At 38.7% G+C, this 283,897-nt stretch overlaps 3 protein-coding genes, 6 long non-coding RNA genes and 2 other non-coding genes across 13 annotated transcripts; 7 read left to right on the forward strand and 4 right to left on the reverse strand.

Annotated features, from left to right (window-relative positions):
• Positions 1-24,598: 24,598 nt before the first annotated feature.
• Positions 24,599-38,697, reverse strand: LOC147580012 (uncharacterized). The gene is made up of 2 exons (XR_015252436.1): positions 38,583-38,697; positions 24,599-24,902 (listed from the first exon to the last, which is right to left on the reverse strand). It is a non-coding gene; the product is annotated as an uncharacterized LOC147580012 (long non-coding RNA).
• BAZ1A (bromodomain adjacent to zinc finger domain 1A) lies at positions 38,238-132,653 on the forward strand. Of its 3 annotated transcripts, XM_086709936.1 has the most exons (26): positions 38,238-38,782; positions 52,243-52,521; positions 71,614-71,757; positions 81,556-81,657; positions 83,435-83,522; positions 88,277-88,411; positions 89,421-89,520; positions 90,200-90,366; positions 93,706-93,801; positions 94,889-95,027; positions 96,348-96,494; positions 101,687-101,782; positions 101,908-102,132; positions 103,252-103,417; positions 103,681-103,794; positions 108,158-108,282; positions 111,682-112,278; positions 114,087-114,250; positions 114,968-115,122; positions 116,231-116,379; positions 124,376-124,623; positions 124,715-124,941; positions 126,511-126,980; positions 129,437-129,579; positions 130,800-130,887; positions 131,646-132,653. In XM_086709936.1, exons 1-26 carry the CDS (start codon positions 38,670-38,672, stop codon positions 131,840-131,842), a joined length of 4,674 nt encoding a protein of 1,557 aa, XP_086566062.1. In that variant the 5' UTR covers positions 38,238-38,669; the 3' UTR covers positions 131,843-132,653. The 3 variants fall into 3 exon arrangements, with proteins under 3 accessions (XP_086566062.1, XP_086566061.1, XP_086566063.1); XM_086709935.1 differs by lacking the exon at positions 101,687-101,782 and having other exon boundaries at positions 38,655-38,782; XM_086709937.1 differs by lacking the exon at positions 52,243-52,521 and having other exon boundaries at positions 38,666-38,782.
• Positions 41,506-48,522, forward strand: LOC147580013 (uncharacterized). The gene is made up of 2 exons (XR_015252435.1): positions 41,506-45,955; positions 46,587-48,522. It is a non-coding gene; the product is annotated as an uncharacterized LOC147580013 (long non-coding RNA).
• Positions 132,654-155,005: 22,352 nt separating the features above from the next.
• Positions 155,006-156,118, reverse strand: LOC147580014 (uncharacterized). Its single transcript, XR_015252438.1, has 2 exons — positions 155,794-156,118; positions 155,006-155,498 (listed from the first exon to the last, which is right to left on the reverse strand). It is a non-coding gene; the product is annotated as an uncharacterized LOC147580014 (long non-coding RNA).
• CFL2 (cofilin 2) lies at positions 156,115-159,963 on the forward strand. Its single transcript, XM_086709940.1, has 4 exons — positions 156,115-156,217; positions 157,292-157,599; positions 157,714-157,790; positions 157,873-159,963. Exons 1-4 carry the CDS (start codon positions 156,215-156,217, stop codon positions 157,983-157,985), a joined length of 501 nt encoding a protein of 166 aa, XP_086566066.1. The 5' UTR covers positions 156,115-156,214; the 3' UTR covers positions 157,986-159,963.
• A 4,967-nt stretch (positions 159,964-164,930) lies between these two features.
• Positions 164,931-181,479, forward strand: LOC147580015 (uncharacterized). The gene is made up of 3 exons (XR_015252437.1): positions 164,931-168,461; positions 170,449-170,528; positions 181,136-181,479. It is a non-coding gene; the product is annotated as an uncharacterized LOC147580015 (long non-coding RNA).
• A 30,306-nt stretch (positions 181,480-211,785) lies between these two features.
• Positions 211,786-271,984, forward strand: SNX6 (sorting nexin 6). The gene is made up of 14 exons (XM_086709941.1): positions 211,786-211,938; positions 212,095-212,142; positions 227,485-227,589; positions 228,454-228,564; positions 231,147-231,268; positions 233,246-233,369; positions 241,195-241,290; positions 243,247-243,352; positions 253,128-253,203; positions 255,662-255,701; positions 260,690-260,776; positions 263,381-263,540; positions 263,628-263,713; positions 271,239-271,984. Exons 1-14 carry the CDS (start codon positions 211,933-211,935, stop codon positions 271,290-271,292), a joined length of 1,221 nt encoding a protein of 406 aa, XP_086566067.1. The 5' UTR covers positions 211,786-211,932; the 3' UTR covers positions 271,293-271,984.
• On the forward strand, positions 243,364-248,692 carry LOC147580016 (uncharacterized). The gene is made up of 3 exons (XR_015252440.1): positions 243,364-246,812; positions 246,921-247,538; positions 247,772-248,692. It is a non-coding gene; the product is annotated as an uncharacterized LOC147580016 (long non-coding RNA).
• Positions 271,985-274,377: 2,393 nt separating the features above from the next.
• On the reverse strand, positions 274,378-274,541 carry LOC112856573 (U1 spliceosomal RNA). The gene has a single exon (XR_003223141.1). It is a non-coding gene; the product is annotated as a U1 spliceosomal RNA (small nuclear RNA).
• Positions 274,542-275,036: 495 nt separating this feature from the next.
• Positions 275,037-282,270, reverse strand: LOC147580017 (uncharacterized). Its single transcript, XR_015252439.1, has 3 exons — positions 282,158-282,270; positions 279,301-279,487; positions 275,037-275,413 (listed from the first exon to the last, which is right to left on the reverse strand). It is a non-coding gene; the product is annotated as an uncharacterized LOC147580017 (long non-coding RNA).
• LOC112856585 (U1 spliceosomal RNA) lies at positions 281,005-281,168 on the forward strand. Its single transcript, XR_003223149.1, has one exon. It is a non-coding gene; the product is annotated as a U1 spliceosomal RNA (small nuclear RNA).
• Positions 282,271-283,897: the final 1,627 nt, after the last annotated feature.

Raw genomic sequence — 283,897 nt, forward strand, 5'->3', positions numbered from 1 at the left:
CAGATAACTTAGTTCACCTTCCAACCTGGAGATTGGTTGAAGGAAGAAGAAATGTGAGTGACAGAGGCTTTGCTGGCCATGCTTCTCAGCCACTTAATTCCTCCCAGGGTCAGAGGCACCTAGGGCCACATTGTTTATGGATTCTCTAACTATCACTTCCCCCTTGAAGTTTAGCTTTCAATGTTTGCAGACTCAGCAAACTGGATTATTTGTTCCTGGTGCGTAATGGCATATGCTGAGGTTTACTGTAGAATGTTGACCCTGAACAATAATTCCACACAAAACTTTCATGCTCGTCATGCTTAGAGAAAGGAAATTTGTTTAGTAAGCACTAAACAAAGTGGTACAGACTTATATTAAAACTAGTGCTTTTTGGGTTGCCTCGGTGGCTCAGTTGGTTAGGCGACCGACTTCGGCTCAGGTCATGATCTCGCAGTTTGTGAGTTCGAGCCCTGCGTCGGGCTCTGTGCTGACAGCTCAGAGCCTCGAGCCTGCTTCGGATTCTGTGTCTCCCCCTCTCTCTGCCCCCTCCCCTGCACACACTCTGTGTCTCTCTGTCTCTCAATAATAAATAAACATTAAAAAATAAAATAAAAAAAAAACTCTAGTGCCTTTTATGTGATTAAAATATATCATTACTGTCATTGTTTCTGGAATTTTTTTAAATGTTTTAAATTTTTATTTAGAGAGAGAAAGAGGGAGGGGCAAGGCAAGAGGGAGAGAGAGCAAATCCCAGGCACTCTCCAGGCTATCAGTGCAGAGCCAGAATGTGGGGCTCAAACTCACAAACTGTGAGATCATGACCTAAGCTGAAATCAAGAATCAGATGCTCAACCATCTGAGCCACCCAGGTGCCCCAGTCATGGTAATTCTTACTATAAAGATTATTTTAAACCAAAATAAACCACAGTGGAGAGGTGAAGAAAGACATAGGCATGTGTATATACGTATACACACACATATATATGCAGATAAAATAACCAAGGAATCTTAATTACAAGAATAATTTCCTGGGCCTTAGCCTACTCAGACTTTAGTGGAAAGTAGCTGACGCCTGTAGCTCAATCCACAGTTTCACTAAACTAATGAGAAACTACCAGCTATCTTTTGGGGATCCTGGGTTGCTCCAGGAGTTTAGAGTAAGATTAGAATAGATATTAGAATAGGTATGAGGGGCCTAACTCAAAGGAGTGGAAATGGAGGTACCTTATGCTCAAAAGGTCAGAAGCACTATAGATTCTCCAAGGAATTCTGATCAGTTTTAGGAAGTGTTTGCTACCCAGGGAGTCCAATTAGCATAAGCATAATCAGTAATAGGACCAAACTGGGTTGTTTGGGGTCACTAGAATGATTCTGTGCTAGGGATTTTTCTGGAATTTAGGAACAACCCCAATGATACATTAGAGAGGCATTTCACCAGATCAAATGCCCTAAACCTCCTAAATCATCAGGAACTAGAGACTGAATTACTGATTTTGCCAACAGAATTAGTTTGTGCTTATGACTTAAGATTTTTGGTGCTAGTTCCAGCTTCAAATATAGACTTTTTTTCTATCTTAAATGTATTATGCTTAATTAATGGTAAATATTTACGCTTGAGGAAATTATGGCTCAAATAGGTTACATAATTTATATGAAGCTACACAGACCTGAGTGACTCCAGTGTCACTACTCTTAATCACCATACTCTGCTGTTCATGCTACTATAATCATTTTATCAAGTATGGGATGTTTTACTTAAATCTTACATGGTTCTAAGATCAGGAAAAAAATTATGTGCTTTTCCTAAATAAGTTTGTTAGATTCAGGGCCTACATTCATGCACATCCACATAGAGATAATTTTGTATGTTTTCAGAAAAATGTATATGACAGCTGCAAAAATATTGGGTATATATATATATATATATATATATATATATATATAACACAAAAGAAGAGTGAGAGTACAGACGTGTGGCTCAGATAGATTAAAAAGTAAAAAGTAGAGGTGTTGTGGCCATTTCTGGGCATCGTGAGAAACGGATAAATAATGTTTATAGACCTGTGTTTTCAGGAATAACTTCAGTAATTCTTAACCATAGAGATCATTTGTACACACTCTGGCCGCTCAGTTCCCCTGAGCTCATGTCAGTGACTGTTATGTCCATATCCTGTGGTCATTTGGAAATGCTTCTTTTCTAAAATAAAAGGTTTGGATACTCCAATCTATGACCATAGTCTCCAGTCTTTTCATCTTTCTCTCCCTTCCTCATCTTCAGCGGGTGTTATTTTCCTTCCTTCTTCATGGTCCACAACTCCAGCCTCTCTGTTGACAATAGACCTAAACTTCCTCAAAGTCAACTCCTTCAATACACATAATTTCACTTCCTCCACCCAGTGTTTTTCCTCCTATTTAGTGGCTCTCTATGTTCTAGAACTCATCCTACCCTTTTTTGCTCCCGTAATTACTCTATTTATCATCCTCCTTACCAAATATGCAGCTACTTCTCCTCAGCTAGATCTTTCCATAATCATTTTAACCTAATTAAGCTTCTCCTATCATAAATACCAAAACCAAACCCCAAAACAGTCTTTGACTTTTCATCTCTCTCAACTCTTGCCCTTCTTACCCTCTTCTCACCTAACCTTGAAAGAAGTTGCATATACTCACTACACTTCTTTCCTTCCTACTCATTCTTTGATCCACTGCACTGTGTCTTTGATTACCAACCTTTCTAAAACTGCTCTTACAAAGGACATCAATAATATCCTACTCTTAAAAAACCAATAAATGCTTTTTAAAAGAAATATACCAGAAAAAACACAATTTTAAAGCATATAATTCAGTGATTTCTTAGTATATTCACAAGGCTGTGTTGACCATTACCCCTTTCTAATTCCAGATTATTTTTATTATTCTAAAAGAAAAACCCCATAGCCATTAATAATCACTTTCTATTTCCTCTTTCCTGCTGCCTCTGACAACCACTCATCTACCTTCTGCCTCTATAGATTTGCCCATTCTGGACATTTACTATGACTAGAATCATACAACATGTGACTTTTATGACTGGCTTCTTTCATTTAGCATAATGTTTTCAAAGTTCATCCGTGTTGGAGCATATATCAGTACTTCATTCCTTTTTATTGGTGAGTAATATTCTGTAATATACCACAGAATAGATGTATCATTTTGTTTATAGATTCATCAGTTAAGGGACATTTGTGTTGTTTCCACTTTGGGCTATTATTATTATTTTTAATTTTTTTAACATTTATTTGTTTTTTGGGAGACAGAGCGTGAGTGGGGGGGGGGGCAGAGAGAGAGGGGGACACAGAATCCAAAGCAGGCTCCAGGCTCTGAACTGACAGCACAGAGCCCAACACGGGCCTTGAACTCATAAACCATGAGATCATGACCTGAGCCGAAGTCGGACACTTAACTGACTGAGCCACCCAGGAGCCCCTACTTTTGTCTATTATGAATAATGTTTCTGTGAATATTTGTGTACAAGTTTTTGTGTAATTCTCTTGAGTCAATTCAATTTTCTTGAGTAAATACACGAATGTTATTGCTGGGTCATATGATAACTATTTAGCCTTTTGAGGAACTGCCAAACTGTTTTCTAAAACAAGTGCACCATTTTACATTCCCATCAGCGATATAGGAGGGCTTCAATTTTACCAACTCTTATTATTATCTAATTTTTTTCATTCTAGCTTTCCTAATGGGTATGAAGTGGCATTTCATTGGAGTTTTGACTTGCATTTCCCTTATGACTAAAAGTGTTGAGCATCTTTTTATATGCTTATTTGGCCATGTGTGTATCTTTGGAGAAATGTCTATTCAAATCCTTTGCTCATTTTCAAATTGGATTATCTTTTTATTACTGAGTTGTGAGAGTTCTTAATATATTCTAGATAATAATAGACCACTATCAGATGCATGATTTGCAAATATTTTCTCTCATTCTGTGGGCTGTTTTTTTACTATTTTGATAGTGTCCTTTGACATACAAAAGCTCTTAATTTTGATGAAGTCCCAATTTATTTATTTTTCCTTTGGTTGCTTATGATTTAGGCGCCATATCTTAGAAACCATTGCCTAAGCCAAGGTCATGAAGATTTATACCTATTCTTTGTTATAAGACTTTTATAGTTGGGGTGCCTGGATGGCTCAGTAGGTTAAGTGTCCAATTTCAGCTCAGGTCATGATCTCATGATTTGTGAGTTCAAGCCCAGCATTGGGCTCTGCACTGACAGTGTAGAGCCTGCTTAGGATTCTTTCTCTTTCCCTCTCTCTCTACCTCTCCCCTACTTACTCTCTCTCTCTCTCTCTCAAAATAGATAAACTTTTAAAAAATTAAGACTTTTATAGTTATAAGTCCAACATTTAATCCATTTTGGGTAAATTTTTATGTATAGCATGATGTAGGGGTCCAAATTCATTATTTTGCATGTGGATATTGAGCTGTTGCAACATCATTTGTTGAAAAAGACTATTGTTTCACCATTGAATTTTCCTGTCATCCTTGTTGAAATCAATTGACCACAGATGTATGGGTCCAGTGGGCACTTTTCATAGTTGACCTCTCAGCAGCATTTGACTTTTACTGATTGATCGCTCCCTCCTTTTTTTTTTTTTTAATGTTTTTTTTATTTATTTTTGCGACAGAGAGAGACAGAGCATGAGCAGGTGAGGGGCAGAGAGAGAGGGAGACACAGAATCGGAAGCAGGCTCCAGGCTCTGAGCTGTCAACACAGAGCCTGATGCGGGGCTCGAACCCACAGACTGTGAGATCATGACCTGAGCTGAAGTCGGACACTTAACCACCTGAGCCACCCAGGCGCCCCACTCCCTCCTTTTGAAAATGCCCTTTTTCTGTGACTATTCAATTACCAGGCATCTTGGGAATTTGCCTGCTTTAGAGATAATACAAAGCATATCCAAAGATAAGTAACTGGGTGGCAGTATGTGTTAGTTGAATAAGCACATTGCTAGAGTAATCATGAGACATATATGTGTCATTTTCTGTGAATTGTTTGGTATACACTTTGTTCATCTGTCTTGGGAGTTGTGGATTTTATTATTCTCTTGTAGGAACTCTTTAGTATTAGAAAAATTAATTATTTGTCTATGCTGTGAGTGACAAATATTTTTCCTCAGCTTATCCTTAGTCTTTTGACTTTCCATCTGAACATTTTTACCATGCAGGTTTTTTTTTTTCTGGTTAATATATTAGTTTTTTATGTCTTTTTGGCTTTGTGTCATGTTAAGAAAGGTTTTCCCATCCAGACATTAGCAGCAAAAAAAAACCAAAAAAACAAAAAACAAAAAACCAACCAAACAAACAAAAAAAACCAGTCCCATGGTTTTTGTCTCATAGTTTCAAGGGTTTGTTGTTTTACATTTAAATCCTTGATCCATATGAGACTTGTCTTCAGGGTAGGTGTGAAATATGGATCTTAATTTTTTTTTCTGGATGGCTGGTTTTTTTGTTTCATTTTGATTACATGTAATTGAATAATCTTAATTTAACCACTTTTGTCATATCCAAATTCTCATGTTTTAAGATGCATTTCTCTGCTTCCTATTTAATTTAATTAGCCTGAAGCTATTTCCACACTGAGAAATTATTATTGCTTTCTAATATATTTTAATATCGCCTCCTTTTTTCAGAATTAGCTTAGGTGACAGACTTTTTTTAATTTTAATTTTTATTATTTATGTATTAAAAACATTTTTTAATGTTTATCTTTAAGAAACAGAGACAGATTGTGAGCGGGGGAGGGGAGAGAGAGAGAGAAAGACACAGAATCTGAAGAGGCTCCAGGCTCTGAGCTGTCAGCACAGAGCCTGATGCGGGGCTCGAACTCACAAGCTGTGAGATTGTGACCTGAGCCGAAGTTGGATGCTTAACTGACTGAGCCACCCAGGCACCCTAGTTGTATTTTTTAGATGACAAACTTTAAATGGTCCCTGTTAAGGAATGATTTCATCTTGTTTATTTCAGTTCATGAAAATATATTTTTAAAGAAGTTCTTTATTTAAGTTCTTTATTAAGTTCTTTATTTATTTATTCTAAGGGAGAGAGAGAGAGAGAGAGCAGAGGAGGAGGAGAGAGGGAGGGAGAGAGAGAGAGAATTCCAAGCAGGTTATGCACTCTCAGCACAGAGCACCACTGAGGGCTCAAACTCACAAACCGTGAAATCATGGCTTGAGTGGAAACCAAGAGCTGGAAGCTTAATCGACTGAGCACCCAGGTGCCCCATCAGCCTGTGAAAATATTTTTAAATCTTAATTCTGAGGTAAACTGCTCTCTCTTTAATTATCGTATTTAATAACCATGCCTGTAGATCTTAATCCAATATAAAATTTTCAACAGAAAAGGGCTGGAACTAGAGACCTGTAGCATTGTTCAAGAGCCTTATTACTCTCAGTATCGTCTATGAACCAACCCCACCAATACTACTTGGGAGCTTGTTGTAAATTTGGAATCTGAGGACCGAATCCAGATTTACTAATTCAAAATCTGCATTTTAATAAGATCCGCCCCCAAGTGATTTGTATGCATGTTAGAAGTTTGAGAGCAGTATACCATAGATTTCCCTCTAGGATAGTAATCCACAACCTTCACTGCACATTAAATTTATCTGGGAAGCTTTTAAAAAACACTGAGGACTGGGATGCACCCCTGGAGATTGATTTAATTGGTCTGGGGTTGGGACCCTTAGCACTGCATTTTTAAAAATCCTTAATTGCAGCCATGGTTGAGAAACAGTACTCTAGAATCACCACTTGAGATTGTTAGGGTCCTGGTTACTCAAAAACCAAGAAGGATCTGATGGGGTATCGGCATTAGAAAACAACCATGACCAAAAGCATTATCTATGCAACTTGCATCCCCAGAATTTTTTGGCTGTTGCACCGGCCTGGTTAGGCTTTTTCTCCCACCATTTCTTTGGTCTCCTTGATAAATGACACTTGCTTGCTGATAACCACTTCTTCTTTGTCTTTCTGTCAGGATGAACAGTGAAAGTTTCTGACTTGTCTGCTCACTCTGAAACCATAAATTGGTTCCAGCCTGTGTTTCTGTCCTACCTTAAATATTCCAGTTCAGAACCCTGACTTAATTCATCCCTGCCTTATAATTCCAGCTTTCACTTAAGAGATTTTAGTTTTTTGTACAGTTAAAATTCTGTACTCATAAATAGCTATCACAGTGGCCAGCTAATCTTACGGTGTAGCCGTGGTGATTAGTAAAAATAAGGTGTAGAATTCCCCTGATATACCATCCCAGTAACTTTAGCAAAAAAGGAAAGGGGAATTCTTTTTGAATGATATTCTGAGAGAACACATGGTGGCTTGTAATGATCGCTATGCACTTCCATTAATGCCCATAAACCAATGTTTAATAAACTGCTACAGAATGTTGCAGGTTACCAGAATCAAGTTTTCCACTGTGTAATTATTAGACTATGTACTATTGAAAATTTGTAAAGTTCTCAGGCTACGGTTTCTAGAAACCTGCTCCCCCACTACCCCTCTTTTTATATTATTTCTCAGAAATTACTAACAGTGACTCTGAAACCAATGGGCAAATTCTTTCAGCATCTAAGGGAATAATTCTCAGGAGTCCCGGAGTCTTGAACTCTGTAGAAGTAAGAATATAAGAATAGTGTTTATTATTTCTTCACATACTGTAGGCTTCTTCTCATCTGCTTTTTAGTTTTATTCATCTAGCATACATGAATGAGGATCATGATGTGCTGAACTTGGACAAAATTGAATAATCAAGGAGTTTACTCTCCATCTGGAGATGGTAAAATGTTTGTCCCTAGTCAATACACACTCTTGTGTGAATGAACTAGATGGGATGGGGTAGATGAAATTCTGTATGTAAAATTAGCTGGTCTTAAAGTTCTGAAATTTGAATACTGATGTTATAGATTTTCAGATTCTAAAGCTTGTCACTGGGTATGGGTAAGATTCAGTTTTATGTTAGAGGGACTGGAGACCAATTTCCAAGTAGTATTTTGATTTTTTCCACCTCAAAAATATTTCTTTTTGCTTAGAAGATGAGACCTATGCAATTATCAAGTAGCCCATCTCTCTCTTTTTTCTGCTGTGACAATCATACTGTTTCTCTCAAGCAGTGGGCCTATTTCTTTTTTGAAGTATTTCCTCCCACTAACTTCTAAAGAAAATCTATGGCCTATCGCTGAAAGATTTTTAAAATTATATCAAGATAGAGATTTATTTTTTTCCAAGATATAGATTTTAAATGTTTGTTATTTTTATTTTGGGCATATAGTCAGAGTGCTACAGCAGATTTGGCTCAACAAGTATTTAGCAACAAGTCACTTATAACATATTTTATGATGTGCCTCAAAATCTGTCCTTTCCAAGTTCAGAACAGTAGTAGAGAAGAGTTAATAATGATGACTGTTTAGCTAATTTATGCCAGGCACCCATTTTATTTGATCTTCACAACAACTCTCTGAGTTAGGCACTATTATTAACTCCAGGAAATAGACACACCTTGTTTAGTTGCAGCTGTCAAGAGCCAGTGGTAGGATTCAAACCCAAGCCTGCCTGACATCAAGGCATAAGTGAGGAACCACCATAACAAACTTCTCTCTTTTCTGCTGCTGTTCTCTCTACGCTAGTGGGTAAAGCTTGTCTTCCTGCCTTCTTCCTTCAAGTTGTCAGTGGGATATTGAAGACTCAGACTTGAGAGGATTCTTGGAAGCCACTGACTAAGCAATTTCATCTCTTCTTAATTCCATCCCTATTATGTGTCTGTGGTGATGGGTTGTGTTTTAGTTTGCTTTTGCTTTTGTTGTTTAATAAAACACTCTGCTTTCCTTCAGTGACATATGAAAATGAAAACAAAACTAAACAAAAACAAAAATGGAAATGGTCCTTTTCTAGCTCCTCTGCCCTACCCTTTGAGAAGTCCGTGGATTCAGTGGTACCCATAGGGCCCACTTGAATGTTTGCTTTCTTTTCTGTCCTTGGCATCCCTGCACTTATCTGAAATAGGCAGAAACATGGACATACACCCTTCTCCAAATGCTTTACCTTTTATTATATTTTCAGATATTTAACTCAACACCTGATCATAATCCATCTATTAGAATTGTGCACAGAGAATAACTGAGAAAGGAGAATAAAAATATGTTTTTCCCGGGGCGCCTGGGTGGCTCAGTCAGTTAAGCGTCTGACTTCTGCTCAGGTCATGATCTCAGGGCTCATGAGTTCGAGCTGACATTTCAGAGCCTGGAGCCTGCTTTGGATTCTGGGTCTCCCTCTTTCTCTGCCTTTCTTTCTCTCATACTCTGACTCACTCTCTTTAAAAAATAAATAAACATTAAAAATATTTTTTAATGTTTTTCTCCAATAATTTAAATGTTCTGTAATCGCATATTTCCAATAAAAAGAAAGTAAACACACACACACATATCTTTACTTCACTATAGATTACAATAAATGACCTTACCATTTCAGTATTGGCTCAGCTACTGATTATGGTCAACTTTAATAGAATGTTGGGATTATACTACTGTTTTCCTGTAGGTTACTGGTTTTTAACTGCTAGGAGGTGAAAACCAGTAGAATAAATAGAATACATTCACAGCAATATGAAATTCAGCCTGTAACTTTTCAACACCAAAAAAAGGTAATTTTTTAAGTATTTCTTAGCCTTTTAGAACTTTTGTTCTCTTTATTTAGTATTTAAGATCTGACTGTTTTGTTTGAATATGGCTTGTTTGAATATTTGTTTGAATATGGTTTGAATATGGCTGTAGAAATTAAATACCTTTGATTATTTGAAAAATTGTGAAATATGTGAAGTTTCTCTCCATAAATCCTTTATCTCCTTTGCTGTGGCATCTTTCTGCATTCTGCATTCTTCCAGGGACTCGTGTCCTGCTGCTGCTCCCCCAAACTGCCTACAGTCTCCACTGCAGATTTACTAGCCTGGCAATTGTCCTTTCTTTCCCTTTCTGTGCTGAGCTCCTATTTCCTACAAGTCTTACACAGGTTGGTAACCGATAAACTAATTTAAACTAACATGTTAATGGCTGACAGCTGTCTTGGGAATTTGGGGAAGAGGTTTGAGAAAGGCCTTTCCCCATGGCTTTCAAATCCCACCTGGGCAACAGATTAATTAGCTTATCTACAAGTGTGGTCTTTCTCCTAAACAAATTAATTGACAAGTACTGTACATTTGGAAACAATATATCATTTAAATATAAAATAGTTCTTTATTTAGGGGACTATTGCTTAATTGTGTCTCCCATGTGGGAATTTTTTTTTTTTTTGACATCCAGAGTTAAGGTAAGAATTAGGAGATTAATTCTAAAATCATATATCAGAAACTCAGCTTTTTCCAAGCTTTGTTGCTACTGCATATCCTATATGCATTCCTATATTAATCATTTATAAAATAGGAACAAAATTTCATATTTTATAGGAATGTCACAGAACTAAATGATCATTCATTACATTATAACTATGAAAAAAGTAAACAATAATTATGATATTTAAAGTCACAATATTGTGGTTTTCTACAGTATTACCATTTATAAAATTATACAGGTTATAAATATAGCATTATAAATTTAAAAGTGGGTGAAACAATTCATATAAACATTAAATCAAGATGGATGGAACTTTTGAAAGTGTTGAACATTCAAAATGGATTTCCTATAGAATTTAATTTTTGCGTGTGAAATTTGTCCCTAATGAGCAAATCAGAATAAAACAAGAAAACTATTGACACCTTACATTAGTGCCAATTATAGGTTCTGAGTCAATAACACTGCTGAATATAAAGAGTTATAATTTTTAATGTATACACAGTGTATAAACCACATACTATTTCAGTTGCAGATCTCATGGATTCTATTTTCAATCTATACTACTTAGTTTGCATTACTCCCTAAGGTTTTAGAATTGGGGAAAAGAACTGGCATAGCTTTAAAAGCAGAACTGTTTTCAGTAATCATGTTGAAAGGCACTTGTGCATGTTTACCATTATCCAAATAGCTTAATTAATGTTCAATACTCTTGTGGGCAATTTGAATCATATGTATTTCTTTCAATTAAATAGTTATTTTTATTTTCACATGAGCGTGATTAAATATTATTTATCATTTTACAAACATTATATTTGCTCGTTTATTTATTTTGCTTGTATGAATGGCAAATCATAACTTTTTAACTAATCAGTAACTATAGACTTAAATGTAAACACAGTGATGTTGCTTTTTCATTATCGCATCAAATTGTAAAAATTAATTGGAACTATATTTTCAGAACTTAATCAGAGATCATTTGTGAAAGCTGCTTATTCTTTCTGATCTATTTTAAGCAGATTTTTTTCTGTTTACCTGTGAATTCTTCATGTATTTGCTATACAATAATCATTCAGTTATTTAACATTGATATGTTAGGTATCTTTTTTTTTTTTTTTTTTTTTTAATTTTTTTTTTTTTTCAACGTTTATTTATTTTTGGGACAGAGAGAGACAGAGCATGAACGGGCGAGGGGCAGAGAGAGAGGGAGACACAGAATTGGAAACAGGCTCCAGGCTCTGAGCCATCAGCCCAGAGCCCGACGCGGGGCTCGAACTCACGGACCGCGAGATCGTGACCTGGCTGAAGTCGGATGCTTAACCGACTGCGCCACCCAGGCGCCCCTGTTAGGTATCTTTAATAGGCTTAGTACTCAGCTAAATAATACTTGAGTATAATGATCCTATTTTCTAAACCAAAAAAATAGGACACATGCTCTGACAAATATATCTTTGTAACACTGTTTTTGAATTATAAAGAGGATTATCCTGAACAATCTAAGACATAATGTTGCCAAATACAAGTTACTTGAAAAAAATAGACATCTATAAAACAATAAAAACTGATTTATTGAATATGTACTATGTGTCAGGCACTTTATAGTATACCTAATTTTTACAGCAACCATGCAAGATGGTGCTATTATTTCCATTTTGTATTACAGAATTCTGCTGAGGTTTAGGGTGGAAGTGAGGTGGTTATATAACTTGTCTAAGATCAAATGGCTAGTGTGTGCGACAGCTGGGTCTCAAACTCAGAGCTGGTCTAACATCAAAGTCTATGATGATCTAGTATCTCTTAGCATACAGATATTTGTGGTTAAGAAAAGGATGAGGAGGGGAATCAGGAGTCAGACAGATCTGGGTTGGCTGCATTATCTCTATCACTTAGTAGTTGTGTGACTTTAAGCAAGTCACCTTAACTTCTGAATTTTGTTAATCCTTTGTGAGGATTGAATGAGATAATGCATGTATAGTACTTAACACAGTGCCTACACATGGGAAATGTTCAATGAATGCCTTTTGTTATTTTTATTATTATTTCATAGTGACAGCTCAAAAGACAGAGTGACATTGATATACACTAGTAAAAAGTTATTGTTGGTTAACATTGTTATAACATATATCTTCTGATCTCATGTAATTCTCCATTATCAGATTTAATAACTAATAAAAATAATTTCTGAGTAGTGATTTCATTATATATGATCCTACTTTCTAAATTCTCTTTTAAATCTTTATTATTTTCGTTTCTATGGTGAGTCTAGACAAAGCATTAATAAAACAGAATGAACAAATATTTATTGAGCATCTACATGCCAGGCACTGTTCTAGGAGATGGTGATCTGATGGTGAGCAAAAATAGTCTGTGCTCTCATGGAAGAAGCAAAATGATGAAATAATTACACAAATAAATGTAAAGCTGTACTTGTGGTAAGGGCTATGAGAGAGATGCACATAGTGCTGTGAGAGATTATAGCAAGTAGGGATTCAGCTTACTCAAAGAAGTCACACTAGGCTTCCAAGAGGGCGACACAGATGATCTCTGAAGTATGAGTACCAGTAACCATCCAAACACAGTGGAAAGAATATTTCTGGCAGAGGAAACAGCACCAGGAGACATCCAAGAGTACCAGGATTGAAAGAAGGGCAGTGTGGGTGGAGAAGGCCAGAAGAAGGTATTGTGACAGGAACCTGAAGAATAGGTGGGGAATCAGAATGTCCAGGGTTTTGAAGGCTGTGCTAAGGAGTTTGGACTTTAAGAACAGTGGGAAGACATTGAAATGTTTTAAAGTTGAAAGTGACATGAGTAGATCTTACTAAACAACAACAACAAACCATGGATGTGTATGGTAATTGTGGTGATAGTCGGAAAATTAAACTGATTTGAGTGATTGTTTAAAAAAAGGGATTTTTGGGGCACCTGGGTGGCTCAGTCGGTTAAGCGTCCAACTTTGGCTCAGGTTGTGATCTTGCGGTCCGTGAGTTCGAGCCCCGCGTCGGGCTCTGTGCTGACATCCTGGAGCCTGTTTCAGATTCTGTGTCTCCCTCTCTCTGACCCTCCTCCGTTCATGTTCTGTCTCTCTCTGTCTCAAAAATAAATAAACGTTAAAAAAAATTGTTTAAAGGGATTTTTATGAATTAGGTAATGGGAATTAAGAAAAATTAAGTGATTTTACCATGAAGTATAGTCATGTTTTATTTTTATTTAAAAAAAATTGTAATGTTTATTTATTTTTGAGAGACAGAGCATGAGTAGGGGAGGGGCAGAGAGAGGGGGAGACACAGACTCGAAAGCAGGCTCCAGGCTCTGAGCTGTCAACACAGAGCCTGACATGGGGCTCAAACTCACAAACTGTGAGATCATGACCTGAGCCAAAGTCAGATGCTTAGCCAACTGAGCCACCCAGGCACCCCTAGTCATGTTTTTGAGGTAAAGTAATTTGAAAGCTAATTATATGAACAACCACCACAACAATAAAACAAAACAAAGATCCTCCTAAAATGTAGTTGAAGACTAAGTTCTATTAACAAAGATGAAACATTTTAGCTAGAAATAATGGACTAAAAATAAACACTAATAAAAATTAAACTATTTCTAATATTGTTTGTAGCATGATATGGCACATTTGCATGTCTTCTTAGAAAATTTGAAATGGCATTTTAGATGTACCTTTAAATTTGTGTGTCTAGATTGTGGTTGCACTATTGATGATGATGCATTACTCTTGAATGTCTTTCATCCCAGCATCGTAAAAGATTTTAAAGACATTAAAATTCACAACACCTCTGACAAACAGTTTATAGGTTATTAAATTCTGTGATCTGCCCACTTGACATATGAATCAGTTCCTAGTTAATATGGCTTTCTTACATATTTAAAATGAAATTTAAAATTTGAATAATAATGACATAAGCCACAGAGAAATACAAATGAATTTAAAATAGCCATGAAAACTCCTAAATTTAAAAATATTAACAATTAATTCATTTTTCAAAAAAAAATTTTTGGAGGCCCACCGGGCACCAGACATGTGTTAGAGGTGGTTATACAATGATACATAAGATGTGTCAATGCTGGCACCTGTCCTTGAAGGGCTAGCTATCTAATGAGAAGCCATCAAGGATGCAAATAATCATGATACAAAGTGACAGGTGTTAGAACAGAAGTGTTTACAAAAGTACTGTCCTGCTGATGCATAAGGACAATGGCATGTGAAAAGCAAAAGATCTTACATTAATAACAATCACTCTAAACACTGTGTTACTAATACCAATTTTTCTAAAGACAAAGATACACTTCTGTGCTATAGAATAAGGAAGGGCCTCGCAAAATCTATAAATAAGCTACTCTGTGGCAGGCATCTAGTTGAAACTTCTTATTTTATAGATATGTTAACCCCACCACTAAGAAAACTGGATCCCCTTCACCCCCCACCAGAAGTTTAGTGAATAATGGTAGGAACTAAACCTCCTGGGGCTGCTATGTTCTTTCCATCCCATTTTTTTTTCCCATCCCACTTTTAACATGATTTTATTTCAACCTTGTTCAAGATTGAAAACAGCAGAACTCTATTTCAGATCCTTTAGGTTTATACAATGGAGTTGGAAAAAATACAACCCAGATTCTTCCTCACATTCATTCATATTCATTTACTCATTCATTTAGGATATATTAAATAAAAGACTGCAGTGTGCCATGTATTGTTTTAGGGGAGGAAGGTAATGTCCCTGCCCACCTCCATCCCAGGATTATTAACATATAAACAAATGGGTACAATATGTTATAAGAGCTATGTAGGGGACTAAGGGAACCAAGAAAGAAGTGTTCAGTGTTATGGGCGTTTGGGTGCAGGGTACAGGAAATGCTTCCTTGAGAAGATATGTGCTTAGTCTAGTATGTTTTAAGATGAATAGTCTTAATCTTGCAAAACAATGGCTTGGCCTACGTATTTATATCTCACTTGTGCAAAATATAATTTTAGGGCAATAGTAGTTTTTATTCTGGCCAATTACAGTTATGTAAGAACTTTTGGACCCCTCACATTCTCCCAGGTCCTGCTTATTTTGGACATGTTAGCACTACTTGTTGCAATTTGTTTTCTCAGACTATTGAGACACAGTAACGAGCTTTTGTTCTTGAAGGGACTAGTTGCAACAGCCTTGGAATGTGTTTGTAACATGAAAAGACAAACAGAAACATAAAATGCTACAGTTCAGAATTTGCTTTTTTTTAGATCTGCTACTTTGCTTCAAACTTCAAAACTGTACACAGATAATATAAGAAACAGATAAGTGCAAGTTGCAGAAAGCCTTCTGTGTTGATTGCCCCTCAGGAATCTTAACGTTTGAATATATTTCCCAAGGTCCAATCATGCAATGGGGTGAACTCCAGAAGGTACAGGGGTGTACCCAGTTGTGTAACCCCATTATTATGAAGAACAGAGTTACAGCATAATTAAATTTTAGGCTATCTTTGAGAACATGCATAGAAAGTTATATGCTTCGAACAGATAATTTGTAAGCCCAGAGCCATTCAAAATCCAGAGCAGCAATATTCAGCCCAAAGCCATTCAAAACCCACAGCAGCAATATTCAGGCTAAAACAAAACTTACTACTTTGTTACAACAGAGAGAATATGCTTTTTACTGGGAAGCTGAATCATAGAAAGGACAGAGACTAAACACTCCATAGATAGCAAGTCCCAGACAGCCTTACTTTGAAAGTGAGTGGGATTGAGCCACCATATGATGCAGGACCTTCCTAGAAAAGCTGCGTGTTGCCCCAGTGTTGCTGTTGCTGTAGCATACAGGCCTCAGAGGGAGTTTTCTTTAGTGAATTTGGTCAGAAGGCCTACATGAGCTCTGGGGAAGAACAGAAACAACATAGGAATAGAGGTGAAATATGTGAGTGGGGCTGTAACTTTCAGGGGAGGCCGCTGGGACATTTTTCTAGAGACTGTTGGGCCCATATCACATTACACTGAATGTGCACCCAGCATTTAAAAAAAGGTAAAATCAAGTTAAATGAACATCAAATCCTAGAAGTAGAAAAGTGGTCTGTCAGGTTATATGGATAAGGCATGATCAGTCCGACTCTCAGTGGGAGAGTGAATGACAACACTGACCACTTTAATTTTGATTTTGCTGCTGTGTAGAAAGACTCTTGTTAAAAAGTAGGAATACTGCTGAAAGGGAAGAGAGAACAATACCAAATGCCTGTTGCGGGCAGACACTGTGCTTACTACTTTCTGTGAAAGGTAACAACTTATCTCATTCAAAATAAGCAATTAGAAGACTGAGAAATTATCAATACCTAGGGTCATCTGACCTTTGCTAGACAATAGATATAATGATCAAGTTGATTTACTACAGCAATGATTTTTCTGAATCCATTTCCCCTTGTGTTGTTGTGTATGAAATTGCCAATATCTTCAACAGAGAGAATTGGGAAAGCAGGAAGAATGTGATGTTCAGTTGTGTTTGCAGGAGCTACAAGAGCAGTGTGGAGACAAGTGCAATCAACCAAACTTTAGGGACTGGGATGGTGGTGTTTGAGGGGGATCCATACTTGCATTTTGTATTCTTCGTATGTTACAATATTGCCAAAAACAAACTATTTCATTGTGCCTATTGTAAACAACACTTTTTCACAGACCTAACATAAAGTTTTAGTGATGGGGTGCCTGGGTGACCCACAGTCAGTTAAGCATCCGACTTCACCTCAGGTCATGATCTCCTGGTTTCTGGGTACAAGCCCCATGTCAGGCTCTGTGCTGACAGCTCAGAGCCTGGAGCCTGCTTCAGATTCTGTGTCTCCCTCTCTCTTTCTGCCCCTCTACCCCCCTCACATTGTGACTCTCTGTCTCTTTCAAAAATAAATAAACATTTAAAAAAATTTTTTTTTAGTTTTACTGATGTATTGTCTTCTGGTTGTCATAAAAATTACTGAGTTGCAGTAGTTAATGACAAACAGAACCCAGCCAACCTTACTTTTTATTTTTATAATAGAAACAATATATGCCTATTACAGAAAAGTCAAAACAATAAAGAAAATGTTTAAAATAAAAATTAAAAGAACCAATTAACCCATCAATCCAGAAATAAACGCTGGCCAGTTAAAATTTTGATATACCTTTAAGACATATCATGCATACTGTTTTGTAACTTCTTTTTTCGTTTGAATCATATATTAAAAATATCTTTCCATGGAAATAAAACACACTTCTATAACATCATGTCTAATGTCAGTACAGTAGTCTGTTTGGATTTACCATAATTTATTTAATCCCTTCTTACTAAATATTTGAACTGTTTTCTTTTTACTAATATAAATAGAACTTTGATGGACACTTGTATATAAATCTTTGCCAACAGTACTCAAAATTTCTGGGGAATATAATTTTAGTAAAAAAAAGTGGGCAAAATTTATTCCTTGAGGATTAAAAAATGAAAATTGGTGTCCATATCTCTAATGTCTAATGAGACAACATCTTTCTCCTAATGCCTGGTCATTTGTATTTTTTCTTTTATAAGGGGTTTTATGTCCTTTGCCCATTTTTCTATTGGTTTTTTTCCTTTTCCTTTTTTTCCTCTTTTCCTTATAGGGCTCTTTACCTATAAAAGATATTAAACCTTTACCTGTCATAATTATCATAAATATTTCTGCAAGTTTTCCATTTGCTCTTTATTTTTATTTTTTGGTAAAAAAAATTATTTTTATATAGTTAAGTGTATCAGTCTCTTCCATTTTATTTCTACCTGTTGTATCATGCTTAGGCAGTCTTTTTTCACACCAAGGTTAATTAATACTTACAAATTTTTTCTCTTAGTAGTAGACATTCAAGTCAGAATAATATGGCTTTGTATTTTTGTGTTTTCTTTTTCATATAATATTTATTTCATGTCTATCCTAGGATAGACATAATTTTTTCCTAAATATTTTACCAGTTGACTCAATACCATTTTGACTAATCCATCTTCCTCCAGTGCTTCAAAATCCTACCTTTTTGTATTCTGAATTCTTACCTATACTAGGGCTATTTCTGGACTTTTTCTTTTGCTCCATTGATTTGTCTGTCTGTTGCCCCTTCCCTTTTCTTAAAGGGGAACTGAGTTTATTTACCTCCAGGGCAAGACAACACAAACAAGAAATTAAAAAGTGGTTCACTGATTCACTAAAGGGGAAAATGGTGGGAGTGGTCTGTCTGTGATAGAAAGGGAGTTCATGATAGTATGCCAATTTAGAATTGAAAACTTGCATTCCGGATTGGACAATGAAACCATATGTGTGTGTGTGTGTGTGTGTGTGTGTGTGTGTGTGTACGCGCCCGCGTGTGCATGTTAAAAGTACTGTTGTAGGGCACCTGGGTGACTCAGTTGGTTAAGTGTCTGACTTCGGCTCAGGTCATGATCTCATGGCTGGCGAGTTCGAGCCCCACCTGAGCTCTGTGTTGACAGCTCAGAGCCTGGAGCCTGCTTCAGATTCTGTGTCTCCCTGTCTCTCTTCCCCTCCCCCACTCATGCTCTGTCTGTCTCTCCTTCAAAACTAAAAAAAAAAAAAAAGAGTGTTTTTCCCTGTAAAAAGCTTCCAAGGAGGTCCAAGTAAAGGCCTGGCATACCATGGACTCTAAAATTTCATTTTGTAAGCTTCCACCTGTGGGTTGTGCAACATTTCAAACTTTTTGTTTTGAAATAATAATAGGCTCACAGGAAGTTGTTTAAAAAATGTGCAGAGACGTCCCATGTACCCTTCACCCAGTCTCCTCCAATGGCAACATCTTCATAACCTGGGTACAGTGTCAAAAGCAGGAAAATGACATCAGTACAATCCGTAGAGCTTATTCAGATTTTATATGCACGTGTGTGTGCATGTGTGTGCGTGTGCGTGTGTATAAAGTTCTATGAAATTTTGTCATATGTAATTAATGTAATCACAACCACAATCAAAATATAGAACTGTCCCATCACCACAAAGCTCACACTAACCCCTGTCACCCCCATTTGTAACTCCTGGCAACACTAAACTAATCTCCATCTCTGTAATTTTGTTATTTCAAGATTGTTATATAAATGGAATCACACAGTATGTAACCCTTTGAGATTTTTTTTGCTCCACATAATTCCCTTGAGATCCATCCAAGTTGTTAGACCAGTGGTTTGTTCCTTTTTATTATTGAGTAATATTTAGTGGTGTGAATGTGCCACAGTTTGTTTAGCCATTCACCCGTTGAAGGATATCTGGGCTGTTTCCAGTTTGGGCCTATTACAAATAAAGCTGTTATAGGTTTTTGTGTAAACTTAAGTTTTCATTTCTCTAGGATAAATGCCCAGGAGTGCAATTGCTAAATGCATTTTTAGTTTTATAAGAAACTGCCGAACTATTTTCCAGAGTGACTGACTGCACCATTCTACATTCCAACCAGAAATGTATGAGTGATCTCAATTTCTCTTTGCCAGCATTTGTTTTTGCCATCTTTCATTATTTTAGCCATTCTGATACGTGTGTGCAATATCTCATTGTGGTTTTAATTTGCATTTCCCTGATGGCTAACGATATTGAACGTCTCTTCATGTGTTTTATCTGTCATCTATCTATCCTCTTCAGTGAGATGTCTGTTCATGTCGTTTGCCCATTTCCCTAACTGGCTTTTCTTAACTGTTGAATTTTGAGAGTTCTTCTTCTAATACACACACACACGCGCGCACACACACAGTTATATATACACACACTATATATATAATTAAAAAGCTCTGCAAAGTAAAGAAAATCATCAACAAAATGAAAAGGCAACCTACTGAATGAGAGAAAATATTTGCCAATCATACACCTGATAGGTAAATATCCAAAATATTTAGGTGCACCTGGGTGGCTCAGTCAGTTCAATGTCCAACTCTTTTTAAAAAAATTTTTTTAAAGTTTATTTATTGGGGCGCCTGGGTGGCTTAGTCGGTTGAGCGTCCGACTTCGGCTCAGGTCATGATCTCGCAGTCTGTGAGTTCGAGCCCCGCGTCGGGCTCTGTGCTGACAGCTCAGAGCCTGGAGCCTGTTTCAGATTCTGTGTCTCCCTCTCTCTGACCCTCCCCCATTCATGCTCTGTCTCTCTCTGTCTCAAAAATAAACGTTAAAAAAAAAAAATTAAAAAAAAAAATAATAAAGTTTATTTATTTATTTTGAGAGAGAGCGAGAGCAGGGAGGGGCAGAAAGAGAGGAAGAGAGAATCTCAAGCAGGCTCTGCAGTCAACACAGGGCCCGATGCAGAGCTTAAGATCATGATCAAAATCAAGAGTTGAACCCTTAACCGACTGAGCCACCCACATGCCCCAAGTATCCTACTCTTGATGTCAGCTTAGGTCTTCATCTCAGGATCATGAGTTCAAGCCTCACATTGGGCTCTACACTAGGCCTGGAGCCTACCTTAAAAAGAGTAAAAAAATTTTTTTAAGCAAAATATTTAAAGAACTCATATAACTAACAAAAAAAAATCCGATTAAACAATGGGCAGAGGATCTGAAAATTTTCTTCTTTTTCTTTCTTTTGTGAAAGGGGGTGGAGGGGCAGAGAAAGAGGGAGAGAGAGAATCCCAAGCAGGCTCTGTGAGATCATGAGCTGAGCCAAAATCAAGAATCAGACACTTAACCGACTGAGCCACCTAGGTGCCCCTTATCTTTTTCTAAAAGTTTTATATTTTTTATGTTTTAAATTTAAACATGATCCATTTTGAGTTAATTTTTATATAAGATAATGTGTTTTAGGTTGAGGTTTTCTATTTTGCCTGTAGCTGTCCAATTATTCCCGCACCATCTATTGAAAAAGCTCTCCTTCCTTCATTGACTTGCTTTTGCACCTTTGTCAAAAATCATTTGGGTATGTTGTTGGGATTATCTGTAGTTCTGTTGTATTGATCTCTGTGTCCACCTGTCCTGTTTATTCTTTCTTGTTTTTAGATATTTATAATACGTTTTCCTTCTGGTAAGGTAAGGAAGGTTGTCTTCATCCCTCTTCTTTTTCAGGAATGTTCTTGCTCTGGTGAATCAGTATAGCCTAGTGGTAAAGAGCTAAGGCTCCAAAAACAAACTGGGGCTTCACCACTCAAGTTGCTATGTGACCTTAGGCAAGCAAACTGAAATGGAAATAGACTTGTAAGAGCTAACTTACTTAATGCCTGTAAAGTGCCATAATATTTGACACATAGTAAATGTGTGAGTCTGGTTGTCTAATGTTGTAATAAAAAACCCAAAAACTTCTTACTTGAAAGAAATAAACTTACTTCCTGCTCATGTAATAGGCCAATGTGGGTGTTCCTGATAAGGTGACTTCCTTGAGCAATTCTCTTCTAAACTGTGACTCAAGGACGGAAACTCCTTAATTCTTACTTCCTTTCTTGTAGCTCCACCATCTCTAGGTCTTTGGAGTATTTTCATTTTGTTGGTGGGAAAAGAGAACAGGGAGCAGAGAAGTGGTTGCAAGGTTTTTTCCCCTGTGTTCCAGAAGTGGAGCTTTCTCCCATATTACACTGGTCAGAATTCAGTCACATGGACCCAACTAGCTGCAAGGAAGGCTGGAAAATGTATTTTGTGTACCCAGGAGAAAAAATAAACACATGCGAACACACAGAGCAGCAGTCTCTGCCTCTGGAAATGATTAAGAGTGTTAGAAGTCTTTATAAAGGACAGGACATTGAGATGAAACAGGAATGATGAGAGAGTGACAGACACACAAGGATCAGGGGAAATATTTCAAGCAGAAGAAGTATCAAGTCAAAGGCCTCAGTCTGGACTCTTTTTGAATGGGATCTTTCTTACATTTTCCAAACGGTTACTGCTACTGTATGGAAAAAGTTACCTTATAAACAAACATCTTTCTGAAGCTCTCTTATTAGTGGTAATTGTTTGCTTGTTTTTTTAGTTGACTCTTGGTTTTCCAGACAATTAGATCATCCTCACATAATGATAAGTTTCTCTTATTTAAAAATATCTATATCTTGTTCGTCTTGTCTCACTTCTTAGCTATCTTCCTGAACAGATATAAATAATAGCAACAATAGTGGGGATTTTTTATTGTTCCTGATTTTGTTGAAAATGTAACTGAAGTTTTAACATTAAGTTTGAAATTCGCTGCTTATGTTTTATTGTGGCTTTATTTATACTTTTGTTTTTTACAAACCAGGAACAGACATCGAATTTTATCAAGTTCTCTTTTGTTCTCTCTCATAGTGATCTTGGATTTTTACTCTTCTGATGCATTTTTGTGGTGAAACTTCTTTATTGATCTCTTCATGTTTAACCATCTATACATTCTTAGAATAAGCCCATCTTGGTTAGGGTGTGTTATTCTGTTAATATACTACTGGATTTGATTGCTGATATTTCATTTAGGATTTTTTTGCATCAGTTTTCATAAATGATACTGGTCTATATTTTTCTTTTTTTTGTGTACAAGTTATCTCAGATTTAGTTCTCAGGGTTATGCTAACTTTGTAAAATGAGTAATAAGGCTCTCCATAGCATTCTATTTTCTAGAATGGGTTGGATATTATGGATTATGTATGCCTTAAAGTTATGAGACTGGAATCTATCTCCACTCTTCATAGATGAGGAAACTTTGTTTCTCAAGGCTTTATGGGCCAAATGGAAATTTAAAAGCCCAGGCTTCAAAGGCATTTGCTTTCTGCAACAGCCTGTTGTTCCTCTAGCGTGATTAATTATCCCTAACTATTGTAGAGATGTCTTGCAGTTCTTCTCATGTGACAGAGCAGAATTTACAAAAAGCTTCAATAATCTGACATGGAGGGGAAATGAAACTCTTCTATATTTGTGAATTTCCCATATATGATCACCCAGTGGTTAGCTGCCCCTCCCATTTCAGCCCCCACTGCAGCTTCACTTTTAGACTACGGGGAGTCTTACAATGTCTCTCAAAAATATTTTTTCTGGTTATGAGACTCTCTGCTGCTACCAAAAACCACTAGAAACTGATTGAAGTCCATTCTTTGAGCTCAAGCCTTCTTGATCCTGAGGCCTAGGAAGAAATGAGATAGAGCAGGGTCCCTCTGGTTCTACCCTCCCTGTCCTGTTAGACACCACAAAACTTTTCCATTATATTTTGAAACATAAATTTCTCCAAAGCCTACTGAGAAAATAATATTCTCCCTCTATCTGCTGGCATCAAGCTCACTCCATAGAAACAATGACTCTCTGTGGCTGTACAGCAGCTTTTGGTCTTTTTTTGTCTTGCTCAGAGAGCCCAGGAGCAAAATTAAAGAGCTTTAATAGCTGTTCTTTGTCTCTCTTCCACCTAACAAAGATCATTCTGTTTATCTTAACCACTTAATATCAAAATCCTTTAAAATGTAAAGAGGACAGATCCTCTAAGAAAAAAATCAAAATGGCCAATAAGCATATAAAAAGATAACTAACCTCATTAAGCAATCAGGAAAATGCAAATTTAAACTACAGTGAGGTATTACTACATAGCCACCAGAATGGCTAAAAAGAAAGGCAATACCGAGTATTAGTGAGGATGGACAGTTACTGGAACTTACCTAATGTTGTGGATTGGAGTGCCAATTTGGAAGACCATTTAACTATCTATTAAAGCTAAAAATGTGTATATCCTATGACCCAACAATTCTATTACTATGTATACATTCACATGTCCCAAGAGGCATATACAAGAGTATTCATAGGCAAAAACTGCAAATAATCCATTGTTAATCAAGAGAAAAAGTGGATAAATTATTAATGCATAGGATAAAATACCACATTGTAACAAAAATGAATAAACTACAGCTATGTGTAGCAACATAGATGAATCTAATAAACATGAGGGTATAGACTGTGTTGTCTTTCTTTACCTAGGTGGTGTTTTTTGTAAATTTTTAGGCTATATATTTATTTTATGTACTGTTCAGTGTATTTCACAATGGAAAGGTTTAAAATGTGTGTGTGTACACATATATATACAGTATACACATTCCAAACTCCTGAATAGTATATTGAGCATAATTTTATCTTTTCTTAATAATTTAGAGGCCCTATAATAAACACTGTTACTATGGAACTGTAATACAGTTGATTTATGTGGGATTTTTTGTGCTAACTTTAAATTACTCCAAATCCAGGATTTTAAAATTCTTATATATGCTTCTGAGTCAGAAGTAGTTTTGAATTATCTTCTGAGTGGTAGAAATTGTGTCTTTTGTGTCAGTTGTAGTTATCTCTGCTTTCCAGTGAAATACATGATGCAATGAATATGAATATCTATTGTCTTGTTTATATTAGAAAGATCTTAAAAACACAAAGAGACAAAATTCCTCTAGATGATTTCCAGAAAAAAATTAGCCAATTTTATGACTTATCCAATGTATCACTGTGATGACATTATTCACAGGAGAAGGTCTTCTTCCTTCTGAAAGATACTTTTATGGATGTAGAAACACCATTCGTTTAAAGCCAGCATAATAGGACTTCTCAGAAACCAAGGAGGGAGTTTCTAGGAGTGATCAGCCTCATCAAATGTAGACAAATCCAGAGAGGCATGAGGACTGCAAACAATCTGTGGAAGGAAAACCAGGTAGCAGAGGGTTAGAGAGAATGAGTGTTGTAGAATTTAGGGTATGGTGTGGAACAAGAAAAAAGAATGGAAGTAAGACAAGTAGAGGCATTTTTCAAGAGGAGACCTGTGTATATTTAATGTAGTTGAATGGATCCAGTGGAAGAAGCAATAATTGATTAAGCCAGGCTTCAAAGGAGACTTATGATAAAGTTGATAAAATCAACAACCTAGGTAGAAGGATTAATCTTGCAAAAGTAACAGAGAGAGAGAGAAAGTAAGAGAGAGAGAGATAGTGTGTGTGTATGTAGATCTGTGGGAAGAGAGAAGACAGAGGAGTTGTCAGCTAATGAGTATAAACACCCAAGAGTGTAGGGATCTTCTGTTTTCGTCCCTAATGTATCCCATGCCTCTAGAACAGTGACTGACATATAGAAAGCACTAAGAAATATTTGTTGGATGAATAGACTTTGGCATCTAATCAATCTCAATTTAAGCCCCAGCTCTTCCACTTGCATTCTGTGGGAACTTGAACAATTTCTTTACTCTGCTAAACCTCAGCCTTACTATTTTATAAAATGAGAATAACAGTATAGAATGTGTTTCTAGACGTGTATGTAACACAAAGCTTTACTCTGAGCTGTTATGACTTTATTATATTATACTTAAATATTAAGTTCAGAGCTTGGCAAAGTGCTTTATACCAAGCAGTTGCTCTCTGAATGATGTTTTAATTGAATTTTTATACTTAACTGTAAGGAATAAACTTGCATTAATGCAAATCACAATCTTTAATTTTTTTTTTAATATTTTCTAGCTGTGGGGACTTAATTTTGTCAGGATAACATAAAAGACATATTTTTGCAAAATTATAAAAATAACTTTTTCTAAAAGTTGGTTATAAAAATTAATTTAAGTTTTGGGCACGTGGATGGCTCAGTCAGTTAAGCAGTAGACTCTTGATTTCTGCTCAGGTCTGATCTCACAGTTTGCAGTATCGAGCCCCATGTCGGTCTCTGCACTGACAGTGTGGAGCCTGTTTGGGATTCTCTCTCTCCCTCTCTCTCTCTCCCACCTTGTGCGTGGTCTCTCTCAAAATAAATAAATTTTTTAAAAAATTCTTTAAAATTTTAAGTTTTAAAATATTTTGTTCTTTAGCTCTTAGATTCAAATGCATAGCATTACATTCTGGCATGTTCTCTAACTTCATCAGTTAGGAAGGAAGCTATAGTAGAACAGGGCTAAAAGGCAGCTTTTTAGGATAGAAGGAGAAATGTAGGTGTATATACAGAGTATAGAGGGGAAGGCAGTGTCAACTTTCCTGATAGAACATTCTAAAGCATAAAGTAAATAACTTTTCTGAAGATTGATTATATCTAAATTAATAATGGAAAAAAGTAGTGTTTTCATGGTGCCTTCTAAGTTTAAAACTTGACTGCCCGCTTCTCATGTGAACATCTACATTTGTTGCCATAGGGATTGCCCCCCAAGACTCCTACTTTGGCCTTAAATGGTATAATTGCTATTGTTATAGACATCAGAAAAATCCTGACTTGTGACTAAGAGATAACCATTACCAAAACCACTCTAAGTGCATTTACAATTTTAACTCCTTGGAAACAGATAATGGTAAAGTAGTATTACATTATTTATTGTTTCTCAGAAGTCAGCATCCCAAATCTCACAACCATTTCTTGATTAGTTATAGCTGAAGACATCTTATGATTAATTTACTATATGCTTTTTGCCCTACAGAAACTTACATTTTGGAGACTCTGACGTAAACATATAGGACATACTAATACAAATAGCTCTAGCAAGAATTCAAACCACTATCAAGACTACATGTAGTTGTAAAGTTTACTTAGTAGCACCAAAAAAAAAAAAAAAAGTAATAAGGTGGTAGCTCTGAGGAAATCAAAGTGAAAGAAAAAATTTTTCTAAAGATAAGGTGGACTTGAATAAGTTAGTAGGCCAGAAAAAAGGAGCAAGTGAAGGGCTCCTGGATGGCTCAGTTGGTTAAGTGTCCAACTTCAGGTCATGATCTCGTGGTTCGTGAGTTGGAACCCTGCTTGGGGCCCTGTGCTGACAGCTCAGAGTCTGGAGCCTGCTCCAGATTCTGTGTTTCTCTCTCTCTCTACCCCTACCCCGCTCACACTCTGTCTGTCTCTCAAAAATAAATAAACATTAAAAAAAAATTTTTTTTTTTTTTAAAAGAAAGGAGCCAGTGAAGTGGGGAGATCTTGAGAAAGAAGTCATGGAATAAGGTCCTAGAAGTTGAAAGAAATGTGATCAAAGACACAGAGATAGCCTTGGAAAGGAGAAGACAATGGGAAAAGAAAGAAGGGTGGGGTGAAAATAGAAGAAAGTTTGAGTTGACGAGTGCCTGGATGGCTCAGTCAGTTAAGTGTCTGACTCTTGGTTTCAGCTCAGGTCATGATCTTACTCTTCATGAGTTCAAGCCCTGCCTTGGGCTCTGTGCTGACAGTGTGGAGCCTGCTTGGGATTCTCTCTCCCTGGCTTTCTGCTGCTCCCCCTGCTCATGCTTGCTCACTCAATCTCTCTCTATCAAAAATAAATAAATAAATAAATAAACATAAAGAAAAAGAAAAGAAAATTTGGGTTGAGAACAGAAGTCATATGGAATGGCATCCACTGGGGGCCTTGGAACATATCCCCCATGAATAAGGCGGGGGGGGGGGGGACTGCTGTATTTAAGTTAGGAGGCAAGGTAAGTGCCAAGAGCAAGGTAAGGCTAAGAAGGAAAGATAGGTTGGCAGCTTGAGAAAAGTGACAAGAGGTTTACAAAGACTATTGTAGAGTGTTCAATAGAATATCAACATGAGATGACTTAAAAGGAATTTAGTGTGTTTGTGAAGGCTCCTAAGATCAAAGACCATGTTCTGTAATATCTTGCAATGACAGGACGAAGCAACAGAAAAGGCAAATGCTGGGGTTTACTCATGGTGGGACAGTGAGATATTTCAGAGCTCTGGTGAGTGTCTTGGGCATCCTGGTACTTCGGCTGGGTACTGGAATAGAAGAGATAACATCAAGAGATTTATTTAGTTAGCAAATATTATTTACATATTAATATTTGTGTACAAATATTATATAGTAATACAGCAATCCCCCCCTTATTCATGGGGGATATGTTCCAAGGCCCCCAGTGGATGCCTGAAAATGTGGATAATACTGAACCCTATATATACTATGTTTTTTCCTATACATGCATGCCTGTGATAAAGTTTAACTTATAAATTAGGCACAGTAAGAGATTAACAGCAATAAGTAATAATAAAATAGAACAATTACAATAAAAGTTATGTGTATATGGTCTCTCTCCCTCAAAATATCTTATTATACTGTACTCACCCTTCTTGTGATGATGTGAAAAGTTAAAATGCCTACTTGATGAGATGAGGTGAGGTGAGGTGAATGACCTATGTGTTATGACTTAGGCAACTGATGATTTATCAGAAGGAGAATCATCTGCTCTTGGGCCATGGTTGACTGTGGGTAACTGAACCCCAGAAAGCAAAACTGCAGATAAGGGGGACTACTGTATCCATCAACTTAGTAGTTTTTATTATCCTATTTCTGGAAACAGTTCCTTGACTTATAGCCTCAATCTTGATTTCTCTTTTGATTTCAGAGCCCAGCCTTCCCCCTATAGGACATCTCTGCTTTAATGTTCCATGCCTACAATTAAATGATTTATTTTCCTTAAAAAAAAAATTTTTTTTTAAAGAGGGGGGGCGCCTGGGTGGCTCAGTCTGTTGAGTGTCCAACTTCAGCTCAGGTCATGATCCCGCAGTTCGTGGGTTTGAGCCCTGCGTCAGGCTCTGTGCTGACAGCTCAGAGCCTGGAGCCTGCTTCGGATTCTGTGTCTCCCTCTCTTTGCCCCTTCCCCGCTCATGCTCTGTCTCTCTCTGTCTCTCAAAGATGGATAAACGTTAAAAAATAAAATAAAAAATAAAAGATTTATCTTCCTCCCAAGCCTATTTTTCTACTGATTACCCCATTTCTGTTAATAATGTTAATACCTGTCTAGTCTCCCAGGTCTGACATTTGAGTCATCTCCGACATTTCCTCTCCCTTCCTTAATGTGTCATCAAGTATTGTCCTTAAATACTTCCACCAAAATATTTCTCCTGGCTTTTCTTCCTTTCCTTTGTCAAGGTAATAATTCAGGCTGTTGTCATTCCATAGTGGTACTTCTGTGCCTTTTCAACTGGTTTCCCTCCCTCTAGGCACTACTCAATCCAGTCAGTCTTACATTCCACACCCAGATTAATCTTTATAAAAGGTCAATTTTCTGAGTCATTCTCATCTCAGAACCCTTCAAGGAGCTATGGTAGAGTCCCTAAGGAAACAAGAAGACCCTAGAGGACATTATGTTCTAATGAGAAAAGGGCAGTTTATATAGTCTGGAAGAGATGCTGATTTCAAGAGTGATGAGAGAAGAGAATGGATGCCAGAAAGATGAGATACATCAGGGTTTAGGAAATAGGTTGAAGAGGAATAGGTGATGCCAAGGAAACTCAGGAAAGTTAGAGGGGTTGGAAGAGAGCTAGGGTAGAGTGTTTCACAGAGGCCAAGATAGAAGAGGATGTCAAGTAACAGACTGATAAGGTAGACTCTTGCCAAGAGTCCATCAGATTTGGTAATTAGGGTGTCAGAATTAAGAGCAGTTTTAGGGGACTATAGGGACACTATGGAGGGTTGAGAAATAAAGAAATAGAAATAAGGAGCATAGGTTTCCTTTTTAAAATGTTGGTTAAGGGGCGCCTGGGTGGTGCAGTCGGTTAAGCGTCCGATTTCAGCCAGGTCACGATCTCGCGGTCCGTGAGTTCGAGCCCCGCGTGGGGCTCTGGGCTGATGGCTCAGACCCTGGAGCCTGTTTCTGATTCTGTGTCTCCCTCTCTCTCTGCCCCTCCCCCGTTCATGCTCTGTCTCTCTCTGTCCCAAAAATAAATAAACGTTGAAAAAAAAAAATTAAAAAAAATAAATAAATAAAATAAAATGTTGGTTAAGAAGAGAAACAATGCTGAAGATAAAGAGAGATGAACTTAAAATTTTCCCCCCAAGGAAAGAGACTTGCACTACATCATAGCCTCAGGTTAGAGATTTCAGTGGTGAAGGAGAACTTGGTATTAGATAGCGGGAAGACGATTGACTGAGCAAGATCTCCAAGGAGGTCTGAGGAGATCCAATCTAATGAGAAAAAAGTCTTTGTACATTTATAATCATTCTCTTGCTATATACATGCTAATTCTGACTGTATATATATTATGGTTGTATATGGTTAAGGTGATGATGCATTATGAAATGACTATATGAATTTTTGCAACTTGAAGGGGTAGAATGGATGACTCATTCGGAAAATGTAAGGAGTTGCTAATAACCCCAGCTTGAACATGCTAAATCATTCATTAAAGTTCAAAGGTATCATTCACTATTGCCATTGAAATCAGCTGAGGATTAAGAATATTTTCGGACTGAAAAGTGGGATTCTGAATTTTAACTGTCTTAAAGACTTTATTTTATTTTATTTATTTTGAGAGGGAGAGATAATGAGTGGGGGAGCAGCAGAGAAAGAGAGGGAGAGAGAGAATCCTAAGCAGGCCCCATGCCCAGCATGGAGCCCGAAATGGGCTCAATCTTATGACCGTCAGATCATGACCTGAGCCAAAATCAAGAGTCAGACACTTAACCAACTGAGCCACCCAGGCATCCCTGAATTTTAACTGTCTTAATTCTCTCTCTTCATCCATAATTGCCAGGTAGTCCATGGATACATGGCATTATTGGTGTCAAATTTGCAGTATTTACAATGCTAATATCATGCTTCAACCACAAGTAGTTGGTTAGAAAAATATATGGTCCTAAATCTTAAAAAAGATATGGTCCTAATTATAAACATTATAAGTATAATATTATAAATATTAATTATTTAAATATAGGAAATAATATGAGAAAAATGAAAGATCATAATACTTTACTATTTAGGTTTTGAGTACCTGGTGTGTTCCAGGCATTGTTGTATATACTCTTTAAAATATTAAAAAAAATATTTTTTTAATTGTGAAATAATGTTTTCTTTAACTTTTTTTTTTTTTTAATTGAGAGACAGAGAGACACAGAGCGTGAGCTTGGGAGGGGCTGAGATACAGGAGACACAGAATCTGAAGCAGGCTCCAAGCTCTGTGTTGTCAGCACAGAGCCCAACGTGGGGCTTGAACCCACAAACTGTGACATCATGACCTAAGCCGAAGTCGGATGCCCAACCGACTGAGCCACCCAGGCACCCTATAAAATCATTTTTAAAATGATCTCTGATAGAAGGTTACAGCTTGAGCACTAAAAGGAAAGTAAAAGAGGAACAAAATATATTCCAGTAGTTTCTACTCCACTATTAACAGAAATTAGTCCATAAATGAGATGGCAAATATTAGTGCAACTTTTATCTGATAGCTATTTTACTACAAACTAAAACTTAAAAATTAGTTTTGCAGTTGATAAAAATAAAAAGAACCCTATATTTCATATTTTAAAATCTTCTACTTGTTCCTTGTATGTCTTTTTAACAAACTATTTGACTGAACATAGTATAATTTGGTCTGTAAATTGGTATAAAACTAATTATTAACATAAGTGACCTAGAAAGACTATTTGGTAATGTGTAATCTAAATTCAATCTTCAGGTTTGGGGCACCTGGGTGGCTCAGTTGGTTAAGCTTCCGACTTCAGCTCAGGTCTTGAGCTCGCGGTCCCTGAATTCAAGCCCCATGTAGGGCTCTGTGCTGACAGCTTAGAGCCTGGAGCCTGCTTCAGATTCTGTGTCTCTGTCTCTCTCTCTGCCCCTCCCCTGATCGTGTTTTCTCTCTCTCTCTCTCTCTCTCTCAAAAATAAATAAACATTTAAAAAAATTAAAGAATAAATAGATAAATAAATTATATCTCCAGGTTAAGATGAAAGCAGCCATCCATCTGGCTCTATTTCTTTCACTGTAATCAAATTAAATTTGTACTTTATATATCCATCTAACAAAAATGTGCTGAACTCCTATCATGGGAAAGGCACTGTCCTAGGCCCTGTAAAATATTTAACACAGACATTTTTACTTATTATTTGCAGTTCTAAACTTATTTCCATTTGTGAGGGAAACACTTTATTATATCAGTTATCTGTCCTGACTGGCCTCTTTACATCTAATTTGTGTATCTCACAAATTTTGATTCATCTTTCTTCTGCAGTAAGTCTCCCTTTTATCCCTGTCCACTAACAAATCTTTTCCCAGAGGTAACTAGTGTGTTATTTTTCTGTATATCCTTCCAGATGCATTTTATGTATCAAGCAAATGCATATATGTATTTAATTCCCAAACATGCATTTAGGCATCTTTAAAAAAATTTTTATATTTTATTTATAAAATATATTTATATTTGAGAGACAGAGAGAGAGAGAGAGTATGAGCAGGGGAGGGGCAGAGAGAGAGGGAGACACAGAATCTGAAGCAGGCTCCAGGCTCTGAGGTGTCAGCACAGAGCCCCATGTGGGGCTCAAACTCATGGGCCGCCAGAGCTGAAGTCAAACACTTAACCGACTGAGCCACCCAGGTGCCCCATATTTTTAGGCATCTTGTCTTTTTTTTTCAACTTCCTCATTCTTTCTTATGTTTGTATACTATTCTATTGTATGGACATATCATTTATTTAGTTATGGACATTTCCATTAATTTTAAAATATTTAATTTTAATATTAGTCTATTCCTAACAAAGACAAATAGTCTTCTACTCAAATATATTTGTGGATATCTTCCTAGAGGATGGAACGTCTATGTGTATTTGTAATTTTGAATAAATATTGTCAATTTGCCCTTCATAGAAGTTGTGCCTATTTCCCCGTAGACTTATCAACAAATGATGGTGATCTGTGCAAATCCTAAGGGTGAAAAATGTTACCCTTAAAAATGTAGTTTTAATTTGCATTTCTCTTATTATGAGTGAGGTTGAGCTTTTTGTCTTTTAAAGCCATTTGTATTTCCTTTTCTGTTTCTCTTGGGTTGTGATTTGTTATTATTAAGAATTTATAGGGGCGCCTGGGTGGCTCAGTCGGTTGAGCAACCGACTTAGGCTCAGGTCATGATCTCACGGTTTGTGAGTTCGAGCCCCACGTCAGGCTTGGTGCTGACGGCTCGGAGCCTGGAGCCTGCTTCTGATCCTGTGTCTTCCTCTCTCTCTACCCCCTCCCCTACTCAGGCGCTCTCTTTGCCTCAGAAATAAAACATTTAAAAAAAAATTAAAAAAAAAAGAATTTATATATTTAGTATATAATTTACATATTAGGTAAATTATATTAGGTAAATGCCTTTGTCAGGGAGTTGTAAGTATGTATTTTTTTCCCAGTTTGAAAATTGTCTTACAACTTTGTAGTAGCTTTTGTCATGCAAAAATTTCAACTTTTAGTTAATAGAATTATTTTTATAGATGGGCTTTGTGTTTTACTTAGGCTTTTCCCCCTCTGAGATAATTTTAAAAGTTCTTCATGGAGTCCTTTAGTACTTTTATTATTAACATATGTTCTTAATCATTGTAAGTTCTAAATTGTTTAGTGCATAAGATCAAGTTCCCTGTTTCAATTTATATCTAAGTTAGATTACCAAATCAATCCCATGAAATATAGAATAGTAGTAAGGAGCGTGGATTTTGGAGTTGATAATTTGGGTTTTTCTGTTTCTGGGCTGTATGATCTTGGGTATGCTGCTTAATTAACCTCTGTTAGCTTCAACAGCTTTGTCTGTAAAATGGAAATAATAAATAATACTTAGTTTGTTGTGAGAATTCGGAGATGATTCATTTAAAGCCCTTAGTTAGCACAATGCTTCACAAGCTGGAATCATTCATTAAATGTAAACTATTGTGATAATGATGATGGCCATAGACTATTCTTTCAACTGCTACTACCATCCCATAATTTCACAGCTTTAATCACAAGGGGTTGAATAAAAAAATGCATCCCAAATTTGCCAACATTACCAGTTTAGTGTCAAGAATCCAGTCTCCTCTAAGCATAGTTCTCAACCTTGGCAGTACATTATAATCACCTGAGTAGATTTTTCAGTTCCAGATGCCTGGGTCCCTACCCCTAGATGTTGTTTTAACTGGTCTGGGGGTATGGCTCAGGTATCAGTATTCTTCAAAAACTCCTCTGGTGATTTCAATGGGCAGCTAAGGTTTAGAACCATTAACGTAACACTGGGCCAGTGGCTTCAGATACTAAGGAAAACATGTTGTTTCCAAAGAACAATATATAGAAATTGTTTATAAGTCAGATGCCATGAATTAGTCAGGAAGACATTGAAAAGAGAACATAGGAGGGTTGAGACTGATGTCGGATATAGATATTGAGGAAAGGAATTACGAAGTGGAAGATATTCCTTGCATATTCACCTAGGACATCTTTCTCAGAAGAGCTCAGGGCAGCTATACTTCAAGTACTTGTATTAACTGCTCCTTAGAGGTAAAGGATATAAAGTGTTTATATTTGTTAGATGGGTTAACTGAAGCATGAAGATAGGACTCATCAGCTCTTCAAATTTAGGATTCTCGTTATCCTCATTCTCAAAAATAAATTCCTGGATAATTCTCAAAAATAAATTATTATTTCTGATCATGAGTAATAGATCTTATTCCCTTACGCAATTTTAGCAGTTTGGGAAAGATTTGAAATGGTATTTTAGCTTATTGATAGATACAGTGTGAGATGGGTATACAAGAAAATTGGATATTATTGAATCCAAGGTAAAGAGCAATGTGGTCTAAAGAGACTGGACGAGGAGTCATGAGGCCAAGATTTCAGTTCCTGAATTTAAGTTTCCTCAGCTGCAAAATGAGAGAAACAAGGGTTCCCAAAGGTTTCTTTCAGCAATTAGTAATTAATGTCATCAAACCACCTAAATAAAGCCTTTCTTGATCAGTCAATAGAAGACAGGAAAAGACAGGAAAAGCTCAACCTTTTTAAAAATACATATTTCATAGATTTGTTGTTTTTACATACATAAGGAAGTATGCTTTCTCAAATATTAAACTATGTCTTGAAGACATTAGACTAATATAACATTACGTCCTACCTAACTAGCATATTTACATTTTACATGTAAGTGGAGGCAATTTGTGTCTTCACCCAGAGGGGTAACTAATGGAGGGTAGGGGATTGCATCGTGAGACCCAGGAGGAAATGTTGGAGCAGAGCTTTCTGTTGTCTTTCAAATCATGCCCCGTGGATAACTTCATTTGGAACAGATCATGGGTCCTCCTACTATATTTTCTTCTAATCTTTTCTACTTCTCTTTTTGCATTATATTACTCATGATCATTAGGACTCACACCATTCTTGTTTTCGTTGTCTTTACATCATCTCTTCCCTACAAGATTGTACATTTTTTTAAGGCCAGGTTACATTTATAGTGTATACTATAAGCTAGTGTCTTAGCACATAAGAAAAGCCTGATAAATATTTACTTAAATTGCTAAAAAATTAAATGATTTTAATTTCATTGTTTTCTTTTTTCTATCTTTTTAAACGTGTACTTTAATTTTCATAGTCTCCTTTACAATATTTTCCATTTTTTTACACAAAATCTTATTTCATGACATTATTCTTAACTACTTCCTGAATATAGCAATAAGCTTTTCATTCTCAAAAGCCTAGAAGTAGTAATTAATAAATAAAGTAGTAATTAATAAACTAGTAATTAATATAGATATCAAAATATGAAATAAGTACATTAGGTAAGCTTTCGGTAGTAAATGTGTAGGATAAATTTAAAAGGTATAATTTTGAGGTAATTTAGATAGGCTATCAATTTGATCAAGTATGATAAATACATCAAAACTAAACATGGGGGGCACCTGGGTGGCTCAGTTGGTTGAGTGTCAGACTCTTGATCTCAGCTCAGGTTTTGATCTCAGGGTCTTGATCTCAGGGTCATGAGTTCAAGCCCCAAACTGAGCTCTGTGCTGGATGTGAAGCCTACTTAAGAAAACAAAAGACCCCCACTAAACTAATATGTTAATTATAACTTACTAAACTTACATTATTGTGAATTAACAATGAACAGCTATATAACATTTATTAAACATCACAGATCATTAAAATAAATCCTATGTATGTAATTCAGAGAACTGAGTTATATAGGATGATAGTATTGAAATCTGAGTATGGTAATAGGGAAATAGTATTTTGATAAAGTAGAATAAAATTTAACTTTTAAGTTAGTACTAAAAAGAATCCAATTGTTTAAAATTTTGTATTTAATAAAAATAAAATTGACATTTTCTTATTGTGATTTTAAGAAAATTTTAACACCTTATCAAATAGACACCAACCAGGTGACATGTGCAAGTGTTGAATCATTATATTGTACACCTGAAACTAAAATTACACTGTGTTAACTTGAATTTACATAAAAACTTAAAAAACTTCGTGAACTCTAAGAAATATAAATATTATACAGAGAAAATTTCCTGTTTTTAGCTTAACAGTTAAGTTGGGATTTTGAATTGTGAGAATGATGCTTCATTAACAGTTGTAAGTTTATCAGTCCTCCTCGTTCCCCCGTTGAGAGCCATTGTGGGCTCTAAATTTTTCACCTGGAAAATTAAATACTTTCTAGGTAGGGAATAATAAATTGTTTCTCAAGTACTTGTTGGAGGCCAGTTAAAATGTTTGAGTGCAAAATTTTTTGAAGAGTTTATCCAGACTAAAGAATATATATATTTAGTACTGAGAACACTTCCAAGCCTCTGTGACTTCTATATTTGTACAGTAAGGTGCATTAATTTTATTAATGATTTTTAAAACACTCCAAGCATATTATGTCTTTCACAAAATTTTATTTTGCTAGCTGCCATAAAAGTATCTTGAAAGAAGTTAAAAAATTATAACTCTTGCCATTTGAATAGATTCCTTACATTTTCTGCTCCAATGTACTCATGTACTTAATTTGAAGATATAAAGATGATCCTACATTGTTTCTATAACTATGATCATTTCACATTGCTGGTACTTAGTTATGTCCTTTGTTGAACGACTGTTCTTCAAACTTACTGTCTTTTAGACTCATTCTTACATGTTAATCCGCAAATAAGCAAATGTCAAGGGCTGTAGCAAAAAAGATGATTTAAAACAAAACTGGCAAACATTTGGAGTTATTTGTAGTTTCAAAAATTCTTTTTAATTCAAGAGTCACAAGTATTATGTGCATTAAAATTAGTTTCACAAGTGGAAATTTTGAATATGGGAAATTGCTTTCGGGTAAATTTCACTAGCAAATCCATAATCTTTAAAATTCTGTATGATTGAATTAAATGTTGATACTTTGCAAAATATTTTCAGCGGCGCATTACAAATACTACTTTCTAAAGGTGTGTTTTTTAGTTTTAAATATATGGTGGTCCCATAGGCATGATGACATTTTGTAACATATACCTTTTTGGTCTTTTCCTCTGATCTTTGACTGAATTGCCCTCTTTAAATATTAAAGAGAACTGCTGTCAAGAAAAGGTATTTTCTTTCCAAGAAGGATGCTTACACAAGCAAAACATTTTTTAGACATGAAAATTCTCATATTGAAGAACATATCAAAATAGTTTATATTTTTTATTTCTCATCTCTCTTCCCATCTTAAAATAAAAGTTAAATCTTAACTGGAATCCTTTGCCCACCGTGAAACCAAGCGACGGTGCCAGACTCGAAGATGAAGGCTTTACTTTGTTAGCCATGTGTTTATGAAATCCCAGCGCCTTCCCTAGATCTCTTGGCTGATAATCTCAAACATGGAGGATGCTTCTGATTCTACACAAGGGGTTGCTCCATTAATTAATAATGTAGCTCTCCCAGGCTCTCCGCCGTCTCTTCCTGTATCAGTGACAGGCTGTAAAAGTCATCGAGCAGCCAATAAAAAGGTAGAAGCGAGAAGTGAAAAGCTCCTCCCAACAGCTCTTCCTCCTTCTGAGCCGAAAGTAGATCAGAAACTTCCCAGGAGCTCCGAGAGGCGGGGAAGTGGCGGTGGGACGCGATCCCCCGCGCGGAGCCAGGCCGTGGCAGCGAGACAAGCGGCGGCCGGCGGCGCGGCGCGGCCGGCGAGAGGCGACCCCCCGGGAGGACAGAGCCTCCCCTCGCTGCCCTTGTAGTTGAAAAGGTGGAGAGGTGGCAGTCGGCGTGCTTGCAGGTGAGGGGCTCCGTGTGGTCGCTCGCAAGCCGGCCGGCGCCGGCAGGGAAGTGTAAGCGAGCGGGGGAACAAAGCGGAGCGGCGCCGGGGTCCGCCCGCAGCGAGCTCCTCGCGGCGTCGGGCCGGCCGGCTGCGCGCCAAGCACGTTGCGAGCCCGGCGGCGGGCCGGGAGCCGGCGCTGGGGGAGGGGGCCGCCGCCGTCCCCGCACCGCCCGCCCGCCCGCGGCGGGGCGTGCGGCCCCATTGTGAGCCGGCCGCCGGGCGTGCGGAGGTGGGGCGCGCTGGGAGGGCAGAGGCGGCGGCTCGGCTCGCTCAGTACCCCAGGAGCGGCCGGAGCGACCTCGGCCCGGGTGGCAGCCGCGGCGCGTCAGTCACACAAAAGGCAGTCGAGCTCCCCCCCGGCGCGCGGACCGGCCCACGCCGCCGCGGAGCGCTCCCCACCTTACCGGCTTTCCTTTCCCTCCAATTTTGATAGGGAAGCGGGGCCGACGCGGGCGGCAGAGGGTCCGGGCGAGCCCGCCGGCGGACAGGAGATGCCGCTGCTACACCGAAAGCCGTTTGTGAGACAGAAGCCGCCCGCGGACCTGCGGCCGGACGAGGAAGTTTTCTACTGTAAAGTCACCAACGAGATCTTCCGCCACTACGAGTAAGGGCCGGGCCGGGCGCGGGGGGTGCGAGGGAGTGTGGGGACTCCCTCCCCAGCGTCCTTTTGTCTCTTCTTTTGCTCGCTTTGGGCTTCTGGCGGGGCGACTTGAAAGTGACGGCTGGCCGCGGGCCCGCGTTTCTCTGCCCACCCCCCCCCCCCCCAAGCCCAGCCCGACGGTGACTGCGCGGGGTTCCCGGGCGGCGCGACCCGCCGTTGGCGCGCGTGGGGAGAGCGGGCCGGGGCCGAAAAGGCTGGAGTCCTCGGCCGGCGGTGGGGACCGCTTCCAGCCGCCGCTGCCGCCCGGCCGCCGGGCAGCGGAAACTCCCCGCGTCGCCCCTCCCCGCCTCGGCCACACGCGCACTCCGGGGCCAGTTCCGGGATCCCCGCCCGGCGGCCGAGGGGATCCCCGCTCGGGTCACCGGCACGGGGCCGCCGTCCCCCGGCCCCGGGGAGGGAATCCCCGCCCCCGGGGGCAGGAAACGGCCGGACTGGGCGTCGTTTCCTCGGTCGGGAGTGGAGACTGAACGTTGGAGCTAGCTGCCTAAAGGAGAGGACGGGAGGGAGGGAGCGGAGTTGAGACTCGGAGAGGGAGTGGGCTCCCTGGCGGGGCGGGGTGGGGGGAGGGCCGGGACACGAGGGGCTCCACCGGCGGGCTCTCGCCCGGTGAGGCTAGGCCTCGGAGTGTGCGACGCGAGCCGAGCGCTCTGTCACCGCCTCTTCTTGGTGACTAACTCCCGGCCCCGGAGAACTCAGCGTCTCCGCCCCCGGGAGACCTTGGTGAGGAAGAAGTCGGGTTCGGGCGGGGGCGGGGGGGGGGGGAAGACGCGGGGAGAGAGCCGGGCGCTGGGCACCCCTAGTTATCACTTTTTTCGCGTAGCCCCGAGGGCGGAGGTGGGCGTTGGGGGAGGGGGTTAAGACAAGTTCAACTCCAGTCTCAGCCAGTCTCCTCTTTATCCCCCTGCGCATGTGGGCTGTCTGACATGTGCCACTCGCTATTGTTTTGATAAGAATCCGGAGCTGCTGCGTGTGTAGTTTCAACTCCTAAATCTTCAGTACCTCGCCCGGTTTATCCCAGGAGATCCCCTTGTCCTGTGACACCAAACACCCGGGGTGTTTTAGAGATGTGTGTTTAAAACAGGATCTCCAAGTGAGAACCTGAATTGGTCAGTCAATGAAGGAGCCTGATCCTCCCTTTTTCTTATGCTCCCTTTATTCTCTCCACTCAGAAGGAATCTCTTTGTGGCTTAGAAACCAAGTGTTATAGCAACCAAATAAATTGTGTGTAGGAGGCACCTTTTCGGAGTGGGGGCTTTGTGATCAAGGGAGGGCTTTAGGCAAAGTCTGCACCTGTCTGAGAAATGAGTAGTGAAGTTAGAAAAGTCAGTTCCTGGCTTCTCTTTTTTCTTCGGCTCCAGAGCAAGAGTCACACATGAACATGTTATATCTAGAGAAGTTTTTCAGCAGACAGTACTTTTATATAGGAGTGTACATCTTAACTCAGCTCCTGTACAGACTTGTTTTGTTACTCAAATATTTACTCTTGTAACTACTTAAGTGAATTTGGATTAGGTAACTTGACAAGGATGATGTCTCTCTTCTTTCTTTCCTTTTTTTTTTTTTTCAGTTTAAGTTAAAATCCTTGGTAATAATTCCCAATTAAAAACAATTGTACTTAAAAGTGCCAACAAAATGGAAAACCGGCTTAAGTTTCAAACTTTTCTCCCTTGATATGAGCAATCTTCTCTTTTTAAGAAGCTTTTCTCACTTCAGAAGGGAGCATGACTATGGCTGTATCCTTTTTGAATTAAACTTTTTATATACTTTGGTTCTTGATGACTTACTATAATCATGGAGAAATCTGAAATACATTTTTTGGTATCCCAAACCTACTACCTTCCACTAATATTATAAGAACTGTGTCCTTTGTAGCCTTGTAACATTAACAGATTTTTCTAAATAGCTGATTTTTTGGTTTTTGTTGTTTTCTCTGTGTTGAAGTGTTTGGGTTTTTGGAATTTATAAGCAGTTCAGGAGAGACCATTGGTTTTGGAGCAAAGATATTTAATATCATTTGCCCTGAACAAAGCAGAGCTACTAGTGTTCTTAGGTATTAATCTTTGTGACTTTGAATTGGCAAAATTGGAAGAAGACTGACATTTAATTGTGTTACATTTTGTAATACTTTCTTTTAGATGATTACAGAGAGATCTTTCCAAAATTGCATTCATGGTGTATGGTATATGGTGATCCTTAGTATTATGATAATCTGACCCTTGGTGCAAGTCTGGAGAAGGAAACCTGTTTTCACTCATTCATTAAACCACCAGTTGGCTTATGTGAATTTGTTTGAAGATTATCCTTTAAGTGCATTAAATGAATATATTTGTCTTTTGTGTTTGTGTAAAGACCACTATGCTCACCTATTTGCTCAGGTTTTTGATTTAAGTATAACTTTTTCTGTTTTTTTTTTTATTTTTTTTTTCCCAACGTTTATTTATTTTTGGGACAGAGAGAGACAGAGCATGAACGGGCGAGGGGCAGAGAGAGAGGGAGACACAGAATCGGAAACAGGCTCCAGGCTCTGAGCCATCAGCCCAGAGCCCGACGCGGGGCTCGAACTCACGGAGTGCGAGATCGTGACCTGGCTGAAGTCGGATGCCTAACCGACTGCGCCACCCAGGCGCCCCTAACTTTTTCTGTTTTAATCAGTCTCAAAGAGAGTTTCTACACTTCCCTGCCTTTTTTTTTTTTTTTGCAACACAATGCAAAGTAACTTTTCCCTCTGACTCTGGTTAGTAGAGGTTCCCAGTGACCTTTTAATTGTTAAATAGTTTTCTGTCTTCATCTTACTTGATAAAATAGTCTAACATTTTCTCCTTTGTCCTAGGCAGCAATGATCCACCCTCAATTTTATCTAGTGTAAGATCTATTATTGCATGCTAATATAATACATTTGTTGCCTCAAATTTTCTCTTTTCCTAGACCAAGAATTTTTTGAGTCAGGGACTGTGACCAGAATGGATCCTTAGCGATTATACAGTACAAACCCTTCTCTTTTTTTTTTTTTTTTGTTTGAACTACATGCTCTTTAACTAATTGCTAACTCTTGTTTGACCTGCTTTCCATAAGTAAAGAAGACTCATTAAAAATAGCACATTAACTGTAGGCAAATGATAAGCTGAGGTACAAAAGAATGAAACTGGACCATTGTTTTTGTGTTCTATACAAAAATAAACTCAAAATGAATTAAAGACTTGAAAGTAAGACCTGAAACCATAAAACTCCTAGAAGAAAGCTCCTAAGCAGTGAGCTCCTTGACATAGTTTTTGGCGATGATTTTTTTAAATCCAGCACTGAAAGCAGAAGCAACAAGAGCAAATGTAAGTAAGTGGGACTATATCAAACTAAAAAGCTTCTGCACAGGGAAGGAAAACATCAAAAAGATGACCTACTGAATGGGAGAAAGTATTTGCAAATTATATATCCAATAAGGGGCTAATATTCAAATTATAAAGAACTCCTACAACTCAATAAGAAAAAAAAAAAACCTGACTAAAAAATGGGCAGAGTATCTGAATAAATAGTTTTCCAAAGGAGAGCTACAGGTGGCTAACAGGTACATTAAAAGACACTATATACCCTTAATCAGGGAAATGCAAATCAGAACCACAGTGAGATCCCACCTCAAACCTGTTAGAATGGCTATTATCAAAAAGACTAGCATCAACTAGACTATTGTCAACTAGACAGTTGCTGGATAGGATGTGGAGAAAACTGAACCCTTGTGCAGTTTGTAGAAATGCAAATTGGTGCAGCCACTATGGAAGACAGTATGAAAGTGCCTCAAAAACTTAAAAATAGAACTACCAAATGATCAACAACTCTGTTTCTGCATATTTATCCAAATTTTAAAAACCCACTAATTTGGAAATCTATATGCACTCCCATGTTCGTTGCAGCATTGTGATAGCCAAGATATGGAAACAACCTAAGTGTTCATCAGTGGATGAATGGATAAAGAAATTGTGGTATATACACAATTGAATATTAGTCATAAAAAGAATGAAATCTTGCCATTGAAGACAACATGGATTAACCTTGTTTAAGTGAAATAAGTCAGACCAATGATCTTTCTTATATGTGGAATCTAGAAAAAATAGGTTTAAAAAAAACCTATGCGATACAGTGATACTGTAATAGCAGTGTTATGGGACAGATGGTAGCTACACTTGTAGTGAATATAGCATAATGTATAAATTTGTCAAATCACTAAGTTGAACACCTGAAACTAATGTAACATTGTGTGTCAATTATACTTAAAAAAAAGATTTTATCCCCCCCAAACCACACAAAAAAACCAAAAAACAAAAAATAAAACTGAGCTTGTAGGCAAAGAGCAGAATAAAGCATGTACTTCGGTTTATTAGATAAGATAAAAATTTGTTCTGTAATTTGGTTAGCTGACAATTTTGTTTTTATTTTGGGCTGTGGATTGTTAAAAATGAAGCAGTCAGATCTGGATACTAGAAATTCCCGATTTGTAGGCTAGGAAGATGATTTGTTGTATTACCCAATGACTTAATCTCCTAAATAAAATTACTTTTTTTTTTTTTTTTTTTTTTTTTTTTTTAGCCATTTAGCCCCTTGGTATCGGAATGTGTTTACCATCTTTGAGTGAATTACACTTTTCATACAAAAAGTAGGAATCTCTTTGTCAGTGACAGACCAGCTTATGCTTCAACCTGGCTTTCCATTGAAAGGTGTTTAACTGGTTTATAAAGCACCCGATTTTCATGGTTCATCAGCTCATTTGTTAATTCAGTCCTTTCAGCAACCCTCTTTTACAGATGAGGAAACTGGATTTGGGATAAAGAGAGTAAGTCTAAGATCAGTGTCAAAAACCATGTATCTAACAGTTGGTGAGATTAGACTTTTCACTCCCCTAAGACTCTAGAGTTTATATTCTTATTTACTGTCTGCATGATACATATTAGGGAGAATTCTTCCTATTATTTGTTGAGCTTGCAGAAATGTGCACCAAGAACGTAGGGCCCTGCTTCGAATTCAAGCTTGCTGCCTAGATCTTTCCATAGGCACCACTTTCTGTTGTCTGCTCAGACATTTGACTTCTTTACCATATGCCCAGTGATTAAGCTTTAGATATTAAATGTATAGACTAGGATCCATTAGTTTACAGTGGGGGGAAGATGTCCATACAGACCAGCTATGCATGGAATCTGATTATTATCTGAAGGCCTTTTAGTGAGCATGGAGTCTTTTTTTAAAAAAATATTTTATTTATTTTTGAGAGAGAGACAGAGTGTGAGCAGGAGACGGGCAGAGAGAGAGGGAGACAGAATCTTAAGTAGGCTCCAGGCTCTGAGCTGTCAACACAGAGCCTGATGTGGGGCTCGAACCCACAAACCATGAGATAATGACAGATAATGACCTGAGTTGAACTTGGACACTTAACTGACTGAGCCACGCAGGTGCCCCGTGAGCATGAAGTTTTTAAGGAAAGTTGAGTAATCTTCATAACTATTGTCTTCAAATTAGATTTTCAGCTCCCCTTTAGAAGTAAATCTGCTACATGTTCCAGATATTTGGGTCCAGGAGTCTTTTTCTTAGATGGTAGAACAGATTCCTAAATGATTTTCTTTTTGAGTTTTACTTTTTTGTTTGTTTTTGAGAGAGAGAGAGAGAGAGAGAGAGAGAACGAGTGGGGGAGGGGCAGAAAGAGGGTGGGGGGACAGAGGATCAGAAGCGGATTCCACACTGACAGCCGTAAACCTGCTTTGGGACTCAAACCCACAAACCATGAGATCATGACCTGAGCTAAAGTCGGATATTAAACTGACTGAGCCACCCAGGCTACCCTTGAGTTTTACTTTTCATCCACTTAGTAGGCTACCATGTTTTGTGTTAATACATTCTTTTTTCAGGCAGAATATGTCTATCAGTTACTGTGTAACAAGCCAACCTAAAACTTAGTGGCCCAAAATAATCGTCCATTTTATTTGCTCGCTATTCTGTGGATTGCCAGTGTGGTTTCTGCTGGTCTCTGTGCTCATTTAGCTATAGTCAGTTGAAGGTTAGGCTGAGGCTGGTTAGAGTAAAGAGGTAGCCTCAGTCATAGGTCAGGAACCTCAGCTGGGATCGCTTTTCTTTCCTCTGTGTGTGTTTTCTCACTTTATTGAGATATAATTGACTAATAGAATTATAAGATATTTAAAGTGTACAATGTGGTGATATATCAATACTGGGATGGCTTTTCTGACCATGTGGTCTTTCATCTTCAGAAGACTAACATGGGGGCGCCTGGGTGGCACAGTCTGTTAAACATCAGACTCTTGGTTTCAGCTCAGGTCCTGATCTTGCAGTTTCAAGGGTTTGAGCCCCATGTTGGGCTCTCTGCTGACAGCACAGAGCCTGCTTGGGATTCATTCTCTCCCTCTCTCTCTCTCTCTCTCTTTCTCTCTCTTTCTCTCTCTTTCCTTCTCCCTCTCTCCCCTGTCCCCCACTCACACTTTTTCTGTCTCTCTCAAAATAAATAAACTTGAAAGAATGTTTAAAAAATTAAAATTAAAAAAATAGACTAATATGGACTGCTTTAGGTGCTGGTCTCAGGGTTCCAAGAGGGTGAGAGCAGAAGTCTCTCAGTGTCATTTCTGTATTATGTTGGTCAAAGCTAATCTCGAGGGGCTAGCCCAGATTAAAGAGGCGGTGAAATAAACTCCACCTCTTGTGAGAAACAAGTACCAAGTCATATTTCTAAGGAGGCTGCATACCTTCAACCCTCTTTGCAGACAGTCTACCACAGAGCAGCTGGTAAGATATTATGCTTGGGTCATCCTATTTGGGTTTTGGGAGTTCGTTGGTTATCTTTTTGCAGCTAATCCCTCTTCCTACCCTTACCAATGCCAAACTTTTTCTTCAAAGATTCTCAAGTCTTTTATTTGTTCTTCTGACATTGTTCCTGTATCACACTAGCTATTCTGTGTATTTTTCTAGGATCTCTTTGCAAATATGGTACCTGAGCAGTTAGAATTGATACTGTTTATTGCATGTACATACAATATGCTGAGCAACCAGTATTATCTTATTATCGTATTTAATGTTCATATTAACTGTTCATGGAAGATATCCCCATTTTATAGAGGGGAACCAGGTTCAGTAAGGTTGTGTAACTTACTCAGAGTCACATTCTGCAAGTGGTAAGCTGAGATTCAGACACTCTTCCTCTCCTTCACATTCATATGTGTGTACTTTTCTCTATCTAGATACACACAAAAATAAATGTGGACTGCCAGTGGAGAGTACATTTGTTTATTACTCTTTGACACTATGCTTTGGAGAGTCTGGAGATATTGAGATAATTTGTCCCTCTAGTGAGAAATGAATGTATAACCCAATGGCGTAAATCACATATATGCTATGGAGCATAGAAATGTAATGGGAACATAGAAAATGGAGCTGATAACAGCCTTCAAATAAGGAGAGAACATCTGAGTTGGGTCCTGAAAGATGGAACTATCAAGACACAGAATGGAGAGAAATGACATTTTTAGCAGAGGGTGCTCTAAAGATACTTTTTAAGCTAAGGAAACTATAAAAACTCTTAGAAGTATGAATTTGCAGTTCACTTAAAATTTGTCTTTTTCACATTCATTACTGTTAAGCTAGGACTTCTGTTAAGCTACCATAATGTTTCACTTTTGTTGATTTCTATTTAAGATTTTAGTCTCTAGATACAAAAAGCCTTTATTGCTGTTCCCCACCTTGGTGCATCAGCAGATTTCAGGAGTCTGCCTTATGTGTCATTATCTAAGTCTGAGGCAGTGCTAAGTAAACTGCGAGTAATATTTCATTAAATGTTTTTTAAAAGTAAACATTATATTTTTAATTAATCTAATTTTTCCCCTGACCATTTGTGGATAAATGTAATAAATGTAATTTTCATCTAGCTGAATCATCTAGCTGATTTTTTTCTGTATAACATAAGGCATGTTAAGTCAGCCATGCCCAAGACCTCTTAATCTCCTGCTTTTGTAACCCCGTCAGTAGAAGAAATTAATACAACAATCTATCCTGTCTTAACAGCAGTTACTCCTTTTCTAAGTTTATGATTTGTACTTTTCCATCTCTTGTATATTGCATGCTGTTTAAATCAGGAATTATGTTCGTTTTTAACCTGTGGTTGCATTGCTCAGCTATACTAATTATTTTTATGGACAGAGGAGTTTATGTCCTTTAGATCTTTTATGCAGTATTGTGCTGGGTCTTTCTTATGTCTAGTTGATACAGTTTTGTCCCTTAAGTAGAGTACACTTCATGTTTACCTTTTCTAAATTATATTTGGCTTCTGGTTTTTATGTCACTTCATTCTTTTTGTTTTTATTTTTTATTTTTTTTAGTTTCAAGTTTTTATTTAAATTCCAGTTATTTAACATATGGTGTAATATTAGTTTCTGGTGTAGAATTTAGTGATTCATCACTTACAGCACCCAATGCTTGTCACAAGTGCTCTCCTTAATACCTATCACCTATTTAACCCATCCCCTGCCCACCTCCCTTCCAGCAACCCTCAGTTTATTCCCTAGAGTTAAGAGTGTGTTTTAGGGTTTGCCTGTCTCTCTCTTTTCCTGCCTATGTTCATTTGCTTTGTTTCTTAAATTACACATATGAGTGAAATCATATGGTATTTGTCTTTCTCTGATTGACATATTTCATTTAGCATAATAGTCTCTAGTCCCATCCATGTCACTGCAAATGGCAAGATTTCATTCTTTTTGATGGCTGAGTAATATTCCTGTGTGTGTGTGTGTGTGTGTGTGTGTGTGTGTGTGTGTGTGTGTATAATACATACATACTACCTCTTCTTTATCCATTCATTAGAGTCATTTGGGCTCTTTCCATAATTTGGCTTTTGTTGATAATCCTGCTATAAACATCTGGGTGTATGTATTCTTTCAAATCAGTATTTTTGTATCCTTTAGGTATATACCTAGTAGTGTAATTCCTGGATCATAGGGTAGTCTATTTTTAACTTTTTGAGGAACCTCCATACTGTTTTCCAGAGTGGCTGTACCAGTTTACATTCCACCAACAGTGTAAGAGAGCTCCCCTTTCTCCACATCCTCACCAACATCTGTTGTTTTCTGTGTTATGAATTTTAGCCATTCTATATGTCACTTCATTCTTAATCTTATTCTACTAGATTTTTAGTTTTCCAAATAACCTTGTAAGTTAACAGTATGTTGCTCTTTGTTCCTTAGTTTGTTCACCATAGAATTGGTTGAATTTACATTAATTAGAGGTGTGTTCTTGCCAATAGTCGACCTGCTAACTCAGAAGCAAGTTTTCCTTAAGAAATAATGGAAAAGTCAAGGGGCATTAAGGAAGACACTTGTTGGGATGAGCACTGGGTGTTATATGCAGGGGATGAATCACTGGATTCTATTCCTGAAGTCATTATTGCACTGTATGCTAACTAACTTGGATGTAAATTAAAAAAAAAAAAAAAATGTATGGGGACCAGAAGTAATCTGTGGAAAATTCTTCCCAACATCAGATGTACTATAAAAGTAAGCAGAGGAATTTGTTCTTATTAATGACTCATCAGAATGAAAATGCTCTCCAGGCAGGAATTGTGGTACACTGAAGATGACTATAATTCTTTGTCACTCCTTCCAGTAAAAAAAAGAAAGAAAAAGAAAGAAAGAAAGAAAGAAAGATAAAGAGCAGAAGTCATCAAACTCTTAAAGGGCCAGATATAATCACATTTTAGGCTTTGTAGGTCATAGTGTCTGTTGTACCTATCCAATTCCATAGGAGTTAGTGAGAAAGCAGTCATAGACAATACCTAAAGGTATGGGTGTGGTTGTGTTCCAATAAAACTACAAAAACAGTTGGAAAGCTAGGTTTGGCCTCCAGGCGAGTAGTATGCTCATCTCTGGTAAAGAAGATTGTTGAAGGAATGTACTAATGTACTAATAAATTGGAGACGTAATAATCTACATTTGCCTAAACATATTCATATAAAACAGGATTTTGTACTTTATAAATTTTTGCTCACAATGGAAAAATGTGCTTCCTATAAAATTTTCATGATTTTATGTTCTTATAGTATAGAAATTAAAGAGTCACTGTAACCTACCCCCAGGAGTTCACTATTATTAACAAAATCCTACATACTTGAATGTGTGTGAAAAATGAGTGAAGAGTGGAATTAGAGCAGTGTGAGAAAGTGAAGGTGTAAAATGTCAGAGATGGTGCCATGCTGGTGCCATGCTGCTAAGGGGTGATGAATAGGGAGAAATAGCCCTTGGGCTTTTTTTTTTTTTTTTTTTTTTTTTTTTTTGCTTGCTTTAAAACGGCTACTGTGTAGTGTACTCGGTCTCCCTCTTCCTGAGTGTAGATCTTTGTGCACAACGGGACTGTAATATAACAACTTTGCAGAGTAGATAGACACAGGAACAACAAATAGTACAAACACTTTGCCAGAGGAGGTGGAAACCTGAGTATAGAAAGACAGCTGTATGTATAACGATGGTTACTAACGATCCTATTTTTCTGCCTGGTAACAAGTTCAGTGGAGGTTTGTGGTACTTGTGCCATTGCTCTCTTTGGTATTTTGAACAATGTCAACTCATCTAAATAGTGTTTATTGCAGCTCAGTACCCTGTCTCCCTGACAATGACACCAAATACCCCATGACCTACCAAATACCTAATCACTATAGCTAGAGCTGTGCTGTCCAACACAGGAGCCATTATTTGGCATGGGGGTTATTAAGAACTTGATAATCAGAATTAAGATGTGCAATAAAGGCACAATATATACTGGATTTTGAAGACTTAGTACAAAAAAAAAGAATTTAAAATATTTACACATTGAAGAATTTAAAATTAATTACAGATTTGAAATAAAGCATTTGAGGATGTATTAGGTTAAATTAAATATATAAAATTAATTAATATATAAAAAGATTGTTTCTCTTTAAAATTTTTTAAATGCAACCCCTAGAAAATTTAAAATTATATGTGTGGCTAGCATTCTGTTTCTATTAGCTCTAGTTTAGAGACTAGTTAATGTAAGATACCTAGGTTTGAAGTATGTTTTTCTTAGGTAGTATTAAGTATGGTTTAAATTAATAAAAGTATACCTTACATACATCATGTGCTAATTGTACACATTCACAACAGGTGTGTTGTACACAACAGGTGTGTTGGCTTGGTAAGCTGAGTCTTACAGATATGTTTGTTCCTGTTTTTCAACAGGAAAAAGTTGACAACTTATATAAAGCTTTCTAAGTGAACTGTGGTTTTAGGAAGTAAAACTTAAGAGCTCTTTCAAGATCCATCCATTCGTTCATTTTGTTCTGCACCATTTATAACCACTTATTGGGTATATCTGTTGTCAATTTCTTAGCTAATAAATTAGTTATTTGGCATAGATTTTCTTGATTATGAGAACCAGATTACACTCATCTTTGTTCTCTCTGACATTTCTTTCTTCAACTCTACTTTTCCTTTACAACCTAACTTTTTAACACTATTTCCTTTAAAATCCGTTCTGGTATTTCTTGATCTTTTTTGCCTATCTCTCCTCCTTCCCTTCCTCTGAACTCCCAAAAGATATCTGCTTCTGTCTTTTAATCACTTTGTAATTTTAATTTTAATGGTATATATCCATTATCTCCTCTACTAAAAGGTGCAGACGTCAAAAGAATCTTTTTTGTACTAAATTAAAATCATGTAACTTGATGTATGCAGGTAACCTCTTTAGATCCCATTTATATTAAGATAGGATTAGTTCTCTTTAATTCCATAGATTTCAATTTTGTTCTGCAGACGAATATACAAATGAAACCATGTTAATGGAATTACCTCAAATCTTGTTTGGAGATCAGACTACTAGGGATAACCTCTACAGATATACTAATCAGGAAGTAAACATATAGTAGACTTAATACTTTTTAGAATGATGACAGAAGGAAAAGGGAGATTTCAGGAAGGAGAAAAAGTTAGAGAATAGCGAATTGTATCAGTCACAAATAATTATTGAAAAGTACACCAAAGTATAGAGAAGGAAAAACATTTACTCGTATATTACCACTTAGAGGCAACCATTGTTACCCTTTTTACATATGTATAACCTTCTCTGTTCTAAAATGTGTTGATTATAAAAAAATAATACAAGTACATGCTTCTTATAAAAATTCAAACAATATAGAACTATTTAGAATAACAAATTTTCCTTTTCCTTCCTTTGCAGTCCCTCCCTTTCTCCATAATGAACATCTGTTTATAGTATTTGTATAAATACACATTTTTGTTATTCTGATTAACGTATATGAGATTGTGTTATTCAGTGATTTGGGTTTTTTCTACTTAACATACCTTAGAGATCCTTCCATATTATGGATCTCTCGCATTTTAAAAGTGACTGATAGAATTTTTGAAAAGAAATGCTCATATTAAGAAATTCCAACAGTGCAGAAAAGCACTCAGTAGAATGGTCCCCCAGGCCCATCCCTACTCTGTAGTTCTTGCCTGGATTTTTGTAGAACATTCTAGAAGTCTTTTATGCTTCTTTAGGTTATCTTTCTTTGCCTGCCTGCCTGCATGTCTTCTTTCTTTTTGATGCAAGTGGGACCATATATATTTTTTTTAGTAAGCTTTTACTTTCAAAAATATAGGTGGGGGGGGCGGTGCCTAGGTGCCTCAGTCATTTGAGCATCCCACTTTGGCTCAAGTCATGATCTCAGGGTTTGTGAATTGGCGCCCAATGGGCTCGCTGCTGTCAGCACAGAGCCCACTTCAGATCTTCTGTTCCCATCTCTCTTCACCCCTTTCCCACTCGTGCTCTCTCTCAAAAATAAATAAAACATTTAAAAAAACTTACAAAAATATAGGAGGGAATCAAACTGGAAAGTTTTTTTTTTTTTTTCTGGTAAACATGTTTTTTAAGAACTCTTCTCATACTCTTTAATGACTATGATTGTTCATTACATAAAGTACTGTAATTTACCTAAACTTTCTCATCATTAGATGTTTAGATTTGCCAGTTTTTCACTATTACGTTAAAGCTTTTAAAAGTTCATGGTTAAGTGCTTAAATTGTCTCTAGTGTTTTGGCTGCTTTGGAACAAACACCTTTAATATTAGAAGAAAAAAGAAAGATTGAGTTTATTTGCAGTTTACTCCCAATTTCAAAATTGATGGAAATCAAAGTTCAATTTTGGCTGAATGTACCTTTAAATTGCAAAATATAAATGTCTAGTTTAAATATACTTTTTCTTAGGTTTGTATTAATGTGTAAGTTGACCAGTTACTAAACCCTCGTTCTATGATTCTATGTAAAATTTTACAATGAAGGCATAATCCTTTATCAGCTTTTAATGTAAAATTTGTGAAATGATAGGTGATGAATGGATTTTTGTTTTTGTTTTTTAATCAGTGACTTTTTTGAACGAACCATTCTGTGCAACAGTCTTGTGTGGAGTTGTGCTGTGACGGGTAGACCTGGACTGACCTATCAGGAAGCACTTGAGTCAGAGAAAAAAGCAAGACAGAATCTTCAGAGTTTTCCAGAACCACTAATTATTCCAGTTTTATACTTGACCAACCTTACCCATCGTTCACGCTTACATGAAATTTGTGATGATATTTTTGCATATGTCAAGGATCGATATTTTGTTGAAGAAACTGTGGAAGTCATTAGGAACAATGGTGCAAGGTAAAGTACTTTTAATTTTTCCTTTTGATACCCATACATTCACATTACTCAAAATTCAGAATACACAAAAAGGTAAACTGAGGAAAACTTCCTGTCTTCTGTCCTCCCAGTACTCTCTTACCCTCCCCACATATAGCCCTAGTGTTAGCAGTTTCTTATATATTTTTCCAAAGCTAATTTTTACACAAACCACCAAAAACATGTGCTTGCCTAGATACTTGTACACATATATGCGTAAGCACACACAATCTCCTGCCCCTTTTTAATGCAAAAGGTAACATACTGTATACCTTTTTCATTTAAAATATCTTGAAGATCAGTCCATTGCTTTATGAAACAACTTTCTTTTCTTTTTTATTTACTGTATAAAATGTTCCATTATATGGAAGTTCCATCTTTATTTCAGAGTAAAAAAAACTTAGGGGCGCCTGGGTGGCTCAGTCGGTTAAGCGTCCGACTTCGCTCAGGTCATGATCTCACGGTCCGTGGGTTCGAGCCCGCGTCGGGCTCTGGGCTGACAGCTCAGAGCCTGGAGCCTGTTTCGGATTCTGTGTCTCCCTCTTTCTCTGACCCTCCCCTATTCATGCTCTCTCTCTCTCTGTCTCAAAAATAAATAAATGTTGGGGCGCCTGGGTGGCGCAGTCGGTTAAGCGTCCGACTTCAGCCAGGTCACGATCTCGCGGTCCGGGAGTTCGAGCCCCGCGTCAGGCTCTGGGCTGATGGCTCAGAGCCTGGAGCCTGTTTCCGATTCTGTGTCTCCCTCTCTCTCTGCCCCTCCCCCGTTCATGCTCTGTCTCTCTCTGTCCCAAAAATAAATAAACGTTGAAAAAAAAAAATTAAAATAAATAAATAAATAAATAAATAAATGTTAAAAAAAAATTAAAAAAAAAACCCAAAACTTAAAGATCATCTACTTTGTCCTCATTGTGTTACCTAATACTTAAAATATGCATGTATTTCTTCCTGAGTTTTAGTAAGCTCCTTTGATAATATGAGGATTGAGTTTTATACACTCCACTAAGTTCTCTTTCGCAGCTCTTCAAGAAAAGAATGAATTTTTCATATAAAAAATTTTAAATGATATTATCTATGGCACTAAGTTAAAAATTATTGAATTATTGCTGCTTTCCTGAAGTCTTAAGCATTTGTGATTATCTAGTCATTAATATTTATCATAGTAATCTTTATTTGCATTAAAACTTTTTATATTGGAATCATACATAGTTTTCTGTAACTTTATTTCTTTCCCCTAGTGTAACGTGTACAGGGTTTATCCACATTGTAGCATGTATCAGTATTTTATTTTTAATGATAAATTCTACCGTATGGATCTATCACATTTTGTCTGTTCATCAGTTGACAGATAGTTAGGTTGTTTGCACTTTTTGGCTATTCTAAATACTCTTATAGGCATTCATGTACAAGTTTTTGTGTGAACATATGTTCTCAGTTCTCTTGGGGATACACCTAGAAGTAGAATTTCTAAGTTGTATGGTAACTCTGTGTTTAGCATTTGAAGAACCTCCACACTTCCAAGAGCTACTGCATCATTTGACATTCCCACTACCAGTGTATCAGAGTTGCAGTTTCTCCACATCTTCACCAAGTCGTATCTGTGCACAATCTGTTATTGTCCATCTCTTTTATTTTGCCATCCTAGTGGGTGTGGAATGGTATCTTGTGGCAGTTTTGATTTGCATTTCCCTAATGACTGTGTTAAGCATTGTTTCATGTGCTTACTGATCATTTATGTGTCTTCTTTGGAGAAATGTCTGTTCTGGTTCTTTGCCCATTTTTAAATTCAGTTCTTTATCTTTTTTATTACTGAATTGTAAGAGTTCTTTGTGTTTTTGGATACACGTCCTTTATGTGATTTGCAAATATTTGCTTCCATTCTAGGAGTTGTCTTTTCACTTTCTTGATGGTACCATTTGTAGTACCATCTCCCTTTGCTTTTAACTTTTGTTTCTACTTATTAATGACATAAACCTTTTGTTTCTGTCTCTGGTAGTACTTACTAGTGGTCTTCAAGACTGCTTCATCCTCTAGAATTAGATTTACTGGAAAGAACATGCTGAGTTACAGAGAAATGGGACAGAGGCCATTCTTAGGTTGAGTTAATAAGTATAGGTATTCTGGATCTTTTCACCTCAGTATTCTTTTCTTCTTGTCTCGTTTACCTTTCAGTATTCCTCCCCTCTTTCTTGTTGCCTTTTATAAGTATAGATTAGGTGCTTCCCTAATCAACAAGACTTTCTGTTTTGAAATAAGCAATCAGCTAACAGATTCTTCTAGAAGATCTTTGTCATTGCTATGGCAGAATAGTAAAGAGAACAGCTGACTACTTGACTGAGGGAAGGATTTAGCTCTTTATCTCCTCCATCCTGATTACCACCCAGCTTGCCTACCAGTTGTACAGACATTTGTTCTCAGCTACTTCCTTAGAGCCTACAGAAGAAGTGAGAGTGTTATGGTGGTCTTATGTAAAGAACCCTAAACTAGGAGTCAGGTCTATTAATTTTAAATACCTGCCAGATGCTTTATGTACATATTATACCAGCAGATAAGACCTTATTGTTTCCATTTACAGATGAGGAAAACAGAGGTCCAAAGAAGTCAAGTGATTTTTTTATAATGTTTATCATACATATACTGATCTCCTGTGTACTTACACTGTTCTAGAGGCTGGAAATACAGCAGTGAACAAAACAGTCATGGAGCTTCCATTCCAGTCTTACAAGTAGTAAGTGGTAGGATTTAAATTGAGGTAGAACTGGGGTGCCTAACTGGCTCAGTCGGTAAAGACTGAGTGATTTCTCCATCTCAGGATCATGAGTTCGGCCCTTGTGTTGGGCGTAGAGCCTACTTTAAAAAACAATTTTTTTTTTAAATTCAGATAGAACTGATTTATAAAATCACTGTAATTTCTTTCACTGGAACTGTATCATTGCCTCCTTGGTTTTGGATTCTGCCATTTACTTGCTCTGAGCAAGTATTTTAAACTCTTTATGCTTTTGTCTTTTTTCATCTATTAAATGGATCCCTGCCCCTCCCAGGTTCGCCACACAGGATGAAATGATATAATGAATGTGAATTTTTTAAATCTGTATTACATAATGTTGTCATTTGATAGCAGTGTCTTACTAGTATTTGAATGTGCATATTGGGGACCATGCAGTTTGGTGGGGGAAGGGGGATTGTTTCATGAGAGATATCCATAGTGGATGTGAGGCTACAATAATTGCCTGGGACACTGTAACCAGGAATCAAATTTCTCAGTTGTAGCTTTGAAAAGAAACCCCACAGTTAATTTCACTAAGAAAGACAGTTGTTTGGTTTTGAAGATAGCCATCCCACGTTTGTACGTGGTCTTCTAAAAAATGCTACACAAGCTAATGCTAATTATCATTGTTTAGTGAAGCGTTGGGAGGATGGTGATCTAGAACTTAAGCATTTAAGTTAAGCATAAACCCATCTTCTCCACCCTACCCTGGAATTGGAAAATTAAATCAGGAAAAATAAGGTGAAAACCACACAACAAATACACATTTTAGATTTGTGAGTCATCTTTCAGTTGAAGGATAGAGCTAGAGTTTGAGAGAATCTGAAAAATTGAATCAATATAATTGTGTATTTGGTTGTCTTTTAAAATTAAAGTGGACTTTGGGCAACTTGTTTTCAGACATTTTATAAGTACAGTCAAGATATTCTAGGAGTTCACAGGAGTTTGAAGCAACAGATGTGAGGGGGTACCTCTAAAAAGTAGGTATATTGACAGTAAGAAGTGGCACCTGACAGGAAAGAAGGAGATGGAATAAACATTAACTACTAGCTAATGGTTAAGTATACTGGCCTGGCTTAGTATATTGTTTGGTAGCATTAGAAGGCATTGCAGAATTGAGAGTATACTAGCATTTATTGAACTTTTCCTGCATGCTAGGCAGTGTACCATATGCTTTCATTTTAATTCTCATGATATGGATAGGTGACCCCGAATTTTCCAAAAGTTATATGCTCCTTGGTATTTACTCAGAGGAGTTGAAAACCTAATGTCCACAAAGACCTACAGATGAATGTGTATAGCAGCTTTATTAATAACTTCCAAATTTTGAAAGCAACCAAAACGTCCTTTCCTAGGTGAATGGATGAACTGTGGTACATCCACATAATGGAGTATTCTTCAGTGCTAAAAAGAAATGAGCTATCAAGTCGTGAAAAGACGAGAAGGAACCTTAAATGACTATTACTGTGTAATAGAAACCAATCTGAAAAGGGTACATATGGTATGATTCTAACTTATGACCTAGAAAAGGCAAAACTGTGGATACAGTAAAATGATCAGTGGTTGCCCGTGACTGAGGTGGAGCTGGAGAGAGGTGAATAGGTGGTGCACAGCGGCTGTTTAAGTCAGTGAAAATAGTCTGTGTACTGTAATGATGGATACATGTCTTATACATTTGTCTACCCATGGAATGAATAACACCAAGATTGAGCTCGAATGTAAGCTACAGACTTCAAATAAGAATGATGTGTCAGTGTAGATTCATCACTTGTAACAAATGTACCTCTGGTAGGGGGATGTTGATAATTGGAGAGGCTATGAATGTGGGGCAGCAAGGGGTATATGGGAAATCTCAGTATCTTCCTCTCACTTTTGCTGTGAATCTTAAAAACTTCTGTAAAAAACTAAAGTCTTTACATGAACTATAAAAATTGTGTGCTCTGCCTATTAAGACTGAGCTTTATAATTTTTTTAAAAATCTGCTTTTTCTCCCATAAAGATCCCCATGTATCAGAGAAAATTATAAAAGGTGAAGGCCTAGAGTGCACTTCCCAAGTGCTCTTTCAGAGATAATCACTGTCAAAAATTAGTGCATAGTTTTCTTTTTTTCTATACTACACTAAATTTAAAAAAATATATCAATCTGCTTTTTCACTTAGTAGTGGTTTAGATATTTTCTTATATCAAAATACATAGATGTGCACCATTTCTAATTGGTTTTGCATAAACTGGTTAAACTACTGGTTCCTAAAAAGCTATTCACTTTTTCTGAGGCTGGAGAAAGTTATTTCTTTGCTAGCCTTGTATGAATTTTCCCTTTGAAAATAATAAACTGTATTTTCTTCCAAATAATCTCTGACCTTTCACTGATAGATCTTTTTCCCTATGTAAATTAAATCAGTGGAAATAGCAAAATTGGAACTGTACCAAAGAGTTTCTTTTTGTTTTTTTAATATTAAAAATAATTTATTGTTAAATTGGTTTCCATGCAACACCCAGTGCTCATCCCAACAGGTGCCCTCCTCAATGCCCATCACCCACTTTCCCCTCTCCCCCACCCCCCATCAACCCTCAGTTTGTTCTCAGTATTTAAGAGTCTCTTATGGTTTACTTCCCTCCCTCTCTGTAACTCCCCCCCCCCCCCCCCCCCCCGCCATGGTCTTCTGTTAAGTTTCTCAGGATACACATATGAGTGAAAACATATGGTATCTGTCTTTCTCTGCCTTATTTCACTTAGCACAATACCCTCCAGTTCCATCCACGTTGCTACAAATGGCCAGATTTCATTCTTTCTCATTGCCAAGTAGTATTCCATTGTATGTATAAACCACATCTTCTTCATCCATTCGTCAGTCGATGGACATTTAGACTCTTTCCATAATTTGGCTATTGTTGAAAGTGCTGCTATAAACATTGGGGTACATGTGCCCCTATGCATCAGCACTCCTGTATCCCTTGGGTAAATCCCTAGCAGTGGGTCATAGGCTAGATTTATTTTTAATTTTTTTGAGGAACCTCCACACTGTTTTCCAGAAGAGTTTCATTTATAGCCAGATTTTCCCAAATATTATCCCCATACTACTTAGATTTAAAATTTACAGGGGCGCCTGGGTGGCGCAGTCGGTTAAGCGTCCGACTTCAGCCAGGTCACGATCTCGCGGTCCAGGAGTTCGAGCCCCGCGTCAGGCTCTGGGCTGATGGCTCAGAGCCTGGAGCCTGTTTCCGATTCTGTGTCTCCCTCTCTCTCTCTGCCCCTCCCCCGTTCATGCTCTGTCTCTCTCTGTCCCAAAAATAAATAAACGTTGAAAAAAAAAAAATTAAAAAAAAAAAAAAATTTTACAAAGTGTTATCTGGTTAGGGAGCATAAGAGACTATTGTTCAGTATTATTTTTAGAACTGCTCTGTAAAATAAAGATCGCAGAATTCTTTTTAATCTGAGAAACTGATACTTGGCATTATAATACTGACCAACCAACTAAAACTTTTAACTGTATTTTTTTTTTTTTGAGTTTATTTATTTTGAGAGAGAAGGAGCATGAGTGTGCAAGGGGGAGGACCAGGGAGAGAGAGTGAGAGAGAGAATCCCAAGCAGGCTCCCTCTGCCCACGTCAGTGTGGAACCCAGCGTGGGGCTCAATCCCGTGAACCGAGAGATCATGACCTGAGCTGAAAGCGTCTAGACCTGACCTCAAGCGTCTGACTCTTGAGAGTCAGGCACCCCGAGCTTTTTAACTGTATTAAAGTATATTTCCTATAGCTTTATAGCTGGAATGCTTTAAGTGCTTTAGTCATATGAAGTAAAAGAAAATTAGCATTAAAACCTATAATATAGAAAGTAGGCACTTTGTATTTATTAGAATTGGAAATGAGAAAATGAACTTTTATTTTATTTTATTTTTTTTAACGTTTATTTATTTTTGAAGGAGAGAGAGACGCAGGGTGAGCAGGGAGGGGCAGAGAGAGAAGGAGACACAGAATCCGAAGCAGGTTCCAGGCTCTGAGCTGTCAGCACAGAGCCCAACGCGGGGCTCAAACTCACAAGCCATGAGATCATACCCTAGCCGAAGTCGTATGCTCAACCGACTGAGCCACCCAGGTGCCCCAAAAATGAACTTTTAAATCTTTGGGTTCTTTTTTTTTTTTATATTGCTAGCCTAAATGGTATTAGTGAAGCAAAATTAATTAAACTGCATTAATATTGAGGACAAAGAGAAATACTAAATATATTGAGAAGGTAGGATGGACATAAAAGATATGTGAGGACCAAATCTAGTTATTTTTTTAATGTTTATTTATTTTTGAGAGAGAGCCCAAGCAGAGGAGAGGTGAGGTGGGGGCGGGGGGTGGGGAAACAGAGGATCCAAAGTGGGCTCTGTGCAGGCTTGAACTCGTGAACCATGAGATCATAGCCTGAGCCAAAGTTGACGCTTAAGCAACTGAGCCATTCAGGCACCCCAGATTTAGTTATTTTTATTTAAGCATACATGTTTGGATGTCAGTGACTTGATCCAGGTGGGATTAATCAAAGAGAAGTTTTTGGGAACAGGTTATTTGACTAGAAATCTTTTGAAGGCAGAGAAAAATATAAATTAGTAGGAAAGGATTAAAGAAGGCTTCCTATTTAGATGCAAAGATAGTATAGAATTTTTAGCAACATGTATTGGTTAAATTCGTATCATAACTCTTTCAGAAAATAGGCTTTCTATTGATCAGCTTACACTACTGATCTTTTCTTTTTTTTTTTTTTTTTTTTTTAATTTTAAGTAAGCTCCACACCCAACATAGGGCTCAAACTCACAACTCTAAGATTAAGAGTCACATGCTCTAACAACTGAGACAGGCAGGTGCCCCACTATTGATCTTTTAAGGTCACAATTTCTGGTTCTCAGCCAAAGAGAGTCTTTAACAACATCCAAAAATTGTTTTCAATCTTTAGTTCTCAGTGACCCTAGTATGTTGATGATGTAATTTTTAATACAAAAAAGAAAAAAAAGGAGACTGTTTGGAACAGCTGTTCTTTCTTTGGAATTCTAAGTTAAAGTGAAACTACCTTCTTTAGATATATATAGTGTTTGTTGTATGTACCAAAGACCCATACTTACAACCCTACTGACTCCTGGATTGTCATTGCTAGTTCAGGAGTTAAAATTTAGAATCCTTATTTACTTGCATAATAATAAATTAGGCCATCCTGGGAAATTATTTTTATACTCTAAAAATCCCTATAGTGACAAAAATAAATGAAAATAAATTTTTTTTCTAGGCAAGTTTAATTTAAATCACTTATAAAGATTATGTTGTATTTCTGTATGGACTTAACAAAATAGTTCAGTAAAGTTTAGACTGATCATACATACTTACTCATTTTCTTCAGTATTCTAATGGCATTCAAATTGCTTTAACCAATAGGAACATCTGTCTAATGCCACTCAAAAGTCTTTGAATGTTAAATATTGGGGGCGAGGGTAGTTAGTCTCTGGCAACTTCTTTACTGATCCTTTGCATTAATGCCAAGTACAAACAGTAAGCTGAATCTCCCCCCAGGACTTACAGTCATTACTGTGGAGGTAAGAAAAATGATAAAAGTGGGGAGTTGGTAAATAAAGTGAGGTTCACCTCTTTTCTAACATAAAAGGAAATCAGATATTTACTTCAATTTGTATCTCATTGAACTTGGTTAGTAGCAGGATGGTGAAGTAGAACAGTAGTAGTTTTGAAATTCTTATTTCCCTGTGGCAAGAGAATATTAGTGACTAATATCACAAAAAAGGAGAGACTATGTATAGCTACTTCTGTCCTGAAATCCCTGTTAGAAATAAAAGGGAAATTCATTTCTACATGGTTATTACATGGGTTTAGGTCTGAGAAATTAGAGCCTCTTCTGAATAAAATCTCTCTCCTATATCTTTGTTTACCTCCTTTGGGATCTGTTTCATTTGGCCAATATAAGATCAGTTCTTAATAAACAACTTTTTTCATAGATACTTTGAATTAGTTGAGAATAAGATAAAATTGTAGTCTGTTAATTTTCCAAGCTGTCTTGGAGGCCAGTAGTATGGTGTGTAAGTGGAATTCATTTGACCTATGGTTCTCAATTAGTATTTTAAAAATGAGGTTTATCTTTCTTTCTTAGATGAAGTCAGAGACCATCCAAAGATTAAAGTTAAGAAGAACTAGGAAAAATGACATAAGCTAAACTAATATTTGGTGAAAGGAAAAGGAGTGACAAAAGTACAAATAAAATCTACTCATCATTAAAGGCCAGGAAGAATCCTTTGTTGTTTAAATTAAAAACATACGCCAAGAGAATAATTCTGAGCAGATGTTGGTATACTTTTTTTAAAATAAGAGGCCAGATAGTAAATATTATAGACTGTGTAGTTTATATGGTTTCAGTTGCAGCAACCCAACTCTGCTGTTGGAGTGCAAAAGCAGCCATAGACAGTATATGAATGAGCACGGGTGTATTCTAATAGTTCTCTATTTATAAATACTGAAACTTGAATATCTTGTTATTTTCACATATCACAAAGTCTTCTTCTGACTTTGAAATTATTTAAATATGTATAAATTATTCTTAGCTTGCAGACCATACATACAAAAACAGGAGATAAGTTAGATCTGGCTCACAGGCCATATAGTGTGCTGATTCCTGGAATAGAGGAAAGGTACTGCTTTACAGAGATCCCTTTTTTATTTAGAACTTCAGAGTATGGCATGCAGAAGTGGCTTAGTAGAAAATCCTTTGGAGCCAAACTGTTGTTTCTGGGAACCTTCTTTCTTAATCTGTAAAACTGAAATACTGTCTATATTCATAGGGTGGTTGTGTTAGCTTTTGCCAAATAACAAACTGCCTGCAAAACTAAGTGGCCTAAATCAATAAACCTTATTCTCACAATTGGTTGGCTGAAATGTTCTTGTGATCTGGGCTGGCCTGTCTAGATCCTCTACTTTAGAATAGCCTTACTCACATATCTGGGGCCTCAGAGTTGGGTGGCTACTTTCATTTCACCCTTCAGGAAGCTACTAATCCAAACTCGTTCCCAGGGTGGTAGCAGGGTTCCCAGCAGCAAGAGAGGGCAAGCTTCAGTGTGCAAGCACATTTCAAGCCTCAGCATGCTACATATTGCTAGTATTCCGTTGACCAAAGCAAGTCACATGAACAAATCCAGAGATCAAGTGGGAGGGAATCAGAGTGGTATGATTCAATGGGGCCATAACTGTGGCAGTCATCTGCCACAGTAGTTAGTATTTGTTAGGAGCCCAGCATAGTGCCTGCCACATAAAGCACTCAGTAAATGTTTATTCCTTCCAGTACTTGTCAGAGACCAGTGAAGAAGAGTCTTCCAGCTGTGATGACTCATCCTTTTTTTAGTCAGTCCCTAATTTTCTTATATCATAGTCACTGTTCTTGAGAGTTTGCTATATGTCATTTTAGGGAGGTGATGACCATACCTATAAACTTTTGAGAGCTTACTATATGCCAGACACTGAGCTTTTTATTTATAAGATCTTATTTAATTCCTGCAACAGCCATATGTAGTAAGTGCTCATTTGCCCATTTTGCAATTGAGAAGCTCATACACAGAGGTTAATTAACTAAAATTTGCTCAAGGTCACAAGTAGCATAATTTCCAAGCACAGGCAGTGTCAGAATCCGTGTTCTTCTGTTTGAGAGATACAGATGAGTGAAAAAAAAATTAAAGAATAGAATTAAAAGATTGTAGTTGAATGTACTCATTGTCCACTATTTACTTTTCCCTTTACCTGAACATTTTATAATTTGTCTAAATGGGAAGAGATACAGGATTTTATATATGTGGTTAGATTAAGCTTTTGATCATTTGTTCTAAGAGTGATGCAGGTCATATTGTAAGTGTCTGAAAATCATCATCTTTTGATCATTGATTCTAAGGGGGAAAAAAGCTTCAGTATTTAAATAGGTTTCCTGGTTAAATTCTTAATCACTGTTCTTATCAGAGGGTACTTTAATTATTTTACTTTTGTAGTCTGAGCTGTTTAAGCTTTCTTCTTTTCAAATATTTTGTTTTAGATGAAAGAATGCTATCTAGTAGCAACAAAAGGAGACTGCAAGTATGGCGAAAAACTAATTTTTATTTATTGACTTTCTATCTTTTTTTTTTTAATGTTTTATTTTTGAGACAGAGAGAGACAGAACATGAACAGGGGAGGGTCAGAGAGAGAGGGATACTCAGAATCCGAAACAGGCTCCAGGCTCTGAGCTGTCAGCACAGAGCCCGACGCAGGGCTCAAACTCATGGACCGCGAGATCATGACCTGAGCCGAAGTCGGACGCCTAACCGACTGAGCCACCCAGGCGCCCCTATTGACTTTCTATCTTTTGGCACAGTTCCCAGGAATGAAAAATGCAGTTATGTCTTTTTTCTTGGAAGTGGTAGGGAATATTAAATTTAGTACTTAAAAGTATACACAAAGTCAAATTTTATGATTCATTAACAAGCATTGTGTGCTCAGTTGTCACTTTGTAGGTATTGGAAAGAGGGTAGTGACTAAGACAAGGACTAGGGACTTAGGTTCAAGTGCAAGAGACAGAAACCCACAAATCAACATGATAATTCAGATTCTGATGAATGTTGTAAAGAAAATAAAACTTGATGGGATAGAGTCTTGAGTCATAATTTTTTCCTTTAGTCAATTAAATTCAATATTGTGTCTGTAAACTACTGTGTTGGATGCCACAGGTTAATCTAATATGAGTAAAGCACTAGTACTTTTTTTTTTCTCAAGTAGAACACAGGTAGTACGGATAGAGTTTGCAGGGCAAATATAAGTGAAATACATATGAAAGATTAATAAAGGATTGGATAAGAAATGCTATAAGAGGACATAGAAGGGAGGGAGAATTGGAGGAAAGTAGTCAAAAAGGTACAAACTTCCAGCAATAGGGGAACCGGGGTGACTCAGTCAATTGAGTGTCTGACTTTGTTTCTGGTCATGGTCTCCCAGTTCATGAGTTTGAGCCCCCCATCGGGCTCGTTCCTGTTAGCATAGAGCCCGCTTCAGATCTTCTGTCCCCCGTGTCTCTCTGCCCCTTCCCTGCTTGTGCTCTCCCTCCCAAAAACAAATAAATCTTCAAAAATATATATATTAAAAAAATTCCGATTAAAAAATGAATAAGTACTAGGGATATGATGTACAACATGACTGTAGCTAACACTACTGTATGACATATAGGAAAGTTGTTAAGCAAATAAATACATCTTAAGAGTTCTCATCACAAGGAGAAAATTTTTTCTTCATTCTTTTTTTTGCATCTAGATGTGATGGTGGATGTTAGCTGAACCTATTCTAATGTTTTTTGGGTTTTTTTTTAAGACAGAGACAGAGCATGAGTGGGGATGGGACAGAGAGAGAGGGAGACACAGAATCTGAAGCAGGCTCCAGGCTCTGAGCTGTCAGCACAGAGTCCCACATGCAGCTCGAACTCATGAACCACGAGATGATGACCTGAGCCTAAGTCGGACACTTAACTGACTGAGCCACCCGGGAGCCCCTGAACTATGACTATTTAAAACAAATTATTATTATTTTTTTTTATAATTTATTGTCAAATTGGTTTCCATACAACACGCAGTGCTCATTCCAACAGGTGCCCTCCTCGATCCCCATCACCCACTTTCCCCTTTCCCCCACCCCCGTCAACCCTCAGTTTGTTCCCAGTATTTAAGTCTCTTATGGTTTGCCTCCTTCCTTCTCTGTAACTTTTTTTTCCCCCTTCCCCTCCCCCATGGTCTTCTGTTAAGTTTCTCAGGATACACATATGAGTGAAAACATATGGTATCTGTCTTTCTCTGCCTGACTTATTTCATTTAGCATAATGCTTTCCAGTTCCATCCACGTTGCTACAAATGGCCAGATTTCATTCTTTCTCATTGCCAAGTAGTATTCCATTGTATGTATAAACCACATCTTCTTTATCCATTCGTCAGTTGATGGACATTTAGTCTCTTTCCATAATTTGGCTATAAAACGAATTACTTTTAAAACAAAAACAACTTTAAAAAAATTTTTTTTTTCAACGTTTATTTATTTATTTTGGGACAGAGAGAGACAGAGCATGAACGGGGGAGGGGCAGAGAGAGAGGGAGAACAGAATCGGAAACAGGCTCCAGGCTCTGAGCCATCAGCCCAGAGCCTGATGCAGGGCTCGAACACATGGACCGCGAGATCGTGACCTGGCTGAAGTCGGACGCTTAACCGACTGCGCCACCCAGGCACCCCCAAAAACAACTTTTTGAGGGAAGAGGATATACCATATTCTTATAAAAGTCGATTTCCATGCTTAGCTTGTCACTGTTTATAGATTTGTTGCTAACTTCTGTGTCCTCAGATTCTGTTCTTGCTGCTGTTCCACAGACTTGGTTTCACTCTTAAAAGTATTTTAAGTTGTTAGCCCTTTAGGAGCCTCTTGACTGTGTAGGCTTAAAGCTCTGAAATACCCTTGAGTCAATACGGTGTATCTGTTCTTCCTCAACTCCAGTGATAGAGTGGAAGATTCAGAGTCAAAGCTAAAGTTTTGGCTGTATCATTACAGACTGTATGACCATGAGCAAATGATTTAACTTTTCTGACACTGCAAAATTTATAACTTGCAGAGTTGGTATGAAGAGAGAATTATGTGTAACTTGTGTACTTAATCTGACATACAGGAACTCTAATAATAATAAGGACCATCTTTTGATTGTCAGCCTCTACTCTGTCCTCAAATAATAGAGCATAACTTTAATTTAGGAAGGTTTTCTATCTTTGGAAACCCATTAGTTAGGTCTTAATTCATGATTCTTCCACCTTTTTTACACTCCAATCTTCTTTGGACTCACTAGAACCAAGAAATTGTAGAAAGTGGATTTGAAAGACACAGACTAAGTCTATTTGGAAATCTATTCGAAGGTGTTGACTTGGGAGCTCCTGGGTGGCTCAGTTGGTTGAGTGCCCAACTTCAGCTCAGGTCATGATCTCACGGTTTGTGAGTTCCTGTCAGCATGGAGCCTGCTTCTGATCCTCTTTCCACCTGCCCACACACCTCCCCCACTTGTGCTCCCTCTCTCTCAAAAATAAATAAAACATTAAAAAAAAAAAAGTGTCAACTTGGCGTTTTGAATAGTTAACTGATATTTAGCTAAGCACCAGTGAGTAGGCCTGGCCTTGCTTAGATTAGCAAGAAATGCAGAAATGCAGAAAGAGAGAGAGAGAAAGAAAGAAAGGAAGGAAGAAAAGAAAAGAAGGAAGGAAGGAGAGAAGAGAAGAGAAAGGAAGGAAGGAAGGAAGAAAAATTTTATATCTGTGGTTTGTGCAAAATTGATAGCTTTAGTAATAACTAGTATAATTTATATATAAGATATCTCCTACATTCTAGGCTATGTCTATCTCTGTACTGTACTGGTTTGCTTCTCCCTTATTCTGTCAGGGATTTACATTTCTATCTGTTATTTTTCTGTTGGTTTTAAAGAAATTTTTTGTTAAATTATTAGAGCTCCGTGGGCCCTACTGGGGGTCATAGGCTGTTCCCTTCAGTGGACTGTCAAACTGTTTTAGACACTACATCAACCATACCTGAGCCCAGAGTAGATTCATTTACTTTGTTTTTCCTTCGTGACCACCACCACCATCACCATTTTGGAGCACTCAGCTGAGCTCGGCCAGTGAAAAACTATTTCTTTTTGTAACTTGAACCTTGTCAAATGTTCACTGAAGAGCTTCCCTTCCCTCCACCATGGGGAACTCGGAGCAAACCATCCCTGGATAGGATACCCAGGGTCCATTTGAGGTGAAGGGGTTTAAGAGAGAAAAACTTTCAGTTACAAAATAAGTAAGTCATGGAAATGTAAAGTACAGAATAGGGAATATAGTCAATAATGTTGTAATAACACTGTATGGTGACAGATGGCGACTGTGCTTATCGTTGTAAGTACTGCATAATGTACAGAATTGTTGAATCACAGTGTTGTATACCTGAAATGAATGTAGCATTATATTGTCAACTATGCCTCAGTAATACATTTTTTTTAAGTGGGTCCATTTGATTTCTTGCATACTTTTGTGCAGTTCATGTCACTAAATTACCGAACTTTTTTATCATTAGATTACATAATTAGCATTTTTTATAAGATTTCCTGTAGTTGTTCCTCTTTAGAAACACTGGTTTATTTCTGCCAGCCAATGGTGAAAGTTAGTCTGCAGGTTTTTTTACACCATTTCCCTTTGCTACCAAAGTAGTTAGCTTGGTAATTGTGCCGTCTTAGGCTTTACTGTTAGAACAGAAAAAAAGTTGTTTTTTTTTTAATCCTTTTAAATTGTAATCATTTTTAAATGTGTAATTCAGTGGCATTAAGTACATTCACAGTGTTATGTAATCATCACTACTATTTCCAGAACTTTTTCATCATTTCAAACAGAAACTCTGTACCCGTTAAGCAATAACTCCCCATTTCTCCCTTCCTCCAGACCCTGGTAACCTTTATTCTACTTTCTGTCTCCATGAATTTTCCTCTTCCTGATACTTCATATAAGTGAATTCATACAATATTTGTTATTTTATGTTTGGCTTATTTCACTGAGTATGATGTTTTCAAGGTTAATCCATGTTGTAGCGTATATCAGAATTTCACCCCTGTTTGTGGCTGCTGAATATTCCATTGTGTGTGTGTGTGTGTGTGTATACATATATATTTTGTTTATGCATTCATCTGTCGGTAGACACTTGTTTCCACCTTTTGTTTATTTTGAATAATGCCCTTATGAACACTGGTATACAAATAATCTGTTGAGTTTTCAATTCTTTTGGGTATATACCTAGAAGTAGGATTTCTGGGTCATATGGTAATTCTGTGTTTAATTTTTTAGGGTCCACCATATTGTTTTCAGAGCAACTACACCATTTTATATTCTCATCAGCAATGCACAAGGGTTCCAATTTCTCTATTTCCTCACCAACACTTCTTTTTCTTTTCTTTTTTTTTAAATAATTGGCATTTAGTGGGTATAAAGTGGTATCTCATGGCAGTTTTGATTTTGCATTTCCCTTATGATTAATGATGGCTGAACATCTTTTCATGTGGTTATTGCCATTTGTATCTTTCTTGGAGAAATGTCTGTTCTGGTCCTTTGCTTGTTTTGAATTGAGTTGTTTGTATTTTGTTAAGTTACAAGAGTTTTTCATATGTTCTGCCATGTTTTTCTCTGGTTTGTGTATCAGGGTATTATTAGTGTTATAAAATGAATTAAGAAGTGTTCTCTCCTCTTCAATTTTTGAAAGATTTTGAGAATTGATATTAATTCTTTAAATGTTTAGTAGAATTCACCAGTGAAGCCATCTGGTCCTGGGCTTTTCTTCATTGGAAGGTTGATTACTGATTCAATCACCTTTCTACTTATAGATCTGTTTAGATTTTCTATTTCTTCTTGGGTCAGTTCTGGTAGTTTCTGTCTCTAAGAATTTGTCCATTTTATCTAAGTTATCCAATTCGTTAGCATACAATTGTCCGTAATCTTTTCTTTTAAAAAAAAAAAAATTTTTTTTTAATGTTTATTTTATTTTGAGAGAGACAGAGTGTGAGTAGGGGAGGAGCAGAGAGAGAGGGAGACACAGAATCTGAAGCAGGCTCCAGGCTCTGAGCTGTCAGCACAGAGCCCGACGCAGAGTTCAAACTCATGAACTGAATCATGACATGAGCCGAAGTCAGGTGCTTACCGAATGAGCCACCCAGGTGCCCCTGTCCATAATTTTTTCTTAAAATCTTTTTTAGTTCCTGTAAAAATCACTAGTAATGTCCCCACTTTTGCTTCTGGTTTTAGTAATTTGAGTCTTCTCCCTTTTTTCTCAATTCTTTAAGAGCAAGTTGTAAAGGAGCCACATATGATACTTTTAATTGAACCTGTATTAGACTCAGAGTGAGGGAAAATGAGCAAAGAATGAAGATAAGATGGTTTGAGGGCTGGATTCACCTACATAGTCTCCATTTTGTTGATTCTTAAGCCTTGGGGTGCTGTAAAACCAGTTGCTTTCTTCAATTTGGGTGCAAAAATTTCCTAGCAATAGATCCATGGTCCTGGTTTTCTCAGTGCCTAACAGTGCTATCAGATATTGTAGGGCATACTAAAGATGTTCTCCTAATGGATAATTATAGGCACATGATAAAATGTACACTAATGAGAATAAATGCTATTGTATAAAAATTCACCAGCTTCCCAAAGTGAATCTGCTCTGAATATACTGTTTCTTTTCTGGAATTGTATGAGTCTCTTTGTTGTGGCTGTGACAAAAATTCATTTTGAAAAAACAGGTAAAAGGGTCAATTATCCATTTATTGAATCAAAAGAAAGATTAAACAGCTAAACCTGAGATGAGCAAAGCACAACTAAGTCTAAGGAAGAACAGGAATAAGAATTGATTGCCTCTAGTACCCTTGTCATCTCTCCTTTCATGTCTCTTGTAGACTTTATGTTCTTACTTGTACAGTTACCTGTTGGTTGTGGCAGGAAACATGGCTGCCAAAAGCACCAGAATTTCATACCTTATAGTATAGATTCCATGATAGGAGAGGGACTAATTTTTACTCTCTAGATTCCAAATTTTAAAATCTTGGAAAAGATGTATTGGCTCAGCAAAAAGGTGCCTACCCAGTATCAATAACCCTGGCCAGGCCCTTGTAGGAACATGACAGCTCCCACATGTGGAAGAAGGTGGGATATAGGAATATTGAAGTTCCTAGGAGAATGGGGATAGTGAATAAGCAGTTTTACGAATGCCCACAATATATCAAAACTTGTAATATATAGGGTGACCAAATGAATGATGTAGTGAGAAAATGGTCCAATCTTGAGTCACTTTTTCTCAGAGAAAAAGGATTTACCCCATTGGTAGGTGTATATAAAGTTAAGATATTCTTAGTTAATAAAATCTACCCCCACCCCCACCTCCGGATTGCCCAGGAGTTGTAGGGAGGCTATAGATAGAATTCCAGCAATGCACTTTTTCTCTCTGTTACTCCCTACTATATACCTTTTTACTTATGGTTCTGTCTTCTTTCAACAACTTGAGACATATTTCACACACCATAAAATTCACACATTTGAAATGTACAGCTTAATGGGTTTTGATATATTCATAGTTGTACAGCCCATACTATAAACCAATTTGAGAATATTTTCCATACCCCAAAAGAAAGCCCATGCCCATTGTCAGCCAGTGCCCATGGCTGTCCTTTCTCACTTTCTTCCCTTTCTGCCCCCACCTTCCAGGCAGCCACTTTCTGTCTATGGATTTGCCTCTTCTGGATATTTCATATAAATGGAATCATATACTATGTGGCAGTTATGTTTGGTTTCTTTCATTTAGCATAATGTTTTCATGGTTCATCTGTACTTCATTTTTATTTTTATTTATTTTTTGCTGAATAATATTCCATTGTATGGATATACTACATTTTAATTATCAGTTGCAAATTGGGATAGTGAAAATGGGATTGAGGAATATTTCAGTTGTGGTGAATATGTCTGAAATTGCAGCCCATAAAACCCAGATAGAGTGGGCAGAAGTAAGGGAACCCAAAATAGAGGCAATAGAACTAGTGAATAGGAAGTTTTATAGTGATCAGAAATCCCAACAAAAACTACAGTAAGAATGATCTCCAGGTTATGATCTGGAGAATTTCTGTATTTAAAATATTGGATGTTTTGAAAAACTAAGACTCAACCTGTATAATGACATATTATGCCAGTATTTGATTTTCTAAACAGTAACTTTAGTTAAGAATATAATTGCTAAGGGGGCGCCTGGGTGGCTCAGTTGGTTGAGCGTCCGACATCAGCTCAGGTCATGATCTCCTGGTTCCTGTGTTTGAGCCCCGCATTGGGCTCTGTGCTGATAGCTCGGAGCCTGGGGCCTGCTTTGGATTCTGTCTCTCTCTCTCTCTCTCTCTCTCTCTCTCTCTCTCTGTCTCTCTCTGCTCTTCCTTTGCTAGTTCTCTGTGTGTGTGTGTCTCTCTCTCTCTGTCACTCAAAAATAAATAAACATTAAAAAAAATTTTTTTAAGAATATAATTGCTAAGAATCTTGATAAATTGACCTTTGTATTATTTTAAATTGTAGCTAACTTTTCTTAAATTGGATGTTACAGATTTTCTTTTTTCTTAATTTAGTTACATCAATAAGCCATAGTTTCTACAAAAGCAAATATCTTTCAGTTGTTCATAATAATTAGATTGTTCTGAAATGTTTGATTATAAAATATAAAATAATTTGCATTTTTAAATGTATAATTTTCTTTAGGTTGCAGTGTAGGATTTTGGAAGTCCTTCCTCCATCACATCAAAATGGCTTCGCTAATGGACATATCAGCAGTGTAGATGGAGAAACTATTATCATCAGTGATAGTGATGATTCAGAAACACAAAACAGTTCTTTTCAAAATGGGTAAGTGATTTTTGTTAATTTTTTAACTGTGTATCAGATTGACTAATGATATCCCATTGAAATAAGTTTTTCTTTAATCCTTCCTTTCTTCCTTTGTAATCATACAGTATAAAATCCATCTAGGAAATGTGGTTCAACAACACACATTAGAATTTTCAAGATTGAAAGCTACCTTGTTAATTGTAGTCAGCTGCTTAGGAGCACTTGAAGTTCACCTCATTCAACGTTTTTTATTTATTTTTGGGACAGAGAGAGACAGAGCATGAATGGGGTAGGGGCAGAGAGAGAGGGAGACACAGAATCGGAAACAGGCTCCAGGCTCCGAGCCATCAGCCCAGAGCCAGACGCGGGGCTCGAACTCACGGACCGCGAGATCGTGACCTGGCTGAAGTCGGACGCTTAACCGACTGCGCCACCCAGGCGCCCCGAAGTTCACCTCATTCAATTGCACTTAACACATTCCGTTTTTGTTTACTTGAGAAAATTCATTCTGTACTTTAATTATTATACTTAATTGCTTTATGGTGCATATGGTAAAGACACTAACTTTCTGAAATTCAGTCAGTTGACAACATGGGTCAGCTGAATGCTCCTGGAGAAAAATCCTACAAACACATGTAGATTGGCAATGTCGGGGCCCCTGGGTGGCTCAGTCGGTTAAGCATCTGACTTTGGCTCAGGTCATGATCTCACGGTTAGTGAGTTTGAGCCCCGCATTGGGCTCTGTGCTGACAGCTCAGAGCCTGGAGCCTGCTTTGGATTCTCTCTCTCTCTCTCTCTCTCTCTTTTTCTGCCCCTCCCCTGCTCACGCTCTCTCTCTCTGAAAAATAAATAAACATAAAAGAAAAAGATTGTCATTGTCTACAGGTAAATTTAAAAATCTCAGCTGTCTTCAACTGATTAAAAGTCTTCTTACATGTTTTCGTTCCACTCCCTCCTATTCTAAATCTTTATTGCTCCATTCTGTTCCTTCTCTGCCTTATAGGCATCTCAAACTTAAAAATTCTTTTTCCAGTGTATCTTATGTTTTTTTCCTTCCCTGTTGTCAGTGAACAGTGCAATAATATTCCAATAAGAAACCTGAGGCCGCTTTTTTTCTTTTGAGTATAGTTGACACACAGTGTTACGTTAGTTTCAGATTTAAGACATAGTAATTTGGGGGTGCCAGCCTGGCTCAGTTGGTAGAGCAATGTGGCTCTTGATCTCTCAGGGTCATGAGTTCAAGCCCCACACTGGGCGTAAAGCTTATTTAGAAAAAAAAAAAGTAATTCAACATCTCTCTGTATATATGCTATATGACTTAGTGATTGAACGACTTTCTCTATACTTACATTATATGACATAGTGATTCAGTAACTCTCTCTATACTCTCACCAAAGTATACCTACTATCTATCACTATACAGTGCTATTACAATACCATTGACTATAATCCTACTGCTATACCTTTTTATTCCTGTTACTTATTCATTCCATAATTGGAAGGCTGTATCTTCCACTCCCCTCTACCCATTTTGCCCATCCCTTCATCCCTCTTCCCTCTGTCAACCATCAGTTTGTTCTCTGTACTTAGGTCTGATTCTGCTTTTTGTTTATTCATTTGATTTTAGATTCCACATATAAGTGAAATTATATGTTATTTGTCTGGCTTACTCCATTTAGCATAATACCCTCTAGTTCCATATTTGCTGTTACAAATGGCAGGATCTCATCCTTTTTTATGACTGCCTAATATTCCCGTGTGTGTGTGTGTGTGTGTGTGTGTGTGTGTGTGTGTGTGTGTGTGTGTGTGTGTCTTTACTCATTCATCTATGGATGGACACTTGGGTTGCTTCCATATCTTGGCTGTTGTAAATAATGAAATAAACATAGGAATGGGGTGAATATATCTTTTTGAATTTTCTTTTGTTTTCATTGGGTAGATATCCAATACAAGGAATTATTGGATCATATGGTATTTCTATTTTTAATTTTTTGAGGAACCTCCATACAGTTTTCCACAGTGGCTATACCAGTTAACATTCCTATCAAAGGGTTCCTTTTCCTCCACATTCTCACCAATACTTATTTCTTGTCTTTTTGATTTTTGCCATCCTGACAGGTGTAAGGTTTTGATTTGCATTTCCCTGATTATTAATGATGTTGAGCATTTTTAAAATGTGTCAGTTTTCCATTAGTATGTGTTCTTTGGAAAAATTTCTATTCAAGTCCTCTGCCCATTTTTAATTAGATTATTTGGGGGGTTCTGGTGTTGAGTTGTATCAGTTCTTTATATATTTTGGATATTAACTCCCTGAGGCTACTCTTAACTACTTCCTTTATCTCCTTTGCTTCTGAAATATCAGTAACTGTCAAATTCCTTCAGAACCTTGTAATTCAACTTCTGACTAGAACTATTTTGTCTGATGTTTTTGAACTATTGTATCTATAACTGGCTTTTGAGCATTTGCTGTCTAGGCAGTGTGCTAAGTTCTTTACACGCATATTAGTCACTCCTAGAAGAATGTTATCCTTATTTAACAAGAAGAACCTCTGCTTTAGAAATGTTAATTGGCATTGCACAAAGTCACCTAGCTAGTACATTGCCTGACAGAAAAAAATGATTTTTAGATGAGGGAATGAAGCATGACATGGCCCTATATGTTAAGTCTTGATACATCGCATTTTTTGAGTTGCTACAATTAAGTAGAAAAAGAAATTAATAGGTCATTTGTGTCCCTCATTGAATATAGGGTTTATGATGCAAAACTATTGGGGATTATGTAGTTAATATATATCCTTTAGCAGCTCTGACAGTAGTTCATGTGTTTTGTTTGGAGCGTATCAAAGATTGTAACCCTTAAGTGGAGTTAATTATATATTAGTTTATTTATTTTGAGAGAGAGAAAGAGCATGCATGCATGCACGCACAAAGAAAGAGGGAGAGAGAGAGAATCCCAAGCAGGTGAAGCCTGACACGGGGCTCAGTCTCACAGATAATGAGATCATAACCTGAGCCGAAATCAAGAGTCTGGATGCTTAACCAACTGAACTACCCAGGTGCCCCTGTAGTAACCCTTAACCTAATCTTGTGATTCTTGTAGGTGCTGTGAGGTGCTTAGGATGAGGAATGTCTAGACTCTTAGGTTCAGCACTCTATTATTCAGCTCATTAATGTCCTTTCTCTTCCTTATAGATTTGAATATGAACTACATGCATAGTTTGTGGCTAATTTGTTACTTTGAGTATAAAGCAAATTAATTCATAATCCCAGTTAGTAATAATAAATATTTTGCTTGTTATACAAAGCAAATTAATTCATAATCCCAGTTAGTAATAGTAAATATTTTGCTTGTTATATGTACCATTTAGAGCACTTGTGCCACTTATAACAAGCTTATCACAGAATAGTACTGAACTTGACCATAATTTCCTATCTAAATATGTTGTGCCTTATCCCGTGAATATAGGTACTTGGGACAGACCCTTGCAGTAGGAAAAGTGAGTAAGCTGGTCAATTACTTTATTCACAGATGTTTTAACTTGTTTGTGATTCTCAAAAAATCTGAGCCTTCGCTATACATCAGCATCATAAAATGCCTACCTGTTTGTAGATTTGCTACCACTGTATCCTAAGATACCAGGAAAGGTGAAACATAGTCATCTTTGGACCTTTGTTCTTTTATTTCTATTAATTCAGTAAGTAAGAAATTTACCTTGTCTTGGTTGCTCCCTGACAATAAAACATAATATAGAGTTTTTCATGTTTCAGTAGGGGACTTGAAGGGATGGGAATGGAACAGTTATTGGCATTTTCCAGGAGTTGAGCTGTATAAAGGCACCCACATATGTTCTCTTATTTTATTCCTCGGAACCATTCTAAAAGGGTAGATGATCATTTTCTTATATCATTGAGGAGAAATGGAAGTTCAGAGTTAGAAAAGTTTTCCAGCATCATAGTTCATAATATCTGCAAGACATACTAAGGCAGCATATTTAGAATTAAACATATTTAGGGGCGCCTGGGTGGCTTGGTCGGTTAAGCGTCCAACTTCGGCTCAGGTCATGATCTCACGGTCCGTGAGTTTGAGCCCTGCGTCAGGCTCTGTGCTGACAGCTCAGAGCCTGGAGCCTGTTGCAGATTCTGTGTCTCCCTCTCTCTCTGCCCCTCCCCTGTTCATGCTCTGTCTCTCTCTGTCTCAAAAATAAATAAACGTTAAAAAAAAATTTTTTTTAAAGAATTAAACATATTTAGAATTTACATAGATCATTAAGATGATCACCAGCGTTTTTTGAGGGAGTGAAGGGTTAAGATATATATATAACATAATATTTTCTGTTTTAACCATCTTAAGTGTATAATTCAATGGCATTAATTGCATTTACTGTGTCGTACCTCTATCACCACTATTCCCAAAACCTTTTCTTTACCCCAAACAGGAACTCTGTGCCCATTCGGTAGTAATTCTACATTCCCTTCTCTCCCTCTATCACCTAGTAACCTCTAATCTGCTTTCTGTCTCTATGAATTTACTCATTCTAGATATTTCATATAAGTGGAGTCATACTGTATTTGTTCTTTTGTGTCTGGCTTATTTCAGTTAGTACTATTTTTCAAATTACATCCATGTTGTAGCATGTTGAGATTTATGATAGAGCCTTTGGTATACCTGTCTAAATATACTTTAGAATGAGATGAGGCTAATTTTTGTAATCATTCCTTTTTAGGGCTAAACATTCCCTTGTATGTATATACTACATTATATTTATCCATTCAAGTGATAGACATTTGAGTTTCCACTTTTTGGCTATTATGAATAATGCTGCAGTGATTATTGATGTACCAGCATGTATTCAAGTCCCTATTTTAAATTCTTTTGGGTATATACTCAAAAGTGGAATTGCTGAGTCATATGACAATTGCTTAACTTATTGAGGAACTGCCAAACTGCTTTTCACAGCAGCTCCACTATTTTACATACTTAACAGCAATATATAAGGATTCCGATTTGTCCACATCTTCACCAGCACTCACTATTTTTCGAGTGTTTTGATTATAGCCATCCTAGTGGGATGAAGTGGTATCTCATTGTCATTTTGACTTAAATTTCCTTAATCACTAATGATAATGAGCCTCTTTTCACGTGCTTATTGTCATTTGTGTATCTTCCTTGGAAGATATACAAGTCCTGTACCAATTTTTACATTGGCTTATTTGTCCTTTTGTTCAATTATGAGTTCTGTATATATTCTAGTCATCAGATTTTTTTTAATAGAATATTTTGATACATTTGGGGGAGCATATTCATTACTTTTTTCAAAGTTAGTTTTACATCAGTAAAAGTAAGAAATTAAAGGCTTGACTTTTTATAAAGTTGCTTTCTTTCAGAACAACATATTATTAGCTTACTCCTCAGTCTGGGCATGGACTGCAGAATCTGATTGAATTAAACAGTAAACTACATATTTACCTTTGTAGGTCAGCTTTTGTTGGCGGGCAGCAGTCAGGGTTTTAGGAAGCAGGTTACTTATTTATTTTGAGGATGGGTATTAACACCTTAAACATATGTTTCTTAAACTATATTTGTGAAAGAGGCTGAGAAAATTGTTACTCTTCTTATCACAAAGCCATGGACAAAGTCACGGACATTGCAGCCTTATACATTTTAGCGCTCTTTGACCCTCAGCTTAACATTCTTGCAGGACTCTCCAACATCTTTGCCAGACAGAACTGGGTTCTAGAATAACACTATGAAGTGATTTTCTCCTTCAGCTATTTACCATGGGATTCATGACAGAGCCTTTGCTGTACGGATCTAAATATACTTAAGAATGAGATGAGGCTAATTTTATACAGTTAGGATACTTTGTGTAGATTATATAATATAAAGAATAGTTTAAATTTAAAATTACTCATTTATTTTATGTATATATAAGCAAATTTTATTTTAAAAATTGACTTGCTACTCTCACAATTGTAGCAGTAAATAAAAGTTAAGACTAGAGAAGATAATTTAATTTGCATCATATAGAACATAACAGATTTAGGGTTTTATCTGTTAGTCCTGCTCTTTGAAACATGCATATTGTGTATCTGCTGTTAGTGTTCCTTTACTCATCTCATGTTTGCCCATCAAGTGTGGATTGAGTAATGTTATACTTATGTCTACTATTGTTCCTCTCCCTTCAAAGTTACTAAAATATTTAAAGAAAATTTATATTTGAAAACCCTCACATCTTGTTGAGACCAGTCTCTGTAACTACATGATGCAAATTTCCTTTCTTAATGAAAGAGCCAAGTACAATTTGCTCCTTTGCAATCACAAATTCTCCGAAAATTGAACTGAATTGATAGACAGTACCAACTAAAACAGTCCTGAGAGTCCTGAAAATATTCACTAGCTTACCATCTGATTTTAGTAGGCAGGTATGCCAAGTATACGTCAGTGTGTTTAGTTGCTTTTAGGGTTTGTAGAAGAAACTAAGTACAGTATCTGTAGCAACTCAGATTGGTAGGTAAATAACACTTTGTAATAATATACTCTGCTATTGTGATTTAAGGCTTTACAAATTTAAGGCCCTTTACAATGGATCAGTGTTTTATGCAGTCCTATCTAGGCAGGTATTATTTAAAGTTTTAAAATATCATAAAAACATTATCCTAACTTGAAAATAGTACATGAACAAGATACATTTTTGGTAACATCTTATATCCTAGTGGTAATTTGCAAGAGCACAAGGAAAAACTAGGAACCTTGAGGAATATATTGTATATCCTGTTTAAAATTCTTTATGTACTGACTTTCTTCATGCAGTGTAATCTGACTGTATTGTTAACCTGCTTAATTGTTAGTAAGATTACAGAATCTGAGTGTTATTTTTAAAGAAGTAGATCTAATTGTTTTGCTAATTGTAATTCATATATGAAATTTTAATGTATGAGAAGGTTAGCATTTGAAATTAAAACAAAAAAACCCATAAGTAACCATTTGTGCTGAAAGCTTAATTATCTGGTCTTTTGTCATTTCTATTGTACTGTTATAGAAAAAATTTTAATTGCTTTTGTATTACCAATATTACCATGGAATAGCAACAAATGGAATTTCCATTTTGAGAAAATAAAAGTAGAACTAAAATTTAACATATATAATGGGCATATTGAAATATATATTTATAAAATAAATGATAAAATTTTATGAATAAATCATTGGAATAGCAATCTGATTTCTATAAATGTAACATTAGGTGTTAGTGTGCTATATAGAACTGGTAACAGATCTGCACTTGTTGGCAATTAAATCAGTCCATTAGTCACAGTCATGGTTAAGGTCACTACATTCCATTTAGTATTCCAGCTGTTTAGGCCTAGGCTTTAGGAAGCAAGGAAGAAAAATTATTAAAATGGGGTTTCTTTTTAATATTGTCTTTTAATTCCTGTCTTGTAGGTAAATCCATATGATAAGCAGTTTCTGTTGGTCTCTAATAACTGTACTTTTTTGGAAAGAATCCAATTATGATTTTTATCCTGTATAGAGTTTTGTGTAAGAGTTACAACAAAACCCCCATAAGAATATTTGCACTGATTGGAAAAAAAGATTTTGATTCTATTATGCTTTATTTTCACAAATGAATTTCATGACATAGCAAGAAAAAACAAAAAAATAATTTTATACATGAAAAGTCACCTTTTTATAGCCTTAAATCCATTAAGATAAAGTTCACAAACAAGTTTTCTATAAACAAATAATATATAAACAAATTTATAATTATGACTTAAAATAAAATTATGTACTGCCACTTTTAGTAATCTTTTAATTCTACTTGATCATCCCTTATATGTATAAAATGGTAGTGATTAATTGCTAAGTTAACACCTCTTCAGAAAACTATATTAAGATTAAAAACTCAGTCAGTCAAATCTGTTGTTCTTGAACACCTGCCACTCACTGATTCATTAAAACTTGTTTTTCTTTTTTCCCCCTCTTTTCATTTCAAGAAATTCCTTTATTGGAAACCCACATCAGTATTGTTCTCTGAACACTTAGAGTTCTCTCTCTTTGGCTCTTTTGGAACAGTGCTTTTCAAACTGCAGATTATGGCCTCATGTATGTTGTGAAATTAATTTAATGAGGAACTTTAATAGAATAGAAAATATTAGATTGCATTTCATATAGTCAGGGTGAATGATTAAATATATCTTCTAGTTTCTGTGTATCCTGGGTCTCCATGTAAAGATCCTTGGTCTTCCAACTAGGAACTTAATGCTGTTAAAGGTGAACACTTCAGTTTTATTTGTGTGATTGTCTCCTGCATCCCTTTTGTGTGGAGTCTCTCCCCACCCCCCACTTTGTGTTTACTGTATTTATATCACTTTGACTGTATCTGACCCTCATTGCTGAATGCTTCCTTTGTCATCCTTTCATATCATTTTCTTCTCAGTAACCCTTACTTACACCCCCATTACATATGCATGTGCATGCACAGGGGCAGCTTTTTAAGAGTCCAACCACTTGTCTCCCTGCTGCACCACTACCACCTTAGTCTGTTGTGCCATCAGTTCTCACTTGGTTCATTGCATTAGCTTTCTAAAGAATATCCTTGTTTGCACTCTTGCCCCGTAGTCTGGCAGCCAGAGTGATCTTTCTGATCTGATAAGTTAAGTCATTATCACCCCATTATTCAGTATCCTCTAGTGTCTTTTCTGAGTAAAATCTAAATGGTGGCCTATAATCTAGCCCTTCTATTTCCTCTCTGGCTATATCTTCTTTTATTCTCCTTATTTATTCTGCTTCTTTTAGAAACCATGCCTACATCCACCCCAGGGCCTTTACACTCCTTTCTCTCTTCCTTTAAACTTATTTTCAAGATTTTCTCATGAGTTGCTCCCTCTTTTCTTTCAGATCTCTGCTTAAATGTTAACTTCCTATAAGCCCTATCTGATCAATTTATCAGGACTGTCACTATCTAAAATAGACTACCTCTACCTGGCGGTGTATTCCCTTGATAGCACTTACCACCTACTCTGTTGTGTATTTTTGTTTGTTTGCCTGTATCTCCCCAATATAGTTCTATTTTGTTCACTATTTAATCCTTATTGTTTAGTATTTGGCACATTATAGGCTTTTAACTATTTATTGGATAGATGGATGAATGCATCCTCAAAGGGAAGAAAAGATGAGAAGTTGGTGGAGGCAAGGATTAAAGGTATAGCCTCTGCCAGGTCTTAAAACAGGGTAAACTACATTATCTCCGCTTTTGCTCTTGGATTACATAGCTATGAAGAAGAAAGCTTAAAAGCAAATCCAAGAGCTATTTTGTTTACAAATTTATCTTATCTAAACTCGGTACTCATCTCTAGTTGATTTCTTCACACAGGAAAATTTATTGAATGAGTAAAATACCTACCTAAGATAAAATAGTGCTTTGTACTATTTTGGCTAATAAACTTGTGAGGGATGTCAGTAACTTATAAAATTCTAGTTAAACTGGGGTGCCTGGGTGGCTCAGTCGGTTAAATGTCTGACGTCAGCTCAGGTCATGATCTCATGGCTCATGAGTTTGAACCCCGCGTCGGGCTATGTGCTGACAGCTCAGAGCCTGGAGCCTGCTTCAGATTCTATCTCCCTCTCTCTCTGCTCTTCCCCCGCTCGCACTCTGTCTCTCTCTCAAAAATAATAAATATTTAAAAAAAATTTTTTTTAATCCTAAACTAAAAACTCCTTAGATTCTGTGACAGTATGTTCTTAGAAACTAGATTTCCATTTAAAAGCTCACATTTTCAGACGAATTATTAACTGATTTGTGTTTTTGCTCTTTTTAGGAAGAAAAAAGATGCAGTTGACCCCTTATTATTCAAGTACAAGGTGCAACCCACTAAAAAAGAATTGTATGAGTGTGCTATTGTTAAAGCAACACAGATCAGGTAAAACTTGGTTTCTATCTATGCTGGTTTAAAAGACAATAATTATGTTTGATTAAGAAGATTCACTATATGGGCGCCTGGGTGGCTGAGTTGGTTAAGCGTCTGACTGTTGATTTTGGCTCAGGTCATGAACTCATTGTTTGAGCCTTGCCTCAAAGGCAGTGTGGTGTCTGCTTGGGATTATCTCTCTCCCTCTCTCTCTGCCCCTACCCCACCCTAAATAAGTAAATAAATAAATAAGGGGTGCCTGGGTAGCTCACTCAGTTAAGCATCCGACTTGGGCTCAGGTCATGATCTCTCGAGGTTGGTGAATTCGAGCCCTGCGTGTGGCTCTGTGTTGACAACTCAGAGCCTGGAGCCTACTTCAGATTCTGTGTCTCCCTCTCTCTCTTCCCCTCCCCCGCTTACACTCTGTCTCTCTCAAAAATAAATAAAAAAAGGTTAAAAAAAACAAAAACACCACATGTGGCTAGTGGGTGCCATGTAGGACAATATCATTCTTGAGGACTAGTATATTTATTCAATAGTCAAAAGATAATTACCTTCTTATTGTCATGTACTGTATGTATGGTGCTAGGATAGCACAGTAAACCAGTCCTTTCTTTCCTATAATCCTTTCTATATGAAAAGAATATACATTTTGAGGAGGCTACTACTTTAAAACTTCTGTCTTGTTCATTCACTCATAGAAGCTTTTAATTTGACTTTTTCTTGAAAGGAATACATTGAATTCAGTTAAAACATTTACTTTCCGAGGCACCTGAGTGGCTCAGTCAGTTAAGCGTCTGACTTTGGCTCAGGTCATGATCTCACTGTTCGTGGGTTTGAGCTCCTCATTGGGCTCTACATGGAGCCTGTTTAGAATTCTCTCTCTCTCTCTCTCTCTCTCTCTCTCTCTCTCTCTCTCTGCCCCTCCCTTGTGTGTGCTCTCTCTCAAAAATAAATAAGTAAACATTAAAACAACAACAACAACGTTTACTTTCCTTCCAGAACTTTTCCAGAAATATTTGAATGTTTGGAGTTTGTTTTGTTTTGGTTTTGGTGGTGTTATGTTTGTGTTTTTCTCAATTTGGGGCCAAGGAGAATCAAAAATAGCAAATTTTTAGAACATTTTTTTGAGAGAGAGAGAGCTCAGACACATGTGTGAGCCAGGGAGGGGCAAAGGGAGAGGGAGAGAGAATCTCAAGCAGGCTCCATGACACGGGGCTCAATCCTCACAACCGTGAGATCATGACCTAAACCAAAAGTAACAGTTGGTTGCTTAACCAACAGAGCCACCAGGTGCCTCTGTTTTTAGAACCTTAATCCTATGAATTTATTTTAGAATTTGATAAAACCTGTGTTCAAGAATGTTCAAAACATCCATTTAAATGTTGACAGTGTTATGTGACATCTGGTAATCTACTGACTTTAATTTTTTTAAAGAATTTTAATGGTGGTATTTGGAGGAATGATCATCTAATTTTAAAAAATTTGGTTTACTCTCTGTAGTATATTTTCCTTGAGGTTTATTTGATTTCTAAATGGTTCTTAAGCACCAAATGCATATACTATTTTTGTAACAAACATTTATAATAGATCCACTTGAGTAGATATTATAACATTCTACATAAATATTTGTGAAGTTTCTCATAACTTCTACATAAATACCATTGGAAAATGAATTGTCCTTTTCCTAGGCTTGAAATGAAGTTTATGGGTTTACAGAGATTATAGAGTTCAAACTGAATTCTTTTATACTAACACTTTACTCTTTCTCCTCCTTTTTGCACTGTAGCCGGAGAAAACACCTATTTTCTCGTGATAAATTAAAGCTTTTTCTGAAGCAACACTGTGAACCACAAGATGGAGTCATTAAAATTAAGGTAATCAGAGCAGTGAAATTATTTGTTGGAAGGAAGAAGAGAGAGAAATGGGCTGTGTTACTTAGTTAAAACATCGCAGAAATTTTTTTTTTAGAAAGAGAGAACATGGGCAAAGGCAGTGGGCAGAGGGAGACAGAGAGAGAATCCCAAACAGGCTCCATGCCCAAAACAGAGCTCAATGCAGGGCTTGATTCCACAACCATGAGATCATGACATGAGCCAAAATCAAGGGTTGGATGCTTAACCAACTGAGCCACCCAGGCACCCCAGAAATGTTATTTCAAAGTTGATTGAAAATAGTTCTTTTTGGGGTGCCTGGGTGGCTCAGTCGGTTAAGCAGCCGACTTCGGCTCGGGTCATGATCTCGCAGTCCGTGAGTTCGAGCCCCGCATCGGGCTCTGTGCTGACAGCTCAGAGCCTGGAGCCTGTTTCAGATTCTGTGTCTCCCTCTCTCTGACCCTCCCCCGTTCATGCTTTGTCTCTCTCTGTCTCAAAAATAAATAAACATTAAAAAAAAAAAAAATTTAAAAAAATAAAATAAAAAAGAAAATAGTTCTTTTTATCTGTAGCCAATTGTTACTAATTTTCTCTCTGTTTAAGGATTAAATACTATTTTGCAATTGCTAGAATTACTAGGTGGCTCAGGTAGTGTACTTTTTTTTCCCCTTGTAAAAAAAAAAAAAAATCAACCAAGACAGGTGATAATAGATGGAAAACTTAGAAAAAGAAAATGTTATAGGGGAAGGAGGCAACTATATTTTTCTAAGTGTGGTTCTGGCTTACAAAAATAAGTTCAATACACAATGGAGTACTATGTGGCAATGAGAAAGAATGAAATATGGCCCTTTGTAGCAACGTGGATGGAACTGGAGAGTGTTATGCTAAGTGAAATAAGCCATACAGAGAAAGACAGATACCATATGTTTTCACTCTTATGTGGATCCTGAGGAACTTAACAGGAACCCATGGGGGAGGGGAAGGAAAAAAAAAAAAAAGAGAGAGAGAGGTTAGAGTGGGAGAAAGACAAAGCATAAGAGACTCTTAAAAATTGAGAACAAACTGAGGGCTGATGGGGGGTGGGAGGGAGGGGAGGGTGGGTGACGGGTACTGAAGAGGGCATCTTTTGGGATGAGCACTGGATGTTGTATGGAAACCAATTTGACAGTAAATTTCATATATTTAAAAAAAAAACAAAAATAAGCTCAAAGAACAGATCCTACTGGATAAGAAAACAATATATATAATAAAAAGAACATCAGAGACCAATACTAAGCAGATGGGTTATATTTTATTCAGAAACATTAAAAGGGAAAAATCAAGTTTAGAAATCTCACATGTGTAACGAAAGTTAAATGGTAAAACAAAAACTAATTTTTTTAATTGAGAAATACTTTACTCATATTGGGAGAAATACGTAAAAAAGCAGTGGAATGGGTAGAGGGATGTATGCATGTGTCAAAAATCAGCTACCGTATGATTAAGATTTGTGTAACTCATAATATGTGTTATATGAAAAGGAAATAAATGTTTAAAAAAGAATATATGAATTTACTCTGTGAAAAATAGCATTTAAGATCTCTAGAGACCAAGACAGATTATTTAACAAATAAAACTGGGACACTTGGTTAACTTTGGAAAAACAAAGTTAGATCTAACACAAAGGAGGGAAAAAAAGGAAATGAAATGAAACAATTCTTAATGTTATGCATACTAAAGAACAAGAGGAAAGAAATACCAAGGATAAGACTGATTTGAAATATAAACTTATTTAGGTTTAAAAACATCATGAGGGGCACCTGGGTGGTTTAGTCAGTTAAGCATCCGACTCTTGACTTTGGCTCAGGTCATGATCTCACCGTTCATAAGTTCGAGGCCAGCTTCAGGCTCTGTGTGAATGGTGTGGAGCCTGCTTGGGATGCTCTCTCTCCCTCTCTCTACCTCTCCCTCACTTGTGCACATGCTGTCTCTCTCTCAGAATAAATAAATAAACAAAAAAATAAGTAAATAAATAAAAATGTATTGAATGCATTTCAAGGGCAAAGTGCTAGAAGAAAACTACTTTCAGTTAATACAGTGAGGAACTCAAATCAATTAGAAAAACGTAAGTACCCCAGTAGAAAAATAGACAAATAGGCATGATCAAACTTCACGATGGATGAAATATAAAAACTTAAAAACATAAGATAGAATCATCTGAAAAATAATTTTTTTAATGTGAGCATATTTATGTATTTGTCTTGATAATAAGAAAATGCCTAAATTGTGCTCAATCTATGCATCATTTAAAACCACAGGTAGCCATGTTAAAAAGAAGCTTCCAAAAAGCTAATGAATCAAATACTTGTGAGAAGTGGCTAGAACAGTACCTAGCACAGGGAGGCAGTCAGCCAGTATGTGAATAGTTAGTTGTGGTATGTGTATCATAAATAGCAAGTTGACCAATTTCCCTAATTTACAAAAATCTCTTAATATCAATTAACAAAAACAACCCAATTGGGAGAAAATGATAAAGAGCATCAGCGGTTTTTTACCAAGGAAAGTAGTCAATAAACATGAACAGAAGTTCAGCGTAATAAATACATGAAAATTAGGGGTGCCTGGGCGGCTCAATTGGTTAAGCGTCCAACTGTTGATGTCCGTTCAGGTCATGATCTGGCAGTTAATGAGTTCGAGCCCCACATCGGGCTCTATGCTGATGGTGGAGAGCCTGCTTGGGATTCTGTCTCTGCCGCTCCCCCGTTTGTGCTTTCTCTCTCTCTCAAAATAAATAAACATAAAAAAAATTTTTTTAATAAGTAAATGAAAGTTAAAGTGACAGTAAACAATTTTCTCTTTGAGTAACAAAAGATTATTAGTGGGTTTTCTAGTGTACTTGCATACATGTTGCAAGCACATATGCATACACACACACACACACACACCCAAAGACAATAAAGTTTGATCCTGATGTGGTAAGTGTAGTCTGCTGTTAGGAGTGCTAAAAGAACACAAAGATATATTAGTTTATTGTGTATTATGTATGTATAAATAAGGAACATTGGCAATTAATGTATTAAAGCCTATTTTGACCTTTTTTGAGCATATATATTTGAAAAGAAACCACTCATATCTTTATACGTATGGGCATTTGTATATTCAGGCATTATATATATGGGATAGTCAACAACCATCTTAATAGACTTTAATGTAGAATCTTTAAATAGAGTCTTGATTTATTATGATGGCCAGAACTCATTGAATTTTAAATGTTAAAAGCTATGTTCTATCCACTAAGATTACAATTACTACATAGAAAATTTAATCCCCAGTTGAAGTGTTTCAGTTTTGTTAAAATTTTAAATTTTTGTATCATTTTCTTATACATTTTCTGAAAGATATTTCTATAAGTAGCATGTTTTCTTCTAGAGAAAGAAAGAATAATGATCTTGGCTGTTAGGCCAAAAGTAATCTTCAGAATTACTAATCAAAAATAAAAAGGTTAAAGTTGGACATGAATGAAAGATGAACATGTTCTGAAACTTTTTTGGATTTAGCGGTTATCCTAGAACCACACCACTTCTGGTAGGAATGAGTTTGACTTCGGGATGCCTGGGGGGGGCTCAGTTGGTTAAGCATTCGACTTCGGCTCAGGTCATGATCTCACGGTTCGTGTGGGTTCAAGCCCCACATCCCGCCCTGTGCTGACGGCTCAGAGCCTGGAGCCTGCTTCGGATTCAATGTCTCCCTCGCTGCTCCTCCCCCAGTCATGCTTTATCTCAAAAATGAATAAACATTAAAAAAAATTTTTTTTTAATGTGTTTGACTTATCTGAACTTAAACTCTATTGAAAGTTGATAATTTTTCAGCATTTCTGCTGTCTGCCACATCAACTTTAAAATTTGATAAAAGTCTTGGGGCGCCTGGGTGGCTCAGTCGGTTGAGCGTCTGACTTCGGCTCAGGTCACGATCTCGCGGTCCGTGAGTTCGAGCCCCACGTCGGGCTCCGTGCTGACAGCTCAGAGCCTGGAGCCTGTTTCAGATTCTGTGTCTCCCTCTCTCTCTCTGACCCTCCCCCATTCATGCGCTCTCTCTCTCTCTGTCTCAAAAATAAATAAACGTTAAAAAAAAAAATTAAAAAAAATAAAATTTGATAAAAGTCTTTAAATTAAAAAAAAAAAAAGTCTTTAAGTTATCACCCTGAATGGGGGGCGGGGGGGGTCTGAAATGTACAGCAGTTAAGAAATGGTTGAGAAAAAATGTATTGGGTTGATACAGTGGGTTTTTTTAAAGATTTTATTTTTACGTAATCTCTAACATCCAAAGTGGGGCTCAAACTTACAACTCTGAGATCAAGAGTCACCTCCTTCACTGACTGAGCCCGCCCAAGCACAGTGGACTTTAAATGTTAAGTCATTGGATTATTTATTTACATAGAAAATTCCATACAAAATTAGTCAAAACAAAGCAAACTGCAAAAGATTATTATATAAATGTAATTTTATAATGGTTTTAGAATTTAAGAAACTGTTGAAACATTCTTGTGTATTTTATGTGAAAAAATTCTTTGCATTGTGGTTTTCCTTCTGGTAAAGCTAATTAATAATAGATCAAGTAAATCAGCTAAAATGTGTGATACTGTATATTAACACATGAAATTCTATGTCGAAATCTTTTCAACCTGGTCTTTAACAGCAGTCATACATGACATTTTAGAGTACATCTATAAATGGTTTCCTAATTGTGTTATTATTGTACCCTATATTTTTTTTATGAAGGCGTCATCTCTTTCAACATATAAAATAGCAGAACAAGATTTTTCTTATTTCTTTCCTGATGATCCACCCACATTTATCTTCAGTCCTGCTAACAGAAGAAGAGGGAGACCTCCCAAACGAGTATCTATTAGCCAGGTAAGTAGAGAATGGATAAAAACTACATTGTAGCTCTTAATAAAACTATTCATAATCAAGAGCAGTGTTTGGCTCCCCTCACCCACATAGCTTTAGGAAGGAACACATTCCTTCATATACAGTGTATGTACTGTGCATTGAAAACTACTTAGCAGTGAGGCCTGTAGAAGTCTCAAGTGTGAATTAGACATAGCTTTAATGCCACAGGGATTTTATACCAAAGTGGAAGCAAGCATATAAGCAGTTACTGAAATACAGGGAATAAATCATGGAATCAAAACATGAAGAACGTTTAAAAAATATGAAATAATAAAAATATCACACTAAACAGGTTACACACCATTATGCTTACAAGAAGTACCATAAAAATAAATCCTTTTGGGGCGCCTGGGTAGCTCAGTTGGTTGCGTGACCGACTTTGGCTCAGGTCATGATCTCGCAGTTTTTGAGTTCAAGCTCCGCGTTGGCTCTGTGCTGACAGCTCAGAGCCTGAAGCCTACTTCAGATTATGTGTCTCCCCCTCTCTCTACCCTTCCCCTGCTCACGCTCTGTGTCTGTCTCTCAATAGTAAATAAATGTTAAAAAAAATTTTTTTAATAAAAATAAAATAAAACCTTTTGACATTATTAACATTTACCACAAGAATATTTTTGACATGCACTTCTTTCATATTTGATGTCTACGCCATTTAGTTTATAAGGTACCTTAGAAAAATTTTTGTTTTTTCTAATGCATATATTTAAGGCTGTCCTTGTAGATTACCAGTTGTTTTTCCTGGGAGGTTTTTGTACTAATTTGTAGAACTATAGAGCTAACCTCATATTCTGTATGTTACTATGATTAAAGTTACTAAAGTTTTGTTAGGCTTAGAATAAAACCTCATTGTAGTATAAGGAAAGTATAATTGATGAGAGTGTTTAAAACTTTATTATTATTGTAAGAACAAGGCAGACCATCTGTCTGAAAAGTTGTGGTGTTCTATAACTAGTTTCTCTGTTTGTTTTTTTAGGAAGACAGTGTTGTTAATAAACAAACAATTGCAGGTTATAAGAACAAAGCTACTAAAGAAAGAGACAAACTTTTGAAGCAAGAAGAAATGAAGTCACTGGGTGAGTTTTAACATTCTCTTCAAAAACTGTTTAGGTACAGGAAAGAATATTTCTCTTGCTTTCTGAAATGGCATATTTCTGTTATTTGGGTTTTTTCTTTTTTTCCTTGTAAGCATAAATATTTCTTGCCCCTTAGGTATCTATAAATTTTTATGATGAATAAAATCCTGTGTTCATCTCTTAAAACAATATTTCAAGGGAGAGCATATCCCCTGTTAAACCAAGCTAATGCTTAGATTAAGCACAAATTGGAGTTTCCATGGCTTACAGACTGTTTGGGGCCATTTTTTTGCTTTATAAAACAGTGCTTTCCAGACGTGACTGTACATATGAATCACTTGGGAATCTTATTAAAATGAAGATTCTGAATTAGTAGGTCTGGGTGGGAGAAGAGATTCTGCTTTTCTAAAAAGGTGATACTTTGCTCCTGGTCTTAGGACCAGGGCTTCAAAGCAGAGCTTTGAAATAGCAGGTATGTTTGTCCCTGGTCAGTAGTTTGTCTTAAATGCAGCCAACTTGCTTTCCCATTTGAATCACCTGCTGGCTTCCTCCAGCAGTTTACAACACCTGAGTCTACTGATCCCATTTAACCATAAATTATTTCAGGAATTCTTTTGTTACATTAAAAAATGTGTTGTTTTCTGTCTGTGAACAGTTCTAAGTTTGACCTTCTCTACAGCTTTTGAAAAGGCTAAATTAAAAAGAGAAAAAGCAGATGCCCTAGAAGCAAAGAAAAAAGAAAAGGAAGATAAAGAGAAAAAGAAGGAAGAATTGAAGAAAATTGTTGAAGAAGAGAGACTGAAGAAGAAAGAAGAAAAAGAGAGACTTAAAATTGAAAGAGAAAAGGTATTCATTCAAGTATTTTAGCTATGCTGTCTATATAATAGTATTTTACATATTTAAATTCATAGTTAATTTTTAAATGCTTTTACCACTTTGATTCACATTTCTAGTTGTTCATAGAGTGCTGGATAAACACTTGTTGATTTATCTCTCTTTTGCTTTGGAAAATTTAGTAATTTAAGGTTCAACATGTAAATACATGGCCTTTACACCCTAAAGCCCCTTAAGTACAATTTTAAAGTTGATTTTCTTCATTATTTAGACTTTTTAATTTAGGGAAAATGATATGCATAAAACTTGCAAAAGTAAAATATGTGATTAGAAAAAATACAATAAGATCAAGACCCCTGGTTGGCTCAGTCAGTTAAGTGTCCAACTCTTGATTTCAGTTCAGGTCATGATCCCAGGGTTGTGGGATCAAGCCCCGTGTCAGGCTCCATACTGAGCCTGGAGCCTACTTAAGATTCTCATTCTCTCTCTCCCTCCCTCCCCCCTTTTCTCTCTCCCCCGCTCTTGCTCTTTCCAAACAAAAAAACAAAATCTGCAAATAACAAGAAAGAGTGTTCTTATTCTCCTTGAAGAATAAAGTATCTGTAAAAATAGATTGCTCAGCAAATCTCTTATAATCTTTAGTAGTAGATATTCCCTAGAGAATTCTGTAGCTGTTTTCTTCCAGAGTCAGTCAGTGTCCTTGGGTTTCTGGGATATTTACAAGTGGCCCTAGATGATCCTGTTACACACTGTGCTCATTTAAATTGCCTGTAGTTTCTTGAACTGTTTCAAATAGGCCATTGGTTAGGATGGGGATGGAAGTATCTAATACATGTACACTCCAGAAAATTTAGAAGGGGGCACCAGGGTGGCTCAGTTGGTTAAGCATCACACTTCAGCTCAGGTCATGATCTTGAGGTTCATGGGTTCAAGCCCCATGTTGGGCCATCAGGCTCTGTGATGACAGCTCGGAACCTGGAGCCTGCTTCAGATTCTGTGTCTCCCTCTCTCTGTCCCTCCTGCTCGTGTTCTATCTCAAAAATAAATAGACATTAAAAACAATTTAAAAAGGAAAGAAAAGCAAGTGTACTTAAAAAAAATATTAGAAGAAAACCACTTGTAATCTAAATGGTAATGTTTAGAGGTAGCATTTTTTTTTTTTTTTTTTTTTGGAACGAGAGAGAACACAAGTAGGGGAGGGGCAGAAACAAAGAGGGAGGCATCATCCGAAACAGACTCCAGGCTCTGAGCTTTCTTCCCAGAGCCCAGTGCATAGCTGGAACCCATGAGTTGCAAGATTATGAACTAAACCAAAGTCGGACACCTGACTGAGCCACCCGGGTGCCCTGAGATCGCATTTTCTCCTAACACTTTGATTAATTTATTTCTAATCTTTATTCTGGGCCCTAAAAAAGAGAGATACAGCATTTATAATTTTGTATTTTTGTTTATTTAACATTATTGTAGGGCTGCTGGGTAGCTCAGTCTTAAGTGTCCAACTCTTGATTTTGGCTCCGGTCACTATCTCTCGTTTCATGAGATCAAATCCTACATTGGGCTCTGCGCTGACAGTCTGGAGCCTACTTGGGGTTCTTTCTTTCTCCCCGTCTACCCCTTTCCTGCTTGCATGTGTACACATGCATATGCTCTCTCTCCCCCTTAAAATAAATAAAAATTTTAAAAACACGTTTTTAAAAATGTTGTAAGCATACTTTCATGCTTAAATAAATAAACTAAGGTGGAATTTTTAGTGACTGTGTAACAGTTAATCAAATAGATACAGGTAAGTGCTTTATAATTTTTGCTCATAAATGATGATACCCGTTCAAATTTATGAATAAGAGTCTTTCCTATTTTTGGATTATGTCCCTGGATAAATTTGTAGAAGTAGAATCTTATGTCAAAGGGTAGGAACATTTTAAAAACTTTCTATACAAACATATGTGGATATTTGTTTGCTAAACATGTGCTTATTTACATTCTTAGCAACAATGATTGAGAACACCCATCTTATTACATCCTACAAGAATTATCTGGGGTGGGGAGTGGAAGACTTAGTACAGCAGACTATTTAAAGCACAATGAATAAGTTCTGTAACTGTCTCTAGTCACTTTATGTTAAAAATTTGGTAAGTGCACATCTATTACCTTCAGTGGTCCTAAATTTCAAAGGAAGAGAATAATATTAACATACGTTAAACATTTATTGGAAAATAAGTATATAATGTAATAAATAAAAATTATTTATACTCTGCTTCACTGGAGACTTTTTAGGGTCATTATTTACCTTGCAGTTTCAAATACCAGAACCAAGAAGTATCAAAAGACCAAGTGAGCAAGAGAAATGGTCGGGAATAAAAGAAAAAGAAGTCCACCAACTGTGTTCTGATAATTGCTTTTACTTACTGGTCCCTCTGTGTATCCCTAAGCTGTTAGGGTTAAATGAATCTTGAAAATAACAACTATATTTCAAATATAGGAGGAGGTTTTATTTTAGGTACTCTAATAATTTGTTACTTTACTTTGTCAGGATTTAATTGATTTGAAATAGAGCTGCTGTAGGCAGAGTCAGATTGAATTAATATTTATCCAGGAGCTACTATGTGTGAGACATTTTCCATATTTATAGCAGTTGTATTGGCAGGTGTTGTTTTGATCAGTGGTTCTAACACTTTAGCATGCATCAGAATCACCAGAAAGATTTAATGAAAACATCAACTGTTGGGGCACCTGAGTGGCTCAGTCTGTTGAGTGTCCGACTTTGGCTCAGGTCATGATCCCACTGTTCATGGGTTCAGGCCCCATGTCGGGCTCTGTGTTGATGGCTTGGAGCCTGGAGCCTGCTTTGGATTCTGTGTCTGCCTCTATCTCTGCCCCTCCCCCACACGTGTGCATGCGTGCTCTCTCTCTCTCTCTCTCTCAAAAATGAATAAACATTTAAAAAGTGAAAAACACACAAACAAGCAAAATCAACTCTTGGTCCCAACCCCAGAATTCCTTGTTCAGTAGGTATGGGATGGGGCCCAGCTATTTGTAATTCTTACAAGTTCTCAGGTGATAATGATGCTGCTTTACAAGGTTCTTAGAAGTGGGGTGCCTGGGTGGCTCAGTTGGTTGAATGTCCGACTTCGGCTCAGGTCATGATCTCGGGGTTTGTGAGCTCGAGCCCCGCATCAGGCTGTGTGCTAACAGCTTGGAGCCTGGAGCTGCTTTGGATTCTGTGTCTTCCTCTCTCTCTGCCCCTCACCTGCTTGCAGTCTCTCTCTCTCTCTCAAAAATAAATAAACATTAAAAAAAGTTTTTTAAAAAGCCAAAGTTCTTATAAGAAACTTTATGAACCTTTTGTTTTAGGAAAGAGAAAAATTACGTGAAGAAAAACGGAAATATATGGAATACTTAAAACAGTGGAGTAAACCTAGAGAAGATATGGAATGTGACGATCTTAAGGTATAAGTATGTTATGTGATGTTTCACGCCCATGCTCTGTGTGCCCTATGTGGCTTTGCTGATGAAATTTTTCTTTCATAGTGGCTTCTTCATATTTAAGAGGAATAGCCAATTAACCAAATGCTATATTTAGAGTTCCAAAACAGCATTATTAGTATTTTGTAACAAACTTTGATAATGCTTCTTATTCCTCAGACTTAATGGGTCATTTGTGTGATCGTTGGTAATCCAGTATTATCATTCATCTCAGTTTATAAAGAACCATTTCTAAGTTCAGTAGACAGTGGATTAATTCTATTCTATATCCTAAGGAAATCCTGCATTGAAGATAATATTGGCACAGCTAATGCCTGATCTGAGAATCTTAGGTTAAAAGTCCCTCTTAACTAGAAAATGCAGTGAGAAATATACTTTAGCCCAAAGTTGTTCTTAGTTCAATAAAGAAAAAAGTCCCTAGTGACTGTGATTTAATAAAGCTGGAATAAGGCCAAGACACACATCATTTTAAAAGTTCCAGGGCGCCTGGGTGTCTCGGTCATGATCTCGCAGTTTCGTGGGTTTGAGCCCCACATCAGGCTCTGTGCTGACAATGTGAAGCCTACTTGGGATTCTCTCTCTCTGCCCTTTCCCCACTGACACTGTCTGTGTCTCTCTCAAAAATAAACTTGTAAAAAAAAAAAAAATACGGGGCTCCTGGGTGGCGCAGTCGGTTAAGCGTCCGACTTCAGCCAGGTCACGATCTCGCGGTCCGTGAGTTCGAGCCCCGCGTCAGGCTCTGGGCTGATGGCTCGGAGCCTGGAGCCTGTTTCCGATTCTGTGTCTCCCTCTCTCTCTGCCCCTCCCCCGTTCATGCTCTGTCTCTCTCTGTCCCAAAAATAAATAAAAAACGTTGAAAAAAAAAATTAAAAAAAAAAATAAATAAACTTGTAAAACAATTTTTAAGAAGTTCCAAAGGTGATTGTGATAAACATCTAGGGTTGAGAACCACTAGTCTACATGAAATAAATCTTACTAGGTAAAGAGTATGTATCTATTATAATTTTCTGTAATTGGCTCAAATAGTTATATAAATTATTTGATCTTTCAGGAACTTCCAGAACCAACTCCAGTGAAGACTAGACTACCTCCTGAAATCTTTGGTGATGCTCTGATGGTTCTGGAGTTTCTTAATGCTTTTGGGGAACTTTTTGATCTTCAAGATGAGTTTCCTGAGGGAGTTACCCTAGGCAAGTGCAATTGCTGTGTTAGAGTTCACCCTAAAATTAGTGGCTTAAAGTAATAAATTATTATCTCTCAAAATTCTGTGGTCAGTGGACTTAGCTGTCCAACCCTTTCTTGGAGTCTCTCATGTGGTTACAGAGAGTGACTGGGACTGGAGTCCTCTGAAGGCTTACCTGGCTGGATGGTCAAGATAGCTTCCTCACACACATGCCTGGTACTCAGTGCTCCTCCACGTGGCATCCCACTCCGTCAGAGTAGCCTACACTTGTTATGTGGCAGCTAAGGACTCCAAGAAGAAGAGAACAGAAACTGCCAGCCTTCTTAAAGGCTAGGCCTGGAACTGGCAAGCCTTGTTTCTGTCATAGTCCATTGGTCAGGCCTGCTGGGATTCAAGGGAGTGGAGGAATAGACTCCTTGAGGGTATCATGGTTTATGTTAAGTGTAGGGAAGGATGTTAAGTGTAGGGAAGGAAGGAATTGACATCAGCCATATTTTGAGATAAGTTATGCCTGCCTTTGATTTGTGATTCTGTATTGACTCTGTACTTTTCCTTTGTGTAAACATTATAATAACTACATTGATTGAGGAGGGCTTTGGATCCCATTTTGGCTTTTGAATTGTCAAATACCAAAATAGTTTTCTTAAAATAGAGACCCTCAAAGACAGAATTATAATGCCACTCTTATTTTAAGAAGAGTATATTCTTCAGGAGGGCTTTCACATTCCCTCAATTTCTCTTTATGAGCTGGGTGAGGCATGCATCATGTGCCTCAGAGATCAAGGTCTAAACAATACTGGTTTAGGTAAGATAAATTAGATAAACAATTGTGACTTGGATACAACATTAGGATCATAAAAAAATTTAGATTTTAAAATTTTAAATAAAGGATTACATCTAATATTAATGATTACCTCTCCTATGCACTGTTTGGTAAACGGTAATGTCCCACATAGCTCCTGAGAGCAGCGGGGCAACAGTAACAAATCTTTGCGTTGTTATTCAAATTAGAATAAAATTATAATTTTTAATTTGTGCCTTAATTTGCACCTGAAGTTTAAACTTAAGGTGAAATATTGTATTGATTTGCTGAGGCTGACTTGACTTTCTTGAATATAGTGATTTTTGGCTTAATGGTTTTATTTTATTGTAATCATTATAAATTGTTTTTAGACTTTGCCTTGGATAATACTCTACTTCGATAAATGGACACTTAAAAAAATAATTGCACAGGCTGTTGTCGATTAAAATGTTTATTGTTCCAATGGAGTTGTTTTTTCAGTGCATGAACAGAACTTTAAATTCATTTTAAACATTTTATTCACAGAAGTATTAGAGGAAGCTCTTGTAGGAAATGACAGTGAAGGCCCACTATGTGAATTGCTTTTTTTCTTCCTGACTGCCATCTTCCAGGCGATAGCTGAAGAAGAAGAGGAAGTAGCCAAAGAGCAAATAACAGATGCAGACACCAAAGGTCAGAATTCAGTATTCTTGTTGATTGATAGTAGCTCTGTAGCTTTGAAACTGATTTTTAAACGTTATTTTAAGATTAACCTCGCTTTTACAGTTCTAAAATATAGCTGTCCAAGTTACCCAATTCCTGAGTCATATACTAACAATACATTATCAGTTGTTTTATAAAAACTTTGTTTTAATGTATCCTGTTTCTGGGGCGCCTGGGTGGCTCAGTCAGCTAATGTATCCTGTTTCTGAAGACCTTAAAATATCTACCTCTGCCCCCAATCGGTCTTGCTTTTTATTCTTTTAGATTTCTCCTATGATTTAGTAACATTACGGATTTCATTGACCAGTATCTGTAATTGCAAGAGATTGTGCTAAATGGCACTGATTTCTTTGCCTCCACCTAAGGAAATACTTTAATTATTGTTATCAGTACTTTAAGTTGAAAATACTGTTGCTGATTTCATTTGAGACGTGAAAGTTTTTAGATGAGAGTTAAGTAAAATTTAGTTTTTATTTCACCAACAGTTTGAACTAGAAATTTTGCTGTTTAAATGCTATGCACTTAAATATCTAGGGTCAGCATGTGGTACATATTAACGTAGGAATAATTCTTAGAGAAACCCTTTTTTATTTTTAAAATGGAGTATGTTCACTATTTTGTTTAGGACTTCATCAGAGGAATTGTTAAACATTTGTATGATTTGGCTTCCTGAATTACACTCTTCATGAACTTTGCCATATCACATTAGACATTGTTTAAAATATCTATAAACTATTTTAGTGTATTGCATAAAAATTCACAATAAGATAATTTTGGGGAGACATTTTTTTTTTTTAATTTTTTTTTTCAACGTTTATTTATTTTTGGGACAGAGAGAGACAGAGCATGAACGGGGGAGGGTCAGAGAGAGAGGGAGACACAGAATCGGAAACAGGCTCCAGGCTCTGAGCCATCAGCCCAGAGCCTGACGCGGGGCTAGCCTGACGCGGGGCTCGAACTCACGGACTGCGAGGTCGTGACCTGGCTGAAGTCGGACGCTTAACCGACTGCGCCACCCAGGCGCCCCTGGGGAGACATTTTGATAGCAGTCTTGATACAAAAAGATGGGACATTCTTCCATTCAGATAGTATTGTTGACCTTAGATAATTTGAGCTCATTTTTTAATGCCTGATTCATGAAGCAACAGGATCATCAATATGCATCCAGTGTTGTTTTGTTTTTCTTTTACAGCCTAAGTTCAAGCAAAATATTTTCTCTAACTTGAGTGCTAATCACCATATACCCCTTATCAAGGTCATTTTAACAATGCTGTCCCCTTTATCATCTCAGATGACTTAGTCCATAAAATGAGACTCTACTAAGGGGAAGATAGAAGGGCAAACAATTCATAAAAATCTAAAGATTTTTCTAACATAACCAGTACCAGCACTAAAGATGGATTATCTAAGACAGAAAATGTGGCAAATATTCATTCTTTTAGCCACTAGATTGTCTTAAGGACCAATAATATCACAGGGCTGTGGACCAAGTTCTGACCTTAACACAAGGTATAAGTCTGTATTTAACTCAGGATTTGAAGCAGGTGAATTTTGTAGTTTTGTACTGTTGGGAAAAAGTGGGGTGAAAGGAAATTATGTTGGAAAATCAGCTAGTGTAAAGAAAAAAAATGTATATAGATATTGGTGTTTGTATTGCCATTGTATTTTGTTTCCATGATTTGTTTGATCTGTAATTTTTATAACTCTAGTCCTGTACAGGATTGCAGATAAATACTAATACAAATTAATAATTTGTATTAAATAATACAAGAATAAGTATTAAAATAATACTTATTATACCCCAGAATAAGTATTGGCCATTAAATAAAGGTTTTAATGCACCTTTTGAAGATAGTTATTTAAATGTTAGGGAGCGGAAAAAACATGCTTTGGAATTTTAACACCCTTGTCTGCTTCCTGTTGTATTGGCTACATTTTATATAATTATTACAGTTTCACTAAGTACTCTAGGCTGTTCTCCCAGGTATTTTCCACATGTTCCTCCTATCTCTGTAACAAAAAAGCTTTTCCACAGTTCTCCTGAAAACAAGTGACATAAGATACTGTATATGCATTATTTCATTTAATTCTCATACCCCCTTGTGGTATAGATAGGTAGGTATAATAGGCAGATCATTATTAATTATTTTCTGCCTTTACTTATAAAGAAATTTAGTCTTAAGGAGTTTAATTAACTTGCCCAAAGACACATGGCTCATAAGAAAGTGATGGGATAGAGATTCAGGAAGTCTGCTCTGAAGCCTCATAATGCCTATACTATATTGCTTCATGATATGGCAGAGATGTTGAAAATTTGAATATTTGTTTCCCTAGCATTGCCTATAAAATTATCTGTCTTCAAAAAGATTTAAATCCTTTGGCCTTTAGGCTCCCTTTTTTTATGTCAAATCTTGGAAATTTGGGCAATTTTTAAAATCTTACATTAAAATTTTCAATTCCTCTCTTTAGTCTTACATCATGAACTTGGAAGCCCTTCAAAGTATGGGAACAAGAGCATCCTCCTTACATAGCATAGTTTTGTGTATTTGCTAAGATATCATTGTTTAGTGTTGGAATTGTAGATTCTAGATTACTCTGATGATAAATGTAACTTTAAGATAATCATAACAGACACAGTTCAGCTGTACAGTGGAGCCTTGAAGAACACAGGGGTTAGGAATGACAGCTCTCCTCACCCCTAGCTGAAAAATGCACATAAAACTTTTGGCTGCCCCCCAAACTTAACTACTAATAGCCTACTGTTGACTGGCAGCCTTACTGATAATAGAAACAGTTCATCAATACATGTTTTGTATATTATATGTATTAAATGCTGTGTTCTTATAATAAAGTAAGGTGGAAAAAAGAAAATGTTATAGAGAAAATACATTTATAGTACTGTTCTATAAAAAATCCACTTATAAGTGGCCCCACAGAATTCAAACACATGTTGTTCAAAGGTCAACTGTATTCTCTTGGTATGATATACCCAACTGACTGTCTCTAAGTGAATCCTAGAGTAATAATACAGTTTCTTGAGAGTGTCATTTGGCAAATAATTGAGTTAAAGAATACATTTTACTTTTTTTTAAGTAGGCTCCATGCCCAACATGGGGCTTGAACTCACAACCCTGAGATTAAGAGTCACGTGCTTTACCGACTGAGCCAGCCAGGCACCCCTACATATTTTAACATGCTACGTGAACACAATTAAAAGTAAACTGTTGGGGCGCCTGGGTGGCTCAGTCTGTTAAGCGTCTGACTTCAGCTCAGGTCATGATCTCCCAGGTCTGATGGTCTCACAGTTCATGAGTTCCAGCCCTGCTTTGGGCTCTGTGCTGACAGCTCAGAGCCTGGAGCCTGCTTCAGGTTCTGTGTCTCCCCCTCTCTCTGCCCTTCCCCTGCTCGCGCTCTGTGTGTGTGTGTGTGTGTGTGTGTGTGTGTGTGTGTGTGTGTGTGTGTGTGTGTGTGTCTCTCCCCCCTTCTCTCTCTCTCAAAAATAAAAAAATAAACACTAAAAATAATAAAATAAAAATAATAAAAATAATTTTTTAATCAAAAAAAGGTAATCTGTCATGTTTTCGGTTCATTTCCTAAGGCCTTTGTAACTTTGTCCTAGGATATTAAAACTGACTACAGATAAAATAGGTTGAACATGGTAATTGCTGCGAAGGAAGAGGATCAGTTCACTTTTACTGGGACTGTTATTAATATTAGAGTGCCTATTAATTTTGTTTGACTTTACATGTAAAATGAAAATTGAGGAAGTTTTAGCTCTTGTATTTCTCTGGTAAGGAAGATTATAATGTCTCATTTGGACTGGATTCTTGACCTGGTAGGAATAACTCCTGCATATTTGCAATGTTTAGTCAAATAACTTCTCCTGTGTGGCATTGTCTATGCTTTAATGCCATGAAATTGTCAATGATTGTAATCAAACATGATCCCAGAGTTGCCTTTTTCCTTTTAGTAAAGGACAGCAATTCTGTTCTCTGAGGTTCATTTTGTTAGCTTGTGAATTTTTGGAAGGAAAACATAGTAGAAAGATAAGGAACCACAGACAGTTTAGCCCAGTGATTTTTAACTCTAACCCATGGAATACTATGAGTTGTACAGGGATTCCTTGGTGCCACTGCAGGAGAGTTGGAAAAGATGAATGGGCAGGATTATCATCTCCATACCCACTTAACAAAGGAACTTTTATCTCTTTTCTATTGGATTCCCCAAGAAATATTTGAAGAATTTAAAAACCATTGATCTAGATTCACTCCTTTAGGAAAAATGAAGGCAATTAAGTGACTTGTGTAAAGGTTCTGTAACTAGGAACTAGGGGACTGGCAGAGCCAAGACTAGAATATATATGATCTGACTCAGTCTGAAGCTATGCCCACTGTACTATGATATAACAAGAGGTTTTTGTAAGCTTAGAGTTTTTTCATAGTTGACACTTTAAATTTTTTTATCAACAATATATTATAATTAGGAATAATTGCATATGCTAATACTTTAAATACATTTGTGCTAGTAGATTTACTCTAGTCTTGTTTGTAAGCTAGGGATGGTTTTCAAAGTTAAAGCAATTTACTTAGAAAATACAGGGAAATCTCCCTGTGGTTTCTTAGATTGCAGAGTTTTCAAAATATAGGAAATTTAATGAAGAGGATAAATCAATGGTTAAGTGACAGTAGTGCTATCTTTAACTTGTTTTCGTTCTTTTTCTGTGCTGGTTTTTGATGATCACAAACCATACTTTGTTATGATTCAATCCTAAAATATTTATTAAAGATTGGGGGATCTTCAAGTAGATTCTGATTTTCAAAGTAGACTTTTCTAAAGTTGTATTGAGTGAGGAGATTTGTTTTTAATTCTATGCATTTTACCATGTTTTTTGGAATGTGTATGTGCACCTTGTTGGTAACTTGGAAATTGTCTTCTCTGTGTTAACTAAGGAAGATATTAGTGTGCAGTACATGTCTTAGGATTTATAGTCTGAGGTGGACACGAGGCGGGATGTGAATGATGCTTGTTTTACCTAGTGTTGGCTCTTTTGAGGTTCCCGAATGTTAAGCTGTTTGCTGTTTCTTTCATCATTTTAAAAGGGCATTATTCCCAAATATTCCAGCTTTGATCTGCACTAGAATAAAGTATTTATTTCCTTAAAGATTTAACAGAGGCTTTGGATGAAGATGCAGACCCCACAAAATCTGCACTGTCTGCAGTTGCATCTTTGGCAGCTGCATGGCCGCAGTTGCACCAGGGTATGTGTGGGTTTTACTTATTTTTAATTGGATTTTTATTGATAATTTTATTAAGGCGCATTTTACATTGCTAAGGATTCCTTGCTTATATTCTAAATGACTGTTTCATTTTTTAACAACTATAGGCTGCAGTTTGAAAAGCTTGGATCTTGATAGCTGCACTCTTTCTGAAATCCTCAGACTCCACATCTTAGCTTCAGGTGCTGATGTAACGTCAGCAAATGCAAAGTACAGATACCAGAAACGAGGAGGATTTGATGCTACAGATGATGCCTGTATGGAGCTTCGTTTGAGCAATCCCAGTCTAGTGAAGAAACTGTCAAGCACTTCAGTATATGATTTGACACCAGGTAAACTTTGCAAGTTGGAATTTGTATAACGTGCCCCCTTCCTACCCTCTTTTATCTCTTTAGGCCAGAAAACTAGGTGCTGATGAGAAATTTTAGATGATACCAGTTTTAAAAGAAAGAGCAGTCTTAAAAAAATTGTTGGACTACAAATAGTGACCCAGATGGAAACTACTGTTGTTTTCCTATTGGCTTTAACTGTTTCTGATTTTCTTTTCTTTTTTATTTGGATTTTCCTGGTGGCTAATCTACTACATCTACTAAATTTAGAAGGATAAGTGACAATTAGCTGGCTTTCACTTTTATTTATCAGTATATCAGAAATTTAAGCCAGAGCAGCTAAATTCTAACATTTGCTTGAATAGTGTTTGAGGTATGAGAAATGGTGTATGAAGGTGAAGTTTCTTTTCACTTCCTTTCTTAAATAAAAAATTACAGTGTACAAACATACCAACTTTAATATGATTATTTATCATAAGAGACTCTTAAAAACTGAGAACAAACTGAGGGTTGATGGGGGGTGGGAGGGAAGGGAGGGGGAGGGTAGGTGATGGGCATTGAAGAGGGCATCTTTTGGGATGAGCACTGGGTGTTGTACGGAAACCAATTTGACAGTAAATTTCACACACACAAAAATAATAATATGCTTATTTCAGAGAACATCTAATAAAAGTAGAGTGCATTCATTCCTAACATCCATATAGTTTTTATAATCTATGGTGGGTTTTTTGTTTTTGTTTTTTTTTTGTGTGCAGTATTTTCAGAGTAGCAATTTGCCTGTTGCCATTTTTTAAAAATCCATGTGGTTATAATTTAGACTTTATTTGAACTTCATAAATGAGCCCAAAAATTAAAACTTGAAAAAAATTGTCATTAGAAAATTTTTCATGTGTATTTAACTGGTATATAAAGTAGTTACTAGTATTTGAAATGCCTTGCATATTACATAACTATTAATTTGGACTCAGTTGCTTTTTCTGAAGACATGCCATTGGCATGTTTGATCTTGGGACTTTTTCCTATTTTTTTAAGCATTTTCACATTGAGCCACAAATTAAGATTTTTCAAACAATTCCGTTTTGTCATTAAATGATACAGAATTTATTTACCAATTTTTGACAGGAGAAAAAATGAAGATACTTCATGCTCTCTGTGGGAAACTACTGACCCTAGTTTCTACTAGGGATTTCATTGAAGATTATGTTGATATATTACGACAGGCAAAGCAGGAGTTCCGGGAGTTAAAAGCAGAACAACATCGGAAAGAGAGGGAAGAAGCAGCTGCTAGGTGAGAGATGATTATAGTCAGTTGTGCCAATGAAGGCTGCTTATTCCTTTACATCTAAAACCGTACTTGACAATGGGCTGTAATATGACCTTGGTTCACACTGGTGTTTGATGGCTTACCTAAGAGGTTATGAATGAATATTACCTTATGGTTTTGTGATAACATTTGGATCACTTTCCATAATTTTATGGTTGAAGACAAGATGCTAAAAGTTGAAATTATCTTCCATCAAATAGACTGTAGTATTTTATTTTAACTTTCAGAATTCGCAAAAGGAAGGAGGAAAAACTGAAGGAACAAGAACAAAAAATGAAAGAGAAACAAGAGAAACTGAAGGAAGATGAGCAAAGAAATTCAGCCGTAGATATATCTGTTGGGTATGGTTTGAATTACACTGCTCATTCTTACATAAGAACAAAAATCAGCACTGTAGACTCTAAAATGCTTTCAAAAGTTTTAAAAACTAGCATTCTAGTTTCTTATTCATAGGTACATAACAATTGTGCCAATGGGCCTGTAGCCTCTTTTTAACCAGTAATGTATTAATAGTGGTATCTCCCATCTCCACCACCATCACCATTGTGCATTATGTTTCACAAAGCTCCTTTGAGTTTATTGAGGAGTGGGGATGAAGTTGGAGGTTTTAATAGATGGTATAGGGAGAAGATGAAAGCCCCTTAAGTAATTTAGTGACTTAGGTACTCTTTTTCATTTGAAAATATTTGGGGTGATAATTGGCTATGAATACAAGTGGGAATTTTTTCATATTGTACATGGCAAACTGTATTCAAATTTACCAGAATTTTTTTTATAAAATCTGCAAAGGAAGATTACCAAAAATCTCAGTATTCCGAAATTAATGTATTGACTTTTAGTTATACTTTCATATAAAAATACCTGTAAGTCACAAACTTGCAACAGCTGTATTTTATATGGCCATCAACAATACTTTAAGAAATAGAATTTAGGGGACGCCTGGGTGGCTCGGTCGGTTAAGCGTCCGACTTCGGCTCAGGTCATGATCTCGCGGTCCGTGAGTTCGAGCCCTGCATCGGGCTCTGTGCTGACAGCTCAGAGCCTGGAGCCTGTTTCAGATTCTGTGTCTCCCTCTCTCTCTGCCCCTCCCCTGTTCATGCTCTGTCTCTCTCCGTCTCAAAAATAAATAAACGTTAAAAAAAAAATTTTTTTTTTTTAAAAGAAATAGAATTTAGCTTAGGAAAGTTAATCTGATACCTAAATAACAAGCAATCAAAGAAAAAAAAACGAATACTTTGATTTCATCAAAGTTAAAAACTTTCATGCTTCAAGGAGCACTGTCAAGAAAGTAGAAAGAGGTGTCTGGGTGGCTCAGTTGGTTGCACGTCCAACTCTTGACTTCAGCTTTTATCGTGATCCCAGGATTGTGGGATCGAGTCCTGTGTCAGGCTCTGCACTGGGTGTGGAGCCTGCTTGGGATTTGCTCTCTCTGTCTCTCTCCCCTGCTTGCACCCATGTGCACTCACTCTCTCTCTAAGGGGGAAAAAAAAGTAAAAAGACAGCTCAGTAGATGGGAAAAAATATTTGCAAATCATATCTCTAATAATGGTATAATATCCAGGGATGCCTAGATGGCTCAGTTAAGCATCCAACTTCAGCTCAGGTGATGATCTCATGGTTCGTGGGTTTGAGCCCCACGTCTGGCTGTGTGCTGACAGCTCAGAGCCTGGAGCCTGCTTCGGATTCTGTGTGTGTGTGTGTGTGTGTGTCTCTGCCCCTCCTCTGCTTGCACTCTGTCTCTCTCTCTCTCTCTCTCTGTCTGTTTCAAAAGTAAACAAACATTAAAAATAATAATAATAATAATGGCATAATATCCAGAATATGTAAAGAACTCGTACAACTCAACAATAAAAGAACAACCGGTTTAAAAAATGGGAAAAGGATTTTAATAGGCATTTCTCCAAAGAAGATATACAAGAAGCACAGAAGATATTCAACATCTTTAGTCATTAGGGAAACACACATCGAAATCACAATGAGATATTACCTCATACTCACTAGGATGGCTGTAATCCAATGAAGGGACAATAAGAAGTGTTGGTGAGACTGTGGAGAAATCGGAACTCTCATGCATTGCAGGTGGAGATGTAAAATGGTGCGGCTGCTCTGGATAAATTTGGCAGTCCCTCAAACAGTTAAAACATTTGTTGGCATAGGACCCAGCGATTCCACTCCTAGGTATATACTCAGAGAATTAAGAGCATACGTTCACCCAGAAATCTATATACAAAAGTTCATAGCATCATTATTCTTAATAGCCAAAGAAATGGAAATAACCCAAATGTCCATCAGTTGATGAATGGTTAAACAAAACGATGTATTTCTTCAGTGATATATCCATATAGCAGAAGGTTATTCAGCAATAAAGAAGAATGGAATTCTCATACATGCTACAATGTAGATAAACTTTGAAAACGGTGCTGAGTAAAAGAAACCAGTCATAAAAGACCATGTGTTGTATGATCTCATTTATATAAGTAGTCCGGAATGGGCAAATACAATACACAGCAAAAAGTAGATGAGTGGGTACCAGGACAGTGGGGAAGAGGAAATGGAAAGTGACTACTAATGGCTGTAGGCTTTTTCTTTGGGGATGATGATACTGTTCTAGAATTAGATGGGTGTAATGATTGCACAACCTTGTAATATACTAAAAACCACTGAATTTGTATACTTTAAAATGGTGGTTTTAGGGTATGTGAGTTATATCTCATTTTTTTTCACATTTTATAAACCCTTTCCAGTTTTATTGAGATATAAGTGACTTATAACATTGTATTAATCATTTAGGGTATACGACATAATGATTTGATACATGCATATGTTGCAAAATAATTACCAGAATAAGTTGAGTTACTATTCATCACCTGAATTTTTTCTTTCTGATATCTTAATTTAAAAACAAAAGAAGGGCACCTGGGTGGCTCAGTTGGTTAAGCGTCCAACTTCGGCTCAGGTCATGATCTCACGGTTGGTGGGATCGAGCCCTGTATTGGGCTCACTGCTGTCAGCACAGAGCCTACTTCAGATCCTCTATCTCCTCTCTCTCTGTTCCTCCCCTGCTGGTTCTCTCTCTCTGTCTTTCTCAAAAATAAACAAACAAACTTAGAAAAAATAAAAATAAACGTTACAGATTCCACCATTTCATATATTTTTATACTCATCTAGCCTCCCCTCATTTACATTATCCCTCTGGCTCCTAAACACATTTGAGTTTGCAAACCTTGCTTTGGATAAAGACCATAAATGGTGGAACTTATTGGGGCGCCTGGGTGGCTCAGTCGGCATCCAACTCTTGATTTTGGCTCAGGTCAGGATCTCACAGTTCAGTTCGTGAGCTCTGCATTGACATTAGAGAGCCTGCTTGGGATTTTCTCTGCCCCTCCCCCGCTTGTGTTCAGGCACACACTCTGTCTCTCTGAATAAATAAAATATGGTGGAACTTATTTCAAGGTTCATACAATTTTAAACTTAAAAATTTTTTTAATGTTTATTTATTTTTGAGAGAGAGCAGGAACAGGGGAGGGGCAGAGAGAGAGGGAGACACAGAATCCGAAGCAGGCTCCAGGCTCCGAGCTGTCAGCACAGAACTGGACGCGGGGCTCAAACCCACAAACCGTGAGATAATGACCTGAGTCAAAGTCAGACGCTTAACTGACTGAGCCACCAGGTGCCCCATACAATTTTAGTTTTAATTTGGATAGTATAATGAATTAAATATCCATATTGTATTTATTCAGCCTGTTAACTGTATCAGACATTTATCTTCTCTTCTCCACTATTTGTCTACTTACCACCTACTTTCTACTCTGAGCCGACCATCACCTCCCAGCCAGCTACCTAGACTGTTAACAGTGGCCCCTTGTCTCCCTTCATCTACTTTCTCTCCCAGATCCTTTTCCACATAGCAGCCAAAGTGCCTTTTAATCATTTCTGTTTTCTAAATTCTACTTTTCCCCCCATTGCTTATTGAATAATTCCCTACAAGGCCCAGTATGACCTAACTCTGCCCTTGTCTCATCTATATCTAGGACGACTTCTTTGTTTTATATTTTTCTCAAAATAATAGAGAAAAAAGCTCTTTCCTTTTCTCTTCAGCTCAATGCCATTGCACACATTTTCCCCTCTGCTAGAAATGGAGATTTCTTCTCACCTGCTGCCTTACCCCTCCCTGGTCTCCCTAGTCTCACAGTTTAAATATCACTTCTTCAAGCAAGCCTTTCTTTTTTTTTTTTTTTTTTTAACGTTTATTTATTTTTGAGACATAGAGAGACAGAGCATGAACAGGGGAGGGGCAGAGAGAGAGGGAGACACAGAATCCGAAACAGGCTCCAGGCTCTGAGCTGTCAGCACAGAGCCCGACGCGGGGCTCGAACTCACGGACCGTGAGATCATGACCTGAGCCGAAGTCAGACGCTTAACCGACTGAGCCACCCAGGCGCCCCTCAAACAAGCCTTCCTTGATCCCTGAGACTAGATTTCAGTTCACCTTGAAATGTTTTCATAACACCTTGAACTTCTCCTTTTTTAATAGTTATTACATATTTTAATTTTATAATTGTTTTATCTGTTTCCTCTGCAAGAATATCATTTTGTCCACTACTTCCCAAACAATGGCTAGCCCTTCATAAGCAGGCAATGAATATCTCATGAATGGAATTTTATATATTCTTTAATGATAGTAATCTTTTTTTTTTCCTTAAGGGAGGAAGAAAGGGAAGATTTTGATACTAGCACTGAGAGTAAAGAAATGGAGCAAAAGGAACTTGATCAAGATACCATCACTGAAGATGAAGATGACCCCAGATCACATAAAAGAGGCAGAAGGGGTAATACAGAAATTTCTTAAGGGCATGCTTACTTGTTTTTAATTAATAAGGCACATTATAAATCAGCTATACTGAAATATGTATTAGATTACTTCCATTTATTATTCCTAGGTGTGTTTGTTTTTAAATGCCCAACTCATAGCAGTGATAAGTTCCTTAGATGGTGACCATTTTGTTAAAAAATGGTGTTAGAAGTTACATTCTGTCTTTATTCTCATGTCATTTATACTTTAGGGAAGAGAGACAATATTCATATTCTTTTAACGATCAGTTTCACATAACTTCAACTTCTGGTTAGCAAGTTTTGTTGAGTTTGGTATTGACTACTTGATATTAGGCGAAATAGAAATTTTTATTCTATAGCCTACTCAACATTCATTGAGTACCTTTTAGATGCTAGAAATACAAAGGTCAGTAATGCTTATAATTGGTACCACATGATTGAGAATGGAAATCTACTACCTTAAAATAATTTTATAAATTTAGATCAAAGGGAACACATTTTTTTAAAGTTGTTGATATAATTTACTTCTGAGGATCTTTAACCATCTTCATTTGACAACTACTGAAGGAGATTTGTAAGTTTATTCTGTGCCTATAATTTTGATGGTATCTTTTTTTTCTACATTATTTTCTAAAATGGCTATTATAAGTAGACAGAAAATCTCCTGTATCATGAAGGCTATATTTTCTGATTACAATGCAATTGATTTAGAAATCCAAAACAAACAAAAAAAAAAAACCTCATTTGATTAAAGGTTTAAACACCTCATTTAAAACACACTTCTAAGTAATAGGTTAAAGTAGAAACCATAAATAGAAACTAGAAAATGTTTAAAACTACTCAATACTGAAAAAAAGCTAATCAGTACTGCACATTAATACTTGTTGGATACAGTCCCTCTACTTAGTGGAAAATTTATAGTTTTAATACATATTAGGAAAGAAGAAAGGCAAATTGACCTAGGCATTCATTTAAGAAGTTAGCGGTAGAAGATAGAATAATCCTTTCAGATAAAAGGAAACAATGGATACAAATAGAAATTAATAAAAAGTAAACTGTAATACAGGAGAACAGCAAAGCCAAAAATTAGTTGTTTGAAAAAGATACAAACTAGACAAACCTTTGTTGAAATTGATTTGGGGGGAAAGTCACAATAAGGTTAGGACTAAAAAGGTAAACGTAACTACAGATAAGAGTAGAAATTTAAAGGTAAGGAAACAGCATATGCAGTTTTATAGAAATAACTTTGAAAATGGAGGCAAAAAGGGGGCACCTGTGTTGCTCAGTTGGTTAAGCGTCTCACTCTTTGTTTTGGCTCAGGTCATGATCTCACAGTTCGTGAGTTCAAGCCCCGCATTCATGCGGAACCTGCTTGAGATTCTCTGTCTCCCTCTCTCTCTGCCCCTCCCCAACTCGTGTCATCTCTGACTCTCACAAAAATAAAATAAAGCTTTAAAAAAAATGTTTAGGGGCGTCTGGGTGGCTCAGTCGGTTAAGCGTCCGTCTTTGGCTCAGGTCATAATCTCACAGTTTGTGAGTTCGAGCCCAGCATCGGGCTCTGTGCTGACAGCTCAGAGCCTGGAGCCTGCTTCAGATTCTGTGTCTCCTTCTCTTTGCCCCACCCCTGTGCATGCTCTGTCTCTCTCTCCTTCAAAAAAAAAATTTTTTTTAAAGGAAAATGGAGGCAAAAATAAAGCAAAATCCTAGAAAAACACACATTATAAAAATGCATGAGAAAATTTAAAAGGTGATTGGTCCTAAACCTTTAGGTCTTGAATCAGTATTAAAAGCCTTCCTACAAAGAAAATGTCAGTCCTAGACAACTTTATAGGTGAATTTTGCAAAATTTTAAAGAAGCAGATAACTTTTTTTAATCTTTATTTATTTTGAGAGCAAGCAGGGGAGGGGCAGAGAGAGAATTGCAGGCAGTCTCCTCAGGCAGTCAGTGCATAGCCCAACACAGGGCCCAATCTCATGAACCATGAGATCATGACCTGAGCCAAAATCAAGAATCAGACGCTCAACCAGCTGAGCCACCCAGGTGCCCCAAAGAAGCAGATAATTATAATCTTATATACAAACACTTTCAAGCAAAGAAATAGAAGTAACTCCCCACCCATCTAAGCAATCTGACAGTGACTGAAAGAAGAGAAGTTTAATTCTTCAACACACCATAAAAGGCCTGGCAGGTCACCAGGAATCCAGTCTCTTCCTGTCTTGTTGGTACTGCCATCCATAGGGTTTGCTGCCATTCTCATGTTCAAAAATGATTTATCACCATGTCTCCATTCTGGCTAGTTGAAAGATGGGAAATGCAGAGAGGTACAACCCAGAGGTTACATTTAATGCTTCTGCTCCCATCTCTTTGGCCAGAAGTTTCTCATGTAGCCATGCCCCCTGGAGAAACATTTCTTGCTGGAAAATGTCCTCTGTTTGAATTGCTAGGTACCCAACTAAGCATTAGGTGTTCTGTTACCTAAAATCATTGGTTTGTAAACTACAGCCCATTGGCCAAATCTGCCTTGCCCGTTTTTATATAATCCATAAGCTAAAAATGGTTTTTTATATTTTTAAGTAGTTGGGGAAGGAAGAATGATACTTTGTGATATGAAAATTAAATGAAATTCAGATTTCAGTGACCATAGTTTTAATTGAACACAGTCATTCTTGTTCATTTACATATTGTCTGTGGCTGCTTTCATGCTACAATGGCACAGTTGAGCAGCTGTGAGCAGAAACCATATGGCCCACAAAACCTAAAAATATTTACTAGCTAGACCTTTATAAAACTAGTTTACTGACTCCTGCCTTAAAGAAAGAACTATGTTGCAGCATAACAGATTCTGCCTCACTCTCCAGTGTGAGATTACAGTTTTTTTGTGTGACTCTTGTATTGTAAGTAAGTCCAGTTTCTTATCAGCATAGAGTATTAGTCTGTTCGTCTGCCATAATATAATATCGCAGACTGGGTGGCTTAAACAACAGAAATTAATTTTCTCACAGTTCTGGAGGCTGGAAGTCCAAGATCAAGGTACAAGCAGGGTTGGTTTCTGGTGAGGCCTCTCTCAGCTTGCTATTGCACCTTGTCATGTGTCCTCACATGACTTGTCTTCTGTGCCCAGAAGTGAAGTGAGTGAGCACTGTGGTTTCTTTCTTTTCTCCTCTTATAAGTACCCCAGTCCTGAATTAGGGTCCCGCTCTCTGGACTCATTTAACCTTAATTACCTCCTTAAGGGCCCTGTCTCCAAATATAGTTACATTGGGGTTTAGGATTTCAACCTATGAATTTGTTGGGCATTCGGTTTGGTCCATAATACATAGTAACTTGGGATGGCTTTGTATATTTTTCTGATGAAAATTTAAAATGTGATGATGATCAAATGTTTCAATTATAGGGAAAAGGGGACAAAATGGGTTTAAAGAATTTACAAGACAGGAAGAAGTCAACTGTGTAACGAGAGAGCCTCTTACTGCTGATGAAGAAGCAGCTTTAAAACAGGAACATGAACGAAAAGAGAAAGAGCTCTTGGAAAAAATCCAAAGTGCCATAGCGTGTACCAATATCTTTCCCTTGGGCCGAGACCGCATGTATAGGCGATATTGGATTTTCCCTTCTATTCCTGGATTATTTATTGAAGAGGATTATTCTGGTCTCACTGAAGACATGCTGTTGCCTAGACCTTCATCATTTCAGAATAATGTACAGTCTCAGGATCCTCAGGTATCCACTAAAACTGGAGAGTCTTTGATGTCTGAATCTACCTCCAACATTGACCAAGGTCCATGTGATGATTCTGTGCAGCTGCCAAAACCAGTGCATAAGCCGAATCGGTGGTGCTTTTACAGTTCTTGTGAACAGCTAGACCAGCTTATTGAAGCTCTAAATTCTAGAGGACATAGAGAAAGTGCCTTAAAAGAAACTTTGTTGCAAGAGAAAAGCAGAATATGTGCACAGCTAGCCCATTTTTCTGAAGAGAAATTTCATTTTTCAGGTAAATTTTCATTGAAAACTATTTCTTTTTCTCTCCCCATAATCTCTGGTTCAGGATTAAACATCTGTCAAGCTATTAGAACATCTTCTGTCTTCTCTTTCATTTGGACCATGAAAGTTGGCAAGTTAGAGAATGTTTTCCAGTTAGACAAGATTTCACTGGGTTCCGTTTAGATTATGAGGAATGGCCGTATAGGGAGATTCATATTCTTCCCAGTCCCATTCCCTGATCAGTAGACTCTGAATACCCAAGGCACTAAGGTTGCCATTAGTTTTAGACAATAGACATGATAGTTCATTCACTAGGGGTTTTGGCTGAGGGTCCCAGGGACAGTTTCCATTAGTGATCACACCTTTGGAGATTGGCTGCAAGGGCAGATAGGGTAGCAACATACGATGGCTGGTTCATTGATAACAGGTAAAAGAAGGTAATAAGGCGTTTTTGGCGTTTTCATATTACTGAGTTTCTCTAGGTAAAGAACTCCTAAATTTAGGGGCATACTGTCATGTCTACTTTAGTTCTCTTCAGAATTAAAAACTTCAGATCACAATTCTTTAACAGCTTTATTGAGATTAGTTCATATGCTATGCAGTTCACTCATGTCAAGTGTACAGTCAGTGGTTTTCATTAATATTCACAGATGTGCAACCATCACACAGTCAATTTTTGAACATTTTTATCACTTCAAAAAGAAACCCCATATTTGTTTTCCTTGTCTGGAAATTTCCCTGTCTGAACATCTTATATGAATGGTATCATATATATACTATATATGGTTTTTTGTAACTGGCTTCTTTCACTTAGCACAATGTTTTCAAGGTGCATCCAAGTAGTAGCATGTGTCAGTACTTCATACCTTCTCATAACCAAATGATGTTTCATTATGTAGGTAAACACCACATTTTACTTAACTGTTAGTTGATGGATGTTTCTGTTTTTTCCACATTTTGGCTGTTATGAATAATGCTGCTGTAAATGTTTGTGTGCAAGTTTTTATGTCGACATATGTTTTTATTTCTCTTGAGTGTATATCTAAGAGTGCAATTATTGGGTCATATGGTAATTCTGTTTAATCATTGAGGAACTGCCATACTGTTTTCCAAAGCAGCTGCACCATTATATATTTCTGCCAACAGTGTATGAGGGTTAAATTTTTTCCACGTTCGTGTCAACTCTTGTTACTATCTGACTTTTAGATTCTAACCATTTTAGAGGTATGAAGTAGTACTTGATTGTGGTTTTGGTGTGTATTTCCTTAAGACCAGTAATGTTGAGCATCCTTTCATGGTCTTAATTGACCATTTGTATATCTTCCTTAAAGAAAAGTCTATTCAAATCCCTATTGCCCATTCTTTTTATTAGGTTGTCTTTTTTTTTTTTTTTAACGTTTTTATTTATTTTTGAGACAGGGAGAGACAGAGCATGAACAGGGGAGGGTCAGAGAGAGGGAGACACAGAATCTGAAACAGGCTCCAGGCTCTGAGCTGTCAGCACAGAGCCTGACGCGGGGCTCGAACTCACGGACCGCGAGATCGTGACCTGAGCCGAAATCGGCCACTTAACCGACTGAGCCACCCAGGCTCCCCTAGGTTGTCTTTTTATTGAGTTGTAAGAGTTCTTCATATATTTTAGACACAAGTTCCTCATCAGATATCTGATGTGCAAACATTTCTGCCCCCCCCCCTTTTGTACTTTAGAATTTACTAAGTGTTTTTATAAATCCATTATCTCATGATCATAACTGTCACATTGGGAAAATTGTGTTTTTAATAAGAAAATCATAATAAAGGTATTGGTAACTATTTCAGACAAACCTCAAACTGATAGCAAACCTACCTATAGTCGGGGAAGATCTTCCACTGCATATGATTCATCTCAGATGTCTGCGGAAAGACAGCTTGAATTGAGGCTGAGAGATTTTCTTTTGGATATTGAAGACAGAATCTACCAAGGAACATTAGGAGCAATCAAGGTTAGTACCTGGTCCCATTTTTAGTTTGCCTAATTACCAAAGTTTTCGTCATTTTTGTTAACTTATTTGATACAGGCAAGGCATGTGTGTTTTGAATAAATACATGGGAGTGATAATATTTTTTATGAAAACTAAGCTAGTTCCCCTCTATCAAAATACTAATATATGAATAGAAATCTTTCTTAAATGTACCAAATGGCTATCTGCTTTCGTAAACAGAATTTAATGAACATAATTGACCTTTTTAATAGTAATTTTTAGTATGTTTAAAATAACTGTTTTGCAGTATTTTCATCTGAGATGTTAAAATGTGTAAGGATATTTTCTTCTTCCTTGACTAGCTCCTGCCTGCTCTGCTGAGTCTGGTTTGTTTATTGGTTTCTTTGTTACCTTTTTAAAATCTGTAAGTAATTCATGCTTGATATGTGTGTTCTGTTCATTCCTTTGCTATCATCTGTCACTTTTTTGCTACTGTCAGGTGACCAATCTCAGAATTGTTTATGATTTCCCTATATAAAAAGTGAGGTACTAAAGCTTCCATCTATAAATGATATGAATTCCATTTTGGCCACTTAGTAACCTTATTTTTAGATCCCTTTTTGATTTACAATCTTTTCTAGAATATTCATGAATTTTTCATATGTACATTGAACCTCATACTTCTTAGGAACAACATATGCCATTTTCCCATGTTGGTAAACCTGGGTTTTGTTACAGGTTACAGATCGACATATCTGGAGATCGGCATTAGAGAGTGGACGATATGAGCTGTTAAGTGAGGAAAACAAGGAAAATGGGATCATTAAAACTGTGAATGAAGGTATAGAAGAGATGGAAATTGATGAGCAAGCAAAGGTCATAGTAAAAGACAGGTATAAAAATGATTTTTCTAAAGTAACTCACTTTTTCTTGCCACTCTATATGGTTCTTTTTAGTAAATGTTTTTTTCTTCAAAAAATTGTTTTAAAATCTTACCATGAGGACTTTTAATACTTGTAACCACTGAAATAATTTTCCTCAACCACAAACTCTCTTTTACTCCACTTTGTGCTAGTGCAGACAAAAGGCAGCTTGTTAGGATAATGATACTTGCTCAAGTTTAAAATAAAAAGTCTTTGAGCCTAGGCTTTTATTAATTTCAGAAAGTAATTTTATATTGTCCATTTTTCTATAGGATATCTTAGTAAATTGTGTTGGGCTTAAATATTATTTGAATTATTAAACAGAATCTGTATCTGTAGATCTGTAGATAGATGCTTTGACTTTTTCAGAGTTCTTTTTGGATAACTCTCCTTAAGGAGTTTATTTAGAAGGAAATGGAAAAGAGACATTAAGCTAGCAGCTATGAAACAGGATAAGAGTTCTGGTAGAAGCAGATACCCAGTGCAAATGTAGTACATAGGAGGGCTACTTGTCTTTGTAGATCAAGGAAGACAGCACAGGAAGTGACAGAGGAAGTGACCAAGAACCTGAGACCTAAAGGTGGGGAAGATGTACTGGGAGGGAAGATATAGTACTAAAGGCTTTGAGCGAATAGGTTTGTACGTGTAAATGATCATTTTAGCTGCGGCATGGAGATTTATTGCAAAGGGAATAAGATTGATGGCTAAGAAACTATTCAGGAGGCAGCTGTAAGTATCCCACCCAGTAAAAGGTGAAGCAAGAGAAATAGAAGCTGCCTGGTCTGCTTATCCTTAAGGCCCACCACTGGGTCATCTCCCTAAATCCTTTACCCTAACCCGTGTCTCATCCACCTTTCCTCCTCCAAATATTTGCCCTTCTGACCTTAAAGGACTTGGTATTTAGTTAAGCTCTTGATTCATGTATTTATCTCCCTTTCCTGCTAGCTTATGTGATCTCCCTTGAGATTGGGGAAACTATTTCTTACACAGGTGTGAGTAAGCATTTGAAGGAGTTAGACTCAAGTCTTACCTAACAGTGTTTTTAAGTACCATAAACTCTTCCATGTTTTCATTCTAGACTTTTGGGCATAAAAACAGAAACTCCAAGTACTGTCTCAACTAATGCAAGCACACCACAGTCAGTAAGCAATGTGGTTCATTATCTGGCAATGGCACTTTTTCAGATAGAGCAGGGCATTGAGCGGCGTTTTCTCAAAGCTCCACTTGGTAAGTATCAATTTTTACTTGAAAATATTATTTATATTTTAAATGATTTTGAAATTGCCTCTTAATAGAAATTTATGGGCTGACACAATAAAATTGGCTAATTGGAAAAGCTTGAGATTATATTTTCACTTAAAAGCCTGAGATTTTTTTAAATAATGCTAAAGTACTTTTTATTGTAGATACTGATCTTTAATGACTGTCTATTTAAGTGTATCTGTTAATCCTTTATTTTGTGTGTAAGTTTCATCAGAAGAAAGATTACCAAAACCTGTGACTAGCCAGATCCTGAATGATCAAAAGTTGTAGATAAGTATTTCTCTTGTTATTTAAAACAGAATCCCAAAGAAGCTACTTAAATCTCCACCACTGGGGGTATGGTTTAACAGTGTGGGTCACTAACCTGAGCACTGTATAAGAAGCACTAAATCAGAAATACCAAGTGTTAAATACAAATGAGGAAATTCTCTATAATTTATGGCTAGGATGATAGAAATAATACTATCTGGATCATGTTTTAGCAGTTTATTAAATTAATATGCTTTTAGGGACTAAGCTAGGAATATAATCACTATGTCTTTGGGAAAATGTGTGTTTCAAGTTCCAAATCAATTTTCATGTCGTAACTGCCTCTACTTCCCTATGGTTAATGTTAAATTAATTTATAGCTCATCATATTCAAGATAGTTTGTATCTCAGTAGTGGGGTGCAAGAAGAAACAGTTTTTAAAGCCATATCTTTTTGGTCTCATATTGAAAAAGCAACTTGAGGGGCGCCTGGGTGGCGCAGTCGGTTAAGCGTCCGACTTCAGCCAGGTCACGATCTCGCGGTCCGGGAGTTCGAGCCCCGCGTCGGGCTCCGGGCTGATGGCTCAGAGCCTGGAGCCTGTTTCCGATTCTGTGTCTCCCTCTCTCTCTGCCCCTCCCCCGTTCATGCTCTGTCTCTCTCTGTCCCAAAAATAAATAAATGTTGAAAAAAAAAAATTAAAAAAAAAAAAAGAAAAAGCAACTTGAATAGACTAAAATCATTTTTAAAAAATTTTAATACTATTTTTGAGAGACAGAGAGAGACAGAGCATGAGTAGGGGAGGAGCAGAGGGAGAGGGAAACACAGAAGCAGAAGCAGGCTCCAGGCTCCAGGCTCCAAGCTCCAAGCTCTCAGCACAGAGCCCAATGCAGGGCTCGAACATGCAAACTGTAAGATGATGACCTAAGCCAAAGTCGGATGCTTAACCGACTGAGCCACCCAGACGCCCAAATCCTTTTTAAATTACGTGAATATTGTTGAATATTAAGAACAAAATTTTCATAAATATATGGTGCTATCAGAATGTGAATATATTTTTTAAATGTCTGTTTTAAAATTGAAGAGTTTATGGCCAGTATCTCATTGTTCTAATAAGCCTATTCATATTTTTTATAAATTGATAATTCCACCGTGAGCTTAATAACCACTTTTCAGATTGGAAAGTAGCAGTTGTAGAAATAAATACATGTGATCAAAGCTCACAAAAATATTAGTTTGTATTTGCTATGTCACTCTTACTTCCCAGTCTTCAATATTTCTTAATATTTTCTGTGTCTAAATTGAATTACATGTACAAGAGATTTCGTACAAGCACATGTGAATCTACAATTACTTCAATTAAAATTTCAATTGACAGTTATTTGTAAACTATGTAGCTCTTAGAAATATATCACTACTACTCATTAATCCCATGATTCCAAAAGAGATAAGATGCAATTCAGCTTTTTCCATTTCTGAAATTGCCATCAATTAAAGTTGTTTATAAATTCAAGGGAAAAAAATCAAATTGCTTAGTGTGTCCATATTTTCATCAGTACATCTTTTTAAAAACTTAGACAAAGGGGAAAAGTTAACACTGGAGAATGTTGCAACTAATATCTAGTAGGTTATATGAGAGCTGAGAGCTATAGTGTTCTTTATGCTGGTTTGTATATAGCAGTGTTGGAACATTCATTTCATCCTAACAGATAAAAAGGAGCAATTTCAATTTGAAGTCTTAAAAAATAGGTGAAACAAAAGTTTAACTTACTTTAGTGGTAAATATTGATCAAAGTTAGATGTTAATCATTTATAATATGGATATTATCATCTACCATTGCTGCCACATAAAAAATTAATAGAGGGGCACCTGGGTGGCTCAGTCAGTTGAGTGTCTGACTTCAGCTCAGGTCATGATCTCACGGTTTGTGAGTTCGAGCTCCGCATCGGGCTCTGTGCTGACAGCTAGAGCCTGGAGCCTGCTTCCAATTCTGTGTCTCCCTCTCTCTCGGTCCCTCTCCCCCTCATGCTCTGTCTCTTTCTCTCAAAAGTAAATAAACATTAAAAAAATTAATAGAATAATTGGTGTCTGTAGCTTTTTATATTATATTTAAGCTTTTGGAGGGTCTGTTTTGAATGGGACAACAAGAGATAGAGCTGTCTCTGGGTTTTTAAGATAATCTTTTTTTTTTTTTAATGTTTATTTATTTTTGAGAGAGAGACAGACAGAGCACGAATGGGGAGGGGCAGAGAGAGAGGGAGACACAGAATCCAAAGCACGCTTCAGGCTCTGAGCTATCAGCACAGAGCCAGACCCAGGGCTCGAATTCACAAACCACAAGATCATGACCTGGGCCAAAGCCGGACGCCCAACTGACTGAGCCACCCAGGTGCCCCTAAGGTAATCTAAACATCAGATCAAGGTAATCAAGTATACCTTAATGTGGGAGAGAAATGGGGGTTCCACTTTATGAATGTTTGAGATAGCATATATATTAAAATTCTCCATGCTTGTGATTATTTTTCAACATAGTAAATTAATTGTGGTAGGAATTTTCCCAGTTTAGCTTCAAAGATTATTTCAGTTTCTTGAGGAAGCAAATAAGAAATAAAAATTCTACTCTTGTTCCACTTTCCTTAGTATGTCCCTTTTATTCTAATTAAACACATTAATAAAACTAGGCTTTTTTAACTTGAGGAAGATACTCATATTTGAATTATTTTAGGTAAGATATGTGAGAATTGTTTGTTCAGATTGGTAATTTCATCCCTTATAAAGTCATTACTTCAGGGGTGCCTGGGTGGCGCAGTCGGTTAAGCGTCCGACTTCAGCCAGGTCACGATCTCGCGGTCCGTGAGTTCGAGCCCCACGTCAGGCTCTGGGCTGATGGCTCAGAGCCTGGAGCCTGTTTCCGATTCTGTGTCTCCCTCTCTCTCTGCCCCTCCCCCGTTCATGCTCTGTCTCTCTCTGTCCCCAAAATAAATAAACGTTGAAAAAAAAAATTTAAAAAAAAATAAAAAATAAAAAAAAAATAAAGTCATTACTTCATAAAGTCATCACCCGTAAGCTATGAAAAAAATCCTCAAACTAACTTTATCAGTTTGGAATTAGGTAACACAGAAATTAATAAAGATCAAAAGGGAGATTTAAAAAAAAGGACAAGAAAAAGAGGAAGATCAATCTAGTGTGAGAGATGGTAAATTTTTAACTTTTTAAAGAATTTTGTCTTTTTAAAGAATTATGAATTTACTTTCTATGTTGCTGAGCACTGGTTTGAATATTTAGCTTTTGAAGGAAAACCGTGGGTTTAATTTTTTTGGAAAGGAGTGGGGTTGGGGATAAGCTTATAAAACAATATCCTCTTCCTAGCATTTTCCTTTCTACATTTCATACCTCAGATAATGAAACTTAAAAACTGATAATATAGGGTGGCTCAATCAGTTGAGTATCTGACTTCTGCTTAGGTCGTAATCTCACGGTTCGTGAGTTTGAGCCCTGAGTTGAGCTCTCTGCTGTCAGCCTGGAGCCCACTTCCGATCCTCTGCCCCACTCTCTCTCTGTACCTCCCCCGCTTGTGCGCTATCTCTCTGTCTCTCTCTCTCAAAAAGAAAAAACATTTTTTAAAAAGTGGTATATAAAAAGTTGACATTGGTGAGTTTTAGTATACTTACTTATCTGTGAAAACGATGAACAGTAATGCAAGGTATGTTTATTTATTTTGCATATGGTATTTATTTATAGAATTTTTTTTTTTTTTTTTTTACTAGAAGGTGGGAGTTTTTTGTGTTTTATCCCCTGGAGAAACCTACATAGCTTGGTCACATGAATTACTGTATGTGGCAGTTAATAGTAAGAAATCTCCCAGTGTAATATTTGATCGTATGACTCTACCATTATTTCATATTAGTAACATACTTTTAATTAGTAATTTCTTGAGGAACTTATGCTGGCATGATGGAAGATAAAAGAGAAGATCTATCTCCCCTTGAGAGTTTTATAATCAGGAGAAGAAGCAAGAAAATAAACCAAAAAATGGAATCAATTATATATACTTTTTATCCTTATTGATACTATATAAAAGTAGAAAAACATGGACATCCTTTTGTATTTAGAATATTTAAGGGGCACCTGGTGGCTCAGTCGGTAAGGGGCACCTGGGTGGCTCAGTAGGTTAAGCATCCAACTCTTGATTTCGGCTCAGGTCATGATCTTCAGTTCGTGGGTTCGAGCCCCCCGTTGGGCTCTGCTGGGGTTCTCTCTCTCTCTCTCTCTCTCTCTCTCTCTCTCTCTCTCTCTCTCCACCTCCCCCATTTGCTCTCTCTGTCTCTCTCAAAATAAATGAGAATAAACTTTTAAAAAGAAAAAATAGAATATTTAAAAGTAGATGGGATAAAAATTGGACCTTGAGCTACCTACCACTGGTTTAATTTTATTAAAGCACATCTTTGATCAAAACCCATAATGTGGGGCGCCTGGGTGGCGCAGTCGGTTAAGCGTCCGACTTCAGCCAGGTCACGATCTCGCGGTCCGTGAGTTCGAGCCCCGCGTCGGGCTCTGGGCTGATGGCTCAGAGCCTGGAGCCTGTTTCCGATTCTGTGTCTCCCTCTCTCTCTGCCCCTCCCCCATTCATGCTCTGTCTCTCTCTGTCCCAAAAATAAATAAACGTTGAAAAAAAAAAAAAAACCCATAATGTGTCACCAACCTTTGAGTTTAACAATCAAACAGACTTCCAAAATTCCAAAGTTTCTTCACAATTTGTCTTTTTCTTCCACTCTTCCACATTGGCCTATGCAAACTTATTTCTTACACTTAACAATAAGAATGTCCTCTGATTTACCCAGAAAGATTTCTTCAAGATCTTTGAACTAACAATTTTTGTTGCCTCCTTCCTTAGAGGTTCTGCTTAGGCCAGAACTTTTCATGAAGCCTTACATCAAAAAACCAAGGTAAATAGAAAACACAAAATGAGAGGGTAGAAATAAAACAAAGACTGTATTATTGCATTTCCCACTTGGCTAATATTTCTCTTTAGCTTTGCCTGAAGAGCCGTTTGACCCATTCATTTTTTTCCCTCTCCCATTGAGCTGTTAATCTCTTATTTTTGGAGGTTCTGATTATTTTCAAACTCCTTGGTTATATTTTCAAACGTTTATTTCTTAAAACATATTAAAATAGTTATTTTGTTATATTCTGTGTCTAATTCTGATATCTCAGGTCTTTCTTGGTCAGATTCTGTGGGCTCTTGCTTGTAACGTTTTGTTTCCACATGTGCATTATGGGTTTTGACGAAACTCTCATTTCTCAGAACTTGATCCATGGAAATTTCTTCAGAGAGAATGTGCAAAGATTTGTACTTGTTTCTGCCATTCACCTGAGGTCACTACCAACCTAAAACCCCTTTAAAAAATTTGTTTTTTTCAGGTTTTAAACTGTTTTAAGGCATTGCTTATAGTTACATATTCTCGTGGTAGATTTATTTTCCCTTTCCACCCAACACCAAGGCCCAAATGAGCAGATTTCCTTGCTACATCTTTCTTTCTGCATGGTACCCTTTTCCACCCTTACACTTAAAGGTATAGCCTTATGGTGTCCTAGCTTTTCAGAAAGGATTCAACACATTGGGTGAGCCCTTGATTCCATGTCCTGTCTCTCTCACCCTAACAGTCAAACAAGAGCTCAAGACTCACTAGTGTTTGGCAGGTCTGTTCCTTTATGATTTCAGCTCCTCGTGTATATCTTCACTCTCCCAGCTGTATAAAAAGTTTCCTAATTCCTAAAGGTAGGGACCATAGAACACACTTGTGTCATCTTCTAAATTGTTGTGCATAGGAGGAACAGTATAATTCAGAAATAATGATAATATTAACAGCATTTACTTATGCATGACAGGCATTTTATTTTTCTTATGTACATTATCCCACTTAATCTTCCCACCAGTTCTCAGAGGTGGATAGTATCCACATATTACTCTTGAAGAACCTAAGCACAGAGAGGTTAAGTAATTTGCCCAAGCTCACATAGGGGAGCTAGTACTCACCTCAAGGCAGACTGACTCCAGAGCTCACATTCTTAAAAAATTTTTTTTTAAATTTTTATTTATTTTTGAGAGAGAGAGAAAAAGAGAGAGCATGAGCAGGCAAGGAGCAGAGAGAGAGGGAGACACAGAATCTGAAACAGGTTCCAGGCTCTGAGCTGTCAGCACAGAGCCTGACGCGGGGCTCAAACTCACAAACTGTGAGATCATGACCTGAGCCGAAGCCTGACGCTCAACCGACTGAGCCACCCAGGCGCCCCATGCAGAGCTCACATTCTTTTAAGCATTATGTTATGGCCCAGGAGGACTTTTTTTTTTTTTTTAAGATAATAGTAGGAAATATGGTACAATAGGAACAAAGTATGTATGGAGTCTTATATATCTTGTAGAATTTTGACATTATGTGGTAGTCCCTTCATAATTAAGTATATCTTAGGAAAATTAAGGTGGTAGCAATAATTGAAGCTTATTTTTTTTAATGTTTTGTTTTGAGAGAGATCATGTGCCAGGAGAGGCGGGGGCGGGGACAGGGAGGGCAGAAGATCTGAAGCGGGCTCTGCGCTGACAGCAGCAAGCCTGTGGCAAGGCTTGAACTCACAAACCGTGAAATCATGACCTGAGCACAAACCGACTGAGCCACCCAGGTGCTCCAGCAATAATTGAAGATGGAAATCACATACCGATGTAAAATGATAGACTGACTAGACTAATGGCATCTAATGAAATGACACTTAATAAATTTTTTAGTCCAGAAGATAAAGGAATGATGTTATTAATGACAGAAAGTTCCAAATGTTTCTATATAAATATTGGTGCTGAAAGTTCTTTTGGGAGATGGGGTGTTAGCATTTTTTATTTACCTCATTTAAAAATTATTTTCTTAGAGGGGCGCCTAGGTGGGTCAGTTGGTTGAGTGACCAGTTTCAGCTTAGGTCATGCTCTCATGGTTCATGAGTTCAAGCCCCGCATCAGGCTCTCAGCTGTCAATGCAAAGCCCGCTTTGGATCCTCTGTCTCCTTCTCTCTCTGCCCACTGCTCATGTTGTGTCTCACTGTCAAAAATAAATAAACATAAAAAATATGTATTTTCCTAGATATAGAAGATAACAGAGTTGGCATTTGTACAGAATTGATATTTTTAATAATAGCTTTATTAAGATATAATTCACATATGTAAAATTCATCCTTTTAAAAAGTGTATAATTCAGCAGCCATTCCCCATGATCTAATCTCAGAAAATTTTCATCAGCCCCAAAAGAAACCTCATATGATTGATACTTAGAGAGAAGTCCATCTTTTATCCGAAAAGAAGAAGTAATATTCTTGATTCAAATGAATAGTCACTGACTTGTAATCATATTTAGCCAGTCCTCTAAATTAGGTCAAGATTTGGTAACAAAGACTAGATTGAGAACACATTGCCTAAGTTATTTTTCTCTTTTAACTATTGAAATCTTCAAGCATTTGATATATGGCTTTAAATAATTCCTTATGTCATAAACAAGATACGGCTCAGCAACTATTTTCTTTAACATGAAGTTTTCTTTTTAATATTAACATCTTTTTGTTAAGTATTAGAAAAACTTTAAAATCAAATCTGTTTAAACTACTAAGAAAATAGTTCTAGGAGATGTCTAAGGTTTGCCTAGAAACTTTAATCATTTTACCTTTTCTTTTAAGATGCCAGTGACAGTGGACGTTCTTATAAAACAGTCCTGGACCGTTGGAGAGAGTCTCTCCTTGCTTCTGCTAGTCTATCCCAAGTCTTTCTTCATCTCTCCACCTTGGATCGTAGTGTGATATGGTCTAAATCTATACTGAATGCTCGTTGCAAGATATGCCGAAAGAAGGGTGATGCTGAAAACATGGTGCTTTGTGATGGCTGTGATCGGGGTCATCATACCTACTGTGTTCGGCCAAAGCTAAAGGTATTTTTCCCTTCTTCTACTTCTTAGATTAAATTGAGTGATTGAGGTTTTGAGTGATAGATGATTAATGATCATTTCTGTGATTTGTCAGACTGTGCCTGAAGGAGATTGGTTTTGTCCAGAGTGTCGGCCAAAGCAACGTTCCAGAAGACTCTCCTCTAGACAGAGACCATCCTTGGAGAGTGATGAAGAGATGGAAGACAGTATGGGAGGTGAGGATGATGAAGTTGATGATGATGATGAAGAGGGTCAAAGTGAGGAGGAAGAATATGAGGTAGAACAAGATGAAGATGACTCACAGGAAGAGGAAGAAGTCAGGTAAGTCCATGCAATAAAATGAGAGTTTGTGAGTTTTATTCACACAGTGTCTTGACCTCGCAAATACAAATGGAATGGTTGGGGCCCTTGACTTTTTAAAAAACCGGTGGGTAATAAGTGGCCTGAGGTTATCCTTGCTTTAGTTTTATAAGCATTTGAAATTATTCCTGAGGAAGTATAGTAGCTATATGAACCTACCCAGATCATAAAATCAAATATGAGTTCAAGTTTGGACAGGAATACTAATTCAGACCTCCATTAAGTTTGATTTTACTTCATTTTATGCCTGAAGCAGCAAATAAGCATTCCAGAGGATATTCATGAGATAAAGATGAATGCAGCTTCCCTGTGCCCCTATTGCTTTCTCAAGGAGTTATACTCGAACAAAGAGAGAAAGAGATATGCCAAGAAGCACATTATATTGTTATACTTCTACCACATTAGCACCCAGAAGGGGTCAACTTCTATATACTACCATATAGCCAAGTACTCTGCAACTTAGCAAGTGCCTGGCTATTCCAGCCGTGGCAGCACTAGAGCATTCTCCCTTTATTTGTCCCTTTTTAACATTTGAACCCCATTCATGTGGAATCAGGAAAGTGAATGTGAAGCAAGGGCAACTTAGAACTGACAAAGTACAAAAAGGCCAGTCTGAGGAGGGGTAAGTAGAAAGAGCTGCCCCATCTATTTTAAACAAGTTGTTTTTGTTTGTTTTTGTTTGTTTGTTTGTTTTTTAATTTTTTTTTAATGTTTATTTATTTTTGAGAGAGAGAGAGAGAGTACGAGCACGGTAGGGACAGAGAGAGACAGAGACACAGAATCCAAAGCAGGCTCTAGGCCATGAGCTGTCAGCACAGAGTCTGACACAGGGCTCGAACCCACGAACCATGAGATCATGATCTCAGCTGAAATCAAACGCTTAACCAACTGAGCCACCCAAGAGCCCCAACAATAGCTCCAACTAGCAAGAGCTATCGCCCCGGTAGATTATAAGGGCAGTATTTGTGTTAACATAAAGATGATATGGGAAATTCTTGGAAATATTTTAAGTAAACTGGAAGCCCAGGTATATGGGGAGATGGATAAAAAAGGCTTAATGGAGTTGTTTGATACTTGTCTACAGCTTAAAGGCAATTAAAAGAGTGAACCTAGAGTTGCCTGGCTGGCTCAGTCATTGAAGCATGTGACTCTTGATCTTGGGGTCATGAGTTCGTGAGTTCTAGCCCCACGTTGGGGTTAGAGTTTACTTAAAAAATAATAATAATAATAAAATGGAAGATTGAACCTAGTTTTGTATTTTACAGTAAGAAGCAGAAGATGGCAAAGAGATTCTTAACATACTATTCAGGAACCATAGGTTTAAGGCCTATTTTAGTTGCAGTCATTGGCCAAAACTGTAGGTTACCTCAGCATCAGTGGTAATGAAAAGTGATGAAAAACTGTTACTGTAAGGAGACAAAGAAATGTATATAGAACTCATTGGCTGAATAGTAGAACAAGGGGAATAGAAATAATCTTAATTGCATCATTTCTCTGTACAATAATTATGTTTTCAAACAATATTTACAGCCCACCAAAACGAGGAAGACCACAAGTTAGATTGCCAATTAAAACAAGAGGGAGACTTAGCTCTTCTTTCTCCAGTCGTGGCCAACGACAAGATCCTGGAAGATATACTTCAAGGAGTCAGCAGAGTACACCCAAAACAACTGTTTCCTCTAAAACCACTGGTAGAAGCCTTAGAAAGATAAAATCTGCTCCTCCAACAGAAACTAAGTCTTTAAGAATTGCCGGTCGTTCTACTCGCCAGAGTTATGGCCCACTGCAAGCGGATGTATTTGTGGAACTACTTAGTCCTCGTAGAAAACGCAGAGGCAGGAAAAGTGCTAATAATACACCAGAAAATAGTCCCAACTTCCCTAACTTCAGAGTCATTGCCACAAAGTCAAGTGAGAAGTCAAGATCTCTAAGTGTTGCTTCAAAACTTTCTCTCCAAGATAGTGAATCCAAGAGAAGAGGAAGGAAAAGACAATCTACAGGTATGAAGAAGTCTAATTTAAACTATTCTTACCTAAGAAAATGGAATAATTTTGAAAGATTGAGTGTTGTGGGGTACCTGGGTGGCTCATTCGGTTGAGCGTCTGACTTCAGCTCAGGTCATGATCTTGGCTTTCGTGAGTTCGAGCCCCGCATCAGACTCTGTGCTGGCGGCTCAGAGCCTGGAGCCTGCTTTGAGTTCTATGTCTGTCTGTCTGTCTGTCTCTCTCTCTCTCTCTCAAAAATAAACATTAAAAAAAATTTTTTTTAAAAAAAAAAGATGGAGTGTTGAGATACTTTGAATCTTTTTTTTTTTTTTAATTTTTTTTTTCAACGTTTATTTTTGGGACAGAGAGAGACAGAGCATGAACGGGGGAGGGGCAGAGGGAGAGGGAGACACAGAATCGGAAACAGGCTCCAGGCTCCGAGCCATCAGCCCAGAGCCTGACGCCGGGCTCGAACTCACGGACCGCGAGATCGTGACCTGGCTGAAGTCGGACGCTTAACTGACTGCGCCACCCAGGCGCCCCACTTTGAATCATTTTTTAAAAGCTGTCACTAAGATACACAAAGTTACTAGGGAACAGCCCAGCCTGAAGCATAATGTTCACTGACGGGGCAGCTAGCCATTTGAGGAGTAAGGTAAATTATATTGCCAGTATTTTTCTAGTAGTGTAGCAAGATAGTTGTGAAAAATTTTTAGTGTTCTGTTTCTAATGGAGAGATTTGGCCAACATTTGAACAGTCTTGGTATAACATATTCTAACATTTCATTCTCTTCCACCCTTTCTACTTTAAAACACATATATTCATCATAACCTACACAGGCTACATTGGGTTATTTGGTTAAGTTTCCTATCTGGCATACTGAATTTTGGGGCAGGGGAGAGCTGGGAGAGTAATATTGTTAGGGAGTAATCATCAGCTGTCTTTTTAATTCTGATCATCATTTTTTATAGTAATCTCTATCCCATATAATCTCTTTATTTATCTCTTCAATCCTATTCTTTTCTTCCTTTAGTGTCCATAGTAATAAAACTTTGATATTTCCAAAAAAATAAAATTAAACATAAAAAGCATTACTGTTCCTTGAAGAATTATAGATAGGTTGTATTGTATTATTCAAACCTATGACAGGATTAAGGAATCCATTGGTGAAAGAACGGAAGACCCATTAGTCTGTATGTGCAGTCACCGGGTTGTTGGGTTTGGGAGGGTTCTATCAGGTAACTTGGCACCGAGATCTAATTTAGCTTTTCCCATCCCCTTATCTGTTTTGCTCTTCCCCAATTCTGAACTTCAAGCTACTTGGAAAAAATAGTACACCTGAAGCATTTGTATTCTAAAAAACTCTGCTAAGAAAAAAATTTTGTTGTTGTTAATTGATTTATGAATTTACTGACCTGGCTCCAAGGACAAACAAAGGGGAAAATGTATGAATTTACATTTAAGTAGAAAATTTAAACACCTGAATTCATAATATGAACTATGCTGCCCTTTTCTACTCATTCATACACTTTTCCTCTAGTTCATACGTTCCTAATGTATTTCATTATATACACCTTAGATTTTATGAGAAAACATTTTAAGAAAGTCTCCATATAAAAAATAAGACTTATAGGAATAATCTTTTACTTCATTGTTGAGAATTACTTTTCTTTTATGCAAGGTAATCTATAAAGAGGCCTACTTGCTAGATCTGAAGAGGTTACCTTCCTAAGGGTGTGTTTTCAGAAATACTGGAGAATTGCTTACTTTCATTTTATTATAGTTGAAAATGTATTTTTAATAAAACAGGCTAAAAAATGTATAAACTTTATAAATATATAAAGTTCTAGAAATTTTCTTTTATATTACACTGTTGTTACAATATGTTCCCAATGATGGGGCACCTGGGTGGCTCGGTCAGTTAGGCGTCTGACTTCGGCTCAGGTCATCTCACGGTTCACAAGTTCGAGCTCTGCATCGGGCTCTGTGCTGACAGCTCAGAGCCTGGAGCCTGCTTCAGATTCTGTGTCTCCCTCTCTCTCTGCCCCTCCCCTGCTTGCACTGTCTCTCTCTCAAAAATAAATAAACATTAAAAAATTGAAAAAGAAAAAACACAATATGTTCCCAGTGAATGTTCATTTGGAAATTTTATGATCAAAAAGGAAATAGTGGGGGGTGCCTAGCTGGCTCAGTCAATGGAGCATGCGACTCTTGATCTCAGGGTTGTAAGTTTGAGTCCCACATTGGGTGTAGGGATTACTTAAAAATAAAATCTTTAAAAAATAAAAAAAGGAAATAGTAATTTTTGATCCAGATTTTCATATCTCCAATGTAAGTTAGTTTATCTCAATATATACAGAATGGCAATTTTCTCTTTGAATTTAGGTGTATTTATAATACCCTGTTTAGCTTGTAGTGATCAAATATTTTGCTTTGTCATCACCTAAAATTAATTTAATCATTTATTTAGAATCATCTCCTATGACACTGAATCGAAGGAGTTCAGGCCGACAAGGAGGAGTTCATGAATTGTCTGCTTTTGAACAACTTGTTGTGGAACTGGTACGGCATGATGACAGCTGGCCTTTTTTGAAACTCGTTTCCAAAATCCAGGTAAAATTATTAGATTTGATAAAATGTGTTCATGTATATTATCTGATTTTAGTCTTCTTGGCAACTTTGAGGTAGTCAGAACTCCCATTAGTCACTACATATTGGAACGTTGGTTCCTGTGTTGAAAAAAATGGCGTTAGGGCGCATTGTGTTCTCAGTCCTTTCTAATCCTGTGACTGATTCTCAACGAATGATGACAGTGTGTTGAAATAACCTCAAAGTTTTTTTTCCGTGTAATGAATATGAATAGATGTAATTCAACTGAGTATCGTTATTGGTACCCTAAGAAAACAGAGATGGCCTAAACTAAGGGATTTGAGATGGTGCTGGAGTTCTTTATATACTTAAGGCCGTATGTGATATGCTGCAGCAGAATGTGATATGCTGCAGCAGATAGGGCAGTGTTATAGTGCTGTAATAGAAGTTATAATGGTCCTCCAGAAGTGGAGAAGAAAAGGAGATTGATTTGACCATTTCAAAGGGAGGGAATAGCAGGAATTAGTTCTTTATAGAAGAACTAGAACTGTTTGGTCTGGTCATTAAGGAAAAGTAGGATTTCAATAGTAAGAAATAGAATAAGGACATTCTAGGAAAAGGAGACCCAGAAATGAGAATATGGGAAATGATGGGTAGTTTGAATGGAACAAAGGGTGTGTTAGGCACAGTAGAGAGAAATAGAGAGAGCACACAAGCAAAATCATAAGCTTTTTCTCCTTTTTTTTTATTTAAAAAGAAATTTTTTATGTTTATTTTTGAGAGAGACAGAGCATGAGCGGGGGAGGGGCAGAGAAGGGGGGAGGGAAGACACAGAATCCAAAGCAGGCTCCAGGCTCCGAGCTGTCAGCACAGAGCCCAATGCGGGGCTTGAACTCACAAACCGTGAGATCATGACCTGAGCCAAAGTCAGATGCTCAACTGACTGAGCCACTAAGGCGCCCCTCCTTTTTTTTTTTTTTAAGTTTATTTATATATTTTGAGAGAGAGGCAGCATGCATGAGGTGGATTTAGCAGAGAGAAAGGGAGAGAGAGAGAATCCCAAGCTGATAGCACAGAGCCTGACGCCAGACTATCTGTCTCACAAATCACAAGACCATGACCAGAGCTGAAGCCAGGAGTTGGATACTTAACCGACTGAGCCACCCAGGTGCCCCAAGCTTTTTCTTTTCACAACTTATCTCTGATAAATTTTCTATAGGAGATATATTTGAATTATTTTACAGGTCCCAGACTATTATGACATCATCAAAAAGCCCATTGCCTTAAATATAATTCGTGAAAAAGTGAACAAATGTGAATATAAGTTAGCATGTAAGTAATTTATGTTTTTCTCTGATAATTATTTTTGTTTAAAGAGGTAAAGGCTGTTTTCTCGTGATTTAAATGATGTATATTAATGTGGTTGTATAGATGGCATCCCAAGAGGTCCCTAAAATGCTTGTCTATGTATACAGAGATAAAAGATGCATAGGGATTAAATGAGTTTTAGATATTTTATAGAATCTGATCTTGATAGAAGTTCTATGTAATTATATAACATTCCTAATTACATAAGTGCATAGTTTCAGCAAATCAATTTTAAAGCATTTATAGTTCAACAATTTTAGGTTTTAGTTCTACTACCTTGTTTCAGAGGCTTCAATTTCTTTTTTGGGGAACAGGGTAGAGTCAGGTCATTTGTTTGTCTTTTACATGAAAACAATATGGAGTAGAGGCTTCAGTTTCTTTTTTCTTTCTTTCTTTTTTAAAGTTTTTATTTATTTATTTTGAGATAGAACCAGCAGGGAAGGGGCAGGGGGATGGGGGGAGACAGAGGATCTGAAGCAGGCTCTGTGCTGACAGCAGAGAGCCCAATGCAGGGCTCAAACTCACAAACCATGAGATCATGACCTGAGCCAAAGTCAGACGCTTAACCAACTGAGCCACCCAGGTGTCCCAGAGACTTCAATATGTAAAGAAAAAAGTGGGCTTCCGTTTTCTTAATGACATTTCCAGCTGTGATACAAACAAAATGTATATTTATAATTTATGTACTTTTATTCTAATCTCATTTGTTCTTTTCTTTCTAGCGGAATTTATCGATGATATTGAGTTAATGTTTTCGAACTGCTTTGAGTACAACCCTCGTAACACAAGTGAAGCAAAAGCTGGAACTAGGCTTCAAGCATTTTTTCACATTCAGGCTCAAAAACTTGGACTCCATGTCGCACCTGGGAATGTGGATCAAGTTAGCACACCACCAGCTGCAAAGAAGTCGCGAATCTAATTTTGTCCTTCTGAAGGATATATTTGAGAAAGACACATTGTTCATGAAAATGGAACATTAAATCATGCTCTAAAGCAGACATATATATTTATATATATAAAGCAATAACAACTGATTGACCACATTGAAGTGTGGCCTGCACTATATTCTCAATTTTAATATTAAGCACTCAGGAGAATGTAGGAAAGATTGCCTTTGCTACAGTTTTGTTCAGTATCTAATAAGTTTGATAGATGTATTGGTTACAGTACTGGTTTACAGAGGTTTTTGTACATTTTGAGATCATTCATGTGTCCCAATATCTCTGAAAATATTTTCTCACCTGTGATTTATTTTGTTATTGATTTTTTTTTTTAGAAGTGTGGTATTAAGGGAGATTTGTCCATACAGATAAATCTTCTATTATAGCACAGTCTAGGAAAAAAAAGCATATATGTCTAAGATGTTTAATAAGCACATTCTTTCAACACTACACATGAATGCATCCAATTTTATATCCTTGAAGTGCTGTACCAATGCTGGCTGGAGATATTAAGTCTGAGTTTATTAACTAGATATTTATTTAGCATTCAAAATAATTTGTGAATTTGTTTTGTATTTATAAAATTTGTACCTGGAAAATGTTCTTTAATTTTTTAAACATTTTACTGTGTTTTTGTTTTATTTCTCTAACTTCTTTAATGAACAATCAGTAAAAGGTAACCCCTCCCTTTTCCCTGACAGTTCCTTCAGTTTTACAGAACTGTATTACAGGTTTCTATGTACAACTTTTTTTAAGTGTACAAATAAAATGATACATGTTTTTCAAGTATTTGGAATCTGGAATTTTTACAAAGCAGAATTGGACTATTGCATGTGATACATACAGACCATAGGAACTAATGTTTTATTGTACCTGAGTCTCTATGGCAGTGATTTGCATCTTTTTCTGCCCCAACCCTTGAGAGGTAAGATACCTCCCATGAGTAACAGCAGCAGTCTCTGATAGGGATTCTCAGTAAAAGGAAGAAAGAAAGTTTGGAATATGCCCACCTGGTTAAGAAACACCACTCAATATTTTATAAATTAAATAGGAGGTGCTATTTCTTAGGGATGGAAGATATACAGAGGCCTTAGTTTCATAGGACTAGCTGTCCTTTTTAGAATGCAAAACGCAGGTGTCCTCTCTAGGGCTTTTTGGAAGGCAGTAGAATCATCCTGTTTTCTCATCTAAAATCTTGCCATATGTTCACAACTGTAACTTTTGATATATTTGTAATCATTTCATATACCAATAACCAAATTTCTTAGAAAATTGTACTTCAGTATTTACTCAGGAGAGAATTCTAAAATGCAAGTACACTTCAATAGTAAATTATCTGATTACTTAATATTCTTCACTTTTTAATGTTCATAACAACTAACATTTGTATGTGCTTTTCTTCTAGACAATAAACACTAAGAAGGAAAATTCTGTCCAACTAATAACTGTTAAGTCTGAAAGTCAGTCTTAAGACTTGGCAATTTATATGTTGCCTTTCTCGGACTCAGTGAAAATTAAGGACATTGCTTTTTAATCTGCCCAGCCAGATTTTCTTAGATATAGAAATCATTACTTACACCCATACATACCTGCAGTAATTGAAATTTTACACAGCAACAAGGCTAACATACATACATAACATTCATAGTAGTGGCTGGGAATGTAATGTTGACATGACCAAGAAAACAGCATTATCCAACTCCTATTTTGAGTTTATGTTTTTCTTCAAGGAGACAGAACTACAAAATGGAATGGGTGGAATAGAAACATAATTGAAAACTCAAGTCCAAGATAGTTGAGACATTTCAGTGAGCTAGGCACCACTTACTGAGTTCAATTTCCAACCCCAGATAAACTATATATGTAAAAGCACTTAATTTGTGGGGCACCTGAGTGACTCAGTCAGTTGAGCATCTGACTTTGGCTCAGGTCATGATCTCACAGTCTAGAGATCGAGCCCCACGTCAAGCTCTGTGCAGACAGCTCAGAGTCTGGAGACTGCTTCAGATTCTGTGTCTCCCTCTCTGCCCCTCCCTCTGCTTGCACTCTATGTCTCAAAATAAAGACATAAAAATTTTTTAAAAATAAATAAAAGCACTTAATTTGTAATTGTAAGAGGGTGCTAGAAGGGAAAGAAATTAACACATCTTGTTATATGCCAAGCCTATTAATTTAGAAGTTTATATCCTTCATACCTAATAACTATGGGAAATGCTTTTTATGTTAAGCCAATTCTGTAAGGATTTTCGCTGTTATTCTCTCCATCTTTCAAGTGAGATTTTGACTCAGATGAATTTTTTTGTAAGTACTTGCCCAAGATCACAGAGTAAATGACACCAGGCTGTCGAAATTCCTTATTTCCAATATGCTAGGCTACCTCCAGGAAGATGAGGGATATGCAAATTTATCTCTGAACAATAAAAAAGAGTGGGCAGAAAGGAAAGTGGAGAATGTACATGTATTCATATCAGATAATAGTCTATGTCACATGTTTGGAGAGTTACTCATTTTAAGCATATGCTTATTTTCCTTTTTTATTTGTAGTGTCTAAGGATCACTGTCCTATTCTTCAGCCATGTGCTCAGAATATGTACTAAAGGGAGCACGAGAATAGGAAAAGCTGCTATCTTCCAAACTTTGGATTTAGTTCCCATGCATATTTGGCTACAGATCTAATTAATATTGGCTACAGGATCCTTATTAATATTTTAGCAAAATCAGAAATGTGTGAGAAGCCAAAATTTAACAGCTATGTCATGCTTTGAACATTGTTCTTCCAAATATGTTCATTCTCTCATTTGTTTGTTATTTTTTTCCAATGTTAAAATATTTAAATGTCTTGGACTTTTTCTCAAGAGAAAAGGAGGTATGCTTGGACACATGTGAGTTCATTGTTTTAATTTCAAAAAAAAAAATGGACATGGTGCTTAGGTTAATTTCACTAACAACATGAGGAAGATTGTGCATAAACCACATATTCTGCATTAGCCTTTATGCTCACAGTTCAGGAGAGCTTGCTATATTAAGCAAAGGTGTCAAAGCAAACCTCTAGATGAGAAAAAACATGCAGAAACATCAGTGTGTTTGTGATTTAATGGTGTACAAATGACTGAGCAGACCTTTAATCTTTCTATTCATTCTCTTTCTAGGTAAAAGTTTGTCTTGAGAGCCAGTGACCCTTACTGTCAAAGAAATTGAGAAAATATATTCAAAGTATTGATGAACAAATCTCTAAAATGTGAAGCTGTGATTTAAGCCTTTGATTGGATCAATATTAGACGTATATTACTTTTCCCCAGTAATCTGAAAAGCTTACTTCTCCTAGTTACAAAATTAATAAATGTCCATTGTCCAAAAAATAGAAAACAATAAAATGCAAAATAGAAATAAATTTGATGTATAATTTCTCAGATTATTTTCTTCAGTAAAAATGGATCGTGGTATACAAATCCTATTTTAAACAGCTGTTTTCACTTTGTACCGTACATTGTGGATATCTCTGTTCTTTATGTGCTGTTCAGTGTTCTGCTGTATCTAAGGCTCACCTTGTTTGGAAACTTCTCCGATAACCCAGTCCTGCATTTACTTAACCAGGTATCTGATAGTTAATTATAAAAAATTATAATTAAAAATTATAAAAAATTATAATTTACTTGTGATGTTTTGGCTAACTACTACAATTAATTCAGTAACCATTTACATGTATGTAACAGCTGTTTCTGTTATTAGAGCCTTAAAATGAGTTAATGATCAGAAGTGACAAACTAAAAAATGGATAATGAGGCAGTGTAGCATTTCTACAGCTAATAGGCATATAATTTTTTTTTTAATTTTAATGTTTATTTTTGAGAGAGAAACAGCATGAGCAGGGGAGGGGCAGAGGGAAAGGGAGACAGAATCAGAAGGAGGCTCCAGGCTCTGAGCTGTCAGCAGAGAGTTATAGGCATATAATTTTAAATATTTTCCTGCCTGGGGGTGCCTAGCTGGTTCAGTGGGTGGGGTGTGTGACTCTTGATCTCACAGTCTTGAGTTTCAAGCCCCATGCTGGGTGTAGAGATTACTTGAAAAAATAAAACATTTTTCTTTCTTTTTCTTTCTTTCTTTCTTTCTTTCTTTCTTTCTTTCTTTCTTTCTTTCTTTCTTTCTTTCTTTTTCATTCATTCATTCATTCATTCATTCATTCATTCATTCCTGCCCAGGCTTCTTGTGGTATTTCTTCTGCCTGATCTCATACACTTTTCACTGTTCAGTCCCCATAATCCTCTAGGATAGGACTTAGCGAACTTTCTGTAAAGGTTTAGATAGGAAATATTTAAGGCTCTGCCAGTCATCTGTCTCTGCTATAACTATTCAACTCTGCCGATTGTAACACAAAAGCAGCTAGAGACAATGCATAACTGATGCATGGCTGTGTTACTGTAAAACTTTATTTGCAAAAACAAGTGTGGGGCCAGATTTGGCTTTGTTTTCTGATCCCTGATCTGGAGTAAATAATACATAATTTAAACAAAGAGCAGTATTTAACAAACGGAAAGAACTCTTAATTTTCTTCACCAGTTCTTGCTCTGGCTACTCTTAAAAGTCAAGATTCACCTGTAATCTCATCTTTGGTTCTCTTTTATTTTAGGTCTACATACAGTCCCTGAGCAATTGCATACTGCTTCATGGTGAAACTTAGCAACTGCCCCATGCTAGATTCTACTTCCAGCCATGAAGGAGGAACGGGTACAGGATTTGATACCCTGCTGTAAACAGAAAACTGGACGAAATACGTCAAACTTTTTGTATATTGCACAATAATTAGTATAGGACTGTTATCTCTGCAAGATCTCCCTATTACTGGAATTACCTTCCTAAATAACAAAACTAAGCCACTCAATTTCTTATTTATAATTTTCCTTTCCTGTTACCTCCAATGGGATTAGCTTGGCCTGTACAAACTGACACCATTCTGTCAACCACATGTATCACTTCCCACTACACCATCTATGTATTGGTTCCTGTCACACTAGACTCTGTTGTGTCTCAGAAATTAGGACTCTGAAGACTTCATGCCTTTTCGCTTGCTCTGCCTTCCACCTGAAATGTCTCCCACTTCACCAGCCAGAAGCAGATAACCTGAAAACATCCAGAATACAGTTTCTGTTTGGAATGATGAAAAATTGTGCAAATGGATAGTCGTGGTGATTGCACGACAGTATGAATGTACTTAATGGTACATTTAAAAATGGTTAAAATGGGGGCACCTGGGTGGGTCAGTTGGTTGAGTGTCCAGCTCTTGATTTCAACTCAAGTCATGATTTCAACTCAAGTCATGATTTCATGGTTCCTGGGATCAATCCCTGCAGAGGGTTCTGTGCTGACAGCCTGCTTGGGATTCTCTCTCTCTCTCTCTCTCTCTCTCTCTCAAAAGAACAAAAACAAACAAACAAACAAAAAACACACACAACTTTAAAAATGGTTAACCTGGAAAGTTTAGGGGCACCTCGCTGGCTAATTTGGTAGAGCATGCAATTCTTCATCTCGGGCATGAGTTTGAGCCCCACGTTGAGGGTAGAGCTTACTTTAAAAATAAAATGGAAACTTTAGTGTGTGTGTTTTTACCATGATAAAATATATAAATTTTTTAAACACTCATAAATGTTAACTAAGACACAATGAGCATCTGTTTAAACTCATAGCTGAATGCACAAGAGTGGTTGAAAAACCATTCTGACAGTGACATGAGCTGAAGCTGTAGCTATCCCAGTGAGGGTAGGTAGGCAGCTGGTAAAGGAAAGTTGATGGACTTAATGTCTTAATACTACGGGGGGGGGGGGGGGGGGGGGTGGAGATAAAACCTACAAATTAGACCTGAACTGAAAACCCACGTAAAGCCAAAACTGTCATAGAACTATACATTTATTAAAAATGTAGACTTGGGGGAAAAAATGCCAAAATGTGATCCAAAAACCCACAAAGAAAAAAAACAACTTTAAAAATGATCCTCAGGCAGACTTCTACTTCTTTTTTTTTTCTTTTTTTTTAATGTTTACTTTTGAGACAGAGCATGAGCGGGGGAGAGGCAGAGAGAGAGGGAGACAGAATCCGAAGCAGGCTCCAGGCTCTGAGCCATCAGCACAGAGCCCGAACTTGTCAACTGCAAGATCATGACCCGAGCTGAAGTCGGACGCTCAACTGACTGAGCCACCCAGGCACCCTGGCAGACTTCTACTTCTTGGATAATGAAGTAAGTAAGCATCCTTTCCCCTACTCTTCCTGCTATAAAATTAAAAGCCAAAAACCCTAGATGTCATATATAAAGCAAACTTAAGACTGAAAGTTGTTGAGAAGGCAGACTGACTCGGGACCTTGGGATCTGAGGAAAGCATTATGAGTTACCTGGGTTTTCTTTTTGGCTCATATATCTAGATGAAACTGAAGAAGCTGGCAACTGGAAATTCTAAATAGCACAAAGAAAACAAAAGCCACAACAAAAACTTTTCCAAAGAACCAGAAAAGGAGCAGCCTAGGAAGATAAAACATTTAGACAATAACCATTTCATTCCAGCCAAACACCACAGAAGAACCTGTCCTTACCCACACCCAAAAATCAACTGGGGAGCCTAGACTTCCACCAGAATAGGATAAGGATAAAATAAGGTGCCCCTACATCCCCACTGGAGTGGTGTCAGTGAAGAGCAAGTAGGGAGCCTGGACTTTCATCCCCACCAGCCAGTAGTGAGGTATCTCCTGCCTCCCCTAGAGTGTCAGTGGAGACCAGGAGGTGTCTACTGACCACTGACCAGCAATAATGGGAACCCCATTCCTGGTGTCATTAAAGGCTGAGTGGGAAACTTGGACTTCTGCATTTGGCAATTACAAGGTAGTTCCCAGACTTTCCCTGTCAGTGGTGTCAGAGAAAGCTAGTAGCTAAGAAGATTTAAATAAAGTCCAGAGTCTCAGCCTACTTCAGATTCTGTGTCTCCCTCCCTCTCTCTCTCTGCCTCTCTCTTCCCTGCTCACACTCTTATCTCTCTCTCTCTTTCAAAAATAAATAAACATTAAAAAAAATTAAATAAGGTCCACAGTCTCATAATACAAAAATATCCAGGTTTCAGTGAAAAATTACTCATACCACAAACCAGGAAGATCTCAAACTGAATGAAAAAGAGAAAGATGTCAACACCAATGTGACATGTTAGAATTATTTGACAAAGGGGTGTCTGGGTGGCTCAGTCAGTTAAGTGTCCAACTCAATTTCAGCTCAGGTCATGATTTCACAGTTCATGAATTCAAGCCCCCATCGGGCTCTGCACTCAAAATAAGAAACTTAAAAAAAGGAATTATTTAACAAAGACTTCAAAGCAGCCATGATACAAATGCTTCAATAAGCAATTACAAACACACTTGAAACAAACAAAAGAACAGAAAGTTCAGTTTTCTATTGCTGCTATAACAAGTTACCACAAATTTAGCAGCTTAGATGATGCAAGCTTATTGGTTGTAGGTTAGAAGTCTGACAGGAGGCTAAAATAAAGTTTCTAGAGAGCTGTTTTCCATTCTGGAGTCACTAGGGAAGAATCTATTTCCATGCTCTTTCCAGCTTCTAGAGGTCCCCACATTCCTTGATTGATGGCCCCCTTCATCTTCAAATCTACCAACATGACATTTCTCTGTGCCTTTCTTCATAATCACATCTGCCTCTGACCCTGCCAGGGAAGGTTCTCTGATTTTAAGAACCCATTTTGATTATATTACACCTGCCTAGACAACTCAGGATAATCTCCCTATTCAAGGTCCTTAAATTAATCACATTTTAGAAGTCTATTTTGCCAGATAAAGTAACATATTCACAGGGATTCCAGGGATTAGGACATGGACATCTTTGGAGAAGAAACATTAAAAAAAAAAAAAAAGTAGACATAAGCCCTAACAAAACAATAATTATATGCAACTTAAATGCTCTGCATACACCAATTTAAAAAGTGGAAGGAAGGAAGGAAGGAAGGAAGGAAGGAAGGAAGGAAGGAAGGAAGGAAGGAAGGAAGGAAGAAAAATTGGTCAGGGCTCTGAGGGAGAGAGAACTGAATGGAGCACAGGGGCCTTTTTTAGAGCAGTGAAACTATTCTGTATAATTCTATAATCATGGCTACATTTCATTATAGATTTGTTAAAACACAAAGAATGTACAACACAAAGAATGAACCTAATGTAAACTATGGGTTTAGTCAATAATAATGTAAATATTGGTTTATCAATTATGACAAATGTACCACATGTATAGAAGATGTTATTCATAGGGAAAATGGGATGGGTGTTAGGAAGTATAACGAGAAGTCTCTATACTTCCTGCTCTATTTTATGTAAATGTAAAAGTGTTCAAATAGTCTATCAATCAAAAAGAGAGATTGGCAAAATGAATTAAGACACATGACCAGATTATATGCTGTCTACAAGAAATTCATTTCAAATTTAACTATATGGGTAGCTTGAAAGTAAAACGATGGGAAAGACAGAGTGCAAACATTGATAAAAGAAACGCAGGAGTGACTATATAAATCAATATCACATAAAATGTACTTGAGAAAAATGAAGGTTAGGGGCACCTGGGTGGCTCAGTCAGTAAAACATCCAACTTCAGCTCAGGTCATGATCTCATGGTGGGTTCGAGCCCCGTGTCAGGGTCTGTGCTGACAGCTCAGAGCCTGGAACCTGCTTTGGAATCTGTGTCTTCCTCTCTCTCTGCCCCTCCCCTGCTCACACTCTTTCTCTGTCTCTCAAAAAATAAACACACGTTAAAAAAAAAAAAAAAAAGAACAATGTAGGTTACCAAAGACAGAAAGGAACATTAATGATAATAAAAGGATCAATCCACCAAGAATGGTAATTCTAAATGTGTATGCATTTAGGACTACAAAACATGTGGAACAAAAACTGATGGAACTGAAAAGAGAAATAGACAAATCTACAGTTATAGATTTGTCTCTCAAAAATTAGTAGAACAACTAGGCAGAAAATCAGCAAGTAAATAAAACTAAACACCATCAACCAAAAGGATCTAATCAACATTCATAGAACCCTCCACCCAGTAACAGTGGAATATACATTCTTTTCACATACTCAAGGAACATACACTAAGATAGACCATATCCAGGGCTAAAATTTTTCATTTCAACTCAGCTTTTTTCTCTGTAAGGTCTAAACCAACTATGTCAGAGTCTGCAAAGTACTGTATTTGTTTAACTTACTGGGTGGCCTAACAATGCCATCTTTTAGGACAAAGATAAAGGGTCCACCAGTACTGATCATCTCTTGACAATTTCTTGGAGGGAAATGAGCAAGCTCCAAAGCAAAAGAACATGTGGAAGTCCATCCTGTATAATAGAAAGCAAGAGATCTGTAACTACACCAAGTTATAGTTCATGGACTCGCTATGGCTACATCTAGTAGAATTAGAGAAAGTGTGTTGAGAGTTCACATATGTTAGAAATCACAGCAGATCAAAGACTCTTAGACTGAACTCTTTTCTAATAGATCTAAAAACATCTACCAGTGCCCCTATCCAAATGTGAAAGATGCTTGTCATCTCTAAAAGTCCATGTTACTTTGAAGGTAGGAATTTCCAGAGCAGAATCGTAAAGAGCTGACTTTTTGAGATGAAGGCTTTAGCAAAATTATTTTGCTTAGATAAATAATGCAATTATCACATTTTAAAAAAATATTCTGACTTATGGCCAAAAAAGGATAAATGGTGAAGAAGAGAAGGTTTAAAAATCTTTTCATAAATGTAAAATACCCCTTTGGTTACTCCTATTTTATAGAAAATAATGGGCATCATTCTTCAAATTTGAGTTGAAAAGTATGTTTCCACATAGCCAAGGCAAACTGTCCTCATTGGTTTGGAAAGGGCTTTCCTAGCATAAAAACTGTCATAAGACACAGCCAACCACACAAGCATTCCTTCTTAACCATCTTTGGATAGCTCAACAAAAGCCTGTTCTCTGGTGCTTTTCTATGGCATTCCTTCAGAGTCACCCAGGTATTTGAAGCCTAAGTGCAAAGAGCAGCTTTAAAATTATTTGAAGAATATATAGGAAAAAAAAAATTCTTATATCAAGATTGGAAAGGATTTCACCTCTCTCTGTGTATATACCTATATATATACAAATATATATATATATATATATGCTTTTTAAAATTTATTTCTTTTATTTTTTTTATTTTGAGAGAGAGAGAGAGAGAGAGAGAGAGAGAGAGAGAGAGAGAGAGAGAGAGAGAAAATCCCAAGCAGGCACCACACTCAGCACAGAGCCCAACATGGGGCTTGATCTGACCCTGGGATCGTGACCTGAGCTGAAATGAAGAGTCAGAGTCTCATCCAATTGCGCCTCTATATGCTTTTTATTATGGTCAAATTTTAACATATACAAATTAGTTAGAATAGTATAGTGAACTTCTATGTACCTATTACTCAGCTTCAATAATTACAACTAATGGCCAATCTTGCTTTATCTGTCCCCCATTCTCCATATTATTTTGAGGAAAATTCCACTCATCACACCATTTCATTTGTAAATATTTCCGAATGTATCTCTAAAAGGAAAGGCACTCTACACAAAAATGACCTGAATATCATTATTACATTAAAAAGACTTCAATACTGATTCCTTGAGCTCATCAAATATCTAGTGGGGAAGGATTTCTTAAAAGAAAGGAGAATAGGTTGGGAAGAATGGGAAGTAGGGAGGAAAAAAAAGGAGGAGGAGGGTAGGGTGAAGAAGGTGGGAGTGAAAGATCAAAGCAGGAAGAAAGAGGAAAGGAAGACAAACCATAAATATAAAGGAAAAGGTACAAACCTAAAAGAATAACTTGATACATTCTATTACATGATTTTTTTTAACTTCTTTACTTAGGAGACACTATAAACAAAATGAAAAGGTCACCCAGAGAATGGGAGAAGATATTTGCAATGCATATAACCGACAAAAAGTTGGTATACTGAATATATAAAGAACAGTTACAAATAAGGAAAGGAAAAATGACCCTACAGAAAATGTTATAAAGTATGTGAACTGGCATAAAGATATAGACAGAGTTTGTGAAGGCATAAACAATTTAAAAGTCATTGAAAGACACCTGCTTCTGCTTTAATTCTCGATTGGTCTGTAGCCTTGGGGCAAAATTGTCTGTTAGGGAGGAAAATATTGGAGTCCTTAATTAATTAGAATTTCGAAATTTAAACCGAAGACTTTGGGATAATTGAGCAAGTAATTGGCAGCAAAATCACTTGAGGCTAAATGTCTAGATTTTTTTTAACCACCATTTTACTAGAAAACATTAAAGCCTCCATGTCACTCTCCCTACTGTAAACTTTTTAATAGCTTCCTGTAACACTTGGAATAAAGTAAATTAAAATCCTTAAAGTAGAAGCTGCCAAACTTATCAGTTCAAGGTGCCCTTAGTATCTCAGTAATTTTTTTTCAAGGTGCTCTTGGGCCCAAAGAAATAGCTAACAGTTCTGTTTATTAACTAGTTAAGTTCAAGCGACTTAATATTTATGTCCCAATAGCGCCTGCTAGACACCACATAACTTCTTAAACCTTGGAATCAGATTGGAAACAGCCACCTTCATTTCCTGCTCCACACGGATGCTCTCCAGGGACTAGCTTTTTATTACACCAGCATCGGAAAACTCACCCAAAATACATGGGATTGAAGTGTAAATGAGTTTGAGTTGGTAAATTCCCACGGTGTCCGAGAGATGTCGCTGTGTTTCCCTTGAAACTTAAAAGCATCCGCAGCGCCCCTGTTGAGTTTGCTGGGGCACCAGGGGAGCCTCAACGTGGGGTTTGGGATTGGTTTACAGGTCCTGCATTAGTTGGCCCCTAACCTCTTCAGCCTCATCTTGTAGCGCTTTCCTTCTTGTCGGCTACACTGTAGCTTCACTGGCCTTTTATTTTCCTTGAAAAGCCAAGCTTCTTTTTTTCCCCCTCTCTGTTCTCTCTGGAGGGCTCTTCAGCCAGAGAATCAGTCTTTAATTCTCCTAATCTATATGATCCCTGTTATTTTTGCACTAGACTATAAACTGCATGAAGGCAGGGACCATGTTTGTTTCGTTCATCTTATATCCAGTGCCAGCACAGTCCTTGGCACATAGTAGGAACTCAATACTTAAAAAACAACAAAAAATAAAGAGCCCAAGTGTCTATCAACAGATGAATGGATAAAGAAATGGTATATTTATACAATGGAGTATTACTCAGCAATCAAAAGGAATGAAATTTTGGCCATTTGCAGCGAGGTGGATAGAACTAGAGGGTATTATGCTAAGCAAAATTTGCCAGTCAGAGAAAGACAAATATCATATGACTTCACTCATATGAGGAATTTAAGAGACAAAACAGATGAACATAAGGGAAGGTAAACAAAAATAATATAAAAACAAGAAGGGGGACAAAACATACAAGATTCTTCAATACAGAGAACAAACAGAGTTACTAGAGGGGTTGTTTAGGGGGACGGGCTAAATGGGTGAGGAGCATTAAGGAAGACACTTGTTGGGATGAGCACTGGGTGTTATATGTAGGAGATGAATCACTGGATTCTACTCCTGAAATCATTATTGCACTACATGCTAACTAACTTGGATGTAAATTAAAAAACTAATTTATTTATTTATTTATTTATTTATTTATTTATTTATTTATTTATTTATTTGAAAAAAGGATTCTCTCTGCTCCTCCCCCCTGTCACATGCTCTCTCTTTCTAAAATAAAATTAAAAACTAAAACAGGAGTTACAAAATTCTTAGGGAAAAAATGGAAGAGAATCTTTATAAACATAGATGAGGTGATGGTTTCTTAGATATAATGACAAAAGCACAAGCAACAAAAGAACTAGATAAACTAGACTTCATCAAAATGTCAAAGTTTCCTGCTTCCAAGGACATCATTAAGAAACTGAAAAGACAACCTGCAACCCACAGAATGAGAGAAATTTTTTCATAAGTCATATATCTTATAAGGCACTTGTATTCAAAATATATATAGAACTCTCGGGGTGCCTGGGTGGCTCAGTTGGTTAGGCATCTGGCTTCAGCTCAGGTCATGATCTCACGGTCCATGAGTTCAAGCCCCGCGTAGGGCTCTGCGCTGACAGCTCAGAGCCTGAAGCCTGCTTCACATTCTGTGTCTTCCTCTCTCTCTGCTCCTCTCCTGCTCATGTGAGGTGTCTCTGTCTCTGTCTCTGTCTGTCTCTCTCTCTCTCTCTCAAAAATAAATAAACATTTTAAAAAATTTAAAAAAAAGAACTCTTACAACTCAATAAAAAGACAAATAACCAATTTTAAAAAACTGAACTGAAGATATTAACAGACATTTCTCCAAAGATTTACAAATGACCAATAAGCACATGAAAAGATGCTCAATATGATTAGCCATAAGGGAAATGCAAATCAAAACCACAATGAGGTACCACTTCACACTCAGTAGGATGACTTAAAAAAGACAAACAGTAACAATTGTTGTTAAGGATGTAGAGAAATTGGAACATTGCGAATGAGGTTGCAAAAGAGTGGCCACTTTGGAAAAGTTTGGCAGCTCCCCAAAATTTTAAACGTGAAATTACCATATGACCCAGTAATTCCACTCTCAGGTATATACCCCATAGAAATGAAAATATATGTTCACACAAAAATTTGCACATGAATGTTTATGAAAGCATTATTCACAATAGCCAAAAAGTGCAAATAGCTGAAAGGCCGCCATCAGCTAATGAATGGATAAAGGAAATGTGGTATATCTGTGCAACCAAATATTAGTTGACCATAGAAAAAGAATGAAGTACTGGGGAGCCTGGGTGGCTCAGTCGGTTAAGAATCCGACTCTTGATTTTTGGTTAAGGTAATGATCTCATGGTTCATGAGACTGAGCCCCACGTTGGGCTCTGCACTAACGGTGTGGAGCTTGCTTGGGATTCTCTCTCTCTTCCTCTCTCCCTGCCCCTCCCCTGTTCACACTCTCTTTCTCTCTCTCTCTCTCTCTCAAAAGGAATAAATAAACACTTAAAAAATTAAATTAAAAAAACATATTTGAAAAATCTTTGTTGTCTCCCTCACTGCCTGCAGAATAAAATTCTGACTGTGAGATTGAACACAAGGCTCATAAGAGCTGGTACTTCCATACCACTCCATCTTCATCCCTTACCCAGTGTAGGGGCTCCAGTATCGCAAACTACCTGGGGTTTCTTATGCATCACTCACACTGCTGTGGCTTTGTGCATTAGGTTCCCTCTGCTTTGAATGCCCTTACCCTATCTGCATAGTGAACTCTCACTTGTCCCTTTGGACCCAACTCACTCCAGACTGAGCTTGTGGTCCACTTTTGTGCTCCCAACCCATGCAAGGCATATGGTGTGCAATTGTTCCATAGACATTGGCTTCCTTGCTATAGTCTCACAGAACTCACTCTTCAAGGCAGGAATTATGTTATTTTTATCTGTGCATTCTCAGCTTCTAGCAGACGTGCTCAATAAATGAAACAAAGAGATGGGTGACTGAGTAAGCTTTTGACATTCTTCATTTAGTTTTTGATCTCTTGCCTACTCTTATCCATGTCTGTTAACATACAGTTTTCGTATGTAATGCTTTTCATGTCTGTCTGATTTTCTATGATTAAAAAATCTACAACTTTTGTAACCAAAGGATTTCCACCTTAAATAAATTACTCACAAGTTTTTCTCAGGTGTTGTTTTTGTATGGTTGTATAATTTAGGTAACCAGCTGCTACTTATTATCATGATCCAACTAATAGTAAATCACTGGTAGGTGGATCTGATAAATGTGTCTGTGAGTTAATAAATTGAAAGTAGCATCTATAAATGTAGAGTTTGCAACTGCTTCAAACAATATTTTACTACTTCCCGCATTTCACTGCTGCTACTCTACCTCATTGCCTCTTCACGTGAGCTAATGCTAATTTCCTTTACTGTGAGGTCATGTCCCTAAGTTAGAAAGAACAAGAAATGAGACATGTAAGACCCAAAGTGAGTTTTGTGGATGAGAGAGTGAGTCACACAGATCGGACTCTGACACACCATCTCCCACTGTGTTTATTTTCTTGTTCAAAGTTCCAACTTGAATTTAGAAAAATACATGACTTGCCTCCTTACCAGTCTTCTCACTCAGGCGTGGGTTAGGAAGGATATGTCAGAATAAAGAAGGCATGTGGGTAGAAAGGTACATTTTGAAGTGGTGACTGTCTTTATGCTTACATTTGTCTTTGTCGGGAAGTGGCTGTGGGAGACAAGTGTGATGTGTCTTGACAGTGAGTGGGGCTGCATAATCTTCCAGATTCAATGGCTTCGATAGTAATTAAAAAATTATTCTAAACATTTACATACCACAGAAACTCCATCTAGCTTGTTTCTTGGGAGAATATGCAGTAGGGGATGTTCACTTTTCCAATTTTCTAAGGAATCTTGAATAAACATATTTAAGCGGAGCCTTATAAATTAGTACCCATGAAGCCTGGCATTGTTTCGTGACTGTTGCCTGTGAGTTGGTGTAGAGGAGGAAAATGTCCTTTCTCCCGTTCAAGATTCTTTGGCTGGCCTAATAATTAAATGGACATAAAATAAATTAACAAGAGGGGTGCCTGGGTGGCTCAGTTGCTTAAGCATCTGACTTTGGCTCAGGTCATGATCTTACGGTCCAGTTCGTGGGTTCGAGCCCCACATTAGGCTCTGTGCTAAGAGCACAGAGCCTGGAGCTGCTTCAGATTCTGTGTCTCTCTCTCTGCCCCTCCGCTGGTCATTTTCTCTCTCTCTTTCTCAAAAATAAATAAACATTTAAAAAAAAACATATTAACAAGAAAAAGAACATTTAATTTCTTACACACAAGAGCTCATAGAAATGTGAAGCTCAAAGCAGGCAGCTTTTATCCCTTTTAGACAAAGAAATAATAAATGTGTGAGGAATTAACAAGACAAAGAAATTTGAGCTTGGGTAGTAAGCTAGTAAGGAAGTAACAAGGGCTGTTTATACAGCTTTCTTGGCCCTGAATTCCCTATCTCTGGTGATAAGGATGTCTCTTCACCTTCTCACACAGGAAGGGTACCTTTCACATGGGAAATGTATTTCCTGCTTTTGGGGCACAGAGAAGGATCGGAGTGTGCTGTTCGTACTGGATGTTCTTAAGTCACTTTAATTTAAAATAATCAACATGCGGGGGTACCTGGGTGGCTCAGTCGGTTAAGTGTCCGACTTTGGCTCAGGTCATGATCTCACTATTCATGAGTTTGAGCCCTGCATTGGGATCTGTGCTGACAGCTCAGAGCCTGGAACCTGCCTCAGGATTCTGTGTCTCCCTCTCTTTGACCCTTCCTTGCTCAGACTCTGTCTCTCTTAAAAATAAATAAACATGGGGCGCCTGGGTGGCTCAGTTGATTAAGCATCTGACTTTGGCTCAGGTCATGACCTCACGGTCCGTGAGTTCGAGCCCTGCGTCAGGCTCTGCTGACAGCTCAGAGCCTGGAGCCTGCTTCAGATTCTGTGTCTCCCTCTCTCTCTGACCCTCCCCTGTTCATGCTCTGTCTCTCTCTGTCTCAAAAATAAATAAACATTAAAAAAAATTTTTTTAATAATAAATAAACATCAAAAAAAATTTAAATAATCAATGTGCTAAAGTGGAGTAATTTGGGGTGGCCTACCCTGAACCCCATCATTGGGGTTCCCCACCTGCACTCCACACTGGTGCTAACAATGGCCTTTAGGGTTCCTTTGCCTGTACTGGAAGGAGCTTTACGTACACAATCTAACCTGATCCTCACCATAATTCAGAGAGGTAACATAATCCCCATTTTACACATGAGGAAACAGCCTTAGAGAAGTTAAATAAATGGCCCAAGATTGTACCACTATCATGAGTCAGAGCTGAGATTCCATTTAGATCCATCGTCGCTGAGGTCACTCTCACTTAGTTCCTAACAGTTGTGTGTTGCTGCCATCCACGTGCGGTCCAGCGAATGGAAAATTACAGCTTAGATGTGAGTTCTAGTACTGGATTGGTTAGGATTCTTCTGTCCCACCTGTTAGTTATTTGCTTGGGCTTGAAATTGCTAAAGAGAACAGATGTGGTGTGGGAGATAGAATAATGGCCCCTGTTAAAAAATTAAATTCAATCAAGTAAGTTTGAAGATCTAACTGGCTTTATGAAATGATTCATGAACCGGGCAGCATCCCTCTAGCAAGCACAGAGATGTTCAGAGCGGTTGTACAAAGTGGGAGGTTTTTAATTGGAAGGAAAGTGGGGCAAGGGAGTCATTAGCAAAAGAAACGTTTGTTTCAGGCCAGGTCATCTTCTTTTGGCAGGAGGGGGTGGGAAGGGCACGGCAGGGTTTGTATCATGCAGACTGCCTCACTAGCGTTGATCAGAAAATTTCTGATCAGCTTTTTAAAGGTCACATTCCTGGATAGGTTGAAACTGTAAATAAATTTTAGTTTGTTGCCGTGGGAGGTGGGGGGACAAATGACTACATCTGGGACTTGCTGTTTCTTTTTCTGTAATGTCCCCCAAAAGATATCCCCACGTGAAGTTCCAGAACCTGTGAATATGTTACCTTACATAGCAAAAGAGACTTTGTAGATGTGATTAAGTTAATGATTTTGAGCTAGGAGATTGTCCTAAATTATCCATTGGGTCCAAAATAATCACAGTGGTCCTCAGAAGTGAAAGAGGGAGGCAGGAGACAGATTCAGAGAATCAGAGATGTGAAGACTGGGGGCCTGGGTGGCTCAGTTGGTTAAGCATGTGACTTGGGCTCAGGTCATGATCTCACTATTCATGAGCTTGAGTCCTGCATCAGGCTCTGTGCTGACAGCTCAGAGCCTGGAACCTGCTTCAGATTCTGTGTCTCCCTCTCTCTCTGCCCCTGCCCTGCTTGCACTCTTTCTCTCAAAAATAAATAAACATTAAAAAAAAGAGAGAGAGGGAAATGTGAAGACTGAAGCTGTCTGGGGGCCATAAACCAAGGAATGTGGGTAGCCTCTTGAAGCTAGATAAGGCAAGGAAACAGATTCTCTTCTTATAGCCTTCAAAAGCAAGTAGTGCTGCCATCACCTTGATTCTAGCCCTGTAGGACTCATTTCTGACTTCTGACCTCTGGAACTGTAGGACAATAAACTTATATTTTTTTAAGCCATTAAGTTCATGCTAATTTGTTACAGCAGCCACAGGAAACTAATACACACGATGTCTGACACTCAGATCCCTCCACTACACATGGACCAAAATTCACGTAGCAATGCTTGGTAATGCCGTTCTTTTACTAAGTGGTGGTAGGTTCTGGTTATAATCAATAGGCATGAAGAGGAGTTGCTGCTGGCCCTGAGGTTCTAATGCAGTCCTCACAAGGGCCCATAGAAAGACCTCACGATCTTGAAGAGCTTCCTTTTTGTTCTCTTTCTAGCACTAAAGCATCTTAAATGTATTACTTCATTATAATCGAGCACCTACTGTATTCCAGATTCCAGAAATTCAAAGATTGAGTAGGACTCAGATCCCTAAGGAATTTATAGTCTAGCAGGGTGGCAGAACACATAAACAAACTATTACAACACAATATGTGCAAAGATGAAAATATCTTGAGGAAAAGAATCCTAGTATATAGAAAATATCAACTCTGCCAAGGGGGTGGTTGGGTGGGGGATGGAGTTCGGAGAGGGTTTGATGTCACATCTGGGAGTGACTAACATCTTTGGAATTCCCAGTTTTGATGGGAGACATTCTGATATCTAATCTAGATTCCTGTGTCCCCAGACCTGGTCTCTGTCAGATTGTAGCTTCTGTGGAATCTCTTGTCTTCAAATTTCAAGGCTAAGGAGGGAGGGAGACCCTGAGAGGGAGAGTCCAGTAAGGAGAGGAGTTCGTGATACCCAGACAAAGCAAATGTTTAGAGCACTGGGGATCCTTTCTCCATGATTTCTGTGGAACTTCAAGAGAGAGAAAGAAAGCGAAAGATTTTGTAGGCATTCAGAAAGAGTAGCCCCAAGATGTGCCACTTTGGCATGCAGATTATTTTGAGATGAAAGTAACCAAGGCCCAAAAGACTCAAGAAAAAATTCTGAGCTTCCCCTCCAACCGCCTGAAGGAGTTTAGATAGAGAACCTACTCTAGGAAGAGAGCTATCACCACAGATAACAGCATTAAAATATGAACTAGGGATGGGAGATAGCGAGGCCTATTTGATCAAAGTCCTCTCTATGTCCCATTATTTCTGGATGGCCCAGCAAAAATAATTTTACCAAATATTTACTCTTTCCTTTCTTTCTGTGAATTGTCTTCCTTTCCTTTGAAGTTCCAGAGTTCTACACCTCCTTAGTTCAGGATGACATTATACCTCATTTTGGGGCACCTGACTAGCTCAGTCCACAGGCCATGTGACTCTTGATCTCAGGGTTATGAGTTCAAGCCTCACATTGGGCATAGAGCTTACTTAAAATAAAATAAAACAAAACAAAATAACACATATACTTTATTTTGCCTGACTTACCTTTGGAATCTTGTGTTTGTTTGTTTTTAATGTTTATTTATTTATTTTGAGAGACAGAGAGAGAGAGTGAGAGAGAGAGCACACACATGCAAGCAGGGAGGGGCAGAGAGGGAAGAGAGAATCCCAAGCAGGTTCCATGCTGTCAGCACAGAGCCCATGCGGGGCTCAATCCCACGAACCATGACATTGATGAGGTTTTGGGGTGATGGTGGGGGGTCCGGAGCCGATGGCCAAGAAAGAATTCTTGAAGATGTCTTTGGTGCAAAAAGGTGATTTTATTAGAGCACAGGGACAGGACCCATGGGCAGGAAGAACTGCACCAGGGTTGTGAAGAGTGGCTTATTTTGTACCAAGAATTTGGGGGAGGTAAAGTCAAAAGGGAAGCCTCCAGAGGGACTTTGATATGCTGAAGAGGACTCCTAAGATACCTGAGACCTGGCTATTGTCAAGCTAAGGGTTTGTTTTTTTTTTTTTTTTTTTCTTCCTCAAGTAAGGCATTAACATTAGGGTGGTAGGGGGTTCCTGGAGAAATGTTATACTCTGTATTTGCCTCAAGTATTTGTCAATGGGCTACAGATTGTAAGGAAATTTAATTTTACCTGCCCTTCCTTCCTTCCTTCCTTCCTTCCTTCCTTCCTTCCTTCCTTCCTTCCTTCTTTTCTTCCTTCCTAGCTTGTGTTTTGCCCCCAGCCTAGCACCCCCTCCCGCCCTGCCCAGGTGGGATCTGTGTGACATTGTGACATTCGTCAGGCACTCCTGGCTGCCTAAGAACAAAGGAAAGGACAGAAAACAAATGGCTAACTGATAGGGATCACAGTCATGCAGGACATGAGTCTCCATCAGTTTACAAATAACTTAGTAAATTACAAGACTAAGGCAATCTTATCAATAGCCTAATCTCCAGAAACCTGGAGACTCAGTTTTCCTGGAGCCCCAACATCACCCCTCCATAGTGATATGGGGAACAAAGGCAAGAAGGAAATGGCAGGTAAAGTTAAATTTCCTTATAACCTGCAGCCCATTGGCAAATACTTGAGGCAGGCAGAGTAAAACTTTCTCCAGGAACTCCCTACTTTTTTTTTTTTTTAATTTACATCCAAGTTAGTTAGCATATAGTACAATAATGATTTCAGAAGTAGATTCCTTAATGCCTCTTACCCATTTAGCCCACACCCCCCACAACCCCTCCAGTAACCCTCAGTTTGTTCTCCATATTTAAGAGTCTCTTATGTTTTGTCCCCCTCCCTGTTTTTATTTTATTTTTGCTTCCCTTCCCTTATGTTCATCTGTTCTGTCTTAAAGTCCTCATATGAGTGAAGTCATATGATATTCGTCTTTCTCCGATTAATTTCGCTTAGCATAATACCCTCTAGTTCCATCCATGTAGTTGCAAATGGCAAGATTTCATTCTTTTTGATTGCTGAGTAATACTCCATTGTGTGTGTATGTATGTATATATATATATATATATATATATATATATATATATATATACTACATCTTTATCCATTCATCCATTGATGGAGATTTGGGCTCTTTCCATACTTTGGCTATTGTTGATAGTGCTGCCTACTGTCTTAATGTTAATGCTTTGCTAAAGGAAAAAACAACCTTAGTTTGACAATAGCTAGGCCTCCAGTAATCTGCGAGTCTTTAGCATATGAAAGTCTCTTTGAAAACTTCCCTTTTCACTTTACCCTTCCCAAATCCATGGTATATAACCAGTTACCCATCACAAGGTCAGTGCTGCTCTTCCTGCAGATTGGTCCTGTCCCCGTGCTTTAATAAAATCACTTTTTTTTTTAACGTTTATTTATTTTTTAAAGACAGAGACAAAGCAGGAGCCAGGGAGGGGCAGAGAGAGAGGGAGACACGGAATCTGAAGCTGGCTCCAGGCTCTGAGCTGTCAGCACAGAGCCCAATGAGAGGCTCTAACCCATGAATGGTGAGATCATGTCCTGAGTCTAAGTCAGATGCTTAACTGACTAAGCCACCCAGGTGCCCTAATAAAATCACCTTTTTGCACCAAAGACATCTTTAAGAATTCTTTCTTGGCTGTTGACTCTCAACCCCACAAACCCCACCATCACTGCAAAACTTCATCAGTCAAGATCATGACCTAAGTTGAACCATGAGTCAGACACTTAACCAAATGAACCACCCGGGTGTCCCTGGAATCTCATGTTTATTTGGATTCCCCTTACGTACAAAATGAAATTTTACTTTCCTCTGTTAATCTGTCTCTTGTCAATCTGATTTCTGACCAGCCAGAAGATCTTGAAGGGCAAAGGAAAATTTTTCTTCCCCAACAGTTTCACCAACTATAAAGTACCAGCTAAATATGAAGTGTTGTTATCCACTTGCTTGGGATTCATGCTTGGACAATGGGAAATTTCTTCTCAATTTTGTCTCTAAACTAAGTCAATCTTTCCATTAAGAAAAGAAACACAAGGGGCGCCTGGGTGGCTCAGTCGGTTAAGCGGCCGACTTCGGCTCAGGTCGTGATCTTATGGTCCGTGAGTTCGAGCCCCGCATCGGGCTCTGTGCTGACAGCTCAGAGCCTGGAGCCTGTTTCAGATTCTGTGTCTCCCTCTCTCTGACTCTCCCCCATTCTTTGTCTCTCTCTGTCTCAAAAATAAATAAATGTTAAAAAAAAAAAAATTAAAAAAAAGAAAAGAAACACAAGCTGTGGACATAAAAATTAGGTCTACATTTGCTGGGCAATGCCTAGCATGCTCCACTTAAAGTATGTTAAATTTTAGACACAAGGATTTATCACACAAACTAGGGCATAATCCCCTCGTTATGATTTTCCATCCTTAAACTTACTTAATTCTGAAATACATATACACCATTTCCGGAGAAACACTGGTATACTAGGAAACTGAATTTTAAGGTGAAAAGTACTTTTTTTTTTTAAGTTTATTTATTTTGAGAGAGAGAGAGCTAGCAAGGAATGGGCAGAGAATGAGGGAGAGAAAGAATCCCAGCCGGTTCTGTGCTGACAGCACAGAGCCCGATGAGAGGCTCAAACCCACCAACTGTGAGATCATGACCTGAGCCAGAGTCAGACGCTTAACCAACTGAGCCGTCCAGGTGCCCCAAAGCTGGAAAGGACTTTAAGGATAATTTAATGAGAGTTTGTTTGTTTTTTTTTATTAAAAAAAAAAAAAATTTTTTTTAATGTTTTTATTTATTTTTGAGAGAGGGAGAGAGATAGAATGAGACTGAGCACGAGCAGGGAGGGGCAGAGAGAGAGGTAGACACAGAATCCAAAGCAGGATCCAGGCTCTGAGCTATCAGCACAGAGCCCGATGTGGGGCTTGAACTCACGGACCGTGAGATCATGACCTGACCTGAAGTCGGCCACTTAACTGACGGAGCCACCCAGGCACCCCAATGAGAGTTTGTTTTACAGATGAAGTATGTGAGGTCTTCTGGGTAGAAAGCCCTTCAAGGTTACAAAGATAGGGGCAGTGCCAAGATTAATCCCCAAGTCTCCCAACTCCCAGCCCAAAGTTCTTGCCTGTGCACTGCACTTCTGGCTTAGTCTGTATCAAGGTGTATCTGGACTTACGATTTTCTTCCCAACAGTTTTAGGCAAAAATAAATGTGCTTTTTTTAGTGCAAGTCTTTTTCACAAAGTAAGTTTAACTATTGATCAGAGCTTTAAATTTTGTTTACCAATTTTACAAATGAAGGGAGTTAGGAAGAAATCGTCAAACTTTAGGAGAAAAGGCAGCATACAAAATCAACCCCAAATAGTTTAACACTTTATTAAACATTCATTACAGATAAGCACATAAAGTGTTTCACTGATAATACAGTATTTTCATATAAACTCATGAAACATTAAATTTTTATGAAAATTTTCCTCAAGTATAAAGTGACAATTTTTTCTTTGATAAATGGGACGCATGTGTAAGTAAGAAAAAGGTTTAGAGAAGAGTCTTGGCTCAGTTACATGGCATTGCTAGAAGAGGTTGTGATTGCCAAGGAGGAGGAATCTCTACTCTTGGGTCCATTTATTTGATGTCAGCTGTCACAGCCGGGGCTTCATGAAGAAAAGACTACCAGCAGAGAATACATCCATATCCTATGAGTCTAACATACAAAACGATATTACCAAGGGATGTCACTACCCGATTTCTCCCCGTTGTTATTATGTCAACCACAGACTTGGGGAAAGTGATTTTCCACTTCTGTTTATCATTTTGTTTTTGCTGAGTAATTAAGTCAACTGGGGTAACCCTCCCGCCCCCCTAGTGTTTATTCTCATTTAACTGGAGGAAGAAAATCGAAACAATTCACAGCATCTCAAGTGGGTTTTCCAAAATGCCTCAAAACACTGGACTCTAACCCCTTCGGTGGAAACCACAGGTGAATAAAAGAAAGACACCTTGGAGCACCGTTCCCCTCGCCAGCGCGCAATCCCGAGAGCAGCGCCCCTCGGGGAGCCGAGCGCCTTCCCGGGCCGGCTGACGGGTGGCGGCCCGGGCCGGAGGCGGCTCTGCCAGGCCCCCGGGCCCTAGCCACAGCCGCGCAGCCGGCCAGGCCCGCAAGGCGCGCGCGCCGGGGTCAGGTCGAGGACGCGGGCGGGGCCGGGAGGCGGAAGGGCCGGCCCGGGGCGTGTCCACGTGACTGCCCCGCCCGCCGCCCGCCGCCTGCAGCCCCCCAGCCACCGCCGCCGCCTCCGCCTCTCGGGCTGCAGCTCCCGGCGTGCCCCGCACTCGCCGCTGCCCGCCCGCCCCTCCCTCTCCTCCTACCAGTGCCACAGAGCCGGAGCCGGAGCCGCCGCCGCAGCCACAGCCGCGGACACTATGGTAAGGTGGGCGCGCCGGCCCGGGGGCTGGGAGCGGGGACGCGTCGAGCAAAAACCCTCGCACGGCCTTGCAGGACCCTGGGAGTGAGGCCGCCATTTTAACCTGCTTTAGGCCTTAAAGGTGGGGGCTCCTGCGCTGCGTCCGGCCCCGCTGCTTTCTCTCCAGCCAGCCGGCCGGCCTACCCGCCCGTCGTCAGGCCAGGCCCTGCCGCTTTTCGGATTCCTGAGGGCGAGGTGGGCGCGCGCTTGGGTCGGGGGGTCGGGGCCTAAGTCGGACAGGCGCCTCTGGAGAGGTCGGGATACTGGGAGCGGCGGCCGGCGGCGCGGGGCTCATCCCGCGCACGCCGTGTTTGCGCGGGGCTTCCTTATTTTACTCAGCGCTCGTCTCTAAAATTGGTACGTGCCTCAAAGTCCTTGCTGAAGACTTTCGGTTAAGGGTCTCGGTGCCCTGTAATAAAACCCCTAAGAGGAGTTCAGGAGGTGAGAAAACGCTTTTAAAAATGCTTTCTCGCCGTAAAAAGCTTTTACACTAGCTCCGTTAGTTTTTAAGTGTCGGCGTTTGAGCTGTGAGGCAATTATGTTGTAGCCGTGGGCGGATTGGAGTTCACACTTGATTCCCTTTCCTTATGAGGAAACGGCACTGGCTAGGATGACTTTAAAGAAAAAAAAAAATAGTAGAAGCTTTAACTGAAATCCAAAAGTGTTTTTTTAAGGCCTGCAGAGTTGACACAATACAGAAGGTATTTTTGCTGCTGCTCCTGAAGCTCTGACATCACCCAATGAAATAGGAAACATTTCAGGGATGGAACAGCTTGTATTTGTCCCTTTCCCTCTACCTTCCATTTACTTCAACCTCCAAACCCCTTTAAAAAGGATGAATGGGACAGGATGAGTTAGAATCCTTTGGGTGTATCTCATACACTGCTACTTACAATGTGGCAGATCTGACTGGACTGCTTGTACTGTAGGATGCAATTTTTGGTGTCCAGATTAAAGTGAATCCTCTCTAGGCAAACAGTAATTTTGGTTAAAACCAGAATACTTGTTCTGAATTACTGTTCTTTTTTTATTTCAGGCTTCTGGAGTTACAGTGAATGATGAAGTCATCAAAGTTTTTAATGATATGAAAGTAAGAAAATCTTCTACACAAGAGGAGATCAAAAAAAGAAAGAAAGCCGTTCTCTTCTGTTTAAGCGATGACAAAAGACAAATAATTGTAGAGGAAGCAAAGCAGATCTTGGTGGGTGACATTGGTGATACTGTAGAGGACCCCTACACATCTTTTGTGAAGTTGCTACCTCTGAATGATTGCCGATATGCTTTGTACGATGCCACATACGAAACAAAAGAGTCTAAGAAAGAAGACCTAGTATTTATATTCTGGTGTGTAAAAACAAAAGAAAAAGTACTTTTAAAATGCAAGGATTGTTATTAACATAGTCAGTTTTGCCTTTGTTATTCTTTTAAGTGGGATTCAACGATTTTTTTTTTCTGTAGGGCTCCTGAGAGTGCACCTTTAAAAAGCAAGATGATTTATGCTAGCTCTAAAGATGCCATTAAAAAGAAATTTACAGGTACAAACGTTAAAAATTTTGTACAAAGGAATTACTCTTTCTTAATTATAAGATTTAATGCTATCATGTTTTTCCTTTTTAGGTATTAAACATGAATGGCAAGTAAATGGCTTGGATGATATAAAGGACCGTTCAACACTTGGAGAGAAATTGGGAGGCAACGTAGTAGTTTCACTTGAAGGAAAACCCTTATAAAATGCCAGTCAAGTGCCATCTGGATCTTAAGGAGCTTCCATTTCTCCAGCTCAATCAATTGAAATAGTATTAGGTGTTTTTTGTTTTTGTTTTTGTTTTTTTTCTCTTCCCACTGGGTCCTTCCAATACAGTGAATGAAGGAAATACCATTCATGTAAGCAGCCTATCAGTGATTGCCATTAGACTGTTTAATACTGTTACTTTTATGTAGAACCCAAGGAATGCCTTCCCGTCATATTTTAGCCAAAACAACTGGTTATATGCCTCCCTTGCAGCAAGCACTACAATGAAAGTGATTGTCAATGTGAATAGCTTAGAATACTGCAAAGGGTAAGCTGATTGAATGCCTTGAAAGTATTATCCACTGGTCAGATGGTAAACTTTATTCAGTATTATTTATAGTTGCACTTGATTGCAGTTTTGTGAGGCTCGAGCATTCATACACCTCACCTGCCTTGGCAAGCCTATTTTTGTGACATGGCAGCACAGATATAACACTATGCATTGAAAGCACTTTTTTTGTAATGAGTTTAACTCACCCTCCCTCCCCTAAAAGGAATGCCAATAGGTTTTGTTAACGGTGTCATCAACTTATCCTAGTACCTCAGTATTCATTCCTGTTACCTGCATATCTTAAAAGAAACAGCTGTTAATGCCTCTTTGTTTTCCATTGAGTGTACACTACTGAATAAGTGTAGGAGTTTATGTTTACCATGTAAGTTTTGCAACACTAAAAATATTTTGAATATCAGTCATGATGGCAATTTCTGTATAAAAGAGCCTTAAATGGAACATTGTTTTTGAGATCAAACTCCCTACCCTCACAAAAATGGCCACGTCGCAATAAAAATTGTGGCATATTACAGAACGTTGCCTTGTTTTCCTTGGACATTTTGCAAAATGTTATGTGAAGCAACTTTTAGAGTAAACAGCTATTACTAATCTTTGCACTGGTCATTTAAGAATTTTTTTGTACAACATTCATGCATGATATTTTCCAGTTTGTTGAGTTTAAAAAATATTCTATCCTAAAGCCAACAAATAGAAAATATTGTTACAGAGGGATACTTTTATAAACATTAGTTTATTTATTTCCTTATATGTTAATATGAAGATCAGAAGTTATTTTTTGCACTTTGACATAAATATTCTTCAATACCAGATTTGTTTTCTGGATAAATTAGGGTAGTTATTTTTTAATTCACGTTTACGTTTCTAAGTAACTGAGTAGTAGAAGCAGGAAGCTCTTAACTGCATATTTGGTCATGATGAAAGTAATTTATAAAATGTCCTTCAAAAGTTAATAATACTTCTTGTGTTTAGGACCTTTCATTTCAGCTATTATTTCTTAATACATCTTGCAAATTGGGGGAAAAAAATGATGTAGCAATCTTAAGTATTAGTAGTGAGATTTGGCTGTGGTCCAGACTGCTCTCCTTATAGAGAATTTGATCTGCTCAGTGTGAGCAGTTTGCTGTTAGCCAGAGCTATTTATGGCAAACACATGCTTTTGTATCTTGTCATAGTTATCCACAAATGGCAAAACTGGACTTGATTCTACTGGTATGCAAAACAGGCATGCTAGTAAGCAGTCAATCGTGGCTTAGAACTTAACCCCATAGCTCTGAAGAATGCTCTTATCAGAAAACAGGAAACAAAAATTCTTCCTTTTTTTTTTAACATGTGTTAGTAACTCGAGTACAATTAGGTATTTTTCCATATTACCAGAAGATTTTTAAAGGTGAAAACAAAAGTAGGACTTAAATGTTTAGGCTTCCATTTAAAATTATATGAATGGCTTGGGATCTTTTGCACTGAGCTATCTTATTTCAGGCTTCCAGCTGTCCCTTTGAGTTATCCTGGACATTTTGATGGTTTTTTGGTAAGGCTGAACTCATAAGGAAAGTATGAGAATACTGACATATACTGACCCGTATGTGTAACTGATTCTTAGAATTTTCATTATTTTCCTCATTCTTCTAGAAAAATAAGGGACTTTAAATAAGTTACGTAGTACTGTTTGTTTTTATAGCTGACTTACCAACTTTCTTATATGCCTCATATAGTAATAATTTCAGAGATTATTGCTTTAAACTGTGGTACTTTGATTTGTTAGACTGACAGAACTGAGTTCATCTTTGAAATACATCTTTGTGCATAGAGCCAAAAATAATGATAAAATTAATGGTTCACATGTTACTTGAGACTAATTTGGCATTTGAAATGATTTTATTTTACAATCATTTACAATGAAACAATGTTCCAGTTAGCTTTAAAAGGTATACGGTGCTAATTAGTAAAATATTGAGGGCAATATTTTACTGCTAGCTTGCAAAATTATAAGTGTTTAAAAAAATAAAATGTATGAAAATATATAAAGCTGTTGAGATGTGTTTACTTATACTTCAGAACACTAAAATTTTAAAAACTGATGTTGCAGATCAAAGAGGCACCTTTATCTTTTGTCTTTTTTTAGGGTTTTAGTTGATATACTTTCTCATTTACAGATACCAGTATTCTTTGAAAACTTAGTGTTACAGCAATTTTAACATTTTCGGACAAATGGGAACAGTTGGCATTTGTCCCAAACTGGCTGTCATCAGCTGTTGTTTTCAATCATTATCTAAAATGTGGCTTTTAGTAGATTGAAGGAAAAGCCTCTTACTATGTTTGAGTTTTTTTGATATAGATCCTTTATAGCAGCTAATTTATGGAATCTAGCAAGTGAGTTTTGGGAGAAAATTAAGTGCTTCCTTATTAAGGAATAATCTCAGCAATGGTCAATCATAGAAGGGTTGAGAACACCCTTCGTTAGGTTTTCCACTCTGAGAAAATAATCTGGTTCTGCTCTTCATAGGTCCTATTTTTGCTTGCAAATTTAATAATAGTTTGAGATCAAACAAACATGAATATTCATTTTTTGGTGAATATTAAAACAATCAGAGATGTGGAAGCAAGCTCCAACGAATATTGCTTTTCAGACAGTTTGAATTTGTAAATGCTCTGTCTCATCTCAGGCAATAAAGAGATCTGAGGCTTTTCTTTTGCTCTAGAATATCCAAATTGCTTTTTTCCTTTTACAGTTGGGGAGTCATCCCTCTACTTCAATTTCCTATCATAATGCAGTTGGGCAAATTAATCTTTCTGAGCCTCAGTTTCTTAATCATAACATGAGAATGACGATAATCTATCATACCTCATTGTAGAGGATCAAATATGGAAATGTTTTTGGAAAATGCTATTTAAACATAGTAATTTGGTTAAGTAGATAACCATGTTAAAAATAAGATTTATTGTAAGTCTTTGAACCTCTTCATTTTGTAACTATTCCACTTAATCTCATAGTTTAAGGATTAATTAGCTGATACGTAGCATCTGTTTTTCAGTGGTAAAGTGTAGCCTCTGAATTGATGTTTGTTGACTGCTATTAATCTTTTTAGTGTAGTTTTCTTTTTCACATGTAACCAATCAGTTACTAATTTTTTCCCCCAAATAATTGTGAAGTAGAAAATAAGAGAGGAAGTAAAGTTAGAAATACTGGTTTGGAATACTTGTCATAAATTCGTAAGCCATGTTGTTGAAAACCTGTGACTGTTTATTATTATCGTAAATTTATGTAGTCCTTTGTATTTCCCACAGCACTTGAAATTTATCTAATCACCTTAGGTCCTCTTAACCAGCTAACCATAGTTCCCTGCTACACATGAAGAAACTGAAGTCTGGAGAGGTTAAGGGACAGCAAATCTGATTCCAGTCCAGTATACTTTTCAGTCTGCATTTATGTAACATATAGTGAGTGACTAATTTTCTTTCTATTTTTTTTAAGATTTTATTTTTTTAAGTAATTTCTACCTGGAGCTTGAACCCATAGGCTTCAATCCCAACATGGGGCTTGAACCTCTAACCCGGAGATCAAGAGTCGCATGGTCTACTAACTGAGCCAACCAGGCACTCCACAAATTTTCAGGGAAAAAAGATTATCTGATTCTTTTGAGCAGGACATAATTATTCAGTATGTTTTCAAAGTAACGTCTCAATATTTGAAAAATAAGTCTTGGAATTTTTGTTTCCTAAGGAAACCTATGTTCATAAAATAAATAATTTCACACTTCAAAGATTTTCTTAGATGTTTCAGTATTGTAAATGTATGGGATTGTGGAAACCATAAGGACTGTATGGACACATTTTCCAGAAAGTTCATACCTCTAATCTTGTTCCAAAAACTTGGATATCTCCCTCCCTTTGTTCCTCAACCCATCTTTCTAAGGAGAGCTAGTACTATGTATTAGAGTGGTTCAGTACTAGAACTTTGGTATCAGACTGCCTGGGTCATTCACATATAGGCCTTTAACACTTACTAATTGAGTGACCTTAGGAAAATCAACCTCTCAGAGCCTTAGTTCATGTATAAGAGGAGGTAATAATTGTACCCTGTCATAGGATTTGATGATAAATGAAAGCACCCTGAGTAGTTACTAGCACATAGAAAGCATTCGATAGGATGATCTTAAAATTCGTAGCCCAACCAGGACAATTTTTTGAGAGTAAAAGTGAGAGCTATTAATAATTATGCCAGGACAACAGGCTTAAGTTGGGACAGTCCCTAGCAAACCAGATGTAGTCACACTGTCAAGAAATAGGCTGATGTCAAAATGTTAATACTTAAGTAGAAGAAACTATTAAAGATGAGGTGGTTAATTTGAATTTTATGAGGTACTAGTATGCTAAGTTTCTTTTGAAGTATATAATTACTTTTTTTTTTTTTTTGAATGTTTATTTATTTTTGAGAGAGACAGAGACAGAATGTGAGTGGGTTAGGAGCAGAGAGAGAGGGAGACACAGAATCCGAAGCAGGCTCCAGGCTCCAAGCTGTCAACACAGCCCGATGAGGGGCTCGAACTCACAGAGCTGTGAGATCATGACCTGAGCTGAAGTCAGACACTCAACTGACTGAGCCAACCAGGTGCTCCAGTATAGGATTACTCTTAAATAATTAACCCCAGAAAGGTCAACTTTGGATTTTTTTTATGCTGCCTTTTTTTTTTTTTTTTTTTTTAGCTTTCCTTTTGACCGTCATACTTGTAAACTCTCAGATACTGCATTTTGGTATTAACAGTTTGCTTTACTTATAGTGTTGGTTTCCATCTCATGTAGATTTGGAAAGCCAGTGTGTTTAGAATTGTGTATAAGAAAGTGAATAGACTCATTGTGGGCTTGAGAGCAAAAGTCCTGAGCACATGAACCTTCTAACATTCCTTCTGGCTATTTAAAGAGCTTTGATGTAGTTTCCGGGTTTTTGTTTTTTGTTTTTTTGTTTTAATGAGTGAAGTGTGTAAGATAAGATAGCTGAGCTGTAGATAAAAGAGGCATCACTGTATCCCAGTAAGGTGTCTAAAATGTCATTCATTCATTCATTCATTTTAAATGTCATATTTTTAAGTCATATTTCTCTTTGAAAATACTTGTATCATTAAAGGCACACAAATAAATTTGTTCCCATTCAGAGAAAAGGGTTATTCTAGAGGCGCCTAGGTGGCTCAGTCGGTTGAACATCCGACTTCAGCTCAGGTCATGATCTCACAGTTCGTGGGTTTGAAACCCCGCATTGGGTTCTGTGCTGCCAGCTCAGAGCCTGGAGCCAAGGAAAGGCTTATCTTGACCCAATTTTTTTTAGATTATTGAAGCAATGGAATATGAAAACATGCATTTGATGAAGCAAAATAATCTTTAAAAAATGTAAAATGCCAGTTGATTTTTTTTTTAGCTTATTAGATTTTTCTTAAATGTACCCTAGATGTGTTCACTTGGAAGTACCTTTGCACTTCATAGATAATATGCTTTCATTTACTCTTGACCTCTGACAGCTAATTAATTATGCATATACAATGTTTTAGTAGTTTATTTGGCATAACATGAAAGTTTAGACATAACCTGAAAATTCACAGCAGATTTTTGTTCAAACGTATAATTTTCTCACAGCAACGAAAAAGGACTTAAGTTAATGGTATACTGTCTTCTTGCAGCACTTTTTTCCTCATATATTCTTAACGGTGGAATTTCAAATATTTCCTTTGGGAAGTTGATAGTTACTGAGAGAATCACAAAATTCCTGGGCATTTGTCCCATAGTTCCTATGTGTTCCTGTGAGCTCTCAGGACCTTTTTTCTTTTATTAGTAACAAACTAAATCACCAGATAAAAAGGAAGTTCCCAAAAAGGCATAGTTTTATCAAAGGTAAAAATGGCAGTAGAGTACTTTGTTCTAGAAATCATAAAATTTTGCTATACTATACAAAGAATAATACAGGAAAGAGATGTAGGGGCGTTTGGGTGGCTCAGTTGGTTAAGTGTCCAACTTCGGCTCAGGTCATGATCTCACAGTTTGTGGGATCGAGCCCCACATGGGGCTCTCTGCTGTTAGTGCAGAGCCCGCTGGGATCCTCTGTCTCCCTGTGCCTCTCTCCCCAACTCTCAAAAATAAATAAACATTGTTTTTAAAATTTTGTAATGTTCATTTTTGAGAGAGAGAGAGACAGAGCATGAGTGGGGGAGGGACAGAAAGAGGAAGACAGAATCTGAAGCAGGCTCCAGGCTCTAAGCTGTCGGCACAGAGCCCAACATGGGGCTTAAACCCAGACTGCGAGATCATGACCTGAGCCCAAGTCAAACACTTAACCAACTGAGCCACTCAGGCACCCCAAAAATAAACATTTAAAAAAAGATAATGGGGGCGCCGCTCAGTCGGTTAAGCATCCGACTTTGGCTCAGGTCATGATCTCACGGTCCGTGGGTTCAAGCCCCGCGTCAGGCTCTGTGCTGACAGGTCAGAGCCTGGAGCCTGCTTCGGATTCTGTGTCTCCCTCTCTCTCTGCCCCTCCCCCGTTCATGCTCTGTCTCTCTCTGTCCCAAAAATAAATAAACGTTGAAAAAATAAATAAATAAATAAATAAACATTTAAAAAAATTTAAAAAAGATAATGAAAGAGATGTAGACTTCATGAAATAAGTGTAAAAGAATTTTATGTGAGGATTAATGTGTAAACCTTTTGTGTATAAAATAGCTATGGATCAGGGATGCCTGCCTGGCTCAGTTGGTGGAGTATGCAATCTTGATCTCGGGATTGTGGGTTCGAGCCCCACGTTGGGTGTAGAGATGACTTAAAATTCTTAAAAAAAAATTTTTTTTAATGTTTATTTTTGAGAGAGACAGACAGAGCTCAGGCAGGGGAGGAGCAGAGAGAGAAGGTGACACAGAATCTGAAGCAGGCTCCAGGCTCCAAACTATCAGCACAGAGCCTGACGCAGGGTCTGAACTCATGAACTGTAAGATCATGATCGAGCTGAAATTGGATGCTTAACCAACTGAGCCAGCCACCCAGGTGCCCCTAAATAAAATCTTAAAAAAAAAAAAAAAAGCTATGGATCAAAGATTGAGAGAAAGAGTGGCAATCCTTTTACTCATTACTGCTTATTGATAATTGTGTTATGAAGAGTTGTATAGATACATAGTTTTCATTTCAAAAGTCTTACATGAGGGGGAAGAGGATGAAGCACTAACAAAACTGGTGATAACCATTTTCCTAATTTGCAGTCTATTTACATTTTAGAATGTATCTGGGTTTTTTAGGCTTAACTGATTTTTTTTCAAGATTTAAAAAATTTTTGAAGTAATCTGTCCCCAACATGGGGCTCAAAGTCAACCCCAAGATGAAGAGTTGCATGGTCTACCAACTGTGCCAGCCAGGCATGCACTAATTTTTAAAAGTAAAGTTGCTGATTTACAATTTGTATTACTGTTGCGTATTGAGTAATGTGTACACTTTGAATAATTGCTGCATTAGAATTAAATTTGTTATGAAGTTGATTTAGCAGTACTTCTCTCCTTATTTTGGCTTTGTTTTTATCTACTGGCTAAAGAAAAGTGCCTTATAGTTATCCCTGAATACCAATGTTGAAGAAACATTGACTGAATTAGATCATCTTGTGTCTTAGCTATAGAAAAAAGTTTTGGGATTACAGTGCCGTTGCCACTGCAACAATAAAGTTTTCTTCTCTGAGCTGGGATATTTTATTTCATTCAAATTTTCTCTTGGCAATATGTAAAATAAATGAATACAATTCTAAAAAATGAACTTTAGGTAAAACAGAAACTAATGACATTCTCATAGGAAAACCCTAAAAACTGGGTAGTCTAACATGATTGATATTTTTCTGAGTTAACTTTTTAAAATGATTATATTTTTATTTCAAAAATAATGTGTGTAGTATGGAGTCTACAAAATACAGTTAAGAGCAAATAAAGTTAAATCATGAACTGATTTTAAAAATTATTGGTGTATTTGAATTTATGAGTAATATGGATATATCTGTAGTTAAAACTAGTTTTTAAGTTAGGGCGCCTGGGTGGCTCAGTTGGTTAAGCATCTGACTTTGGCTCAGGTTGTGATCTCACAGTTTGTGGGTTTGAGCCTCGTCGTGCTCTGTAGTGACAGCTCAGAGCCTAGAGCCTGCTTCAGATTCTGTGTCTTCCTCTGTGCCCACCTCCTCCACCTGTGCTCTTGCTCTCTCTCAAAAATAAATAGGCTTAAAAAAATAGTTTTAAGTCATTTGTGCATGCTGGTAAGAGGGTAGACTTTATCCTTAATTATTGTTTCTGCAATTTCTTAGTATTTTTTATCCCAGAAAAAGAACTTTGTTGTGGCTGTAGTCACAGAGGAGCAGATTTGGATCTTGAAAATTATGCGTTGCACCTACCTATATGCTTGCTGTGCTTGGTTCTGTCTACCTAAATATTTGAAGCCACAAAATTTCCCTGTATCTCTTATGCCACCTACTTTGGTTTCATAATAGGCACCCCTTACATAACTTTTAGTGTTCCCCAAAGGAATTATTCTACAAAATAGTTTCCAATGTATCAGGACTCTACTTTTCTCCTGGTATGCATATGATCAAATTGAATAAGTACTAATTCCTAGTGCACAGTATAAATAATCCATCCTTTAAGGTACTTTGTACTCTGCTAAAATTAAGATTAAAACATAATGTATATATTTTGCACTAAGCCAGAAGCAATCTATATTTAAGGATTTGTGTTTTGTGCGCTGTTCCAAGAGGGTCTGATAATCCCTGTGATTAGAGAAACATAAGATTTATGTTTGCTGTGGAGAAACATGATCATCTTGGTTACTATGAATCATTCTGGAAACATCCCATCTCTGTTTCCCAATTACTCAGATCATTAGATCAAATTTAGTTCAGTTCAACAAACATGAAGCACCTTTTAATGTCTCAAAAAGTCTACAGTGATACAGGGAACACAAGCATATAAACAATTACAATGCAATGTGGTAAGTACAGTGATAGAAGATTTGAAGAGGGAATGATTACCTTTGGAGTTGGATGGGCTTCAAGAAGGCCTTACAGAAGAAGTAGTGTTTGAGCTGGGTCGTGAATGATGATAGAGTTAACCAGGACTCTATGAGAGGATGGCCCTGGAGAAAGAAAAACTGTGCAAAGGCCCTGCAAATAGTTCATTACCGCCGATTAGTGTGAGGCACTGTGATGAGAGAAGTGCAGGACAGGGAAGTATGAGCCAGATCATTGAGGGTCATGGGATACTGTGCTAATGAACATGAAACCTGTGCCTGATGAGGAGCCAGTGCAGAGTTTTAAGCAGAGGAGTGTCATGATCTTTCTGAAACACAAGTCTGATCATTTTATGAACATGCTGAGAATGTATGGGAAGGTGAGGAAATTGGAGGCAGCTAGGAGGGCTGAATTAAGGCATTGGCAAGTGCACTTGGGATGGGTGTATTTAAGAGGCATGTGGGAAAATTAACAGGACTTGATTGATTTCAGAATTAAATGGAAGGGTACAAGGCATTAACCATTATTTGGAAAATGTTAGCTATATTTTTTAGTATTGTTGACATTTCAAATCATTTAAACATCAGATTGGTTCAGAAGAGACTTAATAGGAAATTTGTAAATGTGGAAAGAAAAAATATTCACCTTTTTAATGAAAGTAGCATTTTGAAATAAATCATTGGCTAAAAAGTCATAGGTCTGCTACTTGAATTTAGATGTACAAGCCTGATTTGCAGTAATTTTCATATAACAATGGTTTCAGTAGATAAGAAAAAATTAAAACTACTATAACTATAACATCTTTGAAATGGAATATATCCTACAGTTTTTAGAAATCATGGTTATATTTTCATGGTTTTATGGAATGGAATATATCCTATAGTTTTAGAAATCATGGTTGTATTCTATGCTTGAACTTTCATTGTAAAACTCTTATTTGATCACATATAAGCCATGGCTGAATTCCTGAGTTAAAAATTTTAGAATTTAGTAATATTCATATCATCTGCTCATTAGAGAAAGCCTGTCCCACTCTGCTGGTGATAGAAAATGGAATTTTCAGATCATTTGCAAGATCACTTTCCATTAAGGAAGATTTTTAATCCTTACTTGTAAGTAAAAGCTATTTATAAACATGTCTTAACTCCTTTCACAAAATACTTTCCAGAGTCAAAGATTCCTCTTTTTTAGCACCTTATAATAAACATTATTTAACCATATTGATTTTTAATACTGCTTTTATGGTAAATAAGTTCACTTTTGTGAAAGGCCTTACAGGAAACATGTATTGAGTGTCTATTTGTAGAACACTATTCTGGCCATCCTGAGAAATAAACTTCTCAAGGGCACTTTTATAATCCAGTTGGCAAGACAAAATAGGCTTGTGAACTAGTAAGTATTCAGTGATAAGCAATTGAATAAGCATCGAGGGAATGCAGGAAAAAAGAATCTAAAGAAAAAAGGTTTTGTAGAAGTGAGTGTTAAATAGCATTTGGAGAAAAATGTTTTTTAAAAAGCCATTTTCCTTTCAAATACAGGATTGTTATTTGAAATGAGGTTCCAACAGGCTCTTTCTTCACTGAATATCTCTTTAAAATTAAGAACAAAAGGGCCTGTTTGTCACCACTTCCATTAAATCCTTTTAAAGAAGGACTAAGGCCAAAGTAGAGACTTGACTTGTGAGCTCTGTGTTCCATGTGGGTAATTGCCATGGAACCTTAAGTTTCTATAGGGGTTCTTAACCTCTTCTTGTACCATCGATCCCTTTCTATGAATCCCTTCGTAGAATAATGTTTTAAAATTTATATTGTATGGAAACCAATTTGACAATAAATTTCATATTAAAAAAAAACACTGAATAAATGTGTAAAAATAAATTAAAAAAAAATATATATATATATATATGGGGTGCCTGGTGGCTCAGTTGGTTACGCATCTGACTTCGGCTCAGGTCGTGATCTCAAAGATCGTAAGTTTGAGCCCGGCATCAAGCTCTGTGCTGACAGCTCAGAGCCTGGAGTCTACTTTGGGTTCTGTGTCTCCCTCTCTCTCTGCCCTTCCTCCGCTCGTGCTCTGTATCTCTCTCAAAAATAAACGTTAAAAAATTTATATATATGTATTTTTAAAATATATATAAAATATATCAATCAAAAATGATACCTTAATGTATATGCTTCTTTATTAACACATTATGTAACAGTGTCTAGTGGCAGTATAATAACTACCATAATATGTAGTGATGAATGTAAATGATTATTTGAGATCTGTAATAACATAACATGACTTGAATGTGTGATTTCTATTGGTGATGAACCCATAAGTACTACTGATAGTATAGTGGTTTATGGTATATATTCATAATTTTTTTGGTCTAAATTCATAATTTAAGGAGGTATAATAGATTTCAAGTAGTGGTTGGTTAAAATAAAGATGTAATTTTTCATGGGCCCTGAATTCTTTCCATGGATTTCTTGGGCATCCAAAGACCCCAGGTTAAGACACCTTATGATAAGGGCATGGCTGGCTCAGTTGGTAGAGCATGTACCTCTTGTTCTCAGGGTTGTGAATTCAAGTCCCATGTTGGGTATGAAATCTACTTTAAAAAAAAAAAAAAAAGAAGAAGAAAAGAAACCCCATGGTTCAGCAATTACCTGAGAGCCCCAGAAAGTAAAAGACTAAATGGATAGGGCTCACAGCCATTGAAGAAACTGTTTTTATTTTGTTTCATATATTAGAATTCATATAAGATTTTATTTGGAATAAAATGGTTTCTGGGGGTAAATAATATTTAATTTTTGAAAAAAATTATAAATGAAAAATTGGTTCTCTGTTTATCTTGCTTTTTAAACTTAAACTGATTGCTTTTCTAAGTCTTCTAAGCACATTAGTGTACCATCAAGTTTATAACCCTGGAAACAGAGATTTAGAAGTCAACAGTATATAGTCGAAACCATGGAACATCAGTAAGATTGTCCTGCAATAATCTGTGTGAATGTAACATGAGAAGAGAAATAGGCCAAGGAGTAGGCAAAAGAGAAGCCTGGAAAGACAGAAGGTGTTGTCAGCGAGGTGAGATAACACAACTTTGTAATGTTACAGAAGCAAAGGGTGGAAAGTGCTGGAGATGTTATTTATCATATCATGAAGACAAAAAAGAATCCACCACACTTGTCCATAAGGTCAGTGACATTTCCTGTGGCATTTTTAGCAGCATGGGGAGGGCTGATGGCAGTTTGAAATGGCTTGAAGACCGAATGAAGTGATGAAGTGGAAACAGTGTGATATAGACCAGTGCTTTTCAAATGTCTCTGGTGAAGCACGTATCTGTAATTTCCACTCTGTATGGACTGCAGTCTTGCTATGTGTGACTATGTCACTTGCACCAGGTACAAGGTACCCTGAGAGTTGGATGACACAAACTGATTTATACTCTTCAACAAGACAAGTTTACTGATGACAGGCTTGGATGTCATGGCCATGTCAAATTGCCACAAAAGTTCTAAAAGTTTGTTCTTAATTCTGTACATTAACAGAGGAATAGATTTTTCTTTCAAGAAACTTATCTGTCAAGGAAGAGAGAGACTAGTTAGTATTCTGTGGGGCATTACAGGGTTGGTAGAAGGTTTCTGCCAATATTATTTCTTCCAACTTTCTCCTCTGAATATTTCCTGATATTCTCCATGCTTCACATTCTTTTCAAGCCCTAATTTGGATCTCCAGGACCTAAAATAGTTCCTGGTATATAGAAGCATTTAAATTAAAGGGTTGTTGGGCACCTCAGTGGCTCAGTAGGTTAAGAATCTGACTTCGGCTCAGGTCATGATCTCACAGTTTGAGTTTGAGCCCCGCGTCGGGCTCTGTGCTGACAGCTCAGAGCCTGGAGCCTGCTTCGGATTCTGTGTGTGTCTCTCTCTGCCCCTCCCCTGCTTGCACTCTGTCTCTCTGTCTCTGTCTCTCTTATCTCTCAAAAATAAACATTTAAGAAAAGTTTTTTAATAAAAGGTTGTTGAACAAATGAATGATCTTTCATTTGAACTGGAGGATCTAAGCTGTCCTAGGCTTCCACATTTTATAGTAGTATATCCTGCCTCATTTAATCTCTGAATATTTATTTTGCCTGTAGTCAGGGAATTATCAGGGAGGCTCAGAATCTTCACAGTCTTTGCATTAAAGCCTTACCTTGTTATGAAAAATGACATCACTGACGTTTACTTAGTAGGACCCATGTTTTGAGAGATTTTTTTTCCCCTTCAAAATTGGTTTTGGATTTTTTGCTTTGCCTTCCCTTCCCTCTTTAAGGGCATACATTAATAGAAGATGACAGGTTTGGGACCATACCATGGCCACAGAATAGAGAATTAAATTGACCTGCACAGAGGTCAAAACTTAAGATAATATTTTATGTAAAAGAACTGTAATCTTTTATGAATCTCTTCACTTTCCTCTTTCTGTAACTGGACTGATTTTCAAATATTCCTCCTATTTTTTCATCTAAAGTGTCACCTCTAGTCCCCACAGTGGAACTCAAATCTGTGCCTGGAAAAACGAGATCTCTAATACAAAACGTGGGCAATATGAATGGGAGCCAAAGAAAAGCAGACAATTTCAGTCACTCATGCAGCAGACATTTACTAAATGCTTAGTATGTGCTAAACACAGCACTGAGTGCCAGGTATGAAATTGCCATCCAGGAAGGTGTAAACTCAGGTCCAGTTAGGTGTAGCAGGCTAGTCTTCTTTTATTTATTTACTTATTTAGGTATTTATTTATTTATTTTGACTTCTTTTAAATATTCAGCCAGACTGGTTACCTACAGTAGCTGGAAGGCTTTTCACGCTTGTATTGTACCACTTAAATGCAGCTCTGGTACATTCTACGCTAGATTGTTAACCTTCATCGGGCATTGTTTTACAAATTTAAGGAAGAAGCAGGACAGTCCCAGCTGGGTACATGTGTATGGTTTGGAGAATGGGGTAAAGAGGGAAGTGATTAAATGGGAACTTTCAGTACTTTTTGGAAATACATGGTACCTGAATTTATAGCTTAATCAATAAGGGTTATTAGGACTTTTTGCCCAATTCCGGGATGAGGAGTACCTTAACTCTTTAGTTGTAAATCTTATTCTCCCCATCTGGACCTTAGCATGAAGTACACAATCTATAAGATAATATATTGCCAGTATTAGAGCCAGCGACTGTTGAAGTGTGTGGCTTACATGTATTTGTTCATCCTTCCCTTCATTTGCTCACTCATTCAAAAACAATTTAGCAAATCCATTCTATGTTTAGCATCCTTAAATGCCCTAAAGGAGCTGGGCTGACAAGAGAAGAAAAATACCCCTAACACAAGGTGGGAAGTGTTCAGTGCTGGACTTAGATAATACATGCTTAATTCCATTAACCTGGCTGTGAAAATAGCCTAGGGCCATTCAGGTATACCACATGAATAGATGGAAAGTCAGTTTGTTTTGCTAACAGTGACAAATTGTCATCTTATTGATCCACTTCATGTCAGATGATTAAGCTAGGGCAGTTTGGGGAACATTAAATAAATAATATCATTTTGGCATAAAAAGCTGTGTCAAAATTAGACATGTGGTTTTATTTAGTACATTAATTTCTCACATGCAGATACATAATTCTTTTTTTACATGATTGATTGATTTAGAGAGAGTGTGAGCAGGGTGTGGGCAGAGAAAGAGGGAGAGAGAGAATCCCAAGCAGGCTCCATGCTCAGCTCAGAGCCCAACGCAGGTTTGATCTCAAGACTGTGAAATCAACCTGAGTCAAAATCGAGTCAGACGCATAGCCCACTGAGCCACCCAGGCACCCCTGCAATTACATAATTCTTAAAGCACCTTCTATAAATGCATATTGTACCACAAAAAATACATCTACTCTGGCAAGCAAAATGACATGGTGGAAGAGCCTGGCTTTTACAGTCATATATTATCAAAATGCCTTCTCCTATTTTCTGTTAGGTGCATGACCTTGGGCAAAGTATTAATTTTTATGGGCCTCAGAGTCCTCATCTGAAAAATGGGAATAATACCAAACTCTAGAGTTATTGGATAATCCATCATCATCATAATAGCTAACATTTATTGAGAATTTACTAGGGGCACTTCACATAGATTATCTCATAGATTATTCCTCCAAACAAAGCTAGTAGTGGTGTTATTACTCCTCTATTTGCAGCTTAAAAGTGGTAGCCTAGGGGCGCCTGGGTGGCTCAGTTGGTTAAGCATCCGACTTTGGCTCAGGTCATGATCTCACAGTCCGTGAGTTCGAGCCCCACGTCAGGCTCTGTGCTGACAGCTCAGAACCTGGAGCCTGCTTCAGATTCTGTGTCTCCCTCTCCCTGACCTTCGCCTGTTCATGCTCTGTCTCTGTCTCAAAAATAAATAAACATTAAAAAAAAAATTAAAAAAAAAAAAAAAAGAAGTGGTAGCCTAGAGGTTAAATAACTTGCCCAAATTTACATGACAAAGAAGGTGGTAAAGAAAGTGGTAGAGACAGGATCCAAACCCAGGTAGTCTGGATTTGTCATTCTTGTTTTTAAACAGCTTTAATTGAGATATAATCCATATGCCATACAGTAAAGTGTACAGTTCAGTGGGTTTTTAAATTTTTTTTTTAATGTTTATTTATCTTCGAGAGATAGAGTACAAGTGGGAGAGAGGTAGAGAGAGAGGGGGACACAGAATACGAAGCAGGCTCCAGGCTCTGAGCTGTCAGCACAGAGCCCGATGCAGGGTTCGAACTCACAAACCGTGAGATCATGACCTGAGCTGAATTCTGACACTTAATGGACTGAGCCACCCAGGTGTCAGTGGTTTTTAGTATATTCACAGTTATGTAACTATCACCACAATCTAATTTTAGAACATTCTTATCCCCCAGCCCCTACCAAAGAAACCCCATACCCATTAATAATCACTTCACCTCAACTTCCTATTCACAGCCCTGGGCAGCCACTAATCTACTCTCTGTTTCTACTGATTTGCCTATTCTGACATTTGATATAAATAGAATCATAAAATATGTGTTTTTTCTGTGATTGGTTTCTTTTACTTAGCATGGTTCTTTCAAAGTTTATCTGTGTCATTGCATATATCAGAACTCCATTCCTTTTTACTGCCAAATAAAATAATACATTGTATGGATAGATGACTTTTGTTTATCTCTCCATCAGTTGATGCGCTTTGGGGTTTCCACTTTTTGGCTATCATGAATAATGAATAGGGCTATGAACATTTGTCTACAAGTTTTCTTGTGTACAGATGTAAATTTTCACTTTTTCTTGATTATATATCTAGTAGTTATATGCTAGGTCATATGATAACTACATTAACTATTTGAGGAATTTTTCTTTAATTGCAAAAAAATTACAAAATTGATATTCATACAGACTACATGTATACCCTCCATTTGGATTCTGTAATTGTTAACATTTTGCCAGTTTTATATCCCTGCTTCCCCCCTACCCCCCCACACACACATACATCTCTCTCTCTCTTTCTCTCCCTCCCTCTCTCTCTCTCTCTCTCTCTTTCTGATTTCAGTTTTTAGAGCCAGACCTCTTAACTACTACTTTGTATTATCCCCAATTAAATGATTGAACATAGGTGAAATAGTTTAATGCCTGGCCAATAATAGCTACTCAGTAAATATAAATTCCCTCCTTTCCTCTTTTCCCCAATACTTAGAAATGTTTTGTAGGATCTGGGCTGCAAGCTCTACATTGAGATAAGAGAAGTGAGATCTAGGGGCACCTGGGTGGCTCAGTCAATTAAGCCTTGGACTTCGGCTCAGGTCATGATCTCACAGCTCATGAGTTCAAGCCCCGCATAGGGCTCTGTGCTGACAGCTCAGAGCCTGGAGTCTGCTTTAGATTCTGTGTCTCCCTCTCTCTCTGACCCTCCCCCACTGTGCTCTGTCTCCGTCTCTATGTCTGTCTCTCTCAAAAATAAACATTAAAAAATTTTTTTAAAGAAAAGATATTTTCTCTCTCTCCCTCTGCCCTTCTCCCCCACTCATGCTCTCTTGTTCTCTAAAAATAATAAATCTTTCAAAAAAAGAGAGAGAAGTGAGATCTAAAAGACTCATGGACCTTACTTTCTACAGTATTCCTGGACCAAGGTCAGTGGAAATAGGTAGGTAGTCACCCAAACTGTGGCGATCTAGCTGTCCAATTTCTGGTTGATTTTATTAGGATGATAATTAGAAAAAGCAAGATAATTCTACAAATAGTTACATTAATTTTCATATCTCCACATTTCCTGTGTGGACATGAGGAAGGAGCTGTGAAAGAAAGCTGACTGAAGCTGAAGTTTTACCAAGAATGCTAACAGAAAGGGTCTGTTTCTTCCTGGACATTGACATAGAACAGGTGAAAAGTAGGGCAGCACATGACCTACTTATTATTGATTTGTTTAGAAGAATCAATCATAACATTGGATCCTTGGGGGTTCCAGAACAATCCTCACTCCAGTGATATCCACCAGCTTTCTAAGAAACTATTGGGCTTACTGGAATTTTTATGAATTCCAGGCCTGCCATTTATAACTTTTAGACATCAGACCCTTAGCAGCCACTTCTTATCCAGCTATATTCTTGGAGCAGAGGTTTTCTCCTCACTGCTGAGATAAATCCAGAGATATTATGACTACTCTTGGTCTTGCAGGCACCTAAGTCTGCTTCTTGAGTCCTACTGGGCCTGGACCTGACTATGTATCAAAAAGAGACCATTATTGGGGTACCTGGGAGGCTCAGTCAGTTAAGCATCTGACTTCGTCTCAGGTCATGATCTTGCAGTTCATGGGTTTGAACCCCACATCGGGCTCTTTCCTGACAGCTCAGAGCTTCGGATTCTGTGTCTCCCTCTCTCTCTGCCCCTCCCCTGCTCATGTTCTCTCTCTTTCTCTCTTAAATAAACATTTTAAAAAATGAAAAAAAAGACTATTATCACACCTAAAAAATTAATTGTTTCTTAATATAATCTAATACCTGATATATAGTTGAATTTTCCCAACTATCACCAAAATGTCTTTTTATTTTATTTCTTTTACATTTTATTTATTTTTGAGAGAGAAGACAGAGCGCAAGTGGGGGAGGGGCAGAAAGAGGGAGACACAGAATCCAAAGCAGGCTCCAGGCTCTGAGCTGTCAGCACAGAGACCGACGTGGGGCTTGAACCCACAAACCATGAGATCATGACCTGAGCTGAAGTCAGTTGCTTAACCAACTGAGCCACCCAGGCGCCCCTCCAAAATGTCTTTTTTTTTTTTATGTCTTTTTTTTTTTTTTAAGTTTTTAAATTTATTGTGTGTGTGAGAGAGAGAGTATGAGCAGGGGAGGGGCAGAGAGAGAAACAGTCCCAAACAGGTTCCAAGTTCATCACAGAGGCTGACATGGAGCTCGATCTCACAAACCATGGGATCATGACTTGAGCTGAAATAGTTGGGTGCTTAACTGACTAAGCCACCCAGGAGCCCCCAAAATGTCTTTTTATAGCTTATGTATTTGAACCACTATCCAACAAAGTCCATGTTACATTTGGCTTTTATTCTTCTTAAGCTTCTCATAATCGCGAACAGTCTCCAAGAAACCTTTTTTTTTTTTTTTTTAATTTTTTTTTTTCAACGTTTATTTATTTTTGGGACAGAGAGAGACAGAGCATGAACGGGGGAGGGGCAGAGAGAGAGGGAGACACAGAATCGGAAACAGGCTCCAGGCTCTGAGCCATCAGCCCAGAGCCTGACGCGGGGCTCGAACTCACGGACCGCGAGATCGTGACCTGGCTGAAGTCGGACGCCTAACCGACTGTGCCACCCAGGCGCCCCAAGAAACCTTTTTTTTTTTTTTTTTTTTTTTTAATGCCACTGACTTTTTTTTTTTCTTTGTCAGAGAGTTTATTTATTTATTTATTTTTCAATATATGAAGTTTATTGTCAAATTGGTTTCCATACAACACCCAGTGCTCATCCCAAAAGGTGCCCTCCTCAATACCCATCACCCACCCACCCCTCCCTCCCACCCCCCATCAACCCTCAGTTTGTTCTCAGTTTTTAAGAGTCTGTTATGCTTTGGCTCTCTTCCACTCTAACCTCTTTTTTTTTTTTTTTCTTCCCCTCCCCCATGGGTTTCTGTTAAGTTTCTCAGGATCCACATAAGAGTGAAACCATATGGTATCTGTCTTTCTCTGTATGGCTTATTTCACTTAGCATCACACTCTCCAGTTCCATCCACGTTGCTACAAAGGGCCATATTTCGTTCTTTCTCATTGCCATGTAGTACTCCATTGTGTATATAAACCACAATTTCTTTATCCATTCATCAGTTGATGGACATTTAGGCTCTTTCCATAATTTGGCTATTGTTGAGAGTGCTGCTATAAACATTGGGGTACAAGTGCCCCTATGCATCAGTACTCCTGTATCCCTTGGGTAAATTCCTAGCAGTGCTATTGCTGGGTCATAGGGTAGGTCTATTTTTAATTTTTTGAAGAACCTCCACACTGTTTTCCAGATGCCACTGACTTCTTGATGAAATTCTGTATGTACTGTAGAACGTCCCACCTTCTGGATTAGTCTGATGGTTTCCTTGTAATGTCATTTCCTTTGTTCCTCTATTCCATGCATTTCCTGTAAGCTGACAGATCTAAAAGGTTGGTTGGGGACACCTGGGTGGCTCAGGTGGTTAAGCATCTGACTTTTAATTTTGGCTCAGGTCATGATCTCATGGTTTGTGGGTACCAGCCCCATGTCTGGCTCTGCACTGACAGTATGGAGTCTGCTTGAGATTCTCTCTCTCTCTGCACCTCCCCCAATTGTGCATGTACAAATGTTCTGTCTCTCTCTCTCTCTTTCTCTCTCTCAAAATAAATAAATAAACTTGAACCAAAAGTTTGGTTAGGTTCAGACTAAACATTTTTGGTAGGATACTTCCTAGGTGATTCTGTGTCCTTCATACTGTGTCACATCAGGTGCACACAATATCTGGTTTTCCCACTGATAGTGAAGCCATGATTGATCAGTCTGATCCTTTACAAAGTTGTGTTTCCCCCTATGACCAGTAAACTAATCTGTAGGATGATACTTTGGTTCTTCTATTAACTGCCACCATGTGACATGCTGAGTCCTGGAAGATTAAAGGGTAAACAAAATAAAAATTGTCTTTGCCTTTCTGGTTTGAATCAGTGGGTTGAAACAAAATATGTTCCCTGATCACAATGGAGTGAAATTAGAAATTAATAATGGCAAGTAATTTAGGAAATGCCTAAATATATGGAAATTAAACTCCTAAATTGAAAATTTTCCATTAAACCAAGATTATAAAAATTATTTCTCTTAATGTTTATTTATTTTAGATACAGAGAGACAGAGCATAAGCTGGGGAGAGGCAAAGAGGGAGGGAGACACAGAATCTGAAGCAGGTTCCAGGCTCTGAGCTGCCAGCACAGAGCCCGATGTGGGACTTGAACTCATGAGTTATAAGATCATGACCTGAGCCGAGGTCAGACATTTAACTGACTGAGCCACCCAGGCGCCCCAAAACTGGTTCTTTACAAAAGAAGAAAAAGATTTCCTAACCCAGCTTCATGATTGTATGACCTCCCACAAACTTGCTTTTTTGCCAGTATTCCTGATTGAGGGAGTGTGCCTCTGGTTCTGCAAGTCAGAAACCAGGGAGCAGTCCTACACCTCCTTCTCCCTCACACTTCCTTAACCAGTCCATCACCAGTTCTCTAAATCTTATCTTCTAAAAGATCTGGAGGATTTGTTTACCTCTTCCTGTGTCCCTGGCCGAGGCTGCTATCATCTCTCAGCAAGATGACAGTTAAGATTCCTCACGGTCTTGCCCCATCTCCTGCATGTCCTCCATGCAAGCAGAGGGACCTTTCTCAACTCAGAGTTCATCCTGTTGACAACCCTTCATTCTCTTCACATTTTACGATAAAGCTCAAGATCTTCAATGAGGCCTGCAGGGACCAACCCTCACCCTTTTGCTATCTCCCCCACCTCTCTAACTCCTATACCCTCTTGCTTTCCGGGCTACATCTACTCCAACGATGCTGACTGTTCCTCAAGTGCCCTGTGCTGCTTCCTGTTACAGGACCTTTGCATTTACTGTTCCACGGCCTAGAATGCTATTGTCCAGCATCCTTGCTCAGCTAACTCCTACTTTTCATTCAGATCTCAAGCCCATTATTACTTCATTGGACAGATTTTCTGTAATCCCCTAGACTAGGGCAGATCTCTCTTTTGGTACATTCTCTCAGCAACATGTGCCTTTCCTTTTTATCACAGTATGTATTTATAATTTTTTGTGTGTTCGGTGGATTAATGTGGATAAGACTCTTTCACTAGATTGCTAACTCCCTGAAGGACGAGATCACGGCTCTTTTCCTCACCATTGTCTCTCTTATACCTAGCATGGTAGGTAGCACATACTAGGAGTTCAATACATATTTGATCATTCATAAGAATAGAACAAAAATGTGGGGTACCTGGGTGGCTCAGTCGGTTGAGCGTCTGACTTCGGATCAGGTCATGATCTCGCGGTTTGTGACTTTGAGCCCCGTGTCGGGCTCTGTGCTGACACCTCAGATTGGAGCCTTCTTCGGATTCTGTGTCTCCTCCTCTCTCTGTCTCTCCCTCCCATGCTCATGCACTCTCTCTCTCTCAATAATAAATAAACATTAAAAAAAATAAAAAAAGAATAAAGAAAAGAATAGAACAAAAATATATGTAGATGTTCACCACACTTTTATTTATGATAGAAGGAAAGGTATCAACATAAAGACTAAATGATAGGAAATTTACATAATGAAATATGACCATTAAAAATTGTTTCTGAGTAATATTTAATGATATTAGAAAATACTCATTACATCATGTTAGATTAAAAAACATGATGAATGTGGAGTAAGAGTCCTATATATTGATTTTTTTTTAGAAGGAATTATTCAGCATAGTTTTGTTTCCTGCTTTTTTTTTTTTTTACTGTTTATTTCTTTTTGATAGAGAGAGTGAGCGGGGGGGAGGGGTGCAGACAGAGGGGGAGAGAGAGTATCTCAAGCAGGCTCTGAGCTGTCAGAACAGAGCTTGATAAGGAGCTGGAACCCACAAACTGCAAAATCATGACTTGAGCTGAAATCAAGAGTCAGATGCTGAACCAACTGAGCCACCCAGGCGCCCCTTCCTACTTTGCTTTGTTTTTTGTTTTTTGTTTTTTTTCATTTTTTTCCTGCTTTCCATTTAGCATTGTATGAAAATATATACATTGTGTGTATGCTAAAGATATATATGCAGAGAGAAAGGTTGAAGACAATGTTACTGGTGATTTATTTCGGTAGATGGGATCTCAAGGGAATTTATTTCTTCTTCAGACTTTCTGTATTATCCAAATAGTTTTACAATAAACACATATGTTTTTATAGTTTAGAGGCAGCTGTAATTAGGAATATGGACTCTGGGACACCTGGGTGGCTCAGTGGGTTGAGCATCCAACTCTTGATTTCAGCTCAGATCATGATCTCAGGGTGATGGGATCAAGCCCCATGTCGGGATCTGCACTGAGTGTGGAGCCTGATTAAGATTCTCTCTCTCTCTCTCTCTCTCTCTCTCTCTCTCTCTCTCTCTCGCTCTCTCCCCCCATCTCCCTCTCTCCCTCCAATCCCCTCCCTCTCCCTCTTTCTCTCCCTCTCTCTCTCTCTCTTTCTCTCTTTCTTTCTCTCTCCCCTCTGCTCCTCTCCCCTGCTTGTGCTCTCTCTCATAAAAAAGAGAAGAAGAAGAAGAAGAAGAAGAAGAAGAAGAAGAAGAAGAAGAAGAAGAAGAAGAAGAATATGGACTCTGCTGTTAGCTAGATCTGAATTCCAGTCCCAGCCCCACCTTTGCCACCTAGTAGTTGAGAGGCCTGGGCAAGTTTCCCCTCTGAGGGGCCTTCGTTTCCCCTCAGAAGAATACCTACCCATGAGGTTGTTGCAGGAAGCAAATGGTATAATACTTGTAAATCACTTAGTACAATTTCTGCCATATCAATAAATAGCAGCTCTTGTTATAAATTTTGATCTGATAAAAATGTTACTTAAAAAAATAAAACCTTTCATTGGGAAAGAAAAAATGATAACAAAACCCACATCTAGTTTCAAATAGTTAAAAAAAAAATTTTTTTTTAATGTTTATTTCTTTTTGAGACAGAGAGAGACAGAGCATGAACAGGGGAGGGTCAGAGAGAGGGAGACACAGAATCTGAAACAGGCTCCAGGCTCTGAGCTGTCAGCACAGAGCCCGATGCGGGGCTCGAACTCACGAACTCACGGACGGTGAGATCATGACCTGAGCCGAAGTCCGCCACTTAACCGACTGAGCCAACCAGGCGCCCCTAGTTTCAAATAGTTTTAAAAAGAAAGGAATGAACATTGCAAAAGTGAAAGTCTGTTGGACCTGGAGGAACAGCAGTAGGAAGCAAGATCATTGAAATTCAGGAAATTATTTCCTGAGTCACTTTCTGAAAAGCAAAACCAAAAACCCTGATGTTGCCAGCTTAAAGAGAGGTGAGACAGCAATCTTGGAATGGATTCCTCTACTGAACTGCGGCTGCTACAGCCGAGCCCCTCAGAGCTGTTAATACTGTGCTCTCAAGCCGGAAAGAATTTAGCCAAACTCTTTGACTTCACTTGTGTCAACAACATCGTGGCCAGCTCTGGAAGCTGGATAACCCTCTACTCAATGGGTACAGAATTACACAACCTCCAGCTTCTCTGTAGCAAATGACAATTTGGCTCTACAACCAGGTTGATGATATGTAAACTATCCAGGATTGTGCATCCTGCTCCAGTCAGGGCAGCTTGGAGTCAGGGAAACAAGTTTTGTAATAATTCTTAGGTTTCCTATGTGGAAAGACCTGCTTTGAATCTCAGCTGCCACACTTAACCCAGTTTTATGACTTGGGGCTAAAGCTTAGTCACTCATGAGCTTTGTTTTCTCATTTGTGGCTGGGAATGATCATTCCTACCTCCCAGGAGGCTGAGCAGAGGAAGGGAGGTGATGTATGTGAAAGCTTAGAACAGAGTTTGACAACTGGCAGGAGCAATGTGTTACTTCCCACCTCTGGTGGAGACCCAGTCTCTCGGAGAACCCAGTGCGCCATGCCTATATCTGAACATAGCTACTGGCAGTAATACCAGTAATACGTGCAGCCCAATTTCTTCACGGAGCATGTGTCCAACCCACAGGGTTTTCTGCCAAGTGGTTGAGGCCTTTGGAGAGAGGATTAACGCAACCCCTGCCTTCAGGAAGCAACATTCCTGAACGGCCTTCCACCCATTAGAACAGTTCAAACTGTTATTAGTTTTAAATAGACAGTGATCACATCTGCTTTCTTGAATGATCATACCTCCCAAATTTCTAAATATAAATTTAAACCATGATCACCCTACACACATACACAGAGTCCTTGAATCAGAAGAGTGATTTTCTCTACCCGTCACAGCTTTTCCCCAACTTTTTATTTTGAAAATTTTCAAACATAGAGAAGAGTTAGAAGTAGTGCCACGAACACCATATGCTGTTTACTTAGATTTATGAGTAGAATTTCACTGCATTTGTTATCTTTCGTTCTGCTTTTTAATTCTTAACTTTTTGCTGAACCATTTAAGAATTATAGACACTGTGACACTTCATCCCCAAATACTCCCGTGTGTATTTATTTCCTAAGAAGAAGGACATGCCTCCCACATAACCATAGAATTAAGTATCTCACTCAGGAAATTTAACATAAATGCACTAGTATTATCTGATATACAGTCCATATTCAAATAGTCCCAATTATCCCAATAGTATCCTCCTTAGAGTTAAAAATCTAGACTTCAAAAAGGAAAAAAAATCATACGTTGCATTTAATTGTCATGTCTCATCCAGTCTTTCTGAAATTTAGCCCTTCCCCCTTTGGGGCTAAAGCTGTTGTTTTCCTCTTAATTTTTATTTCCATAATGAGCCTCAAAAGTAAATGCAAGCCCCAGTAATTTTTCATCTTCATTTTTGGTCCCTGTACTTTTTTGAAAAGATGGCCTGAGGGCATCTCAGTGGCTCAGTCGGTTAAGCATCTGACTCAGGTCATGATCTCACAGTTCATGAGTTTGGGTTTGAGCCCCACATGGGGCTCTGCACTCATAGCACAGGGCCTGCTTGGGATTTTCTCTCCATCTCTCTCTGCCCCTCCCCTGCTCACTCTCTCTCTCTCAAAATAAATAAATAAACATTTAAAAAAATACATAAATAAATAAAAGGTGGCTTGTACTGAAAATAATCCCACTATTTTTCAGTTCTTAGCTTTTTCAGTTCTTAGCATATTTAAACAGAATAATAAATGTTAGCATCTACAGAATGTGAAGAGGGAAGGGATGGGGCATTCAGGTTGGGGCATGTTCAAGTTAAAGTAATGACAGAACATTCAGGTGACAAGCCCAATAGGTTATGATTGGAGATGGGAACCTGATTCTCTTCCCTTTTTTTTTTTTTTATGTTTGTTTATTTTTGAGAGAGAGAGAGACAGAACACAAGTGGGGGAGGGGCAGAGAGAGGGGGAGACCCAGAATCCGAAGCAGGCTTCAGGTTCTGAGCTGTCAGCACAGAGCCTGACACAGGGCTCGAGCTCACGAACCATGAGATCATGACCTGAGCTGAAGTTGGATGCTTAACCCACTGAGCCACCCAGGCACCCCTGATTCTCTTCCTATGTAAGGTAATGAAAGTCACTTACAGAGAAGTGAAGGGGAAGCCACAGAATGGGTGACTTTCACAGGTGGGGGGGGACTATTCTGGGGGAGGCTGGTCTGAAACTTGGGGAGATTTCTAGGCCAGAGGAGAAGGAGCAGGGTCTGCTGGACACCCAGAGAACCAGGGGAATGGTGTGCAGAGGGAATGAGGAAGAAGCAATGAATCCCACCCCTGAGCTGCTTATGGTTTTTATTTTATTTTATTTTATTTTATTTTTTATTTATTTAGTTTATTTTTTTTAGGGAGAGAGGGAAAGCACAAGAGGGGGAGAGGGCAGAGGAAGAGCGAGAAAGAGAGAGAGAATCCCAGGCAGGATCCACACTCAGTGCAGAACCTGATTTGGGGCTTGATTCCACAAACCGTGAGATCATGACCTAAGGCAAAGTCAATAGTCAGACCCTCAACAGACTGAGCCACTCAGGCGCCCCTACTTATGGTTTTTAATTCAAGGTGCAAATTAATTCTCAACACTAGGCTAGGAGAGGGGCCCTGGGACACAGAGCTATGCCAGCTGGAGTCAGATCAGGTACCCTTCTGGAGAAATGGGAGAGGTTAGCCTAGACCTGCAAAGCCTCAGATCTCCTGAGGCAAAACTCCTGTAGGTAAGGAAACCAGAAAAAGAAACAAGAATAATCAGGAAGAGAAGTTAAAGAGGAGACTGGGAAGGGACAGGCTGGGGGACAAAAGCCAATTCAGTCGGGATGGCCAGAGAACAAATGGAAAGAATCTGTGTCCTTGACAACATTGAGCCACCAAATTAACCAACTCCAGAACCGCCCCACCTCTGGACTTCTCGTTATGTAAAATAATACATTTCTGTACTGTTAAAAAACAAGAGGTAACCAAAATTGATGGATTAAGAAACTCCGCAAAGAGCATTTTTACCGTGAAGTCTTAAGAACCAGGAGAATGAAGTAAAAATATCAAATAGGGGAACATAAAATGGTCACAACGACTGCAGCAAATCCACTCAGCTTATGAACCAGATCTTATACATATGATTACATTTAAAAGTTTATGAAGGACAAGCCTACGAGGCAGTAATTCAGTGATTTTTATTTTTTATTTCTTATTTTTTAAAGATTTTTATTTTTAAATAATGTTTACACCCAACATGGGGCTCAAACACACAACCCCAAGGTCAAGAGTCACATGCCCCAGCAACTGAGCCAGCCAGGTGCCCCTCAGTGATTTTTAAAGGATCACGAGGGGCGCCTGGGCTGGCCCAGTTGGTTAAACATCTGACTCTTGGTTTTGGCTCAGGTCATGATCTCGTGGTTCATGGGTTCGAACCCTTCATCGGTCTCTTTGCTGACAGTGCAGAGCCTGCTGGGGATTCTCTCTCTCTCTCCCTCTCTCTGCCCTTCCCCCTCTTGCTTGGGTGCGCATGCACTCGTGCTCTCTCTCTCTCTCAAAGTAAATAAACTTTAAAAAAAATATATCAGAAAAGGCAGGCAAAAGGAAAATCTGCTGTATAGGCCCTCAGTTTCTTAAGACAAAATATATGAATATATGTATACACATATGTATATGTACATATACATGTGTGTATTGTATATAAATCTACGTATATGTGTGCACACATACACATACATGTGTGTGTACTATAATATATATGTATTTATGCACAAAATTTGCCCTGCACAGGAGGCACTGAAGAAAACATAAGCAGTTCTGATTTTTGAGGTGAAAGCGAAATCAGGGTACTGATTGCTGAAGGTTGAAAAAAAGCTGAAGGTGCCCTTGCCACCTACCAAGGGGATTTTTGCCAGAATAACTGGAATAAATAGAGCTTTCACAATGCACCAATTTTAATAAGGTTTCAAAGCAGTGTGAGTAATGGAGGGGGAAGTGTCGTGACACTGTTCCCATTGTCGTGCTTCTCTGCGGTAAACTCTTCTCAGCTGATACTGAATCATCAGGGGAGGTTATTAAACCCTTTTCATGTCTAACAGTTAACCCCAGAGTACTTCAATTTACTGGTACAAGTTTGACTTTAGAGTTGTTTCCAGGACCACGAATGAATTTAACAGGCTCTAGTTTACACGTGTAACCCTAAAATTTTTAAACTTATTTCCTTCAACTTATGAAGATAGTCTGTGCTGGAGTAATGGAGAAGAAAGGGGGAGGCATATTTTCACCCCTTTCACCCTCAAATTAGTGGTACAGCTGTTTAAATGAAGCATCCACAGTTCCTTTAGAGACTAGTAGCAGTGACTAGTTCTTTCTTGTCCCTCAGACCCTCTAACCTCCAGGCGTGGTGCTCCTCGGGATTCGAACAGCTGCACATTTCCAACATAGTATTCCCTACATGGTGTCAAATGACTGGGAATGAAGTTTTGGTGACTGGATGATTTATTCACTTAGTCATCGTTGTTCCATCAGGGGAAACAATAAGAGGCTTTTGTTTGTGTTTCTGTGTGTAGGGTGTGAGGGATGAAGAGAAGAAAATAGCCATATAATGAAATCTTGGTCCTCTTTTTTCCTCTCTCAAAAGAGGTCTTTATCTTCAAATTACTATAAATGTATCATAAATATATCATAAAAAAGTACTGCACTGTGTCTCTTCCTATAGTATGTTTTCATATTTTCCTGGAAAGATTCTTTTTTCCTTTTCTGTTAAAAAAGTAATGCATGAAGATGTTCTAATCATAAAACATTCAAACATAACAAAAGTATACAGAATGAAAAACAAAGGTCTCCCTTCATTGCCTCTGCCCAACCCCCTCTCCTACCATTCTGCCCCTACAAAAAAGTTCTTTTTTTTTTTTTTTTTAATTCTATTACCCCAGTTTGGGGCACTTTCAGAACAGATGACATATTGCAAGCAACAGGCAAATTCCAAAATACAAGCAATCAGAAATCACTGAAAATGAACCTCACTGTGGAACACATTCCCAAAAAGTGCCAGGAAGTCATGGCAGAGTGACTGAGTACAGATCAGGGAGCTCTCCGGAAAAACAGGCACACAGAGCCAGAAACATCTGGGTTTGCTTCTATCCTGCCACTAGTTAGCTGGATGTCCTTGAGCAACTTCTGTTTACCCAGGTAGGCATGTCAGCAGGAGCGTGAAATGAGATTGCCCTGTAAAACACCTAGCCAGTGCCTGACGAGTGCTAAGTCTTTGGCAAATACTAGTTTTCTTCCCACTTCCAGAGGATCTTTGCTGTATCTAAAACGCACATTGGTTTATTTCTGCTGAGGTTCTAGTTATGTCTGCACGTTTACAGGGAAAGTTATAATCCTATTCTGCATGCTGCTTATAAAAAGATGAAAAAGAGCGCACTTTGCTCTCCTGCCAAGTTGCTCAAAGCACATTACAAGTTCTTTAAAGGCTGATGTAGAAATAGATCTGCATTGCATTTGGGTTCAGGCAATGTATGTGGATTCAGGCAAGAGCATTCAGGATTAAGAAATCCTGACAATCATGCGTGTGTTATTTCCTGAAATCCTGTATCATTAAGTGACTGATTCAAAGAAGTTGGCTAGTGGGGCAACACTGATACAAGAACTTTGGGTTATTTTTTTAATTATTCATGTAATATTAACATGACTGTTTGGGAGTTCAGAAGTTTTGGGTTTGTCACCAAGAAAACTACTCTGCAATCATCCAAGAGGCAAGCTCATAATAAGGTGAAAATATCTTTCAGGAGGAAAAAGATTAAGGCTTCTGGATTGATCCACAAGCATTTTTTGCAGTCTATGAAGCCTGGAGTGCCCTCTACTGGTTACCTTCCAGAGAGCCAGGCAGCTAATGGTTCATGAGAGGACTCAAATTTTTGAAACACTTTAAATATAACCCTTTCTCTCTGTAACTTTTCTAGTGAGTGACATTTTTCTGAAGGCTTATCCTCTGAAAGAGAGAGCAATAACTTTTTTTTTTTGGAACCAACTTGATTCCTTAATCAGAAGTGTGTCTGAGATATCATTTACATGTGATCAATTGTCTGTTAACATCCTAATTTCTAAAGTAATCAACATGTCAGAAGAATAACTAAATGGAATAAAGTGACCCCAAAATATTTAACTGGATTTTATATTTTAAAAAAATATATTTTTGTAAGGTACACAGTTTCTAATGTACACTAGTCTGTCCATACTGGTTTTTCAACTTCTTGCAAGTCTGTAATTATTTCAAGATAAGAAGTTGAAAAAAATCTAGTGACGACTTTGCAGCTTTAAATCATTTAAATTTTTTTCTGAACTTATTGAACCATAAAAGAAAGAAAATGTCAATGACAGAGATAGAAAAATATGCATCATTTGAAATTTGTATTCTCTACTATTTTTCTTTCCCTGCTTCACTCCCTTTGCCAGTAGCCAATAACCCTTCCTGATGTCTTGAAGGGCTTGCAAGGGTCCAGTAAGAACAGGTATGCCCACACTCACTGGCCATCAGAGCTAACTGGACTTCTAATGTGAACTGGCTCACTGCTTTCCATTCATGTGTTGAAAAGCAGAATCTTTGCAGTGCCTGGGTGGCTCAGTCGGTTAAGCGTCCGACTTCAGCTCAGGTCATGATCTCACACTCTGAGTTCGAGCCCCATGTCGGGCCCTGTGCTGACAGCTCAGAGCCTGGAGCCTGCTTTCAGATTCTGTGTCTCCCTCTCTTTCTGCCCCTTCCCTGCTCATGCTCTGTCTCTCTCTGTCTCAAAAAAACCCCAAAAACCAAAAACCAAAAAACACACACATTAGAAAAGCAGAATCCTTATCTTCTGGTGCAATGTAACCTAGGATTCATCCACTTTTCATTTATCCATGCATTCATTTATTCCCCAGTTATTAAGCACCTATTCTGTGCCATACACTGTCTATATGTCATGAGTATATGTCACTTCTACAAGATGAGGGTCCCGGGGCGCCTGGGTGGCGCAGTCGGTTAAGCGTCCGACTTCAGCCAGGTCACGATCTCGCGGTCCGGGAGTTCGAGCCCCGCGTCGGGCTCTGGGCTGATGGCTTGGAGCCTGGAGCCTGTTTCCGATTCTGTGTCTCCCTCTCTCTCTGCCCCTCCCCCGTTCATGCTCTGTCTCTCTCTGTCCCAAAAATAAATAAAAAACGTTGAAAAAAAAAATTAAAAAAAAAAAAAAAAGATGAGGGTCCCAAATGTAATCACATTCCCTTTAATGTTAAAACTAAATAAGTCCACTGCATGCACACACATATGCATACCAATCCCAGGAATGTGTCTTTTTTTTTTCCTTCACCAGAATTCCTCTCTGTAATAAATCCACGAACTCCAGAAGGCAGACTCAGCCCTGGGACCCAGTCCTTCTCTTACTTGGCTACTGCTCTCTGTTGGGAGTGTGGGGACTCAGATTTGGACTAGTTTATATTGCCCCCCAGCATTGCCCTGGATTGTTCCCCACTCCAGATATTTTCAATGAGTCCTAGAAGAGGGAAGGACAATGTCCCTCCCACCCAGTTTAATGCACACAAAGGGCAGATATTCCAAACTGCTCTTTACACACACACACACGCGCGCGTGCACGCGCACACACACACACACACACACACACACTCCAAAGCCACCTTTCCTTAGAGAACTGTCAGCTGGAACACCCCATCTTGCATCCATGACTTCAGAAGTCTCTAAAACAAAGTAGCCTATCTTTGAGTCCTTGATCTGGAATCCTCAGTCACATTCTTGGTTATTTTGTTCAATATAAAGCAGACAACAGAGCTGTCCCGGTTGAAGTAGGGATGGGGCTCTGTCTCTTTCCTTCTGTCCTTTCTCTGTATCTTTCCCCTCCCAGGTCGGTGGACATTGAGGTGCCGCTGTGGAACTGTGGCATTTTGTGAAATACAGATTGAAAGCCACTCATCTATTTTAAAATTCTTATTTTACAGATGAAAAAAATGAGGCCCAAAGTGCAGTAAACTGCTGGTCTGGAATTCAAGCTGAGATCTCCTGGTTTCACACCCTTTGCTTTTTTGGTGGTGTTATGTTGTTTCTCTTTTATCTATGTGAAGATTTATTTGTTTTGTGTCTCATTCCCTCCAAGCCCAAACTTAGGTAATTATACCTTGAAAAGCAATCTCATAAGCTAATTTATAATTGGATGTTTATGGCCAATAATAGCTTGGCAAATTGCTTCTCTCAAGTGTATCTGTCTAAGTCCCAGGAGGAAACGGATGGCACACTCAAATTAGGATAATCAAATGGGTTTAATAAAGGTCCCATTTACACAAGTGTGTGCAGTGTGTAGGGAGACCACCAAGGATAACAGTATCAGAGCTAATCCTGTCCGTTGGCCTGGAAAGACGAAGGGAGGGAGCACACTCTTCAGAGAGACGTGGAGCCTGCCAGAGAGAGGAATGTGTCGTTTGGTCAAGGGATAGGCAGCCCAAGGTGACCTTTCGGGGATGAGGTTGGGCAATTATAACATCACCTTCTCTGTCTTCTCTTTCTCTAATCTCTGCTAGAGATCTTCTTGGTTGAACCCAACTGGAAGTCAAAAACATTGAACATATGGGTTAGTCACTCTACAGAGCAGGGTGAAGAAGAGTGAAGAGTAGATCTGGAGGCCAAATGGAAAATATCCTTTTACAAAGGTATACAATTTCACAAGTTATCAGAGCTGGGGACCAAGATTCTAGAAGGAAAAAACAAACAAACAAAAACACAGAAATCATTTTAGTCTCTACCTTTCCGGCCACAGCCAATCAGTCACTTAATGGAGGCAGTCCTGGGGCACCTGGCTGGCTCAGTCAGTATAGAGCATGTTACTCTAGATCTCAGGCCTATGAGTTAGAGCCCCATGTTGGGCTTGGAGTCTACTTAAATTAAAAAAAATTTTTTTTAATGAAAATATAATGGAGGAAGTTCTCTCTTTTTTTTTTATTTTTATTTAAAAAAATTTTTTTAACGTTTATTTACTTTTGAGACAGAGAGAGACAGAGCATGAACAGGGGAGGGACAGAGAGAGAGGGAGACACAGAATCTGAAACAGGCTCCAGGCTCTGAGCTGTCAGCACAGAGCCTGATGCGGGGCTCGAACCCACGGACTGTGAGATCATGACCTGAGCCGAAGTCAGACGCTTAACCAACCAAGCCACCCAGGCGCCCCTGAAGTTCTCTCTTTTATAAACACTTCTTGATCCATTTCTCTAACATCCAGCTTGATTACTACGCATTTAGTTTTGGTCCCTACCACATCATAGCTGGATAGGGCGATAGCTTCCTAACTAGTATCCTGCCTTTAATTCCCCAACTTCCACACCACAGGTGGGATTATTATTATTTTCTAATGTTTATTTGTTTTTGAGAGAGAGAGAGAGGGACAGAGAGACAGAGTGCAAGCAGGGGAGGACAGAGAGAGAGAGAGAGAGGAGACACAGAATCCGAAGCAGGCTCCAGGTTCTGAGCTACCTGCACAGAGCCCGACATGGGGCTCAAACTCACTAATGGTGAAATCATGACCTGAGTTGAAGTCAGACGCTTAACCGACAGAGCCACCCAGGTGCCACAGGTTTTTTAAATATTTTTAAGATGCAAGTCTGACCATGTAGTTTTCTGCTTAATACCCTTCAATGACTTAACATCACCTCAGTACATTTGACATCAGTAATAATTTATCCTAAAATGTAGGGGCTTAAAACAACAATAATCATGTATTCTCTCTCATTGTATGCGTCAGGAATTTGGAAAGGGCTTGGCCGGGAAGTTCTTTCTTGGAGCCTTTCATGAGGACACAGTCAGATTTTGTCTGGGGCTGCAGTTATCAGAGGAAAGTCTCCCTGGGGGCCATCTTGGAGACTGGCTATTTACACATACCTAGGATAATGTCTAATTCTAAAGTGTCCTATAGGGCCATTTACCCTTGTCATCAGGAATAAGGACCTGCCATGGCCATGTTCTACTACCTCTCAAGTTTGCTATTTTAGAAGAGGTATTTTTTTCATTTTTATTTTTTGAAGTTTATTCATTTTTGAGATAGAGAGAGACAGACTCTGAAGCCAGCTCCAGGTACTGAGCTATCAGCACAGAGCCTGACTCGGGGCTGGTACCCACGAACTGTGAGATCATGACTTGAGCCCTAGTCAGATGCTTAACTGACTGAGCCACCTAGGGGCCCTGGAAGTATGAGGTATTTCTTAACTGATTCACCTACTTCTAAGGCCCAGGATTAGAGGTATGGGCTCTGTTTAACTCATTTATTTTAATTTTCTTGGGGAAACTGGGTTAGTGCTGCTTAAAAATAAAGCATTCTCGAAGTACCTGGCGGGCTCTGTCAATGGAGCATGCGACTCTTGATCTCAGGGCTGTGAGTTCAAGCCTCACACTGGGAGTGGCAATTACTTTACAAAAATTAAATTAATTTTAAAAATAAAGCATTCTTTGGTAAGCATTATTGACAAATACAAAATTATCTCTAAGTCATGTATATAAAACAGAATACATTAAACTAAACAGGTATATTCAGAACAACATAATATACTTAACATATTTAATTAGTTTAATTTATTTAATATATTGGATAATTTAAATATACTCAATACTTAAACCCAAAATTCTGTTAATAAAATTAAATTTACCAAATATTTCTCATCTGCTGTCTTTTCCTAAGACAAGAAAATCATAACACTTTTCTTTATCTCCTTCTATAGCAGTTCCCAGCCCAATTCTTGGTATAAAGTAGATGGTCATTAAATATTTGTTGAATTAAATTGAGTAATACCAAGAATAAATAATGATAATCCCCAGCCTTTTCTTTAAAGTTCCTTCTGAATTTCTGCAGAGTAGTAGACAGTACTGTGTTCTAAGCACTCTGCTAAGCACTTTATATGCATTATCTCATTAATCTTCACACCAATCTTATGAGGGTGGTACTTTATTTTACCCATTTTACAGAGGAGAAAACTGAGGTTTAAAAAAGTTGGCCTCAGGGAGCCTGGGTGGCTCAGTCGGTTGAGCTTCCGACTTCAGCTCAGGGCATGGTCTCGCAGTTTGTGAGTTTGAGCCCTGCGTCAGGCTCTGTGCTGACAGCTCAGAGCCTGGAGCCTGCTTCAGATTCTGTATCTCTCTCTCTCTCCCCCTCCCCTGCTCATGCTCTGCCTCTTTCTGTCTCTCAAAAATAAATAAATATTTTAAAATATTAAAAAAAAAAGTTGGCCTCTACTGTTCATATCCTCTCTAATTCTTCATATTCCGTAGTTTGAGTCCAGAAAAAGATATTCAGTTAACTTTATGCCCTGTTATGAATATACTGATTTTATGGTTTCTATTTGAAAGACTACTGGGCATGTATTTAGCAACAATATTATTGAAATAGCTTTCTCTTCTGGATGTAGAGTATGCTGTATAAGACCAAAACAGAAAGTACAATATTCCTTGCTTCTAATATACAGTTTTATTTTTCTATTTAAAGTTTTGAAATCAATTAATGTAATCCCTATCAAAATACCAACAGCATTTTTCACAGAACTAGGACAAATAATTTTAAAATTTGTATGGAACCACAAAAGATCCCAAATAGCCAAAGCAATCTTGAGAAAGAACAAAACTAGAAGTATCACAATCCCAGATATCAAGATATACTTACAAAGCTATAATAATCAAAACAGTATGGTAATGGCATAAAAATAGACACAGAGGGGTGCCTAGGTGGCTCAGTCTGTTGCGCATCCAACTTTTGATTTCATCTCAGGTCATGATCTCAGAGTTAGTGAGTTCAAGCCCCATTCTCTCTCTCTCCCTCTCTCTCTGCCCCTCCCCTGCTCACTCTCTCTCTCTCTCTCTCTCAAAATCAATAAATAAACTTAAAAAAAAATAGACACATAAATCAATGGAACAGAACAGAGAGCCTAGAAATAAAGCCACATTTACATGGCCAATTAATCTCCCACAAAGGAGGAAAGAATATTCAATGGGAAAAAGATGCTGTCTTCAACAAATGATGCTGGAAAAACTGGACAGCTACATGCAAAACAATGAAGCTGGACCACTTTCTTACACCATACACAGAAATAAACTCAAAATAAATTAAAGACCTAAATGTGAGACCTGAAACCTGAGACATAAAAATCCTGAAAGAGAAGACAGGCACTAACTTCTCTGACATAGGCCATAGAACATTTTTCTAGATATATATCCTGAGGCAAGGGAAATAAGAGCAAAAATAAGCTGTTGGGATCACATCAAAATAAAAAGCTTCTGCACTGTGCAGGAAACAATCAAAAAAACTAGAAGACATCTTACTGAAAGGGGGAAGATATTTGCAAATGACATATCAAGTAGAGGGTTATTGTCCAAAATATATAAAGAACTTACAAGGGCCACCTGGGTGGCTCAGTTGGTTAAGCATCCAACTCTTGGTTTGGCTCAGGTCATGATCTCGAGGTTGTGAGATCAAGCCCCATATCATGCTCTGTGCTGAGCGAAGAGCCTGCTTTGGATTCTCTCCCCCCCCCCCCGACTCTCTGCACCCTACTCAATAAATAAAAATAAACTTCAAGTAAAAAAGAACTTACACAGCTCAACACCAGAAAACCAAATAATCTAATTAAAAAAGACATGAACAGACATTTTTCCAAAGAGGACACCCAGATGGCCAACAGACATATGCAAAAATACTCAACAACACTCATCATTAGGGAAATACAAATCAAAATTAAATATCACCTCACACCTGTCAGAATGGCCAAAATCAAAAACACAAGAAACAACAAATGGTGGTGAGGATGTGGAGAAAAAGGAACCCTTGTGCACTATTGGAGGGAATGCAAACTGGGATGGCCACTGTGGAAAACAGTATGGAGTTTCCTCAAAAAACTGAAAATAGAACTACCATATGATCCAGTAATCCCACTACTAGTTATTTACCCAAAGAATAAGAAAACACTAATTAGGTTTTTTTTTTTTTTTTTTAGAAAACACTAATTTGAAAAGATATATGCACACCTAATGTTTATTGCAGCATTATTTACAATAGCCAAACCACAGAAGCAACCCAAGTGCCCATTAATAGATGAATGGATAAAAAGGAATGAAATCTTGTCATTTGCAACAACATGGATGGAGCCAGAATGTGTTATACTAAGTGAAATAAGTCAGTCAGAGAAAGGCAAATACTGTATGATTTCACTCACATGTAGATTTAAGAAACAAAAGAAAAGAACAAAGAAAAAAAGAGACCAAAAAGCAAACTTTTTAAAAAAAAGTTTATTTTTCAGAGAGAGAGAGAGAGAGAGAGAGAGAATGCCCAGGGGAGGGGCAGAGAGAGCACACAAGCAGGGGAGGGGCAGAGAGAGAATCCCAAGCAAGCTCCACGATGTCAGTGCAGAGCCCCACATGGGGCTCAATCCCACAGAATTGTGAGATCGTGACCTGAGCCCAAACCAAGACTTGGACACTTAACTGACTCAGCCACCCAGGCACCCCCAAAAAACAAACTCTTAACTATAGAGAACAAACTGATGGTTGCCAGAAGGGAGGTCAGTGGGGAGATGGGTGGAATAGGTGAAGGAGATTAAGAGTACACTTCTTATAATGAGCATTGAGTAATGTATAGAATTGTTGAATCACTATATTGTACACTTGAACCTAAGATAACATGGTGTGTTAACTATACTGGAATTGAAAAAATTTTTAAACAAGTTTATTTATTTATTTTGAGAGATAGAGCAAGCAGGAGAGGGGCAGAGAGAGAGGGAAAGAGAATCTCAAACAGGCTCCACGCTGTCAGCACAAAGCCCAATGTGGGGCTCTAACTCACGAACCATGAGATCATGACCTGAGTCAAAACCAAGAGTGAGACATAACCAACTGAGCCACCCAGGTACCCCTAAAAAAATTTTTTTTTTAATTAAAACCAAGCCATCAAAGCGGTGTAGTATGTGAAAATAAATAAACTTTTTTAAAAAATAAAGTTTTTAGCGGTGTCTGGATGGTTCAGTAAGTTAAGCATCTGACTCTTAATTTTGGCTCAGGTCATGGTTTCACAATTTGTGGGATCAAGCCCTGCTCTGGACTCTGCACTGACAGCATGGAGCCTGCTTGAGATTCTCCCTCTCCCTCTCCTTCTGCCTCTCTCTCTCTCTCTCTTTTTCTCTCTCTCTGAAAACAATAAATAAACTTTAAAAAAAGAATATAAAAAATAAAGTTTTGAGATCAGGATATAGTTTATTGTTGGTGTCAAAATTTAATACACTGCCTTGTCTCCCCAAAATGCTATCGGTATATCTTGGAATTGCAGAAATACATTATGTCAAAGATGTCTCTTGCTTCTGTGTGGTCTGTTAAAGAATGTGATGACTGTGACAATACATACGCTTCATAAACAGGCTGACATCCTGTTGTCTTCCAAGAACTTCCTGGCTTTCTGCCATGCATATACATTTGCAAAATGCATCTGCAGAGTTAAGCATTTTTCAAGTTGAAAGCTTAAAGCACTTTAGAGACTCTGGTTTCTATTCGGTGGTAAACAGGGGTATAATATGCGATCTCTTACATGTTAAAGAAAGGACCATTGATTTCCCTGGAAAAGCATTTTTTCACTTCATATAATGATTTAAGTATATTCACTTCAGGGTTATTGTCATTATGCTCATCATCATCATCACCAACACCATCGTTACCATGTACGTATAGTGAGGGGAAAAAATTTCAATACACAAATGTTCTTTCTAGAGTTAAAACAGCTATAGTTTAGGAGCACATTTTTGCTTTTTTTCTTCTTTTTCTTCAATTCCAGTGAGTTAACATACAGTGCAGTATTAGTTTTAGGTTTAGAAATTAGTGATTCGTCATTTACATACAACACCCAATGCTCATCACAAGTGCCCTCCTTACTATCCATCACTCATTTAGTCCATCCCCTGCCCACCTCCCCTCTAGCAACCCTCAGTTTGTTCTCTGTAGTTAAGGGCCTGTTGTATGGTTCTTCCCTCTTTCTTTTCCCCATATATTCATCTGTTTTGTTTCTTAAATTCCACTTTTGAGTGAAATCATATGGTATTTGTTTTTCTCTGACTGACTTATTTTGCTTGGCATAATACTCTCTAACTCCACCCACATCATTGCAAATGGAAAGATTACATTCTTTTTGATCTCTGAGTAATATTCCATTGTGTATATGTACTACATCTTCTTTATCCATTCATCACTCAAGGGACATTTGGGCTCTTTCCATAATTTTGCTATTGTTGATAATGCGGCTATAAACATCAGGGGGCATGTATCCCTTCGAATCAGTATTTTTGTATCCTAGGTAAATACCTAGTAGTGCAGTTTCTAGATGGTAGGGTAGTTCTGTATGCAACTTTTTGAGGAACCTAGGAACACATTTTTAAATTAATTATGAAGATAAGACTCTGGGGAATAACTTGGATGGCCTAGAGTTAGTAAGAGAAAGAGAGCTAAAGTGCTCTATAAGAAATGAACAAGGATTTGGGGGATTAAGGACAAATAAGTTAGGGAAGAATGATGGCTAGAAGCAAGATGAGGGGGCATTGGCATTGAAATCTGGCCCACTTTCTGTGTCAAGCTGTGAATTGCTAGGCCTGCTGCAGAAAGGCTGCTTTTTTTTCTCAATGTGCATATAGATGCCATATGGGCCAGCAGTGACCCCAAGAGGGACCCAGCGTAATGCCAAGAGACTACAACCTGTAAGGAAGAGATACAGAGTGATTTCTCCATAAGAAAGAATGGAACAGGGATTTTTAAGTTCAGAAAGGTTAAAATCCAATTTAGGTCATTCTGCCCTAGAATATCATCTCCTCCATGACTCTCTTCCTTTGATAATATCTGTTCACGTACATTGTAGATGAGTGGTGCTTCAGAGAGAAGAGATTGGGGCAGTTTCTAGTGAGGGGGCGAGGTGAGGAAAAGACAGAAGAAACACTGAGGGGCTATAGTGTTGCTGGAAGCAAGACTTCAACCAGAGGACACCAAGGGGAGACTAGGCTCCAGAGAATCTTCAGAGACATTGGGGATGAGTATTTGAACTAAATGCAATTTGAATTTCAAAGAGCTTCAGGACATCCATGCAGCTGACACTTATATACATATAAATATCACTTAAGATCATTTGAGTTTTCAACAAACGGTGCTGGAACAACTAGACATCTTCATGCAAAAAGATTAATCTTTATACACTTCACAAAAATAACTCAAAATGGATCATAGACCTACATGTAATATATAAAACTATAACATAGGAGAAAACCCAAATGACCTTGAATCTGCTAATGACTTTTTAGATACAACACCAACGGCACGATCTGTGAAAGAAAAAATTGGTAAGTTGGACTTCATTGAAGTTAAATTTTTCTGCTCTATGAAAGGTACTGTCAAGACAGTGAAAAGACAAGCCCCAGACTAAGGGAAACTATTTGTACAAGACATATCTCTAAAAAAAGCCCGTTATCCAAAATATGCAAAGAACACTTAAAACTCAACAATAAGAGAACAAACAACCTGATCAAAACTGAGCCAAAGACTTTAACAGATACCTCACTGAAGAAGATCTATAGATGGCATATGATCTGCATGCTCCACATCGTATGTCATCGGGGGAATGCAAAATTAAAAACAACAATGAGGGGCACCTGGGTGGCTCAGTCGGCTAAGTGTCCAACTCTTGATCTCAGCTTACGTACTGATCAAAGGGTCATGAGTTGAAGCCCTGTGTTGGGCTCCAGGCTGGGCATGAAGACTACTTAAAAAACAGAAACAAAAACAACAATGAGATATCACTACAGATCTATTAGAATGGCCCAAATCCAGAACATTTACAACACCAAATAGTGGCAAGGATATGGAGCAAAAGGAACTCCCATTCATTGCTGGTTGGAATGCCACTTTAGAAGACAGTCTGGCAGTTTCTCACAACACTAAACATACTCTTGCCATACGATTCAGCAACCGTGCTCCTTGGTATTTAGCCAAAGGAATTGAAAACTCTGCACACACAAAAAACCTACACACAGATATTTATAGTCGCTTGTTCATAATTGCCAAAACCTGGAAGTGACCAAGACACCCTGCAGTGGGTAAATGGATAAACCGTGAAACATCTAGGCACTGGAGTAGCAAGCTGTGAAAAGACATGGAGGAACTCTTAAGTGTGTATTACTAGATGAAAGGAGCCAATCTGAAATGGCACATACTGTATGATTCCATCTACATGACATTCTTGGAAAGGCAATACTATAGAGACAGGAAAAAGATCAGTGGTTGCCAGGGGTTGGGGGCAGTGAGGAGGTAGATAGGTGGAGCACAAACTTTTAGGGCAGTGAAACTACTCTGTATGATACCATAATGGGGATACTTGTCATTATATATTTGTTCAAACCCATAGCATGTACAACACAAAAAATGAACCCTACCGTACACTATGGACCCTGTGTGGTAATAATGTGGCAATGCAGGTTCATCAGCTGTACCAAATGTACCACTCTGGTTTGGGATGTTGCTAATGTGGGAGACTATGTGGGGGCAGGGAGTATGTGGAGAATCTCTGTACCTTCACTCAACTTTGTTATAAACCCAAGACTGCTCTAAAAAGTAGTCTCTTTAAAAAAAAAATCACTTGAGGAAGTGAGGTCTGAGAGGTTAATGAATTTGTTCAGGGAAAAATAGCCCATCTGTGACTGAAATATGGTTGCTAGGACTTCGGCTTTCTGCCATGATGAAGTAAGAGGAACCAAATTTGCTGACTGCCTTAAACATTTTCTAAACTGGGCAAAATATTTGAAACAACAGTTTCAGACATTCGACAATAGGCAGCAGAGAAAAGCCATCTCTGAAGGGAAATGAAAAAGATGAGGTCTATGGTCATCCTAGCTCACTGCCTGGAAACTTTCCAGGCAGCGGCACAGAAAGGGGGAAACTAGGTGGAGCCCTGCAGTCTTCCTGAGTTAAGGAGACAGAGTTGAGAATTTGAGAACACTGGGGTGGCTAGAATTTTCAAGGCAGAGGCCCCAGAGAGATTGGCTGCAGAGAAAGAGAAAGAGAGCTCCAAAGATCTGAAGATAGTTACCATCAAATCTTCAGCTGAGTACTGATAAGTGCATGTGAGGAAATTATTATTATCGTACAATTTGGGAGGTCAGAGGTGAAAAGAATTCTCATGGCACTAAAATCAAGGTGTCGGCAGGGCGGTAGTCCTTCTGGAGGCTCTAGGGAAGAATCTGTTTCCTTGCCTTTTCCAGCTGCTAAAGGCTGGCTACATTCCTTGGCTCATGGCCCACTTATATCTTCAGAGCCAGCAATATCGGGCCGAGTCTTTCTCACACTGCCACCTCTCTGGTTTTCCTCTTCTGCTTCTGTCTTTCACCTACAAGAACGCTTATGATTATCCTGGGCCCACCTAATATAATTCAGGATAATCTCCAGCGTCTCGAGGCCAACTGATTAACAAACTTAATTCCATCTGCAAATGAAATTCCCCTTTGCCTTGTAAGGTGATGCATTCGCAAGTTCTAGGGATTAGGACACAGATCTCTTTGGAGTCTGTCACTCCGCCTATGACACCATGTAGACTACTTGGAATTGTGCCACTGCAGTGCCATCTGTAAGGAGGACAGGAAGGTGTAGTCTGTTGTAGAGGGCAGCTTTTGTAACTTTGCTGGAAAACGAACTTAATATCCTCAGGATGTCTTTAGAGCTGCAGGAAGAAGTGAGTTATGAACACTTCCAGATCCTCTTTCTTAAATGTTTTTAAAAGTTTTTTCCTTTAATGCTTATTTATTTTGAGAGAGAGAGACACACGATGTGAGTGGGGGAGGGGCAGAGAGAGAGGCGGGTAGAGAGAGAATCCCAAGCAGGCTCCACGCTATCAGCACAAAGCCCGACTCGGGGCTTGATCTCACAAGCCATGAGGTCATGACCTGAGCGGAAATCAAGAGTCAGACACTTAACCGACTGAGGCACCCAGGCACCCCACTTCCCGATCCTTTTCAGGAGCACTCAAACATCAAGCCTGTTATTGTATTGTTAGCAAACTTAATTTCTACAAAAGACATGTAAAACACTCTCGTGCTATTTCTTGCCCTTTTATTTGTTAATATTTGTTTTTGAATTACAGTTGACATACATTATGTCTTGTCCTAAAATGCATGAAAAAATGAACCAATTGATAAAAAAGTAGTTATCAAATAAATGTGCCAGTGGGAGATACTTCTGCATTTGCCCTTAATTCAGGCCTTGTGGACGTACCCAGCCAGTGCCATAGTCCTTTGGTTCACTCAGCAGAAGCTTCAGTATAATCTCACAACATTTGTGTTTAATGAAGCCTTCCCATCCCCACTGCCATTCTTCTTCTTCTGGGGAGACTAAGTCAGACAACTGAGATCCAACACAGCTTATCTTTCCAAGCAAAGATCTCACCTCTCAGCTACTCCATCCTTCCGTTGTTTCCATATAATGGGAGTTTGGAGGAGGTCTCCCACTCCTAGTACAATTCATAGGGTCCTTCTAGAATTTCTGAATTTTCTTCTTGCCAAAGTTACCTGATTTTAGCTTTCCAGTCTCAAGACCAGCCCCCCTTATTCAGTGATGGCTCGGGCACTTGGCTTGTAGTCAGTCTTCCATTCCAACTCAAGTTCTGTCATTATCTTTGATCTGCTCATCTCCAGTGACAACGCCTCCATTTAGTTTTAGCCATTCCCTGCCATGGTTATACCCTGATCTTGCTGTCACTGGGAACTGCTACTTCACTGGAATACTAAACTCCACCCCCCCCCCCCCCCCCCACTCTCTGGCCACAGCATTCTATTCTTCCATCTCGGTCTTCCCCTGCTCAGTCTTCCCCTGCTTTAGTCTAACTGCCTGTAATAAGCAAATTAAAAGCTCAGTAGTTATATTTGTTAACCTTTGCTATCTAGTAGGCCATCCTAAAATTTATTGGTATAAAACAACAACCATTCCATTATGAAGCACTAAACTGGGCTCGTGGCAATGGCAGAGACAAATGAATGTAAGTGGACATACAAGTGACCTTTAAAACCTGGGCACACTGTCAGTCACATGCCATTGGCCAAAGTAAGTCATATTGTCAAGCCTAAAGTCAAAGGGCTAGGGAGTACACTCTGCCCATAATGAGGCCATTGCAAAGGTGTGGGCACAAGGAGGGTTAAAGCATTGTGGCCAATAATTCAATCAATCACAATGGCTCACCACAATAAAAGATTTTTCTCTCTCATTTCACAGTCCAGTGTGGTCAGCACAGGAACTGTGTTCTACCCAGTCATTCAGCAACCTGGCCTTCTACTGTAGGACTTTCCCACCTCTTTCAGCTTTATCGTTGTCCACAGGGCTGGAAAGAAAGAGTGTTCAGGATCACTGCAGTAGACTAAATAAGGATCCCCAAAGATGTTCACAACCCAATCTCCAGAACCTGTGAAAGTTATCTTATATTGTAGATATGGTTAAATTAAAGATCTTGAGATGAGGAAATTATCCTGGTTTATCTGGGTGGGCCCTACATGTAATCACTAGAGTCTTCATAAGAGCGAGGCAAGAAGGTCAAAGGAGGAAGGGAGAGATGTGAGGATCAAAGACGTTGCAAAGGGGCTGTGAACCAGGGCATGCAGGCAGCCTCTAGAAGCTAAAAAGAAAAAAAAAAAAAAAAAAAAGGCAAGGAAATGGACTCCCCACTAGATCCTCTAGGAGGAACCAGCTCAGCTAACATATAGTCATAACACCCTGACTTTAGCCCAGGGAAATTGATTTCAGACTAATGGCCACTAGCAGTAAGAGAATAAAACTGTTGTTTTAAGTAACTAAGTTTGTGGTAACTTGTTAGAGAAGCAGTAGGAAAACTAATAGGTTCATATAAGAGAGTTTTCACAGGCAGCCGTGTGCACGTCTTTTTCACTCACATCCCATTTAACTTAGTCACACAGGTACTCCTATCTCTGTGGGGGTCTGACTAATGTAGTCTCTTTGAGGGGCCGGGGTGGGGGGGAGAAAAGAGGGTTTGGTGAATATCTCCTCCACATGGAAGCTGCTAGACCATAAAGCCACCAGCCAGACTGAACATCTTTCACCTCCTCGAGAGCACCACACTCTTGCCCCAGACCAGACCTTTACAATTACTTCAGTCTCTGTCTTTTGGTGAATCCTGTAGCAGGTGAATTTCTGAGACCCTTCCATAGCGAGTTTATACAAGATACAAGTTTAATTAAATACAAGAGGGGAGAGAATTACTTCTAATAAGTTAGAATTTAATGTATTCTGCCAATATGCCTTTAAAATGAGGATATACATGTTCTGACTTCCCTTTTTAGAAACTGCAAGGCAAAGGAAATTGTTTAAATAGCAAGGTCAGAGAAGTGACTAAAAAAATGTGGTTGTAGACTATAAAAGAGTGAATAATTCAGTACATTTGCTGAGTCGAAAAGCAGAGAGAAACCTCAAGAGGTCGTTGGCCCAACTTTCTGCTTCTGGGAAGGCTGAGACCAAAATCATCCCAGTTGGGGCAAGTGTGGGATTTGGGGCAGGGAGGGATGGAGACAGGAAGGAGGCCGGGGGTAGGATCTCTTCTGTTCTAAGATCTCTAGGCATGGAGAAGGCATTGTATAGACATTTCAAAGTTTTGTCTGAGTCCTCAGAACATCTTTACAGTCGCTAACATACTCAGTATCTGCTAGATGCCTTACACATGAAGACTGCGGGCACCTGACTTAGCTGTCTTCTGACTTTGAGGAAGGGCTGAGCATTGGGGAAACTTGTGGGTCTCAACCATAGCCCAGGGAAAACTAAACCTCAAGACTTCTTTCTGCTTGATAGGGCTGAACTGCCAGGTTAGCATCGGGGCAGCCGTCCAGACAATTCATCTCAAGAGGGTCTTAAAGTGATCAAGAACAAGAGTAGCTCCCTATTATCAGCATGTGCCTCAGTGTGTCTGATGTCCCCATTCCCTCTAGACCTAAAGTCTGAAGAGAGGAAATCAAGACCTGTGCATCTGCCCACGCCCATGTTTTCTTGTCCCCCCATCAGGGCTAAAAAGTGCTAGAGCTACCATGTCCCTCTCCACTCCAGCCTCCTGCCAAGGTCTCAGGAGCAGGCAGAAATCTCTTGTTTACACGGTCAGGGGAGCTCTATGTCCTAACTACACCACCAGCCAAGTGTCCTGCAATAAAGGGCAAGTGACTGCTCTCTCTTCCTCTTGGGCTATAAGCCTCAAGGCTCAGGCCAGACATGGACAGGTAGGGAATAAGATTTAGGGATGTATTTATATTCAATATTTTAATATTTCACAGAAGCAGGTCCTCTTTTATTAAGAAGTGGCAAAGCTAGGGTGGCTCAGTTGGTTGAGCATCCAACTCTTGATTTCGGCTCAGGTGATAATCTTATGCTTTGTGGGATTGAGCCCCACATAGGGTTCTGTGCTGAGCCTGCCTGCGATACTCTCTCTCTCCCTCTCTCTCTTTCTCTCTCTCTCTCTCTGCCCCTCCCCTGCTCACATGCACTCTCTCTCTCTTTCTCAAAATAAATTTTAAAAAACATTCAAAAAATTTAAAAAATTAAAAAGAGAAGTGGCAAAGCTAGAACTCTAAGGCAGGTCTGTCTGATCCAAATCTTTGTACTTAAAGTTATTCTTTAACTTTTCTGCTCAAGGTCAGCCTTGCTTTATAATATATTTCCCAGATTTTTCATACCATTTGATTGCAATTTAATTTAAACTATTTGTTGAGGATCCATTAAGTACTCCTTACTATGTTACTGCAATGGTGGACTTCTTCCTGCCCTCAAGATTTCAATCCTTTGGGGTTTCTACTAGCCTGGGTTTTGCTGGCCCTGGTCCTGTGTAATTGCCACCCTCAAGTTTGAACTTTTTCCCTCTGTAAGTGAACCTTTCTCGAATCTCTTAATTTGAGTGTGACATCTGTTTCCTATTAGAATCCTGACTGATGGACAGAAGTACATAACTCCACTGCCAGAACTCACGTGGCGGGTAGATGGCTAACTGAGTTGTGTGCCCTTTCCATAGTGCAGAGTTGCTGACCAGTTCAGGAGTGACTGTCATTTCCCAGACCTTCTTGTATCAGGACAGACCATGTGACTGCAGGCAGGCAGAAGAGATGGTCCTACCGGCAGGCCTGGCTCACAAAAGCTTCCCACTTGATCCTGCTGCTCTCTCTTCCCTTGTTCAATAGCATCTGAGGCTCTAGGGCAGGCATGAGTCATTTTGTGCCATGGATGCCTGATTCCCTTCTCAGAATCACGCTTCTTTTTAAAGAAACTTTTTTATTTTGGAATAATTTTAGATTTACAGAGAAGTTGCAAAGATAATGTCTCAGTCCATTTGGGCCACTCTAACAAAATATCATAAACTGAATGGCTTATAAACAAACAGAACTTTATTTTGCACTATTCTGGAGGCTGAGAAGTCCAAGACGAAGGCACTGGCAGATTCGGTGACTAATAGGGACTTGCTTCCTCATAGATAGCTGTTTTCTGTCTTACTGTATCTTCACTTGGCAGAAGGGATGAGGGGTCTCTCTGGGACCTCTTCTATAACGGCACTAATCCCATTCATGGGAGGCAGTAATCACCTTTCAAAGGACCCACCTCCTAATACCATCACATCAAACATTAAGATCTCAACATATGGATTGGGTAGTGGGGACAAGAGGACATAAATACATAAACTTCCAGTCCATTGCAATAGATAGTAGAGAGAATTTTCTTATACTTCTCATTCAGTTTCAATTTCCTCTAATGTTATCTTCTTACATTACTGAGGTACATTTGCCAAAACTAAGAAACCAATATTAGCATATTATCATTAACTAAACTCCAGACTTTATTCAGATTGAGCTCATTTTCCCATTAATGTCCTTTTTCTGTTCCAGGATTTAATCCAAGATACCATGTTGTACTTAGTCGTTAAGTTTTCTCAGTGCTGTTGGTCTGTGACAGTGTCTGTATTTCCTTTGTTTAGTTTTTTTTCTTTTTCCTCAGTAATCTCTACACCCAACCTGGGGATCGAACCCACAACACTGAGATCAAGAGTTGCACACTCTTCTGAGCCAGGCAGGAGCCTCTGTCTTTCCTTTTTTTCATGACCTTTAACAGGTACTTTCGGGGAGTATCAGTCAAGTATTTTCTAGAATTCCAGAATAATGTTTTAAATACATCAGCTAGATGTATCAGTGCACTTAACCAAACCCCATTGCTATTTACTTTCAGAGATATATGTGTGCAAAGGGACAATTTCAATTTATTCTAACATTTCTCCTTAAAAAACACATCAGTTAAGATCTGGCAGAGCACTGGGGGAGCCTAGGTGGCGCAGTCAGTTCAGCTCTGGTCATGATCTCCCAGTTCATGAGTTCAAGCCCCACATCAGGCTCACTGCTGTCAGTGCAGAGCCCGCTTCTGATCATCTGCCCCCTCTCTCTGTCCCTGCCCCACTTGCTCTCTATCAATAATAAGTAAACATCTAAATGATAATAACAATCATCAGAGGTATTTCCAAAGATTTAACTACTAGGATATGTTTTATACTTTCTTTCCTTTTTTAAGTTTATTTATTTACTTTTGAGAGAGAGAGAGACAGACAGACAGACAGAATCCGAAGCAGGCTCCAGGATCCAAATTGTCAGTACAGAGCCCTATGCGGGGCTGGAACTCACCAACTGTGAACTCATGACCTCAGCCGAAGTCAGATGCTTAACCGACAGAGCCATCCAGGCGCCCTATATTTTGTTTTCAAGTAACAAACCAAAATATAAACAATATAAATTTCAAACAATGGGGATTAGTTAAGTACACTGATACATCTAGCTGATAGAATGTGTTTCTTAAATTTTTTAAAATGTCTTTTTACCTATTTTTGAGAGAGGGAGAAAGAGACAGGGTGTGAGCGGAGAGGGGCAGAGAGAGACAGAGATACAGAATCTGAAGCAGGCTCCAGGCTCTGAGCTGTCAGCACAAAGCCTGACGGGGGTGGGGGGTGTAGGGGGGTGACTAGAACCCTCCAATGGTAAGATCATGACCGGAGCCAAAGTTGGCCACTTAACCGACTGAGCCACCTAGGCATCCCTAACTGATAAAATATCATACAGTTATTAAAATTCATGTCAAAGAATAGAAATTTACCTAATAATAATATGACATATTATGAAACATGATATTGATTATGTCAATAAAAATATTGGATGAGGCAAATGCATGGGGAAACATTTAAAAGTATATTTACTAAAATATGGAGAGTGATTATCTCCAAGTACTGGATTACAAGTGATTCATTTTGTCAGAGCTACCATTGCTGGACATAGCTCACAGTCTGCCATCCAATCACAAGGGTAAACAACTGATACACTTACAACCATTCTGTACCCATGCAACCATTCTGTTCTTCATTTTTAGTACAGAATTCAATGAATTACATGAGATATTCAACATTTATTGTACAATAGGCTTTGTGTTAGATGATTTTGCCCAACTGTAGGCTAATGTAAGTGTTCTGAGCATGTTTAAGGTGGGCTAGGCTAAGCTATGATGTTCAGTAGATTAAGTGTATTAAATGCATTTTCAACTTAAATGATATGTTCAACTTACAATGGGTTTATCAGGATGTAACCCCATTGTAAATTGAAGAAGATCTATACTATGCCCAGAGGCTCCTTATTTCTTGATTTTTTTGTTTGGAGATAATAGATTTCTATTCTGCTCAGTTTATTTGAATTGGTATTTTCTGCTACTTCCAAGTAAATGCGTCCTAATTGGTGTAATTGGAAAAGACAGAGTTCAGCAAACTTCCTGTAGATAATTTTGTCGTAGCACAACTACCAGGGAGGAGGGAAGAATCAGGACCTAAAGGCTACCCAAAACAAAAAATGATCTAAAAGTTGAGGAAGTGAGGAGTTGGCAAAAATACATTTTGGTGAAACCTTCTTTGATCAGAACGTGATAAAAGGAATTAAGCAGTTTTCTTTTACATCTAATTAAATAATCGCCATTTCATATTTTTCAAGTTTTTCTTCTAGAAAAAAACTTGAGTTTTGCTTGACAAAAATGTTCAAAACAATACAATTTTTGGTTTTCAAAATTTTAAAGTGACTCATGTATTAGTCTCTAAATTTTACTCTTCTCTAAAGTCTTCCAGTACATTTGTTTTTTGTTTTTTGTTGTTTTTTTTTTTTATTTATTTTTGAGACAGAGCATGAGCGGGGAAGGGGCAGAGAGAGGGAGACACAGAATCTGAAGCAGGCTCCAGGCCCCGAGCTGTCAGCACATAGCCCAACACAGGGCTCGAACTCACAGACTGTGAGATCATGACCTCAGCTGAAGTCGGACGCTTAACCAACTGAGCCACCCAGGCGCCCCTGTTTTTGAAGCACACTATTGGGAAACTACTCCCGATTGTAAGATTTTATTTTCATGTACCTAAATCTATGAAAGGATCAGATTGTGGTTCAACATAATTTGCTCATGGAACTTATATAAAAGTAGGCAATGTTGGGGTGCCTGGGTGGCGCAGTCGGTTAAGCGTCTGACTTCAGCCAGGTCACGATCTCGCAGTCCGTGAGTTCGAGCCCCGCGTCAGGCTCTGGGCTGATGGCTCGGAGCCTGGAGCCTGTTTCCGATTCTGTGTCTCCCTCTCTCTCTGACCCTCCCCCGTTCATGCTCTGTCTCTCTCTGTCCCAAAAATAAATAAACGTTGAAAAAAAAAATTTAAAAAAAAAAATAAAATAAAAGTAGGCAATGTCATAAAAACCTATTAAAACAAGATGAAAAATTGATTATTTGGTTAAGAGTACTAGAAAAGTAATTCAGCTTTAATATCTTCTTGATTTATCTTATAAGGAGCAGAAAAATCTATTGTATGAGCTTCTCTTAATTTCTTTTCCTTTGATGTTTCTTAAGTTCTGTAACTGCCTTTTTGATAGTTGTTAGCGTCAGTTACTAATAATTCCTTCTTATCATTTATAAAATATAGTTTGCGACCTTTACCCAGAAAGGTCGGCTCAGGTATTAATAAATAACTTTATGGGGCGCCTGGGTGGCGCAGTCGGTTAAGCGTCCGACTTCAGCCAGGTCACGATCTCGCGGTCCGTGAGTTCGAGCCCCGCGTCGGGCTCTGGGCTGATGGCTCAGAGCCTGGAGCCTGTTTCCAATTCTGTGTCTCCCTCTCTCTCTGCCCCTCCCCTGTTCATGCTCTGTCTCTCTCTGTCCCAAAAATAAATAAACGTTGAAAAAAAAAAATTTAAAATAAATAAATAAATAAATAAATAAATAAATAAATAAATAAATAACTTTATTATTTCAAGGTTGGGTTCTCTATTCATGTGAGTTTTCAGTTATTGATTTTGACTCTAGTAGCTACTATATTTTTTTTGTTGATGATTTTATTTGGTTACTCATATTTTTTTTATTTTTTTTATTTTTTATTTTTTTTTTCAACGTTTATTTATTTTTGGGACAGAGAGAGACAGAGCATGAACGGGGGAGGGGCAGAGAGAGAGGGAGACACAGAATCGGAAACAGGCTCCAGGCTCCGAGCCATCAGCCCAGAGCCCGACGCGGGGCTCGAACTCACGGACCGCGAGATCGTGACCTGGCTGAAGCCGGATGCTTAACCGACTGCGCCACCCAGGCGCCCCACTCATATATTTTTTTTAAATGTTTATTTCGAGAGAGAGAGTGAGAGAGAGTGTGTGTGCATGCACACACACACGAGTTGGGGAGGGGCAGAGAGAGAGAGGGAGAGAGAGAGAATTCCAAGTAGGCTCCACACTCAGCATAGAGCCCGATCGAGTGGGGCTCAATCCCATGACCCTGGGATCATGACCTGAGCTGAAATCAAGAGTTGGACACTCAACTGAGCCACCCAGTCACCCCTATTTGGCTATTCATATTTTAAATCTTGTTTTTAACTAGTGATTTCTAAGTTTTGACACTTGATAATCTGAGTGTTTCTGTACAATGTGTCTGGACTTGGCTTAAGTACTGAAACCTGGTTAATGATCAGAGACATTTAGGTGGTCCTAGGTGGTACTTCTCAACCTTTGTCCACAGGACACACTTGACCCTCCTATCAGTTGTATGCAAATACCATTCATTAATTGTAGCTCCATTCGTCTTTTCATCTGGGAAGCAGAGCTTTACAGGCATTACCTTCAAACCAAAAACAAATCATTAGAAAATATTGGCACTTTCCATCAGCAACAAATTACCAGAACATCCCTCCTGACACTTCATCACACTACACTGATGCCGCATGATGCCTCATGACTCCCAGTGAAAAACACTACTCCAGTAGTTATTACAATACACTGGGAAACAAGAAACAAAAGACAAAAAATAAAGCCCCCCCCTGCCCCCCACATTGGAGAATAACCCTTGTTCGGGCAGTAACTTACTTCTCTGTGCCTCAGTTCTCCTTGCATACAAAATGAAAGCTACAAGAAATTCTCATGAAAATATTAATTGTTTAACATTATTGTTTTGAGAGTTTCAATTCAACAAAATAGGGAGGGAATCGAGTGTAGAAGGCCTTAAATGCTTGGCTGAGGAGTTGGACTTTAATGTAACAAAGATGTGTAAAGATTATTAAACAGGGTAGCAGCATTATCATCAATGTCTGTGTGTTAGGAGGAAAACTAGCAGCAGTATGTAGAATGGAGGAAAGAGATGGAAATAAGAAAAGTTAGGAGAGTATTGAAAAGGTCAAACAGATACTGAGCGTAATTGCTGTGGAAGGGAGGAGAGGGGCGAGTGGGAGATTTAAGAGATAACACAGAGGGGCACCTGGGTGGCTCAGTCGGTTAAGCATCTGATTTCGGCTCAGGTCATGATCTTATGGTCCGTGAGTTTGAGACCCGCGTCGGGCTCTGTGCTGACAGCTCAGAGCCTGGAGCCTGCTTCCGATTCTGTGTCTCCCTGTCTCTCTGACCCTCCCCCATTCATGCTCTGTCTCTCTCTGTCTCAAAAATAAATAAACATTAAAAAAAAAAAAGAGAGAGATAACACAGAAAATCAATTATAAATGTAACAATTTGTTACTAAATGGTGTGATGAGTGAGGGAGAAGAAGGAAGGATTTGTATAGGACTTTGAGGCTTCCGGTCTGAAAATTTAAAGATGCTGATGCCGTTAAGTGGCTGGAAGCACAAGGATAGCTTGGGTGTTTGAGTGTGTGCTTGTGTGTAAAGGTGACATGAGGCAAAGGTTTAGGAATAATTTGTCTCATCTTTTGGATTGGACACCCACGTGGTGCCATCCGGCTGGACAGTTAGAGTGGATTTGGAGGCACTTGTTCATACAAATGAAAGGAATACTCTTGTAACGCAAACAACTCATTTTTATAGTGCTCAACCATTAGTGCCCCAAACCCTGAGGTTATTACCTCATCAACAGTAAAAGCTTGATTACAGCTGACTGTGTGAAGGCCCTTAGTTCTCACAGTTTCTATGGGCAAAATATTAATTGCGATTAATTATCGTGTGGCATAATACAAAGACAAGATGACTTATTGTGGCTTCTGGAGAGCGCTTGCTCGGTTTTTTCACTGCAGCCCTCGGGGAAAGGGAACTGGACAGCTCCCCAGGTGGCATTGGGCTCCTTCCGGGTCAGAGCCGGCCAGCTGAGACCTGCCAGCAGCCATGTGGGTCTGGGCCTTTGGGGCCTTTCCGACTAGGGTGCTTCGACCTTGGGCGGAGGGCCCTGCCTTCCTTTTTCCTACCGCTCATGGCCCCCGGCCCTCGGCTCCAGGGCGGGGCGGAGCGGGCTGCTCCGAGGCCCCGCCCCCGCCTGCCGCCACCAGCCCCGCCCCTCGCGCTGCTGCCGGCTCTCTCCGGCCCCGCGGTGCGGTGCGCGCCTGCGCTGGCCCTCGACTCGGAGCAGCCATGATGGTGGGTGTTCTCAGCGGCGCCGAACCCCGGGCGCGCGGTGGGGGCGGCGGGCGCGGGGCGGGCGCGGGGGCCGCGCCGGCCTGGCACTAATGTCTCCCTTTGTGTCTCCCCAACTCCATCTTCTCCCCCGGTGCGCCGGGCCCGGCAACCCCGCAGGAAGGCCTGGACGACGGCCCCGACTTCCTCTCGGAGGAGGACCGCGGAGTAAGTTCTGCCTCCTTCTCGCTGACGGGACCCTCCCGCCCCCGCCTTGGCCCCCGGTGTGGTACCCGGAAGGGTCCCGGGTCCCACGGCCCCTTTCCCCCGCCGTCCTCCTTTCGGTTTCCTCGCTGCACCGCGCCCCGCCCTCCTGCAGCCCTTCCTCCCTCGGGGCCGCTCCGTTCTGATTTCCCGAGGACCCAGGACCGCTTGCTTGCCCCTGACTCAGACCCTCCGTTGGACCTCCTCCACCGCTTGGGTCGGGGCAGGTGGGGAAGTGGAGGTGGAGGCCGGAGCTGGATCCCTCCGTCCCCTCACCCTCGACACTTAGGGGCTGTGAAAACCCATTCTCAGATCTTCTGGCGGCACCTTCTTGTGGACCTCCAACCCGCTGCCGCCCACCCTTCTCTCCTAAAACAGACATAGTACAAGCTTTTTCTAAATTACCCATTTGCAAGGAATTTCACTGTCGCGGAACCTTAACTCTTCTCCAGTATCCTGCCAGATTTTGCAAAGTGCTGGAAGCTCACGGTATCTTTACGTTTCTTACTGTCCAAAAAATACATCTTTTGCAGAGTTCCCTTGGTGGTAGTTTGAGGCCAATTGCATGCCACTTAAGAAAGGGCTTCCAGGCCTCCTATTCCTCCCTCCCACTCTCTCCACCCCCCCCCCCCATTTGCCTTGGCTCAAGGGTGTAATCTGTATAGTGCCTTGTACAAGTGAGCACTTGAAAAATATTGATGTATGATGATTGCAGCTCAGCAAGGTTCCTTGGTTCTATTACATTTAACAGACTGCACTTCAGTTTTCCATTTGCCTTTACTTATTCATGTTAGATGATGTGGGGGACCCATCAGTTAGTTGATTTTTGGCAGGTGATAAAATATTCTTGAAGGATATTATTATTGTTTTTTAAATACAAGCTGAGGTAGTATTAACTGATGAGCTTTATAAAGCTTTCAAATGATAAAAAGGATGCAGAGGGGGCTGCATACTTTTATAATTGATGTTTTAATAAATTTCTCAGTTTACACAAAAGCATCATTTAGAATTTCTAGTTAGTGTGAAAGCATCATACGTATGGATTTCTGGTTGTTTTAAATGTTTATTTATTGATTGATTTTGAGAGTGAGGGGCAGAGAGAGAGAGAGAGAGAGAATTGTAAGCAGGCTTCACACTCAGCATGGAGCCCAAAGCCTGGCTTGATCCCACCACCCTGGGATTATGACCTAAGCCAAAATCAAGAGTCAGATGCCCACCCAACTGAGCCACCCAGGCGCCTGTAGATTTCTGGTTATTTCTAAAAAAAAAATTAGTTTCTAATGAATTTTTAAAAAACTGTGTGTGTATATGCATCTTCTGGGATAAGACGGTGGAGTTAGATAGATGGTCACTTATAGATTACATTTAGGATTTTAAAATAGGGGAAACCACTAGAGTTGTGTAACGAAAGGAGATGAATTGATTATAGTCCAATTAAACTGATTTTTCTAAATATAAAGCAGTTGGCATTCTTTATTTAGATAACTTTGTGTCTAATTTTTGTGGTCTACCAGAAAAAGCAAACAGGATTTGCTTTCCTATAAAATCTGACTAATGTTGAGTAAAAATACTAATTTTTTTGAGTATTTATGTTGATATGAAAAGTATTTTCTGGTTAATATTCACGTTCACTGCCTTATGCCTTTGGTACGATTTGTTTATGAAATTGGAAGCACTTACGTAATGTGGCCAAAAACTTTTTTCATGTATTTCAAAATTAAAGGAAAAGGGAGACAAAGAGCATGCCTGACCAGGAGATTTTTGTAGAATTTTAGAGATGAAAATTTTAATATGAAAATGGAAAAAACATTAGCATGAATTACAAAGCATTTAGAATGTCATGGTGAATATGTATATATGTCTGGTTCTTCCTAATTTTTGTCCTGTGGAACTGGATAAATCATAGTAATAATTATAGGTGTGCACCGTGTTAAGTACTGTATAAGCATTGTTTCATTATATCCTCTCATCATCTTTGTGAAACTTAGTATTCGCCTTTTACACATGAAAAATCTGAACCTTGGAGAAACTAAGTGGTGTGAGGTCACACAACCAATGAGTGGGAGAGGTGGACTTTAAACCATGTTTCTGATGCCAGAACCAGTACAAGTATTTCTCAGAGTGGCCTTGAAACACTTGCTTCAGAATCACCTGAGGTGTTTGGAAAACAAAACAAAAGTTTCTGGGTTCTGCCCTCCTGAAGCAGGGAGAAGGACAGATAACTACTTTTTTTTATATCTCGTTTCTTTTTCTTCTTTTTTTAATCCGAGTGTAATTGACATACACTACTTTTTCTTTCTTTTTTTTTTTTAAATTTAAATCCAAGTTAGTTAACATATGGTGTAATAATGATTTCAGGAATAGAATTTAGTGATTCATCACTTACATATAACACCCCGTGCTCATCCCACCAAGTGCCCTCCTTAATACCCCTCGCCCATTTAGCCCATCCCCCCACCCACAACCCCTCCAGCAACCCTCAGTTTGTTCTCTGTATTTGAGTCTCTTGTGGTTTGTCTCCCTTTCTTTTTACATTATTCTTGCTTCCCTTCCCTTATGTTCATCTGTTTTGTATTTTAAATTTCACATGAGTGAAATCATATGATATTTGTCTTTCTCTGACTGACTCATTTCACTTAGCATAATACCCTCCACTTCCCTCCACGTTGTTGCAAATGGCAAGGTTTCATTCTTTTTGATTGCTGAGTAATATTCCAGTGTGTGTGTGTGTGTGTGTGTGTGTGTGTGTGTGTGTGTGTGTGTGTATACACACACCACATCTTTATCCATTTAACTGTCAGTGGACATTTGGGCTCTTTCCATACTTTGGCTGTTGTCGATAGTGCTGCTATAAACATTGGATGCATGTACCCTTTTGAATCAACATTTTTGTATCCGTTGGATAAGTACCTAGTAGTGCAATTGCTGGGTTGTAGGGTAGTTCTATTTTTAATTTTTTGAGGAACCTTCCTACTGTTTTCCAGAGTGGCTGCACCAGTTTGTATTCCTGCCAGCAGTGCAAAAGGTTCCTCTTTCTCTGCATCCTCACCAACATCTGCTGTTGCCTGAGTTGTTAATCTTAGCCATTCTTACAGGTGTGAGATGGTTTCTCATTATGGTTTTGATTTGTAGTTCCTTGCTGATTGAGGTTGAGTATTTTTTTCACATGTCTGTTGGCCATCTGGATGTCTTCTTTGGAGAAGTGTCTATTCATGTCATTTGCCCATTTCTTCACTGGATTATTTGTTTTTTGGGGTGTTGATTTTGATAAGTTTGTTACAGATTTGGGGTACTAACCCTTTATTTGATATGTCATTTGCAAATATCATCTTCCATTTGTCGGTTGCCTTTTAGTTTTGTTGATTGTTTCCTTTACTGTTCAGAGGCTTTTTATCTTGATAAGGTCCCAATAGTTCATTTTTGCTTTTGTTTCCCTTGCATCTGGAAACCTGTCTAGTAAGAAGTTGCTGTGGGTGAGGTCAAAGAAGTTGTTGGCTGTTTTCTCCTCTAGGATTCTGATGGCTTCCTGTCTTACGTTTAGGTCTTTCATCCATTTTGAGTTTATTTTTGTGTATGGTGTAAGAAAGTGGTCTAGGTTCATTCTTCTGCATGTCCCTGTCCAGTTTTCCCAATGCTGTTTGCTGAAGACTGTCTTTTCCATTGGGTATTCTTTCCCACTTTGTCAAAGATTAGTTGGCCATATGTTTGTGGGTCCATTTCGGGGTTTTCTGCTCTGTTCCATTGATCTGTGTGTATGTGTGTTTGTGCCAGTACCGTGCTGTCTTGATGATTACAGCTTTGTAATAGAGCTTGAAGTCCAGAATTGTGATGCCTAAGCAGCTTTGGTTTTCTTTTTCAGGATTGCTTTGGCTATTCAGGGTCTTTGCTGGTTCCATACAGATTTTAGGATTGTTTGTTCTAGCTCTGGACATACACTACTTTTTCAGCAAGCATCCAAGAAGTTTCTGTTGGGCACTGAACTTTGATTATAGCTTCAGTTATCCTGCTATTTCCTCATTTCAAGAACAGAAATATCTGGCCTGTTTAAATTTCCTTATATTGTGTTTGTCCTGATAGGAATAGGTTGTCATTAGAATTTTAAGCATTGTAATTTTAGTTTAGGTTATCTTGTTCAGCCTTTTAAGAATGAGAGTCTTGGGGCGCCTGGGTGGCTCAGTCGGTTGAGTGTCCGACTTCGGCTCAGGTCATGATCTCACAATCCGTGAGTTCAAGCCCCGCGTCGGGCTCTGTGCTGACAGCTCAGAGCCTGGAGCCCGTTTCAGATTCTGTGTCTCCCTCTCTCTCTGCCCTTCCCCTGTTCATGCTCTGTCTCTCTCTGTCTCAAAAATAAATAAACGTTAAAAAAAAAGAATGAGAGTCTTGATAGAGAAAAAGCATGAAGTGCATATATTGATAGGAATTTTGATATGAATCACAGATTCAAAAATAATGCAAGCATTTCATACAGAGCAGCAAGTAAGCAAAGTTAAAGTCAGTATTTTAAAATACATTTTTAGGGGTGCATAGGTTGCTCAGTCAGTTAAGTGTCCAACTCTTGATTTCAGCTTGGGTCATGATCTCACGGTTCGTGGGTTCAAGCCCTGCTATTGGGCTCCGTGCAGAAAATGCAGAGCCTGCTTGGGATTCTTTCTCCCACTCTCTCTTCCCCTTCCCCACTCATGTGCTCACTCTCTCTCTCTTTCAAAATAAGTAAACTTAAGAAAAATAAGTAATACAACACATTTTTAAGCAGCCGTAAATTTTCATGATGATATTTGGAACAGAAGAGAATCTTACAGCCTTAAGAAAATACTGTTTTATGAGTAACTTAAAAAGCAGGCTTTAAAAAATACACAGTATTGAAAAATACTGGCCATCCTGTAGCCATACCTCTACATAATAGGCTATTTTTTCCCCAAAATGAAAGACAGTAACATATTATTTAGTAAACAAATGAGCCCTTTGAACTGGACACATTTTGCTCTGATGTGCTTGTGCTTGTTAAATAAGAGCAGTGGGTGCCAGTGTGATGGCATAATTCTTAGCATTTGATTTTAGTTCTAAATAAAATGTTTATTGTTTTCAGCATTACTCCAGGTGGAGTAACTACAGCTCTCCTAGACTCCTAGTCTTACTCCTCCCCCTCTATTCCTTATCTTCGTTAATGTTATCATTTTCCATCGTGCAGGCAAGGAACCTGAATCATCCTTCATTTCCATATTAGTATAATCACTGAGGCCAGTTAATTTCATCTCAAAAATATTGTTTATCCCATCTTTCATTTGTATGGCCCCTCTTAATGTCCTTGCTGTTTCTTGCCTGGATTGTGGCAATTCCTGTCATTGGTCTGTGTCTCTTGTCTGTCTGCCTTCCAATCCAGCCTTGTTAGGTATTTCAAGTTACCTAACTAAAATGACTAAATCATATAATGCCACTAGTTAAAAGTACTTACTTGGACCCAGTTCTTTTGCAGTAAGGTTCAAACTCCTTACACAAGCATTAAACACCATTCATGACACTTTTAGTCTGGCTTATTTCTCAGTATGTCCTTCCCACACATACACACTCTAGACATACTCTAGTCCATTTGTCATTGCCCAGGCACCTCTGCACTTTAATGTCTGCTTTACGCATGCTTTTTAATGTTGTAGAGTGGCTTTTCTTTTCTTCACATTTTTTTTTCCACTTGAAATTTGACTTGTTTTTGAAGACTTGGCCAGATGTTTGCATTTTCTTTTGTACCTACATAACAGTTTGAATACATTCCACATTTATTGATAATTGTTTTAGATAAAAATGTGACATCGATTCTATTGGCAGAGGATAAGAAGATGAATGTTGGCAGAAGAAAAAGAAAGTTCCCTCCCTAAGACCATCACACTGTAGTGACAGACTTACGATAAAGTGCCATGGGAGTACAAAGGAGAGAGTGTTTACCTTTGAGAGAAGGGGAAGTAGTGAGGACATAATGGTAGCTGCATGCCAATGTAGCATTTACTCTGTGCCGGCTACTTTCCATATATTAACTCAATTCTCAAACCCCTGTTAAGTAGTTGCTACTATTCTTTGGAAAGGAGAACTGAAGTTCAGAGACATTAAATAGCTTGTCCAAGGTTTTAACAGAGCTGGATTCAGACTCAGCCAGTCAAGCTGCAGGTCTGGCACTCTTAGCCACTATGCTATTACCTAAATGAACTAAGCCTTAAATGTTGAGCAGGAATTTTGTAGGCTCTCAGGAAGAGGAAGGCTTGCCAGCAGACTGAATAGCATGAGTAAACAATTTGGTTCTGCCTGGAGTACTTGTTCTTACAGGAAGCAGGGGCAGATATGGGACAAGGGCAGATATGTACAGATTAAGTGTAAGGTGCATAATAATTAAAATTCCAGTCAGTGTGAAGTCCTGAGGGATTTTAAGCTGGGAAAGGCCTATGCCTAGATGAAAATAGCATTGTAGATAACTGATGTGGAGGGTGGATTGATCCTTCCTTTCATAAAGCAGAGAAATCAGTTAACAGGCCGTTGCAACAGTCCAGATGAAAAATGATGAAGGTATAACTAAGGCAGTGAAATAGGGGATGAAGGAAGGGACATAGCAAAGAGATGTTTAGGAGATAGATTTAACAGGGCATAGTGACTGAATAAGTACATGGGCTGGGGAAAAGGAAAAAGAGAAAATGAGGAATGCAGGAGAGAGAAACAGAAGGTTAGATAATATGTTTGGTTTCATATATGTTGGATTTGAAGTGCCTATAAGGCATTTAATCCCTTTCCTGCCAAACTAGAATGTAAGATCTGTAAGGATGAGGATTGTGTCTTCACTGCTCTATCCCTAGCACCTAGGACAGTGGTTTGTACATTGAAGTCATTTATTTGTTAATAAGTGAATACATCCAGGTGGGTATGTCTAGTTGGTAGGGGGAAAGTATAATTGGGAACTTAGAATAAGAGGTCTGAGTTGATGATACAAATTTAGGAGTTATAGTCAAGGATGACTGAGATTGCCCAGCTAGATAGCACTGTAGAAACCAACATTTAAGGGTTATAGAGAAGAAATGGATCGATTGACAGGGCTGAGAGAGGTAGGAAGAGTATGAGAGAAGTCCCCAGAAGGTGAGAGAGTTTAAAGGAAGTGGACAGAATGATCACCAAGGCAAAATACTCCAGAGAAGTCAGGAACACTAAAAAGTATTGGATTTGGAAATTAGGTGCTCAGTGTGTGAAGGGTTTGTGGGACCGAGGCTAACTTGACTAGAATAGCAGTATATGAACAGGTTGTGGAGCAGACAGGATGATTAAATGCTCAGGTGGGCAGATAATTCTGCCCTCCACAGGATACCACTTATGAGAAAGTGGAGAAGATGATGAGGCTGGAAGAGTTTATTGATGGGTCTAAGGAAAAAACAGCTGCTAGTGTTTATTTCTTTGGGATGTGGAAAACAAAGTCACTTGTTGAGAGTGGGCGTGGAAATATAGATGGTTGAGGTAGTAAAAGTTTGGTGTAGTTGCTGAAAGGAATCAGAAGGGGAGCTGAACAGATCTTTCCAGGAGTGTTGAGTGGTTTTAAGAGCCTAATGCAATTTGAAGACCATTAATTTGTATTAGACCAGTTGTGACTTCTCTAGCCACACTCAGCAGCTCAGAAAGCAAAGATGATTGTTGAATTGATCCTGAGTGTGGGAATTTGCAAGCCAAGTATGGCAGAAAGAGCAATGAGAATTGTTAGGACCAATAAGAAAAGTATTGGAGTGATACACCATGCAGTGGGGTGGAAGAGGAGGGAAGCAGAGAGAGGGGTAACAGGCTGGAGATACATGGAAAGGTCACGGGACAGGAGGTATTGATAAGGTTAAATTGTACACATAGTAAAAACTGTTAAGGAAAAGAGAGTAGGAAACACTTAATTTTTGTGTTTTATTACATAAAGTTGATTTGTGTTCCTCACTACAGATTTCTTGAAGGCAAGGCTTTTTGTTCACCTTATATATTCCATAATACCTAGGACTGTTGTTTGAATATACTTTTAAGTTCGTTAAAAAGTTTATTAAATAAATGTGTATTAGTATATTGTGTAAAGAGTAAAGTGTTGTATTTGTACACTTGTACATTTGTATTAACTTTGACTTAGAGGGAATGCAGAGGTGAACACCATTAGTACTTCCCTCCCTAGTAATACCCTAGTAATATTTTATTGTATCTGATATGGTATGTGAGAGGAAGTCTGCTTGCAAATGCCAGCTGTAACTTTATATAGCCACATACAGCAAGCAGTTCAAAGTGTAAACGCAGAGAGTTGATGGTTGAATTGATACTAATTATGGGAATTTGCAAACCAGTATAGTATATGAGAGAAAATCTGGCTGCAAATGCCAGTTTCCAGAAAATGTATATATAATCAAGCATTGATTTGACTGCTCAGTATAAGATGTACAGTAATAATAAAAATTATGTATTAACAGGACTTCCAAAATCATATTTGTGCTAGGAGTTAAATAAATTTAAATTTTGGCCTGAATTCGTGAGCCTAATGAAATTTACTTCTGTCTGTCTCAGGGGTTTTCTGTTGATTATACTCTTAATTACAGTTTCTTAGCCCAGTTATGGTTACCACCTTTCTTTCTACTCTTCTCTACATTCAATAAATATTTATTGAGGTCCACCACTGGGCATATAGCAATGAACAAAATAAAAATCTGTGTCCTTACAGAGCTGACATTATAGTTATGGAGGACTGTTAAAAAAATAAAATATAGTAGATGGTAAACAAGTACTAGGAAAAAAATGAGGTGTGGGGTGCATGAGTAGCTCAGTCAGGTAAGCATCAAACTCTGGATTTTGGCTCAGGTCATGATCTCAAGGTGTTGTGGGATTGAGCCCTGAGTCAGGCTCTGCACTGACAGCACCTAGCCTGCTTGGGATTCTCTCTCTCCCTCTTCTCCTTTCCCCTGCTTGTGCACATGCTCGCTCTCTCTCAAAATAAATAAATATTGGGGTGCCTGGGTTGCTCATTCGATTAAGTATCTGACTTCAGCTCAGGCCATGATCTTGAGGTTTGTGAGTTCGAGCCTCATGTCGTGCTCTCTGCTGGCTTTCTGCTGGCTCTCCACTGTCAGTACAGAGCCTACTTCAGATCCTCTGTCTCCCTCTCTCTCTCTGTCCCTCCCCTGCTCTCTCTCAAATAAATAAACAATAAGTTAAATAAACAAATATTTTTAAAGGGGGGATAGGGATTTGTTTGGGGGTGGAGGGGAGTTGAGTTGTAGTCTTAGGGTTGCCAGGAAAGGCTTTCTTGAAAAGGTGACATTTTGGTAAATAACTTGAAGGAAATGAAGGAGTGAGTCATGCAGATAGATACCTGGGGGCAGAATGTTCCAGGTAGAGGGATCAGTGAATGCAATGACTCCTGAGGTGGCAGCATGCTTCTGTATTTAAGGGGCAACAAAGAGGCCATATGGCAGGGCTGCAGTCAGCCAGAGGAATAATAGATTAGCCTGAGAGATGATGTCCGATGCAGACTTTGTAGGGCCTGGTGGACTTTGGCTTTTCTTCAAGTAGGGACCCCTAGGTTTTGAGCTGAGGAATGATTTTTAGTTTAATAGGATTATAAGGGATAGATTAAAGATGGAAAAGGACAGAAGCAAGACACCATTTGGGAGGCTATACAGTAGTGAGTTATTTTCCTTTTCTTCCTTCCTCCATCCATCCATCTCTATACATTTGCTTTTCTGGCAAAAGATGAACAACTAATTTTTTAGAAATGTTCTAAAGTAGATACTTTATAGTAAATGAGTCAGTATAGTTAACTAGTAGTGAATGTTTTCTTTACTAAAAATTACATGTGGAAAATTAATCAGCAATAGGACAGTGTCTTCCAAATTATCTTTTTAATGGTACTGTATTTATGTTGCTTAATCCATTTGCTCTGTCTTGTCTTTTTCTTGACCATGACACTAATGTTTAACCTAGCCAGTCTTTGACAAAAGACTGCAACGTTTGTCAGCCCAGATGAGGATGAAACTGGTGAATGTAGTCTAATGAGAATTTCTTCACTTACCTCACTAATTTCAAAAAGTTAATTAAATGTTGATGAATCATAAGTTGTTTGCTTTCACTCTTTCCCTTAATAAAAACTAACATTAACTTTTCTCTAAAAAAAGAATACATGCCTGAAAAATCTTGTGTATATTTTATGAAATTAATATTAAATTTACAATAAAAGTATATCAAATCTAAGGCACAATTGACTGGAAGGTATACTTTATATGCTACTAAGAAAGAAAAAAGATTGCCAATTAAACTGGAATTTGTCATCAGTTATAAGGCATTCCTATTTCAGATGTTAAAATGTGCAAAGTATGCATCTAGAATTGATGAAATAATAGCAGATTAGCTTTCATTGGAAATTTTGTATTTGTGTAGGGGATGATTTCATTTATTGGCTGGCTTTTCCATTACACATCTTAGTTATTAGAAACAGGGCTTAAAACAAAACAAAACAAAACAAAACAAAACACCCTGATGTGTGTGAAGCAAATCTATTGTCAAACAAAATACTCCTTTTTGTTTCCTTTTCTCTGTAAGCTCGGAAATGGAAAAAAAAAATTGAGATGTGAAACTGATATTTTGAACCTATTATGAAATATAAATTAAAGGAGTCACAATCTCAGCATCAGCAGTTTGCTGTGACACTATTTATGTGTGATTCATGCGCTTTTCCTGAGATCAGTTCTAGAACATACTTGCTAAAAGAATGAAAAAGACAAATGATAGATTGGATTAATAGCTGTAAGACCATATGTGAAGGGCTACAAGCTTTCATAAGGCATACAAAAGAATTTATAGAAGAGTTAGAAAAAAAAGTAGAAACGTAAAAGTAATGGGAATTTCTGGGGATGATTGTGGTCATGATTACAGGCGTGTAACCTGTGTATTTGTCAAGACTCTTCAAATTACATACTTAAAACCTGTGTTTCGTTGTATGTAAGGTATACCTGAAAAGAGAGAATCCAAGAACAAAAACAGTAAATACATAAGAATATTTGTTATCAAAAAAAGTTACAATTTAAAAAAGCCAAGCGTTGTGCTATCAGAAAAAAGGAGGCAAGTATATTTGATATACAGAGATAAGGAAATGGAAGAAAGAAATAATTGGGAATAACTTTGAATTGGAAGAATAAATAACAGCTATTCAGATGTAGAAATCCTGAAAATTGATAATACAACAGTTAAAATCTGAAAATTAAAATGTACATACAGATATAACACCTGGGAACAATGTTTTATATAATCATTAAAAACAAAATATTAGCAGTTGAGTTGAAGTTTTCAAAGATTGTAAAGGCAAAGACAACCCTGTAAGTCTAGGCTAGGGTTTCCAAACACAGTTTTTAAGGCTTTTCCTCGATGATTGTTTTGATAAACCTGTGATCAGGCCTGGGGTTCTGTATTTTTAACAAGTACCCAGGTTGATGCCTATCAGTTGTATTTGGGAAGTGCTTGACAAGGCAGAGAAAACATAAGAAAAGCCAAGATTATTATTCCAAAAATCGTAATGATAAATTTATTAATGTCCTGTGGCTGCTCTAACAAATTACTATAAATCTGATCACTGAATACAGCAGAAATGTATTCTCTTCACAGTTCTGTAGGCCGGAAGTCCGAAAACAGGATCACTGAACTGAAATCAAGGTGTCAGCAGGGCCATGCTCCCTGGGATTCTAGGGAAGAATTTGTTGCTTGTCCCTTCTGGTTTCTGGTGGCTGCCAGCAAACCTTAGCTTGTGGCTGGATCACTCTAATCTCTGCATCCATAGTCCTGTTGCCCTCCCCTTTGTCTGTGTCTAATCTCTTTGCACCTCTTATAAGGATATCTGTAACTGCATTTAAGGCCCATTTGGGAAATCCAGGATAATCTCCCCATCTCAAGATCCTTAATTTAATCACACCTGCAGAGCCTTTTTTTTTTTTTTTTTGACCATATAAGGTAATGTCCACAGGTTCCAGATATTTTGATGTGCATGTTTTGGGGGGAGCCATTATTCACTCTACCACAATAAGCATCTTAAAAGTGTCCTGATTGTGAGTAAAGAGAAAAAAGGAAGCACTTCTTTTTTTTTTCCTTTTAATGTTTGTTTATTTATTTGTTTATTTGAGAGAGAAACCCCAAGCAGGCTCCACACTGTCAGCCCAGAGCCAAATGTGGGGCTCAGTACCACTCAATAAACCATGAAATCATGACCTGAGCTGAAATCAAGAGTCAGATGCTTAACTGACTAAGCCACCCAGGTGTCCCTCCAGGCAACTCTTAATTTCATTTCTTTTATCAGACAATGGGTTACATATAGCATTGAGTACAATAACAAATTTTTAAATAACTTATGTAAGTTTATAGTATAAACTTTAAAAAAGATGATTACTGATGAAATTTAACTTAATATAAACTTAAGTTACCTATAAAGTTTTTACTAAAGGCCATCAGAGATAGTACTACATAATTTAAGTGTTTTTTTTTTTAAGTTTATTTATTTATTTTGAGAGAGAGAGGATCTCAAGCAGGTTCTGAGCTTTCAGCACAATCTCCCAAACCATGAGATCATGACCTGAGCTGAAATCAAGAGTAGGGCACTTAACCAACAGAGCCATTCAGGTACCCCAGTACCATGTAATTTATTTTTTTCTTAAAAATGTTTTTGATGTTTATTTTTGAAAGAGCACGAGCAGGGGAGGGGCAGAGTGAGAGAGAGACAGAGAGAGAGAGAATTCAAAGCAGGCTCAACATGGGGTTTGAACTCATGAACCACGAGATCATGACCTAAACTAAAGTTGGACGCTCAACCGACTGAGCCACCAAGGCACCCCTGTAATGGTCTTTATCTTTTAAAAACAGGTCTACTCAATCTAGAACCAATAGTACAGAAGTGAAATGTTACTTTTGTTCATTACTAATGGAAGTTAAACAACTATTTAATGAAAAAATTCCTAAAATTAATATTTTAATAGATCATGGGATTTCCATTTTAAGGGGGCTCCCCACCATTTGTAAAAGTAATGCATGCATATTGTGGACAATTGGGACAATGAAGGAATATATAAAGAATCCATTGATGGTCACATTTTGTTATATTTCCTATAAGCCTTTTATGTATGCATTTTTTTTAAGTTTACTTATTTTGAGAGAGAAAGAGAAAAATGCGAGCGAGGGAGGGGCAGAGAGAGAGGGACAGAAAGAATCCCAAGCAGGCTCCATGCTGTCAGCATAGAGCCCGATGCAGGGCTCGATCTCACAAACCGTGAAACTATGACCTGAGCTGAAATCAAGAGTCGGACACCGACTGAGCTACCTAGGTGCCCCTGCACTTTTAAATATATGACTGAGGTCATAAACAATTCTGTTTCCAGCATTTTTTTCCTTTTACATTGTGATTAAAATTTGAAATGCTGATGATTAGGTGAGATTCCCAAAGTAAGACCTGGGTTTTACAATTGGAGTATTTGAAGCAGGCTGGGTAGTTAATTAGACTTTAAATATTTAAATATCTTTGCAGCTGGCTAAGACTTTATTTTCATCTTTTAGTGTGTTTGATTTTTTTTAAAGGTTTCCAAATTAGTCAAACATTTTAGAATGCATATTTGTTTAAAGGGGAAGAATATAGATGAAATTTAAGAATTATAAATATGGTAAGAATTAGAGGGATGCCTGGCTGGCTCAGTCAGAGCATGTGACTCTTGATCTTGGGATTGTGAGTTGGAGCCCCACGTAGGTGATAGAGTTTACTTTAAAGAAAAAAGGTGGGGGGGGGGGTGCCTGGATGGCTCAGTTGGTTAAGATTTTAGTTCAGGTCATGATCTCACAGTTCATGAGTTTGAGCCACGTGTCAGGCTCCTCCCCCGCTCAAGTGTACACGAGGTCTCTCTCTCAAAATAAATAAACTTAAAAAAAAGAATTATAGAGAAGTCTTCTCATAGACAAGTAAATGGAAGCACTACATAGAGAACGTATTCAATCATTTAAATATATTAAAGCTTGTAGAGTAAAATGTGAGCTTTAATTCCTACACAGGAGGTAGTTATTGAGTATTATGTTGCCATTTTTAGCACTATAAATATGTTATATGTAATATATTTAATAGTTTCATTGTAAATTCCTGAACTAAAATAAGCAGTAGAGTTAAAATTATTAGCCTTTTCATTATTTTTCTTGTTCTAAAAGGTAGATACTTTCCTTAATTTTAGGATACTTGAATGTTAATGAACCATCTTCTTGGAAAATAGTTTATTTTATGTATTTATTTCTTTCAAACAAAAGGTCCTGCATATTTATTACTGAATCACCTTACTGGTGCAGAAGCATAGTAACAGAGAAGAATCATTTTTCTAGTAAAACATGTTTATTGTTGAGGTGGTAGTGATGTTTACACAGTGATAGAATACAAGTATGTAACCTTCATGCAGCATAAATATATATGCCATCTCATGTGCTATCCATTCTAGACCAGCTTGGTTCTTCTCCAGTGCCTCCTCTTGGAGTTGTACCTGATTTTATTACCAGTTTTCATCCGAATTCACTGGGGAATGGGATGATTCTGCTTTTGTTTCTTGGCCACGTTTTTGTTTGTTTGTTTGTTTGTTTTAATCTTTATTTATTTTTGAGAGAAAGAGAGACAGAATGTGAATGGGGGAGGGGCAGAGAGAGAGGGAGACAACAGAATCCGAAGCAGGCTCCAGGCTCCAAGCTGTCAGCACAGAGCCCGACGTGGGGCTCGAACTCACGAAACGTGAGATCATGACCTGAGACGAAGTCGGACACTTAACCGACTGAGCCACCCAGGCGCCCCTGTTTCTTGGCCACATTTTAAGCGTGATTCTGCAAGTCTTGTGAGAAGACCCAAATCAGAGTATATTAATGTGCAGAGATGGGATTCAAACCCAGGTCATCCAAGCTCCTAGGCTAGGGTACCTTCCAGACTTCCCTGCTGCTACCCATGGTAAGAAGCAGTTAACTTCACACACCACAATGGCAGAGAAGAGGAGAGAGAAAAAATAGTTTACTTTTTGAGTGAAAATATAATGAATAATGGTTATCCCATTGACTCATACAAAGCATAGTTGAATACTATAGAATGAAAAATTAAGATAATAACATACCCAAATAACCTGCCCTTCAAAATATGTATGTAGTTCTAATGAACTTGAGTACTTTTTTAGATTTAAGATTATTTTGTTTTGTTTTTGCATTGTGTTAATGTCTGAGAAAAGAATGAGATTCTATAAATGCCCATAGGATTTTTATTAAGGTGTTATCTTTTTCTAGCTTAAAGCAATAAATGTAGATCTTCAAAGTGATGCTGCTCTGCAAGTGGACATTTCCGATGCTCTGAGTGAGAGAGATAAAGTAAAATTCACTGTTCACACAAAGGTAAATGTGATTTTGTACTTGTACTATTTTAGCTATTTATTGTGCAGATGTTATATATGTGATAATATATTGACTGGAACTTTGGTTTTGAACATAATTAGAAGTAAACTATATTTTAGTTTATAAGCTACTGCTTTTATTGTAACAGTTTTAAGGAAATGTACTTGTTAAATTTTTTTTTAATTTTTTAAGTTTATTTATTAGAGAGTATCCATGAGGGAGGGAGGGAGGGGCAGAGAAAGAGGGAGAGAGAGAGAATCCCAAGCAGGCTTCGGGCACGCAGGGCTCCATCCCACAAATTGTGAGATCATGACCTGAGCCAAAGTCAGGAGTTAGACCCTTAACCAACTGAGCCATCCAGGTGCCCCAGGGAAATGTACTTTTTTTTAAAAATGCACTTTTTAAAGACTAACATTTACGAATTACTCACAAAACCTAGGTGTAATGCAGATTTAATTTTCTCTAGACTTCTATTAATATCTTTCATCATTCTTGTTTTCAATTTTGTTTTGTTCTTTTAGTTAATTAAATTACTGTCTTACAAATTATTTTCTTCTTGGATTTCAGTTTTTAGGCATATTTTCAGACTGTAGATCTATTTTTCTTTGAATAGTTGAGTTTGATATATATTAGTAAGACAACTTTTAAATGGTGGTAGCAGTATAGTATAATAAGTCTGTCAAATTATTTTCTTAAACATCTCAAGATAATTTTGTCTGATGTCTCCGAGTTTTCATAATCGAGTTTAAAAGTGCTGATAATCTTTCGCATGAGACTAATTTACAAAAATAAGATAAAAAATATTTACTAAAAGCCTTTTAGTGCAATTTTGATTTTTATTCAAGAGAATCTCTGTCTTTGCAGAGTTCGTTGCCAAATTTTAAACAAAATGAGTTTTCTGTTGTTCGACAACATGAGGAATTTATCTGGCTTCATGATTCCTTCGTTGAAAATGAAGACTATGCAGGTTATATTGTGAGTATTGGGGTTCCATTTTAATCCCATTTTCTAGGAGCTTTTTAGGTACTTTATTATGTGTTAAATTTTTAGTGAACTGGTGTAATTTTTTTAAATTGCCAATTAGAAAACACAATGTACGATCACCTTTTATCCTAAATTGCCTAGTTTGAAAGTGTGGAGATATGGCTATGTTATGCTCCTTCATTTAAATTTAAATTCTTATTGTTTACTGGAAGTGAAATGGGTTTTTCCTAGGGATTAATCAAGGGGATGTTACAAACCATACTGGTTTTGAACACTTAGGTAGATAAATACTTAGAGTTGGAGGTACCTTAAGAAGTCATCTAATCTAAGTATGTACCAGATGTTGTGCCTTAGCCATTGTCCACACTCAGATTCCTGAAATTTAGTTTCATTTGATATCCTTGAAATTATCCTGACTTGATTCTTTCTCCATCCTTGTGGCTACTCCTTCTCAGTCATTTGCTTTTTCTTTGTGTAACTCAAAATTTGGTTGACCACTGGCCGTACATTTTTTTCCTTTTTTCTTTAAAAAAAATTACCAGTTTATATAAAGGATACAACCAGACAGCCCAAAGGAAGAGATGCATAGGACAAGGTACAGGGATCGGGGTTGGGGCATAACTTTCATGCCCTCTCCAGGTATACCACCTTCCACCTCCATAGCATGTCAGTGTGTTCACCAAACTGGAAACTCTTTCTTCTCTTCCCATCTTATTTCCACCTTTTCTTCCTCATCTTGTCTAATGGCATTTTCTTACTACAATTTCCTTCTATAGACTAAACACTCCTCAAAGATCAAGACCATCTTTGCTTGTTTTTTTTAAGATTTTTTTATTACACTATATGTTAACTAACTTGGATGTAAATCTTAAAAAATAATAAAGATAAGTAAAAAAATACTTAATCACATATAAAAAAAGTTTGTTGTTTTTTTGTTTTTTTGTTTTTTTTTTCAAATTATTTTAGCTAGCAGGAACAGGGAAGAGGGGCAGAGAGAGAGAGAGAATCTTAAGCAGAGTCTATGCTCAGCACAGAGCCTGACACAGCGCTTGACCCCATCACACTGAGATCATGACCTGAGCCAAAATCAAGAGCCAGATGCTCAACCAATTCAGCCATCCAGGACCCAGGCACCCTAAGGTAGATAGATAGATAGATAGATAGATAGATAGATAGATAGATAGATAGATAATTAATTACTTATTTTCGAGAGAATGCAGGTGGGGGAGGAGCAGGGAGAGGGGGACAGAGGATCTGAAGGGAGCTCTGTGCTGACAGGCTGACAGCAGCAAGTCCGACGTGGGGCTCAAACTCACGAATCTTGAGATCATGACCTGAGCCAAAGTCGGATGCTCAACCGACTGAGCCACCCAGGTGCCCCTATTTATTTATTTTTAGTGTTTATTTATTTTGAGAGAGAGAACATACATATGAGAAAGGGAGGGGCAGAGAGAGAGGTAGAGAGAATCTTAAGCCGGCTCCATGCTCAGGAGCCCAGCGAGGAGCTCAGTCTCACAGCTGCAAGATCACAATCTGAGCCAATATCAAGAGTCAGACGTTTGACTGAGCCACCAGGCCCCTGCTCCAAGATTTTATTTTTAAGTGATCTCTACACCCAGCATGGGGCTTGAACTCACAACCCTAAGATTAGGAGTCGCATACTCTACCAACTGTGTCAGCCAGGCACCCAAGACCATGTCTTGTTTATCTTTATATGCACATTGTTCAGTATCATGCCTGGTGCATAGTAGATGTGAATATGTGCTTAGCTGTACTTGATGCTTCCTTCCCTATTGCTTTCCTCAAGCGTAACTCTTTTCTTGTATTCATTCTTTAACTTTTCCTCTACTTATCTTTTCTTCTTGCTTTCTTTGCTTCCCATCATTTTCCCTTAACAATTCTTATTTGTAAGCCCTTCCTTTTAAGGTAAACTTTTTTCTTCTATCCTTCCCTTGAAAGATATGTCTCTTCTAGATACTATATTTTTACTTAAGATAAGTATTTACTCACCCCCTTACTGTGAGTGAATGGAATGAGGTTAGTCATTAATCTCTGTTTTGTTGTCTTGGTTTTAAGTCCGTGCTCTATGCTTCTGGTGCACTCCTCCAGTTAAGGAAGCCTTTTTAACATCCCTTGCTGGATTGTACTGTTGGCATCCATGAATTTAAGAAACATGGAATAGCATAAAGCTACTATGAATTCATTAATTTAAAAATATATGTTTGTATTTGATCAAACTATTTACATACTTCTGAAAATTGGTATGCATATTAATTTAGTGTATAGTCAGAGCTTAATGTGTTTATACATTTGAAGACTCTAGGTTGCCACATAGGAATCTGCAGATTAAAGTTTGGGAACTACTGTTCTAATACTAGAAAATAGTGCTCTGCCATATTTCTTCCTTGTGCAAAGGACCTAATCAAATTTTCTAACCTGAATTGAGATATTCCTGGTGCCATGTTCATTCAAGATGTCTTTAGCTCTCCCAGACACAGTCTTTTATGGTAGCAGTAGTACAGTTGCTGTGAAAACTAAAAGTCTTTAAAATTAGTGATTTGGTTTTCTTACAGATCCCACCAGCACCACCAAGACCTGACTTCGATGCTTCAAGGGAAAAACTACAGAAGCTTGGAGAAGGAGAAGGGTCCATGACAAAGGAAGAATTCACAAAGATGAAACAGGAACTGGAAGCGTATGTGATTTTTGTTGTTGGTTTTGTTAATTGTGCTTATTTTAATGCCTTTTTTCTGTGCTCTCTGATATCCCATTCTTTTAATCATTTCACCACAGTGACCCTTTCTGAAAGATGCAGGTTTAAGCCAAACAACCAGTTTTAATGATCATGATCAGAGCCTACAGGAAAATTATAGAATAATTGCCTACATTGTAAAATTCTTTAAATTCATGTTTTAAATAGACTCTGAAAATTGAAAATGGGGGGTCCAAAACTTTATTTAAAAATAGTAGAAAGGGAAATAAGACTTTTTGAAGCAGAATATAAGTTGTTTTGGTTTTTATCTACAAGGCCTTAGTCATTGCCAACCTGGTTTTCTTTTTTCGATGTGTGCATACTACCCAAACTTCTGTTTTCTGTTTCTCATAGAAATATGCACCGAGCAACTCTGCACATACTCTGTTTTCTTTTTTAAAAAGTGTGTGTGTGTGTGTGTGTACGCATGTGTGTGCACGCGTGCACCTGTCTAAATGGCTGTGTCTGTGTTTAATTTTTGCCCTCTTTCTTTCTGCCTATGGCTTCTGGCTAAGGGGAAAAGAATAGGAGCAAAGTAAAAGGAGAATAGTTTTAAAATGTTTTTCATTAAATGATTATTAGTTTCACATATACTAGAAATGCATTAAATCTTTGAAAAAACTGGAGATAACTTCTGTTTTGCGTTTAGCATATTTGCTGAAAATGCAGAATCTTTCCCTCTTATTAGACATTTGAAGTAATTTTAGATTTACAGGATATTGTTTTCTGTATTTTGAGAGCAGTACAAGTAAACACTTTCCCTTGTATCATCATCACCTCCATCACTCTTTTTCTGATCATTTCTCCTCTTCATTCATTTCCTTTTCTCCTCTTCCACTTAGTTTCAGTTTTTAAGCATATATGCACCTGGCTACTAGACTCCTCTTCAGAATGCTAAACTCGTTTGACAAGATAAATTAGCAAAGTAGATCTTTTTTGTCAAAGTGTAAGGTGACATATTTTAAGATTTTTGTCCATGCTGGGTGCAAGCAATAGTCTGAGAGACAGAGATACATACTTTTATAGTTATAAGACTGAAAACTGGAAATTAGCAGAGCACATTAATATTAAAGAATCTGTGGTTTTCCAGTGGCCCTGATCATGATTCTTTTGTGGTCTGGTTAGGGGTTGGATAACAGAGAACCTTGGGTTTATTCTACTGCTACCTCCATCCTCTGCATCCTTCTTTTTTGTCTTCACTGAATGACTACCCTCACAGAGATCAAACTTCTCCCAACATTGGTCCTGCTGGTTTGCTGGTATGTAAAATTTATCCTCCTTGCACGTAGTTGAAGCAAGAATATTGGGCCTTTTCCTTGAGTGTTTCTTTTTTCAAACTGACGTATATTACTATATGATCACTGTGATTCACTGATGAAATTAAAATATTTTAAACATAATTTTCCAATGTAATGACAAAAATTAGTCTCTCTGTGGTGTGCTTTTTTTCTTGTGTGTTTGGGTCATTAGATGAAAATAATTATTAATGTTGAAAATATGCTTACTGAGGTTTGAGTTTAGATTTTTTTTTTTTGTACACAGGTATTTAAAAGCAGTAATTATCGAGAAATTGATCCATAAAGATTGTATCAAATAATTTGTAGTGTACTTTCTCTGGAGCTGAAAACAAACACCCCTATAGTTATCTTTAACATCAACTTGCATAGGAAGAAAAGTTCATAAAACTTAAAAATATTAACATTTAAATATAATAAATACTATTAACTAGCATGAAGTCTTTTCAGAGCTGGATTTTATACATTTTATTAACAGTTCAACTAAAACCTTTATTTACATGGATTATATATTTGTATCTTTAATTTTGCATTTAGAATAATTTGGAGTATTTGTTGAAAACTGTTACGGACTATTTTCTAGTTGATGCAGTGTTTTACCTTTAATTATGTGTATTGTTTCTAGTGAATATTTGGCAATATTCAAGAAGACTGTTGCAATGCATGAAGTGTTCCTATGTCGTGTGGCAGCACATCCTATTTTGAGAAAAGACTTAAATTTCCATGTCTTCTTGGAATATAATCAAGATGTGAGTATTGATTAAAGCAGTAATCAAGGTTTATTTTTAGAGTCACTGTAAAAGGCAGGGAGTAGTTAGAAAAAACCCTTTTTTTGTAATGTTCTTATTTTTCAAGGTAGTGTAAAATGACATTTTTTTTTAGTGGTAATAGAGTATTTCAATACAACTAGAGAAGAAATGAAGAAATTGAAGAAATGAGGCTAAATCATGTTACTGCATGGGACATTGATTTTCATCCTGAATTGTGAACCTCTTAAGAAATAGGATTATCAACTTGATTGTTTCCTAAATTTGAGTTTGAAGTTTTCTGAAATTCCAGGGAGGTGCTTGAGCTAAAGAATTCTAGATTACTTTAGGGTTAATCATTGCCTTTTGATCTGTTTAACTGACCTTTTTCAGTGCCAGTTGCTCCTACTCTTCCTCCTTCCCTGCCTGAAAACTCTGTTACAGTGCAAATAGAAAAATTGATGTGGTTGAGCTTTAAAGATTTCTTCATTCATAGTACTGGCAAAAATTTTTTTTAATGGATAGGTGATACAGATCTTGGGATTTATTTTTGAATGACAAGATTAACTCATAATTTTAGCAGAAAACAAATGTAGCATAGTGCTTATTTGCTTATAAGTTGACATCAAGATCAAAGAATTTTATGTATATAAATTTGCCCTTCTGGTTTGGTTTTAGTAGACATGACAATAAAATATCTTAAGTCTAGCAATAGAGAGAACACATTTTTTTGAAAGGGTATGAAGTAACTCAGGATCACAGAAACAGCATTTTAAGCCTGGATACTTCCACAAGTGTAAATATGGTATGTGATACTGGCATGTGGTCATTTACAACTAGGAACTGTAAAAAATTCTGGCTATGTCATGAATTATAAGAAGCTGAAAATAACTTGTGACTGGGTTGCCAAAGAACACATGATAGAATGCTGTCATCACTTTTTTTACTTTTATGTGTTTGTTTTTGCTTAACCTTATTCATGGCCTTGGCCAAAACCTTAATAATAATTGGTAGAGCAGCTTAAGCATACAGTGAGTATTATCAGTGCAAGGCCACTTGAGCTAGAGGAGCCTCATGCTCTGTGTACTCTGTCCCATTGCCAAATCCCTTAGTACTATCTGAAATTATATGTCTGTATTTTAAATTTTTATGTATTTATTATCTGTCCTCTCTACTAAAATGTAAGCTCTCTGAAAGCAAGGCTTGAATTTTACACCATTGTATCCTCACTGCTTTAGAATAATGGCTGACAATTAAGATGTAAAATAAGTATTTGTTAAAATGATAAGTGAAAGATTATTGATTGTTTTCCAGTTGTGGTGGTGGTTTTTTAACTTTTTTTTTTTTAATTTAAATTTTATAGTTAACATACAGTGCAATATTGGTTTCAGGAGTAGAATTCAGTGATTTATCACTTACGTACAACACCCAGTGCTCATCCCAACAAGTGCCCTCCTTAGTACCTATCACTCATCTAGCCCATCTCCCACCCACCTCCCTCTGTCAACCCAGTTTGTTCTCTGTCATTAAGAGTCTCTTGTGGTTTGTTTCCCTCACTTTTCTTTCCCCCCTCTTCCCATATGTTCATCTGTTTTGTTTCTTATATTTCACATAGAAGCGAAATCATATGGGATTTGTCATTCTCTGGTTGACTTATTTCACTTAACATAATATATGCTAGCTCCGTCCACATCATTGCAAATGGCCAGATTTCATTCTTTTTGATGCTGAGTAGTATTCCATTGTATATATGTACCACATCTTCTTTATCCATTCATAAATTGATGGACATTTGGGCTCTCTCCATAGTTTGGCTGTTGTTGATAATGCTATAAACATTGGGGTGCAGGTACCCCTTCGAATCTGTATTTTTGTATCCTTTGGGTAAATACCTAATAGTGCAATTGCTGGATCATAGGGTAGTTCTATTTTTAGTTTCTTGAGGGACCTCCATACTATTCTCCAGAGTGACTGCACCAGTTTGCATTCCCACCAACAGTGCAAGAGCATTTCCCCCTTTCTCTGCATGCTTGCCAACACTTGCTGTTTCTTATGTTGTTAATTTTAGCCATTCTGACAGGTGTAAAGTGGTATTTTATCATGCTTTTGATTTGTATTTCCCTGATGATAAGTGATGGCGATCATCTTTTATATGTCTGTTAGCCATCTGGATGTCTTCTTTGGAAAAGTGTCTGTTCATGTCTTCTGCCCATTTCCTCACTAGATTATTTGTTTTTTGGGTGTTGAATTTGGTAAGTTCTTTATGGATTTTGGATACTAAGCCTTTATCTGATATGTCATTTGCAGATATCTTCTCCCATTCTGTAGGCTATCTTTTAGTTTTGTTGGTTGTTTCCTTTGCTGTGCAGGAGCCTTTTAAGTTTATTTTTGAAAGAGAGAGAAAACATCAGCAGGGGAGGGGCAGAAAGAGAAGGGGAGATTGAATCCCAAGCAGGCTCCACACTCAGCATAGAGCCCCATGCAGGGCTCGATCCAACCATCAGATCAGGACCTGAGCTGAAATCAAGGGTCTGACACTTAACCGACTGAGCCACCTAGGTGCCCCAGAAGCTTTTTATTTAAGGAAGTCCCAATAGTTCATGTTTGCTTTTGTTTTCCTTAACTTTGGCAATGTGTCTAGTAAGAAGTTGCTCTGGCCAAGGTCAGAGAAGTTGCTGCCTGTGTTTTATTCTAGGAATTTGATGGTTTCCTATCGCACATTTAGGTCTTTCATCCATTTTGAATTTATTTTTGTGTATGGTGTAATTTATTTTTGTGTATGGTGTAACAAAGTGGTCCAGTGGTGTAATAAACATGGTCTGCATGTTGCTGTCCACTTTTCCCAACACCATTTGTTGAAGAAACTTTTTTTCATTGGATTTCTTTCCTGCTTTGTCGAAGATTAGTTGACCGTATAGTTGTGGGTCCATTTCTGGGTTTTCTATTCTGTTCCACTGATCTATGTATCTGTTTCTGTGCCAGTACCATACTGTCTCGATGACTACAGTTTTGTAATATAGTTTCAAATCTGGAATCGTGATGCCTCCAGTTTTGTTTTTCTTTTTTGGATTGCTTTGGCTATTCAGGGTCTTTTGTGGTCCCATACAGATTTTAGGATTGTTTGTTCTAGCTCTGAGAAAAATGCTGGTGGTATTTTGATAGGGATTGCATTAAATGTGTGGATTGCTTTGGGTAGTATTGACATTTTAACGTTTGTTCTTCCAATCCATGAGCATGGAATGCTCTTCCATTTGTTAGTGTCCTCTTCAATTTCTGTCATAAGTGTTTTATAGTTTTCAGAGTACAGATCTTTTACCTCTTTAGTTAGGTTTATTTTCCTAGGTACGTTTTTGGTGCAGTTCCAAATGGAATCAATCCCTTGATTTCTTTTTCTGCTGCTTCGTTATCAATGTATAAAAATGCAACAGATTTCTGCATGTTGATTTTATGTCTTGTGACTTTGCTGAATTCATGTATTAGTTCTAGCAATTTTTTGGTGGAGTCTTTTGGATTTTCTACATAGAGTATCATGTGAAAGTTTGACTTCCTCCTTGCTGATTTGGGTGCCTTTTCTTTTTGTTGTCTGACTGCGGAGATTAAGACTTCCAATAATGTGTTAAATAGTAGTGATGAGAATGGGTATCCTTGTCTTGTTCCTGACTATAAAGGAAAGGCTTTCAGCTTTTCCCCATTGAGGAGGATATTAACTATGGGTCTTTCATATATGGTTATGATGTTGAGATATATTCCATCTATCCCTACATTGTTGAGGGTTTTTATTAAGAATGGATGCTGTATTTTGTCAAATGGATTATTGATTGTTTAGATCAGATTTATAAATAGCTTTGGAAAAAAATTAAGGTTTCATAAATTTTCTCCCTTCAATATAGATTTCTTTTTCTTCCTCCCACTAATATATGCTTAATAGAGATAATGATGTCATGCATTATAATAACCCTTTTAATACCAGCACATGGTATTTTGGAGAAACTCTAAAAAGACAGGAAAGTGGTTTGCAAATATTTTTTAATCATTAATTAATAGCAAGTATATTAACAGGTTATAGAAGATTATAGGCCCCAGGGCACCTGGGTGGCTCAGTCAGTTAAGTAAGATCAGGTCATGATCTCACAGTTTATGAGTTTGAGCCCAGGATTGGGTTCTCTATCAGTGCAGAGCCTGCTTCAGATCCTCTGTCCCCATCTCTGCCCCTCCTCCGCTTGTGCTCCCTCCCTCTTTCAAAAATAAACAAACATTAAAAAAAAAGAAGGGACACCTGAGTGACTCAGTCGGTTGGGTGTGTGACTTCAGCTCAGGTCATGATCTCATGGTCCGTGAGTTTGAGCCCCGTGTCGGGCTCTGTGCTGACAGCTCAGAGCCTGAAGCCTGCTTCAGATTCTGTGTCTCCTTCTCTCTCTGCTCCTTCCCCACTCACACACTATCTTTCTCTGTCTCTTAAAAATAAATAAGTGTTAAAAATTAAAAAGAAGAAGAAGAAGAAGAAAAGGTATGCCTGGGTGGCTCAGTTGGTTAAGCATTTGACTCAGTTTCAGCTCAGGTCATGATCTCATGGTTGGTGGGTTCTAGCCACGCATGAGGCTCTGTGCTGACAGCATGGAGCCTGTTTGTGATTCTCTCTCCCTCTCTCTGTGCCCCTCCCCTGCTCTCTCATTCCGTCTCTCTCGAAATATAAACTAATACAAAAAAAGTTTTTTAAAAAGAAGGAGAATATAGGCCCAAAACTAAGAGGTTTTTCTCAATGTTGTTCTAATGCTGTTTCATGGATCTTTACATACTTCAGTGGGGCAGGAAAAGCAATCTGCATGTGCTGTTTTGTTTTCTAAGTTTCAGAGAGCCATGGGACTGATAAGTTGCTGAAGTAGAGCTAGGGTGTCTTAAAGTCTAAAGAGGCCATCAGGCAGCTGGGAGGCCTAGAAAAGCTTATTCTAGCATTGAGTTGTTTGAGAAATAGTTGCTGTTGTAAGGAATGATTGCCTTTAATGTTCAGTGCCTTACTTAAGTAGTTGTATACCTTCTCTGTTTCTACTATAGTCTGAGTCTACTTAAGAGTAGAGTAAATATATAACCTCTTCAACACCCTAATGTCCATTCAGTTCTTGCTGCCTTATCAGTGGACATAACCCAGGACCCTGCCTCATATCTGAGTTCTTAAGCCCTAGTATTAATAGACTCCAAACATAGACAGCTCTGTTTTTCCCTATTCATATTTTGATTGTTCTTTGATTCTGGTACATCTAGACACTTGATCTCTTCTGTATTTTGACCCTGTTAGCAGCCCTTTTGTCTTTACTTTGTTCTCATGTAGCCTAGATTGCCTGCTCCATCATTTATAACAAGGTTATATATGACTTCAAACAGCTCTCTCCCATTTTCCATAAAAGCTAATTTCAACTTGCAGCAGTTCCTCCTTGATGTAGAATGACCTTGTTCGCTAGGAAATACAAGCCAATCAGAGATCAAATCCCACAACTCCACGTGTCTCCCACAACCCTCATCTGCCTTGGCAGCCACATGCATATATTAGCTTTTTTTTTTTTTTTCTTTTTTTTCTTCCTTTCCAATCTGGACAACTTTTAATTTCTTTTGCTTGCCTAACTTCCCTGGCTAGAATCTCCAGTACAATGTAAAATAGAAATGACAAGAGCAGACATCCTTGTTTTGTCTATGATCTTGGGAGGAAAGCATTCACTATTTCATTATTAAGTATGATGTTAACTGTGGGGTTTTCATTGATGCTCTTGATCAAGTTGAAGAAGTTCCCTTCTATTCCTAGTTTGTTGAGTGTTTTTATTATGAAAAAGTATAGCTATTGAGATGATAATGTGGTTTTGTCCTTTATTCTACTAATATAGTATATTACATTGTGCCTTTCCACTTTGACAAAGGAATCTTTCTAGCTATCCTGGATCCCATGTACTTCTGGATCTTTGGGATCTGTTCTGAGTTTCCTTCTTAACTCTGTGGCTCCTTCTTAGTGTCCTTTGTGAGCTTTTTCCTCCATATATCCATTCATTTAAATAGGATCCTTCCAAGGTTCCTCACTGATTTCTCCAGAAATTTAGAAGTTCCTTTAGACTTCTAACTCTAAATTCTCCTGAAGTGATCTCATTGACTCCTATGGCTGCAGGTACTTTTATATCTATTAACTTATAAATCTGTATCACTTGTTTGAGCTCTTCTTTAAATGCAGGTCTTCTTTTATGTTCTCTGTCTCAAAGAAGATACCAGCACCTTCCAATTTCTTAAGACCTAAAAATTACTCATGACTTTACTCCCTATTCCTTTTTTTTTTTTTCTTAAGTAGGCTCCATGCTGAGGCCTGAACTCAGACCCGGAGATCAAGACCTGAGCTGAGATCAAGAGTTGGACAGTTAACTCACTGAGCCACTCAGGCATCCCCCTGCTCCCTATTCCTATTAGGAAACACCAAATCCTGTCTGTTCTACTCTCTTACTATATTAGGGATGTGTCTACTTCCTTCTATCACCAGACCTAAAGATTAGTTCTGACCTTTATAACCCTTGATTGGGTTATTGAAACAGCCTCTGACTGGTCTTTCAACCTCCAGTCTTACCTTTCTCATTTTCTAAGTCTGTATTAAGTTCCCTTGGTGTTCTCGAAGTGCCGTATGGATTCCTCTAACATTGTACTGCTCACCCTATGTTTAATCATATGTTTCTCTGGATTCTCCTCTGCACCATAAATTACTCTTATAGAGTATGGACCACCTCTTAATCATCCTTATTTTCTGAACACCTAGCACAGTGCGTGATTGTAATATACATTTGTCAATAGTTTTTTAAATAAGTGAATTAGTTAATATAAGAACACAGTTTTGAAAAACACCCAGAGTGCATTCAGAGGCCTAAAGATACAGCAGTTTAGAAAGGTTTCATGAAGAGAATGTGTTTTAATTTCGATGTTTAATGAAGTCTGAATAGAATTTTTGGTGGGAAGAGAGATACTATTTCAGGTACAGGGGAACCTAAGCATTTAGAGCTTCTTTTGAGAACTATTTGGAACATAAGGTTCTGTGGGGGTTTGGTGGTGAGTACAAAGGTAAATTGAACCAGATTGTTGAAAGTCTTGAATACCATGCCTAGGGGATTGGCTTTTATTCTCTGAACATTGTGAAACTCTATAAAGTTATTGAGTAGGGAGGAGATGCTCAAAATTTAATTTTGGAAGTCCTCATCAGAATGGATTGGATTGAAGAAATGAGAGATGTTAACTAGAAGTCCAGTGTGGTAGTTAAGCAAGAAATAATGAGGATTTTTACTAGGACAGTGAGAAAGGAGAGGGACAAATTTCAGACATTTGATGGTAGAATTTGAGCTTTGAGAGACAAAAAGAAGTTGTAGATTATTTCAAGATTTTTAATGAGTGGTATGGGGTTTTAGGGAACATGTGGGAATCTGAGAGATTGGTTGGATGGAGGGACCATGAAGGAGGGACCATGAATAGGGAGAACCAAGAAAAGGAAAGTTTTGGAGATTAGATTATAATGAATACTGCTTTAGTCTAATGTGAGGTTAGCAGAATTTCCATTTATAAGGATATGATCTAGGCAAATGGAAATAGAATCTAAGATTCAGGAAAGAGCTTAGTGGTAGTGATCATGATTTGTGAATCATTTATATAATGGTGAGCATTGAAACCGTGGTAGTAGATAAGGAAATTAGATGGGCTATTCCTTTATGGGACACCCTGGTGCAGCAAGTGGTAAATAATAATGAAAGAGGCATTACTTTCCATATGTAATCTAAAAAAGAAAAAAATTGCCAACTTAAGTTTACCTTTCTTTCAGCTGAGTGTGAGAGGAAAAAATAAAAAAGAGAAACTTGAAGATTTCTTTAAAAACATGGTTAAATCAGCAGATGGAGTAATTGTTTCAGGAGTAAAGGTAAGATTTTATTTGATTAACAGAGGTATTGGTTTAAGAATCCACTTATTTTAAGAAGATAGAGATTTCTGGGGCGCCTGGGTGGCGCAGTCGGTTGGGCGTCCGACTTCAGCCAGGTCACCATCTCGCGCTCCGTGAGTTCGAGCCCTGCGTCGGGCTCTGGGCTGATGGCTCAGAGCCTGGAGCCTGTTTCCGATTCTGTGTCTCCCTCTCTCTCTGCCCCTCCCCCGTTCATGCTCTGTCTCTCTCTGTCCCCCAAAAAATAAATAAACGTTGGAAAAAAAAAATTAAAAAAAAAAAAGAAGATAGAGATTTCAGATGTGCAGGTGACCATTGGAGTAAAAGAGAAGTTTGAATAGTAGAATGCTTAGGCCTGAGAAACTGGGCCCCCTGCCCTGGAATCCACTCTTTAGAGCCCTTCCTTCTCCCAACGGGCGAGAGTTCTGCAGTCCAAGGGGATTTGCCCACCTGGAGCACATACCCCTTCCTTCCAAACTAGACCATGCTTGAAGTATCTGGAACCCGGTATTTCTTTGCCCAAATCTGAAGCCAAGTCTTCCTCTTCTGTGGGTAATCAAGGGTGACCATGGGTCAGCTGGGGAAAGGGAAGGCACAGGGGAGGTCAGTGTGCAGAATGGAGTGTCCTGTTACATACATCTGAGGTTTCTTTAGGTGCCTTACAGAGCTGCAGGGTGGGGCACGAAGCGGGGCTCCATTTGTACATTTGCCCTTGGTCTTACAAATGTTAGGGGCAGACTTGGGTTCAGATCTGGAGTTAGAAGAGCTTCTTTGAGGTTTTAGTCTTGTCTTGGGGTGCCTGGCTCAGGTAGAGCATGAGGCTCTTGATCTCGGGGTCATGAATTCAAGCTCCACATTGGGCACAGAGCTTACTTAAATAAATAAATAAAAATAAAATTTAGGGGCACCTGGGTGGCTCAGTTGATTAAACATCCGACTTCGGCTCAGGTCACGATCTCACGGTTTGTGAGTTCAAGCCTGACATCGGGCTCTGTGCTGACAGCTTGGAGCCTGGAGCCTGCTTCAGATTCTGTATCTCCCTCTGTCTCTGCCCTTTCCCCCTTAGTGCTCTCTTTCTCTCAAAAATAAAATAAAATACATTTAAAAAAATAAATAAAGATTAAAAATTTTTTAAATATATAAATAAATAACACCTAAGTATTACATTATGAAACAAACACTAAGAAAGAGATAAATGATGCAGCTTTGTCATCATTACCTGTTTTTATAGATACATCTACAGTAAAACTTAGGTGGAAAGTACTATTCATTTGATTTATACTTTGGTTTTCAGAGATGGGTCACTTGGTATGTTGACATTGCATATGCTGTGGCTACTTTCTAATAAGAACCCTGCTTCCTTCCATTTAATGCTCTTTTTGAGTATGATTAGTAGTAACTAATATTTTTTGAACATTTACAGTGTGGTATTTGGTAGCACATACTTTATTTAATCTTCAGTCCTACAAGTTGGATGGTTTATCCCATTTTAACAGTCAAGGAAAGTGGTACATATGTATTACAAATTTTAAAGGACATTTTGTCAGCACTGATTCTTCCTTGTGTTCTGTTGATGTGGGTCTTATATCATTTCAACTGCTGCTTTTTCAAAAACTGATTGCTATTTTAGAAAGGAGGAAAGTATTTTTATTTTTTATTTTTTAATTTTTTTAAGTTTATTTATTTATTTTGAGAGAGAGAGAATGAGCAAAGGAGGGACAGAGGGAGGCGGGGACCGAGGATCCAAAGCAGGCTCCAAGCTGACAGAAGAGAGCCTGATGTGGGGCTCTGAAGTTACTGATGAAATCAGTAGAACATCTGATTATTAGAGGATAGCTGTGCTGTTTTACTGGTTTTTTGTATTATAATGGTAAAGTGATTTATGTATTACACTAAAGCAAATAAGTGAAAAAATTACATTTTCTTTTGATCCCATAGGACGTAGATGATTTCTTTGAGCATGAACGAACATTTCTTTTAGAATATCATAACCGAGTTAAGGATGCATCTGCTAAATCTGATAGGATGACAAGATCCCACAAAAGTAAGGTTTTTTTCTCTGTGGCTAAAGCTTACCTTTTTTTAATGGAATAATTATAAAGTTGTTATTTTATTTACAGTTTGTAAAAGTCTTGATATAGAACAGTGTTTCTCAAACTTTGGTCTGTGAAGCCTTGACCCTAGGGCTCTTTTTATTTTTAGCAAGTCTGTGAGGTAAAAACTATCTTCATAATAATCCATGATGCTTTTTGTATTTTTCACCATGTTGATATTTACACTGATAATGCAAAAGCCATGGTGGATAAAATTACTGATGCCTTAGCACAGACCAGGGCAGTAGCACCAAATTATGCTAATAGTCACTGTATTCTTTCTACAGTGCATTTGCAGTTAGAACAGATTTTTCAATTAAGGATGTCCTTGATGAAGCAGTAAAAATTATTAATTAATAAATCGCTTCCCTTGGGTTCACATTTTTTAATATCTGAATGATGGGAGGTATGTGTAAAGCACTTTGATTACATATGATGGTTCTCTCTAGAAAAGCATTTTAGTGATTGAGTTGCAACTAAACTAGTTGCTTTTTTCATAAAACCCCATTTTTACTTGAGAGAACAATGGACAAATGATGATTATTCATAGTTGAGTATTTGGTAGACATTTTCTTAAAAATTAAGTGACCCTGTCACTTTAAGGAAAACAACTGACAGTATTTGTTGACAATGATAAAAGTCAAGCTTTCCAGCAATAAGTAGAATTTTGGAAAACTTGTATCCATCCCCATGAGCTTGGTTCCCAATAATTAAAGACTGGTCTGAGGGAGGAGATTGATGGGAATATGTGAATTTTTGATACTGTTTATGTATACTGAAGTGCATCAACATTTGGAAGGTCTGCATCATTCATTGAACCGATATTTTCTAAATGACCAAATACATGATGTTACAAAATCACATATGTAAAAGATTCATTCAAAGTTCAAGATAGGCTAATGGGGTTTTTTAACATCTTTATTGAGGTAAAAATTGATATCAGTAAGCTGTAGTATTCAGAGTATACAATTTGATAAGTTTTGACATATGTGTAAAATCATCACTACAGCCAAGATAATTAATATATCTCTCACCTCCACAAGTTTCCTTATAGCCCTCTGTAATCCCTCCTTCTCACCCTGTCCCCAGGAAACCACCGATTTGCTTTTTGTCTCTGTAGATTAGTTTGCATTTTCTAGAATTTTATATAAATGGAATCATACTATATGTACTCTTTATTATTTGGCTTTGAAATTCAACAAAATTATTTTGAGATTCATTCATGTTGTGTGTATCGAGAGGTTATTCCTTTTTATTGCTGAGTATTCTATTGTATGGATATATCACAGTTGTTCATCCATTCAGCTATTGGTGGACATTTGGGTTGTTGTTAGCTTTTGGCTGTTATAAATAAAGCTGATGTGAACCATCTATATGTAAGTCTTTGTATGGACATGTGCTTCCGTTGCTCTTGGGTAATACCTGAAAGAGTGACCAGGTCATGCGGTAAGTGTATAATTAACTTTTTAAAAACTTTGGAAAAAACTGCCACTTTTTTCCCAAAATGATTGTACCATTTTATATTCCTACCAGCTGTACATGAGCGTTCCAGTTGCTCCACATCTTTTCCAACAAGGATACTCATTCTTTTTCATTTCAGCCATTCTCATAAGTCAGTAATGTCTCTGTGTAGTTTTAATTTTTAATTTGCATTTCCCTAATGACTAATGATGTTGAACATCCCTTACATAAATCTTCTAGCTTTTTTCTTCTTTACCAAAGTTGTTTTTGGCCCCTCTAGGTTCTTTACATTTTCATATGGATTTTATTTTTTTATTTAAATTTTACTTAGTTAATATACAGTGCAACATTGGTTTCAGGAGTAGAATTTAGTGATTCATTACTTACAATACTCCGTGTTTGTCACAAGTGCCCTCCTTAATTTCCATCACCCATCTAGCCCATGTCTTACCCACCTCCCTCTGTCTACTCTCTATCATTTGTTCTCTATTGTTAAGAGTCTCTTGTGGTTTGTTTCCCTCTCTTCTCTTCCCCTTCCTTTCCCATATGTTCATCTGTTTTGTTTCTTAAATTCCACATATGAGTGAAATCGTGTGGGATTTGTCTTCTTCTGATTGACTTATTTCAATTCATATCGATTTAGAATTAGCTTGTCACTTTCTACACAAATGCTGTCTGGGATTTTGGGGTTGTGTAGAATCTGTAGGTCAGTTTGGGGAAGATTGACATCTTAACCATATTGACTCTTCTGATACGTAAATATAGTATATCCATTTAGTTTGGTCTTCCTTATAATTCTCTCAGCAATGTTTTTTAACTTATATTGTACAGGTCTTATACACCGTTTTTTTTTTTAATTTAATTATTTATTTATTTATTTTTTTTTTTTTTTTTTTTTTTTTTGAAATTTACATCCAAGTTAGTTAGCATATAGTGCAACAACGATTTCAGGAGTAGATTCCTTAATGCCCCTTACCCATTTAGCCCATCCCCCCCCCTTCAGTTACCTTCTGTTTGTTCTCCATATTTAAGAGTCATGTTTCGTCCCCCTCCCTGTTTTTATTTTATTTTTGCTTCCCTTCCCTTGTGTTCATCGGTTCTGTCTTAAAGTCCTCATATGAGTGAAGTCATATGATATTTGTCTTTCACTAATTTCGCTTTAATACCATCTAGTTCCATCCACATAGTTGCAAATGGCAAGATTTCATTCTTTTTGATTGCCAAGTAATACTCCATTGTGTATATATACCACATCTTCTTCATTCATCCATTGATGGACATTTGGGCTCTTTCCATACTTTGGCTATTGTTGATAGTGCTGCTATAAACATTGGGGTGCATGTGCCTCTTTGAAGCAGCATACCTGTATCCCTTGGATAAATACTTAGTAGTGCAATTGCTGGGTCATAGGATAGTTCTATTTTTAATTTTTTGAGGAACCTCCATGCTGTTTTCCAGAGTGGCTGCACCAGTTTGCATTCCCACCAGCAGTGCAAAAGAGATCCTCTTTCTCCACGTCCTGGCCAACATCTGTTGTTGCCTGAGTTGTTCATCTTAGCCATTCTTGACTGGTGTGAGGTGGTATCTCATTGTGGTTTTAATTTGTATTTCCCTGATGATGAGTGATGTTGAACATTTTTTCATGTGTCGGTTGGCTGTCTGGATGTCTTCTTTGGAGAAGTGTCTATTCATGTCTTTTACCCATTTCTTCACTGGATTATTTGTTTTCTGGGTGTTGAGTTTGATAAGTTCTTTGTAGATTTTGGATACTAACCCTTTATCTGGTATGTCGTTTGCAAATATCTTCTCCCATTCTGTCGGTTGCCTTTTAGTTTTGCTGATTGTTTCCTTTGCTGTGCAGAAGCTTTTTATTTTGTTGAGGTCCCAATAGTTCATTTTTGCTTTTGTTTCCCTTGCCTCTGGAGATGCGTTGAGTAAGAGGTTGCTGCAGCCAAGATCAAAGAGGTTATTGCCTGCTTTCTCCTCGAGGATGTTGATGGCTTGTCTTACATTTAGGTCTTTCATCCATTTTGAGTTTATTTTTGTGTATGGTATAAGAAAGTGGTCCAGGTTCATTTTTCTGCATGTTACTGTCCAGTTTTCCCAGCATCACTTGCTGAAGAGACTGTCTTTATTCCATCAGATACACTTTCCTGCTTTGTCAAAGATTAGTTGGCCATATGTTTGTGGGTCCATTCTGGGTTCTCTGTTCTGTTCCGTTGATCTGAGTGTCTGTTTTTGTGCCAATACCATACTATCTTGATGATTACAGCTTTGTAATACAGCTTGAAGTCCGAGGATCTTATACACCTTTAGTTGAATTGATCCCTAATTATTTTTTGATGCTATCATAAATGATGTGTTTTTTACATTTCAGTTTCTAGTTCTTTGCTAATATATAGAAATACAGTGTGTTTTTTGTATTGATCTTGTATCTTGCAATATTACTAAATAAACTCACTTATTAGTTCCAGTAACTATTTTGTAGATTCCTTATGATTTTCTACATAGATGATCATCTGCCAATAAAAACAATTACACTTGTTTCCAATTTAGATTCCATTTATTTCTTGTCTTTGCCCCGTTGTACTGAAGCTATACCTATAGCTCCAGTGCAGTGTGGATGGAAGTGGTGAGAATAGGCATCTTTGCCTTGTTCCTTAGCTTATGGGGAAGGCATTCATTCTTTTTTTTTTTTTTTCAACGTTTATTTATTTTTGGGACAGAGAGAGACAGAGCATGAACGGGGGAGGGGCAGAGAGAGAGGGAGACACAGAATCGGAAACAGGCTCCAGGCTCTGAGCCATCAGCCCAGAGCCTGACGCGGGGCTCGAACTCACGGACCGCGAGATCGTGACCTGGCTGAAGTCGGACGCCCAACCGACTGCGCCACCCAGGCGCCCCGGAAGGCATTCATTCTTAAACCATTAATTAAGGTGTTTGGTGTAGGTTTTTCCTAGATGCTTTTTATCAGGGTGAAAAAATTGTCTTATAAATTTATCTGAGAGGTTGTGTTTTTTTAAATCAGGAATGAGCGTTGGATTCTTTTCATATGCTCTTTTTGCAGCTGCAGTGTTCAGATAATCCTGTTTTTTCCTTTTAGTCTATTATGTATTGATTGATTTTCAAATGTTAAACCAACTTTATGATCTTGGGATTAATATCACTTATTTATACCAATGGAGTTTAATGTAATAGAGCTTAGAAAGTTTATTGATATGATTTTAGATTCCCCACTGCAACTATTTTTTTTAATATGAAATTTATTGTCAAATTGGTTTCCATACAACACCCAGTGCTCATCCCAACAGGTGCCCTCCTCAATGCCCATCACCCTCTTTTCCCTCCCTCCCACCCCCCCATCAACCCTCAGTTTATTCTCAGTTTTTAAGAGTCTCTCATGGTTTGCCTCCTTCCCTCTATGTAACTTTTTTTTTCCTCTTCCCCTCCCCCATGGTCTTCTGTTAGGTTTCTCAGGATCCACATAAGAGTGAAAATGTATGGTATCGTCTTTCTCTGTATGACTTATTTCACTTAGCATTTCACTCTCCAGTTCCATCCATGTCATTACAACTAACTCTTAAACTACTACTTGTTGAGTTTTGGGGTGGTATCAAAGAAGACTATCCACAGGGCGCCTGGATGGTTCAGTCGGTTGAGTGTCCGACTTTGGCTCAGGTCATGATCTCGCAGTTGACGAGTTCGAGCCCCGTGTCGGGCTCTGTGCTGACAGCTCAGAGCCTGGAGCCTGCTTTGGATTCTGTGTCTCCCTCTCTCTCTGTACCTCCGCTGCTATACTCTGTCTGTCTGTCTCTCTCTCAAAAATAAATATAACCATTAAAAAATATTTTTTTAAAAGGAATATCCACAATTATCTGAAAATAAAGCTACATATCTGTTTGAGACTGCATTTTCTCCACATATTTGAACAAAAGCAGTGTATTATAATATTACGATTGAATGCAGAAGCAGGTAAGAGAATGCAGCTGTCTTCTATTAAGATAAAGACACAAAAAATTTGTAAAAATGTAATAGTGTCACTCTGCTCACTAATTTAAAAATACATATAGTTATTTTTCATTTGAAATATTACTTATGTTAACTATGATTTTAATACTTTTAATCATTTTGCTTTACTTAAAAAACATACAGTACATATTGATAGACATAACCCCCATAAACATAATTACTTAGGATCCTCAATAATTTCTAAGAGTGTAAAGGAGTCCTTAGACCAAAAAGTTTGAGAACCTCTGTTATAGAGACAGTTCAGCTGGTACCTAGAAATAAGAACCTCTGTTTTGGAGTACTGTTACATGCTGTAACAGAAAGGAAATAAAGTCTCTGGCTTGATACCTTCTATTCTTGTGTCATTCTTTGGAGAAGGCTAGGAGTTATTTTTATATTTTATTCTATTTTTGTAACTTATAGATTTCTTCTAAGGAAGTAGTTATTTACATTTGCTTGCTCAGTACTTAAGAACTATAGGGGCGCCTGGGTGGCGCAGTCGGTTAAGCGTCCGACTTCAGCCAGGTCACGATCTCGCGGTCCGTGAGTTCGAGCCCCGCGTCGGGCTCTGGGCTGATGGCTCAGAGCCTGGAGCCTGTTTCCGATTCTGTGTCTCCCTCTCTCTCTGCCCCTCCCCCTTCATGCTCTGTCTCTCTCTGTCCCAAAAATAAATAAAACGTTGAAAAAAAAATTAAAAAAAAATAAAATAAAATAAAAAAAAAAAAAGAACTATAAAGTGTGGGAAGCTTGAATTCCTTCCTAGATTTATTACCAATTTGCTCTAGAGCATTTGGCAAGTCACATAATTAATTGGTATTACACTGGTTCCCTTGTTTATAAAATGACATTAAGATGAGTTATCTCACGTTTTACTCCTCTGTTAAGAGAAACTTTGTCCTAATCTGTCCTCTCCCTGTCCCTCCATCAAGACCTGCACTTACTCCCTCTACACACCCAGAGTCACATAGTGCACCCTGTGGGGCTCCAGCAGTACCCTGTTTGCTTTCCTGGGGACCCCCATACTCCACCAACTGGACCAGGCTGGAGCCCACAGGCCTCACCTGTACCCCCTCAAGAAAGAAAAACTTTGTAAATATGAAATGGTATATATACTAGTGTTAGTTGTAATAATTAGGAGTATCCTTAAGTTTATTTTTGATTATTTAAAATGGAATCCTATTAGGGGTGCCTGGCTGGCTCAGTCAGTAGAATATGCGACTCTTGATCTCAGGGTTGTAGGTTTGAGCCCCACATTGAATGAAGAGATTACTTAAAAATAAAATCCTTTAAAAAATTAAAATAAAATAGAATCCTACTATACTTTAAAAATTGTTTTAAAGTTATTTAGCTCAGGGGCACCTTGCTGGCTGTCAGTAGAGCATACGACTCTTTTTTTGTTGTTTTTTTAAGAGAGAGAGAGAACACCAGAGGAGGAGAGTGGCAGAGAGAGAGAGAGAGAGAGAGAGAGAGAGAATGAATGAATTCTAAGCAGACTTCATGCTTGACCTGAGCCGAAATCAAGAGTGTAATACTCAGTTAACTGAGCCACCCAGGCACCCCTGAGTCTATGACTCTTAATCTCAGGGTAATGAGTTCAAGCCCCATGTTGGGCGTGGACCTGCATAGGATAGGATAAGATAGGATAGGATAGGATAGGATAGGATAGGATAGGATAGGATAGGATAGGATAGGATAAATAAAATTAAGTAAAAAATAAAATAGTTTATAAACATTGGCCTGTTTGCCAACCATAATGTTAGGCATTGGTAATTTCAAGATGAAGAAAATATAGTCTTTGCCCTTCAGGAATTAATAATTTTGCAGAAATTTTGCAGAAATCTGAAAAGCAGAAAATTACAGTGTATTGTAGTCAGTCCTTTAATAGAGGTATATATTTGTGCTATGGAAACATAAAGAACTATAAAGGTAGAGAGTCATCTGTTAAGATAACATAATTCTTATTTATTCTATTTGGCCAAATGGAACAGTATTTGTAGAAGAGATGATGGCGAATCTATTTTACAAAATTATAATTATTACAGAATTATAAAATTATAAAGTAAAAACTTTTTTCACAACGCATGAACTTAACTAGCCTGGACTATGAAAAACTAAGCTTTTCAGCCTCACTGTGATGTATATAAAATCAAGGCAGTTTGCTTATTTTCTGTGATCGTATAATGATGTAATAGCCCAAAAGGGTAGTGTTCTCAGAGCCGGATACTAGGAGACAGGAATTTCTTGCTCTAAAAAATAATCTCAGGGGGCGCCTGGGTGGCTCAGTTGGTTAAGTGTCCGACTTAGGCTCAGGACATGATCTCATGGTTTGTGAGTTCGAGCCCCACGTGTGGGCTCTGTGCTGTCAGTTCAGAGCCTGGAGCCTGCTTCGGATTCTGTGTCTCCTTCTCTCTATGCCCCTCCCCCACTTGTGCTCTGTCTCTCTCTGTCTCTCAAAAATAAATAAATGTAAAAAAAAAAAAAAGAAAAATCTCAGGGGCACCTCGGTGGCTCAGTCGGTTAAGCCTCCGACTTTGGCTCAGGTCATGATCTCACGGTTCGAGACCCGTGTCAGGCTCTGTGCTAACAGCTCAGAGCCTGGAGCCTGCTTTGGATTCTGTGTCTCCCTCTCACTCTCTGCCCCTCCCCTGCTCGTTCTCTCTCTCTCAAAATTAAATATTAAAAATAATAATAAATAATTTCAGGGTCATTTTAAGTATAAAATATTACTGTATGTGATATTGGACACAAATCATTTTTGATACCTGCCTTGATAAACCAACCTTTATGTGATTTTTTTAACTTAAAATTTTAGGTTAATAGTGAAAAGTCTCACATATAGAAGTTCCTATTCAGAGTCCAAAATTTGTATTCTAAGTATCTTTATGAAAGATACCAGAATAGATCTGTTTCTGAATAACAGTAAGTAAATAGTCACCAAATTTCAGCCTTATCTGTTGAATATAACTTTGTACAACATATAAAGTATAATTTAAGGATTACCGTTTTGTTAAAGAATAAACACACTAAAACCTTATAAACATACTACTGAGGATAAGTGGAAATTTCCATACAAAGTACACATCTTGGATTTCATTAATAATAGCAAACATTTATATAGTACTATATTCACTGTGTGCCAGATATATAGTAACATTGATTAACTCACTTAATCCAAGTAATTTTATAAGACTGGTACCATTATTATCCCCATTTCCAGATGAAGAAAGCAAGGCATTCACAAGTTAAGTGATAAACTCAAGGTCATATAGCTGGTAAATTGGGTCCCAGGACCATGAGCTTAACCATTGCACTGTACTATCCTTTTTCTGAAACAAGTAATCTTTTTTCAACAAGTTGTCCTGGGGGTGAGTGCTAGGAATAGGAAGAGTATTGTGCTAAAGTTGAATACTTTGCTTCCTAGCACCTAAGGGTAATGGTGCTACCACCATTCATGTAGCTTCCCAAGCTCCATAATTTTTCTTCCTACCTCAGGTCTCCTGTTTGTAATCCTACCTATTAGGATTTCCTAATTGTAAATCCTACCTATTAGGTTTCCTAAATATCTTCCAGCCTTGTTGTTCCTCTCTGCTGTCAGTATTTTCGCTACTTTGATCCTAACAATCAGTATTGGACCCAAAAATTTCCTAGTTGGTTGCTCTGCCTTCTGTGTCTCTCCACTTCTAGTCTTTATTCCAGGCAGTGCTTGATTTTACCACTACTGTTATTTTTAAATGTTTAATAACACCCATTCTTATAAGATCAAATCCAAACTTTATCATGGCATCCAAAAACCCATTTTCCCTCCAAGATACCTCTAATTTATTTTTCCATCTTCAACTCCTTCCACTCCCCTCTGTATCCTTGTAGTGCCTTCTTTCTAGAAGGCTGTCTGAATATACTGTGTTCTTTTATGTCTTACTAGCCTGTATCCATGCTCTGCCCTTCATCCAGAATGCTCTCCCCTCTTTTGTCTGGTAAAGATTTTTCTTATCCTGCAAGTTCTGACTCACTCGGTAGTGTCTATAAATCCTTCCCTAACTTACTCAGGTTTCCCCTGCTCCCAAAGTAGTTTTTACCTACTTCTGATAGAATATTCTGATATAATATTCCATCAAATTATTTTATAGTTATTGTCATTTCCCTCACCAGACTTGGAATATCTCATACTGTATACACATTTGTTTAGCAGGTGAATGCTCAATAGGTATTTTTGAATCAATGAACAAATATATGAAATTCTAACAATCTTTTCCATAGGTGCTGCAGATGATTACAATAGGATTGGTTCTTCGCTATATGCTTTAGGAACTCAGGATTCTACAGATATATGCAAGTAAGGATTCTGATTTAAAACATTAAATAAAACACAGGGCGCCTGGGTGGCTCAGTTGGTTAGGCGTCTGACTTTGGGTCAGGTCATGATCTCATGGTTTGTGAGTTCGAGCCCTGCATTGGGCTCTGTGCTGACAGCTCAGAGTCTGGAGCCTGCTTTGGATTCTATGTCTCCCTCTCTCTCTGCTCCTCCCCTGCTCACACTCTGTCTCTCTCTCAAAAATAAACATTAAAAAAAAAAAAAAGTTTTAAAACATTAAATAAAACAGAAAAATTTTGCTAGCAGCCTGGGCATGTAGAATGCCTGACCCAGCAGGCATTTAGAACATCTTCATCAAAACACATCAGTAATAAGGAACTTTTTTATAAACTTGGATCAATGTTATTTTTTCCTCTACTCTTTCTCTCTTATTTCTTAAATCTGAAAAATAGAGGCGCCTAGGGAACTCAGTTTAAATGTCTGACTTCTGCTCAGGTCATGATCTCACAGTTCGTGGGTTCAAGCTCCACATCGGACTCTCTACTATCAGCACATAGCCTGCTTCGGATCCTCTGTCTCCCTCTCTCGCTGTCCCTCCCCAGTTCACATGCTCTCTCTCTCTCAAAAATAAACATTTAAAAAGAAAATCTGAAAAATAAAAATTGACTTTAATGTATATTTTAACATTTACAAAGTGTTATTTGATGAAAATTGGCTGACGTGTGTGTATGTGTAAGGAAGAGACACAGAACTTACGTCAAAATGTTCTTAGGTTTTGATGAAGTTTATTATAAATAAACGTTCTGAAATTAGAATATACAGTATATATATGTATGTATGTATTTCTTTGGAGGCCAAATTGACTTTTAAAGTAAAATATGATGGTATTAGTTTATACTTTTTAGAGAGGCTAGTTTTAGTTTTTAAGTTTAGTGAATCTCAGGGTAGTCCTAGGGTGACCAAAGGGTAGCTGTTGTATGTGTTAGTATGGAAATACTCTCTGAATGTTTGCTTACACAGCTGTCCCTTACTTAATTTATGTTAGCTTTCTACATTAATCTAACCATGGTTAATTTTAGTTTTTCCTATAATATTGTTTAAACACAACTGTTTATTGAAAAATAATCCAAACTTTTTTTTTCAAACTTAAGTGGCAAAACTATTTTCCTAGTTTATGCCTTTTTCTAAACCACATCCTTGAATCTTTTTTCTAGTGTATCTTGTCTTAGTAGACCTGTAAGATCCAAAGATCCAAGTTTTTCAGCAAAGCAAGGTACTATACATATATATATATATGGCTTACATTAATTAACATGCTACCTTTCCTAAGAATTCATATGTCTTGGAGTGCCTGGGTGGCTCAGTCGGTTAAGCATCTGACTTCAGTTCATGATCTCATAATTCATGGGTTCTAGCCCCACATCAGGCTCTGTGCTGACAGCCCAAAGCCTGGAGCCTGCTATGGATTCTGTGTCTCCCTTTCTGTCTGCCCCTCCCCTGCTCACACTCTGTCTGCCCCTCCCCTGCTCACACTCTGTCTCTCTCTGTCTCTCAAAAATGAATAAACATAATTTTTAAAAAAAGGATTTGTAAGTCTTTGATAAGAAGAAAAAGTCAACCTTGCCATGTGTAACTGGGCATAAACCTGTCAAGCAAGTTCTTTTTAGTAAAGTTCATAAAATAGTGTTTTAGCTTTCAATAGCACTTGCCTTCATCCAGTTATAACGTCACCAATAATTACATATTTTACAGAATACTCTTTTAAAAAGCTGTGCATTGGGATATTTTTTAGTTGGTATCACCATTGAGAGATAGGCAATTTAGTTAAAAGTGAACATGAATTTTAAGATACAAATTGCTTACTCGTTTCTGTTATTTTCTAAAACAAAGCAGCTCTATTTGAAGGTGTTTAAAACATTACTATCAAATAACTTCAAGAGCTGTTCCAGCCTTAGTGTTTTCCTTTTAAATCAGCCTTTTGTCTCTTTGGATCTGATTGTTCTGTACTTCTATAAGAATTTTGAAATCATGGGCTTTATTTAGTATTATGTGGCATATTAATGAATGTAAGGAAAAATTTTGTTTAAATGTATGTATGGCTTAGGGGTGCCTGCTGGCTCAGTTGGTGGAGCATGTGCCTTTTGATCCAGGGGTTGTGAGTTCAAGCCCCACATTGGGTATAGAGATTAGGGAAAAAAATTGAATTTTAAAAAGTTAGAAATTAATAAATATATGGCTTAGATTGTTACTTTGAAAGGGTAAGATTTTCTGTAACAACAGTTTCCAAGTTATCTGTTATATGGGTGGAAGTACAGAGATGTTGAACTAAATGAAGTCTGCATTGAACGAGACCATCAAATATTACTGTAGTGAGATAACAGTGTTCATTATTAATACAGTTTGGGGGCATATTCTCTCAACATTTGACTTGGAAAATCATTTCAGAGCTGACTTCTGATGAAATATTTTTCCCTTCCAGGTTTTTTCTCAAAGTTTCAGAACTATTTGATAAAACCAGAGTAAGTACTATCAGTTAACCTTTGGGAGTCTAAATCATTGCATACAGTACTGTTTAACCTGTTATGATTGTGTTTAACTTTGTTGAGAAAGATGAGTTCTACTTCAGAAGGATGAAGAAACAGACTTAGATTTGAAAATTGTAAGTTGTTTTCAGGAAACTCATTTTTTTTTTTGTTGCTGTTGTTATGGCCTTTTGGTATTTGTAAAAGTTCATATTCTTGATCAGAGAACATTTTCATTATAGAGACTAGGTTTACTTTTATGAAGAATGGTCTTTTTCTGGGGCTTTGTATGCTAGAAGAAAGTTTTAGATTTATTACGGTTTTACCAAGATTGCATTGCTTTTGATCCCCCTTGACACACTGGTTTAAAAGCGAGTTATATCTGTGTCATTGGGTGACTCAACTGAGCGTCCAACTTCAGCTTAGGTCATGATCTTAGGGTTCATGAGTTTGAGCCCCACAATGCGCTGGCTTCTTTCAGCACAGAGCCCGCTTAGGATCCTCTGTCCCCATCTCCCTCTGCCCCTCCCCTGCTTACGCTCTCTCTCTCTTAAAAATAAACATTAAAAAAAAAAAAGTGAGTTTAACAATATGAGGCAAATACACAACTGCAAAAAAGGTTACATAGCAATAATGCTTTAATATTGATGTAGTCTTGATTTTCAGGGATTAGTCTTAGATACAATAATATTAAAACACTTTGATGAAGTTCAGAGAAGAGTGAAATGTTTATTATGTGTTTAATGGCACTTACCTGAGATTGGAAGTGGCTAGTCCATTGTAGAAATCTGATTTCAACGTGACTTTGTCAATTGAGTAATAGATAGTGAAGATAAGTAAAAGAAAAGGAGTTATTTTCTTACAAAGGAAACCATCATTAAATACATAAATGTTGTTGTAGTGAAGGGTCCCAAAAGCCCATTATTTCACTTTTGGTATTTGTACAAATGAGCATTTTCCAGGAAGATACAGTTGTTTCCTGTGTGTCTACATCAAAAGAATAGGGAACTATCACAGAATAGCTTTTTGAGTTAGTATTTTTGCAGAAGTAAATGTCAAGATGAGATTAGACATGCAAGAGATTCATTGGGAAGAACAAAGAGGGAGGAGCAGGATAGACGTGAAGAGACTTCAGACCATAGTGCAGGTCTACACCTGGGAAAGGAGAGGGACTTGGTAGGAGGAGTTTCAGACTATAGCGCAGTCTTAAAGTTTTGTCCAGATCAAAAGGGAGTCCTCAGCCAAAGTTGCTCATTAGAGGCAGTACGGCATCAGCAAGACTGGGCTAGTGCTACGGCCCCTGTGCTCTGTCATTGGGTGCAGCTGAGGCAAGGAGGGAAGGATGTATCATAACCTTGGGATGAATATTGTTCTGATCTAGAGAGATTGCAGCTGGGACTCTGAACAAACTATGCTCCTTGCAGCAAGCAGTTTCTCATGAAGGAGATCTAGATGGCACGTTGCCATAGGCACCACAGTCTTCATTTCTTTTGGTGTCTTGGTGTTGTTCTGGGTATTATTGCTGTGGCACAAACCATCCTAAAATCAATAGCTTAAAACGACAGCCATTTTATTATGCTAATGAATTCTTTGGGTCAAGAATTCACAAAAGGCAGAACAGAGGTGGCTTGCCTTTACTCCATGATGTCTGGGGCCTCAACAGGGAACATATGAAGGCTGTGGGCTAGAATCCTCTGAAGGAAGGCTCTTTCACTCAGGTGTCTGGGGGTGATACTGGCTACCAACCGAGACTTTAGCCGGGGCTATTGGCTGTAACATTTGTGTGTTGCTTTTCCATGGAGCTGCTTAGGCTTCCTCACAGTATGGTGGCTTGAAAGCAAGCATCCTGAAAAATGGGAAGTGAAAATTGCTAGTTTCATTAAGGCCTTGAAACTGGCACAGCATCACTTTTGTATTGATCAAGCAATGTTAGGGCCCAGAATCAAGGGAAGGGAATACATACATACATACCCCTACTCCTTCTTAGTGGAAGGAGAGAGGAGCCATATTTAAAAGCACCCAACTTCCATCTAACATGTTACCTACATTTATCTAAATCAGTTTATCTAAATTTATCTAAATCAATTTTGAATATATTTTATGTCTGTGCATTTATTGTTAGGTTCATAAGTTTATTTCTCTGTAAGGGAATGTGTCTTAAGCTTCAAGGTTTTTGCTAACTTTTTACTGAAATATATTTTACATATAGGAAAGAGCATATATGAGAAGTATACAGCTCAGTGAAATTTAACAAATTTAACACACCCGTATAATGAACACCCACATCAAGAAATAGAACATTTAGGGGCACCTGGGTGGCTCAGTCGGTTAAGCATCCAACTCTTGATTTTGGTTCAGGTCATGATCTCACGGTTCATGAGTTTGAGCCCCACATCGGGCTCCATGATGACATTGCTAAGCCTGCTTGGGATTCTCTCTACCCCCTCCATTTTGCCCCTCCCCCCTTCTGTACATGCGCACTCGCTGACTCTCTCTCTCTCTCAAAATAAGTAAACTTAAACAAAAAAAGCATGCCCTGCCCCCCTTCAGCTGCTTTCTGAGTCACCACCTCCTGCAAGGAAAACCACTATCTTAGCTTCTAACAGCAGAGATTAATCTTATTTTCATATTTTATGTAAATGCTTCATGCAGTATGTATTCTTTTATGTCTGGTTCCATTTACTCAGCATTACATACATAAGATTCATCTGTGTTGGTTTTTTTTTTTCCTTTTTCAGAAGAGAGAGAAGTACTTTTCCTTTTTTTTTTTTTTTCTTTTCTTTTCAGTTTATTTACTTTGAAAGAGAGAGAGAGCTAGGGAGGAACAGAGAGAAGGAGAGAGAGAATCCCAAGTAGGCTCCACACTACAGCTTGGAGCCCCATGCAGAGCTCAAACTCATGAACCATGAGAAACCTGAGCCAAAATCCAGAGTCGGATGCTTAACTGACTGAGCCACGAAGGCGCCCCTGCGTTTTTTGTTTTTGTTTTTGTTTTTTGGTTTGGTTTTAAGTTTATTTACTGAGAGAGAGAGAGACAGAGAGAGTACGTGCGAACGAGTGCACAAGTGGGGGGAGGGGCAGAGAGCGAGGAAGAGAGAAAGAATCCCAAGCAGGCTCCATGCTACCAGCACAGTGCCCGGCTGAGGGCTCAGTCTCACAAACCATGAGATCATGATCTGAGCCAAAATGAAGAATCAAACACTTAGCCGACTGAACCACCCAGGAGCCCCGATTCATCCATGTTGTTGCATGTAGGTATAGTTCCTTCATTCCTTCATTCATTGCTATATACCTTTCCTTGTCAAGAATATACCTAAATTTATTCATTTGTCCTACTGTTGGTAGGCATTTGGATCGTTTCTAGTTTGTGGCTCTTTACAAATAGTACTTCTAAGACCATTCCTAGATAGTTTCAGCTGAAAACAAGTAGATACTTGTTCAGTATATATAACCAGGAGGGGAATTAGGGGTCTTACAGTATCCATGTGAAAAGCTTTCATAGATCGTGCCAAACCGTTTCCCAAAGTGATTGTACCAATTTACATTCCCATCAGAATAAATGTGAGCATTGGGGTTGCTACACAGCTTGCAGTACTTGCTGTTGTCTTTTTTTAGTTATTCTGTTGGATGTGTAGGGTTTTTATTTTTTTATTTTTAATTTTTTTAATGTTTTTATTTATTTTTGAAGGAGAGAGAGAGAGGATGAGCAGGGGAGGAGCAGAGAGAGAGGGAGACACAGAATTCAAAGTAGGCTCCATACTGAGCTGTCAGCACAGAGCCGGACGTGGGGCTTGAACTCACAAACTGAGATCATGACCTGAGCCAAAGTTGGATGCTTAACTGACTGAGCACCCAGGTGCCCTGGATGTGTAGGGTTTTTAAATTTTAACTTTATTTCAACAGGAATTTCAGACCCACAGAAACGTTGTGAGAATAGTACAAGGAATTCCTATACATGGGTCACCCAGATTTCCTAAATGTTAACATTTTCTACATTGCTTAAAGTGCTTTTTCCCCAAAATGTCCATTTCATTCTGTTTCTGCCCTTTGTGCACATCTGTCTTTTTTTAAAAGATAAGAATTAGGGGCACCTGGGTGGCTCAGTCAGTAAAACCTCCAACTCCTGATTTCAGCACAGGTCATGATCTCATGGTTCGTGGGATCGAGTCCTTTGTTGGGCTCTGCGCTGAGTGCAGAGTCTGCTTGAGGTTCCCTCCCTCTCTCTCATTCTCAAAATAAATAAATAAACATTTTTTTAAAAAGATAAGAATTTTAATATAGTCAATACAGTTATCAATGATTTCCCTTGATGTCACCAAATTCTTGCTATATACATGTTCCCAGTTGCCTCAAATGGCTTTTTACAGTGGAGTTCATCTGACTTAGATTCCAACAAGGTCCCTATATTATATTTGGTTGACATAATACATCTTTATCCTCTGTCTCTCCAGACTGAAGAGTTGCATCTTTTTAGTCTGACATGGCTGTTTCCCGTTTTATCCCAACTCAAACTAACCACATCTGTTTATTACTCTGTGGTGTCTTCAGGCACATTTTGGTAATGTTTTGACTGTATTTTCTGGTTGTTCTCAGTAGGAAGATTGGTTTGTTACCTAGTCTACCACCGTCAGCCTTTAACACTTTAAAATCATGTGTACATATCATTGAAAGGAAGTAACAAGAGAAAATGTAAGTGCTGAAAGATGGTACTGAAACACAGTCTAGCTGGGAACTTGAATCAGATATCGAGTCCTTCCAAAAACTCACTAATTTCATTTGATCTCCTTCTTTTTTCTGTTTATTTCTTGTCATAATCATGAAGAAAAGTAATAGGCTAGTAGAAAGGAGAGGGTGGGAAACTTAGGTTAAATAGGAGTGGATACAATAGATATTTATAACTTTAATTTTTTTACAGTAATTGAGAAAGAAAATGTGGGGTGTAGACTATGTGCTAATTAAATGCCTGTTTTTTTCCCCTTTTTCAGAAAATAGAAGCACGAGTGTCTGCTGATGAGGACCTCAAACTTTCTGACCTTTTAAAATATTACTTAAGGGAATCTCAAGCTGCTAAGGTAACTTACTGTTCACTGTTTTTTAAAAAGGACTGTTTTATTAAAAGCCATCTCTTTAGAAGTTAGATTTAAGGTTATTAAAAATTATTAATCTGTTGATTTTAAATTATATTCTCAAGTGTGAATTTTTTTCTCCTTTTATAAATTGTAGGTCAGGGAACCCCACATAAATGTTTCCTCTATTGGGGTGCCTGACTGGCTCAGTTGGTAGAGCATGCAACTCTAAATGTTGGGGTCATGACTTCATGCCCCGTGTTGGGCCTAGTGCTTATTTAAAAGAATAAAAACTTGGGGCACTTGGGTAGCTCAGTCAGTTATGCATCCGGCTTTGGCTCAGGTCATGATCTTGTGGTTCATGAGTTCGAGCCCCACATTAGGCTCTGCGCTGACAGCTTGGAGCCTGGAACCTGCCTCGGATTCTGTGTCTCCCTTTCTCTCTGTCCTTCCCCAGCTTGTGCACACATGTGCTCTCTCACTCTGTCTCTCAAAAAGTAAACATTTTTTAAAAAATTATTAAAAATAATAATAAAATTAAAAAATAACTAAAAATAATGTTTCCTCTATAAGCTTCTGATACAGTATAGATTAGAATTTTTTTTAATGAATTTGGTATAGTCATTCAGGTAAAATGCCTACAAAACAAAAAGTAAACCCCGTAGCTAAAGGAGTCCTAATTTGGTCTATATATATCTTTTGGGGGTAAATGAGCTCTAAAATCAGAATGTGTTTTATTTTAAGGCGACTCAAATTTCCTTTTTTTTTGAGAGTGAAGAGGGGGAGTAGGGCCAGAGAGAGAGGAAGACTGAGAATCCCAGCAGGCTCTGCACTGTCAGTGCAGAGACCGACCTGGGGCTCAAACCCACCAACCGCAAGATCATGACCTCAGCCAAAATCAAGAGTCGATCACTCAACCAACTGAGCCACCCAGGGAACCCAAATATCCTTTGGAAGTCTATGTATGTGCAAGACTAAAACTCTTACTATCCAAAAATGTTTAACAGAAACAACTGAAAAAAGCACTGAAAACTTAGTGGCTCAGATATTCCAAATTTTGTGTTAATTTATGAATCGGTATGTATTCCCATGTGGTCAGTGGTGATTTGAACACCACATTTTCATTCCTTATCAAATTATAAATAGGCCTTGGGGCACCTGGCTGGCTTAGTTTATAGCACATGTGACTCTTGATCTCAGGGTCTCGAGTTCAAGCCCCACATTGGGTGTAGAGATTACTTAAAACATAAAATCATTAGTGGTGCCTGGGTGGCTCAGTTGAATAAGTGTCTGACTCTTGTATTTGGCTCAGATCATGAACCCACGGTTCATGAGCTCAAGCTCCACATCAGTCTCCACGATGATAGTGTGGAGCCTACTAGGGATTTTCTCTCTCCTCCTCTGTATCTGCCCCACCCACTCTTGTTCTCTCTCCCAAAACAAATAAACTTAAAAAAAAAATTAATAAATAAGTAAGGGGCACCTGGGTGGCTTATTCGGTTAGGTGTCCAACTTTGGCTCAGGTTATGGTCTCATGGTTTGTGGATTCGAGCCCCGCATCGGGCTCTGAGCTGACGGCTCAGAGCATGGAGCCTACTTCAGATTCTGTCTCCCTTTCTCTCTGCCCTCCCCCGCTTCTGCTCTGTCTCTGTCTCTCTCAAAAGTGAATAAACCTTTTTTAAAAATTGTTTTCAATAATTAATTAATTAAATATTTGTAAAATAAAACCACAGCGTGATACCACTTCACACCACCAGGTGGCTTGAATCAAAAAGATAAGCGTTGCCAAGGATGTGGAGAAATTGGGACACTCATACAGCGTCTGCAGAAATGTAAAATGGCGCAGCCACTTTGGAAAACAGTCTGGCAGTTTCTCAAAAGGTTGAACATAGAATTACCGAGTGACCCAGCAATTCCACCCCTAAGTAATGAGATAGAAAGAGAAAGGAAGACATGGTCACACACAGACTTCTACACAAATGTTCATAACAGCATTATTCATAATAGGCAGAGTGTGGAAACAAACAAATGTCTCTCCACTGGTGAACGGACACATCCATGTGGTGTGTCTGTCCTTACGGCGAAACATTATTTAGCAGTCAAGTGGAATGAAGTACTGATTCAGTTATAACATGAATGAACTCGAAACTGTATGCTGTGTGAAGAAAGCCAGACAGAAAAGGCCACATATTACGTGATTCCATTTTTTTTTTCATGGCACGCCCAGAATAGGCAAATCTATAGAGACAGAAAGCAGATCAACGGTTGTCTAGGGTTGGGGGGTGGCAAGGAGGAAATGAAGAGTGACTGCTGATGGATGTGGGGTTTCTTTTTGATCGACAAAAATGCTCCAAAATTGATGGTGGCGATGGTTATACAACTCTGCCAGCACACTAAAAACCCGTGAATTGTGCACTTGGAACGAGGTGTCTGTGTGTGAATTACATCTCCAGAAAGCCGTTATAAAGACCATTTGGAGGGTGACTGGCATGTGATCTTCATGGCGTAAGCGTTAGCTCTGACGATGATGGGGGCAGTGGGGTGGTGGTGGTTGCCCGTAACTGTTCGAAACACGCAGCGTGCCTTACTGTGAAGCATTCTGTTGTATAGGATCTCCTCTATCGAAGATCTAGGTCACTAGTGGATTATGAAAATGCTAACAAAGCACTGGATAAAGCAAGAGCGAAAAATAAAGATGTTCTTCAGGCTGAGACATCCCAACAATTATGTTGTCAGAAATTTGAAAAAATATCTGAATCTGCAAAACAAGGTACTGTTATATTAACCTTTAATTATACGGTATACCTTCAACTATTATGTGAATTAAATAGTTAATCCTAATTTCTTTTGTTCACAGAACTTATAGATTTTAAGACGAGAAGAGTTGCCGCATTCAGAAAAAATTTAGTGGAACTGGCAGAGTTAGAACTGAAGCATGCAAAGGTTAGTGTCCTAGTCAAGGTTTAATAGTTTACGTGACTTATAATTTAGAAATGAGTCAGTCTTGGGGCACCTGGGTCCTCACGATTGGTGAGTTTCAAGTCCCACGTTAGGCTGTGCGGGGGGGGCCCCCCCCCCTTCAGATCCTCCGTCCCCGGTCTGTGCCCTTCCCCCCCCAAAAGTAAAAAATAAACATTAAAAAGAAAAGGGAGGGAGGGAGAGAGAGAGAGAGAGAAAGATAGAAAGAAAGAAAGAGAGAGAGAGAAAGAAAGAAAAGAAAGAAATGAATGAATGAATGAATGAATGAATTATGGGGTGCCTGGCCGGCTCATTCGGTGGAGCATGTGACCCTTGATCTCCTGGATGTGAGTTTGAGCCCCACGTTGGGTGTTGGGTGTAGAGATTACTTAAAAAAAAAAAAAAAGAAAGAGAGGAAGGCAGGGAGGAAGGCAGGAGTCAGTTATGGAATTGATAATAATCCTTTAATGACAGTTTCTTTCTGGAGGGATATTGGAAGAGCCATTCCTGGATTAGAATGAATTATAATTGGAACGCTAATTTTTGAAGATCATTTTAGTACTTCAGAATAATTTAATGTTAGTAAATAAATATCCTTCGCCCAGCGTTTTTTCTAGTGTTTGTTTCCTCCAGACTCAGCCCTTTCTTGTAGTTAAGATAAAGCTTGGCCCAAGCCTTCTAATGAGGTTAGAACTAGAGAATCTTAGAATTGCGAGCGAACTTAAAGATCATCTAATTCAAGCAAGAATAATACGTACAATTTCTCTAAGCGGTCAGCTCTGCAAGACCCTAGTACCTAATATGGAAACCAGTATCATTTGTGACTGCTTAAAAAAGATAAATCTATCTTTAATAAAAACTTCTTTAAAAATTTAATATTTGCTGGCTTCAGTCAGAAGGACTGAAAGTAAAAATATATTCAAAATTCCCCAAATTAGAAGTATTAAAGAAATTTAAATAAACTTGTTAGTGTTTTTTTTTTGTTTGTTTGTTTGTTTTTTTAATATATTTATAGTATTTGCGCTTCGAAAGCCATTAAAAAGCTTGAAACTCTACTGAGACGTTCGGGACACTCCATAACGCACAGAAAGCTGCTTCTGTGTCACTTTGACAAATTGGTCAGAGTTTTGTCACGTGAAATAAGAAAGATAAATTTGACGGATGCCTGGGTGGCTCTGTCGTTTGAGGGTCCGACTCTTGGTTTCGGTCAGGTCATGGTCTCACAGTTTGTCAGCTGGAGGAGCCCTGCGTCCAACTCTGCGTGGAGTCTGCTTGGGGTTCTCTCTCTCCCTGCCCCTCCCCACTCGTGCACTCGCTGGCTCACTCTCTCTCTCTCTCTCTCTCTCTCTCTCAAACTCTCAAAATAAATGGGTTGGCTTTAAAAAAAGAAAGAAAAATGAATTTAATTTCTCCCACAGAAACATTTGGATATATTACCCTCAAATATTTGATTATATTCTCTCCTACAAGCTAGACATCTTTGAGCTAAATATATTTTATCCCATACATTTCAATAAGCTTTTTATATTATTACACTAGGTCATTGCTGTTTTCAAATATTGCATGCAGGGGCCCCTTGGTGGCTCAATTGGGTAAGCCTCTGTCTTTGGCTCAGGTCACGATCTCACGAGCTCACCATCTCACAGTTGGTGAGTTCGAGCCCGACGTCGGGCTCTGTGCTGACAGCTCAGAGCCTGGAATTGCTTCGGATTCTGTGTCTCCCTCTTTTCTCTCTCCGCCCCTCCCCTGCTCATGCTCTGTCTCTCTCCGTCTCTATGTCTCTCTCTCTCTCTCTCTCTCTCTCTCTCTCTTTCTCAAAAAAAATAAATAAGTACATAAACATTAAAATTTTTTTTAAATATTGCACCCAGAAATGGAAACACCTTTCCATACGTGGACTTATTATTGTACACGTTTCTTCTTACGGCAGTTTTAGAGGCATAAGGGTTTTTTGTGTTTTTTCTTTTTTTTCTTTTTCTTTTTGCTTTTCGCATAAGGGTTTGTTTTTTCGTTTTTTGGTTCTTTTGTGTTTTGTTTTGTTTTGTTTAGCGCCATCTTACACCAGCTTGATTTGGCTTATAATCACACATCTTCTCCTCGTTCTCCTCCTCCTTCTTGGTCTGTTTTCGAGCCTCCAACCTATCGTTGTGTGTTTAATTCTTTGTAGGAATAGTTTTCATTTTTGTGGTAAAAAACACATAAATGTACCGTCTTACCCACTTTGAAAGTGTGCGGTTCAGCCTCGTTAAGTATATTCACATTGTCGTGCAACAGGTCTCTAGAACTTTTCATGTACGGAGCATTTAATTTTTAAAATGAAGTTGCAGGCCACAGTTATGTCTGTCAAATTGTAGCTTGCTAGTTGTAGCCCAGCGTGAGATCTTTTGGAAACTTCGATTTGATCATATAGTAGTTGACTAGGAGAGTGGTGATTACTCCCGAGTGATGGACATTTGTAGTTTGTATGAACTTCCCTTTTATGTCGTCATCTAAGTTTTACTTTAAAAGATTGATCGGGACCAAAGGAGTCAACGTTGGTTCATCTAACCGGATAAGTGCACGGTACCCAAAAAGGCTGAATTTTTAGTTCCCTTCCTTTCTTTCTGTACTAATTGATATTAAGTTCTTAATGAGTATTCTTTGGCGATGGCTATTTGGGTAGCTAGGAATTCACCTATTTATACTATCATCAACCGTTTCCATTTTATCTGTGATGGATACAAGAAGTATCCAATTCCTCATTACAATGAAGCTATATGTTACGGATTTCCCGGTCTAATCACCCTCTCAAAAGAAAATATTTCGGGGCGCCTGGGTGGCGCAGTCGGTTAAGCGTCCGACTTCAGCCAGGTCACGATCTCGCGGTCCGTGAGTTCGAGCCCCGCGTCGGGCTCTGGGCTGATGGCTCAGAGCCTGGAGCCTGTTTCCGATTCTGTGTCTCCCTCTCTCTCTGCCCCTCCCCCGTTCATGCTCTGTCTCTCTCTGTCCCAAAAATAAATAAACGTTGAAAAAAAAAGAAAATATTTCGATAAGGTTGGCACGATTTATTGTTACTGCACCCGTGTTGGTTTCTAATGTTCACTATGTTTGTTCTTTGTAAGGAGGTTACAGAATCTCTTCAGGATTTTGTTAATAGGTTTAAGGAAGGATTAGCAAATTACAGCCTGTCTGTTTTTGTGTAGCCTGTGAGCCAAGAATGGCGTTGGTTTTGAGAGGGAGGGAGAGAGAGATAGAGCACGAGCAGGGAAGGGGCAGAGAGAGAGAGGGAGAGAGAGAGGTAGAGAGAGAGAAAGAACACCAAGCAGGCTCCTCACTGTCAGCGTGAAGCCCGATGCAGGGCTTGAACTCCCTAACCGCCAGACCATGACCTGAGCCGAAACCCAAGAGTCAGACACCTACCCGAAAGAGCCACCCAGGTGTCTCTCCGGGTGTCCCGGAGAGAGAGTATGTTAAGCAGGCTCCACGCCCAGTGCAGAATCCCAGGCGGGGCTGATCTCACGACCAACCGTGAGATCATGACCTGAGCCGAAATCGAGAGTCGGACGACGCTTGACCGGCTGAGCCACCCAGGTGCCCCTCAGTGGTTCTTTGAAAAAAGGCGAAAGAATAGTATTTCGTGACACGTGATAATTACGCGAAATTTAGATTTCATCTGTAAGTGAAGTTTTACTGGAATACAGCCAAGCTCGTTCCTTTGTGCTCCGTCTGTGGTTGCTTTCATACTACTACAGCAAAACAGAGACCACATGTCTCTCAAAGTCTAAAACGTTTACTACGTGTTTAAGCCCTTTACAGAAAGTTTGCTGACCCTTACTGTATAGATGGTTGTCAGGCTCTGGTTTCCAGATTTCTGTGCTTTTCAGGTCCTTTCTGAAATGTGTTCTCTGATGGGTCTTCTGCTCCGGTGGCTCTCTCAACTAGAGGCAGTTTTGCCTCCCGGGAGACATTTAGCAATTTCTGGAGACGTGTCTGGTAGTCACAACGGAGGATGGGTGGGTTTACGACCGGTATGTAGGGCGCAGAGGGCAGGAATGCTGCTAAACTTTTGACAGGGCACAGGAGAGCCCCCATTAGAAAGGATTCGACAGCCCCAAATACGTCAAGTGTGCCGAGACTGAGGGACACGGAGACTGGATGGCTCAGTCGGTGGAGCGTGCAACTCGTGTTCTCAGGGTTGTAGGTCCGAGCCCCACGTCGGGTGTAGAGATGACTTTAAAAATAAAATCGTTCAGGGGCGCCTGGGTGGTTCAGTCAGTCAGGCATCCGCCTCTTGACCTACCTAAGAAAATGATAATAAATTTTAAAAATAATGATAAAATAAAATCTTCTTTTAAATGGGGGGTAGGGTGGGTGGTGCCTGGCTGGCTCGGTCGGAAGAGCGTGTGACTCTCGATCTCGGAGTCGCCAGTTCAAGCCCCACGTTGGGTGTAGAGAGATTACTTTAATAAACAAAACTTGGGGCGCCTGGGTGGCTCAGTCAGTGAAGCGTCTGACTCTTGGTTTCCGTTCATGTCATGATCTCACGGGTTTGTGAGTTCGAGCCCCGTGTCCAGCTCTGCACTGATAACCGTGGAGCGTGCTTGGGATTCTCTCTCTCTCTCTCTCTCTCTCTCTCTCTCTCTCTCTCTCTCTCTGTCTCTCTCTCAAAAATAAAATAAAATAAAATAAAATAAACATTTAAAAAAATAATAAATAAGGCTTAAAAAAAAAAAAAAAAAAAAACCGCCGAGGTTGAGAAACCCTGCCCTCTCGTCTGAGGTTTCTTGATGATTTTGCAAATCTGAACAAAGTCCCATTTTGGTCCCAGAATCCATATAAGTTATTCCAAAGAGATTAGACATTGGTTAAATTTACATCCAGATGGTTTACAAGTACTTTGGATTTCACTCATTATAACCGGGATATGTCTTGCCATGTATTGGAACCTGGTTATAACAGAAAATTAGGTCATTTGGTCACTTTTGTGTCCTTGAAGACAGTCTCAGATACTTTATTAATGAAGCATAGAATGTATGATAAAGGCAGTGAAAAAAAAAAAAGGTGATGCTACTGCTGCCTATGAGGGCGTGGAGTCCTCGTGCTGGTGGGTAAGTGTGGGTCAGGGCACACCCTTCTGGAGGGCGTTGGCAGTGTGTCAAGTGCAGGATGTGTATCCTTGGACTTCATCCCACTGGAGGGATATACCTTTAAGAAGATCATGTCAGAAATACAGACAGGCTCAGAATCCATCGTTCTACTGGCACAACATGGACAGTTACTGGGGCACTTGAAATTCTTAAAGCTTTATGTTCCCCCAATTTCAGGCGCTCAGTAAAGTTGCAAGAAAAGTACAAAGAATCCCTGGATAGTTGTCACTAGAGTCCTCAAATGTGCATATTGTCATGTTCGCTCTGTCCTCCCCTCCCCCTCTTCCTCCCTCCCTCTTTACTTTTCCTCTTTACACAGTACACACACACCCCACACCCCTACCCTTATACATACCTGTTTTTGTCTTAAACCATTTAGGTTGCAGCTAGGAAGTCTCTTGGCTCTTAAACACTTCAGTGTCGATTTCCTAACACCAAATAATTCTCTTGAGTACTTGGAGCAATTACAAAGATCAGGAAATTACTATGGATACAGTACTATTATCTAATCCACAGACTTTTATGCCACCAGTTGTCTAACAATGAATAATGTCTTTAGTGGCAAAAGGATACTCAAGATAATACATGACATTCGGCGCACAGGTCTTTTTATTTATTTTTTAAGTTTATGTATTTATTTTGAGAGAGCGAGCGAGAGAGAGCGCGAGCGCACACGTGGGAGAAGGGGAGAGGCAGAGCGAGCGAGCGAGCGAGCTAGCGAGAGAGAGAGAGAGAGAGAGAGAGAGAGAGAGAGAGGGAGAGAGAGGGAGAATCCCAAGGCAGGCTCCTGCGCTGTCAGTGCAGAGCCCGGGGCGCAGGGTGGGGTGGGGGAGGGCTCCAACTCACCAAACCGAGACCGTGAGATTGTGACCTGAGCAGAAACCGAGAGTCGGACACTTAACCGACAGAGCCACCAGGCGTGACTTTTCGTTTTTCTCGGGATGAGCTCTACACCCGCTGTAGGGCTTGAATTCACGACCCCCAGGATCGAGAGAGTCGAGAGTCGCGCGCTCTACCAACTGGGCCAGCCAGGTACCCTCCCCGCCCCGCACCCCCCCCCCCCCCCCCCCGCACGTGTCGTTTTAGACTTCCTGAACCCGGAAAGTTCCTGAGTCTTTGTATTTCATAACATTGGACACTGAAAAGCACAGGTCTGTAAAATGTCCCTCTCTTTGGGTTCGTCTAGTTATTGAGTTTAGATTCCCCACCTGTGGCGGGAATCGCCCAGAAGTGGTGCTCGGACCTTCTGGTTGTTGCATCCTTTCAGGAGGTACATGCTGTTGATGAGTTGCCTCGCTGGCAATGTCTGACTTTGATCATTTGGTTCAAGTGATGATGTCTGCAGGTTTCTCAGTGGCCAAGTTACTATTTTACACTTTGAAATGAAGAAGTATTCTGCGGGGAGATACTTGGGACTGTGTAAATACCCCATCGCTTACCCAGCACTGTCCCACAGAATTTTGTGTGATGATGGAAGTATCCTGTCATCAGCACTGTCTGGTACGGTAGCCACTAAGTAGCCACACGTGGCCGTCAAACGCCTACACTTGAAATGTGGGTGGTGCAACTGAGAAACTGAGTTTTTATTTAACTACTATTAACAGAAATTTAAATTTTCCATTGCCGCACGTACCTAATGGCTACGGTATTGGCATTTCAGCCTTATGCTCAAAGCCACCGTTCATGACTTTTGCCTCCGTCGATTATTGTGGTGGCTGCCAGACGGTCACTTTTCTAATCCCATCGTTTTAGTTGGCTTTCTGCTTACTGGAAGGAAGAGGTTTTCCTTTACCCCATGTGTTTATCGGTGTAATCCATATATGCTTACATTTGTCCGGACACGTGTCTGAATTTGGATGCCAGCGCCCATGTTTTACAAATGGGTACGTAGGCCTGTCTGAATGTTACAGAATGCCGTTGTACGGGAACTTACGGCTATGTGTATAAAAACTGGTATCACTCACTACTTTAGTCCTGAAAGCGTACGTTATAATTTAATATGCCTCTACCCTAATACACAGATTTTAACGGCTAGAGGAAAGGGATAAGAACCGGTCTTGCAAAACGTCCGGTAGTTTGACTTGGACACACAGGGCATGTTTCATCCCTCATTAGAATCATGCCGAGTGATTCAACACCATAATACTGACCTAGACGGACATGTCCTGAAGAAATCTGGTGTGTGGAAAACCTTGTACGTGAAACAGAGGATACGGTTTTATGTCTTTAAACCCGTACGTGTGTGGATAGTGAGTAGCTGTTTCCGGAGTTCTGTTGTCTTAATAAAGGTGGCGTTAGTTACGGGATTCCCAGCGCTGTTATATTTTCACTGCAACTCTTCCAGGCTGTCTGCACTTCATGATTTATTTTCCCTTCCTTTTTAGGGTAACCTACAGTTGCTGCAGAACTGCTTGGCAGTGTTAAATGGAGACACATAAGCCACACTCCGCCTTTGGTTAAAAAGGGCTGCCTTCCTTCAGATTTTATTTTTGTTTTCTTAATGAGATTAGGCATTTACTGCTCACCGGAAACAAAAGAAACAGCTGACCAAGTGCATCTACTCTCCTTTTTTTCTGAGAAGCCATGGAGCGGTGCCGTCCACGGGTTTTGCGGGTCCGTCCGTCTGTGTGGTGGAACGCTGCCCTCCTGCAGCTCCCCGTGTGCTGCCTGGGACGGTTGTCCATCACCGTGCGCTCCTCCTCTTCCGAAGCCCAGCGTTCAGTCCTTTTTTAAGTAGCCTCTGTAACTGTCTTTATTTTCTGAATAGCGTTCCTTATGGCTGCCAATCTTATTTCCCTTTAAGTAATTTCTGATGTTTAACCCTTTCAAAGATGCATTGTTCAGACAAGATAAAGGTTGCCATTACCTTTTGTTTTCTTTTGGTGTTTTTGTTATGTTTTGTTTTGTTTTTTTAAAAACATTGTATGCCACCTTAGTTCATCCATGTATCCTGGTAAAAGCATCTTAATCAGACTTATTTTTAATTAATGAACATTTCTTAGAAGTTTTGGGACAGACTTTATGTAATCTTTGTAAGTATGATTTCTGATGAAAAGCGACTGCATTAGTATGTTTGCCTTAAACTTGTAGACTAAACCGACTATTGTCAAATAAACCGTGGTAACAGTGATAGTTTTTAACTCTGTGGTCATTGTATCACTCTAAAATTTGGAGTAGCTATAATCAATCTACTCCTTCGTTATGCTTTACAGTGCAGGTCTTCTCTCTTTTTTCTCTGAAAATGGCACGTTGAACCAGGTTCACCAATCCCCTTACGAAAGAATGAACTGCTTCTCTGTGTGCTCTGAGCCTTTCCTGGAAGATGGAATTGGGCAGAGGCAGGTTCGAAACAGCTGTTTCTAAAATACAGGAGGCAGACAGAATGGTCCGTCTGTGATGGTTTCCTGAATTCCATCCCTCGCCGGGCCAGTTAACCCTGCGACACGCCATCGAGCCACTTGATAGTTCTACTAGTGTACGGATTGGTATGGAGAGAGAAAGAGTGCTGTAAGGAACAGCCCTCGTGGGGGTGGGAACTGGAATATTTGGAATGGAAGGCTCCAAAAAGGATACTAGTTACAATACAAATATGATTGGCCTTTTTAATGTGAATTATCGCCACGTCATTTCTAATTTAAAATTCGATTGTGTGGTTTGGTTTTTTTCACTAACTTTTCTTCCAGTTGGAAACCACAGGTATTTGGGTTGGTCACCTTGTAGGTGGGTTCCTCGTTTACATTTTCCCCACCCCTGGTCTAGGTCTTCTGAGTAGTCACCATGATCCCAGCCTTGCTCTCCAGCATGTTCTCTTGCCTTACTGGTGTGCTGGTTCACGTTTCTCTCTTTCACTGGCGTTGTTCCCTGGTTATTCCCTGATGTCGTTTGTACTACCCCCCCCCCCCCCCCCCGGTTGCCTGAGAAATCTGTGTTTGGTCCTCCTGTCCGTCCCCTTCACTGGTGAGAAGACGCCCACGCGATGCTCACCAGTGGATGAACGGGACAGAGAGCCCTGGCTTCGGGACTCGGGTGCAGTCCCTTCGCCGGCTGCCCTTGTGGCCTAGGCAGGTTTGGTTCGCTTGACCTCTGTCTGCCTCAGTTTCTCCACTACAAAGGACATACTGACCTACCTACCTCACAGGGGTGTTGTGAGGATTAATAAACATTGGTACAGTGCTTTGAAAACGTGAAGGTGCTGTGTAAATGCTAAGAAACAGCAAGTACGGGGCAAAAGGCAGTAATACAGTGTCGCACCTATCCATCCGCTAATCTGCTTGTTTGTACCAAGGGGGCCTTATTCCGGGCAAGGGTAAGGAGGGTGGTAGGTACATCCCTTGGTCCCTGGTTTACATGTTTACGGTGTCTGTTGGGGTGGGGGTAGAGTGGAAGCAGCAAGTTACATATTAGTGTGGGGCAGGGTGCTTAACAAAAACACACATAAATGAGTTGACCGCACTATCCAAGGACCTTGTCACAAAACACACAAAGAAGGTGGAGAATGTAGGTTACTCTCTCAAAGGCATACTTTAGGAAAGATGCTACTTTGTACCTCCAGAACAATGGAAGTATTCCACAGCTCAGCTGCTGGTTCCCCGTAAAACCAAACCAAACCAAAAACTGGTTTCAATACCCTCGTGGTGTGGCATTTACGAAACATTTAGGGACCATCTTGTGCCTGGGGGACACAAAGGAGAAAGAGGAAGACTCCCAGTAACAGAGACAAAGCCCTGCACTGGGTAGTAGTACAGGGTTTCTCCCACAGCGTGTCTTTACTGCACGCTCTGAGAGGAAGAGAGTGACGCGAGCAGTAGGAATGAACGACCCAGGAGGAATGAAGGTGGCGGGGTTGGTGGCAGTGAAGGTGGAGCATGGTAAAGAAAGGAAATTGCAAAAGAAAGTGGGGGTCCCCGGGCCGCTAAGGCCCGTGAGGCTTAAAGACTGGGCGAGTTTCTCCTCTGCCCCTAGTTTGGGAAAGCGCCTACAACACAGATTCCGTGGTGAACTGCTACAGAAGTTGAGCTCAAACAGACCTTTTTGAAGTGAGGCACTACGCACAAGTTAACAGAGCAGGGTGGTGGATTTCAAGGAGACACTGCTGGGGGGGGGGGGGGGTGTGGGGGAACGGGGTGTCGCAGAACTTACAAAGAAAAGATAAACGACCACGAAGCGAAGATGTACTTCCGCGCCGTCTCCTGGCCCCCCCGCAAACCCTCACGTGCCCGCCTATCACGACGTCCTCAGGCGACCGGAAAAATCTTCTCCGTGCTGCCGCAGTAGGCGGGCTATAGTTGGCGGAAAACGAGGTAAAGAAAAACAGAACAAAGCCAAATAAAAACCGAGAAACAGGGTACTCTACTTCCTTTCCCTCAGGCTTGCTTTGGGCGTCCCGGAACGCGTTAGTACTGAGGATAACGCAATGAGCACCAACGCAACGGCAGCAGCGCGACCGTACTGTGGGTGCGAGCCTGAAACAGCCAAGTCCGCCGCCTCACTAAGCCCCACTTCTTCCATTGAGACCGCAAAAATCAGGGGAAAGCGCGAACGCAGTCCCCCACTACCACAAATTATGCAGTCGAGTTTCCCACATTTGGGGAAATCGCAGGGGTCAGCACATCCGGAGTGCAATGGATAAGCCTCGCCCTGGGAAAACCACCTTCGTGATCATGGTATCTCCCCTGCCAGGTAAGTATGAGTTGCTCGTCCCGCCTCGACCCACACCCTCGCGCTCGCCACGCTTCTTACACACGGTCACTTGCCCCACGCGGCCTCCGCGCCCCGGATGCCCGCAGCCCCCCCTCAGCTCCAACCTCTCCCGTCCGCAAAACAACCGCGGGCGCCTTTGCCTAGCCCCCGCGCGGGACGTGCGCGCCCAGGCGGTCCGGGACCGGCAGCCTCTGCGCGCTTGTTCATCTACATACGCCACGCCTTGTCGCGCGCTTCCCCGCGTCGCGGCTCCAGCTCTGGGACAACGGATGTGCTAGTGTCCCGGCAGACCGCCGGTGCCTGGAGCGAAGGATGGGGGGAGGGCGGCGAGGAGTCGGGACCCGGAGGGGAGACCCGAGAAGACGGGGTCCCGCGGCGTCCAGAAGTTGCAGGCCCCACCGAGGCGGTGGGTTAAGTCTCCCCTTCCTTGCAACGAAAATTACATACAATACGCAACAGAGAATCAACTCAACCTTAAATACTAAGAGTTTTGTCACCAATTTAACATGAAATTGTCTTAATCCTCAGTAGGACCTTTCGGATTACGTAGTAACCTAATCTTGCGACAACGAAAGGAAAATTTGAACAGAGGGCGTCAGTCAGGACAAGGCGTCCATTCTCAAGAGTAGATGTGTGGGCTGGGGAGGGGCGTCGAATGGTCTCCGAAAATCAAATGAACGGAAACATCACGTTTTCATCCTGTGGGCTTCGGCTGCCTCTTTCAGCCTGCCCGGATTTGTCTTTTCCTCTTGTGTACAAGAAGATTCTTTCCGGAGATCGAGTGGAGGTAAAGGTAAATATCCTCTTCAGATAGGAGCAAAATGATCGAAGTGTTGTGTGTTCCTGGGTGATCGGGTCCCTGGAGCAAAGCAAGGCAAGAGACAGGACTAGAGATTATTGGGTCAGCAAAGACTTCTCTGAGGTTCTAGCAGCATCAAGATCCGAGTTAACGTGTTGTACATCCTTTTACTTTACTTTTCTTTTCTTTTGTTTTTTAATTTATTTTGAGAGAGAGCGGGAGGACGGGCGAGAGCAGGGGAGAGGGAGAATCCCAAGCAGGCTCCGTGCTGTCAGCGGGGAGCCCCACGCGCACCGAACCCCCTCTCCGCCCCCTCCCCGCCCCCAACCGTGAGATCATGACCAAGGCTCGTTCCCTTAAGGGACTGAGCACCCAGGTGGCCCACGTTTTGGATTGTTAGTTGTTTCAGGAAGTTTCCTTTCTTAGGGTGTACTACTCCTCAAAACAAACAAATGGTTCTCTTCCCTAACCCCAGGAAAATTATCAAAACCAAGAAATGAACATTGATACAATCTTACTACTCTACAGACGTTATTCCCTTTTCCATCAATTGTCCCAATAATGTCCTTTAGAGCAAAGGAAAATTCAAAATCATGTGTTGCATTCAGTTGTCATGTCTCTTTATCTGAAATAGTTCCCAGGTAGTTCTTTGCATTTCATTATGCAGGCCTTTTTGAAGACTACGGGCCAGTCATTTTGGAGACCGTCCTTCAGTTTTTGAGTTGTCCTGGCTTCCCTCGCAAGTACATTCAGGAATGCATTTTTGACACGAAGGCTACGTAAATGATACCGTGTCTGTTATGGGTTGGTTTGTGTCCCTCCAAAAAAATATGTTGAAGTCCTAAGTCCTGGTACCTAGGACTGTGACCTTCTTTGGAAATCTCATCTTTGCAGATACAGTCGGGTGAAGGTGAGGTCACTCGAGCGGGCCCTGATCCAATGTGACTGTTTTCCTTACGCGAGGAAGACGGCAACGTGAAGAGACTCGCTGACAGAACACCATGAGATGGCAGAAGCAGAGAGTGTAGTGATGTAGCCGCAAGCGAGCCAAGGATTGGCTTGTCACCACCGGAAGCTGGGGAGTAACGAGGGACGATTCCACTCAGAGCCTCAGAGAGGGTATGGTATGGCCCTGCTGGCACCTTGCTTTTGGACCTCTAGCTTCCAGAACTGTGAGAGAAGACACTTCTGTTTTTTTAAGCCACCCAGTTGGTGGTATTTTATTATGACAGACCTAGCAGATGTATACAGGCCTCCTCTGGGCACCACGTTTGGAGGCACGTGAAGGCAGTTTGTTCTATTACTGGTGGGGTTAACGTCGACTACTTAGTGAAGGAGGTGTATCGGTTACCCGTCTCTGTGTAACAAATTGCCGTAAAACTTAGCGATTGGAAATAATGACCGTTTCACTTGCTCACAATTCTGTGGATCAGCGATTCTGGCTGGGTTCCACCGGGCAGTTCTGCCGGTCTCAAGTGGGATCGCTGGAGCCGCGGCGGCCAGCCTGCAGGTCACCTGGGGCCTAGTCGGTCTAGGGGACTTCGGCAGACACGGTTCACGTTCACTCCGGCGATGTCATCCTCCAACGGGCTAACCCAGGCTTCTTCTCATGGTGGCCTCAGGACAGGCAAGTGAGAGCCAGTCTTAACGAGCAAGTGATTTTCAACCTTCTGCTTGCATCCCATTTACTAATGTCCCATTAGCCAAAGCAAGTCACATAGCGAAGGCCAAAGTCAGTAGGCTGGGGTGTTGCAGAAGCACCCGGGTACTGGGGCCAGCACTGCAACTGTCGGCCACTGGAGGTGTTCATCGAGTTTTCCCTTTGTAATTATTAAGTGATTTGTATGGAGATAATTTGAGGATATGTGAACATCCTGTTTAACACAACAGTTTTTAGCATCCACTGATGGCTCTTGCGTTATGATTGCCAAATGTCCATTTTCTAATTCCATCATTCATTCTTCAGTTATCAGCTGGCATCGTAAGGTAGGACTTTCCCTCCTTCCCTATGTGCTAACGATACGAACTCATGGTTGTTATTTTGTTCAGTTGTTTATAACCCAAAACTGTTTTGAAATTTATTTTGATGTTCTGATGTTCTCAGATCGGGCCTATAAAAACCCCTTCAGGGTGCCTACGGTGTCCTTTGGACATGTCCATAACATTTTTGGAGCATTTCCGTGTCTTCTGGCACAAGACGTTCCAGGGCCATTATGTATCTGTCTTGGCTCGTGAAAATTATCTATTTCTCCAAAGAGGCCTGGTTCTTTTTAGTGGGGAGTGGTTTTAGAAAACAAGATCAAGGGGCGCCTGCGTGGCGCAGTCGGTTGGGCGGCCGACTTTGGCTCAGGTCGTGATCTCACGGGTTCGGTTGGTGAGTTCGGCCCGCTTTGGATCCTCAGCCCCCCTCTCTCTGCCCCTCCCCCGCTCACACATTGTCTCAAAAACAAATAAACGTTAAACAAATAAACGTTAAGAGAAGGAGGGGGAGGAGAAGGAGGGGGGGAGGAGGAGGAGGAGGAGGAGGAGGAGGAGGAGGAGGAGGAGGAGACAGAAAGAAAAGAAAAAAAGAAAAAAGAAAAAGAAAGGAAGCAAGATCAAGGCGGTAGGTATGTCTAATGCTACTGTCTTTGCCTCTAGGCCCCTTCAGTGGATAGAGGTAGAGAATACGTGTATTTCCTAACACCTATCTACAGATGTAGATTAAAAGCAATGAGCCCAGGGACAGCTACGTGGGTGGTTCAGTTGGTTAAGCATCCGTCTCTTGATTTTGGCTCAGGTCATAACCTTGGGGTCATGATATTGAGCCCTGCCTCCGGCTGCCTGCTAGGTGTGGAACCTGCTTAAGATTCTCTCTACCTCTGTCTCTGCCCCTCTCCCCCCTCTCAAAATAAATTAATAAACGTAAAGAAAATTCTCTCTCCCTCTCTCTATGCCCTCTCCCCCACTCGCTCCTTCTCTCTCTTTAAAAAAAAAAATTAAAAAAAAATTAAAAAAATAAATAATGAGCCCACACCAGTACCTTAAATTCCAACTCTCAATTTTATGCAAGTGGGTCCTCCTTGCCCTCCACCATTCCATATTTGTTTGTTTGCTTGCTTTAATTTTTTTAACGTTTATTTATTTTTGAGAGAGAGAGAGAGAGACCGATCACAAGCAGGGGAGGGACAGAGACAGAGAGGGAGACACAGAATAAACAGGCTCCAGGCTCCGAGCTGTCAGCACAGAGCCTGATGAGGGGCTCGAACTCACAAACCGTGAGATCATGACCTGAGCTGAAGTTGAACGCTTAACCAACTAACCGACTAAGCCACCCAGGCACCCCGTGTTTTTGTTTTTGTTTTTGTTTTTGTTTTTTTAATTTTTTTTCAACGTTTATTTATTTTTGGGACAGAGAGAGACAGAGCATGAACGGGGCAGGGGCAGAGAGAGAGGGAGACACAGAATCAGAAACAGGCTCCAGGCTCCGAGCCATCAGCCCAGAGCCCGACGCGGGGCTCGAACTCGCGGACCGCGAGATCGTGACCTGGCTGAAGTCGGACGCTTAACCGACTGCGCCACCCAGGCGCCCCAATGTTTATTTATTTTTGAGAGCAAGAGAGACAGAGCATGAGCAGGGGCAGAGAGAGAGAGAGAGAGAGAGAGACAGACAGACAGACAGACGGACGGAATCTGAAGCAGGCTCCACGCTCTGAGCCATCAGCACAGAGCCCGACAGAGGGCCCAAACTCATGAACCGTGAGATCATGACCTGAGCTGAAATCAAGAGTCGGATGCTCAACAGACTGAGCCACCCAGGCGGACCATCATTCCATATTTGTTTGTATCTCCTTTCTCCAACAGTAAGAACCTTGACTCCCAACATCCATTTAGTCATTAGCTCAATCCTACAATATACACAACGTTGTTACAGAACTGTTACGACCATACAGCTATGAAATACAAACCTACTATGGGACAGTTCAGTATGTGGTTGCAGTTCTTGTCTTTGGACTTGAAGATGTTTATAGTCGATGTACTGCGCCCAAAAGTCATTTCAGTTGGTTATTTTTTTTTTCTTCCAGTGTGGCTACACTATTCATCTCAGATCGCTAGGTTCAGTTATGCTTATGTTCAACGTTAGGGATGTTCCCCCTGTGATTAAAAAATATATGTAAAATATTAATAGAATTCCAGAAGTCAAAATTACAGAGAAAGGTGTACTCAGAAAAGCATCACTCTCTCCTTCCACTCCCCCCCCCCCCCCCCAGGCAATTTCATCATTTATCTATTTAGAGAGTGCTAGTCGGGGAGAAAGGGAGAGGGGCAGAGGGGGAGAGAGAGAATCTTAAGCAAGCTCCACACTCAGTGCCCAGCCCACGACCCTGGGATCCTGACCTGACCTGACCTGAAGTCAAGAGTCAGACACCCAGGTGTCCCTAGTCTTCTGTTTCTTTTGGCAAGACTGTATAATTTTCTTGTTTTCACACTTTTCCTACACAAACGGTAGCATACTACATATATTTGGGGGCCTTTTTCTCCCCCCCCCCCCCCCCCCCCCCCACTTAACACAGTCGATGTGTCATACCTAAAGCAAACCCACAAGTCAAGCAACCCTGTCCTAACCTCCTGGAGGCCACAAGGTCAGCCAAAGAAAAAAGTAAACAAACTAGAAAACCCAAACGAGGGCTCACCAGCCTTTGCAAAGACTGTGATTTCTCAGTGGGGAAAATGTTAGAAAAAAACGGTGACAAAATCAAACCCCTCAATCCAACTGCAAACTGCAAACTGCTGTGCAGTGCCTGGCTGGCTCAGTTGGTAGACCATGGGGCTCTCAGTGAAGAGTTCTAGCCCTACATGGGTGTACAGATTGATGAGGGAAACAAAGGCAAGAGAAACGTAGCTTAAACTAGATCTCCTTACAGCTTGCAGCCCACTGATAGAGAGCTGAAACGTGCAGAGCGTGACCTTCCTCAAGGAGCTCACGGCTGCGGTAGTGCCTTAATGTTTATATTTCGTTAAAAACTAAAAGCAACCTTACCATGACAGCAGCTAGCCCCTCAGGGTCCTGAAAGCCTTGCTTCAAAATTCCTTGGAAACTTACTTTATCTCTATCCCCCCTCCCTCCACAAATTTAAAAATATATCATCAAGTCACTCCTCACAAGCCCAGTGCAGCTCTTTCTGCCTGCCCACCGGGTGCTGTGCTGGTGCTACGTATAATAACAACACCTTTTTGCACTGAAACGTCTGGAGAAACCTTTCTTAGCCATCTGCTCATGAATCCACGTCATAATTAAAAAACAAATAAATAAAATAAATAAGAGAACTACAAACTAATGTTCACTTTAACTGGAAGAATCACAGCCAGGCTCCCCCGGTTCTTCTACTTTCGTCCCCCAAGGGTGGGACGTTCCTCCGCCCACTCGGGCGATGGGGCGTGGCGTATGTAGATGAGCATGCGCGCATTGGCTGCCGGTCCCGGACCGCCTGGGCGTGCACGTCCCGCGTGGGGGCTAGGCGAAGGCGCCCGAGGTTGTTTTGCGGACGGGAGAGGTTGAAGCTGAGGGGGGGCTGCGGGCAGCTGGGGCGCGGAGGCCGCGTGAGGCAAGTGACCGTGTGTAAGAAGCGTGGCGAGCGCGAGGGTGTGGGGCGAGGCGGGGCGAGCAACTCATACTTACCTGGCAGGGGAGATACCATGATCACGAAGGTGGTTTTCCCAGGGCGAGGCTTATCCATTGCACTCCGGATGTGCTGACCCCTGCGATTTCCCCAAATGTGGGAAACTCGACTGCATAATTTGTGGTAGTGGGGGACTGCGTTCGCGCTTTCCCCTGGTTATCTGGGTTTGCAAAGAACAGGCGCGGCTTTCCTTTTCTGGACGTTTAGTTTTCCACAGTTAACGTCTATGGTGTCAGGACGGCAGTCTCGGCAGTGTTTTGGGTTTGCTTTTTCTTTTTCCTCCGTCGCGTGTCCTTAAAGCGCTTTTGCTTCGGAGAGGGGCAGTTGCTTTCAACGCGTGCTCCTGGGCCCCTGGGCCCGTAGTTTCAGCATCGCCTGGTTCTTGTGGGGGCTGGCTGGTTACGAGCGCGGGACGCAGCAACGTTTTATAGAGACTTTGCTTTCACAGAATCCGCCAAACTAGGTAACAGCCACTTCTATACTACAGGATTCCCAGTTGGTTCCAGAGACGCTTGGAGAACCGATCTAGCATCTTATTAGCTTTGTCTTTTTTCCGAAAAATTTTTAGTGTTTGGTTTTCGAGACAGCGAGCGTGGGCGGGGAAGGAGCAGAGAAAGAGGGAGCCCCAGAATCTGAAGCCGGCTCCAGGCCCTGAACTGTCAGCACAGAGCCAGATCCGTGGCTCGAACTCACCAACCGTGAGTTCAGGACCTGAGCCCAAACCCCACGCTTAGCGGACTGAGCCACCCAGGACCCCTGCATTTTAGTTTCCTAACTATACCCCCTGAGAGGGAAGTTCCACGAGGCCAGAGATTCTTGTCTATTTTGTTGATTGCTCCATTCATACTTGGCTACAACAGTGCATGGCGGCATAATAGGCTTGTAGTATATGCTTCATTAATTAACTTACAGATCGCGGGGTTAAAAAAAAAAAAAAAAAGTTTCTGGGGCGCCTGGGTGGCTCAGTCCAGTCAAGCATCCTGACTCTTGATTTCGGCTCAGGTCACGATCTCACAGTTTGTGAGGATCCACCCACCAGTCTACCCCATCGGCCTCCAACCTAGCCTGGTTCACCCCCTTCTCACTTTAGAAGAATGGGATCATTTTACAAACCATCAGAAAAAGGTAAGTCAGGGGTATGCACCTTAGTTAGTTTTCTCCCATGCCTTCCTCTTCTGTTCTTCCATCATGCTTCACTCTGGTTCAAGGTGTACGGGAGACAGAACTTTACTTTTACCCTGTTAGGGTCTCCAGCAGGGCCTGAGAATTAAATTGGACGTAAAACAGAATATCAGAAGGAAAGCATACAGATTTTTTCCATGTACGTGGGAGACCCCATAGTAACATGAAAACCCAAAGAAGTGGCTAGGTGGGTCTCCAAGGAGCCCTGGTTCCTTTTTTTTTTTTTTTTTTTTTTTTTTTTCCATTTTGTGTATCTGGAGGCCAAGATCCGGTGGTGCTTAGCGTTCACGGATACTGATGTGTGATTGCATTTAGGCCCTGCACCTGTTTTACTCCACGGATTATGATCCATTATTTTTTATTTTATTTTTAAAAAAATTTTTTTTAACGTTTATTTATTTTTGAGACAGAGAGAGACAGAGCATGAACAGGGGAGGGACAGAGAGAGAGGGAGACACAGAATCTGAAACAGGCTCCAGGCTCTGAGCTGTCAGCACAGAGCCTGACATGGGGCTTGAACTCACGGACCGTGAGATCATAACCTGAGCCGAAGTCAGACACTTAACCAACTGAGCCACCCAGGCGCCCCTATGATCGATTATTATCATGATCTCGATTTGGCCAGTGGGAACCCTTTCAAAATGGCTCTTGTGTGCTTGACATGTCCACTTCAGTGGCACATTGCTTTACTTTTTGGCACAGCTCCATGTTTCAGGGCATGATGAGGCCGATTGATACCCAGCCGTGTCAGCCAGTCTGGTGGCCTGGCTCCTTTGACCCTCCTGTGCGCACCGACCTGGATTCCTTTGAGGGAGGTGGTTACTTCCTGAAATAGGTCAAGGTGCTTTGGACTTCCTGGAGAGGCACTGGAGTCAAAGGCGGGGGAGAAGAGAACACCAGTGCCGGGGTTGGACTCCTTGCCCTGGCTCCACGTATTTTAACATCCCCTCGGGTGTGTGCCCACCCACCCACCCAGTGAAAGTCCCACAGAGGCGCAACAGGTCACATCTACGTGGCCTTCCCTTGACTGTGTCGCCACTGCCTGACTGGGTGGCAGGCACTGCTGTGCCTGCAAGGATGTGGGGCCGTACCTTGGAAGCACCCGGCTACTCCCCATGACACCCCGGACAGGAAGCGTCGGCCATGCTAGGGCCCACTCTTGCATTTGCCAGAATGGGTGATCAAAGCATCGCAACTCAACCTCCAGACCCTGGGCCATGAAGCTTGAAAGAAATACTAAGATACATATGCATAATCCTTGGTTTCTTTTTCAGCCTGAGTTTGCAGGAGAAAAAAGTGAAGGTGGTTGAGGTTTTATCTTTGGTGCCTGTCTGCTGGTCTCTGCCTGTAGATGGTGACATTAGAGGCTGGGGTCTCTCTGTGGCTTCCCGAAGGTCAACTGTTGGACTTCAAAGGCAGGGCCTCCTGAACCCGTGGAGGCAGTGGGACAGTAGCACTGAGACTGGGCTGGGGAGCGAACCAAGAGGAAGGGCGGGGGGCCGGGGGAAACGCAGTCTCCAGTTTGGGAGGCAGAACTAGAACCGAAAAGGCGCTTGTGGTCTCAGAGGTCAGGGATGGCAGTAGCCGGGTCCCTGAGGCCTCAGAGAGCCACACTCCCGGTGCGGTTCCGCTGCCAGCCCCCTCTGTGATGCGCTCCAACTGTACTTTGAGTCTCTGGAGTTTCCTTCCCACAGGAGGGAAG

This window comes from Puma concolor, chromosome B3 (genome assembly GCF_028749965.1).
Source record: "Puma concolor isolate L17-30 chromosome B3, mPumCon1.1.hap2, whole genome shotgun sequence".
Taxonomy (NCBI): Eukaryota; Metazoa; Chordata; class Mammalia; order Carnivora; family Felidae; genus Puma; species Puma concolor.

Excerpts from the sequence above, each read along its gene's own strand:
- BAZ1A (XM_086709936.1), top strand. The coding sequence starts at position 38,670 with ATGCCGCTGCTACACCGAAAGCCGTTTGTGAGACAGAAGCCGCCCGCG. Across the intron at positions 95,028-96,347 it reads TCCTGAGGGAGTTACCCTAG|AAGTATTAGAGGAAGCTCTT; the intron begins GCAAGTGCAATT and ends TTTTATTCACAG. Across the intron at positions 103,795-108,157 it reads GCCGTAGATATATCTGTTGG|GGAGGAAGAAAGGGAAGATT; the intron begins GTATGGTTTGAA and ends TTTTTCCTTAAG.
- CFL2 (XM_086709940.1), top strand. Across the intron at positions 157,600-157,713 it reads GACCTAGTATTTATATTCTG|GGCTCCTGAGAGTGCACCTT; the intron begins GTGTGTAAAAAC and ends TTTTTTCTGTAG. Across the intron at positions 157,791-157,872 it reads CATTAAAAAGAAATTTACAG|GTATTAAACATGAATGGCAA; the intron begins GTACAAACGTTA and ends TTTCCTTTTTAG.
- SNX6 (XM_086709941.1), top strand. Across the intron at positions 212,143-227,484 it reads TCTCGGAGGAGGACCGCGGA|CTTAAAGCAATAAATGTAGA; the intron begins GTAAGTTCTGCC and ends ATCTTTTTCTAG. Across the intron at positions 243,353-253,127 it reads GATGACAAGATCCCACAAAA|GTGCTGCAGATGATTACAAT; the intron begins GTAAGGTTTTTT and ends TCTTTTCCATAG.